General features: G+C 39.4%; 2 protein-coding genes and 1 long non-coding RNA gene across 7 annotated transcripts; 1 reads left to right on the top strand and 2 right to left on the bottom strand.

The window, feature by feature from the left end:
• Positions 1–22,784: 22,784 nt before the first annotated feature.
• LOC106628079 (uncharacterized) lies at positions 22,785–26,885 on the bottom strand. Its single transcript, XR_001331325.1, has 3 exons — positions 26,761–26,885; positions 25,140–25,252; positions 22,785–22,909 (listed from the first exon to the last, which is right to left on the bottom strand). It is a non-coding gene; the product is annotated as an uncharacterized LOC106628079 (long non-coding RNA).
• Positions 26,886–38,697: 11,812 nt separating this feature from the next.
• CABCOCO1 (ciliary associated calcium binding coiled-coil 1) lies at positions 38,698–191,381 on the bottom strand. Of its 5 annotated transcripts, none has more exons than XM_088059818.1 (9): positions 191,305–191,381; positions 116,303–116,497; positions 91,022–91,152; positions 86,362–86,531; positions 82,560–82,704; positions 78,335–78,407; positions 42,437–42,496; positions 41,907–42,047; positions 38,698–39,346 (listed from the first exon to the last, which is right to left on the bottom strand). In XM_088059818.1, the coding sequence occupies exons 4-9, from the start codon at positions 86,525–86,527 to the stop codon at positions 39,305–39,307; spliced, it is 627 nt and encodes a 208-aa protein (XP_087915944.1). In that variant the 5' UTR covers positions 86,528–86,531; positions 91,022–91,152; positions 116,303–116,497; positions 191,305–191,381; the 3' UTR covers positions 38,698–39,304. The 5 variants fall into 5 exon arrangements, with proteins under 5 accessions (XP_087915944.1, XP_087915945.1, XP_014105650.2 ...); XM_088059819.1 differs by lacking the exon at positions 191,305–191,381 and adding an exon at positions 117,496–117,544; XM_014250175.2 differs by lacking the exons at positions 116,303–116,497; positions 191,305–191,381 and adding an exon at positions 98,054–98,082.
• TMEM26 (transmembrane protein 26) lies at positions 166,238–183,064 on the top strand. Its single transcript, XM_005520427.3, has 6 exons — positions 166,238–166,535; positions 169,657–169,735; positions 175,099–175,212; positions 175,755–175,975; positions 177,005–177,081; positions 179,295–183,064. Exons 1-6 carry the CDS (start codon positions 166,345–166,347, stop codon positions 179,708–179,710), a joined length of 1,098 nt encoding a protein of 365 aa, XP_005520484.1. The 5' UTR covers positions 166,238–166,344; the 3' UTR covers positions 179,711–183,064.
• Positions 191,382–288,358: the final 96,977 nt, after the last annotated feature.

Consider the following 288,358-nt stretch of genomic DNA (forward strand, 5'->3'; position numbering starts at 1 on the left):
CCTTATCTGTTATTAAAATGCTGCTTTCCTGGAAAGAGATCCATATCATACCAAAAACTAATTCTTTTTCTGTATTTTTTAAATTTATCTCATTGAACAAATTAATATCTGCCATAAATATGAATGTGACAAAGAACTAAAAAAAGAACTCCAAATCCTGCCCTTACCTATGGCTTATTGATATTGCTTTCCTGTCTTCTAAGGAAAGGAAAAGCAATGAGTTTTATAGGCTACCTACACTGTATTAATTATTTAAAAACATGAAAATGGGATTTTATTTTGCAATAAACACAGTCAATTTGTCCTCACCAGCCTTAGCATCCACAGAGAAATGTACATGTGTGCTCTGTGCCCCTGGGAACACCCCACATATCCTTCACAAGGGAGGGAGGAAATCATAATTATACCTGCTGATTTTGAAGGAGAAATGTGAGCAATTGTCACTTGGCATTATCTGAGATGTTACCAGATTTGTGTAGTTTTGGCAGTACCCATTTGCCATGCCAGACCCCAGAAGTGCAGTCAGTGCTACCATGCCTGGCTGGCAGGTGCTCTGAGGCACAGTGAGCAGGCAGCAGCCCCCCAATTTACAGGATAAACCTTTAAACGCCCACAAATTTACTTTTGGGTTTACTTTAGGTTCACAGATGTTAAGGAGATTCACATTTGGGAGAAGGAGCCTATAGAGACTATCAGGAGTATTAATGTTAACACAGGAGTTTACTAGTGCCTGCATGTTGAGAAGCGGGTAAGGAAACCCTCTGGGGTTTGTTGCACTATCAGCAATTATCATGTGAGATTTCTGTTCCTGGTTTTCCTGCTGAGAAGGCTTGGGAAAAAAGGCTTCAAGACTGGTCTTTGGGCATTGTTTGAGTTTTTAAGTCATGCGGATGTTTCCTCCATTGACTTCCGCAAACCTCCATTCCTCAAACAGGACCCACGGGCTTTCCCTGTCCATTCCTCTCCAGAGATTTGCCATTTTTAGCTCAACAAACCCATGTGCCTTACACTTGCAAAATTCCTATGTGCATCTGTCATCTCAGAGAATTAAAGTAACCCTTCAGGAGTGGGTCTGCACATCTGTTTTGTTCGTGACAAGACAAGTTACAGCCTTCACTTCACTCCCTTCTCATGCTCCTGTCTCCGCTGGAGGGAAGGTGTCCCTAGCATTGGATTCATGGTGGAAGCAGTGTGGTGCTGTTGCTTATTCAGATGCCAAGAAGTCATCAGCAATTGATTTCATGAGGAACAAACCATCAAGGTGTGGGCACAGACTCTGGAAACCTGTCCCTGACATGCCAGAAATCCTTCCTGTCCCTTCTTCTCTTTCTCCTTTAATGGGGTAATGGCTATAAAACCTTGGGCCTTTTATCTAAGTTGGGATCTGGTGCCATGATCAGCCTTTCTCAATGATTTACCTTCTTGTAAAGCTCTTACATATTAAAGAAGGGGAAAAAATTTAGGAAGCCCTTCAGTCTACTAGGGGAATTTCTGGGCAGATGCTCTGGAAGAGTTTGCCACAGGTTTCAAGAAAGCCTGACTGCTTAGGATGAGACATGGTGCTATGCAACAATAGGTAAATTTACCTCATCCCCTAATAGGCCAGTGCCACCTTTGCCTTGCCCCTGTGCCACCCTTGTGCCCTGAGACTAATGACCCCTGACCCTATACTTAACCTGAGACACTGCAGGAAGTCTTGGTCTTTCTGTCACTGGATCCCTTTGGTGGGGTTCTAATAAACCTCTCTGGAATACCATACAGGAGGCCCTTTCTGTCTTTCTTCACTGACTTACCGGGGTGTGCATGTGAGTTTTGGATACAGTGACTGTGCCAACCCAAGCGGCTTTCTCAAGGGACATTTAGGACTGGTAGCAGTAACAGTATCCTTTGCCACACTGCAACAAAATAAAAAGGAAATTAAGCAGCCCATGCTCTGGCTGGCTGATTGCGGTGGAACCTCTCAGCACAATCCAGGGATGCTGCCCGAGTAGACAGCGGTGCCACAGAATTCAGTGGGCTGGTGGCAGGAGCACTCAGGAAGAGCAGTATGCCTGGGAGGAAATCCGTTTCTCCTGGAAGCTTTGTTAAGGCTCCCCTTCCAGGAAGTATGGATGAACCAGGCTTTCCTGATTTTGTCATGAACCTGCCCGCATCAGATTCCTGAGGAGCTGCAGCATGGGTGGGAAATTTCAGCCATATTTACATTTGGAAACAAAATACATAACAGGCACTTGCTCTGAGAGCTGCCCAGACTGGGATGAGGCCCTGTGGGCTCCAGCTGCAAGTGCAGCAGGCATGCCCTCTGCCACCTTGCTGGAGGCAGAGCCAAAAACTCTTTTTTTCCCAGGTGGCACAAGGAGGCACTACTGGCTCCTTGCCAGGAGGGTCACCAAAGCACCCTCAGCCCAACAGTGCCTTCACTGATGGACGTGGTACCCCACTGGCATTCCCCAACACAGACATACATACCAAGAAACCTTCCCAGCAACAGAAAAATCCTTAAATGGGTCTTGTTTTAAACTCCAGCTGCTCAGTGGGCTTTGAGAAATGCAGCAATGCTGCTGGAGGAGATCTTGGCTGTTACTTTTAATTAAAGATTCTGTTGAAAGTTCTGCTTAAAATCACAATGTTTGCTGCTTAGAAAAGTGTTGGTGATCCCCCCAGAGGCCTGGCCAGCATTCCTGATCCTATTGTACAACATTATTGATTAATGAAAACTAATGCTCAGAGCTGTTGCCTGATGGATAATGTCTTTGGTGTTTGCCTGCATGTAATTATTTACTACTTTATTGACATTATTTGTTTCTTAATTAAGTATTGCTGGCTGTTTAATTATGTGAAACATAACTGCAAGTGTTGCTGCTAAAAGCCATGGGAAAGGCTGCCCAGAGCCAAAATCTTTCAACCATAAACTGGAAAAGTAAATCTAAATATAAAAATATTGTAGCCAGCCTTTTGAGTGAAGGCCATCAAACTGCAAACATGTTACATGTCATCTGGAGGCTAATGCCAGAGCACCATGTTCAGATAGATTTGTAATGCTGATTTAACTGTGCATGGCAAAGGACTTTGCAGACATCTAAATACATTTTATTAGCTCTCCAAAACACATACGAGAGGTCCTTATTTTATTCTTGGTAGCTGAATGTTTGAAATAAATCAAAGTAAAACTGATTTCCCAAAACTTACAGTCAGGAGCACCTAATGAAGCTACTTTCAACAACCATTCCTGGCTGGGATCTGAGGACTTCCGAGGCTGGCTGCTGGCCCTGTTCAGTGCCCCAGTGACAAACTGGGAGTCTCTCCAGGCTCTTCCCTCTGCCCTCCAGATCTCTGCAAGAGACAAGGACTCAAGGGCCCCTGCCACCTCTCTGCCTCACCCTCTTCAGAAGCATCGGGCAGAGCTACTGCAGCAGGTCTGTGCCTGTCCCCACTGAATTAGGGAGCTGACATCTAATCCTTGGATCAACATAGGATGAGAAGGGATGTGCTAAGGTTTACTTAGCTCATGATATGAGACAAATTCTAGCAGAACCACTTTTCTTTGCAACACCAAGCCAGGGGGGCTTGGGGGTAAAATCAACATCTTAAATTGTATCTGGAAACCAACAAGCATTAAGGAGAAACTAAGTTTAAGACATGTTGTAGCTCTCAGCAACCTAGGTACTTATCATTTTAAAAAACCAGCCAGGCACATGACTACAAATATGGTATTAGAGAACTTGGAAGGATCTTCTCAGCCTGCAAAATTAAACCAGAGGACCACAAACCCTGCTGCAGCTCACAAACCATTAATGCACCTATAACAGATCAGAAAGAGCCTCTGTATCGCCTTACTTTTAAAATAAAAATTCCTTCTCTGACATCCTCTCCAAACTGCCCTCATCAGGCCCTTTCCCCAGGGCAGGAGAACAAATTGCTCTGGCAGTCCTTGCCTGGACATCAGTGCATTTGTTATTTGGGAGCTACTGGCCTGAATGTCTCTATGCAGCTCCCTGTAGATCTCCCACTTACTTCTGAGGCAGTGCATTACTGTCAGGGAGGACTTAACCCCTGCTTCATGAAAAGTACATAAGACAACCAGTTGCCAAACCCCTAACTTCCCTGTGGCCCTGTCCTAGGGCACAGCATCTGCTTTTCCAATGGGAGCCCTGAGGGGGAGTAGACTAATGCCTGGCACCATCAGGTCACCTGTGTCTGTTCTGATGTGTCTCAAACCCAGAGCATGAGCACAAGTTGGTTGCAGGGCCTGAGTTCTGCCCATACTCTCAGTAGATGCTCATCTCTTGTTTTAACTAAAACATGCCAGGGAAAACCTGAGAGAAATAATAAGCAGAGAGGCAGAATAAAAAAGAAAAATGATGGGTCTAGGGAATTTGGTCTCCCTTTTCCTCCTTGTTTCCTCCTCAGCCTGCACATTTTCATGCATTTCCTCCCTCTCAGGCCAGTTCTTTCTCTTGTTTTTCAAAATGTCACAATCTTTCCTGTATCCCTTATGCCCACATTGTGAGGGTACTGTCGGGCACCTTTTCAGCAGGGATGCACAGAGCAATGGGGAGCACAGCTAGCATTACCAAAGGAAGCTAAGGAAATGTTTATGGAGAGCTTGGTGAGAATTTGGCACTTGGCAACCTTTTACTCCTTTGAAAGTCCCACCCTGCAGGAACAATCTAAACAAATGTATGCCCCAATGCTGATAAATCCCTTTGGAGAGATATCAAAGAAAGTCTTGCTGGGTTTGGAGACCTTTGAAGAAAGGGAAATATCCTGCCAGCCTGATGCTGAGATCTATCTTGTTCCACCACGTGGTCCAAATCATCAGAGTCCTCCACAGTTCCCCTTCCTCCTTGGGGTGTGGAGAGCAGCACTGCCTTGCTGAAGAAAGGAATTTGCAGGCCAAGAGGACAGCATAATTTGAGAAAAATTCAAATGAAAAATTACTTAACAATGGAACTTGTTACTATGTCTAAAAATATCTCAGTGAGTCAGATTACTGAAAACAGCAAAGCTATGGAGCAAACCCCATAGCCTCTTCTCAGCAGTCAGCTGGCTTCATTCATCAGCTTGGCATCTCTTTCCCCTTATGTTTTTAATATCATGAGTGGGGTTTTTTTTTTAAGTCGACAATAAGTTAATGTTTAATGTTTTGTTGTGTACCATTCTGGGTGTTTACATGTTCTGCAAATTTGTAGAGCTAATTAAAAGTCTGTAAGACCAGGATAGGTGAATTACAGGTATTTGTTGCTCAGAAGCTATTGCCTCATTGTGTCCTGTATGCCCCCCAAAATAAATGGTTTCAATTATGTTTTCACCTTTCCCAGCAATATTAGCGCCTCTCACCACTGCCAACTAGGGCCATCGCTCCTTAGTCTGCGTCTGTTACAGCTTTGTGCACATATGCTTCCTGGGAATGTGCAACCTTGCACAATGCCACAGTCCCGGGCTTTGCAGGGTAATCTATTAAACCCTCTGGCACAGGACCAGGTGCTCTGGAGAGGCATAGGAGAAGGTAAGGTGGGGACTATGGTGTTGTCAATGCTTTTTTATACTAATGGGATGGATGGGTGTGATGCTTTCTTCTACTGACCAAAATATAAATAGTGAGAGTTTTTCGCTCTCTGACAACACTGAGTGAGCCATTCCCCACTCCATGCTGGAGGGGTTTTGCTTAGCTTCCCCAGTTTCACACTTTTCACAACTTTGCTCTGCTGATCTAAAGGTCCCAAGACCCTAGTTCACAGCTGGCCAGGTGGAACCTGGTCTGTGCCACTGTGCCTGCCCTGCAGGCAGCTGGGAGGGAAGCCACCAAATCCTTCAAACCCTTGAGACACCGAGGGGAGAGCAGGGCAGCTCAGAGATGCCACTTGCCCCACACACATGCTGTAAATCTGGATATTACCCACTCCACATGATGCAATGGATCCCTTCTCCACATTGTCAAGGTCTCCCTGGTGATACGACCAGAGGTGGCTGATGTCCCTGTGCTGTTGCTGAACCCACCAGGAAAGAGCAAGTGAATCCCTCATTCCACCTTGTGCAGAGCAGCCAGCAGCCATGGCAAGCTGGAAGAGCTGGACCTAAGGAAACAAAATTAGATTTTTGGAAAAGGGCAATGTGTCTTGTGTTGTCAATGTTAAAATTCCCACTGCTGGGGTGGGAACAGAATTGGGCCCAGACTGTCTCCCTCTTCTTTCTCAGGCTCATGAAAATTTAAAATTCTGGATTTTAAATGGTAGTTTATTTCTGGCTGACCTGTTTGGCTTGAACTATTACATGTTTTCAGCTTATTTTTATGGTCCTGTGTTAGTACACAAACCTAACCAAGAACAAGAACAATGCTGTTCAGCCTCTATTGGCTGCACAGGCTGAAGTCCTCCAAAGCCATGGCAATCTCCCTCTCCAGCTCCTCTTGGACCATGAGCATGTCAAAGAGGAGTGAAGGGGTGAAGGTGAGGGCTCATGGGCACACCCCTCCTCAGCAATGTACCCCTGCAGATCTGATACCACACAAACCACTGTGGGGTGACAGGGATGAACCATCAATGACATGGGGCATGTTAGTCGAAGAACCCTCTCACATTGGGTGTCAATGACAGACTCCATGACATTCCTCTGTGTTAATTTTTTCCCCTGCCCTGCTATTTGAAGGAGATTTTATCTTCCCTTCCTAAACCCCTCCTGTCACCCCATGCTTGTTTCACTAAAACCTGCCTTTTGGGTCACCGTGCTGGTAAGAGATTAATTTTACACTGCAAGGAACACCAAGCAGAGTGTTTCAACTTTGACATATGAGATGTCTGTTACCATATTGCAGTTTTTTCTAAATTAAATATTAGGAAAAATTAAACACAATTGTGGTCTGTGTTCCTATGGAAAATATTTCTCTTCCAAACAGTCCCTCCTTGCTAACTGACTTAAATAACCGAAAACACAATAAATATGCAGCAAGTTAAAAATCTATATTATTCAGGTTTTAAGTCTTATAACTAAAAGTAGTTTAATGTTTCATGCCTAATGATAGATTACTCCTATCACATTTCTAACCTTTATTTCTACCAGCTTTGAAGTCCAGCCATACAAAGGCTGTTTGTAGAACCACACGAAAGTTAAAGCAAATATTACTCAGAGTGATTCATATGAACAAGAATTTGCAATGAAGGCAGAGGGTTTTTTGTGTCTGTATCAAAGGAAATTAAATGTTTGCAATATTTTCAGTTGATAATTGCATTAAAACATTTTAGTTGTGTAGTATGAACATTGCTGACATAAACAGACTTTGACCTGAAACAGATTGTATTAAGCTCCGTGGGAGAGGCAGCATTAAAAGAAATAAAAATAAAATAAAATAAAAAATAGACATTCCTAGATTTCAGAATCTGCCACAAGGTCACCCGCAGTCCTTAATTAGCTGAATATATTAAGAGAAGGCTGGAACACAGATTCGGTAAAGAGAGCAAATGTATGTTTAATCCTCTGTTCTTTGCTTACAGATTACCCTTTCAGAACGAGTAACCTTAATTTCTTTTTAAATATCTATTTACCTTTTTGAGCTTTGCATAGTAAAGCCGGGTTTCTTTTTTATTTCCTTCCCACTGTTGCAAAAGAAATTAATTTGTTGCTAGTTGCTATGCATTGGCAGGATTTCTGCATAAAGAATGTAAGCCATCTATCTTGTATTCAAGATACAGTTAATCTGGCAGTTAAAATACTTTGGAAACATTTTGATGACTTATCTGGTAAAGTAGCTTTGCATTTTCAAAGACAACTCAGAACTGTATTGCAAGAGGAAGATAAAAGATATATGAAGTGTTTGTTCCAAGCGATACTATTCATTTAAAGATCAGAATGTAACCCCACCCAAGCAATTATTGTGGAAAAACAAGACAAAAATCCTCATACAGCTTTCTGACATGGTCTTTATTTGGGAAACAAAATAACTATATTACAGTTATAGTCTAATGGATTGCAAGCTGTTTTATTAGAGTCATCTGAATCTTGTTTAGCATAAAAAAGAACTCTGTTTGCTATCAAGAACACTTCTACATTAATATGACTTTGACAAAGTAAAATAAAATCACATTAAGATGATATAAGTAGATAAGAAATTGAAATCTCTGTGAGATAGTTTTGATACACCAATTAAGAGTCAAGTCCCAACAGGAAGGAAACATTTTTATACAAAGTATCCATGTGTTTTTAAGTCATAGAGTGGCCAAAATTAATCCCATACTTAAAATATTTCCAGCCAGGGAAAAGAGAAAATTTATTATTTTTTTTCCCTCAAAAGGTAAAATTTCTGATAAATGACATTTTTATTCACAATAATACAAACAAGTTTTGTTCTCTGCACTAGGCTGTAATCATCCTGATTATTGCAAGGGACTTTCCAATACAGAGCAGCTGAAAACAAGGTTTTAGATTACATGGTAATTTAGGAATGTACTAAAAGCCAAGCAGTCACCATAATAGAGCACTGCACAAACTTCATGGCTTTCACAGCAAAACATAACATATGCTTTGTGATTAATTCGAATGATTTTTGGTCAAAAACTATGTTTAGCTCTACTATTGGTCCTATATTTAGGAAATCCTACTCTTAAAAAACGACGACTCCACCCCCCCTCCACCCCCCCCCCCTCCACTTTCATGTCTCTCCTTTTAGTTTGGTCATTAAAGCTCAGCAGTGATTGATGGTGATAATGCTGTGGGGTTTATGAGTAATCAGGCCTTGGCAGCCACAATATTTCTTTTGTAGTGAAACTTTAATATTCCTTTGGCCGTGCATAAACTTTTTCTGCTTTTGGAATTATGCTGCATAAGCTATGCACTAAGCATTACAAAACACATACTGCCCAAAAGCTGGTGTTTTATTTAACACCTGACAGGGTGAAGCTTCCCCCCAGGACATGAGTTGGGCTGTAGCAGCCCCTCTGTGATCAGGGCAGGGCTATATTCACAGGCGGACCCCCTGCAAGGGGAGAGGAATTTTTTGGCTGTGCCCCAAGGCAGGGCACCCCAGACACCCCCACTCTCCTCCTCCCCTTTCACATATTTTTAGTGAACTTGCTGCAGCAAACACCAGGTGTCTCCACTTAGCTGGGCTACAGCATAAAAAAGGGGCCTGCTACAAAAATTTAGAAAAAAAATAAAAAAAAAAATAGGGTTGCTCTTTCTATGATTTCTATTGTGCTTATTGCAATGCTGCATGTGAGGATGAGGATGTACAGGTACAGTACATTCATATTTTATTTTGTCACTCAAGACACCTCTGTCAGGCAAGGCAGGACTTTCCAGAGTTTGAAATAATCCGAATTCAATCACTTTAAAGCTGCTACAATATGCAAGTCCTGGCAGCCGTTTTAAATTAATGGAACATCAGATGTGCTCTGATCCTCTCAATTTCCTGAGGCAAGGGAAATTCTGCTGCGGTGGTAGAGGGAGAGGAAATATAGGGTATCAGTAAAATAAATGTCAGCTTTTGTCTGCTGATAGAAAAATGCATACAGCAAAAAAAAAAAGACACAGTATTTATCACTCTGTAATTACAGTCTATTTATTTTTATATGTGGTAAGGATTATCTTAGTGGTTTGGACAAGTGAACTCTGTGCAGTTTGATCTACAGGAATGGACATTAAATAAAGCCAAAATACAAAACTCTTTTTTATTTGGCATTTTACAAATACAGCTCAATAGTTTGCTTGCATGTTGATATTTATTTATTGTGCCTGCTCATGTGTTTATCAATAAAAATATTAAAATTCCCGTCTTGAAAGTCCAGTTCTAGAGGAAAGACTGGATTTTTGCACAAACCAGAGGAAGGGGAGGGGGGAGGAGGAAGGAAGAGAAAATCGAAAAAAAACTCCACAGCAAGATGCCAGCCTAAGGTTTGGAGTTTACTTAGAAAGTATAAACATTCATTCAGTTTGTCAAAAGGTTTGCAGACTTGAGAACCTTTTGATTAAACCTGGGCTGTGTTTTGAGGATACCTGCCCTGAAATATGTTTTTCAAGATGCAATTCAGTAGCTTTTGCTTTTAAAATACAAACAAGCCCAAAAAATGCAAATTAAGGCTCTGAACCCTGCGTAAAAGCACAGGCTTTTATGGTACATGGTTTCTGCTGATCTGTAGGGCTAATCAGCCAGGCCTATGTTCTGGCTACAAGGCAGGCCCACATTTCATAAAGTTTTTCCTGAAACAAAAATACAATGCAAGCTGTCAGAGTTAAATTGAGGACAAGGTATTTCTTTAATTACGATTTTTCGGTTATTTTCTTTACACGAGGAGAACCTGGCTTCTTCCATGCTAACTGGGAGTCACATTGCCAGACAGTATGCTTAAAAGTTATTTTTAAAAATGCTGGGGTTTGAAGGCTCTTAAATCCTTTGATGTAAATGAAAATAAAATCATAGTCTGGAACCCAACTGAGACTTTTATAAAAGCATGAATCATACTACAGCATAGAGTAAAACTATTTTCTGTCCTCTGCACTTGCCTTTTCTACATATACTGATATTTGATATTTATAGGTGGTAATTAGAGGTATTCTCAGATAGCCCCAGTGCCTCTTGCCAAGCTCTGTATGCAGTTACTGCCTTGCAGTCTGTGGCTGAGATTTCGACAGCCTTGCTGCTTTTCTTATTTCAATATGACATTTCAAGCAAATCTGATTAAAACAAAGCAAAGCAGAAGCAAAATGTCTCAAATTCCAGGTGTGTAATGTCATGGCAACAAAATTTAGACCAATTACTGTCTCAGAGTAGGAAAACTAGTGTCAAGGTAGAGATGTTACAATAAAATTACAGAAAAACTGATAGCCACTCTGGAAAACCCAGCCACTGTTTTCTGTCAGGTCTGGGGCAGAGCCCCAATCTAGCCCCAACCCATCTCCAAAAGCTGCTTCACTGGGTCTTAGAAGTGCAGCCAACACAGAGATGCCAGGTTTCAAATACTGGATGAAATATGGGGGCTTTTATCAGATTTTCATTTGTAAAATTTCAGCTTGATGCTAAATGGAGAGCATCCCATCCCAAATCTGCCAGAAGAGGTATGCTTATCCCTACCTAGAGCAAAGTTAGTGTCTGCCAGGATGCCCCCTCAGGATGGGTACTAAGCAAGGACAGCAGGTACAGAACCCCAGGGCGTCTTTCAGTGCTCCCCAAACAAAGGCAGCAGTAAACTTAGCTGAGGATACTTGGCTAAGCCCCAAAGGGCTCCCAGAGATCTCCTGCCAAGCCAACTGCCTGACATCTGCAAGGGGGCAGCAGCATGGCTAATGGTAGCCATGGTCCTTCATCCCAGTGGTCATCCCAAGGGAGAGCTGTGGGAGGTGGGACACAGCCTGTCAGTGCCCCTGCTGGCAAGTGCTGGGGTGGGAAGGGGTACCATGGCCTTGAGGGGTGCCATGGATATTACCAGATGAGGCTTATATTCTCCAAGATCCTGCCATGATTTTTGACCCAGAAAAGGCTGTGATCAGCAAGAAATAAATTCCAGATTTTTTTTTACTTTCTACAGTCTCCTCCTAATGAGCCTGAAGGCAATGCAGGATACTTCCCACAGTTACACCCACCACCAAATCATGACAGCAGAAACAGTCAAGATGAAAGTTCATCCTACCTTTACAACCAAGGCATTGAATTCCCATGTCTGGATCTTTCTGTATTTGAAACTCTCCATTGCCTTCATTGGATTTTTAAGGTAAACAATTTGAAGATTTGTTCCTAAATAAAAAGTACCAAATTAATATTACAGCATGGTGGAGTTTCCATTTACTGCACACAACAGTCAAGATATTCAGATTTATGGCTCCCCACTGCAATTGTAATTCAGTTTCCTTGCTCATACATAATGCTTTTATCTACTCTGAATGAGCTTATTTTTAGTTCCTTAACAAGCCCATATAATTCAATTGTCACAGCTTCCATAAGAACAATAGCTTGGAATTCCCTGCCTTTAATTTGGACTAACTCCTGTCTATAAGCATCACATCAGCAATGTTTCCAATTTGTGTGGTGACTACGAAATCAATCATTACATACATACACACTACACATATATGTATAATGCTTGACTACCATTTGCAGAGGTAATGTCTCAAAGTAATGTTATGATCTCCTCCAGATAAATGCAACAGCCCCAACTGGACTGCCTCCTCTCTGTTCCAGCCTTTGCAGCTGGGCTGTTGGCTGTGAAGGAAATTCTCCTGCCCATGTAGGACGAGACAATAGGTATGAACCTGCCTCAAGTCCTTCCCTACCTTTTCTGCCATGAGGACATCTCCAGTTGCCTGACCACAGGAAGACGATGATCCTCAGGACAGAGATGCCTCTGGCACACGTAACAGGACCCCAGGTGCTGCAGAAGCGCACAGGGGGAGCTCACCCAGATGCCCCATCGTTCTCAGCTGTGCTCAGACCATGCAGAGAGATTGCTATGGCTGCCTCTATTCCGCTACAAAAAACAGGCAGGACATTCAGCAGCTGAGCACTGAGGCTTCCCAATTAGCCATCCTGGAATGCAGTGATACATGGCTGGTTCTATTTTTGCCTCCATTACTCCAGGCCCATTCATTCAGTGCAGTCTTTTTGATTACACAAAAAATAAAAAAAAGAACGTGCCCAAAACCTTGTCCCCTTTCTCCTGAGTGTGTCAGCTGGTCTGAGAGATTACCTTTCTCTAAACCACCACTCTAGAGCTTCACCATTTGTTTTGTGTTACAGAAGAACAACTCCAGTTTGACTGTGCTCATACCTGGCAGTTCCTGTGATCTTCAGACCAAGAGGTCTTCACAGAAGCGCAAATTTTATCTCTCCCTTGCCCCAGAGCCACCCCTCCTACAGACCAGCAAGCCAAGCTGGTGAGGAAGGGCATCAGGATGCAGCAAAAGGCAAAAAAAACGTCTGTGCAAGACCTAATAAAAGTCCCTTTCTAGGTTTCCTCCCTCAAAAGCACGGGTCCCCAGAATTCAATATACAGCAAGGCCAAGAATATATGCATAGGCAGAGCAACTCATGAGTGACAGGTTATTCCATCCCTTTTCAACTGGCTCTGCATTTTCTTCTCATCCCAAAAGTTTTCTAAAACTTTGTATTTTCAAGCTAAGAATGTCCTAACTTGTGGAATAAAGAGAACCAGGGTTCAAAAAACAAGACCAAGATAAGGCTGGGTTAGGTATTTCCAACATAGCTCTGGGGGACCAAGCTGTGCTCTGTGGGAGTGGTGGGAGCCCAGCCAAGGGACTCAGCTACCTGAGCAGAGACAGCACCACACACAGACATTTCTTGAAGTATTTCAGTGTAGAACCCTCTGTTGTTATGCTACTTAGGAGAGCAGCTCTCTCATATGTATCTCCTGTTGGCTTGTGATCAATGGTCTTATGGAAAAACAGAATCAATGATGAGGAAGCAGTAAAAAATGTGCTCTACCTTTCCAGCCCTCGCTATTAACAAAGACTATCAGATGGTCCAAAATTACTTCACCTTAGTCATGTTGATTTTTACCAGCTGGGAATCTGGCCCAGGTTTCCTATGGCTCCTGAGGGAAATAAACCGTATAGTATCATGGCTGAGCTGATGATGCAGGTAGACCACAATTTCCACAAAATGTGGCTGGAAAGGGGATAAGGCTGTTTGTATTGACCAGATGGCACAAGTGCAGTTTAGCAAGTGAGAAAAAATTATCCTGCCACAGAGGGCTGCTGCTGGCTTGGCTGGGGCTCTGGCACCAACTCTCTGCACAAACCCCAACTTTCTAGAGACTACGAGAAGATGCAGCCCAAGGTAAAGCAGGCAGTGCCAGTGACACAGTGGATGCATATGTTCCCACGAATACTGAGGGGCAACCTGGCACTCTGGCAGGGGCTGGAAGCTGAACAGCACATGCAGCCACAGCTATCACTTGGGTTTTGCTGCTTTGGCACCTCTTCCTAATTTACTTAATTTCTATTTATGCCATTCTGTTTCTGTTTTGAGCCTTTATCAGATGCTGGCATGTTTCGCACAGAGCCAAACTTTGAAAGGAAGCTCTGGAAAGAAGTAATTTTAAGATATAAAAAATGTGAGAGCGCTGGGAATGGCCATTTCTTAGAGAGACGTGTTCACTGTAATAGCAAAAAAACAACTAGACCAATCCCTAGGAGTAGGCCAGTGCTCTCCTGCCTGAAAATGAAGGTCACTGAGGGTTTGTGGAATGTACTTGGAGAACCTGTGAAACTGAATGGGGAAAAACCAACCTTATTAACAGCAGTTTTCCACACCTGAGTCTATACCTGCATTGGAAAACGGAGGGAGATGTCTGGAAAGCAAGAGAGGTCAGAACCTGCAGCATAAGCTCTGCAGCTCTGTCTCTGAGACAGCCAGTAATTGTGTCCAATTTATAAGTACTTCTGAAGTAAACCACTTTTTATTGCAGTCATTCTGCAAAGCACAGGAAGAGGTGGTTGGGTAAGACCTTTTCCTTTCCTCCATCTGTGACTCAGTGATGTGCTTGGCATGGCTTGGCTGAAGGACATACAGAGGGAGCTCCTGAGAGGCAGCTTCTAGGGAAGAGTTATACATGCCATGTTTGAACAGCACTGATCAACAGCGGTGGTGGTTAAACTCCAAGAGCTCCAATACAAGTAGCAGATGAGAAGAACACAGCTGTTGATGTTGACGTGTTGCTGGCCTTATGGAATAATGATAAACAGCTGGAAATGCACACAATACACTGGGGAATAGGGATTGAGTGAAGAATTTCAGGCTCACTGGAACATCACAAATGAAAAGACAATCAACTGAGGATGCTGACTTCCTCCTTTACAAATCATCCTTTCACTCCTTCATACTACAATGGACATCATTCCCCTGGCTTTTGGAAGACACTCATGGCAAGGCTACAGGCTTCCAGGCTGACACTGTTTCTCTTAGTGAATGATGAAGAATGGATCCTCAGATCTTCCTTCTTGGAGGAGCTTGCTTTCTTTCTTCCCCAGACAATTACATGGTTAGTAAGTGCTCCGCCTGGCAGCTACAGGCTTCAGACCACACTGCTCCCTACACATTTCCAAGACCAGGTGGGCACTGACAGCTATAGGACATCATGTAATTTCCCAGTCTGACCAGCTACTGAAGGACTGAAAGCCCTTCTAGAGCTACATTAAAACCGGGGAGCTTGTTTCTATATTGTCATGGCACTGATGCCTAGTGACACTGACCTAGAACAGAGGCTAGAAAGAGATTAAAGAATAAAGTAGTGTCATGAGGTGACTTCACCTTTAAGGTAGTTGTGAGAGCTAAGGAAGTTAAAGTTGCTGGGGACTGAAAGGAGTCTCTTCTCCTGACCAATTATTGGTCATTACTGGGGATTGACAGCAATTTTAACTATTGAAAAGGGAGATCAGCTTGTGAACCCTACCTTAAGATGTAAAGTCAGGGCACTTGGGTTCTCTTTGTTTCCTGGCTGTGAAGGGTGGCAGAGCTCCAGGCCTCCCGTTCCCTGCCCAGGCCATGCGGCCGGGCGGGGACTGGGCTGGGCCCAGCGTCTCCCGGCCGGGGGATGCGGGCCCTGTGGAGGGGGTTTTCTCCGGGCTCTGGCCGGGCCGGGCCGGGCTGAGCCGAGCCGATCTCTGGCTCGGCTGCAGGTTTTTTGCTGTAACTAAATTCACTAGAAACTGCTGAGTGAAGAAGGAGAGAGGCTCTGGACTTGCAGCGGGCTGGGTGCGGCGACTGCACTCTCCAGAGCAGCCATGAGGAACTTTCCATCGCAGACAGCTCCAGCTCCTGCACCGGCCGGGGCCACAGAACTACCTACAACAGCCTGGGCAAGATTTTAACTCTTTCATTACCCAGATGAGACTTGCGGATTAATCTTTTTATCCAGACAGAGAAAAAGAGAGTGATCAACATGAAAAGAGACTTTATAAACTACCAGTGACAGGAAAGAAAAGAAGCTTCAGAAAAGGTACAGAATAAGGAGATGCTTTAATTAAGCTGAAATATCTTTCTGTTAAAACTATGGAGATGGACAATGAAGTCCTGAAAAGAACTCCTTTAATTCATGATACAGTATATAGGGAGGAATGAAGTGTTCAAAGTGTAAATTTTGAGTAAAAACTAGAGTAATTGTGATACAGTGAAGTGCTAGAAGATTTTGAAGCCTTGGGGGGCAATGAGAAAACTGTTTTTTAGTGAAGCTCACAGAAACAGATGAAGAAGACTTTTTGCCTTTGAATAACTCATCCTTAAAATGCCATCCCTAGACTCATGGCCCATACACACCTCAGAGTGATGTGAAAATGGGAGGAGTGGGCTCTGATAACAGCAGTTCTGGGCAGCTGACATCAGGGCAATGGAAAACTATAACAAAAATAATTTTCTTGTGAGAAACTCCATAAATTAACAGGAAGAAACTTCTGTTTCTCTACAAAGACTGGTGAAAAGACTGTAGCAGGAATTGGGACTGTTTTAACCACCCAAGTTCCAAAGTTTTTGTCTCTGTTGTCATGTGAACAAAAGAATAGTGGGTAGATAAGAGATGAAAAGGTTTTTTTGGAAGTTTATTCTGGTGTTCTTATTATTGTAGTTTGTCAATAAACTTTCTTTATTCCTTTTAAGTTTTATGCCTGTTTTGCTCTTGTTCTAATCCATATCTCACAGCAAGAAATAAGTAATTTTTTTGTTAGTTACTGGTTTAAAACCACGACAAGTAGGTATTTATTAAAATAAATAAAATAAAAACAGCTCCAGTGTTGTACTCTGCCATCAGTTTTAACTGTTGCTGCTCTGAAGAAAGCCTTTGTTCAGTACAACTGCTTACTCCACAGTGACATCATCCAAGGCTGTGTAAAAAAAGCACAGCCTGGAGCAGTCAGCCATGTGATGATGTATAAATAGCACTGACAGAACAATATTATAAACTCTATTGGAACAGCTGAGATAAAGCTTGCAAGTTGCTGATTCATCTGAGATATTGGCTTGAGGGATGGCATGAGGTTCAGCTACAATAAACATTCTCAGCTAAAAGCATATTTCTTCACCATGAATCAGCTGCTGAGATCTTTCGTTCTTTTCAGAAAAGCACCTGTCTCTTCCTGCTTTGGTCCTCCGTTACTGAATACATGAATTATACAGCCTGATTTTATTTCTGCTTCCTTTATGTTGAAATATGCCACAATCACAGAGTTCTCTAAGGTTTTATATACACACAGGAAAAGTAAAGCATTCCTAAAACTGCTTGCCGAGTGCTTGGTAACAGCAAGGTTTATGTTATTGTTCACAGCTCTCTTTCTACTTTGCCTGCCACTAGAAAAACAAACAAGGGACCATTATTTCAACAAACCTGGAAATACTGAACCATACTTCCAACATATCTGGGTAGGTAACGACTAAATCATTTTACAGCTTTCAATAATATCCATGACAGGTCAACTACATGGCCATGTACAATATGGTTTTAAGATGGACAAAAGGAAACCTCACACCTTTGTGCTGGATCTCCATGGATTGCAGGTGACAGAAATGAGCTCTACCAAATGTGATTGTTTTGGAATTTGGAACCCATGACTGCACTTACCAGTAACTTACTGAATTTCTGTGTGCCAGCAACTCAAGTCCATCCTGTGTTCTTCCACAGCAGAATCCTACACTGTGATCATCACCCAGATGAGCATCAACTACACAGACATCCTGTCCCATTGGAGCAACTTGCTTGATACAGGCAGAGCACTTCATCTGCTGGCTGCATCTTGGTTGCATCAGAGCTGCTCGTTCAGAACTATTACAGTGAGCAAGGCTTATGAAATTACATAACTTTATATTAATTTTTAAAACTTGCAGATGTTGCAATCTGTACATATGGGAATAGTGCCAAATGTTATGATGACAGAAAAGAGTTATATTGGCGAGGGTTTAAAAGGAAGGAAGCAGGAAAAGAAAAATCTCACCCTACCACTATCAAGGCACTGCATGTATCTGGTTTTGCACACAGCTTCTGGTTAGCAGCTTTTTCTTTCTGATAGTGAGTTAATCAGCTAATGTTTTTATGAGCACAAAACCAATAAAATGGTGTGGGGGAAAATGACAATAAATTACAATAAAAATCCCTTATTTGCTTTAGATGTGCTTATATATCTACTAAATCCTTCTTGCTCTGCCCAGAAAAGACCTTTCTGCACTGAGTTTCAGATGGCAATACCAGCACACAATCCTACATATCTGCTGTTTGTGTCAACATCCTTCTGCAGGTTGTGCATCCTTTAGGATGCTGCTGCATTGCTGTGCAGTGGCTCAGAGAACATGCAGCTCTTGGGTTATTTTGGCTGAGGCTTCTGGAGGATCAATAGGCTGAGGAGCTTTGCAGAGAGCACTGAAGTGATGCTCAATGATTTGCATAAGCAACATATGTTTTATATTATCAACATCCCCTTTGTATTCCAATTGCATGTCAGTACTGGTAGAGCCTACTGATGCAAAGACCAGCTCCAGCTCTGAAGCTTGGGACAATAACAAAATAACCTGCTATTTGTTTATGTTAGTAATAAAATCTACCATCAACTACTATTTGATTATGGCCTTGAAAAGAAAACCAGCCAAAGGAAACCTCCTCAGTGAACAGGAGATGAAGGAAGTGGACGGGTTGACTGTGGATTTTCTAAATCTAGTCCAAGAAGCTGATGATTATACTTCAAGTTTTCAATTATTTTAGACCTAAGCTTTCCAAAAGACTGCTTGGAGGACTAAGAGAGAGAGATTGTATCATTTGCTTTGTCTCTGGATAAAGGCTTTGAGAGATGGTGCAGAGCCAAACACTACAATTACAATTTTCCTGAATCCATCAGAAGCAGCCAAGGAGCAAGGGCATTTGCACTGCCTCAGCACAACAGGGTCTCCCACTTACTGTCTTTCCTGGGCATCCATCCCTGCTTTTCCTGTGCCCCTGTCTCTACTCCTTCTGCCACATGGTCAGCTGTGTGCATTGGGGCTGGAAGAATGTGTGCCCTTGTACTGTACTACAAAGCCATCTGGGGGACTGCAACTGCATCTGCATAATCACCAGATAGTTCTTAACAGAGATTTGTGCTACTGCAACTGTAGGCATGGTAAATGGGAAGAGATCAAAGGTACATTTTGCACACAATCAGTTCTTACATGTTAAGGTTACATTTCTGAGATAGAAAAAAGCTGGTTTATAGAGCACACCTTGACAGTCAATTCCAACTCCTGGCATCAGTTCCCCAGTATCTCCACCACTGGTGAGCATGTGAAGGTAGTGCTGCCTCACCCAAATATGGATTTTTCCACAGAGCATTCCAGTAACACCACAGACTCAGGTGTAAGACTTCCAAAATAGGGGCCCAATTCATTACCATGCCCTGTTCAATTAAATCTTCCTGATTATTTTCACACATTTTGCAAGGGTTGTTTCTTTCCTGCTGCATGAAACAGAAAAGCTCCTAATATGTTCCTGAAATGCCTTGTGAAGTTAATGTGACTTATACTCTGTCACCAAGAGAATGATACTTGAATGACAGAACTTTTTTTTCCTCTAAGTTTCTTAATATTCAGTTCTCATATGGCATAAGGGAGTAAACTCTCAATTACACAAAGGCAAATACCAAGAAATTTGTCAAAGCCAAGAGAGTTATTCTGGACACCTGAGTAATTTCTCCCTTGTTATGATTCAGTCTCCAACATCCACTCTGAATATCTTTAATAACTGTTTGCTATTCACCTATGTTTTTGTCTCTCTTATAATTCTTTTCTCCATGTTTCACAAATATGTGGAATCAATTTTTTTCAGATGATACTGTTTCCCCAACTTGGCTTCCCTATGAATAACCTCCATCATCACTATGCTACTTTTGCTCAAATGTTTCATTTTTAACAATAAACATCTATCCCAGATGTCTTATTTTCAGCTTCATTAAGCATTTTACAAGTTCATCCTGAGTCATGTCAATATTTACCTTGGATGTGGTTCTGTATCCTTTCATTTCTAAGACCAGAATTCTCCAGACAAGCTTATTGCTCCTGGCTTGACTTCTACGAGTCACAGCTTAAAACTTTTTTTTGATGTATTAAACAAAATGCAAATTTACCCAGCCATTCACTTTGCTGTGTGCTGCCAGCTATGCCTATTCCAAACATCTCTGAGATGATTCACTTCAACTTCTGTGTACACACGGGCTCCAAACCTGCGCTCAGTTACTGTGAGGTAATTTCAAAGCCATGTAACAACAGCAATTAGCAGAAGTAAAAGCAGAAACCAGATATCAACCTTTTGGGCACAGAACCACAACAGACCATTTCCACTGAACTTCTGCATTGTAGAAAAATGTGTCAGGAAACAGAAGGAGTTTCCAGGCCCTGCAGGGTTGTGTTGGCCTTCACTGTACAAAGCTGGATGTTCCTCTGAGAGATGGGACTGTGCTTCCTCACTCCAGCTCTCTCCCCTGCTCCTGAGCAGCAAGGCTGACTTGTTCTGAGCCTTGCAAGGGACACCTTAGGCATCTCAGCATGCTCATCCCCAAGCAGTCCTGAGCTGCTGCCCACAGCCATCCCCACCCAGGCTGCTCCTCACTGTTATCAGAGCTCCTCATGCTTGCTTCAGGGAAGTTCTGTATGTACAAGACCACAGGGAGAAAAAGTTTGATAAGCAGAATTTTCTCGATAATTTTCTGAATCTTTACACTGAGTTTACTTCAGGTCCTGTTTCAAAGCAGTAGGAAAAAAAAAGGTAATTTGGAGTTCAATATATTTATATTTTAGATCCACATACTGCCCTGGAATATAACATTTTGAATTTTATATTGGAAATAAAAAATCAAAGGTGTCAAGCTGGGAAAGTGCTCTGAAACTAACAAAGGACTTAATGTGGGATTGTTTGAAGTCATATGTTGTTCCTGACTGTATTTAAAATATGTCCTTTCAGTTTGAAATGCCTTTGTCACTCACTGAAATCAGCAGTGCAGACTGCTGGGGCAGCTGGGCATGCATCACAAAGGGATACACATGGAAAAAAACACTCAGAGTTTTGGACACCTACAAAGTAAATATTATACTTGTGCCATCAAGCCACATTTGTCAAGAGGTGTCAACATGGCCTAGAGAAGCAGTGAGCCACATTCTTGTAAGAGGGGAGGCAATTTCACATGTTTACAAACCTTCCTGAGCTAGGTACTTGTAGAAGCAGGTCAAGGAGATGGCTTTAGATGGTGTGTCAGTTTTCATCAGAAATCCAGGATACTGAGCTGAGTTCACAGTGCAACCATGTCAGTGATGGCCACACATCACTATGTGGCAGATACTTGGGGCTAGTTTAGAAATCCCTTGCTTGGGTGCTTTGGCAATAGCAGCTCAAGTAAATAATTGCTGTAGCCAGCCCACATGCTGTTGCCAGCATCCCAGAAAGAGCATGTCAACACAGTGAAATGAAGGTAATATTTCTGTGCACCCCTGACCCCACTCCAGCTCACACACTGCTCCCCTGTGCTTTGACCCAAAAGGCTATACTGCTGACGGGACAGCTGAGGGTTTATTTGGTTTGGAAAGAATTTTCTCAGCTCTAAAGCAGAGGTGATAGTTTTCCTCATTTGGACTAAGCAAGAATCAGAGAGATGAGCTTGAAAAAGGGCTATTTAAATTCCCTTCTCTGACCTATGTCACCTGTACATTCACTCCAGTGAGAAAAAATCAGCCTGAGGGACCACTGTCTTCCACAAACACACGGAGCCAGAAGATAAAAGGGAATGGTTGGCTACTAGATTAAATGCAAGTTTCATATTAATGATCACTTACAGAGACCTAGTAAATGATTCTGTGCAAAGCATTGTCAGAGGTTTTGCTCTGCCATTTTTGTTTTGCATGTATATTTAGGAGCTTTTTCCCCTTAGAGAATAATGTTCAGGTTTTAAAATTTATATTAATGTGTCACTACATTAATCTGTCACTCATTGAAAGGACTTTTTTTTTTAATAAAGTGTAGTTTTTTCTTTTTCATGTGCTGCTATATCAGAATGGAGTATTTAGGATAAGGCCTTTCCACAGCAGTGCTGCACAGGATGGGAAGACATGTAGGAAGAGAATGATCTCTTTTGACCCAAACAACTAATCAGAGTTTTAGCAGTTCTATATTTACCCTGGCTGGATACTGCCAAAGGGTCTTCACTGCAAATCTCTCTGCTTCCTTTCCAAAGAGCCCACAAGGGACGGAGGTTTTCCTGATAGACCCCCTCCCCCCCCGACCAAAGCTCTCAGGGTGGGAGTTTGTTTCGGGTTTTTGTTGGTTTGTTTTTTTTTTCATCTCTATTTGGCCTGGTGTGCTACTCTGAAAAAAATTATTCATTGCTTCCTTGAGAGCAAAGGTCTTTGACAGGCTGTGCTGGGCACCATCAGGTATCCTCTCCCAGCTCTCCATCCCACCTTCCAGCCAGAGGGTACCCCAGGCAGCAAGTACCCACCTCCACCTCCCTGTCTGGTGTGGCTGTGAAAATTCCCCTGCAAGGTGCAGCCTGACCTTCTACCTCTGCCTGGAATATGGACATGCTGAGTGTGCTCTACCTCATGACCCAGCTGAAATGACACTAGGTTACTGTGCCCTGATCAATCAGTGTGTTTGCTTGCTCTCCTTCACGCTTAGCCTGTATACCTTCAGTTATTGTTATCCCATTATCTTCAATTGGCTTTTTTCTTCACATCAAAATACCAGTAACTTTTCCCTGCCGCTAAATATGAGCACTTTATTTTCTAACACACTTGAGCTTTACACGTAGTATTTCACACAAGACCCATGATTTCAGTGCTGATTGCAAGATAGAGCCGTGCTATTCCACCTGTTTGAGTTCTGTTTTCTCTGCAGCTCCAGGAATTTCCATTTCACTCATCTTCACTCCCATCAGCCATCCTGCATTTAGCCATATGATTGCTTTCCTCCTAGAACAGAGGGGACAATCAGACTGCAGGTCATACCTAGATTATCTTTAATCGCTGCTCAGCTTTGCTGACTGCAATCTCATTTCTTCTTTCAGAAAGAGAGAAAAACCCGCAATTAAAAGACAGGGAGTCTTTTCATAGATACTTCTAAATTGGTCACAGGAAAAAGGTTCAAGGCTCAATTCTTACTACTAGTCTCTCCAGTGCAAACACAGGGTGACTCCAGTAAAACCAGTGGGACTGCAATGGTGTAGCCAAGATCCAGATCAAGAGAGACATTTGGAAATAGGCTATTCTGAGCATTTATTTTTATTAGACATCTCATCTCCTGCTTTATCAGTAATTTTGAAGGTTTACTGTATTCAAGTAGTAGCAGGAGTTCAGATTATGAACTTTGATTGCTCATAGGTTTTTCAAGATTTTTAATAAAGTTTCAAAAGGTTCCCTTCTATCAAAGAATGTCCCCTTTGATTAATCAATTGAATTTGACTTTTTCCTCATGCAGAATACAAACCAGTGTACTCCGCCAGTTGTTTACAGGCAGCTTCATGGCATACAATACAATAGAACAATTATTTTCTAAGTAAAAGAACTGTGATCAGAAATGTTAATAAACTGCTCAATAGTGCAGAATCTTTTGCTTCCTCAAAAAAAAAAAAAAAGCCACACAATAAAGACATATCAGGCTATTTTTAATATAATCTGCATACTTTCCATATAACATAGTCAATGAAACAGAGTTTTCTTAAATGGCCTTCTTCACATTTACAGCTGTAACAGCTGCAGTAGCAGCTCTGTCAGGCTTGATTTTATTCAGTGTGCAGGATCAACGTAAAATCTAGGCTGAAAATAAAGGGAGCAAATGCCCTCCTGACTTTCAAGAGAATGATTTTGGTCCAAGAGTATTTCTGGCCACAACTCACTTTCAAAAGCAACTTTGTCATTGTGCCTGGCCTAGTCCCAGTAAGTACTATTATGATTTGTTACATTTTCTTTAGAACCAGGAGACCATTTATTAGCCCCAAGGTATTGTATTGAGCTTCAATTATGTAATAGGCATTATTCCACTGAATATCCAAAGCTTTGTAAGAAAGTTTTAGTTCTGGAAAGAAAGGTACAAGGTTCTCAAACGATTTTGAGGAAGATCAAACTCCCCCCATTTTTTTGCTAGTTGAAAGAGGAAAGGTTCCTTCTTGATAGAAATCATGAATAATGTGAATAGATTTTTTTTTCTAAAGAAAAAAACCTCCTTTTTCTTTGAAAACCATTGATAGCTTGGGATTCAAGCAAAAAAAGAATAAAAGAAGAAATAATAGTTCATTGCTAGGAAAGAACATGATAGGTATGCTGCCAAATTAGTGAGATTTTGATATAATTAAAAAAACTGAGGAGTGTATATGTGATTTTCCTGCTTATGAGTTAGGAATGGGGGTCTCTCCCACACGTGGCAGAGGAGGGGAAGGTCCTCAGCCTTTCTAAGGCCCCCTTGGGGCTGAGTTTGCAGCTGGTGCATGATGCCCCCAGCCCAACTGCCTGTTGAGTGCTCTTCATGATTCAACAACACAGACTACTGACACCTCATCAAATCCCAAGCCATCTGCATCTCCCAGATTAAGTGCCATTGAATAACTGGTTAACTGGTTATCTGACTGCCATAAAATAACTAATAACCAGTTAACTAGCATCACCCTTCTTCTATCGTCCCTTAGAGTTTGTTTAAAAAAATCCATAGATTTTAAAAAGCACTGACACCTAAATAAAAATTGATCAGCTCCAAGCAATTTCACCCTTCACAAGCCATTTTACATAATTGGAGGCTTCAGCTCCCAGCTCTCAGAGGCTTCTCCAGCTCTCAATCATGTGTGAATTTTCCTCTGCTCTCTCTCAACAGCGAAACACAATAGTTCCTGTAACCAGTAGGTGAAAGTCAGTCCAGCTGTTGCCTCTGATTTTTCACTTTTTAAAATTAATATCAAATACCCTGCCATACAATGCAAATACAACACATACATGCAACAGCTGCTCTGCTTTGAAGTAGCAAAGCCAGCTACTCCAAGGTATTCTCAGGAAACAGAAAAGCAATGTTATCGAGGCTGACAGATTTCTGAAATTAACGGACGCTCGGTTTAACTGGTATCTTAGTAAAATGAGTCTATGCCAGCTGAGAAGAAAGTAGAAAGTAAATCAACAAGCTTTTTCCCAGAAATACTTCAGTATCTCAAAAACTCACCAGTGGGAATGTGCTGCCAAGGTTGCTCCCCGACCCATTACAAACCCAACCAATCCAAAACACCACTGCTATGACTGGGTGAGACTACAGCTTTCACATAAGTGTGCTTGAATCTGTGAGAGCAAGGGAGAAAGAAGGTGATGGATAATGAATTTTAACCATAACCATGCCATCCTGTGGTTATTTTTGCAGTACAAATGAGTTACATAGGGATGAGCTGCATTTGCATTTCATTCACCAATTCCACTCAGAGAAGCAGTTAAGCACCCTTATTTTTCACAGTAAGACAAAAGAAGTTGGATTCTCAGTTTATCTAAACAAACATGAGCTGAAGTAAAATGTATGTGCAAGTAGCACATTTATTGCATCAAGGGAAATAAAGCATCAAGCCAGAACCTGATCTTGTTTGCTGCTATGTAAATGATGAGTAAGTCCACTAGGGTCAGCAGAGCAGTGGAGTCACATGAGTCACAGCACAGTGCTCTTTGGAAAGATTGCTCCATGGCTAAAAATACCACTACAGTTGCTTCAAGAAAAGCTCTGTGTCAGCTTTTAATAAATGCTGGCAGTGACGCTGAGCTCTGGGCACTCATAAAGCCAAAAGAATGAACAGGAATTAACAAGTGGCCTTAAAAACATATTGAAGAGAATGGAAGTTCTGTCTGTGCAAGAACTGAAGAATCAGACCTTTGGTAGTGAAAATCATGACTTAACTTTTCCACCACATACATTTCCATCTTTCAAGTGGGTCTGGGGGTAAAAAAAAAGTAGAAAAGACACTAAACAGATCAAGTTTGTGCAAGTTACCACTCAGCTCTGTGAAAACATGAGGTTTGTTTTGCTGTATTTTTACCAGGCTTGTCCCAGTAAATGATGACTTGCTCCTCCCAGGGAATTGCAATAATGAATCTACTGTTTTCAGTGAGTATGGACAGCCACACCGACAGAAGCCAATCCAACACTACATCCCTTGTGATTAAGCAGAACCGTATTTCCAATTAATACTTTTATATCTGACACACACAGTGCTGAATCTGGAAAAATAATAGCTCAATAAACTATAAAAGAAATGCCCTTTGATCTTCTCTTTTTTTCGGTGGAGCCATAATTTAGTGCTATTACAACAGTAGTTTCAAGTAACCAAAATTGTTTATCAAGTGTATGTTTCAAATGTATTCTGTATCAACAAAGTCCTGAATTAGAAGAGATTTCATAATTCTTTATGAATTGCTCTCCTACCCAGTCTTCCCCACTGGAAGCCTGATTAAATGAGTATTATTTCTTCTTAAGTGGTTTTACAGGTCGTTTATCTTAGATTTATGAGTATCATCCTACTTTAGAAGGTATTAGACAGCTTTAAGGTTTGACACATATTCTCTAAATCATTTACAGTGCTCTCCATTTGCACTAGACGATTGGTAATCTTCTCAATATTAGGTTTTATTGACAATGCACCATATAGAGTCCTTATTATATGGTAATGATTTAAGACGGGTGCAGGATTGGGAACTAATAAATCCAAAAGCTCATTTTTGATTGTTGACAGAGAGCTGAGGAATAATGTGCATCCATCTAAATCACTCTGTTTCTCAATACTATCACATACACACGTTTAACTTACTCAGAACGCAATGCAGGGATGTGCAAACAGATCCAGTTCTTGCTTTGAGCCTGATGGATTCATGCTTAAAACTGCTTTTATTCAGAGAAAACCCCCAGCAGAAGTGAGGTTCCCCCACGGTTTGGAAGCACCAGCTGCCACCTTTCAGCATGTGGGAGGAGCAGGGGTTCATCCCAGCTGCCACAGCCCCAGCCCAGCTCTGTCACACATGATTCACACCACGATAAATATGCCTAGCAAGATCAAGAAGCATTTTGTCTGAGTAGGGAGTTAGTAAATCTGAGATCACGGGCTTAAAAATCATCCTCATAATTTATATTTGGGAGACAGTATTGAAAGCTGACATATATAACAAAGACATACCTTCATGTAGCCCTACATAATAATAATTTCACAGAAATACAGGCATTGATAGTAACAGAATTCACTTGAATAATTGATTTCCTTACTTCAATAGAAGATCAGCCCCCATATCTATATTACTCAAAGAAAATTAGAATAGAAGATAAAAAAATAAAGTGAGAGACTTTGGCAGCAAATGAACATCTTTCCACTGAGTTCTACAGAATTAAAGTCATCTGCAACCCTCTAATCCAAAGGTATGTCTTTGAAATGCAGTCAGGAGATCTGTATCAGTCCTGTTTCTGTAGTATGTCACTGAAAATGGTTTCTGGGGCATCAGAGCTGCATGATCCAGCAATTTGTTAAGTTGAAATGTGACCAAAAAAAAATGGCTGGAATGACCTCAGAGCAAAACCAACACAAAAATCTGCATCCCTCTTTTATCCAGACAGATGCTGGGTTAGAAAATTCTAGTGAAAAATTTGGGTTAGTGGCAAAACTGCCCTGTGACAATTGCATATTGGAATTGTCAGCAGCACGGAAGTACAGGAAAGGGGTGTCTTCCTCTCACCTTGCTCATTCAGAAAACACCCCAAAATCCTAACTCGGGCTAGAGGGCTCTCAGGCTCTCTCTGCTGTTTACAAATGAGTCAGTAACAGAGGAAGTGGTGCTACTAAACACTGAGCCCCCCAAGCTCCAATCAATGTAAAACACCTTGTTTTAAGCAAAGCATTGCTGTTACCTTGCCTTACTTCGGCAAGAGCAGGTACAGATTTACGGGGAAAAATAAGGAGAAAAATAAACTAAAACCAATATCCTCCCAAATCAGGGCTCCCCAGGGCCATATACACACTTCTGCCCTCATCATAGGGGAGCATATACAGCCCCCCTCCCCTACCCATTAGCAGGCCATTTTCTAACACACTGTCAAACAGCAGAATTATCACAAGTTTCATTTTTCTTACCAGTGGAACTAACTGCATTCTGAAATGTGATATCTACATATTTTTAAGCTTGTTTCATTCACTCAGTTCCTGAACTAGCAAAATATAACAATCTTCAACATCTCCCTGCCATGAGTGAAATTTCTTTTACTACTGGAAAGAGCAGAGAAGGTCAAGAAGGCTTGGGAAAATTTGTTAGCATGATCTGTAATGTGAATTTGGCAGAAAAGAAATTCAGGACATTTCTTTGGAAAACAATCAAAGGGCAAAGTTTCCTTTCAGAGTTGCATGGTAATTCACGACTTACATGCTCCAAGGAAACTTGTTGCTCTGATGATTAGAACAGCAAACTATATGCTGTCTGCCTGACAGACCAAAGATGGTCATTTTACCTCCCTTTGTCAGTATCATTCTGTTTAGGCAGGGCCACTTGTGTGTCCCTTGACACCCAGATGAAGACTGAATGATGCATCACTGCTCAGGAGGGTTAATCCAAGTTAGATATGGCACAAAAAGAAGTGATAAACAGTAACAGTGCATACCTTCTGTCTGGGTCTTATAGAGACTGACAGATGCTTTCTCTTACCTGGATCTCAGCTGCTCCTGCTGTACACAAAAAGCCAGTGTCATCCTGGTTATCCACTCTCAAGACACAAGCCACTGATATAGCTGAGGATCTTGAAAGCCACTGAGCTGAGGAAATTTGAGCCTTCAGTATCCACTTGTTATAAATGCAATGGCAAAATAGGGTTAATACAAAAAGCGATTTATTATAAAACAATTTTAATCACAAACAACGAGAGAAAAAAAACCACAATAAATCAGCACAGCACTGGGTGGACAGGGAGACGTCTATACCCGGAGGTACAGATTTACCCAAATCCACGCTCGAGGGTTCTCTGGCCTGGGTTTTTATAGGGATTTTGTGTCCTGAGGCCAAATTCCAGGCAGGCACCATTCACCAAGGGTCCTTGATTGTTGGATGAATTGATTTCCTGGCGTTGGAGAATAGAGTCAAATAGACGTCCGGGCAGAGTCTCCTCATATGTAAAGAAGTTCTGAGTGTTCCTTGATTTCATTTTGGTTCGGGCCATCTGGATGGGATGGTTGGATCCGGGTTGGAGCTGATGGATATCTCGGCTGGACTTTTCCCTTTGTCAGCCTGATTGCTTCCCCCAACAGTGGCCTGCAAGGCGGGGTGTTCAGGTCCGGTGATGAGTATCTCGTCTGAGCTCATCTCTTTGTCAGCCTGATGGCCCGTGTCCTGCTCATTCTTTTCTGTTGATGGGCGCCGGCTAGGATCGTTATCTCTCGAATGGGAATTCGCGACTAGATCTGGGAAGGACTTGTTGGCCACACTGTATTTTATATTTTATATTATTATAGCTACAAATATATTTATTTAGACCTCTACGAATTTTTATTCATAAGTTCATTTATCACACACTGCAACTGGAATTCATCAACAACACAAAAATGACAGTGTGGAACTTATTGCCATTGAATAACATGGTGGGCAGGAGCACAGCTGAGGTCAAAAAAGGACTAGACAAACTCTATGGGAACTGAATTAGCTGGGATAGATACTACCTTGGACCAGGTTCCTAACACGGAGGGAATAAACCTAAAGCCTTGGGAGGTGGAGTGCTGGGAGGATGCTAGTGGAGTCATTCCATAATAGGTCATGTCCCCGGTCTGCGTTAGTGATTGGATCCCTGCCCTCAGGTACCCATATGTAATTCTAGGTTAACCACACCCCCAGGTCTTTGGAAGCAGCCCCTCGGACCACGTGGTCCCTGTAAACATTAAAATCTATCTTTGGGCACTCCATCGTACCTGTCCCAATTTATTCTGCCAAGCTCAACCCAGCCGAACTGGGAAAGAGAGGTCTCAGAACCCCACTGTGACATCTGGCATTCGAACAGGGACCTCCTCATATTGAGACCTCTAGGGGACTCGCTTTTGCTGGGTCTTGGCAAACCAATAGGACTCTGCTCTGGTGTAAGTCACACCTGACGCAGAAGCAAGCAGCCATGGGAGGAGGACAACCATCTGTCTCAGAGGACTCATGCATGGAACGCAAGTGAGCAGAGAAAGGGGACACCTTCCCATCGCACCTACCAACTAGGAGGGTACATCCACCCTGATCCCAGTTTAGCAAGATGGGACTAAGACTGTCCAATTTAGAACAGGACATATATGGACAATTTAAAGAACTTTTAGCAGACCATGGGAAGGACGTTAAAAAACACAAGCTCAAAACCCTGCTAAAATGGGTCTTGCAAAACTTCCTGGCCATCCTGCACCAGCCACCTCCTCAGTGCATCCCCAGCCACTGGCAATCCGCACAGTGCTGCAGGAGACCGCTCAGACTGTGTTATCTTTTCCGTGGATTTTTGAGATTCAGGGGTGTTATAAATGGATGACCAATTTGATCAATAAAAAGAATTTATTCCATAATTAAAATAAAATTGTAAAAGCCACAAGCAAAAAAATCAGATCGGCACTGAAACAGGCTAACAGTTCCTGGTGAGATGGGGGAGGGGGCTGTCTGTCACCACTCTACCGTGTTTCACAAAATGTGACTATCACAAGGTCCTTTTTATATGTTCCCAGGCTTTTCGGGGGTCCTTTGCCTTCTTCTGTTGGTCTTGTCTTCTTTTGCATGTTGGTACATGTTCCTCTCCTTATCGTGGTGCCTGACAAAGCCCTTGGAATACACTTTTTACAGACAAATATTCATGCTGGTTTTGGTGCTTATCACTGTAATCTCGTCAGATGAAGATTTCCTGGAAATACCCTTTTTGTAAACAAATATTCATACTAGGATTTTTATCAGACAAGATTACTATAACTTTAGCACGAATTTATTCATGCCACGTATCACAAGTTGGAATCAGGCTGTGTGACTTAACAACGAGGGACCTGCAAGCCTCTTGCTTGTTGCCTGTCTTCCACGTGATTCTCGACACCCTTAAAGCCGAAGAGATGAAGTGGCGAAATTCCAACTCCACCTCCTAACCCCAGTATGCTTCCAACCCTTCTAACTCTGGAATAAGAACACAACAGTAAAAATCACCATGTACACTGGAGCTCGTGCAATTTGCAACTCCAGTCCTTTCGTGTTCTCATCCTTCTTGCCCCTCGGACTGCCCTGGAGTGGAACTGGGGGCTGAAAAGGCTTTTTTGGAGGAAAAAGCAGTTTTGCCCTTTTACTCTACTACTATTTGTTTCTTTCTGCCTTCTAAACCGAAAGTTCAAGACGGCTCTGGCCACGCTATCTGCAACCCTTAACCCCCCTCCCTGTCCCTCTCCTCTCCCCCAGTACCTTTGATGACCCATCCTCCCCCCTATTCACTTGAAACAACGCCAGCTAAGGACCCTGCTCCTTCTCTGCAATACACTCCAGCCACAATGTCTCAGGCTTCCTCACCTAACCCCACCTCTGGCTTCCCCATTCCCCGTGCCCCGGGTCACGCTCCTGCTCTGTCCCTGCCCGCCCTTGTGGCAGGCTGCACAAGGCCTGCTCCGCCCCTGCCAGCTCCTCTGCTCCACCCTCGCCCACGATGCTTCTCCCGCTCAGGGTGGGCTGTGCCACACCTGCTTTGCCCCTGTCCACAGCCCCCGCTCCGCCCCCCGCCACCCCTTCCACCTCAGGCTGCTCACCGACAGCGAGCCGTGGCCGGTGGCCACCGTGCCGGGACCAGGGGACCTCAGCCAGGGATAGATGGTGACCATCTCCCCCTTTCAGCGGCACGACTTTGCTGTCACGGGGCACTGCCGCTGCCGCTCGGGGGGGACGGCGTGGCCCAATCCGTGCCGCTCCAGCCAGCCACCACCAGCGAGTGAGCGTCTCATCCGCGGTCTGCCCCCCGGCTGGCGCTGCTACCCTGGCCCCCAGTGCCAGGCGGTCTTCCGACGGCTGCCAAGAATCTTGTCTCTTCTTCCTGCAGCTGCAGTGGGGTGGGCCCATGGTGCAGCCAGGCCAATTTTAAACAGAGCAGAGCAGGGCTGCGCTCCTGCAGGGGCTCGGTCCCGGCGCCACCGCCGACAAACCCTGCAACCGCTGTCTGCAGCCCAGTCAGGTGCATTACAGATGTGCTGGAAAGATCAGGCCAGGGGGCAGCAGGAAGGGGTGTCCCAGACACTGTAGTTTCAAATGTGCATTGAATTTCAGTATGATACTGTGTAATATTTAAGGATCTTGATTTAACTTCATAATTTTTCCTGTATAAAATTCACAGAGACTTGCTGGGTTGTTTATACCCTCAAAAGAAAAAGAAATATTAAGGTCTTATTTTCCTCTTCCACAAATCTTACAGTTTTAGTTGTGTGACTTCCAAATCTAAAATTAAATTTTGTTCTCAGTAATTTAAAAATTGTGTTAACATATTATTCAAGGATGGGAGCTGTTGGCTATTTCCGCTTTATCTGGCAAATTAACAAATCTAGGCAAACCAGCCAAGGGTACAAACAAAGCTCTAAAAGCTTAGAAGGTTATTGAAACAACAGTGACAAGAAACCTATTAAATATGCAGAGTAAAACCCAAGGCATAGACTTCTAATACCCTGTGAATGACCCAGTTGGTTGCCTGGTAGGGGGGTAGTATGTTGCCAATCCCTTTCAGACCGAAGGCAACTTCACTGAAACATGGAAAAGTCTTGAAAAGAAAGCAAACATAGAGCTACTAATTTGGTTTAGTAGGGAAAGTGTTTGTGCAGTTAGATAACAGTTTGTAAGTTTACAAGTTTGTTAATATTTTTAGTTATTGTTATGATGTTAATGTTATTACCATGTTGTTAAGCTGTATGTTAAAAGTTTTTTAGGAATTCTTTATGTTCATTGTTTTTAGTCCAACAGAAGGAAGAGGTAATAAGTTTGGTTGGGACCCCCCCACAGGCCTATGAGGATAGTTTTAATCTTAGTTTGTTCCGTTCAGTTTCATGTAGATGATTGTTCTATTTTTAAGAGAACAAGCAAAAGAAAAATGGAGACCACGACCACTACAGGGAGGCTCAGTAATGCTACATATGTTTTTAATTTCTTGAACAACTCATTTATGGAGATTAACACCCCAGTTATTAGATATTTTCCAATATCACGCAAGCACAGTTAAAAGAGAGACCTAGTCCTAACTAGAGATCTAGAAACCAGCAAAATTTTAGGGCCTTTCCCACTAATTTTCTGGGGGAAGGGATATGCTTGTGTCTCTACATATAAAGGACCTCTCTGGGTTCCAGCAAAAAATATCAAGTCATATCTGCAGCTTCGACAGGAACACCAAGAAGTTTAACAGGAAGAACCCCAGGAAGAACCTGCAGAAAAGATATCTTGAGGCTTTTGGATAGCCTTCTCTTGTCTCTTAACCACTGCTGATTAATACCACAAGTTTCTTAGCTCTATAAGCATTATTAATATTTAAAGTCCTATCTGCAGGTTATTCCACCAGACATGACTCCTTAAGGGACTCCTGCTTGCTGTACCCATCCTGATCCATGCCATACTCCTCACTTAAACCTGGTCCAGTAATTTCTCATTACAGTTACCATCTGTAACATTTCTCATTTGTGGAGACAGAGCATGGCCTGCCATTCCATCTCACCTTAAGGGCAGACCATGTAGCTTGAGAAGGCTTACTGTGCTAGCACCTGAGATTTCCATAATTCATGACTAAAAAAATAGGCATAAGAGATTTGTCCATTGAATCCAATTTGAATCTGATTGCAAAGATGAGATTAACTTTTGAAGTAAAGGAAAGAGAATAGCAGCCTCAATACTGGCACCTGGGGTTGCTGGAGCAAAAGCTTTAAAAATGCTGGATGATCTTGGGTGTTGGCTGAGTAGGCAAACCAATGCTATGTCCTGAGAACTGACTAAGTTATTGCTGAATGTTAATAGCATCAGGTATGCCACCCTACAGAACAGAATTGCTATAAACTTCCTGCTATTAGCCCAAGGACATAGTTGTGAAGATTTTGGAGGCATGCGCTACATGAATCTTTCAGACCACAGTGAGTCCCTACACAATTCTCAAGGAAGGAGTTCAATGGACTATTCAGAAAAGAGAACTTATCTAGCTGGACTCTATCTTTAGTCAAAACAAGTTTACTGATTTTTGTAGTTGTTTTTATGTTGCCACCCTGTTTTAAAAGTTGTCTGTTAAGGATTTTTCAGAAATCTTAACTGAAGGTCTTTTCAATTTGAAGAGTAGGGGCAGATGTGGGAACTGAATTAGCTGGGATAGATACTACCTTGGACCAGGTTCCTAACACGGAGGGAATAAACCTAAAGCCTTGGGAGGTGGAGTGCTGGGAGGATGCTAGTGGAGTCATTCCATAATAGGTCATGTCCCCGGTCTGCGTTAGTGATTGGATCCCTGCCCTCAGGTACCCATATGTAATTCTAGGTTAACCACACCCCCAGGTCTTTGGAAGCAGCCCCTTGGACCACGTGGTCCCTGTAAACATTAAAATCTATCTTTGGGCACTCCATCGTACCTGTCCCAATTTATTCTGCCAAGCTCAACCCAGCCGAACTGGGAAAGAGAGGTCTCAGAACCCCACTTTGACAGAACTCCTTCAATTTCAATTGATGGGTGAATACTCTGGCTCCACAAGTTTCTAAAGCACCAATCCATGGAAGGGGTATGCCCTTAGGATGCCCTGTTCCTATGCCCTTTGCTAAGCATCTCCCACAGCCAATGCCAAAGATAGCAGCCTGAGATACTAGGACCTTGCTCTGCTAAGGTATTTTTTATGTGACAATCAATGCAATCATAAAAATAGAGAAGAAAATTTTCTTGGCTGAAGTTTAAAAATGTAAGATTCAAATGTCAGGAAAATGTATGAAAGTTCTTCAGAAATGACTGTAAAGAGAAATGAAAACTTTGAAATACTTATGTAGACCAACCTCAGTGTAGGGAGGCAAAATCCTGATTCCACCTTTGCAGTAAGCAGAGGAACAGGCTCAACTTAAAAGGTGCTGAAAGGAACCTCCAGAGGCTCCCATCACAAATGACCATGCAAATCAGCATCCTGAAGTGATAATAGCTCCACCAGCTTTTCTCCAGGAACCCATGCTTATTTAGGAGAAAAACTTTTTTTGACCTTTCTTCCTCACAGCCTCCTGATTGTCAAGGCCACAGATCTCCCCTGTTGTTCCACCTACCCTACCTGGCCGGGATGCTTGTAGAAACTCACATTTTCCTTTTCTGTTCTTTGAGTCAGAAACATTCAAAAACACATTCAAAATAAACACAACTCCCAGCAGGCCTAGGCAACTCCGTGAGTGAGGAATTCGGCATGAACAAACCTTCTGTTTAGTGCATGCTCTGTTGAGTCAACAACAGCACAGGCTTTAAAGTAGCACTACTGTGTTTAAAGCAGTCTACTATGTAAAATGTCAGGTTGTTTCTACTCTGGAAATATTTTACATTCCGTTCTTTCTGCAGCATTAGTAGTTCCACATCCTGTTTAAGGCTCTGCATCTGAATGGGACTCGCAATTACATGAGTCACTGCAACTATCCTTTGATTTTTATTTTTTTTTTCCATTTGGTACATGTGATCTGAATCCAGAACTGCTAGAGCCTGAAGCTTGCTTTGCACACTCAAAATGCCACAACAAAATGGGCTGAAATGCTCATTCCAAACATTAAGTTTGGAGCTGCTTGTGGCAAGCAGCACAGTGTTTTTTCACTGCTGTCTCTTCCTTGTGAAGGGTAGTGGAGAAGCAGAGGGGATTTCACCTTGAACACAAAGCCGTCCCTAGAGTGCCAGCTGACAGAATTTTGTGGTTCTCTTTGACATCCTTCTGGGTCAACCCAAGGCCAAACCTGTGCTCCAGAGGCTCCAGAGGCTTTTCAGGTAAGTACAACACACCCATCTGGATGAATATGTTTGAGTGGTCAGCTGGATCATGTGCCGAAGAGCCTGATTGAAACAGGCCAGAGCCAACTTTCTCCATGTTTTGTGGTCAGGTTGGCAGTGTAGGTTATTAAAGAAAATGTCTTATTCACATTTGTGAAAAGCTATATTTGAAGCCTACTCACAGTGGCTTTTCTGGGAAAACAATTTTTCTACGAATGGCAGTTACAATTTTAGGAAAGAAGCAGTGTGGATATTTTCAAATTCAAATCAAAATTTGGTGCAAAAGAAGAGAAGAAAGGCTTGAGAAGAAAAGATCATGACAAAATACTGTAAAACAGGTAAAAAACTGTCTTCTTTTTTTGTCTCCTTTCCCATAATTTTCAAGCTAGCTTCTTACTAGAAAAGCTGCTTTCCATCTAAACTTCCATCACACTGTCAGTGTAATGCAAAAAAGCACTGTCTGAAAATAGAGCTTTTCTTTTACCAGAGGATAATTACTAGTTGTTCACTGTCTCATTATAAAATTCTAGTAAAGGCAAGGATTTTGCCATGAAGATGATAAAAAGCATCACTATTATACCTTATACAGGAGAAACTATACTGTTTCATCTGTCCTCTGCCCCTGGAAGCCCACCACTTCTCTGGAAGACAAGGTAGAACACAAAACATCTTCCCTTCATTTCTACAAGATCTATCTGCTTTAAATCGAGAGCTCTGTAGGGTGGGAAACTGTTAGGAACTACGCTATGTATATGCATTGTAAAGAACTTTGTTAGATCAACAATGTGGCAAAAAACCCAAAAAACCTCAAAGATAGTAATATCAAAGCCTCAAGTGTAGGTCCCAGGAATGACAGCATAATTATTTTTAGAGATGACTACAGCAGTAACTCCACATGACATGAGAGACTGGAGAAACAGCAAGCCTGATTTAAACCAATGGGAAAGCCAGGAATACAGAATGGAGACTGTTCCTAATGCACCATATTGCATCTGAACATTTTGTTCCTACCCATCTATCCAAAGTATGATGTTTTGCATTTCATATTAACATTCTGAAGACATTAAAGAATTCTTCAATTCGATGTTCATATGCTGTGTCAGAACTCACACTCCGACTGCTTAGAGAGATGCTATGTCTACCTTTTACTCATCTTCCCTCCCCCAGTCTCGTAACCATCCTCCTTCCCACTCCCCAAAAATCCCAAGGTCTACTCTTTAATGGGTGCATTATTTAGTTCAGCAGAAAGTTGGTTACAAATATGGTTTGTGGGATTTGGACTTCATTCACTGGATTTCTCTGTACTATCTCAGCTGTTATGCATATGTTCTAAGACTGACTGCTAACAAATCATCACAGTCAAACTTGAGGTTCTTATACTATTTCTTATCTTCAAAGCACTTTAAAATTTCCAAGAGGTTCTACAAAATCTGGGAGAGAAAGAGCTATGGGCAAAAGTCTTTGTTTAGCATTGGTCTTAATATAAACCACAGTTAGTCCCTTTCTGTTTAGCACTACAGCAGGAATGTTGCAGCCCTCAGATTTAGGTCTGAAGTGCTAAATAATGCTAAATTGCCAATAACACATTTACACTGAAAAGTATTTAAAATACTCTTTGTTATATGGATAGCTCTCTTCAAAAGTTCTGTTCTCACCTTTGAGTTCAAAACTAGGGAAACAGTGACATTAGCATAATGTCTTGAGAGATGGATTTATGTATCAAAATAAAGGACATTTTGACTTCAGAAAGTTTTGTTAACAAAAAAGTCATATTTCATAGGAATAAAATAAGAAAGGACATAACCAGGAATCAAAATATTTTTTAAAGGTAAAACTAATAATGCGTCACTAATTCCTTCAGTGTTCAAAGCAGAACAGTCAGCTTTTAATAGCTGAAAGGAAGCCCTCGCTAATTCTCTGGCTAGCACTGGAAACAACAATCAAGAGAACTTGAAAGTGAATCATTACAGACTTTACTTCTTATCACACACCAGGGGAAGAATTTTTCTCAGTTCATAAGAAAATGCTCCGTCCCCTTCAAACAGTGAACCCTTCAAACAGTGAACCATTGGTTTGCAGGAGCTCCATGCCCACACTGCACATGCACTCTTCAGAACACACCCAGGTTCTTGGTGCCCAGGCACAGCTACTGGGTGTTGTTCTTAGCTGTGGGACCACTTCCTGCTGAGAACATGGGAATGACCCTTCTGGCTGCATGCTCAGCACTATGCCCACCAGGAGCAGCCCCTGAAAGTCAGACAGCATCAAATCAAGTATTTTAGGAGAACTGCTACAAGCTATTTTCTTCTTTTGACTGGCTGAGTCAGGCTTGCTAATTTTTTTCATTTACCACCATCAAAAAATGAGGATGAAATTAAACAAAATATAACTTTTTACTTAGTGGTAAATAAATATGAAAATGCAAAAAATAAAATTCTCTATTTCTCATGTATTCCACTAAACATGCAATCCAATCCAGCCTTTACACTTCAAAGCATGACTTGTATTTCGCATGCTTTCTAGGGCACAGAGTTCTGTGGCATAATTAATACAGGCCGCAAGTTTGAAACATAGAAGTTCAACTGGTTCTTCTGAGGTCATTTATTTGGTTGGATTCCTTTTGAGCATGAAACATTTTTATAATGTCTGACAAAATATGAAAACATTCTCAGATGAAAGGATACGTGCATTCCAGAAAAAATTCTACTGAAATCTAAAGGAACTCTTCTTGGGAATACTGAAGTGCAAACTCTTCATTTATGCAATTTTAATATGGTGGAAAGAAAGAAGTGTAAGCTATTAAATTTGTTTTAAAGCTTAGAAAGAAAATTAAAACAAAATAACATACATCTTATTAATGAATAGCTACAGTGCAAGGTGTATAATCACATGTTAATTAAATTCTCTCCTAATTATATCTGCAGTGCCTCAAAATGATATTTTCTCTCTATGTATTTTCCTTGTAGCAAGCAACATTTCCTGAAAAATAACATAGGTGTAAAGCAGAAACTGTTAAGTATTTCACAATTGGAAGAATTAAACTGCAGCTTTTTTTCACAAAGTTAGAATTTGTATTCAGAAATAAACTGAACTTCAACATGTTTTAATTATGTGTCCTTCTGTTTATAATCAACTTAAATCTAAACTAAACAACATCACTGGCAGAACACCGTAAATTTGAGGGACTGGGATGGAATACTACTGGAATGAAAATCTTTCCAATACTGTTAATGAAATGTTAACCATTTTCCTCTACACAGAAATAATCTGGTTCAGGTAGCAAGCCAGCCTTTGTGAGTATCATCCCCTACTGCCCAATTCCTGAAAAACCCAGCATCATCTTTCTTATCTGGCTATTTAGGACTTGTCAATTTTTCTGTTCTCCAAGTCTAAGCTTCTTCCTGCATTTGCAGCTTTTCATTTATGGCTGCCTGTAAAGAAAATCAGAAGAAAGAAGTGGTTATGATGGAGCTATCTTAGGCTACACATTGTTTTTGTGGTTTTGACACGGTGTAGTGCAGCAAGGCAGACATTATCCTCCACTTTCCTGTTTTGCAGACAGGACGGTGTTCCAGTCTATCCTATGTGATAACACGTTATCATATTGCTGTGCACAATTCCGATGGATGGCATAGCTGCCATGAGCAGGAAGCGATCTGGGACACACATTCGTCATGTAACCTTGTCTTGTGAGACAGGCTAATTTTCCTCTATTCTCAGACAGCCTTTACCAATAGACACCAAACCAGAAAAATTGCTTTGGGACCTGGTTGTTGCCATTGTTTTCCTTTGCTGCAGATGTTTGTTCTCTAGTGTAACATATTTTATTGAAACAGTGCTGGAATTAAAAAGCATTACTGAAAATGAACAATAAAAAAACATATTTCTGTGATGCTACTTGCCTGTCTTAATTACAAACACAATGAATATGTATCTCATTCTGGAGATCCAAACTGCTGTAGACACTGAGTGTTTAATTTGCAATGTAACATTTGTGGGGAAGGTACAGTGGTTGTGATGTATTCTAATGAAATCTTTGGCAGTGACAACGCATAGCAATCTCTGATTGTATGGCATTTGAAAATGTGGGATCACTGTAAAAAGGGCGACAAACACTGGTGGTTTTATAGGTAATTTACATATATTTTTCAGTATGAACATTGATTACTGCAAAAATACAAGAGAAATGGAAGGAGTGCAATGACAATACTTCAAAGAGTCATCAAGTTCAAACAACTGGGACAGGCTCACAGGTCTTCTACAGAGTCTGCGTAAACTGTTCCAAACCTCAGAGTAACAGTCTTAATGGAATTCAGGTAATTTTGATAAAGCAAATGGATTCTTACCAGAAGAGCTTGCAGTAACCTGACATTTTAGGAACTTTGTGGTTTGCCAGTCCTAGAAATCCCCATTAATGCTATTCTGCAGTATATCAATGGGTAACCACAGCTGAAATGTTTTCAAAGTTCTCAGTAGCTCAGATGGGAACCAAAAGGCTGGAATTTCTCTCTCAACTTTGTATCTTTGGAGATGGCCTTCACCATATTCCCATATTCAATCCAAGTATCATCAAATATGTCTTCATCCCTTTACGTGATGTGTGTACTAGGTTGCTGGAACAGTGATCATCTAGATCCTCCATACGCCATCACACTTCTCTATGGTTGCTGAGACCACTGAGTGTCAGCACTGTCATAGCAGACTAAAAGTTATTTTCTAGACTCAATTACAGCAACAGCTGTCTTGTTAATGTATATGTCGAGACATAATACAGATTGTGAAACCATATTTCACACGTAACAAAATATGGTATGAGTCTGATCATGAATCAGGTAAAAATCCAATTACAAGATTACTTTGGAAGTCAAGAAACTGAGAGAACAGGTTAAAATGATACACTGGTGAAAAAAATAAAACCTGAGGGGAAATTATTTTCTTTGTATACAACCAGAGTTGCAAAATGAAGAAAAAAAAATAAAGCATTTTTCTCATCTGTGCAGTTCTGTAAAGAAAAAACACTCTTAGCACTGATGTTAATGGCATAAATGTCAGGTGAAAACCAGGTATTTACTGTTTTCTATTGGTAGGGACAGGAGTAAGATAACACAGGCCAGAGATTCCCTCCCATTTCTAAGGACATGTTGAAATGGAATATAAACCCAAATAGGTAGAGCTAATGATCTAATTGTTCTAATTCATACAATAATTCTAATTCCTGTTCCCCACTGATGCATAGTCCAAGTAAGACAATTTACCAATAACACAGTATTTTCAGATAATATTAGGTATTTATTGAACTGGTGCTTAGTCAATAGTGTCTAATGTGCTGTATCTGAAGTTCAAAGTGCCTAATGCCACCTGGTTGTTGCCAATAAGGCCAAATTCCAGCAATCCCTTGGTGCAAATCTGTTCTAGCAGGTAGACTTTCAATCATTTCCTGTTAATTCCAGTGACAGTAGCTTCCTTCCCTTCCATGAGCCTCACAGAAAGAAATCATGGACCCCTCAGAGTCTGTAGACCACATACTGGCAGCTGATCTGTTTCATTAAGACAGCTCTTGTGTAGTCACACACCTACCAGAAAAAGCCTAAAACTGGCATAAGTAATTTTTTACACAAACTGGAGGGCATGTAACATAGATGCATCTAACAATTTATATGAGGCACACATTGCATATACTCCAGCACAGCAGCTGGTCCTGAACCCCTAAGAAGGAACTTTATCACTGTCATCACTGAGAGCAGGATTTGGCCCATGTTTTTGACACATAGTAAGGTTGAAGATATATGTTGTCATATTTCTGAGTATTTTTTATCTTATCATATGTAAGCTGACTAAACTAGGAGTTATTTATAGAGGCTAATTCACATTTTTACAGCATATGAATGTGCTTTTTGCCAGCTTTAGCACAAGCACAGTTTATACTCATTAAGACTGAGCTAGCTAATTAACCATAGACAGAATTAGTGAAGAGCTTTCTAGTAATAGTACCTCAAGGTTGCCAATAATTTCATTTGGGATTTCACACACTGCAGACTTCTCATCTTCAGCAGCAACTCCAGTTACAGCATCCACCTCAGAAGATGCTGCCTCTGGACAGGACTCTTGCAGGTAATCCCCCTTGTCAGACCCCTAACAGCAACCAGCCACAGGAAAAACTGAGTTAGAACATCCTCCTGCCCTCTGTTTGACCCAAAAACACCAGCACAAAGGCAACAACACACAGAGCTGCTTTTGGGAAGTGCTGCCTTGACAGACACCATCGTGATTCGCTCACACTGCATAGGCGAGGCAGACACAAACTCCCACAGGGTGAGAGCCCAGAGTGGCTCACTCAAATAAATGTCCTCTGCTGTCTGACTAATGCATTATGAGTAATTTTATTTAATTTTATTCAATCTTAGAAGAGAATGTATGGTATGTTTTAGAGAATAAATCCATCAGTGGCTGGGATCCAATGGAAATTTGTAGAAAAATAGCTTTAAAAAACCCAAAATAAACTAAAAGGAACAAAACTATACCTGAGATTCTGTCGCTGAAGCTGAGGGGGAAACTGCAGGTTGGTCAAGTTCAATCTCATTCTGGTAGTATTAAATAGAAAAAAAGAAAAAAAAGTAAGTCATATTTAATTATTGCTCAGAGGTTTCTCACAGGTTTTTTTTTTTTAAATGGAAATGAAATGGCTGGCAAACAACAAAAAACATTACCTTTTCTGTTACTATCCAGGTGCTCAGAACTGGAAAGCATTCTGAAAATGATTATAGATCAGCTTTAATTTCTAGTTGAATCTCAAGGGGCCTTCTTTATAATGCTTGCAAAGAACAGATGATTTTCATAATTTTGTAACAGTACAGCTTCTTACTCATGAGGATAATTACGTTTAGAAAACACAGTGCTTAGATAACATTCTGTCTTCCCAGTGCAAATTTGTCACTCTTGAACAGGGATATTGTTGCAGTTTGGAATTGCAGGGCAGTATCAAAGGAGTAAGTTGGTGTGAAGTTGCATTGAACCAAATAAGGCCCTAAGGAAAATATTTTAATATGCAACTATAATTTAAGAGTTGTTAATGGTCCAAGTTTCAATGCTTCATCTTGTTCCTTTGCTGTGACCATGGGAACCTCAGTGGTGTTCTGCTTCTGTGTGACTTGCAGCTGCAGGAATGCTCTGACAAGGGCACGGCTTTTCCCCCTTGGAGCAGCTGGATGAAGCATCAAGTCCATGCTCAGGTTACCAGGAGTGATGCAGAAGGAGTTATGCAGCCCTGTGTCCTCTAAATGGACAAGGTTTTGTGTCCCACTTTAAAAAAAATGGATGACAGAGAACATATGTGCCAAGTAGGGTGAAAAAGGCATTTGTCACCAAGCAAGGAGTAGGGTACAGCACTGAAATGGTGTGTTTGAAGCCTCCACAGGGGAAGTGCCCATAGAGAATACAAGGCAGATGTTCCAGTTCTGAGTCAGTGATTACAAACAGGATTTTGCTTGAATGGTATAAGTAAATGACATTAATTCACATCAAGGTAATTGCAGTTCCCATAAATTAACTTCCTCAAACTTTTGAAATTGTAGCTAGGTTGATATTTGATTTGGGCCATTTAGTTATTTTCTACAGTTAACATGCTGAAAATACTAAAGCTTCTATACATCTGCAGAAGTGATAGCAACAACTGAAAACAAAAAGTTCAACCTAGCCACTTCATTACAATAGAAATCTCTTACTTCAGTCCTAAAAGCTTTTCAGAACTTCTGTTTGGACTCTGTCACTACCTCAAAGGTTCCCTGCTATGTGTGAGCTCAGTAAAGTAGGTAGATAGTATTACCCATGTTTATAAATACCTAAAAGGCTGACACAAAGATTTGCAGATTTTAACTGCGAATAAAAACAGTTATAGAATCATTTTCCTCTATCACTTGTAATTCAAATTTTCAGTACTTTGTTACTTTGTTAGCGCTACATGCTCCCAGAAGAAATCATCAGAAAGCTTGGGTTCTGTATCAAAATGAAAAAAACTGACCCAAATTGTACTTCTTTCAAAAATAAAGACACTTTATTTTCAAATTCCATTTTTTAAAAACTAGAGCTTTTTTTATTTAGCAGCTATTTCCATTTTCTCTGATTTCTTACCTTATATTTTCTTATTAAAAAAATTAGCTGAAGTAGATGAGAATTCAAAATTCCTTTCTGCTTCCTCAAAATACTATTTTTTTGCTTAATTAGTTACCTATTCACTCAAAATATTTTTTAATTTAGATTAAATTATTATTTAATTTATTCTCTCCAGTCCAGCAAATTTAAAAAAAAAGAAAAAATTAAAAAAAAATTATGTCAAAAAATATACCAGGTTTATAGAATCAATTCCAAGCCAATCAAATACATTTTTATTGCATGGATAAGATTTTTAGAGGCTGTTTTTCTGAATAATATTTTTACTTCACTGCGTCTTTTTACAGAGAGCCATTCTTTACTCATCTGTTCCATGTCTAATAATAACCCTTGGATCATTAAGAAATAACTAAATTACAGCAGAACTAGTCTCTTTAATGAGCCACAATAGTCCCAACATTCAGCCAAAAGTTTTTTTAAAGACTGTGAAACTTCAATGTAGAATATCAAGCATTTTGTTTAGCAATAACAGGTTTATGAGCAGGACTACAGTTTACAGCCAAAATATAGTAACCTAAAAATGCCATTCGCCATTGCCCTTTTCTATACATTGTGTCCTTAACAAGTCCAGGGGAAAAGTAGAACGAATTAATTGTGGTGAGAGCCTGAAGCCAACAAACGTATTTAAACTAATCCTTCTGATGCAATACTTTCCTTTAAAAAATACAATTAAGTCTTTGTGTTTCCTTTGAACAAAACCTCATGTTTATTAGCACCAATGGCTCTGTAGTAAAATCTATTTAAAAACAGAGAAGGAGACACAGTAAGTTTTATAGTTACAGAGGTTTTAAAAAATGTTGCTAGTTTCTGAAGTCTGAGTAAATTTATGGTGAATTACTTCCACTGACCTACATTAAAAACTTCAGCCTCCTTTTTTAATTCCTGAAGATTTTTCATTATGTGAGCATTATTCACTATGACAAAGATGTATTACTCAAAGTGTTCTCTTGAATCAATATAATTATCAAAATGTGAGAAACAGTTTTGAAAGATGATAATGCCTTAAAAATTAATTGGCAATATTTTTCTGCACATTGCAGTCCAGTGGGTCCACAGGAATTCAAACATAAAGACATTGTGAGGCAGTTGCACAAATGTAGCCAGCATATCAGTGTCAGCTGCTCTGAAAGAGATTGAAGGGACAATTAGGTGCACTATTCTTACCAATTCTGAGGTGATGTGGGGTGCCAGGAGACCACCTGGCCAGAAGAAGTCAGCACAGCTTGACATGGGACTGATGGGTCAGCACCACTTACCCAGCCCAGTGGCACCAGCCCAGCTGAGAACTGCAGCTGGTGCAGACACTGATCTCAGAACACAGCCTCATGCCACAATCCTATTCTGGAATTCTTTCTGGTACAAGTGTGCATAAAGACATAAAAAACACTGTTTTGTTCTGCATAAAAACTCACACACTTTCCTTCTTGAGAGGTAGCAAATTGCCTTTTTACAAATGTAGGCAGAGAAAAGACAGTAAAATACTACACAGGGAAATTTCTAAAACAGAATAATGACAGGAAAGAAGATTGGTAAAACATTCTAATAGATGAGTTCCACAGATGTGGTAGTTATTATAAAATTAGCTTTGCATAATTTACCAATATACCATTACATTTTTCCCCAGATGTTATCTGTTACTTAAATTAATTTTTCTTAAGTTACTATTATTGCAGATTTTATCCATGCTGTATTTTATTATTTAAAGTTTCTGCGGCATATAACAAGCCCTGGCTGATAGTGTTACTTTTAATAACATATATATAAGAGGTTTTAGTATTATAGAAATGGCTGCTGGGTAATAGTCATAGCACAGAACATCTGCTCTCAAAATATTATGTAGATTAAAACTAGCTATTTACTTACACTCTAATGCAAGGCATTGGAAAGGTTTGCAGTATTTATGTATGTGGTATGAAGTGGAACAATCTACTCCAGGAATAAATATCAGAGTTTGGAAATTAGCAAACATAAGGTCAAGGTCAGTTTGGCTTTACTTGCTGAAAATGAGAATTCACAGTTTATGTTTACTTATTTCATAAACAAGAAAAAAAGACTGAGGTGGTGATGCATTTGCCTCTTTGATAGAAGGCTTTTGCATCACAGAAATATTTTAAAACCACCTTCTCATCTTGATATTACCTGAAATTCTGTACCCCTTTCCACACAGTCTTAAAAAATTCTCTGCAGCTTACCAAACACAGGAAAATAATTATTTATAAAAATTGGAAGAAAGATCCCACGTTCAGCATGGACCATTTCTAAAGCCTTGCAACATCTTTCCAAGCCTTTCAATTGATACAGGTTTGATTTATACAAATGGCAGATGAGTTTCAAAAAGGGAGTTATTTGTGCATTATTCTCTATATTCCTATCACCTTTGTAGTTTATACTTATATGCCAGGGGATCTTATGCTACCAGATGCCTGCACAGGTTTCTCTCATATATATGTGATATTTTCTATCAAACAAACTCTGTAATACAGGACATATTAGTTTGCTGCTCATGCTAAGCATGGCTGGCCACACACCTACTAATGAGCTGAATTTCATTTGCTGGAATAAAAGGCATTTTCCAGAGATTACATATCATATTAGAAGCCCATATTTCATATGGTTGAATTTGAATGGATACCTAATGGACAGAGATGCACCGACTCAAACCAGCCTGCTTTTTTTTACCCCTTCCCTTTAACCTGCCAGCATATACAAACACAACAAATCCACCCCACCTGCCTGTGGAGTCATTGCCCATGTGTGATGGAGGTTCCTGGGGGGCTGCTGATAGTTCTACAAATACATCTGCCATCCTCTTTTGCAGCATTTAGTACATGAGGTCCAAAGGACCAAAGGATTTGATGAAGTACTCAAAAACTTAATCCAGATATCTGATCTCTGTGGTATGACTGAGGTGGCAGAGCTACCTCCTGCACACCCTTGCTACACACATTTGTATTAATATTAAAAGTAGATTTAAGATCAATGAGGGCCTAAAACTCTGCCTCTGAAGGATGTTTCGTGGTTGCTAATGATGCACATGGAAATTCTGTGTGCATGTTCCTGGGCAGGAGTTTTCAAACCCCTATTCCTACAAGAGACAGAAGTTCAGTGAGTCAAAAGTAGGCTTTATGCTCTTTTTCCTGTATTTCAAAATCCAATTCAATATGTTCTAAAAGAGTTTTCCATGTTTCTGATCTGATACAGATGTGAACTGACTTTTTTGGCAATACATTAGTAAAGATTCTAATCTAAAGTAGCTATTTGAAGCAATTTGGTGCCTACATTGACGAAACAGGATCTCCTCCTCCCCCCAGGAAGCTGTAAATCAGTCAGTGACATCTGGCCTCAAGGACATCAGAGTCATCTGAAATGTGGTAATTTATATTAATGAATATCAATATTAATTTTTAAATAAAAAGAATTTGCTACTGCCATTATGTTTACATAAGAAATATTTATAACTTGTATTCCTCCTTTCCTACATTTTGTCCATAAATTACTGTAAGGAAACACAATGTCACAGTTATAAATATTTTTTCTTGGAGTTAAAGCTTTTACATATCCTCTTACTGTTTTCAGTAACTATATGAGGACAACAACCAGGATTTTTTTGCTACTCCAGGAACTGCTGCCAATTTTAATGCTTGACTGAGTAGAAAAGGGTGCTTCTACAAAAACAACCAAAGCCTCCCTCTCCAGAGATATCTTAATGCAGAGTGCCCTTAATACCTAGATTCTATTGGAATCTATCTATCTTAACATACCAGGAAAAAAACAAAACAACAAAACCCCCTGATTTTACTAGGCTGCAGTCTTCTACTGCTTTTACAAAGCTTCCAATTATTGCTGCCAATTTGCAGATTATTTAGAAAGACAAAATGAGAGACACAAAAAAAAAAAAAAAAAAAATCCCCAGCTGGCTTTAAAGCTGAGGACACATCACTAAATGATTCACCTTGGAATGGTCACTCTAAATTCACATTGTATTTATCATTGCCAAATCTCCTAGAGTTATGGGATTACAAGAGAATCTCAGCTTTCATTTAAAAATAAAGTTAGCTCTTATGATTGCAGAGGAAAGACTGGAAACATAAATCTTGAAAGTTCAAAAACTAGACTGCAAGGAAAAGGAACCAAACCATTATTTTTAAGCCACTCATGATTTTTTGGGATATGTCTCATAATTTTAAATGCTCAAGGCTAACATAACCCTTTAAAAAATACATACAGATTTTCAGGAGGGGTGAAGGATTTTTTTTTTAGTTCTTGAAAGTGCAACTCTTGCATGTCTGTACTCTTCAAAGTACCAACACCACCTTTCCACTTCAAGGACACCCATCAAACAAGCAAAGAACAGCCAGCTCTTATCCTTTCTGTACAGGCATAATCAACGGGGATCTAAAGTCATTTAAAAAACAAAACAAAACAAACCCCACAAGCATCTTTCCCACAGGAGCCACCTATCTAGAGCTACAAATGTTTTTTTTTTAAATGAAGGCCCTTTTTATTATTTATTTTATTTTTTATTATTCATGTGATCACATCTGAAAACCATAAAGGTAAGTTCTGTTGAACCCAATGAACAACAGGCAGTGGCAACCTTTATCAGGTTGGAGCTTTACACTTCCTTGTTGTACATCTCTTCTCCCACGTTACTTAATCAGTATAGAGCCAATATGAATGCTGAAAACATGATAAAAATGTGAAACAAAACTTGGCCAGGTGCATTTTCACACCTCTTTCTGGGACCAGGATTCAAGTATTTTATAAATACTTGCTGCAATTCCATACTCTCAGAAAACCGACTTGCATGAGAGCATGTGCCTTTGGTAACAAAATGGCCTATAAGAATTAAATTGCTTAGGGGGCTGGTATTTATCACACCTGCTTTAGGGGCTCTGTCAACCCCCTAAACCCCTCCTTTCAGGAAGTGCAAAGACAATTGCCTCTCCTTAGAGACAGTCAGAGTAACTAAGATGAATTAAGAACCTAAAAATTCCTTAATGTACTTGCCCTGCACGGCAGCAAGCACAGCTGGCTCTCTCACATTTTCCCAAGGGGAACCTAGGAGAGCTGGCTTCCTCACTCAGGGTCCTTGGTTTGCCTGGTGCTGAGAAGTATGAAACATTCCCTTTTTTATTCAAATGGTGATTGTAGGAATTCAGAGATTATTACCAGCACCCCTGAGTGTGTAGGGGAAGAGTCAGACAGTTGATGGCACTATCCTGGACTGATTTTTCCATGTGTTACATCTGAGATGCAGTACTATCTCACCAGCTCTCACTGCTCCACAGTGCTTTAGGTCAGCCCTAATACTTCCAAAATAAGCCTGCTAATGTAGACATGCCTATTTCCAGCACATGTAAATCTCCAGTGTGTCTCATGCTCTGCACACACAATTTCAGCGCAGCCTGTGTGCCCCTTGAGCTGAGCCTCACTAGATTTCTCTTAGTTCAGCAAGCACAGACTTCAGGCTTTACCTATACAGGAGTGCTGTGTACAGGAAAAAAAAGGCACCAAGATTCCAAAAACCTCAGAAAACTTAATCCCCCCCACCTTTTAGAACCAAAAGGGCTCGAGAAGAGCCTGGGGCTCTTGCAGAGAAAGTCTGACAGCAGAAAAAGAGCGTTTTGCTGTTGATAAAGAGCAGTCACTGCCTGATGCTGGAAAGTGGTCCCACCTCCTGCCTTTGTCTGCCACTGCTCTTGGACAGCCTTCCCTTCCTACCCACTTCCTCTGAAATCAGCGTTTTCTCCACACAAGATTGGTCATGGACAAGCCCCTCACACAACTGCCCTATGCTCTGCACACTCTCTCGGCACCAAATGCCAGGTGAATAAGCTGTCTCCAAACTGCTCTCAGTCATTAGGTGCATTAGATGTGGATAGGCTTGTCTGTATTTATTCACTCTCAGCTGATGCTACAGAAAATAGCTGTACTAACATTTGAAAGACTGCTTTAAAAAAAATCCAAACCAACACAACCTAAGGAATATTGATCCAGCACTAAGAGGGGGAAAAACTGCTCACATAATTTAAAAAATACAATATAGATTTTTTTTTTTAAAGAAAAAATGCCACGTTAATAAACTTTCCACAATATATGACCACATAAAAATGGGGAGCTTGTGTTCTTTGTTATTAAACCTAAAACATAAGGTCTTCTCCTGCATGTGTAAGTTTTTGTTAAAACAACAATTTGTCCTGTGGACTGTAAATTCAATTACTGTTTTTATTGGAATCACATTTTGCTTTGGAAACAATCATGCAGAAAAACAACCAGTAACTTAGACATCTTAAAAACATCTCAGAACAGGCATGGCTCTGAGAACAGATGAGTTATGGTAATTCTTCCACTGTGAACTGCAAGGTTTTTGAAATCCATTTCCATATTTTTAATTAACACCTAGTTAAAAAAAAAACCTTACTGTAGGTCATTTTAATCAAAAATGGGAAAACAAATTTGTTTTATCAGAAAATTGATTCAACACTATTTTAGGGACTTATTTTTCATGTTTTTATCTTAAAAATTAGGCCATTAGCATACACTTCCCAATTTGGGAATGCAGAAGCAAGCCAGTTCTCTGAAATTTCAGAGTTATAGTTTTCAGTGGCACTTCTCTGTGTGAAACCAGTCTATTTTAACACCTGAATATTTGATCAGCACACACAAACCCCCACATAAGTCTAAGGTATTGGTACTTCTTTACAACTCCATTTCTATATAACTTGAATCTGCAGTGTTCTAACCATAGTCTGTTAGTCAAAAAAAACCACCTCTTCCTTATGTGACACTTGGATTTCGTGCCCCATTGTAAAGAGGCTCTTCTCATTATGTATATGATCATAAATTTGTTTATGCTGCATCTCAGCATGAGTGCCCATGTTTATTTCAACTCTTCCTTATAATCCTGTCATTCATGTTAGATAAAAACGCAGCTGTGGGTAGGGGCAGGGTTGGTCTGGTGAATGCAGGAGTTAAAGCCTTGCCTCAGCATAGCTTGGCTAGGTGGGTGATTTGAAATCTAGTAAAGCTTCCCCCTGGTAAACTGCCAAAGCCAACCACACCTTGGATGATGTAAGGTTGTTTTTGAGAAGGTAACATCTCCTTACAGATTATCTCCTCCCACTTCAACTTGGATGGTTTCTGAGAACAGTCATTTCCATTTCTGCTGGGGCATGAAATGGTTTCTGCTGAAAAAGAGCATAAATCTCATTCTGCTTTGACTTGTTAGGAAGCTCATGACAAATCATATAATCCAATGTGGATTTGTAGAATTTGTTGAAACAATGCATGAGAAGAAACAAACATTTCTACTGAATAATTTTTTTCTCCAATTGAAAAACAAACAATAGTCTCTTATTTCCTTATCAACTCTGTTAATTGTATCTTCTAGAAAATTACCATACACACAAGTAACAGAACCAACAAAAATCTAACATTTGCTCAAAGATTTCCACAATCATTCAGAATTCTATCACAACTCAGAATAGAGAGCAAATACTTCCAACTCTGGAGTGAAAATCTTGAGTCAGCTATAGAATAAATAAAGCTAAAGGGTACTGCATTGAGTAGTACACTGCAGTCTTTCCTCTCTTCCCATTGTGCTTTGTTTTTCTGAGAAACTGTTGTACAAAAATAGGCAAAGAACATGTGATCACAAAGTTTGCATGCAGTTTGCCTGATGAGATAAAGACAATGTGTCATTTTTTGATGGGAAAAAAACTAAGCAATGACGCCAAAGGGTCTTATTTATTCCTTTCAGCAGCACCTTTTCCTTGGCAGCTTTCCTAAATAGCAATGTCATAGATACCTAGAGGGAGTAAGCACCCAGTGGTAGCATCTTCTCTTGAGAATGCAGAGCCATACCCAGAAACATGACATCGCCTACTCTGAAGTTGCTGTCTTTTGATCTAACCCTTAGAAGAAAGTACTCAGCAGGTGTTCAGTGTGTCTGGATTGCCAAGCAGAGAAGTGGAGAAGATAGGAAAATCATTAATTGCTGGGAAGCTTAGCTGGCAACAGATAGAAAGGCAGGCTGGATGAGGACACAGGACTTAATTTGGTGCTGTGGAAGAAAAGAGGAAGAGTGATGAAAAGCAGCAACCATATCTCATGGGTGGAGGAGAGGCAGTAAGGCTGAGCATAACCTGGTGATGAGATCAAAGATCACACTCTGAAGACTCCTGGAGGTGGGCCCTATTCACTTCCTTACCTACATCAAACTTTTTCCCTCCAATAGTCCCTAGCTCCATCTAGATAAAAATGTCACATATCCCAGGTCCTTCTATCGTGTGACTTTCCATATGGGTTTTAAAAACTGGCAGAATGTGAAGCAATTCTCACCACTATCACTGGGTTTGTGCTTTTACGTTGGCCAGAAATATTGCACGGAAACATAGTCCACGCACACATATATGTATGCAACTGATAATTGTTTTTTAAGCCTGGAAGGACTGAAAAAGAAAATTTAAAAAAGGCTTCTGAAGGAGTCAATACCAAGAGCTGAAAACAAAAATTACTCAACTGGAGACCCTAAAGGACAAAGACCTTACCAAGTATAATAGACAACTTTTCAGTAAAGTCCCTCTGTACAAAATATCTTCACATTTATAGAACAGACTGGTTTAAGAGTTCTTTACAGGTGTCCTTTGTATCATGTATACACTCTAATAAATCATACTGGATGCACAGCTCCATGTGGAAGAAATAGAGCTGATAGGAGGTACCTTTAAAAACCTGGCCTCAGAACCAGAGACAGGTTATTTTTCCATGTGAAGTAATAGATATATATCTCTCTCTGTGCTAAATTAGTCTCAAAGCAACACCCTCCATCAGGGAAAGACCTTAAGGTGCTCTTATAATACAAGTGAAAGCCAAACTGAGCACTTTAACTAGATTTTTTTAACAGCCCTAAAATTATTAAAATCATTAACTTTAAATAATTATATTTCAAACAGTGGTTTACTAGTTCTCTCCCTACCTTCTCTGATTTTAATTTTCTCACTTGTCAGCATGTCTTGGCAGTGAGAACAAGAAAGACCTCAAACCTTTGCTGATTGCTTTCCATGCAATCTGATTTCTATAAATTAGAAGTTGCTGATGGGAAAGCAGACAGCAGTACCCTTTGATCAAGATACACATCTTGATCCCTTTTATCATTTTTTAAAAAAACAATAATATTACAACAAAAAAAAACCTCATCATACAAGCTTTTCGATCAAAGTGTGTCACTGTCTGCTTCCTAGTCAACATACTGCCAGTAAATTGGCAAGGTGCCCAGAATGCACAGGCAGCAGCTGGTGGGTTTGATTACCATCTGTATAGCCACTAATGAATAAAATATTGTGTCTCCATCTAGTGGGCATCTGCAGTTTACAGGAAATTTGAAAATGGGTTGGAGCCGACTTCGGTGGGTATGGGAACTGAACCGGCAGGGATGGATAGTGGCTTAGCTCAGGTGACTAGTACGGAAGGCATGAACCTGAGACCATGGGAAGCAGGATACTGAAAGGATGGAAACTAGGATGCTACTGGGACCATTCCATAATAGCCACGTTCCTGGTTCTGGCTCTCAGTTGGTTCAGGACCTCTCACATATACGGTCACACCCCTGGTCCACATTCACGATTGGACCTCTGCCTTCAGGTACCCCTAAATACTGTTAAGTTCACCATACCCCTTGGTCTTTGGAACTTGCCCCTAGAATGTACGGTTTCTGCAGTTTGTTATTTTACCATCAATAAATTTTTTGGGCAACTCCATTGTTCCCATCCCTCTATTTTTCCACGCTCGCCCGGCCAGACTGGACTCAAATCACAGAGAGCCAGCTTTGACAAGTGGCGCCCAAACAGGGACTTCCACATTGGGAGACCTCTAAGGGATCAATTTGGCTGGGTCTTGGCTGAACCAGCAGGACTCTTCTCTCCACTGTGGATTATTTCATCAGGCCTGACATTTTTCAGTGACAGATGGCCATTGGAGGACAACCAGCCATCTCTAAGGACGCCTCCTAGGAATGCAGGTGAGTGGAGAGAGGGAGAGCTTTTTCCGTCACTCCTACCCCAGTGGGTAGGATATGCCCAGTGGGGGGGCATATCCCACCCTATCCAAGTTTTGCTGCTTCACAGAATGGGCTTAAGGCTTTCCACATTAGAGAGGGATGTATACGGACAATACAAGCTACTTTTAGCAGACCATGGGAAGGAGGTTTTGGGACTCAGTGGGAATCAGGCTGTACGATTTATCCACTAGGAGAGACCTTCTAGCACCTCGCTTGCTGCCTGCCTTTTGTGCAATTCTCGAGACCCTTAAAGCCGAAGAAAAAAAAGCAGCAAAATTTCAACTCCATCTCCCAATCCTGGACTGCTTTTAACCCTTCAAACCCTGGGGATAGATCTCGAGAGCAAAAACCATCACAGACGTGGGAGCCCATGCAATCTACAACTCCTGTCCTTTTGTGTTCCCTCCCTTCTTGCTCTTCAGGCTACTCTGGAGTGGGATACAGGGCCGATATTGCTGGCACGCTCAGAGGAAACTTTGTTTCACCCTGTTACTCTGCTGCCCTGTGTCTACCTCCAACTCTTCCACATGGGGCCCAAGATGGGGATGGCCATGCCATCTAGGACCCTTCTCATTCCACTCTCCCAGCACCTTCAGTGACCCATCCCCCTCTCTAGTCACCCAAAGTATTGCCTGCTAACAACCCTTCTGCTGCCCTGCACCCCACCAGAGCCAAGTCTCAAGTCTCCTCCCCCGGCTCCACCCCTCTCACCCCGGATCCCACCGCCCCCTCTCCAGACCGCGCCCCCTCAGCCTCGAGCCACACCCCTCCTGAGGTGGCCAGAACCATGCCCACCATAGTCCTGGGAGCACCACTCTCCAACTCATGCAGCCGGTGCCGGTGCTGGAGACCAAACACTGCTGACACCCATCCAGCAACAAATATGCTTTTGTGTTGTGCTGTGAGGCACTCCCCCCGCCCTCCTTAGAAGAGGACCTAAGCCCTTCTGCATCCAGCAAGTCCATCGATCCATGGAAGCAGATCCGGACTAGCGTGGTAAAGGAAGGGAATGGGGAATTAGCTTCTAAAATTGCTGCTTTTCTAGTGCTAAACAGAAGAGGTGGGGCAGGTCCTGGATGGTAACCCCTTACCTACAGGGAGGTAAAGGAACTGTGCAAGGCTGCTAAGGACTACTGGAGGGGTTCTCCTTTCTTTAACAATCTGGTAAGGGCCACATTCACAGCATATATGTTAACCCCTCATGACTTAAAGCATATTATGACTGTGCTCCTGTCCCCAACTGAGTATACCTGTGGGAGGAGGGAGTGGAAGAGACTGTTAAATCAATTGCTGCTTAATTATGCCGGGGACCAGGCACGGGCAATGCTAACACTGGAATACCTGGCTGGGGAGGAGATACATACTCAGCCCGATGATCAAGATGCAAAACTCCCAAGGCCAGTGCTTGATGACATTAAAAATGCTGCAAGAAAAGCACTCATCCAAGTGCCTGATGGTAATGCAACTGCACAGGATTTTGTGGAGACAAAACAAGGCCCTAGTGAACCATACATGAAGTTTATTGAGTGCCTTAAGCAGGCCATCGAAAGACAAATCATAGAGGAGAAAGCTAAAGATGAATTGGTGATAAAACTAGGTATGTTATGCAAATCCGGAGTGTAAGAAAGTATTACGTGCCTTTCCCCCTGAACCTGAGCCAACCTTAATGCAAATGATTGAGGCTTGTAACCACCTTGGGACCCCTGAACACTCGGCTGTCCTACAGGCTTAGGCAGTGGGACAGGGAGTGACAGAGGCTTTGGCAGCATTGCAGATTATACCTCAGGGGTCACTACAACAGCAAGATCCTAGCCCTGCCACACAAACTTTCCCCCAAGGACGACAACAGCAAGGTCCTGGTCTGTGTTTTGAATGTGGCAAATACAGACATTTCAGAAGAGACTGACCCCAACAACAAGCGAGGCCCAAGGTTCCTGCCAGTTCCAGGTGTTACAGGGATTGCTCTCATACTAACCAGAGTCACCCAAAACAGGGGGGTTATGGCAAGCTGGCCTCAGGAAACTTCTAGCGCAGCACAGGATGGCCCCGTGCTATGACACAAATACCTCAGCCACATATACCTGCAACAATGGAGGCCAGGTAACTCAGAGCTTCAACACCTTGCCTCTGGGCTACCAACAGCTTTGCCCCCAGGTGCCAGGTTGAAGCTGGCCAGTGCCAAACCAGTAATACTGACTGATTATTTTATGCATACCACTTCCACAGGCCAACTTGGGCCCAAAGATTGGCTCCATGAACTGATAATTTTGGGGAATTGTAGATCAAGGATTGAAGGATTTTTTTGTGTTAGCCTCTGTGTTCTTGGTAACATCTGAACAGGAAATCATTGTATTGGCTATGTGTCCTGACCCACCTTGCTTTATCCCTCAGGGACTGGTAATTGCTCAGTCAATTTTGCTCCCCAGGACTCTAACAACACATCAGAGCCCTCGGCAATGTGAACTAAGGTAATAAGCCACAGCTGGCCTCAACTAACCTGCACACTAGGATTTAACAACAACAGGACTGTTCTCTCAGGACTCATTGACACAGGTGCAGATGTGATGGTCATCTCACAATCTAAGTAGCCTCCTGAATGGACACCTGCTCCAGGGACACTATTGGGAATTTGTGTACCAGCCTGAGGAACGTGCAGCTGATCAAGTTTATGGGACCCGAAGGCTGTATTGCCAACACCAGACCATTTGTGATACAGCACCAGCCATTGCAAATAAATGAGAAACCAGAGACACTCCACGATTTACAAAAACTGTTAGGAACTATTAATTGGATTAGACCTCTGTTGGGGATCACTAATGAAGATTTAGTTCCATGGTTTGTTTTGTTAAAGGGGTATTCTGAGTTAAATTCACCTAGGCAGCTGACAGACGAGGTAAAGGATGCCTTGGAAAAAGTATCCCAAGCCATTCAACCTTGCCAGGCACACAGAATGAATCCAAATTTACCATTCCTTCTAGCTGTTTTGGGGAAGGGACCTCAACTCCATGCTTTAGTTTTTCAATGGGACCCTGAGACATCTGATCCTTTAATTCTAGAATGGGTTTTCCTGCCCCATCAGCCGGGGAAAACCATAACAACAAAGCTAGAGATGATGACTCAGCTTATTATCAGAGCCAGATCGTGTTTATTTTCTGTCGCAGGCAAGGACTTCTATGCTGTATTCCTACCCACAACTACTGCATATTTGGACTGGCTACTGCAGCAATCAGAGTGTTTGCAAATTGCACTTGAAAATGTTACTGGGCAAATTTCAATTCATTACTCTAAGGAAAAGTTATTGCATTCTGCCTTTAATTTCATCCCAAAACCATTAAGAAGCGATGTGCCATTGAATGCACTTACTGTCTTACAGATGGATCAGGACAGTGCCATAAATCAGTTATAACCTGGCAAAACCCTGTAACACATGAGTGGGAATCAGACAACCAAACAGTAGACAGCTCACCCTAAATGGTTGAATTAGCCGCAGTTGTTAGAGATTTTACTAAGTTTACATGCCATTTTAATTTGGTTACTGATTCTGCTTATGCCACAGGTATTGTCAAAAGAGCAGAAAATTCACTTCTAAAGACAGTTACTAATTATCAATTATATAAGTTGCTCAAAAATTTAATTTTTATTCTTTCTCAGAGAATGGAATTTACCTGGTTGAGCTCTATCTTTGGTTAAAATGGGTTTACTGATTTTTGTAGTTGTTGTGTTTATGTTGTTACCCTGTTTTATGAGTTGTCTATTATGAGTTTTCCAGAAATCTTTACAGAGGATTTTTATGGTTCAACAGGAAGGGGGAAATATGGGAACTGAACCGGCAGGGATGGATAGTGGCTTAGCTCAGGTGACTAGTACGGAAGGCATGAACCTGAGACCATGGGAAGCAGGATACTGAAAGGATGGAAACTAGGATGCTACTGGGACCATTCCATAATAGCCACGTTCCTGGTTCTGGCTCTCAGTTGGTTCAGGACCTCTCACATATACGGTCACACCCCTGGTCCACATTCACGATTGGACCTCTGCCTTCAGGTACCCCTAAATACTGTTAAGTTCACCATACCCCTTGGTCTTTGGAACTTGCCCCTAGAATGTACGGTTTCTGCAGTTTGTTATTTTACCATCAATAAATTTTTTGGGCAACTCCATTGTTCCCATCCCTCTATTTTTCCACGCTTGCCCGGCCAGACCAGACTCGGAGTCACAGAGAGCCAATTGTGACACGTGGGTGGCAGAAGGAGCTTCTCTCAAATCCCCGCCAGCAGAACTGGGCTATTTGAAACAAGGAAGGCTTTGGAGCCCCGCCCTGGTTCCATCCCTGTGCTGGCACTAGACCTTGAAATCATGTTTTCTGCAGAGGCATTCATAGAATGACTATTTCTGTTCTCACAACAAACCTCTTTCCAGTGCTCTGCATCACCCTGGGAGTCTTGGTGACCAAAACTGGAAAATGCAGAAGAGGTAAAAGGAAAAGGAAGGTGAGAGCAAGGATGCCATTAATGACCAGAACTGCTGAAATAAACAATAAGAAACGAGATGAATATGTCAAGACAATGTTTGCCCTTATATTAAAATATTACAAACTGCTCCCCAAACTACTTAATGGCAGGACATGGAAAATGTCTCTTAATTCTCTCATATGGTTTCTGATAACATCCTTGACTGAAGAACATCAGGGCTAACACAAGATACACAAACCTGCTTATCAGGAGAGTACCACAGAAACAGTCCTTGGGACACAGATTTTAGAATCCATGTTGTCACCCAAAGGAGAAACTCAGGCATGACCTACCAGTATGACAGCTCTCTCACAACAGTCACAGGACCAGAACAAATAGTTAATAAAGATGAATTCTACTCCACTCATTACACCACACACCTTTTCATTGATTACCATATTTTTTGACAACTACTCCACTAGCAATGTACTGACTGGGCATATTATATGCACAGCCATCTCCTGTGAAAACTGCATCCTAATGAAGAATATCGGTACAGGAAAATGAAATAAAAACCAACAAGATCATCCTATTGATTTTCTCCATCCACACAGACCAGACCTTAATTCCCTTAGCTCGAGAAATCTGTTGAGATAACTCTCCAACATAGCATGATTACATTTGATTTAATGACTTTTCTGAATGCATGATAGGTCCTAAAACAACTTCTCTTGTTTTTCTGAATATCTTTTAATGAAGTTGTGCTAGATGTATTTTAATTTGACACCTAAACTGGTTACAGTAAATTTTTTATCATATATTATATATTTTATCATATATTCTGTTACAATAAAGTTTATTACTCAATAAATAATTCATTCAAAGGAGCTTCAGTTTAACAGCACTTAATAGACACAGTCACTTAAGGTAGCACACTGGCAAATTTCAGCTTTAAATCAGAAGCTGATCTGTCTTCACGTAACAAAATGGCAACTTCTCAGAAAAAGCATCAGATTTAAGAAACCCAGGCATGAGCACTTAAAAATGAAGTCAGTAGATGCCAACAGCTTTTGTACTAATTTGTTATATTACTTGTTTGTGCAGGAAGGGGATGAGATTTGTTTCAGTCTAATCTCATACTCTTTATTTCAACAGAAACTAGAAGAATTAGAAACGACTGTTGCTCCCCCAACAATTTGCTGTCATAGAAGCTTTATTTTTCAGGTCAGCATTCTCCGTTCTTGATTGTTCAGTGGGAGTGCCACAATGGCTAAAAAAAGAAGGCTCTGAAGCTTCAGGATATAGAAACTGCTGACTACCTGGTGAAGGAATAATGATTTATAATATATGAATAGGGGCAATAATTGGATAGCAGATTGTACTCAAAAAAGCCTTAATTCACAGATCTGACACCAGAAAGGCATAATCTATCGATCTAGCATCAGAATGATGGATTATGACTATCTGAGAACATGTAGATATGTCAGCTTCATGAGAATTCCAGGAATCATAGTCCAAATTGTTTTACTGAAATAATTTGAACAATTTCAGCTTTTTCCAATAAAGCTGATGCACTAATATTTTGAAATATAAAAGTTTGGTTGTTTTTCCTTTAAATCCTAAAAGTTCTCCAACTAAATATCACAGGTTGCCATAACCTGAGATTGAAGAATGTTTTTTTTAAATTACTTGAAATTGTGTAATTTTCTAACAGAGATGACAAGTTTAAAACCTAATTGTTTTATGTCACAAAAGTTTTGTATTCAAGTTTGGAGGCAAAATAAACAAGGTGCAAAGTGACAGATTAATTATCTTGTTTTCTTTCAGGAAAGAATTGACATTTCCCCCCCCCCCCCCCCCCCCCGGGCTACTTAAAAAAGAAAAAGTTATTATGTGGATTTAGATAGAATCCTTTATGAAAAAAAGAATACTCTTGCAATGCTTTAATACCCAGAGGTTGAAATGTATGTTTTATACAGAAGCTTTTGATATTTTAAAGTTTAAAAAGGCAATAGGAACTTCACTTTCCCCATAAAAACAAACATGGGCTAAGTTTATTGAATAAAATATTAATGAAAGTCCCAGAGATCATTTCACTGAGCATTGCATACTTATTTAAAAGTAAACCACAATTTCATTCATAAAATTCCATTGCAAAATCTTCCACTGTCTTTTCCCCATTACAATTAAGTGAAACAACCTATCAATTAACAACTGTGACATTAGATTAATATAGTGGCTCAGATGGGTAAGAGTTCTTCCAAAAATGCTTTCTGTTTCAGTGAAGTGTTGAGAATAAGAAAACCCCACATTAAATGTAAGATATTACTAAGTATTTTCAATGTATACTCATATTAAAACTGTAAAAATCCTGTGACTAAAACATCTTCCAAAGGTATAAAACCTTTTTTTTACACAAGTAACCAGGGCTAAAGGGCAAAAGAAACAAACCAAACCAAGCCAGGGTCTCATATCTGTATTTTTTTCCTGGAAATTGATTTGTCTAGGAGGTTGAGTTTCTCCTCCTCTGTTTTTTCCTAACCTTATTTTCCTTACTAACAAAATCTTCTAAAGGGGGCTTATTAATAAAAGAACTACTTTGGTGGAGGTTTTTGTTTGATTCCCACCCCCACCACTTTTGCCTGTGTTTCTGAATAAAAGTACCACAGAGGAAGTGTCACAGGGCTCTTTTATAATGGCTGAAATAATTTCTTCCAGTAAGCCCCATGTATATATTAAGTAAAGACATCCTGGGTCCAGTGTCAGCCCAGATTTCAAAGCAAACAATGACAACAACAAGACCAAAGTAAGGGAAGAGGCTGCAGGAAAAATAATGCACTTTTTAGAGCAGACAGAAGCAATTTACTTTGTTTTGACAACTAAATATGAAATGGCTAATAAAAAAATCACTGCCATGTTCTATAAACTCCTTCCTCTAAACACACCTAATGTTCATAAAGGTCTCACATAAAGGAATCACATCACTGAAAAGCAACTACTTCTTTAAATGAGCCTTAAGCAACAATCACACTGCACAACTGATCAAAAGAGAGAGCACCTCATGAGATTAACTTTTCTGGGGAATTACCACTAGCAGGCTGTAATTACTTGGAAGGCAGTCATGAGGACACCATGGACAACTGTTTTCTGGCTGTGATTTATAGGCCTGAAGTAATGACCAGTGGCCAGGATATCAGTGTAGCAGTTCCCTTCAAAGAGTCTGTTGTGCAGCAAAAAACCAGGTTCACTATTACTTCATCATCAAACCATCTTCTACCTGCATTTTCCTTGGATCCTTTTTGACCTAAGTATTTACCCAGGTCAACTCAATTAAGTTTATGCCATCAAATGAGAACAAGTAGGGTAGCTACAACCTTTCCAAACTGAGGAAAGACTACATGCATTAGGACTGCATGCAGGGGGAGACAGGAGTACATTTGGTATCTCCCCCTTTTTTGAGGTGTGCATTAGTCCTAGCCTTTTTCTTGTTATTGAACTGGTTGTTTCCTTTCCTTGTCTACACTAACTCATTTAATGTATGTTATGAAGCACCAGTCAGATGTTAACTTTCTGCCTTTAATGATGTGTGCTTGAACCAATGACCTTGAAATGCAAAGCTGAGCAGATCTTTATCATTCCCTCGATAGCTAGGCCTTTATTCATCAACTTTATAAGCAAAACCTGTATGCAAAAGGAATGCTTACTCACAATTACTATTATGGTCATTCTGCTGGGGCTGTACATTGCACTGAAAGAATATGACTTATAAAGTGCATGAGTTAGTAAAATTTAAATCAAGCAAATGTTTAATATTAAGCCATTTCATCTTTTTCCAAAGTTCAGCAAATTTTTTACAAAGCATTGAAATTGAACTTCAAGCCCTAAGGCTTGCAGTGTTGGAGCCTGCCTGATTAACATAATTAAAAGAATAGCATAACTCAAAATTTATTAAATAATTAAATATACACAGACTTATTGTTTACTTCCAACTGATAGCATGATTCCAGCTAAAAATTTCCACTGCTTCATAGCTGAAAAGTTACTACAGCACATCCCCTTTTTCCTGCTGTGCATATGATTAAAAAAGCAGAGGTTAAACACAGCAATAAAAAAAAAATAATTGGGGAATTCTATTTTTGGTCACAGTGGTGCTTAGTTTTTTCCTTTCTTTTTTACAATAAGCAGGTGCTGGTGAAGAGGTGAAAAGTCTCATGGTAGGAGGACATTGAGCTTGAAAAGGGTAAGAAAACGCTTCCATGGAAAGAATCTTCCTCTCTTCCAGAGTCAATACATATCTTGTACTGCATTTTTCTACCTTAGCCAACACCTAGCTTGCAGGAGAAGCCATGCTATATCCATTAAATTACTGCACATACACAGTTTGTGAGACCTGATCCAGAAGACTGCTCAACAAGGGCAAAGCTGACAATTTTACGTGGCATAAAAATCCTGCCTTACACAGTGCTTGTGAGCCACTCACACCTGCATGGCCACAGAAGGCTCCCAGAGGTCACAGACAGGTTTTATGGGATGGAAATCTTATTTTCTTGATTCTGAAACCACAGAAAAAAAAAAAAAAAGACTACTTTTTCTGCAAATGTTGCCTGCTTATCTTCATTTTCTCCTGCAACAATTCTGCATTCTCCTTCAGCCACTGCACTGATCAGCAGCCACTCCCGAAATATGAGGAGGAAAGCCAATGACAAAATTAAAACAAGTTGGCAAATGTACCTATATATACATATTTCATGTTAGCACAGTTATGCTTTAGAAATTATGGCAACAGCAATAGAATTCTGCTGCTGTGATCATGGATAGTCAAAGCAAACGGAAAAAAAAAAGCCAGTGCTGAAATATTTTCAAAGGTATGAAAGTCTTTACTGTTGTGTAATTTAAATTTACTTGCCATCACTTGAAATTTTCTTTCATCTGCGTGATTAGAATTTAAATGCTCCCAAAGTACATTAACAAATATAATTCTCATTATATTGTAGAAATACTGCAGCAACCTCCTCTTAATGGTGAAAATTAACTAGGCTCCTAAATTTGTTACAGAAAATACAAAGCACAATTAGTTAAAATGTTTTCAAATGAAGTCTTATTTGGGAATGATCCACAAGATGAACCAATATAGCACTTTCTACTCTACTTACACATACATACACACACCTACACATCACAAAGCTGTAGCAGTATTTTCTACAACTGTAAATATGGGATGTTTGCATTTAAGAGAGAGTATTTTTAATGCAATAGTTTTGGTTTGAGGCCAAATTTTGCTGACATTGCACAACATGGTAATGTAGTGTTTATTTTCGATACAATCCTAGCAGTTCCCATGAAATTACTTGGGGCACGGTGGATTGAGGAAACATGAATTGAACAGTAAATCTTAGCTGCCCACTCAAAATTTATACCTGACAACAGTAACAGAGGGACAGACATTATAAGCCTTCTCATGCATTATTGCATGATAAATTTATCTATAAGTCACCATCCCAAATTTTTTTACTTTTCAAATTCAAGATGTTTTTGATGAATAGAAATCACTGTTCCCTGAAGACAGAGTTCCAGAGCACATTAGTGTCACATTGAAGATTTTATGCAGCCTGGGTAAATTTTGTCTTAATTGGGAAGTAGTTGACAGTCAACCTGAATGCCAGGAAAACATGAAGCTGCAATACACTGCTGGAACACCACTATTTATTGCAGCATTGGTCAGGTTTAGTGTACTCTTCATGAACAGCTTTAATGACCCACCATAATGATCTTATCAGATTTGACATGCAGAATCCTGTAAGTAGCACAAATTTATAAAAATGACCTTGTACAAAACTGAATTCCACAGAACAGGGTTTAGTTTGTTAACTCATGCTACCTTTTCTTTACTCTTTGTCCGTTCTTGTCCAATTGATTTGGTGGAAGGAGAAAATGAAAATAATAAAAAAAATCAAATTCTGTATGTCTATATATGTTACAGTTATTGGTACCTATTGGATTAAGAAATTTATTTTGCTACTAAAATTGCTATAGTACATTAACAGATAAATGTTAAGGAAGAAAGCAGATTTGTATTTTTAATTGTACTGTTTCACTAAAAAATGAAACAAAACCAACTCATGTTATGGTCTGCTAACCTGTAAATGTATTGAAATGGCAATCAAACTCTGAAAAACTTTAGGGCTTAATTCCCAATTCCCAGAGCAACCCTGTTCCCTATGTAATACATCATGCCCTGTTGACCATTTAATGTATGACATTTAAACTTTCCTGTTACTTAATAAGCTTCCTTACTACAGACTTCTACATTTTATTCTAATGCACATGGTTTGCTGCTTATTAATTTGTGTAATGTTCCGTCTACTATGAAAGAAATAAAAAACCCCAGCAATCCAGGAGACAAATTCTCATTTTATCTTACACCTGTCAAATATTAAGATTCTCCTAGTCTGTCAGATTTCTAAGCCTGTCTAATGTCTTTAATTTGTATCCAAAATTAATAAAATTTATTCCAGTTGCTCTGATTCTGATTATGTACAATAATTTGTAATTTAAATTCACAAAGATTTGCCAAAGTCACAATGTGTTTATGTTGTCACTTTTAAAGGCTTGGCCTTTTTGACTCTGATACCAAAGCCCTGTTCTTTCCGGTTCAAGTAACACTTGGACTGACCAATTACTGCCGGTAATTTGATTATGTACCTCTTTCTTTTATTATTTACTCATTTAACTGAGGATTGATCAGAACAAAGAGATAATTAAATATACTGCAATAAACCAGTATGACTAACAAGAGTAGGAATTGAAGACAAACCAGCAGTAGTTCAGAAACACAGAGGTAAGACTGAAATCCTGTCTTTAACTACTCCCATTGTGTTTGTCCATGTTAGGCTTGCAAAGAAAAGGATATTAATTTTACACTCAGAAATTCGGAGAGCTCTATTTGCAAGAAAGGAGGATGGACAAAAGATAAAATCTGTGTCATGGCACAGTAAGTTACATTTGGCTCCTTACTTCCACCTTGACAATTTCTTGATTTCTCAAACAAAACGTGAGTATTAAAAAGAAATTAATGGTTCAGTGCATGCAGTATCAATAGACTCAAAGGGTCATTCTAAAAATCCACAGAAACATATCGACATTTTTACAAATTCCACCAGAGGGCACCACAGTGGATGTGGACCAATGGTAGGATTATTTAAAAAAATAGATGAGAAAAAAAAAGTCACACAAAAAACCCAACCATCCTCCCCGCCCCCCCTCCCACCCCCCAAAAGTCATGCAACTTAGGCTCTAACCCTCACTTTCTTTTTGATCTAGGCCTGTCAGGACAACATTATGCTAAAAATTGAAAATAGCTTATTGTGAGAGTAAAACTTTTCAATACTTCATTGGAAATCTGACCATTACAGGTAATTTAACATTTCTCCAAACGTAAGTCTTCAACTACATCCTAATTCTGGAGGAATGCAAAAAGCTGGCACAACATCCTTCTTAGAACAAAAGAAAATCATTAAGATCCTAAATGTATAACAGATAGAAACAAAAATGATAAATGGGTACCATGAATACAAAATGACTGCTAAGAAAAATGCTGAGAGACTGTAAAGCAGATATTCAAAGTTGAATAATCTCTAAGGAACATACCTAGCACTCTCTGTTTTATTACACAAGAGTACTATACACATCGGCTGCAATGTATTGCAATCTTTTCACAACATACAACATCCAATAAATCTAGAAATATACCTGAAACAGCCTAGACCAATGCAAAATTCAAGATCCCTCAAGCACAGGATGTTCTCACAACTCTGAGACCATATATGGATGGCCTTCTAAATGAAGCATTCAACATTCAACTTTATCACTTAAAATCTATGCCATTTCCTTAGATTGTGTTCACAAGCCAAATTTGATATGCACAGTCAAAATAGACAACAGTGCAAGTACACAGGAGATATTTTCCATGCCTAGTGTTATTCAAATAGAACCGAAACAACACATCAAGCACAGGAATTCTAATACTAAGAAAATAGTCATATGCATATCAGCAGGTAATTAATGCAGAATGTGCTGTTCTGTGGGAGTAGTAACAATATTTTCTGCAATATATATTTACAATATTGTGGGGTTCTTGTAGAACCAACCAAAAAGTCAGAAGGATCACTTGTCATAAAAGTGGAAAGCAGAACATTGAGGTATTTCAGCCAAAATCATCTGCATTTGTTTAGGTTTTATCCTGGACACAGCACTATATGCAATGTAACTCTGCAGAACCTACATGGGCTCTGACATAGGCTTTGCAGTCAGAGTTCAAAATATGAGGACGAAATTGCCTAAAAAAAAACGTGAACACTCACCACATAAGCATCTTAAGGTCAAAGAGTCTTCCCACTCTAACAAGTAGGAAAAAGCAAACATTAAGTGTAAACAATTAAGTATTTCTTCTCTTTGCTTTAAGTTGGCCAAGAGGAAATTCAGGATGAATTCACTACCAAATTTCCAACAGCGCATGTGGAAAGCCAAACCAAAAAATACTTTAGATAATAGTCTTAACTGTGAAGAACACCAAAAGGCTCCAGCTGCTCTGTTTTCAAGCCTGTCCTGAGGAGATACAGTATATTCTACCTATTCAATGTTTTCTGAGCGCTCAAAACACGTAATGAAGTCTCAGATTCCACAGAAATGCAGTGGATTTGTGGGAGACTCAGGCAGCACAAGTTTAGCTAAGGTTGATGGAAGTCTATTTCCCAAATCAGAAGAGGAGACAGGAAGGCTCAGTGGGCTGGAGCTGGTGGGAGCTGGCCATCAGCCCACACGGAACAAGGGATTGAAAGGACAGAATTTCCACCCTGCTCTGTCACTTGCAGCTTGCAAATGACTCCTCCCTTGGGATCAAATGATGAAGGAAACTGCAGACAGGAGAGAAAAGGGCCAGAACCAAGTCCCTGCACTGCCATATCTGAGCTACCTCAGCCTGATGTCTTTGAATGCTCACCAGGTGCAGGGAAAGGAGCATTGAGAGGACACTACACCCAAGTATGTATATGGCTCCCCTTCCAGTACCATTTGGCTCCTTGCTCCCATATTTCTGGTGTATTACAATATTGTTGAAGTGTATTCAGACTCTTGTGAAAGAATCAAACATTATGCTTTGGATAAACTCCATCCCTTTGCCAAATGTTTTCCTCATTAAAGCGCTATTAAAAATATTTTGAATGATTACACTGAACTTAAATGGTGCTGAAGTCTTTCAAAATTCTAGCAAGCTACATGGAAGAAATAATACAAATGCTGAAGAAAACAGTTGTTTTGTTAATATTCTATTTAACACAGCTGGATTCTTAGGAATTTTACCCATCTGTATATTGAGTAAGCAAGGCAAATTAATGCTTAGAACTGGCATTTCCCCAGTGAAAAACAAACAACTAAAATGAAAAAGCTCCCCCACAATCTGTCTCTCTCTGTCCCATTCCAGATAGACATGCACACCTCCCCTGTAGCCATTGAACCATGAAGTAACTGGAGAGGATTCTTCACAGACAGACGTAATTTATAACAAAGGCAGGAAAAGGCAACCCTAACACAGAGCTTGCTGCCCTTCCTATAAAGTTCACCTCCTTACCAAGAAAAAGCAGAGAATAATTTGTTTGGTTTCTGTACTCAACTCCTTTTTCTTTTATTGTCTAAAGTTTCCATTGTCCTTTTATGTTTTGATTATTGAGTAAGTCTCTAGACTTGCCAAATAGTCCTAGATTGTTAACAGACCACCACTATTTAACTTTGAATGTTTTAACAAAATAAATGCACAGTTCACATTAATATTCTATACCCTCATTTTATTTATTATCTTTCCTTTGAAACTGAAACAATTTTCTTAGCTAAGGTTTATTAAATGTAAACCTAAGTAGCAATATAAGTTACCTCACATACCAACAGACATCCTATAAAGCTTAGCTTTCTAATGAGTAACACCACATTTTGCTGAGCTTAGCATATTTATAGGGAATCAAAATAATGTTTTATGAATTAAATATTGAAATACATCAGATTCAATGTTCAGTAAAAATACTTTATGTTGCATCTTATGACAAGTTGTAAAATTCAAGGTAGAATTAGAAGACACACAAACTTCCTGGTGCATTTTAAAATGATCTTTAAAGGATTGTAAAACTCATCTGTTATATAGACTTGGATTATATTTGTCCTCATAGCATCAACTAAATGGATGGAAATTTATTAAAATGTATATTGATTATAAATCATCATGGTAAAGAAATGTCATGCTATTTATTTATATGAATAAGGTCAACATGTTATTCATAACATAAGGTCCCAAGATGTATGAATTTGATACATAAATATTCACCCATGGGGATACTTTCCTATGAAATATCACATCACTTTCCCATTCCACAGATACTTTCATGAATACAATTTAATTTTCAAGATGATGAAAAGCTGCAGATAAAGACAATGGGTACAAAACTGTTGTTAATTGTAGTATAAGGTCATGGATTTCTGCCTGCCAATTACCAAAAATTATGCAGGAAATCTTGGAAACAGGGCAACAGCTCTGGAAAACCAGTCTCCAGTAAGTCAAATTATACAGGCACCCAAGTGGTACCTGCTGGCAAACAATTTTTTAAAAGAGCAGCTAAATTTGAACCAGCAAAATATTAACAAAACGTGTCACATTCTTGAATTACTGCTTGATGCCTGCTACATTACATGGAAGAGTTTAATACTGAAAATAGCATTGTTCTGCAGCAGACATAATGCATTGGGCTCAAAATAAAATTTGTTTTTGGAAGATTTCTTTCATGTTCTGTTCTTTGAACTTCCTAAAATTTAGTTATTGTGCAAATAACTTTCTGCCAATGTGCTAGCAACAACCTACCCAGCTCTCACCAGCTTATGTAAAGCTCTTCCAACGGTTTGCCACACTGTCTGATAAAGAATCCTGTTTTCTAGATTCCTGTCTCCCCAGCAACATGTCCTGTGGCAAGCTCAGGACCCCTAGATCATGTGGGTCTTGCTTCAGCAGAGCCAGCTATGCTGTATGGCACGAGGATGGAACTGGGGCTCTGAAATCACCTTCAAAAGCACTACTTTTGTGTCAGGGAGTTTAAACACAGACATGTAAAAATAGCAATTCTGTTAAGTGTCTTTTGGGTTTTTTTTGTTTTAAACTGGAATTAAATCAAACTGCACAATTATCAGATTCTCCTATGAAACAAAATTACTGATCTTTGCTCAGCTCCAAGTACTTTCTTTCATGTTGGTCAAGTTAAACAAATAGAATTCCCAAAGGGCATCAACAGAGTGAGCTATTCTGGAATACTAGAAAAGTAAAGTGAAATTCATATCCTAATAGTCTGCCTTCAGTTTGCTTAACAGTCAGTTCAGTTTGCTTAACCGCTTTAAAACTTCTCCAAATCAATACATTTCTGCCAATCTCAATGTCTTGAATTAAAATTTACAGCTTGATTGATAACCACTTTTAAACGTGCTGTAGTCTTCTGATAGAGCACTTCATCATTTGGGTCATAGAACATTCTGATGAATAGCAGAAACAGGCTGCCATTAATGTACTGACTATGCTTCCAGTCAAAGTCTACAATTCTTAGCTGACCTGCATTCCATCAAAGAAACAAGCCATTACTGCTCTTATCACAATTATGTATGTTTACACACATACAAACACATACACGCAAACACACAGAAAGTGGAAATCAAGCCACTTTCTAAATAAATAAAAAACTCATAGAGCACATCTGTGTATATATCAATTCCTGCATAGTTTGAGAAATATTTTCCTGCCAAGAATTCAAGTTTTTTCCCTCTCTCTAACATCATACAGTCAAAAAAGGTGGTGCTTTGTCAACTGTACAACTGAACTAAATAGAATTGAACTCATAGATCATGAGCCTCATTTTTTTTTTTTTCCCTCTAGTATCTTTAGTTTTTCATCCTCTAGGGCACTGAACAATGTGACCCCAGTCACTTTTCAGTTTAATTCTGTGTATATGAATAGCTCAATTCAAATTAAAGTTCCCTAGTTGTTAAAAAGAGGTGCTTGATGAAACACTGGCTGGTCAGAACCATGGTGCTCTGTACAGTGAAGGCATATTTGGCACTTGTCCTGCCTGAATTCTTTTCTTTCGTGACTTCACACATTACTGAGTTAAAAAGCAGGCTTGTTTTGTATCTGATGTTTCTTAAGAAAATAATTTTTAAAATGTTTTGTTAATCATTCTCTAAAGCATTGTAAAAGTACTCAGCACTGGCTAATGAATTCCACAAGCTCTCTGGAGCTCTCACCAGCTTTTAGGGCAGAGCAGTTCAGCTACCAAAACTCAGGAATGTTAAAACTGCATTAAAAGACCATCAGTATGTGTCCTACATAGAGCTGTAACTGCTAAAGCTCAGTGTAGCTCTCCTACAGACAAATGAGTATATCAACACTATCTTTGGAAAACAAAGGCTGTTTCTATTAGACAAAGATGCTTAAATATTTGAAGTACCACTGCATACAATTCCAACAGACTCCACTTTTCATTCAGACTAATCACAAGTCCTTCAAGATCTCTGTTTACACCCATTGCAAGCCTCAAGACGAAAGAGCTGGATATCTGTGAATTTTGTCAAAAACCCACTGGCTCTCCAGCTGCTTACTTCAGTAATCTGGACTTGGGTACAGCACACTTCTGTAATGGACATCAAAAATTTCCCCTCAGACATCAAAAGACCAAGTATCAGTTTTAAACACCCATAATTGGAAAATAATGAACCTACTCCTGAAGCTGTAGTTTTGATCTTCATAGCAGTAAAGGCCTGAGGAACATGTTCTGAAGGAAAAAAATAAATAAGAGCATGGAAACAAAAGAGAAATGGAATGTAACACAACTTCACTTTATCAAAGATACATGATGCCAGACTAATTTCATAGTTTATTAAATAAATAATTTTCTAGACAAATGCAATGTGAGAGACATGATCAAATTATGAGCGGGCAGGAATACCACACAGATGAGCACCCTTGAAGTCTATTCACTCTTGTATTCAATGACAAATTGGGAGGTGACATTGTGGGGACATGGGACATCTTTTTTTTAAAGCCTACAGTGCACTGGGAGTACTTCAGCTAGAAAACACAATAACAAAGGAGAACTAGATTAGCAGATATACGATGACATAGCCACAAAATACAGGTATAAAATGTGCTTCTAGGACCTATCATGTAGGCTATTCCCAGCACAGGAAAAGAAAGAGCTATTGATATTATACAAGACCTTGCTTTTATCTCAGCAACAATATTATGTCAGTTTGGTCACTTATGTTCTAACAAAACTGATTTAATGTGGAACAATTGTAGAAGAAGGCCAAAAGGATTACAAGAGGCTGGTACGAATGTAAGCACATGTGTATCAAAGTCTACCTTTAAAGCAAAGATTAGAGAAGGTTGGCTTTTCTAGTCAAGCTGAATGAAGGCTGACAATAAGATTGCTATCTCTTTATACACTTGTCATGGAGTTACTTTACCTTTAAGAAAGTGTAAGTTGCTGGGAACTGCCTGGAGTCTTTTCCCCTGACCAATTATCGGTCATTGCTGAGAACTGACAGCAGTTTAGGCCATTGAAAAGTGGGATCAACTTGTGAAACCTAACTTAAAGTGTAAAACCAGAGCTCTCTTGGCTCTCTTTGTTTCCTGGCTGGGAAGGGTGGCGGAGCTCCAGGCTTCCCACTCCCTGCCCAGGCCATGCGGCCGGGCGGGGACTGGGCTGGGCCCAGCGTCTCCCGGCCGGGAGATGCGGGCCCTGCGGAAAAAGTTTTCTCCGGGCTCTGGCCGGGCCGGGCTGAGCCGAGCCGATCTCTGGCTCGGCTGCAGGTTTTTTGCTGTAACTAAATTCACTAGAAACTGCCGAGTGAAGAAGGAGAGAGGCTCTAGACCTGCAGCGGGCTGGGCGCGGCGACTGCACTCTCCAGAGCAGCCATGAGGAACTTTCCATCGCAGACAGCTCCAGCTCCTGCACCGGCCGAGGCCACAGAACTACCTACAACAGCTTGGGCAAGATTTTAACTCTTTCATTACCCAGATGAGACTTGCGGATTAATCTTTTTATCCAGAGAGAGAAAAAGAGAGTGATCAACATGAAAAGAGACTTTATAAACTACCAGTGACAGGAAAGAAAAGAAGCTTCAGAAAAGGTAGAGAATTAAGAAGATGCTTTAATTAAGCTGAAATATCTTTCTGTTAAAACTATGGAAATGGACAATAAGGTCTTGAAAACACTCCTTTAATTCATGACAGTAAATAGGGAGGAATAGAGTGTTCAAAGTGTAAATTTTGAGTAAAAAGTAGAGTAATTATGGTACAGTGAAGTGCTGGAAGATTTGAAGCCTTGAGAGGCAATGAGAAAACTGTTTTTTAGTGAAGCTCACAGAAACAGATGAAGAAGACTTTTTGCCTTTGAATAACTTATCCTTAAAAATCCCATCCCTAGACTCATGGCCCATACACACTTGAGAGTGATGTGAAAATGGGAGGAGTGGGCTCTAATAACAGCAGCTCTGGGCAGCTAACATTAGAGCAATGGAAAACTATAACAAAAATAGTTTTTCTTGTGAGAAACTCCATAAATTAACAGGAAGAAACTTCTGTTTCTCTATAAAGACTGGTGAAAAGACTGTAGCAAGAATTGGGACTGTTTTAACCATCAAAGTTCCAAAGTTTTTGTCTCTTTTGTCATGTGAACAAGGGAATAGTGGGTAGACAGGGGATGAAAAGGTTTTTCTGGAAGTTTATTCTGGTGTTCTTATTGTAGTTTGTCAATAAACTTTCTTTTTTTTTCCTTTTAAGTTTTATGCCTGTTTTGCTCTTGTTCTAATCCATGTCTCACAGCAAGAAATAAGTAATTTTCTTAGTTATTGGTTTAAAACCACGACAACACTGGAAAAATAAACACTGGGGATGGAATGAGAGCTAAAGGTAAATACTGGCACAAATTGGCACAAGAACAAATAAGCTTGTCATGAATACACTCAGACCAAAACTGAAGTTTTATAACAATTACAGAACCAGGTATCAGGGCACTTCCCTAACTAAAGGAGCAAAGACAAAAAAAGAGTAACTTTTTAAACTGGAGTTTGACAGGTTTCTGAAGAGGAATATAAATATTTCCCTATGAGAAAGCAGCATGAGAGCTAACAATTGAAGACATCCATTCCAGTCCTATGCTCTTCTTCATATCTTTGCCATGGTGATATTTAGAAAACAATGCTACAAAAAATCAACTCACTGGTTTTTAGGCACTAAAAATATCTGAAACCTCCAAGCTTTGAAAAGCACTCCATTAGCTGGGGAATGAGTTTCCATAGTGTGAACTGATATGCTTATTTAAATGTTCCAGTTTCATACATCTCTAAAATGCAGTTCTCAAGAAATTATGGAGCAAATTTGTTTGAACAGTGATTGATTAACCAATCCAAATAGGTAACACCTAATGAGGATTACGTATCAAAGTTAAATCCCAGACTTCAGGGTTTTTGCCATCAGAAGAAAAACAAGCTTTATTAGCTTTCAAAAAGCATATTCTTCCTATCCACCTCCTTAAATTCAAACAAAGAAGGTATTCGGTTCAAACTTAAAAAAAAAACCCAACTCAACCCACAACTGGATAAGGACCAGACACAGTCCAAAAGCTTAATGCTTCAGAAAGTAAGGAGTATATAGAACAAAAGCATTAATGGAAACTAGTCTGGAACTCTAAGTACAGAGGATGATATCTCGTGACTACTATAATACTGAATCTGCACTGCCATTAAATTTAATCTTCAATATTCTTATTGCAACCTGACCCACGATGACATCTCTAAAGAAAATTACACTGTACACTACTATTTCAAGAAGCCAAACTTAGCTAGTCATCTGGGCCATAAAATAGCAGGTTACTCCATCAGGCTGGCTAAAGCAACTAGGAAAAAACCAAGATTTACCAACCACATTATTTTTATTAGGAAATGTTTCAAAGCAGACATAATCCCAAAAGACCTTAGCACCATACCATCCAAAAATACACAACGGAGAGCAGCAAAAAACATGAACTGCAATGTAAGGTTCAATTTGTAAATGAGAGAAAAAAAATTGTAAAATATATTGTATTGTATCATCCTATTAAAGCAAAATAAATTAACTAAACATAGAAATAGAAAAGAATAAAAACTTCTACACAATTCATGTATTAACAATTTAAGCCCTTGTTATAAGATCTGACATGTTAATAGGAATTGCTCCACTGAATCCCCACATGTCAAGGTTTAGTCTGTACTCCTTTTGCTTTCCTTGAAATTGCAAGCTAATATAGGTGTACTAAATCACAGCTAGAGAGCAAAATGTCCAGAAAAGGCAGAAAGAAAAAAACCAGTACCTTTAACAGCAATATTCCTGAAGAACTCTAATGGTAGCACAACTTGCATTTTATTTTGGATCATAGCCACAGAACAGCTAAAGCACAGCCTCTTCTGTAATCATTCTAAATGGGGGGAATTGCCCATAATAGTAACAGGGGAAAACAGCAATTAATTTACTTGGCAATGTTAACACTTCTCAGCAATTCTTTATACAATCATGTTTTCTAGCAGGTATTCATGCATACATAATATATAGGTCTTTGTAGATCTGGAATGAAGGAGAAGTAAGAGATTTGATATCTAGAAAGGCAAGTTTTAAATTTTAAATACTGTCAAAGTAGGTTATGTGTGATGTGTGTTTTATCATTTAACCAAGCATTTATTTCTTTCTGTTTTAACCTTTTTTTTCCTAGGCAATATGATCACCTCAAGCAGTTTGAGGTTTAAAGGCTTTAGCCAATGTGAAAAAAAAAAAAATTATATATTTAAATTAGCCTGGCATTTGTTACCTTTTCTTAAAGACTTGAACACTGTGTTTTACAGAGGTGGCTTTATTATACTAGCTGCATCAAGTACAGAATATTAATCAGACTGTGAAGCTCCACTAATTATGTGCTACATTTAAATAACTTAGATTTTGTTAAGTGGCACAACCACAGTTGTATGTATAATCTGAGTTTTGAGTCATTTCTCTTTTCTCGTCTGATTTTATTCTACACAGGAAATGACAGGGTCATTTGGAAATAACTGCAGTGAAAGATCAAAAAGGAAACTTGATTGAGAACCCTGTATAATTGCCTGTGCTAGAGAAAAAAAGTTCCAATGATTTTACAACCCATCGCTGTAAGATTTCTCTGGGAAGCACACACTGTGGTCTCCCTAAAAGGATATACATTACAACATTGAGTAGAGCTTTTATTTGCTATACTTTCATCTCTTTTAAAGAAGCAGATCTTCTCCTGAGGCTGTTGGGCTTTTATTCTGTAGGTAATTCTTTCAGTACACATACTCACTGAGCTAAAGCCATTTCAGTGGAAACAAATCAATTCTGTTGAAGTAAGTAATTTCACTGACTCGTCTCAAAGTGTTCATTTGCAAAAGAAGATAATGCTGTAATTAAGCTCTTGGAACACCATGGTTCTTGTTATTTAGGCAAATCTGGCTGTTACAATTTACAGTGTCTTATTCCAAAAGAACAGGCTTTTATTGCTGGAGATAAAGGAAAACTTTTTAGACATTAGTTGCACTCAGAGTCAGGATCACATTCAGCTTCGAGCTGTGGTGTGTCTGCAGTGGCTTTTTTTTTTTTTTTTTTTTGGTAAGGCATTGGTCTACATAACAGGATAGCAGCCAAACTTTCAGCACAGATTTACTATCTACTTTCAGGACATGGATTTCCCAGTTATCTCCTGTTCCCTGAGCAGATGGACTGCAAAGCAAGTGACCCCAGGTGTGCCCCTACCACAGCCACACACCCCAAAACACTGCAGCCCAAAAGCTATATTCCTCTAAGGGACTGCAAGATAGAAGTAATGATCTCTTTTATGCATAAGAATTTTTAAATAAAACAAAGCTACAGCGAAAGAGCTTGAAGTTTATGCTGAGTTCACCTCTCCTCACATTTTAACACATAAAGTGCAAATAATGCCATAAATTTGTATGTGCAGCTCCAATACCTTAAACTTTTACTTATTGAACAACAATGCATCACCCTATAACTCTAATAGAATATAAGTATTGATTTCCTTGGGTGTTGGAGTGTACTTGGACAAATTAAAAACTCTCTGCCATGGAGCTCAGAATACAAAACAGACGGATTGAAGTGAAGTGGCACTATTGGTAAGAAAAGGCCATAAAGGCAGTTACAGCTAAAGATTGTCATGCAGGGGTTTGTGATAGTTGTAGCTGCAGATGACACTTGTTGCTTGGATGGACCATCACTGAAGTCATTCCCTGAAATTCATTTCTACCATTGCTCAGAAGTGCTGGTACCCTCAGCAGAAGTGATGCTCCCCAGCAGAGCCTGCCCAGGGCACCCCTGTCCTGCAGCTGGGACAGTGCATGATGATCTCACCATCCCAGAAATGAGACTTCAGGAAACACAAAGACATTTCTTTTAAGCTAGTCTAAAACCTTCTAAGATTCATGATTCAAGTTTACACAAGAATTACTTAATCAAAGCCTCAATAAAATCAATTTTACCAATTAAGGAGTGCTAACCACCCATTGATCTAATTACTCAATATGAAGCCCCCACCCTAACATAGTAATGCTGAAGTTCTGCTCTACCTTTGTATTGACAGTTTTGTCACCAATTTCATCATAGTTGGAATTTTAACCCACCTTGTAAATGAAAATAATAATTTCCAAATATTTTCATCCATGCCAAGAAATAATAATATATATAATATATATTTTATAATATATAAATTTTTTATAATATGGCTACTTAAAAGCAACATGGAAGGCAATTATCCCACATCACCAGAGTCAAAAATAACAGCTGAAAGTGTAAAAGAATTTTTCCAATGTACCAATTTTAACTTCATTGTGTACTGATAAGCTAAAATATAGGTACCATATTATACTACTGTGCCTCTCTGGGCAATCAGTTAGCTCCTAATACAAATTTAAAATGCAAATATTTTTTAATTAATCATAACATATATCCTCAAAAAACACTGTCAGGCTAAAGGAAGGTTTATTTGATTAACCTGTCCATTTGATTAAAGGCCACATTCTGCATCAACACATTTTCTTATGCATTTTTTCACATGTAAGTTAGAACACATGACAAAGCTCACTGTGAAACCAACTCAATATTGTTAAGCAAACTCTTTCAAAATGCTCAGCTTCTAGCTTGCTTCTTTCTTCATAGTCTACCATATATAATATAATTCTATATAATTAACTCTTGGTGGCTACAATAGAAACAAAACTCTGTATATGCACATGCATACATCTCTATTAGGGCTGTGGTCAGACTAGGCAATGGCACATGACATTTTATGACTTTGATTGCTGATTTTAAAGCAGACTCAGACTAACATTGCTAATTCAAATTACATGCATCAATTTACAAATACCTATATGAAAGTGTTCCTGATTTACACAACTAACAACTTAACCAATGCATTTACACTTTTTTGAAATCCCAAATTAATTTTGAATATGAGGATCAAAACATCTTAACTTGCGCTCTAATCAGGCGTTTTACATTAGTAATGCAGGGATGTTGACATGAGATTGCTTTGAGCAATACAAAACACGTGCCATGGTGCACTCGTTAAGTAACTGCATAATGAGTTCCATCTATATAGATGACTCACCTCATTACTTATCACAGGTTCTTCTCCACGACTGTGGAAGAGGTATTCATACGCTTTATAGTTTTTGAATATGCTGAAAAACAAGATAATATAGATTACCCCAGCTGTAAATTTTTGGAAAGGTAACAATACTGTAAGTTTTGTTAAACTAAGAATTACCCTCCAGCATGTAACATTCCAAATTTTAAAAAGAAACAGTTGTTTAATTTCAGATACAAAAAGCAGCACATTTAGTTTGCAGGATTTATTATCAGATGGCTGTAGAAAATACAGTGCAATACTTAAAAATACATCCACTTAGTCTTTATGAAATTGAACTCTGAGATGACAAAGTTCTACTCTGAAAAAATGTAGCTCCTGAAACACTTATCACCAGGATACTTATGCCTTTTATTATCAGCAATAGCAGACAAGAAGGAAACAAAGCTAAATCAGCTTTCAGATTCTGGGATGGGCTGCCAGTACAGGGAGAAAGTTTGATCTTGGAACACCAAAACAATAAAGAATACAAAGATTTATTCTATCAAGGTCACTTTGAAAAATCAATGTAGTATTTCCTCAAAGAAAAACTAAAAAAAAAACTAGATTAACACACAGCAGTTTTGTGTATTACAACAAAAGTAACTTAAAATAGACTTTGTCAATGGACTAAAATATTTATCTTCCTTAAAACACGTATGGCTATTTCACGTTTTAAATCATTTTCTTTGTTTCCTTTTCTAATGATCAATTATATAGCATTTGTTTAACCAAAAGTTTTGCTTGTCACAGTCCATCTGTTACAATTAGTTCTTCTCTTACAGTCATGATACAGAACTGCTGCCTTCTGTCATGTCATTTCAACATATGATTTAAAACTCTGTGATTTCATATAAAGTCCAGGTTGAAGAATGATTCCAAGAATTTACCACAGTCCTGCCTGCTGTATCCATGAAAGGTGTGGCAATATTTGCAGTGAACATCTGTAACTGGTTCCTGTGCTTTCTGGCTAGGGACAGGACACAGGCTCTTTTCTTGGAAGACCCATCAGTTGGGTCAGCAGTACCATCAGCTTGGTACCAGTAAGGCCCATGTAAGAAGTCTGGCTGCCATCAGCTAGAGGCTGCCTTCCCCCAAACCCAAAGCACACAGGAAATTAATTAAGTTCTTACAGTATTTGCAATTTAATTTAAGTACATTTTTATTACAACACTTCACCAAAGAATTCCTGACATGTTTCAGTAGAGACACAGAAAATATGTTTAAAGAGAGTTCAGGACTTAACCTGAACTGGAAATGACTCACACTGATTTATGTAAATCTATGTTCCCTTTCATACACACCTGTCATTTGGTAAAATTCTAAGACGGATTATATGAAAAAAGACAAAAAATATTTTATGAACATCACAGACACACAGGAAATAAGACATATATCCTTCCAATCAGATTGACAGAAATTAATATTTCAAATTTGTTCTCCTATCCAAGTGCTTTGAAAATAATCCTGATTTACAGCACCTAAAAGTCAGGTATTTTACTTCCCCTTTCCCCCAAGATGTGTTATGTTACTCTTTATGGACTATGTTACAGCTACATATAATTTAATATAAGTACCCAAAAATATAAGTAATTATTTTTGGCATTTCTGAATTTTATGTCTTTATTTTTAAAAAGATCTGTGTTCAACCTGGTGCCCATAATCCTGTATGAAGGAAAAAATTCCTCTGTTTAATGCTCTTTAAGTCAAATCACATAAATTAGACATCCGCATTTATTTAGAAAAAATATCTTCTATCAGGCATTACACAAAATGCCCCTTTTTGTTTATATTTGTTGTGAACAATTTAAAAATTCCATAACTGTGTTTCTAGCAATTGCACAGAAATAATTTTACTTGTTTAAGTACTACTGTTAAGAATAGGCCCTCTTATGATGTCGTATGAGAATCTGAAGGTGATTAACAATGACATATTTCCCCAGCTCCACTGCTTCCTCAAAATGAAATGTCAGGAGCTACGTTAATGTATGTTTGCCCAAGAAGACAAGATAAAAAGATGATAACTGTAACCTTCCACCAAACCTGAAGGTGTCATTGTAGTTGCTGCACAGTTTCTGCCAATGTGGTTAAGCATTTGTCCCTGTTTCCATTATAAATCCCATCGGTTTACAGCTCATTTGTAAAAATGTGATCTGAACTACAATGTGTCATACTGTTTTGAGTAGGAAAAAAGCTACAGGCTTATCATCTAAAATTAAACAAGAAAAAATATACTGAACTAATACAATAATTTGAATTGTAATAAAACTTAACCTACTTCTGAGCTCATAAAGTTTAAAGTACACCCATTTAAGTGTTCTAATTCCATTTTTATTTAGAAAAAAATATTCCAGTGACTGAAAAAATGGATTGCATAAATTGGACACATATGATACATTTCAGTGTATGTGTGTACATCCATGACATCGCCACAGCACACATTTGTAATAAATTGAGTAGTTTGGACATACAACCACATATTTGGTGGTCAAAATACCACTCTGCTGCAAAAGTTTTGCAGTTTGATTGTATTCCTGCCCAGCTAATACTTTGGTGGAAGTAGGATGGAGCACCTAATTTCTTGGATGAAATTCTTCCAACTGTGAAGGAATTACTTCATGGACAAGATATCTCTCAATAGATAATTTACACAAGAGCTATAGATATGCTGTTTGGAAAGAACATTTGTTCCATATAAATATACAAAAGACAGACAGGAAGACATAAGTAAAAGGAGCTGAGACATCTTAAAATGCCAAGTTTCCTTTTAGTTTAGGGCTAGTACTTGGAAGGACATTAATTTGCCTTGACGACAGAAATTAGGGATTTAAAGAGATGTTCCCATTTCTTATGGGAAGAACCTGAAGTGTTTTATATTTTCCATGAAAAAGCAATGAAAGAAAAAAATCAGACAGCAGGAGAAAGAGACATATTTTATAGTCTAATCATAAGAGAAATTGCCTGCAATGGGTTTAAATCCCCATCTGAATCCAAGTACTCTAAACTGGAAAGCTAATAGCTACCCTAGAATTTTACCTTTCTTCAAGAGAAAATACTTTTCTGCATTCAGGAAAACACTCCAAAAAACCCTTCTTTGCTGTGTTAAACTTTTCCTAAAGAACAGTCAGAAAATTCCCAACAAATCTATATATGGATCTATCATGATCTTACCCAATTTTTATGCCCATATGCCACAAATAGCCCCACCCCCCCACCCCCATCACCCCCTTTCAGGTCAGAAAATGGGCTGAAGGGCTACAGCTGCAGTATAGTGGATGAGCATATACTACAGGAGTAATTTACTAATTTTCCATCTCCTTGCCCCTGATATTCATGGATGGTTAAACAGCTTGAGAACCATTCTGTCCATCATGTACCGCAAACAGGGGTACATCAGTACAGCCACTGCCTTAACCACAGAATTCCAGTTGAAGAACGTGTGTACAAACTACTATACAGTAAAAACTTTATACAGAGGCATTCCTGTTACTATCAGACTCAGTAATTTTCTCAAATAAATAATAAATTTACTGCTGTTTGCATCTCTTTCTGTGTCTCTGTTTAAAAGCTAAGACCTGTCACAAAATATTTTCATATACATACTTGATTTTTGCTGATTTTGAAATGCAACATTTTTATGACTCCCATATGATCAAAACCTTAACTCTGTAAGTACACAACTTGAAATCACTTCAGTCCCCTATAACTGTCAAGGCCAGACCAATACTTAGAATAATAGACTCTAGAGAAGATGTAAATAAGAGAAATAAGAGCTACAATTTTATTCAGATGGAATGTAAAAGTAGCTTTCAAAAGCAAAACAAGAATATTGTCCAGCCACCACTCTTTTTTGTTTTAGCACTTGAAACAAAATCCAAAAGGAATATTTTCAGAATAATCTTACATTTTGATAAACTTCCAGTCTAAATTTATTTTCTGGGCTTTGACATCTGAGGCCAGATCTTTACTGCTCCTTGCATATTCTCTCTCCTTTTTCATGATATAAAGTTTGGTGTTTGCAATACATTGGCATAGTAGGAAGGTATCCAGTAAAATAAAAGTAAAATACTAGTATTAGTAGTAGTGTAATAATAATAATAATAATAATAATAGTTGATGCTGCATTTGTTGTTAATGCTATTTTATCAGTCATTTCCCCACTACATTAGATTACTGAAATAAGAACAGATTCTGCAGAAATAAATACCTGGCAACCAAGTAATCAATGATTGCTTTGGCTTGCTCAATGCTGAATAAATTCAGGTCACCTCTTTCTGCTGACTCAGTTTCTCCTATTCCAGCCAATGCTCTTTCAAGTTCTTTTAAATTATCTCCCAAGGTCATATGTTTGCCTGCAAAGTAATCCCAAAGAACAAAATCCATGTATAAACATGACAAGGTGGGATTGGATTTTTTGGCCCATTTTAATTATAAGACCTATTGAAGTTTTAGTTATGACCCACAACTTAAAACCAACAGCAGTCAAACCATTTTATTGCCATTATTCTCATCAATAAAGTGTCCATTAAAATTCCACTACAAAACCACCACTCTGCCTCCACAGTGGAAGGATCACAATAATGGGTATTCAAGATACTACAGCTTCACCTCTTACCTATGCTGAGAGAACCACAGGCAGAATAATAAGCAATTCTGAGAGGCAGAGTATGTTTTTCCTTAAATAGTCTGGTGCTTATGAATTGTGAAAGATTATTCTTCTGACCATGCCTCTTGCAACATAAGCCATTAATACAGGAACAGATATAAAAAAGGGTGAAGAATATTTTAAAGTGCTTACAGTCATAATAGATTAAACATGAATATTCATAAGACCCTGCATGTATCATCAAACTTGGAGATATTTGCATCATTCCAAACGAGATAATTACTTTACATTTTTACCCTGGAAATCAAAACCAAATGCCAAAACAGGTTGGAATTAGAACTTAAATTCTGTTTGACAACTGTCTTGACAAAGAGGACAATCTGAAATGTATCAGTGCTTGTTGAACCTCTAAAAATAAAGGATTCATCTTTCTGATTTGCACATAGCGTATGCTGTTATAAGTAAACCAATAATTGTAACAAGTTGACTGACTGTTAACATTGCCCTAAACTAAGACAGGTTATAAGTTAATGGTTATTTAATATAATATGTTTCTAGTTAATGGTTAGTATTTGTTGTTAGAGAGTTCGGGTTCTCATGGTTTTATAAGGGTAATGGGCAAGGTCCGGTGGTTGGTGTGGGTGTGGTCAGGTGGAGTTGGGGGTGGCCCAGGGCTGGCAGGGTATTGTTTGGCAGTATGGAGGATTCAGCAAACCAAGAGAACACTCCAGAACATGACCTCCTAAGAGCGACATCTGTATCATAGACAACCATTGGTGGAATAAGCGACAAATCACTCAACACCCTGAAGGAACGATTGGCCTGGAGTGCACCCCATTAAGAATCAATGAGAGCCCTGGAAATGGGCCAGTCAGAGAGTGGATCGTAAACAGACCAATCCTGGACAGAGGGGAGTCTATAAGGGTGGCAGTGGGACTTCACTTGTGGTCCTCCTATGGAGATTGATATTCCAAAGGAGAGTGTTTGGTATTGTTGTAGTGGAACTCAGGCTTATCCTGGGCTCCTGCCTCTGTCAGTGTTTTTCTTTTTGGTTAATAAAGTGTTTGACTTTATTTTTCACCCAAAAAGTCCATATAACATATGTCATCACTAGAACCATGGGAAGTTTAAAAAAAAAGCTTCAAACACCATTTATTTTTTCCTTTTATGTCTAAAAAAAATCTACAGAAAAACTGGGGAAATATCCACCAGTGGTGAAATAGATTTATTTTCCTCATTGTTTTAAGTCTCTACTGATACACTCCTTGGGTTTTTTCATACAGAAAACAAATTAAAATACTTAGAAGACTTCTGTTTTTTCATAGTTTTGCCCTTTAGTGGTACAGCAATCAATGGCTTGAAAACTTTACCTCACTTTTCAGTAAGAGAGGCAACAAAATATAAATAACCATATGGGAAGGGACAAGAAAGAAACACAGAGAATGCAGAGGAAATAGAAGCCATAGGAAATGAGGAAAAGCAACAGAACCAGAAATAGCACTCTTTGTAGGGAAGGAAAGGCACATAACAGGATTGCTTGGACCCTGAATATGTTGGCAAGTCAGCCAAATTTTCTCTTTCCTCTGCACACCTAATTTTCAGTCCCAACCACCTGTCTCAGGAAGACTCATGCAGCATTTCTGTGAGGTAAGGAGCACTTTACCCTCAATGGATAGAAGAGAATCAAATCATGTAACTCATTCTGACTCCCCATTAAGCAAGACCTCCCGTTTTCCTTGCTGCTTTACCAGCCTTAAATGTATTTCCACTACCCTCCTTGTCTAAATCTATTCTTCCTGCCCTCTGCTACTCTTGCTATTATGGCCAAGTCAGCTTAATTCTTCAGGTTGACTGGGTCCAGTGCAGGGAAAAGAAATGAAAGGGTCATTAACATAGAAGACATTAGAATTTTGCTTTTAGTTGAAATGTTTGATAATCACAAGAAAATTCATCTCAACCTTGGACTGTGAAACAAATATAAGAAGTTTTCTGCAAGCATTTATAACAATATTTTCTTTCTCTAAAAAACATGTATATCTTAGCCAAATCTAAATGGATTTTCAAAGGATAGCAAAAAGCAAATTCACAACAATTGCTTGCCAAGTCTTTATCTTTACCTCAAAGCACCAGGGCATTAGACCTGTTAAAAATAAAAAAAGACATAAAATAGGATCATTTTTCCCACAGCCTCTGTCTGCAAGCCCACTGAACTGGTTCAGTTGCAATTTTATATATAAAAATTCATCAAAAGCAGTCAGTGCCACAGAAAATTTCAGCTTAAAGAGTTAAATGCTTGGCAAAGCATAATGCAACTAAGATGACATTCCTGAAAAACATCAGTCAGCTTTAATAAGTGCTTGTGCTTCCAGCCTGTCTTGTACACATGTATTACATGGACTCATAAAACTAATTTCTGACAGGTTTTCATTGTGCTCCATTGTTATAGTAATATAGTTAACATATGTTAAGGTACTTTCTCATTGGAGATAGGAAAGACAACTCGAATTCCAATGATCATAACGCACATACTTATTCTGTCAAAATTCCAAGTCAGAAAGGCCCTTGAACTAAATTACAGTGAAAGAGTATAATAACTATTATGAGCTTGATTTTAAATATTTGCCTTCTCTTTTAAATGAAACTGCTGAGTCCTTTCACTCTTTCTCTGGGATGGACTTTTCTCAACATAATCATCTTCAAAGTGAATGTTAAGCAAGCATTAGAATCTCTGACAAAGAAGATTTTAGAGGACAGTGCAACCATTTTTTTCAGGTTATTTCATTTCCAGTAGACCAAGCTTGTGCTTTGTGGCAAATTTCCTTGTAGCCACAGGAGCTACAGTCCTTTCATTGTCATTTTTCATTTTCAGCAGCAATGCCAGTTTACTTCCCTCACCAGCCCTTAGTTAACATAAATTCTGGGGCAGAAGTGCAGCATTTGCCATATAAAAAGCGGAGAGTTGACCTCCAAGGACAAAAAAAAACGTAATTCACTTGCTGTAATGTAAGCAGGATGTACTGAGTATCTCGAACAGCAGAGAAATGTGCCCAAGGCTACAGTGAATCAGCCACTGAGAAAGCTGGAATTGGAATTTAGGAGCTCCTTGCTCTCACTCTACTGTAATTATTATTTATTCTACTGTAGCAAAGGAAAGGTCTCTTCAGGACCTGACCCATTTGTACCACATACTGTACAAACAAAGAAAAAAGAATACCCTACTCAAAAAATTGTGATCTGTCAGTAAAAATTATTTTCAGGCACAAGGTCTAACATACCTATATTCAAGAGGAAAATAAATCACTTCACAATTACTTGTAATTAAATATCACTTTATTAAAATGACTGGGAAACATTCTTGCCTTCCACTTCAGATATTTATTTTACAGTTCTTAATTATACTTACTGCTGAGGTTCTCCAAGGTGAAATTTAATAGATCCATGAATCCTGAGAGTTGCATAAGGCTGAAGTTCATTTCCCTAGCCCACCAAAATCCTGCAGTATAATAATCTAGTAAAATAGCTTCTTTCAAAGATGTCTTTAGTTGTGTAAGATTCAGAAATTCTTCCATCTTCCTAAAAAGTTCGGAGTAAAATAATGGAATTAAAAAATAAATTACAGATTCCAAAGTCATACTTGGTCTGCATGCAATTATATCTAAAACATTTGTTTAGTTGCTATATTATTCATATGTGCACATAATAATACACATAATTTCTTAAATTACTATGTATGTTATTGTTATTAATATATAATAATTAAGTTTTAATTTATTACCAATATAATTATTAATAGTATTATATTAATGATATACATAATTTCTTTAATTTAGCTACATCAATTCCTAGATAACATTTATGATCAGAGGATATATCAAAAAATAAACAATTACCTGCAGGTTTCAGCAGACACTATTGAAGTGTTATGATATGACTACCAAAAGAACAAAAACTAGAGCATTACTGTTGTGGTTTTAAAACATTAACTAAAAAAGGTACTAGAAAACTTACTTATTTCTTGCTGTGAGATATGGATTAGAACAAGAGCAAAACAGGCTTAAAACTTAAAAGGAACAAAGAAAATTTATTAACAAAAACTACAAGAATAAGAAACCAGAATAAAACATCCAGAAACCCTCTTTTTCCCACTACCCAGCCATTCCCCTGTTCACATGACAACATAGAGACAAAAAACTTGGTGGTTAAAACAGTCTCAATTTTGCTATAGTCTCTTCATCAGTCTTTGTAGAGAAAAAGAAGTCCTCTTCTGCTAATCTATGGAGTTTTTTCACCAGAACACCATTTTCTTCATGGCTTTCTACTTCTCTGATGCCAGCTGCCCGGAAATTCTGCTATCAGTTCTCTCCTCCCATTTCACATCACTCTGAGATGTGTTATGGGTCAATGAGTCAAGATGGGGTGTCATTTTTAAGGATGAGTTATTCAAAGGCAGAAGTTCTCTTCATCTGCTTTTGTGAGACTCTCTGGAAACAGAACTTTTCTCTTTGTCTCTTAAAGGCCACAAATCTTCAACTACTACTTCTCTTTTTCTGTTCCAGCATCTCATAGGATCACAACTACTTCACCATTTGCTTAAATCTACACTTTGAAATACTCTGTTCCCCCCAAAATACTCAGTCAGGAATTAAAGGAGTTTTTTCAGAACACTGTCCACCTCCATAGCTTTAACAGAAAAATATTTCAGCTTATTAAAGCATCTCTGTATTTCTCTTCCCCCTCTGAAGCTTAATTCCTTTCTTCACTGTCTTTGATAGTTTCTGGTGTCTCATTACATGTTGATCACTCACTCTCACTCTGGAAAAAAAGGATTAATCTGCAAGTCTCATCTGGATAGTGAGAGTTAAAATCTTGCCCAGGCCTTGTAGATGGTTCTGTGATCTCTGCCAGAGCAGTAACTGGAGCTGTCTATGATAGAAGATTTTTTTTTCACAGCTGCTCTGGAGGAGTGTGGTCACTGTCTCAGCATGCTGCAGGTCAATGGCTTTCTCTCTCCTTACTCAGCAGTCTCTGGTGAAACTCAGCAGCCGCAGAAACTGCAGCCAAGCCAGGGACTGGACTGGCTCAGCCTGGTCCCACTTCCCTCTCCCATCCCCTGCTCCGCAGCCTTGTCCGGCCTGGTAGGGGGAGGAGGAGGCTGAACCGGAGCCCTGTTACCTCTTCAGAAGCCGGAAACCAAAGTGAACAAGAAATTCCTGGGCTTAGGTCTTAAGGTGGTGTTCACAGGTTGATCTCACTTTTCAGTGGTCAAAACCACTGACAATTCTCAGAAATTGCCAGTTATTGGTCAGGAGAAAAAAACTCCCATCAGCCTCCAACAGTTTTAACTTCTCTTGCTCTCAAAGCTAATCTTAAAGGTGCAGAACTTAATATATAACATAAACCAGGTGATTGGAGATACCAGTATCATAAAGTCACCCCAGGACAATTACAAAACCAAAGAGAAATATATTGAAAATTCTGGAGGAAAAGAAGTGTTTCATCAGGAATTGGTTTGTGGGATGAAATGACACAACTAGTCTCCACTTTCCACTATCATGCTTTCACTCTGATTTAGATGGTTTTACAGTAGTAATATGATCTTGTTTCCATTTCAAGGTTATTTTTCATATGGCCTCTGATTAAAAATTACATTTGAAAATTAATATAAATAACATATAATTACTAAAAGTAGCTAAAATATTTAGAAGTTTAAATTGCACTTCCATAATGGTCAAAAGATTTAAAAAGAGCCTTATCCCATTTTACTGGTACATGATAAATTTTTTTCTGCTTAATTTAACTTGCAAAATTTACGAAAAAATACACTCCCTTGTTGAGACCATACTGTTGCTGATACATTTATGTCTACTCTATCCAAAAACAGAATTAGTTACGTCTTTTATAATAGCTATGTGCTATTTTCCACATGAAGAAAGGGGACTGGGGCTAGGACTTGGTTTCAATTCTTCCAGTATTAACTTCAGACATGTCTCAGGCAGTTAAGTTTTACATTAAAGCAATCCTTGGCTTAACTACAGCTGAGGATACAGGTGCCAGTGATCACAGTTTTTAGTCCCCTGCAAAAAAGCAAGGTTATCTCAAGCCCTGCAGCCTTCTCACTCCTTCCTAAGAAGGACATTAATTCCAGACCTACTGATAGCAGCCATTAGATTTTCAGGGGTTTTGCAGACACAGTACACAAACACTGTTAAATGAGATGAGTTTCTTTCTTTAATTACTGACTCAAAAGCTAACAGAGGAAAGCACATAATCTAATCGGTTTTGGACTTGGAATCCAATCCAATTTTTTCCAATACATGTTTTAAAACATGCATTCCTTTGTTCTGCATGACAAATTTGTATGGCTGCACACATGCAAGTTGGTTAAAAACACTTAACTGTGTACTGGAATAGAAGTGGAATGTGGCCAGCTGAACTTTCCAAGGTTTGAAACAGTCCATATCCTCTCTCTCTGAAGCTTCTGCCAACTCTGTGTTTTCATAATCAGAGCTTCTCAGGGATTTAGATTTTCTCTGATTCTGCTAAAAATGCCAGTGCTCGTCTTTTCAATATTCTGTAAGACGTGTCACTGACAACAGTATCTGTACATGATTGAGAAATGATGGGGCAGTTAGATTTCCGAGTTATCCTCACGGCTTTTTCTTTCTTCCTAGGGCTCAAGTCTTATGAAGATGGACAGCAGTACAAAATTCCCTGATAGACGGGACTGCAGGACATCAAAATTCTTATACTGAATCAGATCTAGTCTGATTTTCTAACCTTAGCTACGGCCTTCAAACTGCTTTTGTAAATAGACACAATGCATTGTGGTAAACAAAATTTTAATGCTGCTGCTAAACTGCTTAGTCTGCATAAAATACCCTGTAACTATGCTACTTCCACTCAGATGCAGTATATACTTTACATTCCCCTTGTACAGTCTGTAAATATAAATACATATGTGATCAGCTGAGTCTAAAATAGCATATGATCTTTCAGTGCTTTTTAATCTTAATGAGAAAGTTGAACAAAGAATTGTGTCACTAAGCACATTTTAGTCTCCATGAGTTGTACACTTCAGTCTCCTCTAAATTTAAAGAGGCCTATTGTGCAAGAGAGAACAGGAAAGGAAAGAATTTTTGTATTGTTATTTAATGGTAGCAACTTTTCTTTCCAGTTTTCTTTAAAAAAATCCAGAAAGACCTTTTCTCCCTAGAATAGTGACAAATAGGAAGAACAGAATATATTTCAGGAATATTTTAATCATTGGTAAATGGTTACCTATTCAGAAGAACAAAGCTGGATTTTATATAACCCCCACCTCTTCCTTCCCAAACTAGACCAGCAACCCAGCCCATTGGCTTTCAATTCCCTAAGAACCTGCTAACAAACACAAGTGCTCCTAAATAATTCTTGCACTTCTGAAAAGTCCCGTTTTCATATATAAATCTGGAGCCTCAGGTTGAACTCCTGGCCTCCAAAATTTAACTGCTATTAAACACTAATAACAAGGGAGAGTGTTGGTACAGGAAAGACAAAGACAGCCTGACATCAGAAGTCTGGCTGCCTCCTATTTCCCCACTGCACCATAATGGCAACCCACTGTTACCTTTTTAAGCTTTCCATCCCTTGCTGAACTATTAAGACCTTTTTGATTTTTTGGTAACTCACGTCAAAGTACAGAATTTTGCATGTTTTAGTAAAAAAATGTTACCCAGTGAGACGTACAAAGAACATCTCAGCATCAGCCTGTTCTTATTTACATCTTAGTATTTTGTCTACAGCATATTTAAAGCTATTGTAAATTCAGAAACCACAACAAGGTGAAATACAAGTGGAACAAACGGAGTCTAAGCAAAATCAAGAGCTACAAGAAAAACAGTAAACCAAACTGGATCTGAGACCAAAAGTATTTCTTCCATCTTTTGTGAATAATATTAAATATCAATGATTTAACTGAATAATTAAACACTAATGACATAACCATCACAAAAGAAATCTAACAAATAGTGTACAACTTTTATTTCATTATTATATGGGTTCCAGCATTGTTCATTGTTACTTACTTTTCAACTCCTTCCAGATTTTCTTCTGACAAGGCAATAATTTGGGAAAGAGAAATAAATGTCCTATTAGTAATCTGCTTTCCACCTACATCATCCTGATCTTGGACTTCATCCTGATCTTGGACTTCATCCTGCATATAGGTATATAGGAATGTAATTTTAAAGATGTTTATTTTATTATGTCAGTAACTTAGCTAAATAACATTTTTATATTGAAGAGGTATACAAGGGATTAATTCAACAAATGCCAAAAATGTAAGACAACTGTAATTATACAGCAGTAGCAGAATACCTTAACACATTCTCACTAGAGAAAAGCTGGGCAGATACATGGAATATAGTATTTTTATCATAAATTCATATGGGAATACATTGACATATTATGTGCTGCACAAGATTAAATTAATTTGCAAGTAAAAACAACAGAGATTTAAAGGTGCAAAAGAATCCATGAATCTAAATTTGACCAACATGATACTGCATTGCACAATAATTAAATTTTAAAATTAACATTCTCCTAAACATATGATGAGAATAAACATATATTACTATGCTATTTGCTCTCCACCATGCACTTGATTGCATTTTCAAATTTACTGTCTACATTCTGTCCATCCCCTAGCCATACAAAAGTCAATGATGTTTGTTGCAAAAGAATGATACACAAGGATCTGACACTACTGTTTCTAGAAAGGATGCACATGTTTTAGGGGATAACAAACTGAGCATCAATTAACAATGCAATGGTCTATAAAAAAATAGGACTATTTGATGATATTTTCTTTTGTGTTGTCATTGACAAAAAAGAAATTTCAGTAAGAAATCTATGAAATGCAAAAAACAGTAGGAAAAAAATCCCATAAAACTGTTTCCCAATAGAATATGGAGATGGCAAAGTGAGGTGTGAGATGAGACAGCCCCTTCAGAGAGGTGCACAGCAGGGGAGCAAGGGACAATGGTCATGGGACAGTGCTCCAGGTGAAAGGGATCCACAATAGGGAATCACAAGGAAAAATACTACACTATGAAAATATTTAAGCGTTAGAATAGATAATTCAGAAAGGCAGAGGAATCTCCATCCTTTCAGGCTTTCAAAACTAAACTGTAAAGAGCCCGGCTGGGCACTTGGTGCTGGCTCAGCTCTGATCAAGCAGCTGAAACAGTTACAAAATGCCTTTCTGCTGGGAGTCTGCCAGGCCTGACCTGTGAACATCTGTCACAATTTGCTAGTAGCAGGTATGCTTGTACACCTGCAGGACCTGGTGTTTAGAGAAGTGCAGCAAGGCAAAGATTGCAGAATCCTGCTTCCAGCTCACATAGGGAGAGCAAAGCAGAATTCCTGACATACACTGATTTTTGAGCCTGACCAGCACTGCTCTGAGCTGCTATCAATTCACTCCAGTGCCAGTCAAGGAGAGCCCCCAAATAAAGCTACACTACTCCCCCTGCTGCTGCCAAGCTACAAGATGTATTGAAATCTGTGACTAGCTGAAGAACTAGTCAGGCAGGACAAAACAAGATTGCAAGCAACAAAGAACATTCATTCAGTGGACAGACTATTCTTCCCCTCTCTAATTAAGTACTAGAGTACTTAATTAGAGTACTTATACTAGAGTATATTTCAATAAGAAAAATTATTGTTCCCAACTGTAAACAAGTCAGTCTCAGATACAATGTCTCATTGGAACAAGAATGGAGTAACTGAAGGCTTCCTTCACATAGTTAAAAGCATGATGTTAGTTCACTTTTATTAGCAGTAATTTACACAGAATAAAAAAAACCCAACTCCTACAGTCAGTTATGCTGCTATAATTGAAGCTGAAGGGAAAAACCAATAGCAATACATGCTAATATTCTACAATTATTGAAAGACATATTTCAGTACGTAGAAAAAGTATAAATGCTTTCCTGCAGTGGTGTTAGAAACCTGTGGAACATGAGATTCTTTAGAAGCTGTGGGAGCTGAATTAAATGGATAACTGATACTGATGTTTTGAAAACTGAATTAATGCTCCTCTCTCACTTTCTCTCAGGATGTTCAATACATAGAATACTTCAGTTTGGTGACCACCACTATATAAATTACATATTACTCGTATGGGCATAATTGTTAGTAAGGCAAAATGTTAATGTTTTACAAGCTGCAGTTTAAACTGAAGAGATAGGCAGGTACTGTAACTCAGTGCTGCAGATAAGACTCCGTAATCTGCACATCAAACCACAATACTTTACAAGGCAAGGTGAATGCCTCCCAAGAACCATTTCATCACCAGGAGCCTGGAACAACATTCCCAGTAGCAACATTCTTACCAATGTATTACTGGTTTTGTTAATGCTTATGATAAGGATGGGGTTGGGGTGCCACTGTCCACTATAACAGGCACAGGTATCAGATAAGAAGAAATACTGTTACAAATGACAGATGAGGAACTAGGGGAGAGAAAGCACATGATATTTTTTATTTATTTTTTTTTTAATCAGCAATGTTTCTGTAATTTAAGAAAGCAGTGAAGGTCCATAAATCATTTAAACAATTCTGTGTTTATGGACAGCTCCTGTTTGGGTTGAACCTACACACAGACCTGATGAAAAGCTTATAATTCTTTTGATTGATTACTTTTGTCTCTTGATTGCTGTCTTTAACCACTACTGAAAATACCAGGAGATTATTTTTATATGCATTCACTGGTGTCAAAGAATTTAGTGTTCATTTTAGTGTTAACTGAGGTAATCCAAGGTGAGTTAATTCTAGTAATGCTGTCTTCATGTGTCAGGAAAAAAACTCCTGAAACCACTCCTACAAATGCCCATTCCCAGCAGTAGACAGCCTACTTAAGTACAGGCTACTTCTAGAGAATTATTTGTTACTGTTTTATTTTTCTTTGAAGGATTTTCAGCTGTTCTGAATGCATAATATGTTCCTGCCTATTCAACACATTATTGCAAGTGCTGTGGGCATCCCTTGTTAATAGCATAAAATCAAGATACCAAATCATACATTCTAAAATAAAAGAGTAAGATCTTCCCAAATCTCTCAGCCAGTGTCCACAAACCACCATGAAGCAGGAAACAGCAGCAGCAGCATGATATAGTTAAACAGCAAATTCCTAAAAACCTCTGTGTTTACAGGGGTAGGGAAGAACTCTCAAAACTCCAAACCCATACTGAGCCACCCCTGGCTAGGAAAAATGCCCCACCACCTGCAGTTTTGGTGAGGACCTTTCCAGAGTGGCCAAACCTTGAAACACAGCAATGGCAACGAGCATTCCTGAAGAAAATATAAGCTTCTCCTTTGGCATGAGCCCTCTGCAGTGGTTGAAGATAGTATGTGCATTTGTTTGAGAATACACCACCACACTTTGCAAAATCATGGCTTCCAAAAATATACACACAAAGGAACAGCTTACCAAATCTTGTCAACTGTAGCAAATACTGAAAGTGGAAGAAACCCAAGATCCTCCTGTCCTCACCCCACCAGAGAAATCAGACTGGACTCAACTTTCCAGTAGCTCGTGTAAAGCAAGCTCAACTACTCTGCCTGAGCTGACAGCAGTGCAGATGTACCCTAGAAGAGTGTTGTATATCAGTTACAACTATAATCAAAGTGGGAATGAAAAAAAACCAACCAAACGACACCAGCAACAGAGGCTGTTATTTGTATTATTATACACATTTTGTTATCAAGCTGTCAAATGCTTCAGTAGTGGCAGAAAATCCTGAACCTTTCTCCATAAAGAGTTAAGGCAGAAACAGAAACACATTCACTCTGTTTTTAAAGGCCCAGCTTGTCTGCTCCCACAATGGGAAGATCCAATAGTTGCTATTTTTAGTCATAAATATTTCTTTTGTCATCAAACAAATGAGGAAATAAAAATAGCAGCACTAGTTTCAACTACCTGCAAAAGGGAAATATGCAGATGTGTCAAATGCAAAAGACAAAACCTATAGGCAAAGAAAGCTTTCAAGGACCATTATAAACATCATAGTGTCCTTTTAATAACAAAATAAATTTCAAAAATTTCACAGTCCAAATATCAAGAGTTATGGTTAACCAAATGTATGACGACATTAAATTTTACTGATGTTCTCACAGCTGCAGACCACTTATTAGAAAAAATGTTGTTAAAAATAAAGCAGCAGCAGCAAGATCAGTACTCAGATTTTCTAATAGACCTTCTGCTGAAAGTCATTACAAGCTGTAACAGTTATAAAAATATTCAACTTAAATCAAAAGGAATTGTCTCAAAATGTAAGAAATTGTATTTAAAAACTATCAGAATTCAGAATTTCCTACACCTTGCTTATGAACCATGCTAAGCTACCATCAGCTAAAACTAGAGACTATAGAAGGTGATTCATATAAACAAACAATTCCACAGGGCTTACAATAAAAAAAAAATCATAAAGGAGAGACAGAAATATCACAAAGGTAAGCAACTGTGGTAGAAAAAACTTCAATACATAAGGAACAGAAAACATGTGAAAAAAAAATGTTCAATGAATTCCTCTAAAGATTTATTTATAAAGGCATGAAGTAAAAACTACAAAAATTTCAGCGGTACATTTCAAACAGATGTACGATATATTTTTGACAGCATGTCGGTTCCCATTGAGCACACGCTGTAGCCTTTCATTGTGATTTGACTGCATCACCCCAGTGTTACACTGCTCCAACTGCCAAAATATTTACAGAGAGTGCTAACAGGAGCACACGGTGAAAGATGCATATATTTTTCATAAGGCATTTAGAATACTTAATAACACATTTCACATGGAAGAGAGTTTATTTATTTAAGGAAGCCTAAATGGTAAGATTTTTGTACTGACAAAGACACAACCATGACACTACTCCACATTAACCACTCCCATAATAGTCACAGCATATTCTCCACTGTCTCAGCCAGTGGAGACAACAAAGCAATTCAACCAGAAGAAAATTATCTCGTAGTAGCTACAACTACATAGATAAGCTTGAGGGAGAAATTCTGAGTTGATGCAACACCTCATACATTCTTGGGAAGAATAAATTTTATTCTTATATCTCTTCACATGCAGCATGAGATGAGCTGCCTGTCACAAACCACATCTCTGTCAACCAAGTCAAAAACGGAAACAGGAAAAAAACAGGGAGGAGGCCTAAGACAAGCAAATAAAGCAAATACTAATGCAAACACTGTGGATTTGTAAAATCCTCCAGAGCACTTCAGCTACCTAAGGCAATGAAAGGCGAGAAATACAACCGTGATATTGCTGGAAGGAAAGTGTAAGCTTGCTTCCACTCCCTCAGTGCCCTTTAAAAGGAAACCACAAGCCTTTCCCTCAACAATCAAAAATTGGAGACCCCTACCACCACAAAAAAGCTAACTATGGTGGTTTGACCTAGGCTGGATGCCAGGAACTTACCATGGCCTCTCTGTCAGCCCCCTCTTCAGCTGAACAGGGCAGAGAAAACATAATAGAAGGCTTGTGAGGAAAGATGAGGACAGGGAAAGGTCACTGACCAGTCACTGTTATGAGCAAAAGAGTCTCAGCTTGGGCAGAAAAATAATAATTCATTACCAATTAAATCAGAGTAGAATAATGCAAAATGAAAACCTACATTTCAAAACACTCTTTCCCCACCCCTCCTCTCTTCCCAGGCTCAATTTCACCCCAAATTTTCTCTACCTCCTCCCCTCAGGAGCACAGGGGAATGGGGTAAAGTGCTTGCAGTCATTTCATCACATGATGTGTCTGACCCTGCTGCCTCCTCATGGGGACGATTCCTCACACTTTAACCCTGCTCCAGCATGGGGTCCCTCCCACGAGGGAATCCATGAACTGCTCCAACATGGGTGTCTCCTCCGCTGTGACCTCCATTGGCCCCAGAGGCACAGCTGTGTCACCACGGGCTGTAGAGGAATCTGCTCTGGTGCCTGTAGCACCTCCTGCCTCTCCTTCTCTGCTGGCCTCAGTGTTCACAGGACTGTAGCTCTCCTACATTTTCACCTCCTTCTTCCATCTACTGTTGTATGGTTTCCTTCTTCCCCCTTCTAAATCTGTTTTCTCAATGATTCCTCTCTCTGGTGAGGTCAGCCTTGGCCAGCTGTGGGTCTATCCTGGAGCTAGCTGGCATTGGCTCTAGTGGACATGTGAGAAGCTTCCAGCAGCTTCTCACAGAAACCACTCCTGTAGCTCCTTACTGCCAAATCCTTGCCACACAAACCCAACATACCAAGAAATAACCATACATTTGTGAAGGAGAGTCTGTAACCAAGTGAAAGCTGGTGAGGCAGAGGAAGGTCAGAGGTAGATGAGCCACCCACCAGCAGTAGCTCGGGGTGAGGTGAGAGGGGTGAGAGACAGACCTGGCTGGGCTGTGCCAGCCCAGGCTCCACAGTCTCTGCTGGAGAACTGCCTTGTTAGGGCTGGCAGTGTCTCTCCATTGAACTGCCTGGGGGGGTGACAGTGAAACAGGTGTACTTTTATGTATACATATGTATATATTTACAAACACGCACAGCATTTTTAACACCACACCCTTTTCTACACAAAATCACAGAATAGTCTGAGTTGGCAGAGACCTCTGGAGGTAATACAGTCCATCCCCCAACCGAGATGGGTGGCAAAGGAACACATCCAAGTGGGTTTGGAATGTCTCCAAACGTGTCTGTCCAGAGATGGACACTCTACAACCTCCTTGGACAGCCCGTTCCAGTGCTCTGCCACCCTCAACATGAAGCTCTTCCTCATATTGAGATGGAAATTCCTCTGTAACGGTTTATGTCCATTGCTCCCAATCCTGTCAGCGGACACCACTGAAAAGAGACTGGCACCATCCTGCTGACCTTTGAAACATTTAAATATATTGATGAGACCACCTCTCAATCTCCTCCAGACCAAGCAAGTCCACCTGCCGCAGTCTCTCGTCACAAGCGATATGCTCCAGACCCCTCACCATCCTTGTGGCCCTTAGCTGCAGCTCAGCATGGACAATTTAATACAAAACACCCCAACGTCGGCTGAGGCCCGCCACTCCCCTCCCGGCAGTACCTGCGCGCTCTCCGCCATGGTCACCCAGCCCCGGCTGCCCCGCCCCCGCTCCCCTCAGAGCTCCGCCCTGCCCCTCACGGCCGCGCTGCCGCCGTGGCAGGGCCCGGCGCCTGCTCCTTTTTCTTTAATGAGCTTGCAACAGTTGTGAACTAAAACTGCGTCGAAACGTTTTCTCTGTCAGCTTTCTATTGTAGGCAGCAGCAGTAATTCAGAGTAATAGCAGTTGCCTCCAAGACCAAATAAAATGAAAGCATTTGGTAGATGAACAGTAATGAAAACGAAGAATGATCTAACTTTGTAAAGTTTATGGATGTGCTGCGGGAGTTGGTATGGTAAAACAACTTCTTTGTAGTGCCCCACATAAACCAAGGGCCTCCCGGGATTTTCTGCAGCTGTTTCAAGCTCTGCCACTGCTTCGGAGCAGTGTGCCACCTTCAGAAGGTTGTCATCCTCAGCTTCTTAAAATGTGTAAACCACAAAGTTCGGTGTGTGTCCTAGCTGAGGCACAAGAGACAAGAACATGCCCATTACCCACTAAGATTGTGATGTATAGTGTGAGATTCAACACATCTGTAGCTCCTGTTCCTGCTCAAACACCCTGACCCTCACTGACACAGGTAGACCAATCACACTTCCAAAAGGAGTCACAAATCTTTGAGGTTCAGAGAGCTGGATCCTGTAGTGTTTTGTAGAATTATTCATAGTATTTTAAAGAAACAGAGCCCACACTGTGAATTTTAAAGAAATAGAGACCATACTGTGAATTCCTACAATTTGTGCTGTGCTCTGTGTCTGATAGCTGTATAGCTGTGTTACTTCCCCTTTTACAGTGTATATAAATCTAATCAAATAAGAACATTATTCAGAGCTGCAAGCACTGCACATAGTAAGGTGTTAAAACTGGGAAATTAAGTGTGGTATTTGGACGCAATGTAACATTGGGTACATTATTATGTTATCTAATTGGTAACAGGTAGATTCTAGACTTAACCGTGTATTCTTCTGAACCGATAATGCCCATTGACTTCCATGAACATTTTCAGTGTAAAAGACTTGAGGGCTTAAAGCCTTTAGAAAGATCTAATTCTGTTTCTCTTGCTCAATATAAAAGGACTGAATTCTCGCTTACACAAAACCTGAACTGAGCAGGTGATTGAAGCTGAGCAATGATTGAAGCTCAAACCACGTTTCCAGTAGTGAGCTCCTAAACTTCCTACTTTTCAATTTAGATTTTTAGATAGTTGGTGTCAGAAGGCTTAGAAATAAAATAAAAGAAGGATTCAAGAGTCACATCAAGCCATGCCATCTAATTTCATGTGGATCCTTCATGTTTACAAAATCATGTTCATGTGTATGTGAATAGTTAAGGTAGCTTTTTGATTTCCTTCAAATACAAAACTTGTTAAGTGCAACACAAAAATACTGAACCTAAAATGCTGACACAGTCTTTTACTACTACAGGTAACCACGGTAGATTTCCTATGATTTCTAATGGTCACAGAGACTCCAGGTTAGAGGAGAACAGCAGAGCTCTTTCTCCACTATGCAGCTGTTTTTGATGCAAAGGTTTCCTGAAAGTGTCTGTCATTTAATATTTAAAAAGTTTAATTTAAACAGAACATATTTGAAAATCTGGTTTTACAAATAGGTGCTCTTCTATTTCTCTGAGAAGCAACCAGAGTTCAGGTCTGGGAGATGTTTTGCCAAGATTGGTATCACTCAGCGCATGAGGATCTTGGAAGGAGCACTTTCTTTATCTTCTGTCTTTGATTAAAGCTCTTTAGCTCATGGTGCCTGGGCCACCTCTAGCCTGTACAAGATAACCACCACACAGCCCACTAACACTTAGCCCTAGCAATGGCTGGGCAAAGAGCTGGTTGCTCCCCTTAATTTTCTTCAAGTCCTCAGATTTTCATTTTGTTAACTATGCACTGAAGCATCACCAATATAGCATCTCCACACTGCTCCCTGAACAATGAACTACACAGGTCTTTGTAGAAATACTTTCCTCTTCATCACTCCATCTTTTGGGCAGGGAGCAGATTACTTGCATCACACAAATCCATGTCAAAAAGGGAATAAAGGTCACAGCTGCAAATAAATCTTTGATCGTGCAGGCCACCTGCAATTGGAACACAACCAGCAGCTGCAAGTGCTCCAAAATATTCCACTGAGTCTTCAAAACTTTTAATAACCAAGGTGATTCCATCTGATTTTGTGACTCATTGCAGAGATCCTGGCATTTCGGGAGAAAGTGAAACTTAATTTAATAAAAATAATGAATTTTCAGAAGTTGCATTTTATAAAGCAAAGGTTTTGTAACACAAAACAGGCCCACATAAACATCCTTATATTGACAGAGATCTTATAAAAATGTTCAATCACAAACACATTTGCATTCACTTTTAGTTAAGTATCATCAAGCATAATAATTAGACGTAGGCAAATTTAGGATGAAAAGCAGATGGAAACTCATAACAGAGCCTTGCTTGTTACATCAACATCAGATGGACATATAGCTCCTCTGGCTGCCAGCCCTCGTGACAACAAATTGCTTATACTCATGCCCTGTGGTTCAAGAATTGAGAAGAAACCATGGGCATATGTGGAGAACTTGCACACAGTATTTGACTTTGACCCTCCTAGTAATAAATGGGTAATTTGTGAAAACAACAGGACATTAGTGCTACTTGACTTTTAATAAAGAGCCCTGCATTACTGTACATGAGTGCATTAACATAGTAATTAATCATCCCCTCCTAGCTCCTTTATAACATTCTTCACAGATAATCTATCCAGGGAACAGCATTCCCCCTAGGTAATGTTCTTATATTTTACATATATAGATACACACCTTCAGAAAAAAATTCTGGGCATGATTATGTACTAGGAAAAGAAAAACATAATTCCCAGGTTGTCAGGGAAACTTTTTTTAAAACAAAAAGATATTTCTGCTATTTCTCAGGCAGTATCCAATTAAAATGAGAGACAGGTATGAGAGGATAACTGCTTTGGTGTATCAGCAGCAGGATAGACAGAGCCTGGAGTTATTTAGGGAGAGATGCTGCTTCTTTTTTTGTTCACTGTTTGTCAACATAATCTAGCTCAGTCTCTCTCCCTTCCTGTTTAATCAATAGGTAGACAAAAGTTTCATGTGATTTTACAGTGATTTTGAGAGACTTGTAATGTTGGCCCAGCAATAAGAAAGTACTAGTTAAATGTAGCAAATCATAACTTTTCAATTATTCAAAACAATATGCTTACAGAGAAATGAAAGTAGTAAAATGTGTATTGTATCAATGTTTCCATTATCTTCTTGCCATAACAAGAAGTGGCTCAATGGAGGATAAAAACAAATTATAGACTGATTCTCTTCTTGATTATAGCCAGAAGACTGCTATATATATTGCCAAGAAATTGAACTGAGGTTCATAGAAATCTTAAAAATTAGATAAAAATACTTAAAAGAACATGTAACACATCTCCAGAGGACCTGTACTTTTCCTTGCCAACAAGAACTTCAAGCAGAAATAGGAATTTATTTAATCCAGTAGTTCAAGACAGCTCCTTACTATGTATTAAATTGTAGGAATAATGTAAATGTGTGTATAACAGTAGACCATCAGCAGGAACTAAGAAAGCTTAGGTTTTTCTCCTCTCTAAGTACCTTTTAATACAAAAACCTGATGCATAAGGTAAAGCAAGATGGATAATTTAGAGCGCAGCTGTTTCAAACTACCTACCCTCCACCAATTGATAAAACAAAAACCAAAATCTCAATAGAACTCATGGACTCCTCACAGTTATTATTCAAACCAGAACAATCCACTCAGAAGTCCCAAATTCAAGACAAGAGACAGAAAGAGGAGCACTGACAATTGACTGACTCTAGGTCCCCTAAGTCTTATACAACCATGAGTACACTGGTGACAGTGGACAAATAATTTAACATAAGGATAGTGTAGGGTTTTGGGTTTGTTGAGAGAATTGTTTCATTGATAGACAGCTGCATTCTTCAGGAGGACATTCTGTGCAGAACATAATTTGCCAATTAATGTAGTGGTGAAAATCACCAGAAAGAATAATTTAGATAGCAAATAAAAATAAAATTTGTAAAATACAGGAGTACATATATTCATATTCTATATAAAATGTTATCTATTAAACACATATTTAAGTATTGGTTCTATATAATATATATGTTTATATTCTCTCTTCAGATTTCCACTTGAGCTCAGTGGAAAATTCCCATCTACTCTATATCTTTTCTAAGGATATAAAGTATCATTAATCTTGGCAAGTTTACATGAACTGGAGTATATTTTACTCCACAAAAAAGATGAGACATTAATCTTCTGGGAAAATTCTCTTGAAATTTCATTTTGATAGACAAAATTTGACTTTTCAGTTTGAACTACTGTTCCATTTTGATGCCAGACCAAAGATAAAAAGATACAACTGTGGGAAGTATTACAACTTAGTAACAGAGCAAAGTTTACAAAAAAAAAATAAATTAACTGATTCCTTTGTCCTTGCCCTTTTGTCCCCAAATGGGAACATAATTTCTTCCAGAGATTTCATATTTTACACCTTTCATGCCTTTGTTGTGAAGCTCTATTGATTTTTTGCCACCATCTCCATGTGATGTTAACCAGCTTTCAGAATAACATATAACAATTTAGGGCAGCAAATGAGAAAATACATCCAGCTGAAATTACAGGGGGATTTTCAATAGGGAGACTATAGTTACTCAAGACAAACGTTGTTTTGTATACTAAAGCTGACTGTATTTTTTGTTTATTTGTGAATTGTTTTCTTGTTGGACTACACAAACAGCTTCCATGGTGTCTCAATAATTCTTTAGTTATTTAATAAGGGCTGGCAAGCCTGAATTACAGGGACATAATAACATCATGTTTAAGTGATGTCTTGGAGCAGGATCCCAACTACAGCAGCAACACCTGAAGAGTCAGTATGGCAAATGTATCTCCATTTTACAGAGAGAGGTCTATCCAAGAGAGTGAAATGTGTCACTCTGCAATCTAGCAATACATCCTAAGCGTCCCTGCCACCAGATCCAAGGAATAAATTGGGTTAGGTGTCACGTGTCTCCTCCTTGTGTACTTGGAATCACAGAGTACAATCCCAAGGAGTGGATGAGCATATTCAGGAAGAACATGTCCATGTAGTCTCCTTAAATATGTGAGCATAGAGGCTATTCTGTCATCACTAGGCAATAGGGTTAAATTATGATGAAGCTGTTCGTTATTGCCCTTCCCCTTTTCTTCCCTGACTCATTTGAGATTATGGACTCATCCTGGCAAAGTACATTAAAATAAAAGGGTATATAACTCAGTAGTCAGTCCTGGGAGCACTTCCTGGATTCTGAATTTGAATAATCTGCTGTGCAAGCATATGTTTATAGAGAGCTGAAAGGAGGAGTTAATATCCATATTCACTCCAAAAAGATTACGTAGTTGCATGTAATAAGTGAATTTGCAGAGCTCTAGAGAGCTTAAGTATATTTCTTCTTGTAAAAATAAAACTCATTGAGCAGCGGACCCAGTAAGGGCCAGTACATATATTTTGCTAAGAATATCATTTAACTGCATACGAGTTCTACATGTGATGTCATGCAGAACATTGTGGGTTTCTTCTAGAACAGGGGGAATTCAATAAGGTATTTATTAATGCAATTTATTGATTTAGCAGAGGCAGAATTAGTCTGTTGTAGAGTGGAAGTCTGATTAGTCTAACCCATTCTTGAATTCCTCAGTATTTTGGAGCTCAAAATTCAAAGGAAGAGAAAGATGGGACACAACTCAAATATACTCTGCTGACACTTGTGACTTGGGTTATGGAGAGTAGTGGTATATTTTGGTCCACAGGGAGCAGAGTTACCCACATACTTATCCTAGGAAATTCAGAAGGAGAATGAAAAAATTCAGTGCACTGTTTGACAGTGTTCCTTTTACTGGAGCTTATGCTTTTCTCATTTAGTTGAAATTTGAAAGAAGATGATAGAAATTAATGAAGTTTCATTACGGTAAAGCAATGTAAAAGGAATTATCCTCCTTGTTTTAACATCTGTGAACACAATCTTCCTTGCAAACAAAACATACAAGATTCTTCTCAGTTTTAATGCTGTTTGGCATCTGTGCCTAAACTGTCAGAGACATTCAGAACCATTTACATTAACAGCAAATATTTTTACTCTAAAGAAGGAAACATATCCTTATTGATATTCAGCAAGTGGTGCATTGTTGCAACCAAGATATAATTTACTCACTTGTCTGACTGGATTACATTACTCCATGCATTTTGTAGTTTCATCTGTGAATAACTGAACTTTAGTTCTACAGCTGTCATTTCCCGTAATTCTTTTAAAACAATCTGTGGCAAAAGGATAAAAAAATAGCTCAAATGGAAACTACTTCTGGGGATGGCATTTGAAAGGACATTATTTAGAGTTAATGAATTAGACTAAGAATTTTGTCATATTCTTTACATGAGCTATGAGTCAGACTTTGTATACAAGTATTTCTACCATTTGTGTACTTTGTAAAGGCCATGACTCCCTTTGTTCCCTTGGAACCCTGCAGTGAAAACATTTGTCTTCAGAAGCACACAGCTTTGTTAGGCTGCCTGGGTAATATTTCCAGTTGCTCTCCTCAACCTTTTTACAGTTCTCTCCTCAACCAAAACCAGCGACTCACCCACCCACTGCCAACCCTTGTCAGGGCCCCCCTATCTCAGCACTGCAGCCACCTGAGCAGGGCAGCAGCTCAGCAATTCAGAAGAAAAGCCGCAGGAGTTCAGCCAGTGCAAGGATGGGAGGACTGAGCCATTACTTATTTATAAAATTAGCAATTAGAGCTCAACTGCAGTAAAAATGAAAAGTCCCCAAAATTGAGGATTGGGATGCTCTTTCAACTCTGATTTCTGCCTCTTTACTTCCTCTGATGTAGACTTTAAAGCTCCCTTTGATGAAAAGAAGATCGAGCTCCAAAACCAGACTAAGCTTCAAAAGATGACTATAGACTTTCCTACACAAAACTGACTCAAAGTTTTATTTCCTGGGTTTATCACACACAAGGTAATTTTTCTTCTACCTCTTGCTTTTATACTAGCACATGGATCACACATTCCTTCTTGGTAACTACCTTTTGCATGTTACCCACGCCAGACATTTTTCTTGATAAATGACTATTTAAATTTTCACTGCCTCTGCTGTGTTTCAAAGTATAAACTGTAACTGAATGTTTTATACATATATCAGAGAAATATTTTTCTCACAGCTACAGTGAAACGTTTTGTTGAAAATATAGAGAAATTAAATGCAATCCAAATAAAGCATTTTTTATGTTGAACTCAACCATATAACTTTTTGGTGCCAAATAAGAATTAAAATCAGAGGCTGCAAGTAGGGGATTATAATGGAAATAATTTTTCCAATGCTACCTATACCTTTTGCTACTATGCTTAAGTCCTGTTATCACTCATGTAAAAATGAAAGAGCAATCATAATTATTTCTGTATTAGACTAAAAACATTCCCTGTATGATTTCATCTGATGGTAAAAAGTAAATTATTATACAAATAGACACTTTCTGTCTGCTTACAGAAAAAAATGGACTCAATATTCTTTCTCTCCATCCTATATAATTTAAAAAAATCAGACACCAATTTTTAGCCAAGCATTCATCAGAGTACGTATTGTTAACAGGTATTGTGTATTACATTTCCCATGCACACAGTGTTGGAATGTAAAACTGTAATACTGCTACTAGGAACAAGCAGCATAATTAAAATTCTTTGTGAGTTTGATTTACTGGGTATTTTCTTCTTTTAAAATAACCACATTGCAAACAAGAGCCAATTTCATAGATTTGATCTACGGGTTGTACAGCTTATACTCCAGGTTCAAAATGGTGATTTAGACAATAACACATAACAGCTGAATAGTTATTTATGATGGCACAGCACTTGTGGCAGATTGTCAGCTGAAAAGGCAAATCTAAATGCTTTTAAATTCTCTAGTGTATTATGATAGCAGTAGTAGTGGCCACTATAGTTACAATAGTTAGGCATGTAATGTAACTTTTGTTTCTGATTGCTTGCCATTTTCTCGATTTTATTCTTTTAAGACTGAAAATATTCATACTTAGTGACAGTCCATATGCATTTTAAGAAGCTCAGGCACAATTTAGCTTGCTGGTAATTCTGGGGGCAGGGGATGTCAATGAACTTAAGTACTAAAGAGAACATCAAACTCTTTTCTCATAATTTTAAGATCTTCCACATTTACCAGACACATGCATAATTAATACAATTTTGGCATTTTTTCATCTTGATTAATGCTGCTGAGAACTCTGGAAAAATTTGATCTTAAATTTTGAAACTGTAAAGACATTTTTCTTACCTCAATATGTGCCAGGATTTTTCTATAAGCCTTCTAGCAGAAGCTCCCATTTAAAAATCTCAAATTGCGCACATACAGTTTCCTTTTAAATTTGATTCCTTCCTGGACTGAACCTGGCATGGATCATTTGTGTGATGATGTGCTAATTCTGCAGTCATGTGAAACACGTTAGGAAGAAATGTAACAGCTTGTTGCAGCAGACCCAGGCCCATCCAAAACCATCACTGCACTGATGTAAACCTCCACCCACAACAGAAAATCCATTTAGATACACAGTCCTCTAAGTAATGTTCAGGTTTCCACCAGAAGGAACAGCTGGGATATGAATGTGCAAGGATCATTCCCAAAAGGCAAGCACTCTAAACCCATTAGAATTTTCCAGACAAGTCAGAAATTTAACTCCTTTTGCTTATTAAATATCTATAAAATTACCTATATACATTCTGAGTGTTGGGAGGCATAAAATGGGCCATGTGCTTTGGGATCTTCAGTTGGAAGGTGATAGACAGTCCAAGAGAACATTTCTACAAGAACAGTAAAAGCCATATTATGTAATAACTATAAAAACATAAACAGAAATAGCACTTGTCTCCAGATGAAAGGAAAAATAGTTTCCAATGAGCTAATTGATTTAGAACATAAACAATAGAAAAAGAAAATAAAGAAATGACTGCTCTGTAATAGAGATCTGTAACACAGGCTAGGAAAAATCCACTTGCTCTGGCGTTGATGGGGTGATGCCACTGGCAATTAACATGAGTACTTTGTTTTATAATATCCATCTACTCACTGTATGACCTATTTTACTGTACACCTCAAAATCATCTTTGGAGTGCTTCCACTGGAGCTAAGGGAGTTAATCCAGGAATTAGCTGCATCAGTGAAGTAATTCAAATGCAACAGAAAGAGTTACAGAAACTTCATTGGAAAAGAGTAATGGAGAGAAATTCATGCATACTATAAATCTTCTTGGCTTTGTGCTAATGTTGTTTATTGACTTGAGATAATGACGAGGTTCTGTAATGTGTGCATACTGTACAATATGGGACAGTGGATTTGCAATATAAACTGTCCCTTAGTAATGCAAAGTAACTTATTTTCATTTGCTTAATCATTACTGCAAATTTTTCTCTCTAGTTTGATGTGTTATAAATCTTAATGAAGTCCACATTTGTTCTCTTTATCTTTTACTTCCATTTAATCCACTCTATTTTAAACGTATGTAAACACTCTGTAAGACCACTAAGCTTTTTGTAATTTCAGGAGGGCAATGCTTCCACTCCTAGGAAGAAACTGATGCCTCACATCAGCCTGCTGGCCCAGTTGGGGTCAACTCAGACATTCCTCTGAGATTCCCTCACTTCACAGTGCCTGTACCACAGGATAGACACAAAGGATTTAAATGGGTTGAAGCACGGTATGAGAGAGCTGAGCAGAGCTGTGGTACCCAGCAGGTATCAGGGAGCAAGGTCTAAGAGCTCGTCGAGCATCCCCTCCCCAGCAGTGACCAGTGTCCGGTGTCCCTGTAGAGCTGCGTGCACTCCTCAAGTGCCTTGGCAACAATACGCGCTGAAGCAGCTTTGGCTGTTTGGAGGATGGCTGACTCAGGGCTGGCTCACATCCTGTTCATCCTCCCAGCCTTCAGGTGCATAAGCCCTCCTGGCATCACTTCTGTCAATGTAACACTCCAGAAGTGCTTACAGGATATGCAGCCCCAGTGACACCAGACAAGATATGACCTCTCCCACCAGCTCACAGAACTGACCTCTCAAACAAGCTGCTGCATGGTCAGTTTGGTACACCTGGGTTTATTTAATACATTCACAATATTCCCCATACTCTTCTGCTAATAAAAAAAAGATGGAATGCAAGAAGCAGTAGGCTGCTACTTCAGGTCTGATGAGAACTGTTGGGATTGTTATTAATCCTTGCCTTCACTGCCTATGCAGTACAGACAGATGTACTTAATTACTTGTCAGGGATTCCTCCAGTTGCTTCTCATCAGTAAACCTGTGTCACTTAGGTGCAGCAGAATCCACATTGTTGCACCCAACTCATTCCCTAGAAGAGAAGTTGTATACTAAAGGAATTACATGGTGTTCCTGACACGGAGCCAGATTTTTTTCCCCAGCCAGCTCCCGGCACTGAGCCAAGAGTGGGCTGCTCCTGGAAAGCAGGGCAGCTTAGGGCTTATGCTCTACGGCAGTGGCTGTCCAGCGTCGAGGGCAGGAGCAAGGACGAGGGAGAGGTCTTCCATGTGGCTTCCAAAAGGGATTTACTCTCTTGAAGATTCCAGGGAAGAAAGACAAAAGATACAGGGGTACAGCAACTTATGTGTGGGGGAGGAGCAAGGGGAGTGTACAAATAATAACCCAATAGGGAAGACTTAGGGGAGGAGCACAAGGCAGGGTTACATAATACACAAACCAATGGGGAACCGCAGGGGAGGAGAGTGGGGCACATGGTCCAATGGGGCTCGGAGGAACAGGGGAATTCCAAACGGGGCGGTCCAGGCAGGGGGTTGACACAAGGGAGGACTGACAACTTAATGGGAGGGGGAACAGGGAACATTCGGGAACAAGGGGCAGGTATCAGGGTGGATTGGCAACTGGGGTAGGAGGGCACGATTGGGACCAAAGTATTAACATGGGGGGGGGGGGGGGGGGGTTGTACAACTTAACAATAAAGAATGTAATTGAATCAAATATAATGAACAACAATGCACCGCAACATGTTCCAATGCCAGAATTAGTTTCATACCCTATATTATTCTGATTACCTTATTATAAAGCATTGAAAGAAATAATTGGGCTTTTGTAGGACACCTGTCCCATTCCACTTCCCACTGCAGCCACAGCCACTGACAACTCTTCAATGTTACTGTGGTTTCTCTATAGTTTAATGTTGTTTTTATCTAGGTACTACTGTAGCTGCTATCACCAAACATTCAAAGCAGGTGCAGGAGACATGAGCTTGCTGCTGCAGTTGGCTTTTCAGCTAACTTGGATATATAAGGTCCAGTGAGGCCTGTGCCTAGTATCTCATCATCATCCACAGATCCTATAGTGCAATTTCTCTGAATATTCAAAGCTGGACCTACTGGTATATCACGCTATTTGTATATTTATGGAGTAAAGAAATCTGGAACAAAGTCAGTCCAATGCACACAGGTTGGTTACGGCAGAATAATTTTAAAAATGAAAATAAAGACTTTCATTTCCAGCTCTTAAGTTCTCACTAGTTTTTGTGGTTTTGATCAAGCCACTAGCAGTTCTTAACTGGTAATCCCGCAAAACTCAGCACTCAAGATTTTCAATATCATCAAGGCACTAGTGTAACTTAGAACCCAAAATGTTTTTAAAAATCACTGAAGATATGTATCAGAATCTTCCAAGTAAACTTGAATTTTCTTTCAGGGTTTGTGTCCCTTCAAACTCTTGATTTCATTATGTAATAATTGCATACTTTCTAAGTATCTTCTAAGTTCAAAAGGCTCTACTAGAAATTATTTTATTAATATTTATAGACTATGAGTAAAGTCGTAAAACTTTTTTTCTTACAATAAGAATTATACTTTCAGCATTGCAAATATATATATATATATATTTGTAGGAAGTATTTATTGGATTTAATAATTGCTACTCTGTGGGAAGCCAGCAAAAATTAAGATATAGCTTCTTTCTAGGACCTTTATCTAGGAAATCCTGATTACTGGAATCTTTTATATAAGAAACAGAAAAGTAATGTGGTTTTACATTCTCTTTAGGGATAAGCTCTGGAGATCTGGATTTTCCCTTCTTTGGACAAACACCTCCAGGGAATTTCAACCCAGGAATTGGAGACTTTTGCTTCTTCCTTTCATTCTTTTTCGTGCCCATAAGCCATGTCCACTCTTTGAAGACTTAAATAGCTGGCAAGGAAATGTCCTTTATTGTTAAATAGCACTTAGCTCTTTAAATAGTTCACTGACTAATAATTACAGGTTAATAAGATAAAAGCATTAAACACATTATCTGTGTGCACTTCACCTGAAATTCCCAGACACTTCCTGCCATACATGAATACTGCAGTTTGCAGGATAACCAAACCAGAGCCACTGGTAATTGAGCTGACATCCCCTTGTTGTAGTTCCCAAGGGTTATAAAAGGCCTGTGTATATATTCCGCCCATGTCTGTGTTACACACACTAAAATGAATCAGGGTTCTGTGTGCTCTAGTTCTGTTCACATTGGCTCCCAGACAGGCACAGTGGGGCTGCCTTGAGCCCAGGATGCTGCCATGCTCCTTACTGTGGACACAGGGACATGGAGCAGGCACTTTTTTCATGCTTTCCTAGTTATCATCATCACTCCTTTTTGGGAGGAACCCATGATACAGCCCGTCACCATGACCTGTTGCCAAGCTAACAAGAATGCAATTTTTGGCTTCAGGCTCCAGAAGATGTTAAACAGATCCCTTGCAACTTCAGTCTTACTCTGGTAGGCAGGAAATGCCTTTCGTCTGCCCACATCTATGAGGTAAGGTTTGATGAAAGATGATCCTATACTATCAAGCATTTACCTTGAAGTGGCAGAATCACATTGACCTGCTATCGCACACCATGTGATGGCAGTCACCATTCTACAAATATCCTCTCTCAGATGATCACTGTAAGCTTGACAAGCTGCCTGACAGCAAATACTAGCCCATAGGTTGTCTTTGACTATTGGAGATAAACAATTTGTTAACAATAATCCATCATATTTCAACCCATTTGGCAAAAGGCAGAGAAATTCTTAAATGATGTTGTAATTATAATGCTGAGCAATTTCTTAATATTTATTTTAACAGTATGGATTTTAAAGTGCCCTCTGGGAGAGAAAAGATGTTTGTAGAGATAAAGCTGTAGGGAGCAATACATTCATGCCAATGTATGTAGCTGAACCACCAATTTTGCTTTATTAATTTAGTTGCTGGATTTGTTCCTGATATCTACAGCTGTATTATTTGCTCATAAAGGTGGATGAGTGGGCGGGCAGAGGTTGATTACAATTGATTTAGTAACCAAAGAGTAAATTTTTCCATTGTTTGTTCAGCACATTACTAAACATATAGCTTAATTACAGTTGTCTTGTGTTCTTTTCAGTGTGGTGTTGCTTATTTTACTAAAACACTGATTTATGCAAAATATTAATTGAAATAGGAAACAGACTTGCTATGATAGCTGACATCCATAGAAACATTAGATGCTTGTGTTTTCCACTGGACCTATTGGACTTCTCAGGGGAATCAGTGTTTAATTTAGAACAACAGGGGCTCCCTCCCTCCAGAAGCAGTGGTAGAGCATGTACTGCAGTCTGGAGCATGGGTAAAAAATTTACTTCTATCAGCAGCTGCAAAGGGAAATCCTCAGAGTTCTTGAGCCAAAGTCTCAAAAATGTGCTTAGGTAGCTGTTCCATTTCAGTGTGATTGCAATAATTGTATGCAAATATCTCATTAAAAGTAATTCAACTTTATATATCTATAAATAAGCTACTATGCTGTCATAATGTATTTTCAGGCCATTAAGTAGTATAATAAAGATGCATGGATTCTCTCAATAGATTAGATAATCAAAAAACCACCCACCCCCACAATCAAGCAACTATACATTGGGAGATCTTGTTTTGTTTTCAGAGTCATCTTTATAATTAATCTATTTGGAATAAATAATTCACCAAATATAAATATAAAATAATGTTCAGTCACACAACTCATAACTCAATATATCCAGGAGGAATGCTTTTATATTTCCTATCCAGGATTTTAATTCAATGCATTGAATTTTGCTGTTTCTTTCAAAAACCAGATTTAATATACATTCAACTTTATAACCAGATAGTCAGAATACAGAATTAAATGGTTTTGCAGATGCACTGAAAAAATCCCCCCAAATACTTTTAGGAGACAGTATGAGAATTTTGTAACCTTCACTGCCCACTAACAGGATTCAGATATCCACTGTGAAATGATCCAATCATTTCCTGGGTAACAGCCTCTGCAGTTATAATATTAATATAAAAGAAAAAAAAATAATATGCATATCACTATACTGTTGTATAGAGATAGTCCTAGGAAGTAAGACTAGACAATGAAGGAAAGAAAAAGCAAGCGACAATATCAAAGTCAGCAGGACGGGCAAACAGAAGGGTTTGGATACCATCACTGAGACCACATCCAAGGGCTGGCAAGAATAAAAAACATAGATCAAACCAAATTTAAAATTTGTCCTGTGAGGAGGTGAAGATACCAAATCTCTCAGTGGGGTCATGAACACCCACACATGGCCAGTACACACCATGTTAACCACAATTGCTGCCTCTCGTGGGCCCCTCTGCCTGCACTAGGCTGCGCTCAGTGACTTTCTTTTGTTTGGTTCTTAAAACTAAGAGAGGAAACTCAGATGACCCAAGAAGAACAACAATATTAGACATTGTTGTGGGGCCATAAGGAGGCATTAAAATGCATGTATAGTATGTTCTTGCCTTAGTTCAACCCCCAAAGATTTTCAAGGCTTCAGAAACTGAAGAAAATACATCTAGGAGAAAAAAAGGAGAGAAGGCAGGGGAAAAGTTGAAATTTTAGTGACTTTTTCTTGTGGTATTACACTGGCCCAACACCAGGCACCGACTAGAGTTGCGCGCTCACCCTCCCCTGCTACAGCTGCTGAGAGGAGAGGGGAAAAAAACCTTAGCAAACACTTTCTGAGTAAGGTAAGGACTGGGAGAAATATTTCATGGGCAAAACACATTCAGCTTAAGTTGCAAAGTGAATTTTATTGCTAACAGAGTCAGAGGAGGATAATGAGAAGCAAAATAAGCTCTTAAAAGAGGCTCCTTAAAGGAGTCCTTCTCCTGTGATACCGTGGGTCCCTCCCACGGGAGACAGTCCTCTGTGAACTCTGCCGTGGGTCCACTCTCACAAGCAGCAGCCCTAACACACCTGCTGCAAACGTTGAGTCCCTCCCATGGGCACACTGCGACGTGGGTCTCTCTTTCCACGGGTGTAGCCCTCCAAGGACAGGCTGCTCCAGCCTGGAAGCAAGAGCCCTCTTTCCCCTCTTTCTCCCGTGTATTGGAGCACATCAGTGCTCGCCTTCTCTGAGAAGGGCTGACTGCAACTGCAATGCATTCACAGATCAGGGCTCACTGCTGCTCCTGCTGTGGAAAGGAAATGAAGGGCACAGAGCAGAAGTATTAAGGTTACTCAGCTCAGAGAATATGCCAGGCACAGGGGTGCAAGCCACCAGGTCTCCAGAATAGGCATCTTGTTCTCCCTCAGGAAGTTCTAAGCCAACTAGCTAAACCTGAGCAATTTCCAGTTGGTGCAGCTCTTAATGAAGCTCATGGGAAAAGGGCAGCACTGATGAAGGTCTGGTGTAGTAAAACCTTTGAATACTGTTGAAAAATTTTTAGCAGCCTCAGCTGCTAAAAACTTCCCTATGCTGATGTTCTTACATCCTTGAAAGGCTTAGCAGTCCATTAAACATAGTATTAGTACGATAGACCCCAAAACTTTTCCTCTTTCTGGAACGGAATCACAGCATGAAGCAAGATGCAATTCAGTGATACAACATGCATAGTGACAATTTTCCAGAATGCAATTATAGGAGAAAAAAATTCAAAACTCATCACAATCACTCTCACAGTGAAAACTTGAGCCAACAGAAGAAAAATAAACCAACAGAGAATGAAAAAGATAGAAATAACTCCAAAATAAATTGTTAACTCAAAATTACAATATTATCTGCATAAAATATTTAAGATGTTTTTCTGTTTATTCCTGAACCTAGAGTGATTAAAATGCTGCTATAGTACACTGTGTTGCTCTTTTTTTTTTAATCACAAATGTAATTTTAAGCAAGTAGACAAACTCTAGGAAATTAAAGTGAATATTTATGTCCATATAAACTTCTTAATGGTAACATTCTTGCTGTGAGCACAGCAGCTGAAGAGGGTGGATTAAATTATTTTGGCCAGATCCTGTTACTATTGTTTTCACTGGCAAAATTCCCACTGACTTAATGGGAACTGGATTAGATCCTGGCTTGAATTAAGTACAAATCTCAGACGCATATATAACATAATCATGATATTCCATGCATACACTCTAGTTTTCATGTCTATTTTCTCTCTGTGAGTTTTACTGATGCTCTGAAAATACCAATCAGATACACTATATACTAGTGATTGAAGGTGTGCAGTCTTGTATTTCCAGATCTGAGAAAATTTGTGGTTTACTCATATTTGAAATTAGAAACCTCATTCTGAATGATATTCAGCCTCTTGAGTACAGGGCTTCAAATCATCGTATGTTTAGTTCCTCTTCTTGCAGGCTTTGCAATACATACTAACAGCATTTATTTAAAAGGCCACAGAATTACAACACATTTGGCAGTCAACAGACGTTGTTGGTATGATATTTTCTCTCTCTCCCATTTCCATAATTTGGGAAAATTCAAGAGAAAAACTAGGAAGCTTTTGGGCTTCATTCCATCTGTTTTAAATGACAATCTCATAAAAAGAGAACAAGCCTCCAGAAATTTTAGGAGGACACATTAATGCACAAGGCACAGGGCTTCATCAAAGGTCTTACAAGAGCCGTAGTAGTTGCATCTCTCTCAGCAGAGTGCTTCAACAACCACATTTCTTGGGGATGGCCCTGCTCAGCTCATTGTCGAATGTGGGACAGACAGCCCCTGGCTGTCAAACTGGCAACTCCACCCCGAGGCACCTTGTCCTGGCACATGCTCCTGGCTTTGCTGTTCTCACCAAGCCTCTTTCCAAGCTTGCTAAGTGTGTGCTAAGGGAGAAGTTTGCATGGAGCAGACAAGGAATCTGATGCCTGACTACCTGACTCCAGGTGTACATAGGGCTCCAAGAAAGGGAAGAACAGCTCTGCAAGGAGGCTCAGTAAGAACACCAAAGTGCAAGGTGCCCTTTAATGTATCTTGTTCAAAAAAAAACTTAGCTGAAGTGGTAATCCTGAAAGGTTCCCAGGATCCCCAAAGCAAATGGGAGTTAGTAACTGCACACTCCATATGCCCTGTGTCAGGCACTGGTTTCACACACTCAACGGAGAGTGGGTTTTCTAAACAAGTGCTCCAAGTCAGTGGAGATTTATCTGTGATTACCATGTCCCATCTTTGCTTCAGCTCCGGAAAGCAATGTTACTTATAAATGACAGGGTAATTTCCTATGCAGAGGCTGTTTCTTTGTATGACTCATGTGTATTGCATTCCTAGAGGTAAGTATGAATCATGGATAACTGATAGAAAAATGCAAATGAATCCATTAAATTTTATTTTTTATTATGCTCTAAACAGAACAACTTTTTAATTTTTCTCCTGACTGTGAAACTTATTGGAAATAAATTGTATCAAATCAAATTGAGAAATATTTTCATTCTCTAAAGTCACAGGTTTTCTTATTGATGTTTCAGTGGGGCTGGGGATGTGGGGGTGGTTGTTGGTGCCGTTGATTTTAATTTCATTTTTTTTACACTAAGTGTACAGCTGGAGCTTTATGGCCAATGTCAGCAGCAGCAATGCAGTTAGCTTTTTGTTTGTTTTAAATATAATAAGGGAGATAGAAAATGAACTGTTGATGTTTATTATTAGGTATCAGAGAAATGGGCTGTAGGTTAGAATCTAATTCCTGTAATTCCAGTGCTAATACCTGACACTTAAAGAATGATTGTGAAGAGTTTGAGAAACTCACTGCAGATCTGCTTTAAAGAAAACAACCTAGCAGCTCATCCCTACAGCATAAGGGAGTAATTTATTTATGAGAGTAGAGAAGTCACCTACCTTGAGTAGAGAAGCCCACCCACCTTGGAGAGGAGCAGATTGTGGGCAGCAGGGAGCCAGTTATCAGGCATTGAGTTCAAGAACCAGCCAGCCAAAACCAGGCATTCTCTGTTTGGAGCCTTGCAGGGAGGGCAGCCAGGGGACACATGACCCTGGGAAAGGGTTTGGGATCATGGCTTCAATCTCCAAGGACACCTGTGCAGAAGAGGATGGTCATAGTTAAAGAAGGACAATCAAGCTAACTCATTAATTTCTTTCCTGGACTGTGCCTTCTCTTACACAGAACAGGGGAGATGTGTAATTTCAAAGACTACATAAATCTATGATTGAAGTGCTTTGGTACCCAAATCCATTTAGTCTCTGCACTGTCATTTGGTCTTAAACTGTGACATTGGCATGAACTATTCAATTAAGACTGATTTGAACTCTAAGGAGTGCAAAACCAAATCCAAGGTGTAATGAAAACTACCAGATTAGCAGTATTAGATACAGAAACAAAGACCACCTAATTTCCAGGGCTGGAATTTTACCATAGTTTTATGTTGTCCTGGAACTTTTGTCCATTACAGACAACCCAAATTAAAGTGCATGGATTTTTTCTATATACTGCAGTCTGCATGATAATACTTTTTTTTATTTGAAGCCCATAACACCAATTCAGAAAACAGACTATTATGCCTGGCATAATGACCAAAACTGAAAAAACCTTTTCCTGGAGTCCCTGGGGCAACAGGACATTTTCCCCTTTGATGAAATTAAACTGACAATGTCAGCCTAATATTCTGCCATAAAGAGATTAGGATAGTTTGTATTTAACTGTATTTTGGGATTCAGTACGCATCTACCCATCCAAACCTCTGCTTTCTGGAGGGACTACTGCTAGATCTGATTCCTTACAAATAGAGGAATTTTAAAAAGAAACTACCAAAGTAAGATAATGCAAAACTGAAATGCTGGCTATAACATTTACTTTATGCTTTTTGAGACAATATGTCCTGAAATGAAAAACAAAATGTGAACTTCATAAATCTCAAAATCTAAAATTAAGAACAACACCTAACAATTTTTTTCAGCTGACAAATAAATGTCACTTTTAAAGGAATCTTCCACAGAGTGATAAAAACAAGCAAAGGGGCAAAAATTGTTCTGTCTTCATTGGCAGAAAACATGGAGGGGTTTTGCTAAGTACTTACAATGACTGTAGTGTTGACTTGGCAGCCACATCAAAAGTGTGACAGACTTGATTCATGTTCCCGTGCAGTACAAAAAATGACGCAGGGCTGGATCTGAGTGGCTCTCAGCAAGTAATTGAAGGGAGCACAAACACATTGTAAAGAACCAGCGGTACACAGTTCTGCTGTTAATAAATAGAATAATGAGCTAGACCTTGTTATTCCGTGGTTTCCTCCAGTTATTCATTTAATTTTAAAAAAGCCCTTTTTTCCTTAGGTCAGGGACTTTCCAAGATTAATTGGTCCAGTTACTCTACAGAAAGCACGAATTCCTGTCACTGGTGTGGTATTGGTGACTGAGAGACAGAGACGTCCGTGTTGAGATCAGAAGCCAATTTTAATGAGTATACAAGTAGAGTTGTATGGCACTTATATAGGATTCTATTTTTGGTAACAATCTCCTGTTGGTTATACATTCTTCATGAGAGAAACAATGCTCACTTCTTTAAAATTTCAAAGGTTTATTAGAAATTTTAACAAAATACAACAAAAGACTGCATAAGGAAGAGAAGCAATGCTGAGAGTCTCTGTTACCAGCAGCCACAGGGTCACCCACAAAATGGCTGCTCTGCCTTTTATACCTTTGGTGTTGCATCAGGTAACCCTGGCCCCTCCCAAAGTCTGCCAATCAACTCTTCTTCACCGTCCATTGGTGGAGACTGCTTTCTTGCAACTGGATTGAAGGTCAGGTGTTGTCATGCCGCACCTCCTAGTAACAAACCTTCCCTCTTCCCAAATGCCTCATGCAGGGGGCAAAGGTACATGCCCTCCCTCCACCTGTCCCAACTACCAAGGCCGTCCCCTGGCAGCCATACAGGGGGAAAGGGGACTACGGAGAGAACAGAGGACGTCTAAACAACAAATCACAGTAACATAACTATACCTCAATATAACTTCTCTTAACATATACACATTATTTTCATTCCTTAATTGCAAGAACCAGCCATTGCATTACACATCAACATGTGACATCAGTTACCTGGTAATCATTACAAAGTTTCACAACATATCACTTCTACCCCAGGGAGCAGTGATCTGTGTCTGTCTCTCCCGTGGTTTTTGTTTGATTAGGCCTCAGATACCAGGCTCCTTCATCAGTTCCACTGTGCTGTCTGTTTTATTCTCCATGCTTCTGCCTTCCTGTTCAACCAAAAATAAGTTACTTGTCTGTTAATTTTTGCACACACTGTAAAATACAGGGAATAAGTATAACAATATCTAGTATAATGCCTAATACATGTAAGCTTATTTTAACTAAATTTCTTGTCTCTTTGTTATGTCTCTAATTTCTCATAAGTTGACTTAGTCAAGTCTGTCATTTATTTGCAGTTTGTTTCAGAACTTGATTGCTTGCATGGATTGACTTTGAGTGGTAAAAGAAAATTATTTAATGATAAGCAAAAGGTGTGGTGCCTGGGAGTCCCATTGAGAGAGAACATCCCTCCCTCATAGCACCATTGGCACTGGTAATTCAAATGGTTTGATTGAGGTGAGGTGTCTCTCGGGACCTTTGATCTGTATCAAGTGGTGGCTTTTTCCCCCCAGTGCCTGAAAGCGCCTGGGGCACTTCAGCAAGGGACCACTGTGGGGGCCATTTAGCTTGAGAGGGAAGTGTAACGTCAGCCCCTGTGTCTATGAGACTGACAAGTGTTATCTTTTGTCCTTTTAATGTCAGGGTACATTGGCATGTGGAGCGTTGTTCTAATACAGGTTGTACCCAGCATACTTGGGGTATTCCAGTGGACCCAAATCCCCCCGTTTGGTTATGTCTGTGAAAGGTGTGCTCATGGTTTGGGGAAGTTAAATCACTTGAGCTATTCGAGTTCCCTGGGGCACTGTGTAAAGTTGTCGAGGTGTCCAAGCCATGATCATTATCTCATTGTCAGAGTCTGTAACCCCAGGGAGAACAAACCACCAAACAAGTTCTGTTCATGAAACAAGAACAAATCAACAAACCAAGTCCCAAATCAAAGAAGTGGATGACCAGTCTAAAAGCAATGCATGCATACGCTGCCCTGGTGGTCTGAAAACTCCTCTGGGAAGCAAATGAACAGATGAATTAAGTAACGTTACTGTGATGGAGGTTGTCAGGTCCAGACCGGAACTCCCTGCTGTGGTGGGTTGTAAATCAGCAATGGTCTGGCAAAGGCTGCTTGTGGCAGCTGGGCTGATGCTTGCTGTGGTCTGCTCTGAGGCATTGGCTGGGGCATTTGTCTCTGTGTGTGGTGCCACCCCACGCTTCGGCTTTGGTTTCCCGACATCGGACGCCCCTCAAAATCACACTTGGAAGGACACAGATTAGCATAGTGCCTTGCCTTATGGCACTGAGGGCAAATACCGGGAGCTTTGGATTTGACCTCCCCTTTTCCAAAACAGTCCTTCTTCAAATGCCCAGATTTCCTGCACCCGAAGTACATTCGGGGGTTCCCTGGCATAATCATCATAGCTACAAAGGCATCAGCTATACCAGCCCCCACAGCTTCATAAGTAACTGCTGCGGTATGCTGAAGCGTGCCAAGGTGATTACAAGCCTCAGCCTTTTCCAGCAAAGTGAGTTCCTCCTTAGGCAAGGACTTTAGCAGCTTTTTACAGTCCTCATTAGCATTTTCAACAACTAAGTTTAAAAGCAACACTTCTCTGGCAGTATCATTGTCAATTTGTCTTTCAAGAGCTTGTTTTCAGTGGTCAATAAATTGAATATAAGACTAAGTCTGTTCTTGCTTTATGTTAGTAAATACTTTTTGGGGGATCGCAGCATTGGGAACCTTTAAAAATGTGATATGAGCAGTTTCAGTATTGCCCTCAAGGACCTCTCTAGGAATGCAGGCTTACCCAACAGGGTGTGAGTGTGCCCCTTCTCTGGCTAGGTGGTCCCTTGTGAGGGCTGCAATAATCCGGTTTGCATGCCCTACAAATTTCACCAGCAAAGCTTCTAACCACTGTTTCCACTGAGCATCAAAAATAGCATACTGAGTTGGCATTAATAAGTTCACCAGTCCCTTTGAATCATGAGAGGCCATAAGATAAGTTGACAATGTAGGCCTTAAAAGAATAGCAAAAAAAGGAGACTCCAGCCCATGTTCTGTAGCTGTGTGACATAATTCCTTAATTTCCAGAATTAGCTAGGAGTTCCCACTATGGGTGGTTTTCCCTGCTGACTGAGACTGAGACTGGTCTTGCTTTTTCAATGTCGCAAAAATCACCCTTCAAGATGGGAGCATATGCATTTCCAGCTCATAGTAGCTAAATCATACAGCGTAACCCCCACATCATCGCAAACAGCAGTTGTAAAACTAAAGGAGGCAGTGACGTCACGACGCATAACAGCTTCCCATCTAAGAATAAATTTTAAGTCCAGCTTTGGCAAGGATTTGCCATGTTTTACAAGCAAAGCAAGCATTAGTTCAAAAATGTCTCTCTCTTCTTTAGATATATTTTTTTCCCATGTTCTCCCAGATTCACCTCCTTCTTCGTGGAGAGGTTATTTTGGGCCCACTCCTGGCTCTTGCACCAGCACTTCCAGTTCCAGGAAGCTCACCAATTTCTGGACAGATAGGCCAGTTCTTGCTCCTCATGGGGGGCACCAGTTTTCAGTGATCAAGAGACGGGAACATCTGAGTCAAGATTAGAAGCCAATTTTATTGAGTATACAAGGCATTTGTATAGTTTCACTTGTATGGCACTTATATAGCATTCTGTTTTTGGTAACAATTCCCCATTGGTCACACATTCTTCATAACATCAGTTACCTGGTAATCCTTACAAAGTTTCACAATGTATCTCTTCATTACTGCCCAGGGAGCAGTGATCCGTGTCTGACTCTCCCATGGTTTCTGTTTGATTAGGCCTAAGATATTAGGCTCCTTCATCAGTTCCATTGTGCTGTCTGTTGTATTCCCCATAGTGGGGCAGCTTTGCCTGTATGTGGTTAGACATAGCAGGTGATCTGCCTCCTGCTGCTACAGGAGTGAAGAAGTCTTTGCAAGTGAGCACATGTCGACCCCATGTACTTAAAGGCAGCAGAACTGGAATGAGTCTTGCTTGATTAGGTGTAGTTGCAATGGTTCTTCTCTGGTTTTGGAGTACTGTTCTAAACAGTACAGCATAAGCAGTTCTGCTTTTAAATGCAATGCTCTCTCCCCTGGTACCACGACTAATGAATATGAAATTACCAGCATTCTAGCAAACTACAATAGGTCAATACATAATGCTTTCATTTTCCAGATGTCTGAATCCAAGCCATTTCCTACAAAGATGTTAATATCTACTCCAAATTAATATTTACTCCAGCTTTTTCTTGAGACATCTTATGGAAAACTGTGCTAGTCCATCACTCATACTGAAGTCAGAGGCAACATACACTTAAACACAAGAAACTCAAGAGTACCTGTAGTGAGGAGAAGGAGCTGAATCCAAGGATAAAAACTAACATTTTTTAAAATTCAAAATCCTTAGCTTTGATCTCTAAAGCATGATTATTTTTGTGCTCACCTTCAGCATCTGTGATCATAACTTGTTTAGGTGAACTATTTTCTGTGGATACTTGGGGAAGTAGAGGAAAGAAAGTCTTACTTGAAACAGAATGTATTTGTAAGGTTAGGTGCTCTGAATGCAGCACTGATTAGCAATATAAAATTCTAACTTCCTTGAAGTTCAACATATATTAAAATAGGCATTAAAGTAATTATTAAAGTGAAAGAAGAAATAAATCAAAGCCTTATAAAAACCTTGTGTTTAAACTGTCGTTTCACCATGTAAGTGTGAGTTTTCACTAAATATACTAAGCAGCACAGAAAAGTTTCCCTTGACTAGAAAATATAACCCAGGGCTCCACTTAAATAGATGAGGTTATATTGAATCTCTAATAGCTTACATCATCATTTTAAAGCCAAGACATCTTAGTTTCTCAATTTTTATTGAAATCAAAATTTTGTCCAGGTGTTTTCTGTTCCTTTAGGAATTTTTATGCTCATTTTCACTGAAAATTAGTTCAAGCAAGTCCATGATTTAAAGAGCTTCAACGTTTTAATGTGTGAAGAACTCTTTCAGAGGGCCCATCCAGGAAAGAAAAGCAATAATCACATCTGGAGGCAAATAAAGCATAAATCACCATGCTGGAAACCAGCCAAGACAGTAAGGGACAAGTGCAAAAATGTAACTGAAGTGGCAGCACGCTATTCTAACCACATGCTGTTAACAAGACAAACCAAGGTTGAACATTATATTTCTATTGTCACAGAACATTGCATATGAGAAGGAAAGAAGAGCAGGGATTTGCAAACTAAGGGTCAAATTCCCTTCTGGAATAAAGGGGAGAAAGTCCTTTGAGATAGGAAAATAGCACTTCTTTAGACCACACTTAAAACCCACAGATATTCTAGTTGGGAAGGGCTAAGCATTCAGAAGTTACTATTTCTAGTAAGTGTTTTAATATTATATTATTAATTTAAAATGCAACCACATGGTTCAAAGCAAATCAGGCTGTAATAGTAGAGGGCATTTGGAATGCTATGCACACCAGTAACAGTTTAGCTTGTCATCAAAAAGTAAATATTACTGCATGAGATGAATGCCAAAGCACTTCATTATGTAAAGGTTTACATGATGCATAAAATTATTATCAGCTAATGTTTAAATATGAGCAAGATCCCAGTCCAGCTCAAGGATGCAAATTTTCAGACATTGCTGAGGAATAAAAGGGGTAGGCTCTGCACAAAAAAAAAAAAAAAAAATAGTAGTTAGAACTTTTAAAAAATATTAATTAGATTATCATGTGGGTGAGATCCCCAATGATAACCTTTCAATCTGCAGTATCCAATGCCATCTGACATCGTATCTGTCGCTACCCTCATATAAAATGCTGCAGACTCATATGAATGCAGCAGATAGGACATCTTTGACTTTCTAGAAGGGGTGAGACCTCAAGAATGTGGCACAGAACAGAAGTGATGAGCTATTTCTAAACATTAGGTGAGAATGTATCATAGGTCTGGCAAGATTCATCTCCATATTTTGAGTCTGATGAAAAGAAACTGAATTTTTGCTTAAAACCCATTAACAACATTCTAAAGTACATTAAATGCAAACAATAAACACAGCAAATGGAAATCAGTTATTTGATGAACTTTCCACTTAAGGATGGAAGTCTGAGAGGATTTATGACTGACACCAGCTGTAATAACCTGGAATTTCAACCAAATATTGAAATTTTGCTTCAAGAGCAGACAACCTTTCTTCCTATTCCTATGAAGGTCAAGTGAGCCAAAAATTCAAATTCATTGAAAATGGGTACATTTAATATATATTAAAGAGAAAAGGAGTTTTCTGTAAATGCAAAAAAAAAAAAAATTACTAAATAATGTTCAATGTCAGAAATACAGAGACTTGAAATACCATTGTATGAATAATGTTTGCTATCAAAATGTTTTACTTGCACCATGTAAGGTCATGTAGAGCTAAATCTACAGAAAGAGGCAGTCCTGGTTGTACACAGAATTAGCTGATTGCCAGCCAGCTCCAGCAATCAATCTGGCTTGGTGTCAGGGCCATGGAGAGGAAGGCTGGCTGGGATTTCCAGATTGGCATTTGCCTAAGCATCAGCTTGGGTGGTGGGGAGAGCACACACTGGGCTACCTACACCTGGCTACTTGGATATGTACTGAGATGTGTACCCCATGCTGGAAATAAAACAAATTACAGCATATTTCTGTAAAGGTGATAAGCATTAAACCAAAAATCCCTGAGTTCAGAAAGCAGTCTTAAAAACGAGATTCACTTAATAAATTATAAAAAGAATTTAATATAAATAAAAGACAATTAGGAGACAAAAGAAATAAAGCAAAGGGTTAAAACAGCTGGGTGCCCTGGCGCCTTGCCAGGGACACCCCTGGTAGCTCGGGAACACTCCTTTTATCCCCTCCTACTGTGAGGATTTGATGCATATTCAAACTTTTTCAAGAAGTATTTAACATGTCCCCTCCCTGGTTCCACCTATTTAGAACATTTTTATTTTCTGCTGGTCAGCACTATTTTTGCTGGTCATCATTATTTTTGCTGATGAGCATTATTTTGGAGTTTGGTTTCCTTTCTTTTGCAAATGGTCACTTGCTGATAACCATCCGGGCCCCGTCATCCTTCCCCTGAGGACAGCTGGGTTTCATATCTTCCACTGATAACAGTTTGGCCTCTATTGTTCTCTTGATAACAGCTTGGGCCCCACTGTCCTTGCCCTCTGGGGTTTCCTTGCCTTGTACCTAGGAAATTCTTTTAAACTTAAGACTTGTTAGCAAGAAAAAAAGTACATACATAGCTAAAAAGTATTTAATATATAATATTCATCTGCGAAAGCCAATATCACAATACAAATTTATAACAGCAGGAATGGCAGATTTGCAGACAGAATTAAACAAAAAACTAACCAGGTACCAGGCCTCCTAATACCACAAAACAGATTTAAAATCAATTAGCATAAATAAATCCAAACTGGGAGGACATTAATTTTGTGCTATTGCTTTACCACCTAAAACCTCAGAACTACTTGGAGGGTAATAGTTTCCTGAAAAAGATTCTTTTATTAAGGTTTGGAACACATTTTGCTATTTCTTGCCAGGGTCAGTAGTGTGTTTGGAAACTATTCTGCTGTACAGCAAGAAAGCACTACTATGGGATAGCTTTCAGTTGGGTGACCACCTTGATCTCAATACCAAACTTTGAACAGTAACACAGAATACAAATGTGAATAGATTTTCTTTTTCCTTTGCATCGAAAGCCAAGGGCTAACAGTCACGCAAAGCAGATTCCCCTATGCTGTAAATCACACAAATCTGGTTTCTGTAGAAGAAAACCACTGTACAACATGCTCTTTGGAGGAGATCTGAGAGGAAGAGATAGAAATTTCAGAAACAAATCAGAAAGCCAGGGGAAAGAAAGCTTAAGAATTTTGATGAAACAGGATAAAAGCCCAATTGATAACCCATATTACTCCTATGCCTCTGAGCTAAAAGAAATTTGCTGAAGCACAAAGTACATGTGGTTGGCAAAGAATGTGAGCAGTTAACTGTCTGATGAGAAAGTGTGACAGATTTCATCCTTTCTACTGTTAGCCAGTAGTTAATAGTGGTGAGACTTATTTAATCTTGTGTTTTCTCTGAGAGCAGATACAATGAAATGGAGTTATATTCTGTGCTTCTACACCACACTTATGGGGCAGCAGTAATTGGGAACTGTCACTGCTTTGGGCAGCTGTGTTTCTGTGCTGGTGCAGAGGGGCTGCACTCTCTGGGGTCCTTATTGTTTTCCAGCGTTCAGAAGACAAGACACAGTAAATTGTTCTGAATTGGCACATGTGTGTACATGTCCTGATTTCAGCTTTACAGTGCAAGATTGCTGTGTATAGTAGATCATGCAAATTCTTCTCTAAATATCAACCCTCTTCCAATCATTTCCATCTCTGCTCCCTTTCTCTGAACTGCATTAGGGGCTATGAGCATATTCTTTTTTGTTTCACCCAGAAACAAAGGACTGTGTTAAAACATTGTCATTAACAAGAGCCGTTCAAAAATTATTTCAGAAATCTATTCTGATTTTCCAATATTTTGTTCCTTCCTAATTCTGCTATAACCCCCTTCCCCTACCACAACTCACTTCCAGTTCTCACACTCACTTCCAGTGCTCACACTCACTTCCAGTACTTTGTCTTGCAGCATTTGTCCATGAAGTAGAGGATAAGGGATTTTCACCAGAACATAATAACTTACACCCGGGCTCTTTACAGCAAGTTAAGAAAGGTGTGAAGAAACTGCTTGTCCTTAATGTACAGTCACAGTTTAGAGTGAAAAACAAAATCTCCCTATAAACCAAAATAATTGTTTAAAAAAATATAATAAGCAAGTCTGGCTGGGAAGCACATTTTCTTCCCTGTAGGCTTTATTTACTTCACCACAGCTGGGGATGAAGCTCATGAACATGGGGAGTTCCTCACACTGGGGGCACTGAGCAAGCAGCCACAGTGCTGACTCTGTAACTGCTGACAGCAGCAGGGAGGTGGCATTGCTGCTGCCCAGTCTGAGCAGCTCACCCACAATGACTGATAGCTCTGCCACGGGCCAGGGCACCTCCAGCCTGGGTGCATGAGATTGTCGGGCTGCAGATGCAGAGCTCAGAGAGAGCTGGGGATTCGGGTATGTCTCAGAGCCAGGCAATCCTCATTTGGGGAATACCCATTCTCCATCATTAGAAACAATTACTGAAGACCTTCAGGAAGATGAGAAGCATAAAAGGCTCATGTCATCTTCCTTCTGCCCCCATATTACCCCCTATGTATCGCTCAGAATAGGTAAGTGCTAGTTTTCTCTCACTGAGATACTGCTCAAGAGGATGAACTTGTGCCTACCCTTTTCTCCTTTTCCTGTGTCTAAAATACAATTCTGAGTGATCCACCTGGTGGAACATGATCATGCTGCTAATATTTGAGTGCATTCATCAATCATGAAAAATAAATATGGTTACAAAGCCATGTTATAAATGCAATGGCAAAATAGGGTTAATATAAAAAACGATTTATTATAAAACAATTTCAATCACAAGCAACGAGAGAAAAACCACAATAAAATAAATCAGCGCAGCGCCGGGTGGATAGGGGTCTCCACCCAGAGGTACAGATTTTCCCAAATCCACAAGGAAGGGACTGCGGTCCGGGGTTTTTACGGGGATTTTGTATCCTGAGGCAAAACCCCGGGATGGGCACAGTCCAACAAAGAGTCTAGATGTGTGGGTGAATAGACTTCCCGGATCTGTCGAGCTGAGTCAATGGTCGATGGGGCAGAGTCTTTTCACATGCGAATGGCTCTGAGTGTCTTCTGATTGCATTTCCCGGGGTGGAGTGGCCAGTTTGGGTGCGGAGGAGATGGATATCTCAACCGGGCTACTCTTATTGTCCGGTTTGATTGCCTGTGTCCTGCTCTTTATTTCATGCTGTCGATCGATCGTTACTGCCCGACTCTGCCCGACTCAGGAAGGAAGCTCTGGATTATTTTACATTTTGTATCCTTACAGTATTATAAATACAACATATAATTCTTTATTCTTTTTCACGAATTTTTATCCAATACTATATTTATCACAGTCCCCCGCCTAATAATTTATCACATTAAAAATTCATGTCATCTCATTTATTCTGAATGGGGAGGACCGGGGACCTTTATCAATATTCGTCTTCCTCCCAATCTTTTAGAGAATCCTCACAGTACCCTTGAAAAGGGTCATTTTCTTCAAATTTCTTTAAGGCTTCAACTGCCTTCTCGTTTTCTCCTTTCTCTTTTAACTTCATTAGTTTAGATTTCTGCTTTCCCAGTACAATTTTCCCCACATAGTACATGTTTTTAATTTTGCTTTATCATAACATAAAGGGTTGACCTTATAGTATGCCAGAAAAGTAGATTGTCTTTTTCCTCTCATCCATACAGTTTTATTACCTTGGCTACAGGTTGGGATTGGAGGAAGTGTTCTAGCTTCTCTCTTATGTATGAGGTGGGAAGCTTTGGTCTTTCCTCCTGTAGGAGTTTTTGACTGCCCGTCCTTAAGACCTGCCCCTGAGTGGTAACACCAGACGTCCCCCTTCAATTCACAGAGACCGTACCAAGTACCGTTGGACAAACAGAACCCTTTTTGTTGTCCCAGAGGACAGTCAATTATTAGTCCAGTATCTGTGGCAGTCAGGCACTGCTCACACTTCCTCAGGAGACGCTCCCCCGGAGGTATCTCGGGAATTATTCCCTTGGTCAAGCACACGGCTAGATTCAGGACTATCAGGATTCCCCACCGTTGTATCCCTCTGCCTTGCCCTTCGCCCGTATAAAAATATACGGCGGGGATTACCATCTTCTTGGCAGCAAGGATATTCTTCAGGGGCCCTTGTAGTCCTAATGGCATACCTTCTCTTGAAAGTAGCCCACCGAGACAATTTAATTGTATCTGTCCTGCACGGTACCTTGACTGTCTTTCGGCACTTGATCGCTAGTGCTTCTGCTTTGGCGTCTAATTATCCCTTTATCCCTTTTTGGTAAATCAGGTACCACTCAGGAGAATCAAGTTCTAAAAACCCCGCCCGGGTGACAAGTATTAAGAAACAGCTAGTCAGCTCCTGTTCTTTAGTCAGACAATCGGTACACAATCCCTTAGGCCTGTACCCTCCCCAACAATGGGTTACCCAAATTTGTTTACAATAAGCACATTTAAAATGTATAAATGGAAAACAATCACAGTTTGTGTTGATGTAACTTATCTGGTTGTCACTGGTCATTTGTGGTGACGCTGAAGCTTAATTTTCAGCTCTCCCAGAGGGGTGGTGACTTTCCACTCAGAGGTGTTGCAATCCTCAACCTTTTTCACTCGAGATGAATGTGTCCAGCCCCTTTCTGCAGTCCGGACAGCAGTGTCAGTGGTGAGGAGAACGAGGAATGGTCCTTCCCAGTGAGGGGTGAGGGGAAGCTCCTTCCAAGCTTTGATGAGGACTTTATTCCCAGGCTGTATCTGGTCTTCCTTGCCGTTCTCCTCGGAATTAATTCTCTCCCATCAGGTAACCACCATTTTCCCTGTTTCAGGACTCCCCCTATCTTCTTGAATTCCCCAATCTCCCTTCCAGAAGGGAGCACGGGGATTCCAGGCGATTCCTCCGGGGTTACCTCAGGAATGCTTACGGTGAGCAGAGCTGCTCGTTTTGCCTCTTTATCAGCTAAGTTGTTACCTTGGGTTTGAAACTGCAACCCCGTCTGGTGCCCTTTTACATGGACAACTGATATTTCTTCCGGCTCTCAGACAGCCTCTAGAATCTGTCGGATTATTTCCCCATGGATTAGGCCTTTTCTCTTAGTATTTATCAATCCTCTTTCTTCCCAAATCTTCTCAAAAGTGTGTACCACCCCAAAGGCGTACCGTGAGTCTGTGTATATGGTCCCTCTCCTTCCTTTCAGCCTCCGGAGGGCTCTCAGGAGAGCATAGAACTCACAAGCTTGTGCGGACCAGCTTGCTTTCAAGGGACTTGATTCTACAACTTCCCCGGATGCACCATTTATTATCGCATATCCTGACTTTCTCTTTCCCTCAATAACTTTTGAAGATCCATCTATAAACCACTTCTCTCCCCCTTCTAACTCCTGATCCTCTAAATCCAGTCTTATTCTGGTCTGCAGCTCCACGGTCTCAGTACAATTGTGTAACAATTTTTCTGGAGGTTCACCGAACAGGAACTGAGCAGGATTTTGTGCAGAAGTAGTTTTTAATTCTAAACCAGGTGAGCTGATTAAGATGGCTTCATATTTCAGTCAGCCACTTCTCTGCTTTTTGCTGCAATTTGTTTCTCACATCATGGGGAGTGTAAACTACCAGGGGAGCCCCAAAAGTTATTTTCTTAGCCTCTCCCACCAACAGAGCCACTGCTACAATTGCCTGTAAACACGTAGGCCAACCCCGACTAACAGGATCTAAGATCTTTGAGAGAAACCCTATAGGCTTCTTTTTTCCTGCCCATTCCTGGGTTAGGACTCCCTGTGCTGTTTGTCCACTCACATCTACAAACAACTGAAATTCTTTATTTGTATCTGGTAGAGTTAGTACGGGGGTAGTCATAAGAATATTTTTCAATTTCTGGAAATCAGACTCATCCTGTTCAGTCCACTTCAGCCTGTCAGTGTTTAATCTTTCATACAAAAACTTCACTTTTTCACTGAAACCCTCAATCTACTGCCTACAATATCCCAAGAGCCTTAAAACTTGTCTAATTTGCCTTTTTGTTCTTGGTGCAGGCAACGCAAGGATGCTTGCCACCCTCTCAGGGTCCAATTTCTTTTTCCCTTGAGATATCCAATGTCCGAGGTATTTTATTTCGGGCTCTGTGAATTGCAGCTTGGATTTTGAGACTTTCAAACCCTTCTTTCCTAGAAAGTTCAACAAGGCAATCATGCTTTTCCTCACGCTTTCCTCAGTCGGTCCAGCTATCAACAAGTCATCTACATACTGCAAAAGCTTTGTCCTGTCCTCAAGAGCAAATTGGGTTAACAATTGTTCTAAAGCTTGCCCGAAAAGGTTCGGAGACTCCACAAACCCCTGGGGGAGGACCGTCCACCTTAGCTGTTGCTTACGGTTTGTATCTGGGTCCTCCCACTGAAATGCAAAATAATCTCTACTCCTTTCATCCAGAGGGCAAGTCCAAAAAGCATCTTTCAAATCAATCACACTGTACCACACATCTTCCGGTGAGAGTCTATTTAGTAAAGTATAGGGGTTGGCCACCACCGGGAATCTAGTCCGGGTCCTAGCGTTTACCGCTTGTAGGTCCTGGACCAATCGGAAGCTGCCATCCGTCTTCCTTACAGCCAGGATGGGGGTGTTATGTTGAGACATGCAAGGTTCTAAAGTACCTCCTTTTAGGAGGTCATCAATTATTTGTTTCAACCCCCTTCTCCCCTCCATCGGGATGGGATATTGTTTAACCCTTATAGGCTCCTCAGGGTTCTCGATTTCTATTTTGATAGGTTTGATATCTAGCTTTCCTACCTCTCCTTTTGAATGCCATACTTCAGGGTTTATTTCCTCCTCATCCTTAGGAGTCAGTTTGAATATTTTTACTACCAATTCAGAATTTTTAATCATGATATTAATTCTTAAAGCGACAATCATGTCTCTTCTCAACAAATTGTAATCAGCTTCTTCCACTAATAGCAAATTCCCTAAGCAAATTGTATTTTCAGATTCTATTTCTACATCCTTTATTAAGGGCACTTCGAAGGGGTCTCCCTTTGCACCGATTACAAAAACTTTTTTTTTTACTAGCCACACATCCGTACGGCAATTTCTGCAGGGTACTTCTCTCTGCCCCAGTATCCACAAGAAAACTTACCTCCTGTCGTTGGGGTCCCACTTTTAATTTTATCAAGGGCTCCTTGGATGTTCTGGTCCCCAAATTGAAGAGCCCCTGACACCCCTAATCCTCCTGAAAAATTTTCTCATCTTTTATTCTTTGTTTACAATTCCGCTGAACGTGTCCTACCTGTTTACAGTAGTAGCATTCAGGGGGTTCTCTCCGTGGGGCCGGGGCTGCCCGGTGAGAACCTTGACTTTTTCCGGGTAGTGTTTTAAACTTACCCTGCATCTGTTCTTGTTTCTGGACCTCTTTTACCGCAGTTACTAAAACCTTAGCTTGCAATTTCTGCTTCTCATCTTCTCTCCTCATGTATACTTTTTGAGCTTCCCTTAGGAGCTCCTGGAGGCTTTTATCTTGCCACCTCTCGATCTTTTCTAATTTTCTCCTAATGTCCTCCCAAGATTTAGCAACGAATTGTGTTTTTAACAGAACCTCCCCCACAGGAGAGTTCAGGTCAGTCCCAGAGTAAATCTGTAAACTTCGCCGTAATCTCTCGATCCATTCAGTGGGTGGTTCCTCTTTCCCTTGACACTCTCCAAAAACTTTGCTAATATTCTGGCCCCTAGGGACCGCTTCTCTTATACCTTGTACAATTATGCTCCTTAAATCCATCATGTTCCGTCTGCCTTCCTCCGTCTGTGCATTCCAGCTCGGGCTTACACTAGGCCATTTCTGGTTACCTGGCGTCCCCTGTGGATTGCGTCTGTCCCAGTCTCTGATACCGGCTTGTTTAATCATCTCTCTTTCCTCCTGATTAAACAATGATCTTAGGATTGCCATAAGATCGTCAAAGGTATAGATACTACTCCCTAAAAATTCGTCTAACCTCTCAGCCACACCAAAAGGATCATCCAACAACCGCCCCATCTCTTTCTTAAATGCCCTTACATCTCCAGAGTTAAGGGGTACATTCACAAATCCAATCACTCCCGGGGCCGTCGGTACTTCCCTGAGAGGGAACAACCGGTGCCCTTCTTTACTCTCTCCCCACTCATCACCCATCATTCTCACTCTCAAACGGGTTCTACTTGCGGGAGGGGAGTTGGTGATTGTGGGTTGCCTCCCCGTTATCAATTGTGGGAACTCCGCCACCACCCGGTTGATGGGAGGGATCCCCTCCGTTATATGGGAGGGTCCTGGTTGTGGCGGCTGGACGGGTAAGGACGGATAGAGTGATCCCCAGCCTTGTGCAGGAGAAACCTCCGAAGAGGCTGCTGTGGCTACAGTGTTTGCAGGTGGGGAAAGGGGAAGGGCTGCCGGCATCGCTGCCGGCCCCGAGTCTCCCGCTTGAGACACACGTATCTCAGTGGGTTGGTCTCGGGGGCCCAAGGGTGCTGAAGGCACCACTTGATCTGCAGAGGAAGGTCCAGCCAGTCCATGATATGGGGGTGGTAAGTGGTCGAGGGGTTCCCAGGATTCAGCTCTCGACTCACGTTTTTCTTTTTGTTTTACTGGGAATAGCCCTACTCTGACGTTTACCCAGAGCTTAGCATATTCCCTCTCATCAGGATCTGAGGGGACTCTGTTCGCCACATAGGAGAGTAATTTATTACACGTCCATTTTTCGAATGTGCCTAACACTGGCCAAGTGAGGTGACTTCTCAATTCTTGTCCTCCCTAAACCTCCATACAGTAATGTATCAATTTTGCCTTGGATTTTCCCTTTCTCTGGGGACAATCTTCCCAGTGTTTTAGCATCTAACCCAAGGGGCTTTCCAGCGGGATGTCTAGTGATCCCTCCCCCTGATCGGAGGGGCTTTTCTCTGTGGTCTTTTTGTGAAGCTTACTCTTTTTCTGCCCCATATTTCGCAAATATATTTTCTTACCTGTCTTCGACTCCTTGGTGAGTCTGTTTCTGTTTCTGCGTTGTGCGCTTACCCAAGGAATCAAACTTCGCCGATACTCACCCTTCAGCGAGCTGAGCTGAGGTCTCTTGTAATCGGTACTTTTGATCCTCTTGCGGACCCCTACCTGGGTCCGTTAACTAAAAGGGTTTACCAGTTCCCGAGCTCGACAGGACGTATCCTTCCCCTTTTAGTCCCTTGTGATCAGTCCCCTGAGACACCCTTTGGCTTCAGGTTTTTACAAGTGTGTGTCGAGAAAAAAACTTTCACTCTGGATCGCTTCCTTCGCGGCCGGCCAATTCCCTCGCGGGAGGATGGAAACGCGGCCTTGAAGTCCACACTCGCTTCATGATCAGATCACGTCTCACACACTCGCCCGATCGCCCACTCAACCAGCAGTACTTACAGCTATTTTCCTGCGTGGATGTCTTCGTGCACAACAGACGTTTTACGAGCGAAACAAGCCGCGGCTTCCCGAAGGCTCCGTGCCTTCCCAAGCTCTCTGCTCCGGATCCGTTTCCCTTTTTATTGTGGTTTATCTCAGCCTAAATTTAGTTCGGATGTCGGAACGAGCTACGGGGGTTCTCAACTCACCAGGCCGCCAAAATCAGCGGGGGTACCCTTCCTGGGCAGTGAGATTCCCCGCAGTTTTCTCCGATCCGAGTCACGGCACCCAAATCTGTTATAAATGCAATGGCAAAATAGGGTTAATATAAAAAACGATTAATTATAAAACAATTTCAATCACAAGCAACGAGAGAAAAACCACAATAAAATAAATCAGCGCAGCGCCGGGTGGATAGGGGTCTCCACCCAGAGGTACAGATTTTCCCAAATCCACAAGGAAGGGACTGCGGTCCGGGGTTTTTACAGGGATTTTGTATCCTGAGGCAAAACCCCGGGATGGGCACAGTCCAGCTGAGTCAATGGTCGACGGGGCAGAGTCCTTTCACATGCGAATGGCTCTGTGTGTCTTCTGATTGCATTTCCCGGGGTGGAGTGGCCAGTTTGGGTGCGGAGGAGATGGATATCTCAATCTCAACCGGGCTACTCTTATTGTCCAGTTTGATTGCCTGTGTCCTGCTCTTTATTTCGTGCTGATAAGCGTCGCTGTCGATCGTTACTGCCTGACTCGGGAAGGAAGCTCTGGATTATTTCACATTTTGTATCCTTACAGTATTATAAATACAACATATAATTCTTTATTCTTTTTCACGAATTTTTATTCAATACTATATTTATCACAGCCATGTGACAAAAATGACAAACCAATTAGATTCCTGATAGAACTTTACCATATTCTATTACTTTACTTTGTTTTCCATACCAGTTTCTGATCTTATGCCAGTTTTATGCTGGCACAACTTTGACATCAGTGGAGCTGATGCTGATTTGTAGCAGCAGGCAATCAGAATAAGGCTCTTTTATTTCCTTAGCAATGGGTCCCCAGAGAAAGCCTGTCCATCTCTAACAGCTGTTGCTCTGCTACATCTGTCTAACTTTCCTTTTTAATGTCTATTTTTTCAAGTTGTTTTTTTTTAAATGTCAGTGTGAGATAACATCATTCAGTTTTTCCTTTTACAATCAAATTTTAGCAATCACAGCCAGATGTTGTTTTCATTACAACACCAGCCCCTTTTCAAAAAAGTTTCAATGCTTAACTCTCAAGAACACTTTTTATTTTCCTTAAAATTGCCAGATCTTCATGCTTTCATAATAATCTATTTCACCCTGACATCCTGTCTACAAATATGGCACATTTGATCACCACTGAATGTTTGACTTTGTGTTCTTTTCACTTTCTTTTCATGTTTCTTCTGCAGAGTGAAGAGGTGAATCCACAATACTACAGTGGATTTCTCTGTCTAGAGATATTTAGACATCATAAAGTAGCAGGTGGGGGAGGGCAGATGGAGGCAGGTGAAAATTTATCAATTTCAGGATCTGAACTTTAAAAAACTGTTCGATCCTTCTCTTTCAAATTTCTGCATATATTGAGGCGAGACAGAGTTGATATATTCAGTATTATATTCCGTGTCTATGGGGATAAGTCCCTTCACATCCCAATCATCCACATCAATTTGATTGATGTTATAAAATTCAAACAGTTCACCATCTAAGGAAATGTTTCTATAGGGGATGAAAAAAAATAACATACTTAACACAAAATCACCCTTCCACATTGTGCATTGCTCAGGCTCTGTGACCACACCACTGTGTTAGAAAGAGGATACAATCTCACTCATGGAAGGAAGTAAGAACAGAAGTTTAAATTCCTCACAGCAGAACGAGGGGTTCCACACGTGCAGCCAAGGTACAAGAAATTCAAGTAAGCCTAGAACAGGCATGGTGAATGAGTACGCAGAAAAAAAAAATGTCTGAATGAGTCCATTAACTGTGGACTTCTGTTTTGAGTGCAGGGCAGGTTTTCCCTCACCTGAATCAAGGCAAGGAAAATCCAGGGCCAAGCATTTACCACTGTGTATTTATCAGCTCATAGCAACTGAACAATGACTCCACTTTACCAAAGCAGTTGCCTAGCTCTTAGACATGTAGGTTAGTGTGTGTCAGGTAGAGGAAAAATTTTAGAGCTAATCCTGCATTCATTTTGATTGCAAGATTAATTCCTAAATGGGGCTATATAGGAGCAGATCTTAACCATACAATGTTTCCTCACTGCAGAATACACAGGTTCTTATTAAGGCTCCAATCTTGCAAACCCAGTCAACAATGGCAAAAGGATAAGCATCTACTTCCAATGAATTAATGATACAGGCTAGATCCATATAGATAAGATTGAAGGACATGGCATTCTGAAGGAAATTTATATTCCTTAAAAATAAACTTGAAAAGAATCAAAAATCAAACTCTAATCAGCACTGTGTTTACTTTGGTTTGAGCAACTGTAGCATATGAAATTAGTCAGAAATGGGACAATGAAAGTATTTGTCACCTCATCATTATCTGCATTGTGCCAACTGCCAGAATGAAAGGAGGGTGGCATAACAGCTGCTAAACAAAGAACAGGCAAGTGTGGAATTACCTGGTCTAGAGCAAAAACTCTGAATCTTTTAGTGCAGAAAGAAAATCCAACTTGTTAAATTAAAACTTAGCTCATGACTACATGAGTCAACATGACTGAACAGTTAAGCATGTTACTCACCTCTCCTTTTCAAAATTCCATTTCAACTTCTGTGGTTTCTTTGCTAAGAGCAATGACATTTAACAGCATTCTTTAGATCACTTCTGTAATGCAGTGTCCTAATTACAGTAAATGCTCTCTGTACTTTACCAGCAGCTTGATAATATAGATTTGATTTTTCTTCTCATTAGCAAAGGAAACAAAAAACTAAAACCATGGTTACAGACAGGTTGGAAAACAGTTGCATTATGCTTCAGAACTGCTACAAAGAGGAAAGACAAGTTGAAGAGAAAGAGAGGCCTAAAAAAATTAAGAATTTGTTGTTAGCATAATAGAATAACAAATGTATACATAACAAATGTATACTCTGCTTCTAATACATTTTGGATACCTATTAACATACTTAGAGCTTTCAGGAAAAAAACAAAGTGCTTGATTACAGCTATTTGATGCTGAGTATTCACATTTTTATAGTGAAAAGACACTGTGTAAAAACTCTGGCTATGCAGTCAAATAGTCCTCAGCCACAGGCCTCAAGAAGCTGGTGAGCCACCTCTCACAGTGGGTTGTTTAAAATGGCAACAGGAAGGCTTTTGGCCAGATTCTTTGCTCTGGAAGGTAAAAGGAGCTCACAGTAGCAACTTCAAGAGCATGCAGAACACATTCCACTGGGGCTGTTTCATCTCCACAGATGTGTCCATGGGTGCAACACCTACCTCAGCATTTTGGCCACAGGTGACCGGAACATGAACCTCAGCTCTGCACACTTCCACATGGCCAGGACAAGGTGACTCATTTTATGGTGCTGATGGCAATTCTTACTGAACCACCAGGGCAGGTTTCTGATGTAGAATTGATTAAGGTATGTTTTTAATAGAATGGGTAGAAGAAAGAAAATGTTAGAAGAGAAATACAGGTCAGCAGATGCTGCTGGGAAGAAAGGGTATAAACTTCATCTCCTTTACTTTGGCGCCTGTGCACTACTTCATTATAACACTAAATTTAGTTAAACTGGAATTTTATTCTGATGTGATTAATGTAACCTTGGATAAAAATTCGTGAAAGAATAAATAAGTATATAACTGTATTTGTAACAATGTAAAAATTATATAAAATATAGTGTGGCCTAAAGATTTCTCCCCAAACCCAGCAGTAACTACCCATTCAGGCGGTAACGACCCTAGGCGACGTTTATCAGCCTGAAAGAAAGAGCAGGACACGGACAATCAGGCTAAACAATGAGAGGAGCCAGGCTGAGATACCCATCGGCTCCCGCACAGGACCTGGACACTCCACCCTGAGAGCCCAACCGAAGATACAATCAAGAAGCACTCAGAACCGTTCACATGCGAGCGGAGTCTGCCCAGTCGTCTATTGATTCAGTTCCACGGTTCCAGGAAATTCATTCAACCAGCCATCTAGACTCTTTGTTGAACAGTAACTGCTCGGAGTTTTGGCCTCAGGACACAAAATCCCTATAAAAACCCCGGACAGTCTACCCTCCTTCGTGGATTTGGGTAAATCTGTACCTCTGGGTATATGCCCCTGTCCACCCAGCGCTGCGCTGATTTATTTTATTGTGGTTTTTTTCTCTCGTTGTTTGTGATTGAAATTGTTTTATAATAAATCGCTTTTTATATTAACCCTATTTTGCCATTGCATTTATAACACTGAGTTTCATTCTGAGCCTCAAAAGCTAGATCTCCTACAGTCCCATTTGCCCGTACCATTACCAGGCTAAATATTCACTTCTTAAAGTAATGATGATGTGCTGCTGGTGGCTTTGCATCCCACATCACCAATAGCCTGGCACAACTTCCCACACTCAGAGAAGTTCAGGAGAGAAGATCCTCCTAGCATCTGGGAAAATCACAGCCCCTTTACAGACAATGGAAGGAAAGACAGGCTTCTCAGAAGCAGTTCACTGAGAAAAATAAGCAAGGCATTCAGTTTCCTCTCCCTCCCTCTACCCCAACCAATTAGCAGGGTTGAAGATTTTCTCAGCTCAGCTGCTATTGTGAAAATAAAGTCGCTCTATGCTCATGAGGCATTCAGTCACTGCAGAGACAATGCCATATGTTAGATAAGAGCTTTCTGTGAGAAAGTAGTTTTTAAATTGTGGAACCCAAATAACTACTGATCTGGGAACAAAGAAGCAGGATAAGATAATTTCTCTGCTATCACATTTTTGAGTGTTACAGTTAGGAAGAAAAAAGAAGTCACTCAACTCTAACATATAACAAGTATGTAATACTCAATTATCACTAGAAACATTTATCATTTCACTGTTTTCTTTACCTTACAAGGCCTAAACTTGAAAACTTTTTTCCAGCACATTTTGCTCTACAGGATAACTGTTTTGTTGATTTCAAGTCATGGGCACTGTGGTCATATGAATGAGGAATAAAGTGCAGTAAATAAACGAATACAAGACATGAAGAAAAACACAGCTTTTATTCCATTCCACCCTGCAATTTGCAGTTCACTTAAGCAGGACCAGATCAAGACAGATTATATTAATTTCTGATACAGAAAGAAGATCCTAAGGTTGAAAGGAAGAAAATCAGTTACAAAAGTTGGGGCGTTTTTTCTTCTCTTTATGTATTATTGTGTTATTTAGATTGATTAGTGACATAACATCAATTTAATTAATGTATCCAGATTGTAATATATGTTAGGATACTTCGTGTTTTATTGTACACATATAAAATCAAGTATAAGCGCATGTTTTATGTAAAAAAAACACAAGCGGCTTGAGATTGCAAAAGCAGCTGCTGGAAAACCAGGAATTTACAGGAAGATGACCCAGCAATTAAGATAACACCGAGAAGAGGTGGGTCCACCCAAGAAAGATAAGCCATCTAAGGACCCTGCGATTAACACCTGATACTGACCTGATCTGATTCTCCAAAACCATGCATCTCAAAGCCTGCTTCCCGAAGAAAACACTCAAACTTCATGTCCTTCTCAGAAAACTCATCAGCAGTAACTGCATAGCCTCAAGCTAAAAAAACTATAAAACTCAGCTCTCCAAAAGACAGTTTGTGAACTTGGGGGAATCAGTGCAACAGAGACTGGTTCAGGGTTCACTCAGCACCGATCACGGGCTCGGCGTTATCCTTAATTATGGCTGTCCCAAAACTTTTTTTTTTTTCAAACTTATTAATAAAAATTATTATTGATAAAATTTGATTAATTTATTTATAACAAGATGATGTCCAGAATTATCACAAATTTACCCAATGTCTAAGTGATATATTAGGACTTTTATTTCTGATGATATTGAAGATACAGCCAAAAAAGTCGTATTGGTCTGAGAGGAATGATGAGCTTGTCTTTACAAACAAGCTGTGGGTCAGTTGGTAAGATGTAGCTATCAGTGAGAGACGACAGAAACAATGGGATGGATTCCAGTAGAAGATCAAAGAGGCACTGAAAGAACACTATGAATTCCATAAAAGTTAAGAAGGGATTATGCATTGGGGGTGGTGGGGGGAAGGTACCGCCGCCGGTATCAGGCGTTCCGGGAAGCCTGTACCTCTCAAGTACCTCAGCCTATGGGGAAAGAGAGAAGGGACAAGCGACCGGGAATTAGGATAAAAAGGAGGCTGCGCCCTCCAAAAATTTGAGAGACCCCAGGGGAATGCCCCATGGCCTCTCCCTTTATTCGAATAAAGTAAAAGGACTCCTCTGTCTCCTTTTTGGACATAAACCTCTGGTGTTTGTGGATTAATATTCCTGACAGTCAAACATCTGAGGAGGGCAAATTATTCCAGCTAAATGCAGAGATAACTTACTCTTACTTCCCCTTTCTCCCATCAACAATACTGCAGCAAGTAAACCTGCAAGTAGAAAAGGCATCTCAAAGGGCTTTTGCCCTCTCTATCCTATGCAGGAGCATAAATGTAAGGCAAGGTAACAGGGATTCAGGGATATAGTTTTTTAGGTTGAAAACCTTTGGAGACTGATGCTTTACTTGCTCTGGAGCTTAATTAATCTTGCTATAAAACAAAGATAAATACAAGCTCATTTCCTATTGAAGCACACAAAATGTAAAATAAATATTGCCATATATGAAGAGGATTTAATTTCCTGTAACAGCATTCAAACACCCTCACCAGTGTTTACCTCACTACTCCAACTCAATTTTATTTTTGAGTAATGGAGTCAGGTGACCCGTTTTACAGGATATTCTCCCAATAAGCTGTCAGATATATGCCAAGATATTTCATGTGGCATTACCAAGCTATTTTTCTGGGCTGCCTAAGCTGCAGTGCATGAAATATATGTTGCAGCAGAGGACCTGTGATCTCGAGACCAGACCAGCTGGAGATGATGTGGTGAGATAATTGAAGGAGAAACTTGATTTAGTGACCTGCAAAATAATGAACTTTAATACAAAAACAACAAACAGACAAGCTGAACAGCATAAAGGGTGCACCAAAAAGGGCAAGGGTCAGCGTGATACAATAACATATATGAACTAAGGTTGGGGTGGAGTCTGAGGGTAAGGGTCCAATAGGGAAGGGTGATTAGTAATATGTAGAACAGTACACCAAATGTAAACCAATAACAGTAGGGAGAACAGAGAACTTTCCAGTAACATTTACATAGCTCTGAACAGGGGGAAGTGTGGATACTATTTTCCTTTCTATGATAATGAAGGGTTTTCCATAGCCTTCTGTCTGGGTTTTCTACAACCCCAACAAACAAAAGCTTGGGGTAACTAGCTCAGTATGGTGCTCTCCACCCAGATACAGACTGCATTAAACCAAAAGTACTGGGGTATTTGCTTAAATACCACCTTTCCATGAGCTGGTTTATCTGTTAATTAAGATCTAGAGGCAACATTCAGTAACTTTGGCCTACATTCTCCTCCTGCACACACACAGCCTCAGTTTTCCTCTGCATTTGGAAGGACTCGGTATCTCTCAGCTTGTTTCCTGTCCAGAGCGCTCTGCCTGGCCTCCTACAGCAGCCCCCGTTCTGCCTTGTTTCCCCTCCAATGCACAGGACTCAAATGGTCCACAGAGTATGGAGGAAGCAGAATCTACTGCTTGTGCAATTAAAGACTGCCAGAGAAATGGGAAGCTTAGTATCCTTAACCCTAACTCTGCTCCCTAGCTCCTATTAAAAAAAAAAAAACAAAACAAACAAATCAAAGATGAGGGAGCAAGAAGAGGCTTTTGCTGTATTTTGAGATGAAATGGCAGGTCACAGATCTGAACCACTGCTGCTCTTATCTTCTATAATTATTCAGGTGCTTTGCACCTGCTCTGCCTCTATGTAAAACCCAGCTGTGTTAAGGAGTGCATTTGGCCCCACACTATTACTTTGTTTTAATTCCTTTCCCAAAGAAAATTTGCTCCAACAGTTTGATATGAATGATTTTTCAAAGAATAGATATTAGCCACTAGCTGCAGATAAGACTTCTGACTTTTAAAGTTCTCTGTTTTCATTCCAGTACTTTGATTAAAGGTTTAAAGAGATTCAATTTGGTCATTTTAGCTTCTTTTCCCTGGAAAGCAGTAAAGGCTAGGGTGAAAAAAAAAATAAAGGCTGCAAAAAGAAATTGCTGAAACAGGACTTCCATCCCACTTTTCTGTGTTATATATAATAAAATTTCCCTCTCTAGAAAAAAATGGGATGGTAGTATACTAGGTAACCCACATTCATCCTGTTTGACTCTTGAGAAGCAGCCTGCACATGGGAAGATACAGGTCACAGTTCAGCTGAAATACTGGAACTGTACTGGTTCAAAACTGGAATGACCAATAACCTAATATGGAAACTTCTGTCAGGCTTGAACTGTTGGTAGGACAACAGCAAAAGAAAACAAGCCTCATAAAAAAAGCCCTAAATTGCTATTACACTGTGTGGTGAAAAAATCAGCACCTTGTCAGGACAGAGAAAGGAGATATCTGGTTACTGGGTGAGGTGCTGGGATCTACAGAGACAGCTCAGTGTGTCCAGCCCTGCACTGGGTTCCATGAGGGAACAAAGATACCGCAAAGTGTACAAAAAAAATTGGCCATTCTTGCCATGAATTCACAGAGAATCCAGCTGAGTGCTTCATATGTGTATTACTATTTTGGTTCTCTTCACAGCCTTAAGAGTTGGGTGGCAGCTCCCAGTTTCATTTTATAGAGCTCTCCTGGTTTCTGGAGTATTAAAATTATCTGTGATAATAATCAATGTATGTAGAGCCCATGCATGAAAGCTTGTCCTTAGCAATGCTGGTTTTAGCAAAGCCTGCTTTCACACCCCAGCAGAAAAGTATCTTAGCAAAACTTGCTATAGAAGATAATTTCATTCCAGTCTGCTTCTTTGTCTTTAAAAGCATCGATTGGAAATATTTTGCTTAAAGTAATGTAAATTACATAGTGTACATAATGTACATTACATTTACACAGCTTGCCAACAATAGCAGATATAATGTGCATCCCTGCTGCATTAAGACATAATAGCTGAGATATTTTTGTTTGTTTGGGTTGGATTTAAAGAGTTAATAAGAGCTACTACTACTTAGTTTTTGTGCAGATTTGGTTTTCTTTTCCTTGGTCACAATGTTTGTTCCTGCAATGAAAAACAGCTCATCATTTAGTTTCACATCAAGTAAATATCTAAATAACCTCTGGCCCACAAATGAAAGTTCACTATGAAACTTAAAAAAATAAATGCATTTTTAACACTCCACACCACAGGTTTTTTGGATCTGATATTTTAAACAAGCTTTTGAGAAATTCAAATATCACTGCTATACAAATCAAAAACATCTTTTGAGATGCCTATTGTATATAATTTCTTCTACAACTGCTATCAGTAGTTTATTCTTTAAATTTTATTTACCTTGTGATGTTTAACAACTTTAAAGGCTTCAAAAAATGCTATTTTCTTCCATAGCACACAAGTTTGCTATCTAGTAGAGAGCAAGATACCCTCTACAAATTCATATCCAACATTGTCCACAGGAAACTGGAGTACTTGCATTTAACCTGGAAATCTTCTTTAATCACTGCCATTCAAACAGTACCTGAAAAGGTGTCCCTTCATTTAGGAAGTGAGAAACACACATATAATATGTTTTCTGGTTCAGCTGGTCTAATTTACTTTTCCCACACACCTGTCAGACATTTCCCCTCTTTCTCCACCACTGGCTATCTCCCTTTCAAGATGTTTTCATTTCAGGCCCTCTTGTTTATGCTTTATTTCATTTGCATTATATTAAAATGAAACCTTTCATTATATTCCAACTTTTCTACTGCCCCAACAGCTACATAATTTACTGTTAGTTTCACGTGTGTAACCAACAATTTCACCTCTCTGCTTTCTTTTTTCTCTTCTGATTCACAAGAGGTGCCATGAGATTTCTTAGACCACCAGGGAAAGCAGAATCCATGACAGCAAAAGGAAGAGGTTACAAGTATTAGGCAGAGCTGCCACCCTAAGCTTGAAGAATTACAATTATTCTCCATTGGTAACATGGACATTATTTTGTTAATGTAGCAGTGTACTTAATGTTTAGCTGAGTCTTTAAATTGGCTTAGCAATAGATATTCCTCATTTTTATGATGCAAAAGCTACATGATCATCAGAAACTTTTGGTTTTTATCCTTCATAGTGGATTTTCGCCCTCTTTAAATCCTCTTCACTAAATGCTCATACTGTTTCTGTTAAATTCTGTTCACTTTCTCATGGGTTTTTTGGGGCAGTCCCTGCTGGTTTGACTCATAGATCTCACACATAACTAACCTTACAGCTATGTTTTTCAACAGCTCAAACCGTTATTCGTAGTGAAGATGTCAAAACCTGCTATCATTGAAGACCTGGCAAAACAGGTGCTCTGATCTGCACTGCTCTTTATTTCACTGTTTCTCAACCAGACCGGGATTTTGCTCTTCACTCATAAAGAGAGCATAGTTTGTTTCTCAGATTGGAGTTTGGCTAAGAGTGCCAAAGGATATTTGTCCACTCACGTTCTTTGAGGAAACTGCCAGTGATTTTATTCCCATCTGAACTGGTCACTTAGTTGATTATGCTGTAAAATGAGTGATAGACCAAGCCACACATTATAAATCGCACTCCCCAGCAATTCAACATCAAGTCATTCAGTCTCTTTTCAAAGCTTATAGAAAAAAACACCCCCAAAAGCTCCACTCCATCAGGGGTCCCTTTAGGACAAGATGAAAAGCAGATTCACATTTATCAATCCTCGAACAAGAAAACTATCAATCACTGAAAATACTTAATGCAAGCCAGTGAAGAATGTTTGCTGAAGACAAACAGCATGGAGCACAGAGCTTCTCAGGAATACAGGGTAAAGATTGTTTCTTTAAAGAATACAGGGTACTGATTGTTTCTGCAGATATGCACAACCTATGACACAAAGACATGCTGTCCTTTGCCTACAGAAGTCAAAATCTATAAATCATGCCAACACTCACCACAGTTTGCCTCTCTCATCTGAGAAATTACAGCATTCTTGCTGTTTATGACTTGCAGGGTATGGTGGGATAAAGTTTGTCCTTGTGAATTTAACTATTTCCAGGGCATTTTCAGAGATTTGGAAGTATCAGGGAGCCTCGACATGTTGCTGTAAGGAGTGATGATATATTGTTGCATGGTATGCACTCTGATCCCTACTGCTGCAACAGAGCACTTGCAATTTCTGCCTTGCTATCCAGCAAAGGCAGATCTGAGACCGCCTGTTTGCACACAGCAACATATTTCTCTAAAAGAGTTGGCCATATTGACTCTCACCAGCCAATTTTAATGAGACAAATTTGTACTGAAAAACACATTCATGATACAAAGCAATTACTTAGCACTTGCATGTGTGCAACTGAAACAACTTTTTCAAGAAGGGAATAGAATCAGCCACCTCTAACAAGGCCTTTGCCCATAACTTAATTTCATTTGCTCTGTGGGGGTCCTAAGATGTCCATTACAGTGATATTCAGTTTTGGGTTTCAGTTATTTCCTGCATTCAAAGAAACCAGACTTTTATTGACTAAACTGATCTCAGAGCAGGAAAATCAATGTATTACTAGAACAGAGGTCCCCAGACAATTAGCATGAGCCACATTTACTCAGTGAGTCACATACTTCAGTCTCTGCAGTGTCATTGAAGGCTTTGAAATGTGCCCTGACTACAATAGTGTTTCAAAAATCCCCTCAAATTCCCACAAATTTTGACAAAGTGAAACTGAGCGAGAGACCTTCTGTAAAAAACAACTTTTTGACGATTAAATTATCACAGGAAAAATATCAGAAAGTATAGTATTGTGAAACTAATTCATTCAGACCCAAGGAAAACTAGCAGGGTAACAGAATAATTTCTTTAAGGTTTGGTGTGCTGCAATTGATTTGCTTCAATATCTGGAAGGGTATGTGCAAAATTTGGTTGTAGATTCTCCTGCTTTTTTGTGACTTTCCGTAGTATCTATCAAGTAGTATGACAGCATTTCTCCTAGTTGGCAAAACATGTAGAAACTTGATAATCTCTAGCTTCTATGATGCCATTAAATTTAGGCAAAATGAGCTAACAGTTAAGAAAACAAAAACCAGACAGACTTGCTTTTATAAATCTAAACCTGATCCAAATAGCAATGCAATTTTTGAAAGGATTCCAAAGGTTAGATTTACAAAATGTTAACATACATACACATGCATGTATATATATATACACACACATATATTGGGAACTTTATCCACTAATCAGTGAATTACAACAGTTTTTCCTTGATTCTAAGTAAGCAGAAGAGTTTGCTCTTGGTCCTTGCTGGTTTGGATCCATCCTCCTCAGCAGATTGAGTTGGAGCAGTCTAGCATGCAGATGGGGCTGTTCTGACCTCTGCCAGCTGGCTCTGATCTGAATGCACAGCCAACTAGCTGAAGGCCATAACTACCTCTGATTCCAGTTACATTCCTATCAGAGCTTGAAATGGAGGTGCTGGTATAGCATCAGGAGAGGGGATCCCTTGGTCTGCTGGGGGAGCAGAAGACCTCACCTGCTTGAGACCAGTGGGAACAGAGCTGAACAAGGAAAGCATTGGCATGTAAAGTTGTTTTTTGGGTATGTGCCCACCAACATTTATGTTGATTTTCCCCCTAAATATGAAACTTACACACTAACATATATACAAAGTAAAGCACAGCTCATGTTCTAGTACTGCATTTTGGGGACAGTTCTCATCTACAATTTTCCAAATGAGCTACGGGCATAACTCAAATGCAGCCACATGACAGCACAGTTTTAAAAGAAAAGCCTACAGTAGTCAAAATGTGGGGAACTAGCTTGCTAAGTGAGAGCAGCTGCATTCTTTGGTGTAAAAACTGAAATGAAATGAACTTGTATTAAAAATTGTTGGGGAAATATTTAAGATATTTATTTGTTTGGTAAAGTGTTGGTAAGTTTGTTTGGTAAAGTGACAGTATTACAATAAGAGGATTTGTAGCAGAACTTTCAGCCAAGTCTAAATGGGGAAATGCTGAAACTCTCATGAGCGACATTTAACTCTTGTGACATCTCCTGCCTTATGTTTAGAAGAGAAAGGACTGAACAGGATAAAACTAAATATTTGATGATTTGTGTGAATATAGAGAAGCAGAGAGAGAAAAGTTCTACACAGTGGTCACTTGAGTCACTGTTTTTCCTCATTATTTGCTCCCCAACTAGGCAAACTAAAGTGCCAAAGGGGATGCCTAGCAGGAGTGTTTGAAAAGTCAGCTCCCTGGTGACCTATATATCCTTATGTGATTACATACTCCACTCATATCAATCACTGCAGCTTCTTTAAACTCAGCCTGCTATGCTCAGCACCTGTCCCAAGGATTTAGGATTTGTTTTCTTCTTCTGAGCAAAGTCAGTAGCATCCATTTCTTTTATCATAGTGTGGTAGCAGCTTCAGGTGAGTAAAGATTTTGGTGATAGTCACCCACCATGACCAAAGCTGTTTCTTACTTGCACCATTGTGCAAATATGAGTGGGATCCAAGGTATGTTGAAGGAAACAAGGGAATTGTTCTTAGGCTTCATCCTTGTATCGTACATAACCAGCTTTATTTGTGAAAGCTGTGCAGAGAAAGAATGAGCTCCATACAGGGAGAGGAAAGCAGAAAACAAGTATACAGAGCCTGAGGCTACTGAAAAGAAGGTGGCAGGCACACAGCCACCTTATACAAATGGCTCATTTAAAAAAAATTCAATTTGTCTTATGCTTTGTAAGTTATAGGATGAGAAAATTTTCATCTGTCAAAAGTACCTGACCTTTAAGGTGGAAAGTAAGAAAACAGCAGCAGGACAACCAGCAAAAATCTTTATGATTTTGAGCATGATCATCATTAGATGCTTTGTAATTCTCATTGCTCTTGGCTGAAACTATACTTTTGGCCTGTTTATCAATTATAGAATAAATGATCTATTGACTACTGCATTTCCTGAGGGTGCTGCTGGTGACTCCCCCACTATGCTTCTGCATTACATGTCCACCTCTGTTCTGATGATTGCCAAGCTTCCCCCACAGGGCTCTACTTTGTACCTCCATGGTTCACATGCCTCAAGTCTAAGCTCTCAGTAAAATATTTTCATTTAGAATAATTTCTATAACTGTACATGGAATAATTGAAAATTGTGCCTATATAATCAAAACATGCTAAATGCCTCATGTAACTATGATATTTGCCTTCAAACAGTCACTTCATGAAATGCAGGAATTAATCACAAAGGAAAGTTCACTTCAGCAGGCTTGGAAGCCCAGTGCTCTGAATGAGGGGCACTTTCTGGAGAGGCAGTGAGCCTGGCTCACCAAGAGCTCCTAGGAGAAATTTCCACAGCACCATGTCAAGTAGCTTGATTGCAACATTTAGGACAAAGCCTATTATTATCTCATTTATTATGTGATTAAAACTTGAGAACATTTCAGGTGCTAGGTTAAGTAACAGCTACGTATTTTCTGCTGCTTCTCTTTGTCTCCATTTGGGTACTAAGTAATCTAAGCAACATTTACCTGCACTGCCTGTTCAACACCACTATAAAAAAACCCATAGATTTAACTGACAAGTACATTTTATGCTAGGAAGCTAAAGAGTTATTAGAAGGTGGTTCTTCCTTACACCTCAGATGATGCGGGAATGAGAAAAGTCTTTCACCCATACTGTCTCTCTTTATATCTCTGAGGCATGTAAAAAATATCTAGCTTTTGAATTTTTTCTTCCCCTGCTGGCTGATTTCCAGTCTCATTTTTTCCTGCTTTGTGAAATCTTAATTTCTGACAGTTTTCACAAGCTGCACTCCAGAATTATTCCATCCATATAGTGACTTCATCTCAGAACAGCCAAAATAAACAATTCTAGCTATTTTATGCATTTCTTGATCAGTTCCAGATTTTCATATATTTCTTATTAATTTGGTAACATAGTACCATGCATTTTGGCAACCTGATGTTATTTCAGTCAACAGCTGTAATGCTGTGCTCTCTGATTTAGATTTTTTCAATTCATGTTAAAGCTGTAATGCCTCTGATTACACAGGAATAAAAGCACTCCTGAGCTGGCAAAATTTAAGATCTACTCCATCCTCCAGTTAATATAAAGAAAAGTTCTTCAAATAACATAATTTATTGAATCATTAATTAGAACTCCACTGACCTTTTCAGAATGCCTGAAACAGGATGCATGAAAACAGGCTTCTTGAAAAACAAAATACTATAACATTCCCTTTAGTTATACTCCAGTGCTGTAATACTCCCTCATATGTTAATTTATATATTGAAAAAGAAGCAGGGCAATGCTGCACCACAAAGCTGGAACAAACAGGTAAGTTCAGGCAATGATGATGGCAACACTAAATATCTTTCCAGATGTCAAAGGTCAGTGTCCTCAGGTGAGGGCATTACCCTATACCCAGTACTTAAAAGAATTAATAGAGTAATTGATTTAGTTGCCTAGCTTTAGGAGTCTGAGTTTAGGGTCCATTCTGAAAGAGAAAAGAGGAAATAGAAATCTAAGGCAAAAACAATATTCTGTTACACAGTTCACGCTCTGAAAATCTCAAACTTATCTAAATCTGAGAACAGATGCTACCAGCCAAGTAGGACAAAAAAAATATCCAATGGATACCAAGTACATTAGTGTAATTTATGCTTTCATAAAACTGATAGACACATTTCTAAAAGTCTTTAAAATAGAAGTAATAATGGAGCTAGTCAGCAAGTAACAATTAGCAATTAATCATTCTTACAATATTCACACCATTCAGTTTTGTTCTTGTTATTTGAGGAAGTAATGATTAATTGATAAAAGTTTAGCAAGTGCACTAATAGCAGGTGCTCCTAATTGCAAACTCTCAGGGATAATTTGGTCTGAGCTACTTTATGGTAATTTGCACAGCATTATAGTTATAATAGTCTGTAATTTCACTTTTAGAACAACTTTTTCCTACAGTCACTATAATCTAATTAAGAATTTTACCTAGTTATTTGTATGAGGAACACTGCTGAATTGTAAATGTGGGAGCCTGATTACCATAAAAGATTAAAGAAGAGGTCCTTAAAAATATGTCCCCACCAATTAAAAGCCCTTGCTAATTTGTTTCAGAGGTAACCGTTTTAAAGTTCCTTTAATGACAACATTTACCCTAATCTCATGTGGTTTGAAGCCCAATCCCAATATCTGTATCCCTTATTTTTTCTTAAGTTTCCTTTAGCAGCAAGTACTTCTCTTGGAGTCTGAAAATCAGTGGGAGATGCTGCCTTCAGGTACCTGTTTTCCATGTCTGCAGTTGTTGTGCACCCAGAAGGCTCACTGAGGTAAATGAGCTCAGGCTACTGGGTGAACAAGAATTAGCAAACAAACAGACAAACAAGCACATTCTTACAGCAGCCAAAGAACTGAACAATGGAATTTGTTATCCAGGTGCTCGTTGGGCAAATCAGCTGTATCAACTCTTGTTCTTCTAAAAATGTTTCAGCTCTCCATTTATTCCACAAACCATTTAATACTGTGCTTTTCAAGCAAACTGTGGTGTATACCAGGATCCAGGAAACCCCTTGATCCTGTGGCAAGCCCTTGCAGATGTGGTAACAAGGTAAAATCAAAATATATGCTACAGAAAGTCATTTTCTCCAATGCCATTTTACAGACATAACTCTTCTTACAAAGAACAAATACAAATAACTGTGTTATTCTATGTGGAACATATAGTCTTTTTGCAAGGCACTTAAATAAGTACTTCCATGTTTCCTGGACTACAGAAGTACTCCGGGCTTTTCCATGATACTGGATGAGGTCTTTTCTCTCCAAAACCTGAAAACAAGTGATCAGTTCAAACACATTTGGAAACACTTTCTGCATATATTCAGTTTTATAGAAATCCACATTGTGGATTATCTGACAGCTAAAAAGCCATGCTTGGTGAGTGCTCTCTGCATTACTGGTTACCCCATTGGTCAGCTGATCGCACAACACAACTGGAAGCAAGGCACAGCTAACTTCTCTCATCTGCATATCTCAGTAACTTGGGAGGTTTGACTTGAAACCAGAAGCAGCTGCCAAATAGATGTTCTTGCTGAGGCATGCAAAATTGTGAGCTATATGTCTTTGACTAAAATGACTAAATGCTAGCTAGTAGTTAAGCCATCATCTTTTACAAGGCTTTGGGAAGAGAGATGCAGTATGGACTTGGCTGTACATAAGAATTGCTGAACCTTGTGACTAGGAGGGAAACTTCCCTTTGGGATGCTAAGGAACTTGTCTGTGTTTGCATTCATCTAGGTAGTGTCCAGTGACTGTAGGATCAGGTGAAAATCACAGGCCCTGAGATCCTCCCTGACAAGGATCATGCCATGTGTGCAATATCTAGAATTTAATAACTGAAGCCAGTGTTCAGCTGGGAGCCCAGATCTGTCTTTTGTAGAACAGATCAATAAATATTCTCTTCTGCAGAAGCAGCACTTCAACTTAATGGTTGTTTTTTTTTCCCCTGCATTATGGTTATCAAAATAGATACATGCACAACAGAGGTCCATTAGCATCTTTATCAACACTGCAAGTGGGCCAGAGAAGAACATGAGAGACTTACATCAGTAGATCATTGAATTTTCTCTTCTCCCTTCACATGCATGTACTTCTCATACCTCACCATTATGGACAGGATTTCAAGTTCCCTTGAACTGAAACGATTTCTTACCAATGCACTGCTACAGGGCTGTAAAATAACTTATTTTTCTGCCTGAGACCTGTCCTTCACATGGCTGGAAAATAATTGCCAACCTAGTGGCTAAAAACCTGAAAGCCAGTGATTAACTTTAAATACCAACATAAGCTCCAATTGCATTATTCTAAAATTTCTTATGCTATAAACATCTCTGTAGCACCCAACTGCCTTCCAGTAGAATACAAAGTGGCCATGACTAACATCTGTCATGTGTCATTAGTACTCTCATCCCTCAAGGGGGAAAGCATTTGCAGTGAAGTGTATTATTTTAGTAGGAAATTAAATGAAAAAAACTGCACACAGCTACATGTTTATCTTAGAGGAACTAAGACCAAAGAGATATATTTTACATGTGGAACAGGGTATGAGATCACTGAAGGTCCCTAGCTCTTGGTGTAATTTTATAAAATGCTCTTACAGTGCCCCCTTTGGAAAGTCTACTTTCTGGCACTGACCTCTTGATCATTAGGATGCTTCATCAGGTCTGAAGAGAAAGATGTCAAACCCAGAGTTGTCAGCTGCCTGCTAGCAGGCCTGAGCCCAAGCCATGAGTCTTTGAATAGGAGGATTGAGGAGCTGAACTTGATTCAATGCCAAGTAATAAGTCAGCACTGTGAAGATAGGCTTGATGTGCTCTGGGAACTCCTAAGGAGATTCCTGTGCTCTTTGGAGTTTCCGAGACTCACAAGGCTTTATGGCGAGGTACTGCTAAGCTCCCTTTGGAAAGTGTCTTATTACAAGGGCATTTACAATTTCCCCTGCTGGCTTACTGGAATCCTTGCCACCCAGCTCTGCTTTACCTTCTCCCATCTATTGTCCAACACCACTAACTGTGTCGCACTGCAGCAGCATGGCAGGGTAGTGGGACAGCATGTTTGGTCACATGGAGGAAGGCACAAGCAGTGCGTGTCACCTTCACAGTACTGCCCCATCCAGTCTTCTGCAGGCAGCAGCTAGACAAGAACTGGAATGGAAAGAGTTTGCTGTAGTTTGAAGTACAGCCTCTCACCAGTGCCAACCAAGACCACCTCAGACCAGCTGAATTGGTTAAGCTTGGAGAGTTCTCCTCAAAAGTCCAGGATTCTCCTAGGACTGCAGTATGAAGCTTCAATGATACTATCTAAAACTTGTCCAGCAGTATTTTAAGGGAATGTCTGAAAACTGGTCTCTGGCTTAGCAATGCAGGCTCAACCTATAATTTTACAGTGACTAATCACTTTTAAGGACATGTATCATTGGCTTACAGGACTGTCCTTGAAGACCTAGAGTGATACAGCATCATCCATGGCAAGGAAAAAAACACCCCCAGACACTTTTTTCCTTTTGGTCTGGACACTCACAGGGATTTCCTGGCTGACATCTCCTCCAGAGCCGAAAGAGGGTTTTGATTCATCAACATATTTTTAGTCTGACCTTTAGCTTCCTTCTGCATTGGCTTCAGACAGGAACACAGCAATGCATCAAACCACTTTTAATCCAGTAGCCAGTATCAGGACACAGCAGTGGCTTATCTTCCCAAGCTTTAGTGCACAGCTGACTTGCCTGTGGTGGTAGCTTTGCTCACATAGAAATCGTGTCGAGAAGAGGTCCGTGAGCAACACCCAGGGGCCAGCTCTGCCCACCCTGCTGCAAGGGCTCAAACTTACTGATATTCAAGTACCAGGTCAAAAGTCCATTAAAAGCTTGCTCTTGGAGGCTTATACAAGAAATGGAATGAACCCATTCAAAATCCTAATTTAAGTCCCTGCAAGCTTGTCACAGCCAGACTCTGTATTATAAAGAATGTTTCATACAATAAATACATTGCAAAAGAAAAATGTATACTTCTTTGTGTGCTATTATTTGTTATTTAAAACAACTACACTTATTTAGCTATTTTATCACACATTTTACAGTTGCACCTGTGGATGGTATATAGTTATTGTAGTGACAGAAGTACTATAATACCTTTAAATACCTCCATGGAGACATCTTTTTTCACCTCTTTGGTACAGCTGTATTTATAGCAATAGCAGTTGCCAGTTTTTCAAGACTAGTTACTTTGACTTATGATATTTTCTATATCCCACTAAATGTTCCGTATTTAATATGCTTTACTGTGACATTTCTCCTCTTCCAAATTTTCTCAGTATACAATATATGCACAACAATGCATAAATATCTTATTCTTAAAACAAAGAAAATCCTGTTCTTGGAATGCAATTATCCTGCAAATTAAGAGCTAAAAGGCATCAATGGTAAGTGTGGATATAACCTCCTCCCCCCTCACAAACTTTTGGTAGTGACAGACTGAAGAAGCCAGGTGCACTAAAGAAAGTAACTTTTCTTTTCAAAAAGCTGACGCTAAAAAAGCTATTTATATTTCTGAGAAAGAAGCTGAAAAAGGATGAGTTCAAGAGTCTGCACAAACCTGCAGCACAAACAACAACCAACCAACAAAACCCTAGACCACCACCAATCCTGCTGTCCCAGCTGAGTTTGTAAAACATTTCTGCTACCTCTGAATCAGTAATTCCATAATTTCTCTATTTTGTTTGGGTAACTTCCTCAAAATACAAAAGGAAGAGCCAGTGACTCCAGATTATAAGAAATCAACTCTTTCTACTCTATTTTGCTCAACTCTGACTGTAATCATATTTATGTACAGCATAATGAAACTCTGGTTTCAGTTCCCAAATGCCTCATTTTTTGAATGTTCAGCTTTGTAACTTTGGCTGATGTGTAGGACTTAACTGTGGAGCTTGCCAAGAATGGGTGGACAGTTCATCTACATCCTCCAGAGTATGTACAATGTTCCTTTAGGACACCTCACAACGTGCTACATTTATTACTAGCTATATTAACCCATGCTTCACTACTGACATCATACCAAACAATGCCACCTTCTCTCAGTCCCTGCTGCATTTGTAAACCTGCCCTTCAACATCTCCAACACAGCTTCAACTCTGCATTATCTGAAATCTCAGACACATCTTGCCTTTCTGGCTCCTCATCAAGCTCAGGAACTGATTGTTATTACAAGTTCAGGAATGCATGTCCAGTCAGCACACTGGAAGATTCTCGAACTTGGAACACCAGCAGATGAGTCATTTTATGAGGAAGGCTGGAGAGGAACTTTTTAACAAGGGCATGCAGTAATAGGACAAGAGGGAACATCTTGAAACTGAAGCAAGGTAGATTTAGATCAGACATTAAGAAGAAATTCTTCCCTGTGAGGGTGGTGAGGCACTGGCACAGGTTGCCCAGAGAAATTGCGGATACCAATCCCTGGCAGTGTTCAAGGCCAGGCTAGACAGAGCCTTGAGCAGCCTGGTCTAGTGGAAGGTGTTCTGCCTGTGGTGGTGAGCCAATGACCAGATGATCTTCAAAGGTGCCTTCCAACTCAAACCATTCTATGATTTCAAGGTCTAGCTCTCATTGTCCAGGCTCACTTCTTCCTTTACAGATGCCTCTTTTAACTTGTGCCTGTTTTGATTACCCTAATTTACCTACAGGTGACCTTTCATTACACACTAACACCGCCTAATTTCTTCATTTGGTACACCAACTTTCTCCCTGGCTTCTTGGAGTCCATAGCAACACCCAAAAAGCTTATTCAAGTTTGCATCTTATTTTCCAGTCAAATCCCAGTCCCACTACCTTTCAATTCTTTGAATGGGTGATCAGTTTGGATTAGTTTTGTTAAGCACACTGTGCAGAAGAAAATGGTGCCAATAAGAAAGCTATTAACATACAATGACAAAAAGAGAATTGTAAATGCGTATACCTGGATATTCCATGTATTACCATCCTATCAATGTAATAAACATGCTCATAAGTAATCACAAAAAGAAATAAAAAACCCTGTCTCTTTCTGGTAGAACTTTTCAGGTTCCAGAAATGTATATTTGGAAAGTATATGTTTCCTTTGTGAATGACAGCTCACAGACTTGCAGTTCATTGTTGCCATTAAACAAGAAGGACAAGCCATAAACCATATAAGACAGCCATAAACCATATAAGACAGTTAAGAGTAAAAGAACTCCTGTCAAGGTAAAGATTATTAATCAGTTAAATATATACATAAAGTTTATTCAGAAACTGGACCCAATCCAGAACTACTATATTGCAACATCAGTGTCTCGCAATGTGGACTAGATGGGCTTCACATGGATAGGATTCACATGTATTTCCTCAAAGTATGCCAAATTAAAATTTATAAATCATATGCTCATGTGCCATTCTGTCACACTGGTGCTTCAGATTTGGCAGACTGAGGGCAGTTTCCAGTTCTGGAGCACCACTGGGTCACTTTAGTCAGTACTTCTCTGTATCTACCTCTGCTGAGTAAGCGTTACCTGACTCCTACAGCAACCATGGCAATCCAGGGTCACACAAGGCAACATTCCTTGCTGCAACAATTGGGAGCCACACATTCTATGAATTCAAAGAATAAAGATTTCTGAATATCTGACTTGCAAAGGTCTCTCCTGCCAGTATTAGACAAACTTTTAGAAAAGCCCAAGATTTCAAAATATTCTCAAGAAAAGTACTAAATATTTCCTGACTCACCATGGAAATAAAAGAATTGTCAAAATATCTTTAGCTCAGAGTGCTGTAAATCTGGATCCTGAGCTTCTAGGCATTTTGGGCTGCAGTTCAAATTAACATACCTTATCATGATTTATACTACCTCTGTGCAATGAAAGTAGTTTGGGACAGCTTGGTCAGGACCCCAACATCCTTGCTCACCTCTCTTTCCCTAGTTCCTACTCTCACCAAATAAACACACACCAAACTCCCCTCACATATACCTAAAACAAAACCCTGAAACAAAAACCACTCAGACTAGTTGCAATTACTAACACAAGGTTTTTTGATTTAACTCTAACTGTGGTCCATTTTTGTAGCACTTGTGAATGCAGCAGCTCTGTCTTTGGGCTACACATTGAGATCTACAATGTAATGGGCTTATTCTAAAAGATTTTGGTTTTACTTGGTGCAGTCAAAAAGAATAAAAAAGTTCCTTCTGTGAAGAAGATACCTCCCTTCTCAAATCTTCCAACAAGCACACTAAAAACCATGTTGTCTGTGCTTGAGACCCTGAAAGGGACTTTCAAGTAGAGAACTGAAAGGATCTTATGAATCCTGTTTTAGAAGAACCTCTGTTTTCTAATTCAGTTGCTGACAAAAAGAATCCATTAGTAGGAGTTCTAAAAATATATTGCATTTGGATAAACTTTGAATCTTACAAAGTTAAAGTAAGAACACTAGACGAGCAGATCCCAGTCAGACCCCCCAGAACACGGAGCTACTGGAGAATATTAATCAGACAAGGTTTTTCAAAGAGCAATAGGACTATGTTGCCCTACTGAGAAACTTCACAAAGATGGCATAACCACAATACTCTGGTGGGATAAAAACAGTAAATTTTTGCTCTTGAAAAAAAACCCAACCAACTGAACCACCACCACTACCATAATAAAGCTCAAAAAATATCGAGCTTGATGCTCTATGACTGTTATTTAGCAGGTTAAATAGTCCTACATAGTTTGGATATAGTCCTAAACTTTTCTCTGAAGGAGCCTGAGGATAAAGCTGCCACAAACACATGCCAGATCTATCACTACAGACTCTTTCTTTTGCTATCTCATTTGAACCCTGTAATGTTGTTACTAGTATATAGTAAACAGGGAAAAGTCAGCAAGTAGTTACAAAACCTGGTCTAAAAACCTCTCATTATTTCTTGCCAGATGCTGAAGATTCTCCTGTCAAGTAAAATTTTGCTATTTTAAACACTGTTTTATGAGACTCAGCAAATCCACAAGAATTAGTAGCCCTTCACTGGGATCATTAGTTAGTTTTATTAGGTGGTAGTTTTTTCGATTTTTCTTAAGTGGTTTTTCCCATCAGCAGTACTCAGAATTGACATCTAACTTCAAAGCAGGTTAAAGACCATTAGGACAACACCGTGACATTGCTGAGTCTAAACTCCAGAAGATATTTGGATGTGCCTATTACACCATATAAGCTCTCTTTATTCACATCTCTCAAGTAATAATGCATACCAGGACCAGCACAGACAGATGCCTCAAGAAAAGGATGAGGGAAGTTTAGTCAATGGGATAAAGCACTCAAGAGAAGACAACAGATGACATTATTTATAAACAAACTGGCATTGTGAGCTGTACAGTGGGGGTGATCAGAAACAATGCTCACTCATTTCTGGATATTGTCAGACAAGTCAGCAATATTGTCTTACTCAACAAAAATGTTGAAGATCTCTGTAGGTGTCAGATAGGTATTAATAACTTATGGGTAAACATCACAGGAAAAAAAATATTCTGGCACTCAGCCTCTCTTTTTGCCAGGAGAGAAAATGATTGAGCAGATGGTTTGTTCAGAAACTGCAGCCTTTAGGAAGAAGCTTGTTTGTGAAACTGAATATATTTTGCAACTAACAAAGATGTGGAAATTTTTGTCCTTAGGAAGTTTTCACTGATAACACGGGGATGGGAAAGTCAGTACACTATTCCAGTTCAAAAGGAGTATCTAATCTTACTCCTTTTTTTGTTTTTTCCTCTTAGCAGGTCTGTAACAGTCCAGTGCAACAGACCATAATTAAGCATCTTGACAGGTTTATGGAAGCCTTGCTCTCAGACAAAGATCCGTGTCATTATATTCCTACTGCAGTGATGATAAATATGGGTAGCAGGGTTTTTTGTGGATGGGAGAGTTGTTTTCTTTACATGCTCCCCCTACCCTTGTCTGCATTTATGAAGTAATTTCCCAATCTGAATTTTGTGATACAGTCCTGTCTTTCAGCCCCGTCCAGCACAGAGATTAAAAATCAAGCTTGTAAAAATATTATGGAGTTTTGCACACTGCTTCATGACTGTTTTCTTCATTAAATTCTGAAAATGTGCCAGGGCACTGACCAAATCTATATAGGTATATAAAAATATATATAAAAAATACACACAGATGATCATCACTGGTTCCCAGTATCACCCGGGAGGAAAGTGGCTTGCTATGACCACAGCCCATTGTTTAACTGTTCTGAGCACAGATGATAGCAAAGGACTACATACAACCTGTGCAACACTAAAAATAATAAAAAAAGAACTAAAACAAAAACCAAAGACATTTTATCAGGCACAGATAAGAAGAGAAGCCAGTGTCCTTTCATGAGTCTCCTGATGAGATACAGCCTGTCTTTTTGAGAGCTGACACAAGTACGTGTACCCAGGTACCCAGCAAAAACATTACAGGTTTGAGGATATTCTTTTTATATACATTCTTTTATCCCTCTTACTTACGACTTGATTTTATCAGTGGCATATGATGGTAATTATCAAGACACCATGCCCAAGAAATTAAGTTGCAGTGAGACAGGTTGTATTGGCTTGACTTCAAACTCATTTGCTTAGGCTGGGTGCCATAATAAACACTTTCATAGGAATTCTAGTAAATTTAGACCATGGATGTAAAACATAATTGTTAAGACCATGCAGAGGTATGCAGAGGGTAAACAAAAACAGTGCCATCAGTTTTTAGCTTACAGCTCATCTTGACAACCATTGTCTAAAGCCTGAGATATTTTGCCTGTGTGCCCAGTGTTCCATCTGGGAGAGGAGCTTGGCCTTTTCACTGGCAATAGCTGTACCAGAAACCTGTGCCCAGCCTCCATTTATTTGTGCCCCAAACATGAACAATGTTATCCCAGTCATCACATTATCCTTACAATGGAAAACAGGAGAGAGAATGACTAGAAAGACAATTCAAAGGATTCCTAGCCAAAAATGGAAAGTTCTCTGCTGAGGACAAATGCTACAGTTTTTCACTGTTTGTAACTTCCAGTCTTCCGCTTCAGTAACAGTTGAAATAGTGCCTGCAGAAGGATTTTGCTTCTGGTCTTCTTTAAAATATACAGTGCTGCAGAACTAGTGTGTTTTCCCAGAAATAGAACCCAGGTTGAAGGAGGAATTACAAATTCTAATAAAATACCTGAAACCTTTTCTTCCTTTCTATTCTTCAAGAAAAAATGGTCCTGCCAGAGGGCTTTTTTCCTGAACTTTAAAACCAACAGAAAATATGTATAACTGTAGGGAGCTATAAACTGCTCATATGTTTTCCCCCAGCTTTAATCAGAGAGGGAAACACACCCCTCTTTGCCATATTTTGGGGCTGCAGAAGCTTTGATGTCAGTGGAGCTCTTGTAGCTCACAGCATCTCACACTCCAGCCAGGGCCCCGGTGTTTGTGGCAGACTCATGACCACTCATAACCATAGTTCCAGGCAGTCAGTGCTTCTACCTTCCTTTCTGAAAGCCTGGACTCACAATGCACTAAAAATGAGCTGAAGTTTGTGTTAAACTCACCCTCGTTTATCAGATCTGAGTCTTGGAAGGCAGTGGCCCACAACAGGTGGTAGCTATCCAAAACGGCCAACCATTTGATGGCTCCTCTCCTCCTAGGAAAAGTTATAGAGAAGAAGAGAAATGGCTACAAGCACAAGAAATGAAGCATGGAGAGATGCAAGAGAGCAGGCTGGCCATTGGAAGCCTTTTGCTTTCTTGCTTCATCGATGCATGTTTGCGCTTTGGATGATAAGCTAAAAAGATAATATACACGAGTATACTTTCACACTGGATTCTGCAGTGGTGGCCTGAGGGGGTGACTTAGACCTTGTGGCTCTTATAAGCTTAGTGGGAAATAGAAAGGTGCCTGAAAATACTGAGGGTTTGATTTTCAGATGAGGGTGTTTTTACATGCTTCCTTTTCTCTGAACAGAAACAGAGTATCCTGCTAAATTGGAGACTGAGTATTTTACTACTTTTTTTAATTAAAAGGAGGGAGCAACAGAAGCAGGCTTATAAGAAAGAATAGAAAGGATTTGTAATGTTCATGAAGCCAAAAGCTATGAAATTAGATGAAAGAAAACTATCAGGGGTAAAGTCTTATGAAGACTGCAACTGAGATTGAGAAGTTCTCTAAGTGAATTATGATTTACTGGATAAGAGATACAGAAAGATTTCACTACCACTACCTATAAAACTGCATTGGTTTTTTATCAAGTAGCTCCAGTTTAGCCCATCTAAGTTGATGAACATTCTTCTCAACTAGCAAATATAAATGACCTAAGGGGATAATATTTCAATATATGATGACATTGATATACCTTAGATTCTTTTAAGATCTGGGTTATTAAATATTAAATATCAAAGCTGTAAATTATTGTAGCAGCTTTATACAGCTAAATTAAATTCAAACAAAACCTAATTTCCTTAATCATTGACTGTAATCCTCCAGGAACATATGCTATTAACTCAGCTACAAATGGCATAGAAATTGTATGACTTCAGTTAAATTATTTTATATCAAATTCTAATCTAGGGCAGAGTCTTCAGTAAGTCTCCTGCAGGGATTTTAATGCTTCTGCAATCATATTGGCTCTTTACTAGAGAGCTAATCTTTTTATACTGTTTTTTTCACTCCTTTATTCATTTCCTTCACACCCTTACTGAGCTATAGCTAGTATCTTCTATCACATATCATAATTTGAAAGATTTGGCTTTCCCCTCTGCATTTGATCAGCAATAGTTAGGCTTTCACTTAGGACAGAATTGGATAGTTTTTTTTATTTCACATGTACAGCTAAATCATTCCCGTTTGTTTCAACATATATGTTAATTGCCACTTGTGGTGATCTCTTTATAAGGCTGTCATAATTATTCACAGTTTGAAGTCAGGCATTGAGAAAGCAGAACAATTTCCTCTTCTTTAAGAACCCTATACAAGTAAAACTAAACAGATTTAATTTTAGCAAGAAACCTCCTTAGAGACTCAAGACAATGACTGGATAATAAAGAAACAAACCTTAGAGCCCTAGGGGGTAAGACTTGACGAAACCTCCAGAGAACTCCTAGTCAGCCCTCTACTCCAAGCGATCAACTAAACTGCTGTCATCCCTGACAGATATTTCCCTAATCTGCCTGCAGCAGTGGATATCTCTCTCCACAGTCTATCTCAGTGCTTCACTGTCCTTCCTAGCAAGATATGTCTCCAGTCATCTAATTGCAATTTTTTCCCCTTTTTACCTCTTTAAGCCTTTTACTTCTTTCCCTCTGCTTTGAGACTGGTGAATGGGATATTCCTAACGCTTGGTCACTTCCATCTCCCCTCAGTTTTCTTTTCTGTACACTGAATGATGGTATCTTATTTTTTCCTTAGCAGTCTTGTCCATCTGTGGACATTCTATCCTGTCAGCTCTCCTTTGGAAAAGCATCAATAGAGTTAGGGTAGTTTAGTCGAGGTTTTTCCCAGCAACAGTGAAGGCAGAAGAAATAACTGAAATTTGGCACATTACAGGCCTGTTTATACATCCCAGTGTGCCTCCTTCATAGCAGAACAACACTGCTGACTCACACTGAATTTATGACCCATTCTCATCCCTGGTCTCTTCCAGGGAATACCCTATAATTAGTTCTTTATGAATATTGTAAATCAAATCTTCAAAGTCTCTTGAACTGAAGGCAACAAGCCATTACTCCTAAACTTCACTGCCTAAAACATCCCATTTTGTAAGCAAGACAAGTAAATTCTGGGAGTCTCTTTATTCAGAGCACCCACAAAGAGAAATAAGAACAACCTAAAACAGAACAAAAAAACCACTGTACATTATCACAAAATCTCACAGAACTTTTGTTCTGGAATTCCTCCTCACAGGATTTCCTAAGCCCTGCACTCCCTCCAGGGGCTTGAACAGGAGCCTTGTGATTCTATAAGCAATGCAACTTGACAAGGATGTCACTTTAACTATCAAAAATGGAACCGTTTGTTTATGTAAATAACTTCTTACTGTAGAAGCACTTCTGCCCTTCTCCACTGTTTCCTCTCTCATTGAGCCAAGCTAGGGCAGCACTCCAGTTAAGCCCTTCCTCTATACACAAGATGGACATTGGCAGGTTTCAGGTCTATATCTATGTGCTGATGTGACCCTCCATTTAAGAGCAGTGTGGCATTGTTGACTGATTTTCAGCTTGTGAACCACCTCCAACCCTAGTTTGTTGTTGGGAACTGGTGCAATTTCACATTTCTGACAGTTAGGGAGTCTGCTTAGTGCAATCACCATAGTGACTCGGCCTAAAGGCAGGAATTATTCAATGCAAGCACAGAGATCCTGTGGTACAGTTTTTAAAGTGCCAGATTCCCTGTTTCTGCAGAAAGGTGGTCACTGGTGCTGGGGGCACAGTAAGGTTTAACTTTTCCCAAATGCAACAAACATGCTGCAATTGGCTGTTATGTGGCAGAGTTGTGCAGCTGATCTTGCCAAGGTGTCTTGGATAAAATCCCACATAGTGGGATGCCTGTTCAGACCACTGTGTCCAGGCTTTGCCAGAGTACAGCGGCTCCTGCAAACATTAACTCTAAAAGGTTCCCAGACAGAAACCAAGTTTCCAGAAAAAAAAAAAAAAATTAGGGAAGAAGATATATCATTACTAAAGCACTCTATACGGACAGACATGAGTCTTGCTTTCAGCTTGGATCCAACCAACACTACAGCCCACTCCAAATCAATTTATTCAGAGATCAGAAAGTCTCTACTAATGCAGCCATCTCAGGTCAGAGCAAAGGTCCAGCTAATTCCACTGTCTCCATCCAGCAGTAGACCTAAGTCCCTCCCCAGGAAAAGAGTACAAAAATAAGGTAAACGACGTTTCTCCCTCAAGAACTCTCTAGCCCATGATCAATTAGCCTGACAAGTCTAAGCTGCAGATCAGCAGAAACTACAAAAAGGAATTGAATTGGTAGAACAATAGCATGTACAGTGCCATAGAGGGAAAAAAAATCCATTCTAAAAAAATCCTTCTATAAGGTTCTGTGCAGGAGTCAGTGCCTTCCCATACTACAATATACACCTGTACTCATGCTGGGACTCTAGTTTTCCTGCACAGCAATACCACCCCCTGAGGGCTTCTGTGCCACTGACTGAACAATTCCCTAGAATTTCCCTAGAATTCCCCAAGTAACTTTCTAGTCATGACATGTTTGAACAGATAACAGACATTTTAGTCACTATATTTTTTGCTAATTGTCCCTCACACTCCTTCAACCAGCCCTATCATGTTTGTCCATGCCAGAGTTTATATTTTTTTCTTTAGCTGAGTTTATATTTTTTTCTTTAGCTGGACAGCATTTCAGCTTTTTAAAGGATGCTTTCTTGCTCCTGCAATCTCACCCTGTAAATGCTGGCTTCTTCTCACTCTTCTCAAGTTTCAAGGCTTCTTCTCAAGTTTCCCTTGATGTACAATTATTATTTCTGCTCTTCCCATGTGATTTACAGAAGTAATAACCACATGCTCTGCAAAGAGTTAGGTGTTCCATCTGTCTTACTTTCAACATGCCTGCTGATCTGAGACTAGTTTTCCTTTTTGAAGCTGAGCAGAGCAATGGTAGAGAACACTGGCTTGTCTTACTCCTGCAAGGATGCCAAATCTAAGCGCATTAAGATCTCCCTTTCAGGGGACATCTTCAGCTGTTACTCCCTACATCATATCTCATAAACCACTCAAGATTCAAGTCAAGCACTGTCCTCATGAGTTCCTGGACCAGCTGCTCCACAAGACAGCCACTGAAACATCTAAAAATGCACTTTTTCAAGTCTGCATGCAATATTTGCCTCTTCTAGGCCAAATACATGAAGCTGCCCATAAATACTTACTTCTTCCTCTACTCAGGCTGTTGTGCTGCCATCATGGTCCACCACTGAGTGGGCAGAGTCAATATTGCATCTTCTTCCTACTTAAGTTTGGGACACATCAACTTAAGTTGATGTGAAGTTTGGATTGTTCATTGATGAAACTACCTTGTTAAGCAGTTCAGCTCCCATGTGTCTTCAATATGCCGAACAGCTGTCAGCAAAGCTCTCTGCATCCTTCCTGAGCACAGTATCATGAGAATATTGCAATGATCAACATCTTTCCAAGTTTTGTGACATCTATCTGCCGTGTTAGGATCTCCATGAACAATAGGACATTACAAGTTCCCCCAAGTCATTTCTCTGACATTAAGCACTCCCACTTTGTTTAAACAATCTCTTCAATATGTCTGTTCCCATTTTCCTCTTCAACTACATTTGACCTTAACACCAGCAGAAGGGCTGTGAACCAGCAGCACCCAAGGCACAATATGGCAGGGTGGCTATTGGCAGGGATTATCAGTACTAATTGATAGTCCTTGACTTGAATTCATTTTCCTCTGAGCGTGAGGGGGTTGGTTTTTTCCTTCAAAAAGGCATGCTACATAGTCCATTTATTTACTCAGGCATTTCCTAAGTGAGTCATCTCTACTGTGGAATGGACTTTCGTTTTCCTTTTTTTCTGGGCAGGGTTAAAGTAAAGTAGTCTTCCTTCCCCTTATCCCCCCACCCCCAAGGGTACCAGCTGGCCAGCATTAGCAATTCATGAAGGAAGAGGCATGCCTTTGCAGTAAGGAAAACTTGGATCTTAGTAATTGAGGAAAAATACCTTCTTAGAAAGGTCACAACTCAAAGAATATCATCGTTTGTTTAAATAGAACAGGATTTTTTAAAATTAATTTTAGGAAGTTAGGACCTCTGAAACACCACAATACTTTACATGGACTTGATTCTCCATTTGCATTTTACAATGGTGTATCTCAATTGAAGTGTTTTGGCAGTAAATTAACAGAAAACTGGAGCAACAGTGCCAATTCTGATCAAGAAGAAATTTCTCTTTGGTTACCCCAGTGTGAATTCAAATACAATTTATTATCTCTATGTGAAACATTAAGGAAAATTTAAAACAAATTCTGTACTTCATACACTTTTCCCACAGGATATAAAAAATCCGTCTAGAAGTAACTGACGTAACAGTCAAACTTTAGTGCATTTTTTGTATATGCCTTTGTTGACCAATTCACTAAAATTAGTGTTAGTTCAGATTTCATCCCTTTTTTCATTTTTGTAATTCTGCACCTGGCCTGTTTCTTAGTCTTGCAGCAGGGTATAGATCATACAATAGAGTGGTTTGACCAGATTTCAGTTTCTGACTTCTGCTGCACAAGAGATTCCATCATTGAACTAAGCATATAGATTCTGCTTTCTATATTGCAATGTTAAACAAACGATTTTGAAAGCTCCCAAATATGAATTCTCTTTCAGGGGATGCAGAAAGAGGGGTTTGGTTTGCTCTCAGAAATGTGGTGGAGCTTTCAGAAAAAAATATTCAAATTAATAACGTGCCTTACATTGTGACTTTGCTGGAAATGAATGAGGCAAGAGCAGTAAGAGGGGCTGCAGAGCGAAGGTAATTGGGCGAGAGGGAAAATCCCGCCGTGCTTGGTCCTTGAGCAGATGATAGAGGGGACAGAAACAACGCTCCCCCACCCCTGCCTGGGACCGGCCAGGGCTGTTCCGAGCCTGCAAACCATTGCAGCATGGACGAGTGTCTTTTTTTTTTTTTTTTTTTTTTTTTTTTTTTTTTTTTTTCCTTCAAAAAGTTTTCAGGAAGTCTGGGGGAGGGGCTGTTTCTTTTTTGTTATAATGGGCCCCTTTGTGGAGATGGAAGAGAAGAGAAGAGATCTGTGTGCTGGCGAGGCGCAGGCTTCCCGGTGACTCCCAAGGTAACTTGCCAGGGCTCCGAGAAGCGCCGGGCCCCCGCGGTGCGGGGCGAAGGGAGGGGGTGCTGCGGCATGGAGCTGATGGTGCTACTCAATGCCCTGGTCACTCGGCTGCTGTTCGTGTTGCACTCACTCATCGGGGTTTGGAGAGTGACTGCCGTGAAGAAGGAACCCAAGTACTGGCTGCTGGCACTGCTTAATCTTCTCCTGTGCCTGGAGACAGGGCTTACCCTCAAGTTTAAGCAAGGCAGAGGCTACAAATGGTGAGCATGTTCCGCCGGAGCACCTCTTGTTTCTTTGCATGTATGTTGCTGCAGATCCGAATCTGCCCCCCGAGAGCAGGGACTTCCCTGGCGCCGGCGCTGCCAGGCATTCAGGGGTCGCGTTTGCTCCACGGCTGCTCCTGGGAAGCAGGGATAGAAAGCTGGTAGAGTTTGGCTGTTCCACTGCCAGATAGAGGGCTTTCAGGAGGGGCAATGGTCCAGCAGGAGCCACTCTGTGTGGCTGTACGCGTCTCCTGCTGCAGCCAAGGGGTGGATGCTGTGCGGCTGCAGCGGGCTGAGGGTACCGGGACACCTCCTGAGCCACAGCGGGTTGGGGCTGCGAGCTGCAGGAGCACAGGGGTGCGGAGGGACCCTGCAAATGCCCTGTGTCTTTTACACCCCGCCCTGCGTGCCCTGCATTGCACCTCCTCTAGGACTGTATGCCCCTTCTCTTCTCCAAGCAACTGTGCTAACACCACGCTACAGCACGAACCTAAACTTGGTAAAAAAATAAAAGATGAGTAGCAGCCACTCTTGATACAGCAATAGTGGCTTAAATATTTGGATTTGAGAGGCTATTGCAGAGAGGAACTTTCACGCATGAAAAGCTGCCTGAGGAATGAATAAAAAAGTTAGAGCAGAGCTTGCCCAAGCACATGGGGTTTTACAAGTATCTAAAGAATTATTGCTGTCATCTACAGCTCATCAGCGTTCAGGCCAAAACAAAATGCTCTTTGAAAAGGAGGTGATCATGGAACTAACTGCCGAGATTCACTAGGACCTTTTATTGTTAAAAACTTAAACTGCAGGCAGGCCTTGAAACAAAACCAGGACTAAACAGCCCTGGAGTATTTCCATGTTCTTAAAATCCTGATCATTGCAACCTGTGAAAGTCATTATAACAGAAGAAGTGTGTGTGACAATTCACACAAGAGTTCCATGCTCTAAATTTGAATGTAATAAAAGCAGTGATAAAGTCTGGGACACTGGAACAACAGAGCCCCAAATGCAGTTATGAGACAAGCAGATTGAACAGGCACAATTCTTTTGGGAGAGGAGGCAGCAGTAGAATCTTCATGAAGGAACACATGTAATAGGAGCTTTTGAAAAATCCAAACAAAAATAGAAACCAAAAGCAGATCCACATTAGATGAATACATAGAAGACAGGGCTAAATTTATCTAGAAGAAAATTTTGAAAACGGATGTGATCTGGCATTTTAAGCAGCAAAATAGAAGTATATGTATAGGTGAGAACTGTAAACAAATGGCCAGCATCTATTTGTATCAGGATAATTTTTTGCTCCAATGGAAAAGTCACATTCAGAACTGGCATTATCATCAGCATTTGTAGAAACACCTCCACAATCACCAGTCCAAACAAGGGGACAACTATGCAGCAGGACTCCTGCCTCCAACACCCTCATATTCTCTGTTCATTATTGACAAGAGGACTGTTACTTATTACAGCAGCATAAAACATTTAATGGCACTGTGGAAAAAAAGTCTTCTCATGAGCCTGGCCATGTAATATTTCCTCCAGACTGCTCCTTCTAAAGGAAAGGCAGGGTTAAAGCCCCTGAAGTCTCTTGGCCTGATGTGGTATCATTAGCTCTGCATTGCTAACCTGCCAGCTGGATGGATTTTTCATGTGCTCAAGTCCTACAGGAAACACTGTAAAATGTTAGTTCTTCCATTCAAATGAGAGGTGTGTTTTCTCCCAAAATAACCAGACTAAAAACCCACAGAATCGGTAACTTTTTTTTTTTTTAAAGGAAAAAAAAGAAAAAAAGCTAAGAACAACAACAAAACCCCACTGCCAAAACAAACAATACACGCCCCCAACCCTGAAAAATAAACACAATTAAAACCCAAACCCAAACTATCTTAGAAGGGATTGTTTGAAACATTTCAGAGCAGTTCAGCAAATATTTCAGAAACAGTTCAGAGCAAGTTCAGTTATATCCCTAAGCAGCAGGATATTTTGTTCTCCTTAATACTTAATCTTCACTGGAAAAGTCATGATTACCAAAATAAAGGTACATTCAACATAAGAACAAACAGTAAATGCAACATTTGACCAAAATGTTGCTGCAATTGCATACTTATAAGCAGTTTAAATTACTACAGAATATGCCAGTGGCAGGATAGAAGGAACCAAGCAAATGTCCCAAGTTGGACCCCACTGCCCTGTCCCAGGGCATTGCAGCAATGCTCACTCCATCGTGTAGCATGCAGAGCTAGGTGGAACATTTGTGGCATTGCACTTCATTCCTACTCCAAAAGGACAGAATTGCCAAAATACCCACCCCAATCAAATGTCGTGTGTTTAATAAGGAAACATCAGCAACTCTCATAATAATCGCTACTTGCAGAAGGAGTCATGAAACCCCTCCATTACTTCTGAATAAACCCAGCTAAAGAAGCTGAAGATAATAAAGCTTCATCAACATCAGTTATTGTGCTGTTTTTATTTAAATAAATTATTTTTGTGGGTGCATTGGTGTTTGGCCAGCGTCAACCCATCACAGTTATATAGAAGATGGGCAGGGAGAGAACGAGAAAATTCTACCACTGCCAGCACAAGTTGGGAAACAAGGCTGAGACCCATTTTCATAAACCATTTTAAATGCACAACCTGCAACTAAAAGATCTCCTACTGAAGAAATGCTTGTTTTAGGCAAACTGATGCTATTTTTACCTTTCCTGTGTCAATGCACACGATTGTAAGCAACTGCCTTTATCTCAGCATCAGTCAGTGAAGTGACTCAATGTACGAATTCACTCTTCATGAAATCAGAAAGAACATGTTAGTTACAGGCTTTTTAAAAATAGAAAATGCTGTGATAGAAATACAAACTGCGAAGTGCCTTTGGTCAGTTCTTAAAAAAGAGATTTTAAATAAATTTCCATATATGACCTTAGATCAATGTACAGATAAACCTATTATTTATAATACACAACACAAGCAATTCAGCAAGAATAGTAATTCTTATTTGCAGTTACCCTATTTCTTAACATCCCATATGGCAGAGGCACAAGAGACCATGTATCTGAACGTTATCTATGTTGGAAAGTATGATGTGTCATAATACTAAGATATCTTTTCTTTTCCTCCACAGGTTTTCACCAGCAATATTTTTATATCTGATTTGCATAGTACCATCACTATGGCTACTAGAAATTCATCATGGGACTCAGGTATTTATGATAAGACAAGATGGACTAGTATGAAATTCATGCATTATTTGATGGCTTGGCTTCAGGCATGCAGACTGAGGTCTGCTAAGTATTGTTCCAGTTCTCTCTTTCATATTTGTGGGTGTCCCAATCTAGCTACAACTGTATTATGACTATTGTGCACTTCCTAATTATCAGATGAGCCTCTTTCCTAGCTAAAAATAAGACTATTTATTTGTATTTATCTGAGGAACTGAGGACTAAAAGTTTGAAAAATACAGCCTTTCACTCCCAGGTTACCGGCATGAATCTTGCTCAGTAGGGTAAAAGAACTTTATTGCTTTAGAGGCCTTTATAAAATAAAGTGAGTTAAATAAAGTCAGTTTCACAGTGTTTAAAAGCAAATACCACAACTTCAAGCAAGTCAAAATTGAGACAAGTATCAATGAAAGGGGTCTTAAACTCAGGTTACCTCATATTTGCTGCAAGTAGGAGAACACACAGATTGTTACCACAGTTGGAAATATGTCTGACAAGGTTTATATCCTTCCTTTCTTTGTGCTACATAGTAATCTGGGGGGGGGGGGAAGGGAGGGGGGGTGGGTGGGATTCCAATTCAGGACTAAAGCATGTGGTAAAATTTTTAAGGGCAAATGTTCTGGGGTCAGTTTGGGCCAGAACAAAGCCACTTTGCTCATCAGGTCTCACTGAGTCAACCTCGTGCAGGCTAGTTTCAAGTCCCTATAGCACTTCCATGCAGGGAAAAGGAAATTTCATCTGTCCCAGCACTTGCATATATGCAGTGCCTTACATCCACAGCAGTAAAGGTTCTGATTGGAACAAGAACAAAAAGTAACAGAAGAAAATACATAAATTAGACTAAAAAGACCTAGTGCCTCATTGAAACATTGTTAGAGCCCACAGAAACATAATCAAATATTCAAAATTGTGTTTACACTGAAAATGCCTGAGGCTTTTTCTAAATACAGCAGCAGGAATTTATTGTCCTCTTATTTTCCCAAATCTCTTTAAACAGGCATAGACAGGTAATGTGGATATTGAGAACATTTGTCATAGTTAAATCTGGTCCAAGAAACAGGCTAATTCTGTAGTTAAAGGCAGCAGTTTATTTCCCAAAATGATGTTAGAACATGGAACACTTTCTTCTTATTGATACACTGCTATTGTGAATTAAAAAGGGAGTATATCAAGTTAACAGTTTAGGTTTACCTGGAGAGATAAGATATAGAGTTCTGGAAACACACAATCTAACGGTTTCAAAAACAGTACCTCCAGAAGGCAAGCAGCTTTCCTAACAATTTATCTCAAACACAGCATCCAGACTAGTACTACTCTCGATAATTAAGTATTCCAGGGATTTCATTATTTAAATGCAAAAAGAATGGGTAATTATGCAGTTACTAGATCCACACTTCTAATATATACACTATGAAAACAGTATGTGGTCTTTAAGGCAGTAGAACTTTGATCTCCTGTTGAATCTTTACCAGGAAGCATCAGCTGCTTGTGTCAGTGTTGTTATTTAAAGCAGGTGCTAATAGGCAGTCTCTCTTCCTGAAGACACAGGAAATTCTACCTCTCTGTGTACTGCACAATGGGACATATACTACTATTCATATATCAAGGGTGAAATATTGACTGCATAGAAACTATTGCTTTGTGGTAACATATTTCGGGATGAAATATACACTTGGAAGAGACGATAAAGTCAGTTGAACTGTACAGAGAGAAAAATGGCTGTCTGCTTTCAAGCAAATTGAAACCATTTAATCCATTAAAAAAACCCAGACATTCTTTTGTAATTATATACAGGATCTCAGGGCTCTGCTACCTTTTCAAATGCCTGGTGTGCCCCTGCCACAGAAAGCAGCAACTGACTACCTTTTGCAGGGCTTACCCAACTACCAGGGCTGTAGTCAATGCAGGCTTCCTGTCAGGAATAAGACAGACACTTGGTAAACCTTTTAATTCTTTTTAACCACCTTAACCTGAACATTTTGGAGACCTAGTGAATATTACTGTCCATTCCCTCAGCCTCATTCTAAGGTGGGATTCTCTTACCAGCTAAAATTATACCATAATGAACTCTTCAAAGTGATCTTACATCTTTCACCATTCCTTCCTTGCATACCCATTATATTACTGAATTTGGAAAACAACTTAGGTAATCTTTTCTTAATGTTTTACATTTCAGCTTTCCTGTATGAGCAAAATGAAGCAGTAGGGAGTGCTCTGAATTTCTGACATCGCATGTATTTCCATAGTGACAGCCACACTCTTTTCCAGCAAAGCACAGACAGCAAGCCAGGTACCTGCTGCTTGGCAGAGGGCCTGGTCCAGGGAAGGGCTAGACTCTTCAAAAATGTCCTCAGCCTGACAGCTTCCATGAGGGTACTCCACCCTAATATCCAAGTGTGAATTTTAGACCCCAATGCTATATGAAAAAGATTATGAAAAGATTTAGCTAACCTCAGTTTTATTTGAAAATAATAGATTGTGAATAAGGTGCAAATAGAAATTGGCTGAATTAGCTTGGTGTTTCAGGTGTCTCCCATGCCCTGGCAGTGAGCTTCTCTGCAGGCCATGCACTGGGATATCACCATGTCATGCAACAGCATTTCCATTTTGATTAGATGGCTAATGAATCAGGGATATGTAAGCTTCATCTCAGAAGAAACAAAAGAAAGTAAACCAAGTCAGAATTGATACAAAATGTGTACAGCTTCTTCTGGTTTTATCTTCGCACAGAAAAAACCTGAAAACAAAATTATTTTTATTTAGCTTGGTACACAGTCAATACCTAGGACTAACTGGGGTCTAGTAGTAAAAAGGCAAACCATGTTTATCAAATGCCCATGAAACAATAAAGCAGTATTTGCTTTCTTCTTGTCACATTCCCATTTATTCATTGCACATCCATCACTCAATAAGTAAATATGCCTGGCACCAACTGTCCTATTTACATGCATATACATGATGTAAATAAAGGCTCTTCTCCAAATTTCCAAGTGTATCACTTCACAATCACCACTTAATAAATATTCAGAGAATAACAAACCCAAGCAAGAAACGAACATAATTAAATGAAAAAAAAAAAAGAGAAGCCTACTTAAACAAAAAAACCAGGAGCCTACTTATACAACTGGCTTTGCAGATGTAGATTTCCATTTCCTGCCTGGAAGCAATTGAGAAGACCTATGGACTGGCATGAGCTTGCCATTCAATCCAAGGTCATGGAGCCTTGCTCTGAAATAGTAACACACTTCTCAGCTGAAAGTACTCACAAAAAAGACATATAAGGAAAGACACCTACCAAAGACACCAATAATGTGAATTAATTTTCTCAGAGGTATTTCCTGCACCTTTGTGCCACTAGAACAAGAGAAAAATAGCTCCCCTGCAAGCCATGGTTTCTTCTACCTCCAAGCATGGAGGCATGGTTTCTTCCACCTCCTTCGAGCAGTAAAGTTGCTGAGTCCTGTGGCTCCTCAGATTTGGATGTGAAATTTTGTACATGTTCATGGCTGCTTTCTTCCTATCATGTCAAACCAGACAAGGGGCTAGAGGGGTGAGCTTAAATGCAGACTTAACAAACCAAAGGCTGTCAGAGTCAGCCTTCCTCCTCCTGCACAGGTTAGTCATCCTTTTGCCCTACCCAGACTACTTGTTGATGTTCACTTCTTAGTAGTCCAGGGTTGTTAAGGCAGTTATGCAATATTTTTAGGTTGTGGTCTCCTCAGCTGTGTCACCCAGCCAGTGGAAGTAGCTCAGCCTGACTTTGACATTGGGGATAGGTCTCCATAGTCTTTAGGGTTTTTCTGTAGGCAGAAGATATAGAAACCTCTCCAGAGCACCAATTAAATTTCATTTCCCAAAACAAGCCGTTCCCTCTCTCTCCTTTAGTTGAAGGGCAAACCCAGGGAGTTTAGCCCTACAAGACTATAGTCAGGCAGAGAGTACCAGCCCCTCCATCTCACTATTTCCATGCCCAGAACTTCAGAGTAAATGGAAATATCATCTTTGCCACATCTGTGTGTCAATCTTTGAAGACTCTCACACCCACTGCTCAAATAAGACAAGCATTCAACTTAAGACTCTTTACCGCCTACTCTAAAAGCAACAAGCACTGATATTTTTTCCAGATTTTTCAAGTCACAGGAAATTTATCTGCCATAAGGTCAGACATGAGGCAGCATTTACCCAGATACTGAACAATATTATCAGAGACCAAGCAAAGTATCAAAGCAGAATCTGAATTTTTCTGGAAAATGTTTCTCTTATATAAAGCAGGTTTTATGCTGAACACAGCTACACAGTGTGCTCTTGAACACATTCCAATTGTTGCAGAAAATCAATCTCTGTGCAATAAAATGGTGGGGGGCCCAAGGGAGAAATGCAAATCATCTGCACTTCTCTGGCAAAAATAGGACAGGATAAAAGTTTTAGTAACAGCATGGTTTGATTTTCTAATTATCCTCTTTTTATTACAATGGAGAGAGCTGTTATGAATTGTTATGAAGACAGATTTTGGAGCTATGCCCCCATGTTGCTCCTGGGTCAGCCTTGGGCGTGAAGGTAGAATGGCAGGACAGTGCTGCAGATAGAACATAGCCCCACCACTGGTTTACTGTAGTTGGAGAATGTTTTACTAAAACAGTACGTTTTAGCCAACACTCAATTTCCCAGATCACTGTGTTCTTGCAGAAAGTAAAAGTACCCTTTATTCTGTTTCAAAGGGATAGGCAACAATACAGGTATATTTCTCTTAAATACTCCTTTATTTTACCTCTCACCCTATGGATTTCCTTACAAAATAAGGCACAGCAGGGGCAGGAGAGGTGAAGAATACAACCCAAGCCTTGAGGGAAGTCATACAGAAAAATGAAAGTCACATTTTCAGGGAGCTTTTTCTTGGAAGCAGATATTTGGAGAACAAGTTTGAATATAGGGCCTGACCATGACCAGTTTTTACCTCATTTGACTGTTTTAACCAAAGAGAAACCATGTAGGGAACCCAGCAGCCAGTTCAGGAGAGCTGCAAGCAGATCACATTCACAGGATGCAGACTTAAGAGCACAGAGATATCACCCACTCCACCGGCCTTTGAATTTGCATCCTCTTCTGCTGCACAACCCTGTACTTTCTCAGGAACCTACCAACACATCAGTCTTGTCCTCATGAGAGGAATTCCTCCCTTCTGAAGAAGAGGGGAAATACACTAAGAATGAGGATTTTTATATGCATCAGATAACTTTTCACAAATGAGCCCTCTGCAGTTCAGCAAAACAGGACACTCAGCCGCTGAGCACATCTGCTCCCTGGGTGGGATGTTTACACATATGTCATGTTTTTGTTCACAACAGTACTGTGGCAATGAGCCTGGGGCAGTTCAGGTGAATGTCAGCAATCAAGACTTCAATCAATCCAGAGACAGCAATCATGGAAATGAGGGAACAGATCACCACATCATTCAGACGGTAAGGTACCTTCTTCTGTTTCTGGTAGAGCTCTTATGACAATTAGAGATAAGGACCTTGCAGAGTGAGTAAAACAATAAAAACAAAAAATCTAAACCAAACCAAACCCAAAACCCAAAAAAGGCAAACAACCCAAGACATATATATTATATATATTTGTAGTTAAGAAAACAACATTGTCAAAATACAGCATGCTGCATACTAACTATTGTTGCTAAGACCAGTCTCTGTGTAAAGAAGAGATGCTCCTACCATTCTCTTGCAAATCTCAGTAACTAAATTTAGAAAGTGCTTGGGTAATGATTCTATAAAGGATTATGCTCAATTGAAAAATGAGAACAGGAGTAGTATACAGAGAAAGATTTGATATTCATTATCCAAAGTTTGTATTAAAGTGCCTTTTTCAAACCAGATGGAAATTATTTGTTCTCATACAATGTAAAAAAGAACAAAAGCAGGCTCAAAGACAAATACAATCTGTGAAGGTACCTATAGCATGAGTCTCCTGAAATTACAGTATATTATTGTTGTCTTTTAAACAGGCTAAAGTCTTTGTCAATCAGCTCTCCACAATCTGTGAGACTGTATGGACACTGGCCCTGCACCAGACTTTTCTACTGCTACTAGTAGTTGGGAGATGGCTTCTTCCCATTGGGGTTGAAATCACCCGGGACCAATTGTCACAGCTGCTTCTCATGTTTGTGGGAACAGCAGCAGATATACTTGAATTTGCTAGTGAAACCTTGGACATTGAGGATGTTCGGTAAGGATTTTTTGCTGATGCAAATAACGTTCACAGTGCAAGACATTTGTATGGTGTACAGTGTTCAGACTGGTAAAACTGTATTTACCATAGAATACAGAAGGGTACATTCCAGGGCTCTGTGTGCCTGCTCTTGCCTTTCCCTCTGTGAAAGACCTAAGTCCTGTGAGCTTTGTTAGGGATTATTTATATGTTGACAGCAGAGAAGCATGTCACATAATCACAATGAAAGGGTTCGGAGAGCCAAATGAGCAGCCTAACTGGCAGGCAGCATCAATTCTTACCAGTACAGGAGCTGAAACACTGGATACACAGTAAGCCTACTTCAGGTTGATGAATTGCCTTAGACAGGCAAGGAAGCAACTAAAATTGGCCTAAGTGATTCATTATCCAAGTTGCTTTTTGGTTATCTCATGTGTATTTCATGGTAGAGTGACAAAGTGTTCAAAGATAAGAAGAAAGGGAATGGCACAGTTTGGTATGAATTTTCAACACTGTGATTCCCAGAAAAAGTAAGCTCACCTACCCTTCACACTGTTGAGAGATGAGCTGTGAACATTTGTCATAAAGAAAGAGTCACAGAAGAGGTTTATCCTCTCTAACAAGTATTATTTTATTTTTAGTAAATATTATAGCAATGCCTTTAGAGCAGGAGAAGAGTGCTTTCCACTTGGCAGAGAAGCTTCAGGCTTGCAAGGAATGTGTAATCACTACAAGGTTAAAGATATCCCCTCTGAGCCACAGAGTCTATTCTCATATGGTTATTATTATAGCATTAGCTTCAGATATTTAATGTAATTACACAGCTGGAACATGTAAGCCTTAACAGCAAAAATTCCATCCAAAAGGTGCTTCTGTTTTCCTCAGTGTTGCATTGTAAAAGCACTATAAATCAATCAATCAATCAATCAATCAATCATTGCTTCACTCAACTATCCTTCAAATGACATTCCAAACACTACAGGAAGCATTTTTATTATCACATAAGGAAACTGCATCTTCATTGTTATCACTTTTTTCCTCCCATAGGAAGAATTACGCTCTCATAAATGCAATTCTTGCTGTATGGACCTGGAGTATGTTACAGTTTCCACTTGATCTTGCAGGTTAGTACTTGCACATAGACAATAAAAGAGAAAAAATGCTCTTAAGTTTTTGCTGGTACATCTTATGGTTATGCGCACACTACAATCTGTACCAAGGACTTCTGATGGAGAGGAATTCATATGACAACAGCTTTTGAAGAAAGCTCATTGTGGTTTCTTTTGAGGAAACACTTGTTTCTGGCTAACCTCTGATCTCTCTGATAGAGCTCTCTACTTTCAGGAAAAGTTAAAAAGTATTGCACTATTGTATTGCTCTAGTTGCCTGTTACTGCCTTCACTATGTGAGCTCTCTAGTTAGATCTGGTCTATTGTATTATGACTCAAATTTGGGTAGGTTACTAGACCCTACAGAGAAGCAGGTAACTGTGAACCACAGAACAGCACAGCCAAAAGCACAGGAGAAATTACCTATTCACAGGAGACCTAAAGAACCATATGATGTTGGGACTGTACACCATTATCTTAATCTAAAAGGGTCAGCTATTCAGCCAGCTCAGGGTCGTGTTTGTCCCTGGGCAGAAAGGGCTTCTCCCTGTCCAAAAAGGAACAATGAAAGCTGTCTGGAGCATCGTCTGTTCCAACCATTTTAGCCTCCAAACACAACAAGTTTGCAACAACTGTAGCAGTCTAAAAATGCATTATCCTCAGTAGCATCTTATAGAAAATAGATTTCTAGGCTGACACACAGACTGAAATAATAAATTAAAAAATTCCTGGAATATAATTTTGTTAATTAGCCTTTTCTTCATGGACAGTGCTAGACTTTGTTTCCAACAGGGAAGTTATGAAAATATTTCAGCTCAGCAGCTCACCTCCTAAAAAATCAGATGCAAACACATTTCAGCTTTATCATAGCTAAAATTCCTCCTACTGCTAAAATATATTCTATTAAAGATGCACAGCCCTCAGGTTTAAAAAAACCTCAACAAACCAAATAAAAAACCTCCTATATACATCAACACCACACAAATAAATTCAAATAGCACATAAACAATCTGTTCATTTTTTTCCTCTAGCTGTTGCTTTTCCACTTACTTAATTACATTTACCAGTTAAAAATTAAATTACTGAACACATTTTCCTGAAATTACTATGGGTACAGTTTATTTTAGGTAGTTCTATACAGTTGCACTAATAGTACTTTTTGTTCAAGCCTCAGAATGTTTATTCACATCAAACATGATGTAAAAGAAATTTTGATGCACTTATGATTAGACTACACAGCAATGCAGTTAGGACTATTAAACAGCAGTGGCACAGAAGCATATTAAAAATTAGCTGCTGCTGAAGCTTTGCCTAATGGATTCAGCAAATTTCTACATTTTACAACTCACTTTCCATTTGAGTCTAATCTCTTTCTCCCCCGCCCCAGCACTGACTCAAACAATAGAATTCTTTTGGCAAGTTGCAATGTTTTGCAGTTGTTACTGCATCACAAGTAGTGATGTTTTTTAAACCAATGAAATCTCCCTGCCCAAGAAACAGGTTAATTAAGCTTCGTTTATTTCTGTGAGAGACAGCCACCCTTCTGATGCTCCTTCTCTGGACACTACATCATAAGAGAGCATTTGAGCCCACCACCACCTTTACAGCCAAGGGGAGCCCATGCATGCACATTCCAGCAGTTGTGTGAAATTGATGCAAGGCCAAGAACAAGTAACAGTGCCTCAAGTCTTACATGGCAGACAGAAACCACATCAGGCTCAATATTGCCTGGCATTGACAGGCCTTATTCTTACTATGACACATGATAAAGGCAATGGCTACCTGGTGAATATTTTAAAAGCAATGTCTTAGACAGCCCGGAACAAAGTGAAGTGCTACAGCACCAGCTGTTCCTTTTTAGCACAGTTTCTTTTCTTAAGGATGTGTACTGGTCTGGTACGTTGATTTACCAAAATAAAAAGTCTGGGAAAGTTCTGAAGAATCATTAGGTGATATATTTCTGCTTCTTATTGTAGAAGTGTATAAATATCTTTGAGAGATACAAAAGGGGAAGTGGTTTTTAGTCCTGTTTGTCCACTTAGTCCATAAGTGCCTCAGGTGAGTTCAGTGTGTTTTGTTGAAACACATTCCAGAAACTGGATATGCTATATACTGCACAGTTTGCAGGTGAATGAATTTAAAATCCAGAGTACCTTGTATTGTGAGTGCCCTTTGGGCCAACCCTGGCTCCACTTCGAAGTTGTTTTAACATAACTTTTTATTTCCAGTACAGCATATTGGCTGCAAACCAAGTGCATCAGCCAGGCGGATCCCCAGCCTGCTGCTGTGCAGGTACAGTGCAGAACTCTGGAACATTGGGGTCAGCCTTTTCATACAGGACGGTCCCTTCTTCATTGTGCGTTCAATTCTGATGGGTCACTTCAGAATATTCAATCAGATGCTGGTATTTTTCACAGCTAAGAATATCTTAGTTGTGACTCTACAGTTGTATCGGCTGGCAGTGATAACATTAGACTTCCGTGCTACCGTTCTGCAGAAAAGCAGGAAAGGAGAAGTCTGTTGCTGCCCATGTGAGCCTTATGAAGCCCGTGCTCATGCTACTGGTCACCAAGAGAATGAAATGAAAGAGTTTGTTGCTTTTCCTCGAAAACAGGAATCCCAAGCTCCACCAGAAGATCACTGAGCAGTTACTGACTTGGAAACAGTTGCATTCTCCACAGCTTCTTCAGAAGGGCTTTGCCTATTATTGTGATCAAATACATCTTGAGTGCCTAAGTCATGTTTTCCATCAAGACATTAGCTTCTTCTAAATTATAGGGGAACTTTCTCAAGCAAATTCATAGAAATGGGACTTTTAAAAAATACATTTATATGATGGGTTTTGACTAGTTCCATATTATATTATTTACAGGGATTTTGTAGCCATAGTTTGTAGTATCAAGAAAGGTTGGGAGCACTAACAAGATTGGTTATTACTGTTGGTGGCACTGTGCTGACCTATGTACTTGCATGTATTCAAGTAGAAAGACAAGCCAGTCCTTTATAGGACGCACAAAAGCATTGACCTCTACTAAAATGGCAGGGCTATAACTGCAGTGTGATGAACAATATGTTCACCATGTACAGGAGGAACTTCAGCAGAATCGATTGTGAAGGCATGTCAGTGCTGTTACTGTGACATTGTTCATTCCAGAAATTTAAGGAAACCTTCTTCAGATGTTACCTCATCTTTGGTGGGATTCAGTTAAGAATTATGTAACACCATGAAACTGCATACAAAAGACTCTTTTGACCTGCCTGGTCTGAATAACCTAAATCTTAACAAAAAGGGAAAAGCAGTCCTCCAGATCACTAGAAGACAACTGTGTTTGCTACAGGCACTTTCTATAGTTGCTTGCCTTTCTATTTCTACCAGTTAGAACATACACACACAGAACACACATGGACAAAACCTCACCAAAATATTTGTAAATACATTTTTCCTCTTGATTTTACAGTTTTGTTCTTAGAGTTGAGGCAGTTTTTAAATTTCTCCATTTTGTATGATTTTTAAAAGTGGCCTGACCTAGACATAGAATCTCTCTAGAAAGATGCATTGCTGCTCAAGGCAATCGAAGCTGAAGGATTCAGGCATGCACTTCATATTTCATGAAGTGCCACAAGGTCCCATGAAATAACCTGAGAGATTGTATGGTCGGGTGAGTGTCAAGGTCCATTTTTAAGAAATGGTTAATAATTAATACTTTACTACTTTCACATTTGGAGTAAATAATATAGGCCCCAAGTTCTCCCACGAGCACACTTGAGATCAGTGTAAGATCATTGACTTTGCTGGACTTAGCTCAGAGAAGCTGAAAGTAAGATAAGTGATTTTTGAAAGTCTGCCTAAAAATTACATTCTCACAGAAAATGGCAGGTGCTTTTACAGATTGCTGCATCCATTTTGAAAGAGTGGAAAAGCATATAGAGTGACATAATTAAAGTAATTTCCCATATTAAAAACACAAAATTAAACTTTATTTTCTAAAGTCTCAGCTATCTGAAAACCAGAGTCTGGTTTCAGGAATGAATGAAAGTGTTTCTACCATCACATAAAGTAGTCATATACTCATTTATCCACAGCCTGATCAGCAATGACACATTCATTCTTTGAAAGATGAACCTGTTTAAAAAGTCCAGACACCAAAGATGTGAATATGTGTTTGTACTTGTGAGTTCTTACTGTTCTATGCAGGATAAGACCTTCCATTATGAAAGAAGAAAATGCACAGCCATAAGGAAGTATCATATGCTTCATAGCCCTGTCTACCATTTATACAGTAGTAATAATGTGCAACAACTCCTTCTCTCCATATTTTCAGCCTTTTTTCCAGCAACAGTTTTAAAAAGCCAGTCACTACTTGCCATGGTGTTGTGAGGTAGACATATGGAGAATGGAATGCAACTTCATTTAGGATTTTAATTCAAATCTAGAGGTAAAAAAGTGATAGTTCTGATGATGAGCTGTGCTGTCTAAAACCTTTCACACTGGGATGAATTTAGAATCGCTTGGTAGAACCACAACACGATCTTCCTTGTGGATGCAAGCCAGAACTACTCGTACTCATTTTGAGTTTACCACTTGCTCATATAAATCAAGTTAAAAGGATCACTGTTAATTAATTTGGAGTGTACTGAGCTTTCTAGAACATCATTCTGAATTCATCAACATAAAAATTACAAGGATGTACTTTTTTAAAACTTGATATTCGTTCAGCAACAAGCTGCCTATTAGACTCAGCCTGCAGTAAATGCAAGATCCCCTGGGGTCAGCAGTACAGACTGGTTATAGCAGGAATATTTCACAGCAAACTCTGTTTCCTGGTCTTCAGGCAATTCAATTTTAAACAGCAGTAAAGCTTCTTATCACATTTATGGTGATAAGAACTCACTCCAGTGTTAGGTGGTCGAGATCCCATCCTCATTCACTCACAGACAAAATAGGCCAGATCCTCTTCACATTTACAATACAGTAGATTTGGACTTCCCCTTTCCTCCCCACTATTGCAGTGATGGCAATCAGATTGCTTAAAACCAAAGGAAAATCCTGACTAACAAAGGAGTAGTATAAATTCCAGCTGTATAAATATTAGCAATAGTATAAACATTGGGTTCAGAGAGAAATCACATCTACCAGGTAGCAGCAGGAGTGACATGCAGCTCCCCCTGCTTCACTGAGAAGCCTGGAAATGGCAATTAAGAAGTCTAGTAATTTGCATGTTTTAGTCAGACCAGCAAGCCCCAGTTGCAAGCCCTCCTCAGTTTCCTGTTGCAAATGTTTGGAGCAGGACTGCAGCTTTGTGTTTTGCAGCAGACTGTTGGAGGCAGCTGAAGCAGCAGCTGGCTGTGGGGAGCCCTGGTGCCACCCCACAGCCTTCCAGAGCTCTGCACTAAGCAAGGGGTAGAATGGACTTGCTTGAAGATCTGCCAGCATCTGTGGTGTACTCAAAGATGTCATGCTTGATCTGCCGGAAAAGCTGCAGTAAACCTTCAGATGGGGAAAACTCAAGCCTCCAAAATGCAAGAATTTCAGAACATTTATCTTAACCATTATTTATTCAAGTCAGGAGAACACATCACTAAATCTGTTCTGCCAATAGGTATCTGACCATTTACTATTTTTTATTCTGGTTATTCCTGCCTTATCCTTCTAAATTATTCCATCTTAAACCTAACTAAGACGTTTTACCACTTGTCTTTTTTCTGAGCTGAAATGTATTCTTCCTTTCTTTTGGACATTGGCTCAAATAAGAGCATAGCCCTAAGCAGGAAAAACAACAAATAACAGTGATGATTTTATTGCATTCCTGTTGGTATTTGTACTGTACTATGTTCTCTGTGACTATGTGGAAATGGAAGAAAATGTGCAATTACTTTTAAAAAATTCAACAGCATTTTGCAAATAAAAGGCAGTTACCTCATGCATAGCTGCCAATTTATTATGTGAGAGCTGACTGTTATATGTTCCTATTAATTATATCTTCCACATGCTGCTTTTCCTTTCCATGCTTCCTAACTTAATTACTTAGGTCAGATTCTGTCTGCTGCTGTTGCTTTGAAAACCCACAAGCAACTGCAGCTAATTTCACTCTATTCTGGGTAGGTTCTTTATTCAGAGCCTTTGCCTCCAAGTATGCAAGTCACAGTGCAGTCCCCAAGAGGATGTGTTTAATATCTACACACAGGAGGCATTTTAAATACACAGGCAAATACATACACTCATTTAGATACCCTCACACACACCTGGCAGTGCCCAATATACAGGTTCTATTTCTGTAACAGTCTGGGAGACTGTCTAAGAACCATCTGCAGATGCCTCCAAAACACTTACAGAAAATACCTTAAACATAACAAGTATCTTGAAACTTAAATACTAAGCATACCATACTCTGAGCCATGTACTGATTTAAAAAAAAAATAAAAAATAAAGAATTACCTTCCCTGGAATATATTCTTCCCATGCTGATTTACTCTGTTGAATAAAATGTACTCAATCATTAGTTTCCCCTCAAAAATAAAGTTTTTTTAGGTAAGCTTTAGGACACAACACCAGCACAAGGTGTTTAAAACTGCACAAGGCTGTTTCGCTGATGCTGTGTCAATAGAAAATAGGCAAGCTTTGAAATCAGCAGGTTGGAGTGTCCCTGACCCCTCTGTCTTTGGATTCAAATTTCCACTTTTTTCACACTGTTATATGAGGAAGGAAGTCTCTTCTTCCTTTTGAGAGGAAAGAAAACAGATCATTCCTAGCCTGTAGTGGTGAGGCAACAATAATGGGTCACAGTGGCAAAAGAAGCAGAGATATATATCCAAGACTGGTCACAGCACAGTGACCAATGTGCAGGGAAATGCAGCAGTACAGATTCCTAATGGAACAAATATTAATGACTGAGATAACCATACATGAGCTGTGTTCTGAAAACCTTTCCTGGCTCTTCAGAGCCAGCACAGGAAGGGTTCTCAACAGCCAGCTCCACTCCAGTATCTCCAGCAAGGTGCTAGGACAGGAATTCCAGTGATCCCAAATTTGTCTTGAAAGTACCACTGAAATCTTCTGTGCAAATTTTTCCTAATTAGGTCTCCTTTGGGTTGTCTTTTCCCTTCAGATTGAGCAAAAGGCACAAGAATGAAAGCAATGTAACTATAAAAATCCCTTCGTTTATCAACCTAAACCCTTACCCTCTACATACTGTTCTTTGTTCATCCACATTGCTGCCTTCTTTCTGGGCCCACCTTCCAGATCTCAGTGCACAGTAAAAACATGCTAAGCACTGCACCTCCCACTGCTGCCTGTCGAAGTCTTTACAAAAACACACAAGAATGCAGGCCAAAGATTAAGAAGAACCAAGCCTATTTCTTCCTGTTAAAGATGAAAGCTATCAACAGCTGCCAAAGCATTTCCTCCATTTGTTTTTAGCCAACTACAGGGAGAAGAATTTTTCCTGAGTAGTATCTCTGTGAAGGACTAACTTATTGAAAGAACAGGCTCATTTCCTATAGCCCTATGGATTATTATGTCTTTCAAAACATAAGGTCACACAAAGTTTGAAATGAGATTGTCAGGCTGTAGGTAAAGATAATGGAGTTGAAAGGTGGTACAATATAAAAGTGATGCTGTCGCAGTCAGCTTGCTGTGACTCCAGACCAGCCTGGCCAGGCGGCATGGCAAAAATAGAGGGATGGGTGCAATGGAGAACCCAGAAGATTTTAATGTTCACAGAGACCACATGGTCTGAGGAGCTGCAGTCCAAAGACTCAGGGGTGTGGTGAGATTCACAGTGTAAAGGGATATCTGAGGGTAAAGGTCCAATCATGGCCGTAGGACACTCTTTTGACCTTATTAGTCTAAGGTCCTGCCTATTCTGGGATGACTCTATTAGCATCCCCCCAGCACCCCACCTCCCAAGGGCTTCAGATTTATTCCCTCCGTGCCAAGAACCCTGTCCAGGGTATGATCTATCCCAAGTTCTCAGCATCTCAGGTATCTCAGTTCCCACATGATGCCCTACCCCAGCATTTTTAATTCTGGGTGATGGGGAAAGGCCTCCAAGCCAAGTAAAACAGGTCTGCATGAGTAAGTAGCATCTATAATAGCAGCTTGGAAGACCTGAACTAAAAATTACTCTAAAATCTTCAGTCTTCTATACATCTAACTAATATTATCCTAAAATAATCAGACAGAACGAGTATAATCACAACTAATATCTAGGCCTCGCAGAAGACTCCAGAACATTGGAATAGATTTACATTGTAAAAAACTGGTCAAGTGTTGCTGTTCTTTCATTTTATTCTTTCATATATTATTCTGAATAAACTGATACTTCACATTTGAAGAATGTGTTTGGCTTAATTTTATCTGACATCCTGCCTAAGTGCTTCACAATTTCATTCCCATGATAGAATTCACAAAAAGCTTGTCTTTCACAGCAAACTTGATAGAAGTCTTGTTGGAGCATCTTTCAGGATTGCAAGAGACAATAGTATGCTCAGCAACCACAGCACAAGAAGTGAGACAGCTGTCACTATAACACTGCAGGCCTCATCCTGCCTTCAGTAAGCACTCACAATGCCACAGCTGAACAGCAGTACTATGTCTGTAGGATTACTAGAGAAACATAAAGACAGGGCTCATTTTCTCAGGCCACCAATTAGAACAGTCAAAAAGCACTTTCCAAAGAGATTTATCACAACTGCCAAACTAATTTACTCTATTTTATTCTTTAGAGGTCAGCTCTGAAGCAATTAAGAGTTCTCTGTCTGGGGGGTGGCTTTTTCATCTCCTTTCTCCATCCAGATTTCACATTGAGGTGAAACCTAGTTGTCCTAATCCAGTAACAAACCAGTGCAAGTTAACATTCTGCCTTAGGAGCTGCATATCAAGTCTAACTTAAAATTTAAGCCCATTGTGTCAGAAAAGAATTATTTTGTGGTCTAATCCAAGGAATACTAATTCATTTTTTTAAAAAAAACTCTTACATGCAGAAAAAGGAGAGAACGCATGAGTAAGATTTGCTACAGGGGTAGCCTGAAGCCATACGCCAGCAGGTTACTCTGCTTGTATATTATGAGAATTTTTATCCATCTAATCAATAAGAAATGAGTAGTTACTATGGCAATTTCTACACTACAAGGTACTTGGTGCTGCAGTAGAGTATGTTCTAGAAGGAAATTTTTGCACCTTTTACAGTGTTGCAGTACAGTGTGTAAGCTGGAGAACAATGAGAAGAATAAAATGAGTTAAAATATAGTAGTGTTTGTAAAGGATGGCTTTGGAATTCTTAACTGACAATAATAGATGTCAGGTTAGAGCAATCCACAAACATTCAAGCAAATCCAGCATCAATTTTCCAGATATTTATTTGAAATCATGTATAATGAATCTAAGATTTCACTACTGCATTTCCTTTTGATTACCTTCCTCCAGGTTTAAACTAATGGGGCTGGAGAATAATCTCCCCTACACCACCATCAATTCATACTAATATTGCTTTCAGAGGATAGCAATACACTGCAGTAGCCTGATTCCAATGAATGTATTCCCTTCAAGCACAATGCTCAGTAACTTTGTAGGGACTGCTGACACAGAGAATAAGCATAAAAACTCCCTCGCAAAATACAGAATACTGTAATAGAAGCACAGGGTTCTTCTAAATGTTTGAAAATAGTTGATCCCAACCATCTTTATGAAATACACAGAGGAAATACATATGCCTTCCATTAAATATTTATCACAATTCTATCACCTTATATTTTGAATTTTTAATTTCCCCCTACACTTCCTCAATATATTATCCTTCTTCAGGTAATAGAACAAATGCTGAGGAGAAACCTTAACCCTACAGATCCCTGTGAGAGCTCAGAGAGGAAGAGATGGCTGCATAGGGAGACAAATTAAAGCACACCATTGATGATGGGCCAATGATTGTAGCATGAACCTGTCAAAAACATGGTTGGGGGAGAAGCCTAAATTAGCATGGGGACAATTTCAGATGGGAGAAGCAGCTACATATGAATGCAGAGGTCTAAGGATACTTTGAAGCCCCCACTAACTTCTGCTAGAATCCAGTGTACATATGCACTGTGAAGTTACAAGTGGGTATTTCTGACAAAGAGATGCACCCAAGAGATGTTTAGATTTTGATGCTCTTTTCCCAAATGAACGATGTTGGGGACTGAAAGCTTATGTGACTAAAGGTACAGGGGTTAATTTCCACAATATTCAGATGCAACTGTATTTTCACTCATATAATATTACTGACTCTAAAGTTACATTATAAAGAAACACTAATTCCTGTATCAGAAGGCTCTGAACTTCACTGTAGTAGCCTCACAGGTAGCTTATAATTAAAAGAAGCAGTAAGTATAACCTACTATAACATGTAGGTTCAAAAGACCTCTTTGAAGTGGTACAATGCCTTTGAAATATGAGAAGAATTGAATAAAGAGAGACCCTACATCAAAAGGTGCTAAGCTTAGGCAAATCTTGTGAAGGCTGGAAAGTTAAATGATAGTTGTCTATCACAGGCCAAACAAACACTGAGGTAATGGATAAACATACAGACAGAAATCCCAATCTCCATCACTGCACAAAGGAAAAGCTGTTAAATTAGAGAGACTGCCTAATGAGCTTACTGTACACACACCATTATGAAGGAGAATGCTAAGAGGCTGGGCTGCTTCTGGAGAAGACACTCAACTTTCACATTCTGCCTGCAGCTTATCCATCACAGTAGCCAACATTTAGCCACTTGAAATTAAGACTATGTTTGGATACAGTTTTCTAGGACTCTGGAAAGGATTCACAATTGGACAAGTAGGGTGTTCAAAAGGGCTTTGTTTTCTCCTGACTGTGTTACTTTAGCAGCTCACTCATCAAATGATTTCAAGCCCATTTCCTTATTGAAAAGGACCAGCTACATCACTTTTTCCACTGCAGAAAAGAGGGCATGAAACACAAGAGGTAGACTGGCCTAGAGACTGTCAACATCATAAAACTAGACTTGGAAAAGTTTTTATTCTCACCTCTTGGAAGTTTACTGAGGTCCTTAAAGCCATAGGGCAATTCCTCAGAAAATACCATTTAACACAGCTACCAATATTATAGTTCAGAAGTTACAGTATTTCCCTTCAGTTCGTTATCCGGGTACAGGAAATAATGTCCTTCTGAAATTAAGAAGGACATAGAAGGGGAGATTTCTATTCTTTCTTCAAGAAAAACTTTAGGCTTGTGTTGTAAAGGTCTGTGTCTGTGTATGGAATATTGTACATGAAGGCTCTTAATTCAATACCACTTTTAAAAAAATCTTCAGCTGATGATATTTTAATTTCCACCAAATGTTGTTGTGTCTACCTCCATACTGCTCATCCTAGACAGAACTTTGTTAGAGCGAGTTGTCCTTTTTGTCAGCTCTGCAGCCAAGGTTCTCTTTAAAGCAGTGAAAATGGAAAAACATGTGGCCTGTAAGGAAACAACAGGAACTGACTACACATCTAAGGTACTCCTTGAGAAGTGACTTTTCCATGGAAGTGTTTCCAATAACAAACTTCAGCAAATTTCCATTTTGCTATTTAAAGGGCCTGGCACTGTGGTTTAAACAGATGTGCCATAACAACTGTTCACATCACATGAAAACCAAACCTTTTTAGAAAGGCAACTTCATTGTACTTCACTGAGAAAACTGGTGCCTACTAGGAACTAGAAAAAGCAGTATTTTCCCCACAGAATGATTAGGTCTTAAAAGGTCTGAAGCATATCTGCCACTCTTGGATCTCAAAGACAGTATAGCCATGACAGAGCATGTCCTGTGGTTATAAAACACCATAAGCTCTCCACTTTTCTTATTTTACACTCGCTACCCTCCCATTATCTAATTTATATTGTGTTATGTCATATTTATAGACTTCAGGCTCTTCTCTGGTTACTTTATTGTCACCAGAAACAATTGCTTCTGCTTGCACTACTTCCTTACCTCAGATTTATACTGCCCTCACAATCTCTAGAAAAAACCAAACAGACCATCAATTAACTGTCTCAGTTTGGAAGACAGGTGTCTGCTAGGGAGGGCAGGAGCCTCCCTTGGAATGAAAATGTAGACTCCCCCTCCCTCCGAATTATTATAATTCTGAAATCAAGGGGCTTTCAGGCAGAGATCTGGGGATAGGAATAACAGTTCTTTACCAGTATAACAAGGCAAACAAACAACAATAACTACAGCATTAGCAAGAAAACAGAAACAGGGACCCTGTGACAGCTTTCTCGGCTGAGACGGGAAGGGATGGAGGAGAGGCTTTGTTTCACAAACCCCCTCGGGCAGTCAGTCCCGGTGCTCCTGCAGGGCTCTGAGGAACAGCCGGCTGGAACAGCAGGGATGAGCTGAGATCCTGGGCCGGTGGATGAGGTGTATCAGCAGCTCCGCGGCGGTGGCTGGCACTGCCACACGTCCCGGCAGGACAGGGGGTGCGAGAGCCCATGGATGAAGAAAAAGAAGCAGCTCGGTCTGTGTGATGTCGAATTCCTGTCTCCAAGCAACAACAGCTTCGAGCGAGTCCTGCTCTGAAGCTGAAGAAACCATCCAGCCCCCAGCTGCCCCCGCCCTCTCTTTTTCCTGCCCCCCTTTCCCTCGGGCCCAGCCGAACTCTTTGTGTTTCTCAAGCACCCACTAAGTAACAACAGTCAGATTTCCCCTCCACTGATGGGTAAAAATTCCATAGGTGAGAAGGAGCAAAAGGAAGGATACCCAATCCTCAACAACAACCCAATCACACAAGAGACAGCCCACAGTTTCACAGTATGGTGAATGGTGAGGAGTTAGCAGCACAACTATCATAAGCAGCTTGCAAGATCAGAGGTCTAAACAGGTTATATTAAACATTACACTCAAATTAGACCATGAAGGATTTTATCCTAGGATGAGTTACTTTTAACAGTTTAATGGAAAATAAGATCTTGCACTGTACAAGTGTTTAAAAAAAGAAAACAGATTATAAAAAAATGAAGAAAAAAGTTCTTCACTGAGTCATAATGGCAGCAAGAGTAGTTAATTCTCTTTGTTCTACCTTTCTTCTTTGTCCTGCAAGATTACTTTCATCCCTTTGCTCCTACACAGGTTTGATTCCAAGGAGCTGCATGGACAAGGATCCTTTGTTACTACTTTTTTGAAATACAGGTTTCAAACCACAAAAAAACCTGAAAATAAAAGTGAGTAAATCTTACTGCATCTCCCTGCAGTTGGGAACACTAGTTAAAGGGAACAGAAGCTGCATAGGCACCTTTGTCCTGGCAGAATGCAGTGTTACTGTAACTGGAGATACTACTTTGTTAGGAGAAGCAAAGAGTCACATGAACATGGAAAAGGGGATATTACCACAGAGAGGATCACTCAGCTACATACAGAAACGTGCAGCTAAACCCTCTGCCTGCACATTCAAAGAAACAGTGAGGGACTGTGTCTTTTTCAAAAACTTAGTAACATTTCAGATAAAATTAAATGTTGCTTGCAAGTGATTTGCTTATATACACAACTATTGCAATGAGGCCACAGGCACTGGGAGTGAAGCAGGGAAAGCAGAAGGGTACTCTCTTAGAAAGAGGGCATGCACTTACACCTTACTCCAGGGCAGGCAACCTGGTTAATCCCAGCGTTACCATAATCAAATGCTTCCTGTAACAACTTTGACACAATTTTGCACAGCCATGGAATAACATACATCTCTTCACACCACAGACCTTCCACGTTGAAAAGACAGGTAGGATTCATCATTTGTACTCATGATACCCTTGCTTTAATTGTCTTGTAAATGGGAAACCTTCAGGACAGACTCAAAAAGGACAAAGTCTCATTAGAAGGGGTTACCTTCCTCTCAACAGCATTCAAAATACAAACGAATTCTTCTAAATGAGCCAGCTTGGAGAATGGTGAACCACTGTTTGGTCTTCCTTTCTCCTTACTGTAGGACTATACATGTTACGATTGACATCTTTCTGAGCCTGCCTTGGCCAAAGGCATAGGAAAACTTTATAAAATAACCAGCTTCCTAATTCACAATTTCATTATCAACACAGGAGAACAGAAAATGTTTTTACCATGTTAGAGTGCCACTTCATATCTAAGAGCCCAAGAATACATACAGATACATAAGCACCTAATCTAATTCCACACCTGCAACAGGAAGCTTATACCCTCCAAACTGCCAGTTCACTGAATCCTTCCCTTCCTCCTTGCAGCTCCTGGCACTCACCTGGTGGCAGCTGGCAGCTCCTTGATTGAATTCAGCAGAAAACCAAGCAGCAGAGGCAGAGGAAAAAGGAGGTGCTGTGCGTTGCTGCATAAACTGAGCTGTGCTGCCTTACTGCCCGATGAATAACAACTCACATAACCTAAGTGGAAAGAGCCAGAATCAGATCAGGAAACTGTTTAAACACTTGAATAATGAGGTTTGCATTTAGCGGATCATTACTGATTTGAAGGTCTCTTTTCTCTGTTGCTGACTCCCACAATATGACAGGAAGATTATCCAAGGCTATCTCTGTCCAGTGCATAACAGAACAAAACAGCAGAAACCTGTTCAGATTTGCCTACACTTGGAAAACATCCCAGGAAGGACAAACAGGAATGGCTGGATTCTTTCCTGGTTTAAGTGGAACAAATGTATTGAAAATAAGTGCTCACAACTGGAACAAGACACTATGAGACACTTATGAGAAAAGAGAGATGAATCCTTTCCCCAAGTAGAAAATGGCGCCTCTGCCAGTTTTCCATTGTTTTCCCCATGATTCTCTATTTCCTTAATAGCAAAGAGGATTGGGATACCACATGGTAATGACAGTTGTCAGGAAAATTAATCCACAAACACCAAAGGATTATGTCCAAAAAGGAGACAGAGGAGTCTTTTACTTTATTTGAATAAAGGGAGAGGCCATGGGCCATTCTCCTGGGGTCTCTCAAATTTTTGGAGGTCGCAGCCTCCTTTTTATCCTAATTCCCAGCTGCTTGTCCCTTCTCTCTTTCCCCATAGGCTGAGGTACTTGAGAGGTACAGACTTCCTGGAACACCTGATACCTGGGATACCTCCCTGCCTGCCACGCATAATCCCTTCTTAATTCTTAACTCTTGTGGAATTCATGGTGCTTCTTCAGTGCCTCTTTCATCTTTCTATGGAATCCATCTCATTGTTTCTGTTATCTCTCAGTGATAGTTGCATTTTATCAGCAGACCCACAGCTTGTTTGTAAAGACAAACCTGTCATTCCTCTTACAGTGAAGACCTCTTTGGCCTCATCCACTTTGGGCTCTGACAGCATTTAAATATGTCTGTAAAAAGGATTAACAAGAAATAACTAGTACTGCTGTAATTGGCTTATGAGCAGAAGAAAAAAAATTGCATTAAATAGCCATTTTAGAGACAGGTCTAAGACTTGAGAGATTTTTTCTAAAGTGACAGTCCCCACTTTTCTTTGGCAATTTTTACAAGATATAAAGTTCTTTAGGGCTCCATAGATTGCCTAAATATCAAATGATTAATCTAGTTTTCTATTTGTCTATATTGATATTTTCAGCCACAACGAAAGGGAGACAGTAAAGACTGGATATGAAAAGCACAAACAGCTGTGTAGTCAGGGTCTTCTGAAACCATCCCAGTCTGTCAGGCCATAGATCCAGAATAGTCAGTAGTGGACAGTCAGTAGTTTCCTATTCATGCTGCTAGAATAGTATATCAAGTGGACCCTCATGTTTGGATAAACATGACTTTTGCTAAAAGATGCATTATCATTTCTTTGACAGTCATTAATTGTATAAAGGACCAGGGTTTTGTGTGTCTCAGCCACCAACTTCTCTGGTTCTGGCAGACTTTGATATTATAATTATCTTTATTCACCTCTCATTGGAGGCTACAGATTTTTTGATCAATTTCTTCACTTGAGTTTCAATACATGGATCTGTCACTTACTGTGCTTAATCTAACAAAATTTCTTTGTCTTGCAATTTACTGAACCAAGATTTAGCACTTGGTCCAACACCCTCAGTCTCACTGTGAGCCAGTGCTGTTACATAGAAGACCAAGTCTAGGCCTGGGCCCGCAGTGTTCAGTAAACTACAGGTGCAAATATAAAAAATGTTATTCCTTCTCCTCAGCCTCTACCAGCAAGCAGTCTTCCAATCTGTTACAAGCATGCCAGCATAAATGGTTGTTGAAGTGCTGTACACAATGGTACTACATCTTCTCCGTTCCAGAGCACAGAACTTCATCTGCAGAGCCAGGTGACCAAAGGGAGGGAGCCTGAGGGAGCCTGACGTGAGCCTCTGCATCTCTTGGTTCACTTGTCAGAAGGCTATGAGATACTGCGTGAAGCACAGCAGAGCAATGCTAAATAGAAACTACTTCAGAGGTTTTCAGAGCATGACAGGATCAAATGTGTTACAACTCACAGCCAATCATAATGGTTGCACACCTTCCTCAAATTTTTTGCAGCACAAAAAGGGCAAGCCTTCAGGTTAGCTGGCCACCATGGGGACCTCTGTCTATCATTCCATGTATTGTTCTTGATTTGCTCAAGCTGATTGTCAACGATTTATGCAGTATCCAAGATGACTCATTAATTGCTTTCCAAAGGTTTCCCGCATTAGTTGTCTGAGAAAAAGAACGTGTGAAGAATCTTCATCTAAATGAGCTGAACTAAAAAGGAATGTAGTTATTAGTAAAAGCAGCAGTGTCGTGATAAGACACTTATCTCATTCAGAACATGAGATTACATCAACCACCATACCATTTGCACCTAAAAACCAGCTATGTAATGCAGCTCAAGTTCATACATATAAATCTAAATGTGGCTAATCACATTAGTCTGTCCACACAAAATGAAATTACCTGTGACTAATACTAACATATGAAACTGAGGAAAATTATTTGTAGCGCAATAGGAGCATCTCTTTGGGCTGCACTCAGTTTCTCACTGGTTTGAAAGTGAGGGCAGTAAGAAAAATAGGACCCTTATGCTCAAAAAGGCTAAAAGCTCAGTAAGAAATTATTTTGGAAAAAGACAAATGGTTCAATATTGTGCAAATGTTGTTTTTCCCTCTGAAGGACAGTTATTTGGTTTGATACATATCCATGATCTCCAGGAAACTACACAGAAACAAAGGTGCAGATGAAGACAGAGAGAAAAGTAATAAAATCAGATGTCCTGTGGTATTGCTGATGTACTTTCAGGTCACAAAGGAATTAGTTCTAACAGCATTTTACTTAGTAGAGATAGACATAGTTCAGAAGTAGAAAATTGGAGATGTCTGTGAAAAGGTCAAAAAAAGCTGTAACAATTTATACCATCTGAGGATGTGGCTGAACATACAAGCATGTTTTCATTAAAGACTTCAGCTAAGGGCTAACAGGTAGGTGCATTTCCTAGAGGTGAGTATTTCAGGTAGAGGAACAGTTACCAGCGGTTACAAATATCTAATGCTTCCTGAACATGCATCAGCACCACCATGGGAAATTGCTGAGTGAGGAAGAGATATCCCCAGCTAGTCATGCATTGTGGTGCTGGGAATATTAGTGACTACATTAGGATGTGTAATTAAAATATTATGTTTTTTCTACTCGTAGGTATTAAGAAAGAAAGAAGGTTCCCAGCCTCCTCATTTTAACACACAGAAAGTACAATTTGATGCCACATATATTAACCACATAAAGTAGCCTTAAGAAGCAACCACAGATGCCATGACAAATGTATGTTATGCCAAAGACAAGGTCCAGTTCAGCAGGCTTTTCTGAGTCTGAACTCTACTGAACAAATGAACATTACTAGACTGTCTGGAAAATAATGGCTTCACACCTCTTCAAGCTGCATAGGCATTAATGTAGAAACAAGGAGAGATGACGAGGATGGCTTGAAATTTACATCAGCGCAAAATTAGTTCAAGCCAGAACTAGAAATCAGAACAGATGACTGCAGGCATGTAAGACCTCTTCTTTCTAAGGCCAGGAATAGAAAGAAATGTCCTTGAGCATCTGAGCTGGATAAACCATTTTCCAGTACTCTTCTGAAAAACACACAATTAAATGGACTGCTTTTACAGAAAATGAGATATAGATTGAGTACCAGCCAATAGTATATGTTTATAAGCAACAGCCTCATTCAGCCAAATAATTATTTTTGGATATTTTTGTTGTTTAAGTGAGGAAGAGAGAAGCTACTGGCAAGCTGCCATTGTAATGTAATATCTTGGCAGGAAAACACTTTGTATTATATCACAACCATATGGTGGTAGGAAAGATTTTTTTCTATTAAGTTTCTGTAATAATCTGTTCCTATTTTTAATGCAGCCTTTCGGCATTAAACAAGTTTGCTTCTCAGTTCTGTCACAGGAATTGTTACAGTACGACTACACTTTTATACCTAATAATGGCAAATATTAAAACATTGCATTTTCAGAGTTACAATTAGCTCTTCTGCTGTGAAAAGGTAAATGAGCCCACTGATGGAATGGAGCTTCTGTGAAGAGATAACCCTGGTTTCCCATAGGACAGCACACCTTTTTTTTTTTTTTTATTAACTCTAATGGCTGAGAATACTTAAGTAGGTATGATTAAATGAAGTCTGGCTTTCTTTGGTAACAGAGGAAACAGGAAGATGTGTGGGAAGTTGTCACTTGCATTTCTGTCCTCAGCAGCTCAGCTCCATTTTAAGAACAGCAACAATAAATAGATTTCCTCAGGTATCTTCCTATTGCTAATAGAAAGTCAGAGCAAGTGAATGCTAGGCAACTGAATCTTTCATACATTCTTAGGACAGGTTCCTGCTCTGGCCCAACTGACTTTCTCCCTCAACATGTCTAGAAATCAGCAGGTAGAAACATTAATGAATTCAATTTTTTTAGATTCATATGTCTGCACTTTGACTTTCCTGTTTGGATAAGTCTTTTATCAGTATGGGGCACAAATGAGCTTTTGGCATATGAATACACCCCAGAATCCAGTAGTAAACATGTTTTTTACTATTCTGCTCATGTTTCAAACTTTTGCAGTCTTCTGTCTTTGCAACACAAAATTAAATAAAAGTACACAGAATTTCTTTTCCATTACCAGTAGTCCAAACACCACCAAAATCACTTTTGCAATCACCTTCTTTGCCAAGGAAGCTGAAATTCAAGATAAGACACAGAGGAACTTATCTAACAAAGGTTTTTCCAGCACAGCAAATAAATTTCCATTAAGGGTTCCTGAGGCAGATGCCTGCAGGATCCTAGTTCAGACCACATGAAACCCCTGCAGTTTGCTCTTGCCCAGACAACTCTGCTTGTACTCACAGGAGTGCATAAAGCAGAGATGGGTAGCGGGGTTATGCCTCTTCATGGAAGTTCTTTGGTCCTGTATGGCTGTGCTGAAGCACAGTAATGAATTAAATAATACCCCAAACACTTGCAGGCAGTTGAATGTGAACATCTACGGAGTTTGGCAGACAGAACAGTTTCTGGCATGTTTCTGGCCCATGTAAAACAATATTCTCCCCTGCAGCCTCAGGGTGGGTGTTAGAGCTGTGATGTCCAGGAGCTATCCCCAGCCAGCAGGAGGAGGCTGAGATTAGACTTCCTGGGGCCTCCCCAACATGTGGAGCTTCAGAGAGTTTCCAGGGGTGATCATTTGCTGTTCTGTGCCAGCAGTCCTCAAGGTCCTGATATTTTCATAATTTCTAAGAGATTTAATTTAGTAGGAAATATATAAACTAAACAATTCCCATTGATTTCAAATCTGAGCTGATGTCAAGAATGAGTTGCACTCCATGAATGAAAGGAACTAAGTCTGGCCCACATTTGAATATGCCCAAAGTCCTTCAGGATATTATGATTTGGATGACTAAAAAACCAGATAACAACAGAAGTACTGAACTCTTGGATGAAAACCCATAGGGAGGATTTTTTTGTGAGAAAATTATAGAAAATTCAACTGCCGTAACTTGCATGATGCCAGCACTAAAGTTTCTGCATGAAATGCAGAAACATTACCAGGGCAGGTGCAAATATTAGACTGTTTCAACCAGTGGTCCACAACTTACCTCCATGTTAAAATTAAATTTTCTCTACTTTCATATGCTATATTGCACTTCTTGGTACACAACAACCTAAGAAGTTTCTCTTTATGGCATTGAGCATATGAATGTTATAAAAATATGTTTACAGCAAAATAGCCTCAAAAATTATTTACATTGTTGCCAGCTCTTTTGAGACACTTCTACTAACCCTGTCTTTCAGGATTTTCCTTGTTAAAAATGTCCATTCCCCTTGATAAAGCCCTTCACACTTTGGCCAGAGAAACCACATTTTGCTAATATGATGTATTTTTGACTGACAGCATAGTTTTCAGCCTTTAAAAATATCCATATGCAGTAGTCAAAACATAGTGTGCTTGCAGCCCCTTGGAATCTTAATTCAAGTCTGTCTAACTTCCTGTCAAAACTCAGAGTAAGCAGTAATCAGAAAGATCTACTGTGAGAAAGAGCTAGTTTTGCAGGATCCAGTGACACTAAAGCAGAGGAGGTTATCTTCTGATTTTATGCCTCAGAATTGCAAAACAAACAGTTCAGCCTCAAAGCAATGAATCTGAATTGATCATGGTACAGCTCAATGGAGAATAAATAAATACACTCAGAAAAGTAAATGAGGGATGAGTGAAAGAATTTACATCTGTTAATATGGAAATTAGGAAAATACGTAAATGCTTTTGAAAAGACATTAATGGAATTCACCCAGATTTACAGTTGGAATTTGTTTCTGTCATTCTCTCTTATGTATAATCCAACAGAGCTCAAGCTTCCTAAAAAAGCACCATTATTACAGTATCACTGATGTCTGCTCTGCCTAGTCATGAATAGCCACCCTGCCAGTGAATGAGGTCCAGCAGTAAGTGACCTAGGAACACAGGCTTCCTCTGCCATAACTACAAAGCATACCCTCAAGCCAGGATCCCTTGAATAAAGCTTTGTGTTCTGCAGACCTTATTACCAGCTCTTTCCAAACCTTCGCTTGCAAGTCAGCCATAAATAACGTGGAGAGTTTGCAACTGTTCCTGTTGAGATCAGTGGTGAAATTTGCTTAAACTTTGCTGCTTCTGAGTGTGCAATGGTATGTGGGATGTGAGTGCACTCCAGAATGGCTACAGCAGTATAGCAGCTCATGAGTCCCACTGGAGACTCTGGAGAGGTAAAATGGCATCTCTACTCCAGGACACAGTTATAAAGGGAAATGCAAGCCCACTTGATTCCAGAGATCATCAAATCAAGACATGGTCACTCAAAATGTCCCTGGGCACACAAGCACAGGGAAGGGAGCAGGCCTGGAGATAGAATGATAGAATGGCAGCATTCTTGTCTGCGTAAGAGACAAGACAGATTTGTTCAAAGCCAACTGGTACTATGCCTAAGAGCAAATAATTATCTCCTTGTGTTCATTACATTCTCTCTCTTCTTTATGTAAAAATGATCATTCTGACCTGCAGAAAAATGTTTAATTATTACTCAATTTCATGGTGACAGCATCAAGTTTTGTCAAAGATGCCTTACAAACTGAGAAAAAAAAAAAGAAAAAGGAAAAAACCCTGTTACCTAAGAGCCTACTGAAATTCTTCAAGTCTCTGGGCATGCATTATATATTCACCAAGTTTACTGCTGGTGATCTAAGTTAGAAATTCTCCTGCTGGTTTTTATTACAGCTGCAGAGTCACAGATTTGAACAGCAGTAGACAGCCATTCTTCTGAGCCTGCACATAAATATAAAATATTTCCTTTTTCCTTATCTCATAAACCTTCCACTATGATTATTTCAAAATTAATTCCTGTTTTCTTCAGATTTTCTCCACTTATCATGTTACAATTAACAGAATGTATTCCATCCAACAAAGCTATGTTATTTGCATATTCAAAGGTCACCATACAGGTTAAAGTTATTTAACTATGAAAGAGATTATAATTTCACAATCTTTTTTAATGCAGATAAAATACAAAATTACCTCTGGGTTTTTAATTTGCACATTTACAGACACATGATAAAGAGCAGCATAACGAACTTTCAATTAGGCTGTGACAGCTCTTCCCTCTAGTCTTTGCATTGTTGTTTTATTATTTAAAACACTGTCATCTCTTTAAGCAAAAAAGAATAATACTTACTGCACCCATACTTTGGAACCAAAGTGGCAGCTTCTCCCAGGAGTGCTGCTGCAGTATCAGCTCACTTGTGCACTATGTGACACGGAACTGCTCCCTGCCAAGAAGATTGGGAAAGATCAGATAAATTAGATCAATGGACCACCAGGTTCTATGGGTGTTCTGACTGCTGAACAGTCCAGATCATCGGGGCAGAGCAGTGATAAATTGCAAAGAAAAGTCCTGTGTATAGCTGTACACCCTTGTGGGGTTTTTAAACTTATTTTTATACTGAATTTGTACAAACACAATAAAAATCCCGGACATTAGATTTAAATTAGACCTGGAAAAAGCAATGCTGATTGAATTTCCTATGAAATAGTAACAAAGTGAAATTCCATCCCCCATCTAAAAAAATCTTGGCCTATCTTACAGAAAATTAGATACCTCAGCACAACACTTCATCCACCTCAGGTAAGCCAGTGCAGCTGAGCTGAGCCAAATCCATTGCAAAGTTACCCTTTTCTCAGTTAACACTATGGTCACAAACCAATCCAATCTCTAAAAATGAACCAAGCTGAGGACAAACATTTCCTAGTGTTATGAATTAGAACAAAGTCAGTTGCTATTCTTATTTGTGTTGAAAGGAAACCCTGAAAAAGTCATATGTGGTTTTGTCCCCAAATGTCTTCACTTTTAAATCAGAGAGTAATTAATTTCAACAAACCAATTTCTGCAATTCTAGATGTTTATCCAGAGCCTGCAACTGCTACTTGAAAGGTCTTAGAGACACAAGCACTAAAAAATATAAAATGTATAGGTCTATAATGAAAAATAAGATCCTACAAACCTCCAGAAACTGACATTACTTACTGAAAATCACAGCTAATTTTACATGTTTGCTGACTGCAGCAGATTGCAGACTTTTCTGGACATATTGTTACTGATATAACAATATTGCACACCAATGGTAAACCTTTTAGAAATAGACCAGTCTTGAAGGGTATAATCAGTAGGTCACACAAAACAACAGCCAAATCACTTCTCTTTCAAGAGCTCTAGACAGCAAAGAAAAGTGAAAGACAGATGTAGGCACAGGAACCCTTCTTTGAAAGTCACAATTACAGATGATTACAAAACGTCCAGAATAACTATCGAGCCATTCTACTGTCAAAAGCTTTACTCTCCTGACAGGTGGCTTCTCATCTTCATTTGCCATGAATCCCATCCTGGGATTCATGTACCTGTGACAATAGGTAACACAGTGACAGGACCCTCCCTCTACCCCATCCTGAGATGCCTTTAAAGATCTCTACATCTTCTGAGATGCAGCTAATTTTACTTTTGTCTCTCTTGTAGATTATTTTATGGGGAAAGAAAAGAAAAAGGCAAATGCAAGTGACAATTGTGAAGTGACCTAATTGTACAGAATAGTTGTTATATGCTGTTCCCTCCATAGGAAGTGCTGGCTCCAAAAAAAAAAATTCATATTCCTAATACAAAATACAATCTTAGAATGCAATTTTTCAGAACTTCTACTACAGGAAATATGACCACATGCCTTCATGGTTGGACATGAGAACATGACAATATTTCAGTATGAATTTAAATATGCATTAAAATATGCACAAATATGCATTTAAAGGACTATTTAGAAAGAAATTAGAATTTAGAAGTCTGGTGCATGCATGACTGCAGGAGAAGAAGTGACTTAAGATTGATTGAGGACAAGGTCTTCAGATAGACTTAAAATTTTTTGAAGCTGATATGATCAAGAAGCCCTGGTTTTATCTGGAAGTGGTTGTGTGAGAAGCATTAAAAAACTTCCTTTTTCACTTCACATGAAACAATGCTGAAAATTCTATTTTGGAGGTCTGAAATTCTCGAGGCAAGCAGAAACTGCCATTGTCGACCAGAAGAAGACTGTGTGTATTTTACAGGTGAGAAGCTTACTTGGACTGACACTTTACAGAGTTTGAGACAACACTGAAGCTCAAACTAACAATGTTTAATATAATAACGTTATGTTATGTTATGTTATGTTATGTTATGTTATGTTATGTTATGTTATGTTATGTTATGTTATGTTATATTACTATATACTAACAGTATGGATAAATTTTTGTTAATGTAAAATATACAGGAACTGTAGAACTACCAAGTTGCTTTCAGTAATCGTGTCTCTAGTTAGTGCTTTACTGCAGAAAGCATCTTGAAACCAAACTCTAGCCACTGATGTAAAGGAAGAAAAGAACAGGGAAAATTGGTTTGCTTTCAATGTACAATTTGAAGCATGAGATTTCACACAGCTTAAGGAGTTAGAAGTATTATTGGTCATAAAATTTTTCAGCACCTTTAAAGTGTCCTGCTGCAATATTATTCTAGGTAACCTTCCTTGACAATAAATTAAACAGATTTACAAAACACTGAATAAAGATAGTATTTCTGTTTATTGGATTCATATTTATTCTCTTTAATATCATTAACTTCACATATTCTAAGTAAGAACAAAGGAGGATTTGTTTTCACTATACATTTGTGATCCTGATGAAGATTTTTAATTTAACAAATTCTTTGTCCTATTTCCTTGTCATGCTGCCCTATGGTAGGCCTCTTCAGCTTAAACAAAATACTACTACTACTACTACTACTACTACTACTAATAATAATAATAATGTAAAAAAATAAATTGCAGAAGGCACCAGAAACTGACACTGAGTCTTCTTTTAAAATACTTGCTTCCTTGCTACCATTTTCTCCATCCTGAGATACAATTCTTTGAATTACTATAAAATGACCAGTTTTATAATAAATAAAACTCTTCTCCAAACTGTTTACCAGCCTACGATGAAGGGTGATCAAGGCTACTGGATGGAATATCAAGAAAATATTTTAATAGTTGATTTGACAAAGAAATTGAAGTTTCAGGCCAGCTTTCCAGAAATTCATGCCAAATTCAGAAATATTTTGGCTATAGAAAAAGGAAAAAGATCACACAAAAAAACAAGACTTGTGTGATCATACTGTGCAAATGTTTGCATCCCTTGCTGCCACCATTTTCTTGCCCTAATGGCTTGGACACCCAGTAGCCTATATTAGTTAAACCCGGCACAGCAACAGCAGCTGAGTAGAAAAATTCCTACCAGTTCCATGAAAACAAACAGAAAGCTGAAGGAAGGAGATCCTGTTCGTGCAGTCATTGAGGGGAAACCTCTGACATGGGCTCAACAGCTGCATGTCAGCAAGAGTAGTTGCATTGCTTCTATCACAACTCACAGTGTGTTTGGCAGCAAAACCCAGAGCAATGAGTCCTATGAGTTCTGCCACTCTCTAGATGGAAATCAACACAAAGGAAGCCAGTTCTTCCAACAGCTTCACCACCCCATGTGGAGAAGGATGGAGAGAATACTAGCTCCTTGCTGTCTGATGTAGCCAGTAGTGGATGATAAAGGAAAGGCATTTTAGTCATTGCTCTAAATTAACTCAGAAGGAAAATTCTTATTCCACCCCCATTCATGATCAGCTGAAGAAGAAATGTGACTCAGAGGCGTCTGACACAGAATCTCCACAGAGCCCAGCTAATGTGTTACTCTTTTCTCAAGCCACTTAACATCACCCAACAGCTGGTCCTGATCAGGTACTATCTGAACACTAAACTGCAGCACATTTTCCAACAAAGAAAATAAGCATTTTATTATTTTAATGCACAGAAGTACTTTTCTCTCTGTATCTTAAAAGTACCTCTAAATTTCAGCTACTTTCAAATTTACTTCAATTGTCCGCATTTAGGTAATTTAATGAATCTTAGGGAGATTTTAGAACACTTTACAAATTTATTTTTTCTCTTTTAATAGATCCACTCTTCTTCTTTATCATACCTTTACTTGAACATTTTTACCAACACAATAAAAGACAAAAAAGCCCTGTGCTCTTTTGAGCCCAAGTGCTCAGCTTGTGTTACAAATCTATACTTTCATCTTTCTTAACCTGACTGCATATCAGTACTGCAGAGGTAGATGCAGGGGGGCACTAGCTTAGGACAGGCTCACTACACACTGAGGACTTAGGGCCTGGCTGTACACAGAGACTCTCCACTTGAAAAGGAACCAAAAGGTAAAAAACTGCTGATGGTTGCACTCAAAAGCAAATTTCCCAGAAAAATACAATTCTGAATGGGAAAGAGGGTAAAAAAGATCTTGGCCAAAGGCAGAGTTTCTTCATTGTAATAGGGAGATTATGGTTACAACTTCCTCCCATTTCTTACCACCTTAGAACAGTGAGAGGTTTTCCATGTGCCCAGGACTTAGAAGACAGCAATATGGAGCCACTAAAAGGCTCCATACATTAGCTTTGGAAGAAAGAAAAGAGTAGAGGACAGAGTGTTTTGTTTGCAACTTTTACTGGCATTATTCCTTAGAGAGGAGTAGTCTTTCCTTTTTGGAGTGTGCATGGAAGAGCAAGTAGAAGGTGTTGTGAGTCAGATCAGATCAAGATCTTTCTTGCCCAGCTTTCCACTGAGTTTTGCATGACATTGCAAATGATATTCCTCTCGGCCCTTGGTTTCCCAGCTGTAAAAAGATATCTCGTTCCATGGAAGCTGAAAAGATGGCTGTTATTTAGTGTGGGTCCTTATAAATAAGCATCAAGAAATGGGAGGTTCTGGTCAGGTCAGCAGTTAAGAAAAACAGGTATTATCATGTATCAGTGCTGAGAAGGTGTTATTTCTCAGGAAACCACTAGAGCTTAAAATTCTTCCAAGTCTAAATTCCAGATAAGTATGAAAGTTTAGCATTTTAAAGATTCTTTTGGATACAAAACAATCTGAAAAGTAACTTTTTAAGGTGGAAAATCACTAATTCTGAGAGGGGGGGTTTTAATGTGGGGGAAAAAGAGGATGTGTTTGTCTATCTTCAGAGGTTCCTTATGCTGCACCATACTAGGAAAAACTTAGGACGGAAGGAACTTTTTATCTCCTTTCCCATGCTGTGGTAGGAACGACCTAGAAGTCCTCAGAGTCCTCTCAGAGTATTCAGCATGAAGACAGGAATATCATGAACCCTGGTTGCGAGAGTCCTTGGAGCAATGATATCAGATCACCAGAAGATTTCCAGTAGCACAAGCAAAAAAACTGGCATGCAGCTTTTTGTCCAGAAATCTGGCATTTTGCTCCAAGTTTTCTAAAACCCAACTAGTTTTCACAAAACATTAATCCATGAGTAAATTTATGCTGTCTGATGAAATCTATTTAAATAAGAAAGGGCTTGCTATCAATTTCCATTCATCTCTCCTTGGAGGAGGGAATGGACCATAAAAATGCTCTGGTTACATTACAACTGGAGGCTAAGGTGAAGAGTAGGGATCTGGAGTGAACTGAAACATTGCCTTTATTCTGAGGGTCAGAGAAACCCCATGCTCTCCAGGTAGTAATATTTCTGGTGTACATTACACAGATCCATCTGATTTGTCTCTCCATCATCTCACGTTCTGTCTCTAAAAGGAGACAGACTGGCCAAAGGGGGATTGCCCAAATGCTATTTAGGGCAATCACCAGTGTCACCATGGGATTTTAAGGGAAGTTGTTTCAGGGAAGTTGCCATCAACGTAACTCCTACACAGCTCAATAGCTACTAAAATGTGGTTCTCAAGCAAATAAATTAGAATGAATGGACTGAATAACTGGAATTTAGAAAAGACAGGAGTTAGTTTACTAATTACCCACAAAAAAACTGACATTCCAAAAACTAAAGACGCAAAATTAAGTATCAGAGCTCCTGAATAATACTGAAGGCTTCATTGCCCTAGCAAAGTTGTAGGCTCTAAGATGTGTATTGAATTGCAGACTTTGGCAGTATTTTCCAAGGCCCTTGGGAAATACACTTACCATGTCCTAAACCACACACACCCTGTTGATTGTTACTGCTGTTTTATATGGTACATATTAAACAAACTGACAACAAATCAACTTTAACTGGAAATATTGATTTGAAATGGCATCCAGTAAACTTCTAAATGCAAAATCAGTATGTCTAACATTCATCCATCACAGAGTCACAGAATCACAGAATCACTAGGTTGGAAGAGACCTCCACGATCATCAAGATCATCAAGTCCAACCCATGCCCTAACACCTCAAACAGACCATGGTACCAAGTGCCACATCCAGGGATGGTAACTCCACCACCTCCCTGGGCAGACAATTCCAATACTTTATCACTCTTTTTTTAAAATCTTTTTCTTAACATCCAACCTAGATCTCCCCTGGTGCAGCTTGAGACTGTGTCCTCTCGTTCTGTCAGTTGCTGCCTGGAGAAAGAGACCGACCCCCACCTGACTACAGCCACCTTTCAGGAAGCTGTAGAGAGTGGTAAGGTCACCTCTGAGTCTCCTTTTCTCCAGGCTAAACATCCCCAGCTCCCTCAGCCATTCCTCACAGGGCTTGTGTTCCAAGCTCCTCACCAGCCTTGTTGCCCTCCTCAAGTGTCTCAATGTCCTTCCTGAACTGAGGGGCCAGAACTGGACCCAGAACTCAAGGTACAGCCTCACCAGTGCCAGGTACAGGGGAAGAATGACCTCCCTGCCCCTGCTGGTCACATTATTCCTGATCCAGGCCTGGATGCCGTTGGCTTTTTGGCCATCCGGGCACGCTGCTGGCTCATGTTCAGCCAGCTGTCACGAGTACCCCCAGTTCCTTTCTGCCTGGGCAATGTCCAGCCACACCGTCCCCAGCCTATAGCACTGCAGGGGGTTACTGTGGCCAAAATGCAGGACTCGGCACTTGGACTTGTTAAACTTTACTCTATGGACACTGCCCATCCATCCAACAGTTCCAGGTCTCTCTGCACAGCCCTCCTACCTTCCAACGGATTAACACACACTCCCAGCTTAGTGTCGCCTGCAAATTTACTAATGAAAGGCTCAATACCCTCATCCATGTCACCAATAAAAATATTCAACAGGACTGGCCCCAGCACAGACCCCTGAGGGACACCACTGGTGACTGGCCACCAGCTGGATGCAGCACCGTTCACCAGCACTTTCTGGGCTTGGCCTCCAGCCAGTTCTTAACCCAGCAAAGAGTGCTCCTGTCCAAACCATGAGCTGCCAGCTTTTCCAGGAGCGTGCTGTGGGAGACAGTGTCAAAGGCCTTGCTGAAGGCCAGGTACACAACATCCACAGCCTCTCCTGCATCCACCAGGTGGGTCACTTGGTCATGAAAGGAGATCAGGTTGGTCAAACACAACCTACCCCTCCTAAATCCATGCTAGCTGGGTCTGATACCCTGGCCATCCAGTAAGTGCTGCATGATGACACTCAGTATAAACATTTCCATTACCTTACCAGGTACTGAGGTCAGGCTGACTGGCCTGTAATTACCAGGATCCTCCTTCCCACCCTTTTTGTGAATGGGTATCACATGGGGCAGCTTCCAGTCATCTGGAACCTCACCAGTGAGCCAGGACTGCTGGTCTCCTGATGAAGAGCAGCTTTGCAAGCTCATGTACCAGCTCCCTCATCATCCTGGGACAGATCCCATCTGGTCCCATAGATTTATGACTATCCAAGCATTTTAGCACTTCTCTCACTGCCTCCTCCTGGATACCAGGGGGACCATTCTGCTCCCTGACACCATCTACCAATCCAGGAGGACAGCTGTCCTGAAGGCAAGTCATCTTCCCACTAAAGTTTGAGGCAAAGAAGGTGTTACGCACTTCTGTCTTCTCCTTATCTGCAGTTACTAAGCTTCCCCCTGCATCCAATAGAGAACAAAGGTTGGTCTTACCCTTCCTTTTACTATTAATCATTTGTAAAAAACATTTTTTATTGTCCTTTACAAAAGTTTGCCAAATTAAGTTCAAACCGAGCTTTAGCCTCCCTAAATTTTTCCCTACATGCTCTAGCCCCCTTAAATACTTCCTGAGAGACCTGACCTTCCGTCCAAAGATGATACATCCTCTTTTTATTCCTAAGTTCCTCTAAAACCTCCTTGCCCATCCAGGCTGGATGTTTGCCTTGTTTACTCATCTTTCGGCACACAGGGGCAGTCTGTTCCGGTGCCCTCAAGATCTCTGTTGTGAAGCACACCCACTTTTCCTGAACTCCTTTGTTTTTAAGGGCTGCTTCCCAAGGAACTGAGTAAGTCTCCTAAATAGGCCAAAGTCTGCCCTCTGGAAGTCCAATATAAAAGCCTTATTGATGTTCCTCTTGGTTTCACCAAATATTGAGAACAGTATAATTTCATGATGACTGTGCCCCCCAAACAGCCTCCAACCACCACATCTCCCACCTGTCCATCTCTATTTGCAAACAACAGGTCTAACATAGTCCCTCCCTTGGTGGGCTCACCCACCAGCTGTGACAAAAAGTTGTCCTCCATACACTCTAAAAACTTCCGGGACTGCCTCTTTTCTGCTGTATTTAGTTCCCAGCAGATATCTGGCAGGTTGAAGTCATCTACAAGAACAAAGGCTCATCATCCTGAAACATTCTCTAGCTGGTTATAGAATAAGTTGTTCACCTCTTCTTCCTGGCTGGGTGGACAATAACAGATTCCCAATAGGATGTCAGCCTTGTTGGCCTTCCCCTTAATTCTTACCCATAGACATTCAGCTCCATCGTCATTAGTTTCAATACTGATGGTGTCAAAACCTGCCTAATATAAAGGGCCATCCCTCCACCTCTCCTCTCTTTCCTGTCTCTTCTAAAGAGCTTGTAGCCATCCAGGGCAGTGCTCCAGCTATGTGAGTCATCCACCACATTTCTGTGATGTTGACTATGTCATAGCTTTGCTGTTGAACCATGGCCTCCAGCTCCTCTTGTTTGTTACCCATGCTGTGTGCATTGGTGTACATGCACCTCAGCTGGGGTTTCACCCCTAATTCAGGCTTACCACCCTTGGGCCTGCTTCCAGACAGCCCAGCTGCATCCCCCCCTTTCCCCTTCAAACCTAGTTTAAAGCCCTCTCAACGAGTTCTGCCAGTTCATAAGCTAAAATCCTTCTGCCCTTAACAGAGAAATAGAACCCATCCAGTTCCAGCAGGCCAGGTACTGTAGAAGTTGCCCCATGATCAAAGAAGCCAAAATTCTGCCAATGACACCAACCCTTGAGCCACTTGTTGATAATGTGGGCTCTTCTATTACTTTCACTATTTTTCTCAGCCACCAAAGGGACTGAGGAAAAGACTACCTGTGCCCCAGTCCTATCAATCACTTGACCCAGTGCCCTAAAGTCCCTTTTAACTGCCTTCACACTCCTCCCTTCAATCTCATCACTGCCAGCCTGGAGTATCAGCAGTGGGTAATAATCAGAAGGCTGAATCAGTCCAGGAAGTCTCTCAGTAATATCCTGTACCCAGGCCCCAGAGAGGCAGCAGACCTCCCTGTGGGATGGGTCCGGTCGACATACGAGGGAGGCCCTCTGTTCCCCTCAGAAGGGAGTCACCCACTACGATTAATGTTCTTTTCTTTTTGATGTTAGAGGTGGTGATCCATCGTACAGATGAATCATAATTGGGAAGTTCACTGGACAGATCATTTTCTTCTAAATCATCTGGCTGACTCTCTAGATCCAGGGACTCATTCTGAATTGGTACCTGGCTAGGGCATGGGTCGGAAGGAATTTTTATGATTACCTCCCTGAGCAGGGACCCATTTCCACTCCCCTTCATCTACCAGGTATAATTCTATTGCCTGACAGTGCGAGGCAAGGGAGTCCTCTGACTCCTGGTGGGCCTCCATCAAGGATGGAAGGGCAGAACTCCACCAATCTATTTACCTTTCACTGTCCCTAATACTCCTTAGTCTTTCAACTTCCTCCCTAAGCTCGACCACTAGTGAAAGGAGATCATTAACCCTTTCACACTGCAGGCAGGCTTCTTCCGCAGCGCCCCTGGTACCACACTGATAAGCTCAAACACTCTGCACAGGAAGGGGTCCTTGGCACATTAAACAAGAACAGCAAAGGTTCTAATTTTTACTATCTTTTCCTTCTTCTTTTCAAACTAGCAGCATAAAATTCAGAAGATATAAACTCTAGAAGGTGTAAATCAAGAGTGACTTAAACACAGAGGTAGTCTGGAAATATTGCATCACTCAGTACCTTCACTGACAGTTGACAGAATTTTCCTCTCAAGTTCTAGACAGTTAATCTCTTATATTACTAAAAAAAATTAATTAAAAAAAATCATTGTATATAAACCAACCTCCATGTACAATTTCTGATAAAGCCTTAATTATCCATACAGCTTTTAGGGCAAACACAAACCAGAAAGTCCTACCTCTTTGTTTATTTTTTCTCATACCATAGGTCACACTAAGATATGTACACTTCAATCCTCCTTTAAGCAAAAACATTTCTTTAAGGCATGCATGACCAAATAGCCAGAAAACCAGGCTAATGCCTAGAAATCGTTGTGTGCTATCATTTTCCCCACAAAAATAAGTAGGAGCAAAGGTTGTTTCTTGTATCTGAAGCTGATAAGATCTAATGAGTATCCTCAGCACCAGGCACTGATAATCAGTCTTCATTATAGAATAAAATTCTTTATCAAGAGAGCCCAGGGAAAACACATAATTTCTTTCAACATTAACTAGTTTGTGCTAGATAAAAAATAACGTTAAAAAGCATTTGGAAACTTTGCTTTCAGGTGCTTCATTTTGCCTTTATGATTGAGCCTTCTGAAGGGAAATTTCTGGAGTGAATCTATCTAAACTTAGCCAATTGAAATGATTAGTTGAAACCTACTTGTCACTTAGGGGTTCAGATCCCATCAGTACTTGCTGTAATCACTCTGGGGTGACCTCAGCATTAAATTCTCACTATGACAGCACTGCGTCTCCTGGATTGAGTTTGGTTATTCCTTTGCAGTTGATTGTCACTGTCAGACATGAAATAAAGAGTGTGGATTCAATACAACAGGCAGAGAGAGGACCATCAGAAGGGTTTATTCCAGAACTTTTCAGCTTCTTTATAGGGTGTTACGATACAGGTTTAACATGAGTGGTAAAGGGAACACCACCTCTCTTGTCCCACTGGTGGAACAAGAGAAAAACACTCAGCACAGCTGTACAGAATTGTTTTGAGAAAATGAAGTTATTTACAAAACTGGTCCTTGAGAGAGAAATGTTCTCAAGAGACCTTCCCTTGGGAACAGATCAGCCACTGATAGGCTGGGAACTCTTTCAGACTCAGAAAATCAGGTCTGCAGTTGATATGCCTTTTTGTGGGCTGGATTAATACTGCTCCGTGGGGCAATGGTTCTTGGCAGCATTCAAGAATGATGATATGTAGTGGGTTTTAACCCTATGCTAATCACCTTCCATCTGGAGCTTTGGTTCACAGCAGAACCACAGCAGCTATTCTTTCAGAAACTGGTTCCCATGGATGATCCTTTAGTTTCCAGACCTACTTAATTTTTCACCTTCAGAATGGCATCTCAATTGATTCTCTGATAGATGGTACAAAGCATCTCTTCAGTTCCCTCAGTGGCAATCACATACCTTGTTGTATTGGAGACTGTCTTGGGGAGAAAAACACTTTTCAAATGTACTGGCTGTGCCTTCTCACTACCTACAGAGTGGGTAGGTACATAAGGGAACTGATTTCTTGGACTTTATTCTACCACATCAGTTGCCTGGGCTTGATATTTTTGCACATTTTGCACTCAATATTTTATCATGGAAGAACCAGCTCAAAGGAGAGAAAAAGAAACAGAATGTTGTGGGGTTTTATCATTAAAATAGACCTTTTTAAAAGAAATATAAATATCTGTAGTGACTCTTGCAGAGTAAGGACAGGACTCCTCTGTCTAGTACTGTTAAATCAGCATGAAGTTTAGATGTCTACTCTGCAGAAAGAGAACAGAAATGTATCCAAATTTCAATCCAAAACAAGGACTGAGTGCACTTCTACACAAAAGGAAGGCAGAGCATTGCTTGTCAGGGAGGGTTATAGTTCACAGTCTAAGGCTGGGGCTAGCCCATTCTAAGGTGAAATGGCTTTGCTACTCAGTGAGAAACTGCTCCTCTTCCCTTTGTGTAAATGAAAGCTTTACAGAAAACCCTAAAAGTGGAAATCTAGACTAAACTCCATTGACTCTATGTCATGAACTGTAGCAATATCATTATAAAAACAAGAAATGGCTCTGGTAGTGCAAAATACAAAGAAAATTCAGTACGGTAGAAATTAATAACTTTTGGGTTTTTTTTTCCTTAAAACGTATTCCCAGAAATGTTTCAATAACATACTATAATGACTATTTCCCACAGATCAACAAAGCTTTAGAATATTCAAAAGAAAAAAAAAAGTAATTTCAAATAAAACAATGAAAAATGGAAGCAGAAGAAAAGGAAATATTAATCCTGGTTAGAACAGTCTCTTACATGTTTGGTTAGGCACAGCTGTCAAAGAACTGTAAAATTACCTGCACTGAGGATCGAGATGCTGGCTCTGCTTCTTACCAGAAGGATGATTTTGTCTTAGTCATCATCAACATGGCAAATTCACCCTGCAAAAATTAGGACAGCATTAACACACACTGCCTATTTCGTACCTAACAAAAGTGTCATCCTGTTCCTCTCTCAGGAAAGCAGCTTCCATCATCTAAACAATGCCATGTTTGATCTCTCTTTTATATCTTCTGGGCCTTTTTGAATTGCCAACTGTGAATCTGACTCCAGGCTAATTTTTAGGGGTTAGAAATCTATTCTCAAGAGAGATGTTTGCCCCCTCTGTGTTCTCAAGTAGCTCATATATTTTCTTAGAAACCTTAGTGTGCCCTAGAATGATGATTTAAAATTTGCTTCTTGGTGGGAAATCGCATGCAATATACCTGTAAGTGTTAATGCCCAAACCACCTGGCTCCTGCCTTTGTCTCAGCATTGGCAGGACAAGTGCTGCAGGGTTTCCAGTGCAGCTTCTTGTGAGAACCATCTGGCCCCATAAGAAGAAAGTAACCACAATGGGGATGTGTACTAAGGATGTTTGCCTGGACAGGAGGGAATTCAAACTCCAGCAAAAGCGAAGTGTTGCTGTGGAAAATGAACTCTTACTACACCTGCAGGAATTCATAATTGAATCCAATATTTTTCCTCCCAGACAAGCAGCTCTGTGCTGTTTTGGCCATGACACAATGAGGGGAGCCTTAGAAATCTCATTTTCAGTAAGATCACTATAAGATAGTGATCACTATATTCTAACAGAAGAATTTTTATGTAGGAGGACTTCTGACTTGGTCATACGGAATAAGATGGCTCCAGCCTCATCTTAAGGCAGATTTTGTGATGTTCTATTGCATGGAAAATTATAATAATATACAGCAAAGAAATACTCCCACATTGCTTATAGCAGATGTGGCTGTGTTGACACAGTCTCAGGGTTTGTTTTCTTAATATTTTGATTATATTATGACAATATTTTATTTTAAAAGTAAAAATATTACTTAAATTATTTCCACAGTTTTCATTGCTTGTTGCTCTAAAAAGAAACTCATCAGATGGTTTGTGTTAAAGGATTTTCATAGCCCTTTCTTGGCCTAAAATGAAAATTCACGTCAGGAAATCAGAGTAGAGAGATTTCTGCTAGAGCTAGAACTGATGAGGTTTCTAGGTCTAACACATTTGAGAAAAGCCCAGGTGCAGTAAACAGCACCAAGAGATTAAGACTGGACAGGTGGTACCACAAAAACAAAGGCTAGAGCACATCTCACAATGATTGAGGGCAGTATATGTTTTGATTCAGTAAGTTATTAATATGACTCATCCGTATGTTACCAACTATCACACCCAGCAAGTGAAAATTGAAACATATGCCTGTGAGATATAAAAGGGAGTTTTTACAGGAGGCCTTGGCAGAATGGGTGTGAGGGAGGGGTAAGAACAGGGGGAGAAGGGTAGAGCTTTTCCTTGCTGTTTGCTACGTCAGGTAAAATGAATGCACTGAAATTTTCCAGTAAAGGAAAATAGACAACACCCAGATTTTTTTTCCTGCTAGCCTTCCTTCTAACCCCTAAAAAAGAATGAGAACAGAAGGGCAGTGTATGGAGACATCATAGCACTGTGGAGAAAATGAGATGAAGAGTTTCTGATTCCCCCTGCTTCTCATTCTTTCAGCCTTTCCCTAATCCCAGGGCCTGTGCAAGGACAGAGAAGCAAGTATGGATATAAAAAGGAAGATTTTTGAGGTTGTCCCTGAGCTTAGACCAATACCTATTACAGTTTCTTAACCATTTCTCATAGGAAGAATTCTCCAGGCTAGCGGGAAATTATACAGGGAAATTACAGTCTTTTCACGTCTCTCCTCCAGTTATTTTCAGGAAGAACACCACTAGATGGCACAGTGGGAGCTGTAACCACCCTGTATGGAGCTGCAGCCTTACCTGTAAAGCCGGCAGCAGGAGCGCAGCAAGGGCTACTGCTGCTGAACTTGTCCTGCTTTGGACACTACATTTACATGACAGTAATAGTTCTTCATATCGGAATAATACTGAACGATCAATATTTTACTGCCCTTTAAACTACACTCTAAATTGTATCAGCTGTCTGGCGTAATGGCTCCACATGCTATTAAAATGATGATAAAATAATCAGGGACAAATGTTACTATTTGCATTATCAGCTACATCATTTTCAGTTCTTTCAAATCTGGGCTGGGGGGGAACACTGAGTTATTAATGTATCCTAACCTCATTAACAGGACTGACAAAACCACAAAGCAACTCTATTTTGTATAAGGTTGTATAGTTTCTGGAGGACAAAAAAATCTCCTGTAAAACTGCATGAAAATACATCTGAACAAGGGTCTCCCATACATATATACATACATATGTAGCTACACATATATATATACATACATATATGTACTGTCTATATATATGGAATTAATATAATTGAGAGAGCATATATAACAAATTTGTGATCCTAGTTATCAGTCCATAGTATTTTTACATCCAGTCATGTAATATTTGAGATACCATACATCATGTGTCTAAAAGAAAATCCTGCCAACACACACAAAAGAATGCATTTATCATCCTAAATCCAATATATAAAACATATGCTACTTGTAGAGCGTATGTTAGAGATCTTCCCCTCCCCTTCTCTCTGTGTGAGAAATTGGCACAATTGCTGTCTCTAAGCAGAAAGTCTTTACATGAACATTCCATTCTGCAGACAGTTCCACACAGGTGAAGATCCATTAATTCCAACTGGACTCATTCGCTCCCAAAATCAGGGCACAGCTCTGAGAGTGGTTGCTTTAATGCTGTATAGTATCTTGAGTTAGCCAAGCTGGGACTCCAAGGATCCTCTCTCAGCCTAACCTCTCTGCCTAGAATGCACTGGAAATGCTGAGCAGAACTTGCAAACAAAGGAACAAAGCAGTGGGTCTGGCAGAGATAGGCAAAAACATCCAAGCTCAAAAGAAGTAAAAAATTTGGTCCTTATGGCTCTGCTTCCCCATTAAAGAGCCAGTCTCTGTGTGAAAGGAATACTTATTTACAGGTTAAAAAGAGCTCAGGTACTTCTCCACCTCAGTGTTTTCTGCCTGTTCAACATTCAGATGACTTACTTGGTGCCAGTGGGCCAATGACTCCAGAACAGAACACATATTTCTATTCCTTATTCTGATATGCACTGTCTAGAGAAATCTTTTTACTAAGAATATGTGGTATGCTTGTCTTCCCTCATAGTCTCAGAGCCAACAGGACAAAGCGCCCTCTGTACCAATGAAGATTACACTAAAGACAACTGGGTTTCATGTGTCAGAAGCTCCCTTCAGCCTAACTTCAATTCAATTAATACACACTGTTCTCAAGTTCCTTCTGCCAGCTGTTTCTTGATGAAATATTAAGGATTAGTAATTTGGGCATTGTTATTTTCCCATCTTGAATCAGTTCAGCAGGACAGTCACTGAAAAATTTCACATGTAGGTCACAAAGAATGAAGGAGATTGTGGGTTTTCTGGGGGCTAGGTGAAATCTGATGTGGAAGTTTGACCTCTATAAAGACATTTTACTTAATCCTTTAAGTAGAAATATTTCTTAGGTGTGAAGCCAAATTATTCAGTTGGGTGTCATCACACACTGAAAATCACAGGAGTTAATTTTTTAATTGTTCCATGACACTCAGAAGCAAAGTAAGACACCCAAAAGTTAAGAAACCAGATGTATTTTAAGAGACTATGAAAAGTTCCTTTGGAATTTAATCAAGACTCAGAGTAATGAAAAGAAGTCATTTCCCATATGCTGCTATTCAGAATTTTCTGAAGCATCAGGCATGATGTTACACCCATGTCAAAGGTCTAATTATTTGCAACTGCAAGTGATTCCTGAGCAGGCAACAATGTAGCTGGGAAATGCTGACATCTCTGAGAGGAGATTGATGCAAAGCAATTGTTCTAAAAGTTCCCAGAGATCTACAAAGCAATACATAAGAAGCTGCTCCACAGAGAAATAAAGGTACTTTCTCCACAGAGAAAGTCTGGTAGGCTGGTAAACACAGACCCTTGACAAACTACACAGAGAAGTGAAAAACTTGTGGGAGATTTTTTTTTTCTGACCATTAAAGTATTTTGCTTTGATATCTGACTTTTCACTCCAGTTTTGAGAGGAAAAGACAGAACCATTCACTGAGCATTGCCAGTATTCCTAAGATTTAATGATCCCAAAACGGAACTTTTTGGGGAATTACCTTTTCTACAGAGAAGGAAAAGAATAATCCAGCTCCACATCTCCACTGTAGCAGCCCAACTACCACAGCAAAATAATTTACCAGCTCTGATCAGAGGAAATGTTTTGTTGCTCCAGTGAAGCATAACTCTCTAATACTGACCTGAATCAATTTTTGTTTGCAATATTCATTTTCTGATTTTGATTATTAGGAATATTAAACCACAAGTTTCAGAAGATGCATTAGTGCCATTCTGAGTCCAGTTGATACAGACATAAATCTACCACTGTTGTACAATGAACTAGTTCTTTGCCACTCCAAAGATCCATCATGAACCAAAACAAAATCAACACTCTAGCTTCTGTCTATAAATCTGGCCAGCAGAAGTACTTGGACAGCTCTTCCATAGATGCTGGCTGACTTCCCACAAATGACCTGGTTAAGCCACAGCTCATTCAGAATTCCCCAAACCCAGAGTACAGCAAACCAGAACCCAGATAATGTCTGTCCTCAGGGGTGTTTGGCTAAATTTCTAAGTGCTAAATAGGCAGTGAGATGTAGGTCATCCAGCTGTGAATTTCAGCAAACACAGATCCAAACCAGCTTAACAGAATGGCTGACTTCATAGTTTGCAGGACTTTGAATAAATCTGGAAACTTTTGAGCCTGCTGCTAATTGACAATTCTTTCAGATTATGAACATTTTTATGTATGTCCCCATTAAAAAGTAGACTTTTCTGTCATCATCAGTTGCAGTCTCATGGATGTTTGTTCATCATGGCAGAAAGGTGTACACAATTTTTTTCTTCCACAGACAGCTAATCCACAAGGCATAGTAAATAGATGATTGTCTCCTTTCTCAGTTGTTCTGAGGTTTATGCTCATCATTTACAAAGAATACAACCTGAAAAATAATTTTCTTTTTTCTTTGGAGATGGTTCCTAGACCAAAGACATCCAAAACCATGCTGCAAAGATATGAGTTTGTTGAATTTTTGCTGTGTCAAGTAGTAACATCCATTTCCAATTCTATTTGCTAGAATGCAGAACACTCGCAGAATTTCATTTCACATTAACTCCAAAGTTCTACAGCACTGAAGGTAACACAAAGTTCCTCCATATCCACCTTGCTATACACCTTGAATTCTTAAGAACAGAAAGAGATTATTCTTGTACCACAGCTACATTATTGGAAAACTGACTGTCTGAAAAAGTGAGCACCTTTTCCATGTAGACCACTGCCGAGATAGACCAATGATTACTGAGTTGCTGAAAATAAATGAATCTGATTTCAGCCTCAGAGTTTTCCCCATATGTTACTGGATTTCCAGCCTTTTCTTCCTGTACTTTTATAAGCTGATTTTCCTGAAAGATGTGTATACTAGAAATGGATCCCTCATTTTTAATGCTGAAAAGCTTGAGAGTTTATCAAGACCAGAAATATTCTTCAGAAGAAAACTTCCCCTTTTGAGAGAAGGAGGATTTTTGACATTTTTAACATGCTTATGTTACAGAAGTCAGGGAGCCTCTAGCTTCCCACTTCCAGTAAGAACAACTATAAAATAACTATGAGTCTGAAAGCCCAGCTTCAACTCCCAACAAATATAGTTGCTCCATTTAACGTTAGTACCATCCATGGATACACAGAAGAGAGAAGAAATTTTGTAGCTCTCTAAAGAGATGGAAAACACTGCACAAATACTGATTTCCTTCTTCCTCCCTATGCCTTAGATCATTAAATATTAACACTGTCAATACAGTAATAGTCTACACTTTCACATCAAGCAGTAACTTAAATAATTAATTTGAGAGAATAGAGGATAACTCTGCAGAATGGGTAAGCAGGGAGTACCCTTGTATGTCAGAGAGTATCACATTGGTTGAGAGCTTAATGGTGGTGATGACATGGTTGAGCATTTATGGTTAAGAATCAGGGAAGGCCAACAAGGCAGATATAATGGTGAGAGTCTGTCACAGACCACCCAACTAGCTGGGAGAAATCTCACAGTCCATGGCCCTTGTTCTCCTGGAGGGCTTCAACTTACTAGATGTCTGCTGGAAGTATAACACAGCAGAGAGGGAATGGTTTAGGAGGTTCCTGGAATGTGTGGAAGAGAACTTCCCAATGCAGCTGGTGAGGGAGTCAACTAGGGAAGGCTCCTGCTGGAGCTGTGTTTGTAACAGAGTAGGACTGAAGGGTGAGTTGATGGTCAGAGGCTGTCTCCGGCACAGTGCTCCCAAAATTGCATTTCCTGTTTCTTGGAGACATAAGAAGGGAGGTCAGTAGAACTGCCACCTTCCAAAGGAGATTTTGACCAATTTAGGAGACTGGTTGAGAGAATCCCTTGGGAGCCAGTCCTGTGGGGGTAAGGAATTCAGGAAGAATGAATGTGCTTCAGGAAGGAAATCTCAAAGGCATGGAAGCAGGCCATCCCTGTGTGCCAAAAGACGAGCCAGCAGGGAAGAGGACTGGCCTGGCTGAACAGAGATTTTTGGCTGGAACTCAGGGGAAAAAAGGAGATTTTATGACCTTTGGAAGAAGGGGCAGGCCACTCAGGAGGACTATGAGGATATTGTGAAGTTATGCAGGATGAAAATTAGAAGGGATGAAGTCCAACTAGAACTTAATTTCTTTACTTCTGTAAAAGACAACAACAAAAAATAATTTATGAACACAGTATCAAAAAAAGGAGAGCTGACAATCTCCCTCCTTTATTGGATGTGGGGGGAAACACTGGCAAAGGATGAGGAAAAGGCTGAGGTACTTAATGCCATCTTTGCCTCAGTCTGTAATAGTAAGACCAGTTGTTCTCCAGGTACCCAGCCTTGTGAGCTGGAAGAGAGAGATGGGGAGCAGAAAGAAGCCTCCAATAATCCAAGGGGAAAAGGTCAGTAACCTGCTACACCATCTAGACATGCAAAATACTATTGGACTGGATAGAATCCACCCGAGATTGTGGAAAGAGCTGGTGACAGTGCTCACTGAGTCACTTTCCATTATTTACCAGCAGCTGTGATTAACTGAGGAGGTCACAATTGAGTGGACACTGGCAAATGTGATGCCCATCTACAAGAACAGATGGAAGGAGGATTTGGGGAACTACAGGCCTGTCAGCCTAACCTCAGTGCCAGAGCAGGGTTTGATCATCTCTAGTACTAACACATGGCACGTACAGGACAACCAGGGAATCAGGCGCAGCCAGCATGGGTTTAGAAAAGGCAGGTTGTGCTTGAGTGACTTGCTGAAGTACACCCTCAGTGAGTTTGCAGATGACACCAGCTTGGGAGAGTGTTGGTCTGCTGGAGTGGAGGAAGGTTTTGGAGAGAGATCTGCTGGCTGGATCAATGAGCCAAGGCCAGTTGTACAAGGTTCAACAAGTCAAAGCGCCAGATCCTGCTCTTGGGTCACAGCTGCCCCCATGCAGTGCTACAGGTTGGGGGAAGAGTGACTGGAAAGCTGCCTGGCAGAAAAGGGCCTAGGGGTGCTGGTTGACAGTGGCTCTGCATGAGCCAGCCTATGCCCAGGTGGCCCAGAAGGCCAGGAACAGTGTGGCCAGCAGGACCAGGGCACTGATTGTCCCCCTGTACCCAGCACAGGTGAGGCACCTCAAATCCTGTGTTCAGTTCTGGGCCCTTCATGACAAGAAAGACATTGAGTGGTTGGAGCATGTCCAGAGAAGGGCAGTGAAGCTGGGGAAGGGTCTGGAGCACACGTGATGAAGAGCGACTGAGGAAGCTGGGGGTGTTTAGCCTGAAGAAAAGAAGGCTTGAGGGGACCTTACTGCTCTCCTGAAAGGAAGATGCAGCCAGCCAGGTGGTGGTCAGTCTCTTTACCCCGGTAACAAGCAGTAGAACAAGAGGAAGCACCTCAAGTTGCACCAGGTGAGGTTTAAATTGAATACTAGGGAAAATTTCTTCATGGAAAGGATTGTCAAGCCTGTGGCACAGGCTGCGCAGGGAAGTGGTGGAGTCAATGTCCCTGGAGGTATTTAAAAGATGTGCAGATGGAGCACTTAGGGTCATGTGGTGGGCTTGGTAGTCCTGGGTTAATGGTTGGACTCAAATGATCTCAAAGGTCTTTTCCAACCTAAACAATTCTATGATTCTATAAACATCTAATGTGTTAACTGCTTGAGTGAGAAGGGAAGATGGTAGAAATCAGCATGAATGCATGAAAGCCATAGGCAAGCACTATCCTTAGGGATCCAGAAGTGTCCCCACAGTCAAGAATGAGCTCTGCTGGCTCTTGGCTCCCCTTTCCAGCTGGGTTCCCCAGTGTGGATTTCTGTTCATTTTAGACAGCAGCAGGGGCAGGGGAGGGATGAATATATTGGAGGCCAGAATGTCTGCCACCGAGAGAACAAAGAAGGAAGTACACTCCCAAGTAATCATCTAAAGCTTAAGAGAAGGCCAGGCAACTAAAGACCACCATGAAGAACTTTCAGTGGAGATTTATTAAAACTACATTGACTTCCTGTGATGGGTTAGAAATTACTGGGAAATTACACCTTGACAAACCTTTGGTTGAACAACAGGTTTACATTTTGTTATCAGGGAGACAGTGCAGGGAATATTAAGTACCTTGAAAGACTGAAGCCAAGACATTACCCTGATGCTATTTTACCACACTTAGGTACAGATGGTTTTTTTCAAATATGTGAGCATTAACACTCTGCCTTTCTAATTATGCAGCCTAGACTTTTACATCATGTTTAAGAGGTCATAAATCTAGTGCAATAAATCTCAGTTAAAACATTTAACACAAAGTGTGTTCAGCACTATTTAGAAACTACTTTTACTTGACACATTTCAGGGCTCATATATTTCTATGAGATTTTGAGAACATCAAATTATTTCTTTCATATTGTGGGTTTTTTTATGCCTGAAGAATACTCTCAAGAAGGTTTGAACATTTAAGGGTGATTGTTAAAAACAGTATAAGGAAATAATGCAAGATTAATTAAAATCTGTCTCCTTCTGACATGAAATCAATTCTGCCCGCATCGGAACTTCTGGAGAAACCTCAGTTGCAAGACTTGAATTGCAGGTTACCAGTGATCTTTTCAAGGTAAGGCAAATAAATATCCACATTACTTTATGCCTTTGGCTTTCTTGGCCTGAATGTGCAAACTGGCTAAAATTGAGAAGAGCATCAGCTGCTGTAGTTTTCGAAAGAGGAAATGAGCTCAGGGATTTAATCCTAAAGATATGCACCTAATTTATGATGGCAAATTATGTAGCAGAAAACCGAAAAGACTTGTTGATCATATCTGAGCTGCCAACATATCTCCAAGTCTATAAAGAGGAAGGGAAAAGAACTTAAAAAAATACTTCATTACTGTAAGTCAACCCCCTTTTTTGAGGTTTAAGACACTCCTGAGCAATCCTTAAGGCTAACTCACTCTCCATATCTTTGCTTGGTTTGTTCTGAATGAGCAGCAAAATGAATTAGTCTTCAAGTGATTACTTAAGTCCATATGATTTTTTTTGTTACTCCCTTATAACAATATCCCATATTACATTTGTACAGACACATTTGTACATATCCTTATGTTGATACATGAAAATAATACCTATTATATTGTCATGAAAATAACACCTTGACAATCCCTAAGATATCAACATTATTTCTTCTGACCCTATGACTAGATTGATGAATGAAAGAATATTATTTAGTGATTCATTCTGCATTTGCAGGTTAGTTTATAGATGCTTCTACAGCAGTATTAGAAATTTATTTTGACATTGACTGAGTAGCAAACACAAAGACAGCAAACAAGGCAGTATCTGAATGAGACTCATAAGTCCATGAGCTTGTAGAAAAAAGTACAGGTTTTGTAGCATAAGCTGAAATAAAATAGTGAATTTGTTGGACTGCTGGATATTTACTGCATCTTGTCCATGCCTTTCTAACATGTCTAGAATCTTCTCAAGGAATCTTCTCAAGGCTGGGCATTTCCTTCCTAGCATTGGAGAAACATTCCTGCAGTATTAGAGATAGATAGATAGATAGATAGATAGATAGATAGATAGATAGATAGATAGATAGATAGATAGATAGATAGAATTATTTTCTAGGCTTTCCTCAATTCTAGTTGATCCCATATAGACAGAAGAAGCCAAAGGAGACAACAGGCCACTCACTGGAGCTTGCAGAAGCACTCCAGCTTGTTTCTAAAATGTTCAGCTAAGGAAACATCTCTCTCAGCCTCTTTTCATCCAGACAGGAGTATCTCAAACCAGGCCAGAAGGCAAGAACAAAGCAGTGCTGAAGACTTGATGACCATAGTATGTGTTATGGCAAAGTTATTTCAGACAAGTTCTAGTCTGACTCTGTGGCCGAATGGTTGCCAGCAGTCCCATCAACACTATCTTATCCCTGTTTCTGCCTTGTAGAATGAAGCTTGCAACTTCCTCCCACAACCTCTTTCCTTTCAGTGTCCTGAGTTTGACTTCATAATTACTTCATGAGACTAAACTTATTCCACAGCAACAAGATAAAGTTTTCTGTAGAGTATCCCAAAGGAAAACTTGAGAGTGTTTGCCTACAGTTATATGAATAGCCTGACCTATTTCAAATATCATTTTTCAGTTTTTCCAGGCACAAGTACTCACACCTTCACTTGGGGAGTTTCATCACAACATCCTCTCTGTGCTCTTAGGGTAATTTTCTTTTAAACACCACCAACAGCTTCTATAATAAGGCCTTTATCCTCCATGCTGGGAATGGCAAAATAAACAAAATGTCACTGATTTGGCACAAAAGGTTGTTCTGGCAAAGTTAACCTGTTTTTCTTATTCTGGCATGTAAGACTGATCCAAAGGCAATCATCTGAGATTAAGTCAAAATGGAAACAATAATTTTTCTGCTGAAGCCCACTCGGGCACACAGAATCCCAATATGTAAGGTTTTGCACACCTTTCAGCAAAATCAGAGGTGTAAATGTAGATTCTATCACTTTAGAATTGCACTTGTGTTTGTGGCATTCCTCAAAAGATTCCTGACTCTTAGATGAATTGAAAAGGACATTAGGTATGTCCTCTCCTGACATGCATTTTCCTTGCTGCTAAACTTAAGCCTTAAGTTAAACTTAAGGTCTGCCCAAAATAATTAATTCTCCTTAAGGTTTTATTATAAAACCACTGGCAATGATTCTTTATTACTTTTGCCAGTACCAGTAACAATGCCTGATTCACTATGCAGCAGTAATAAACCCCTTGGAAAAAGATCATTCTCTGAGAATTTGAATGATTTGAATGATGGCTACATTTTATTTGAATGATAGCTTTGTTTATTTCATAGCACACATGCAAATATCTTCAGACACCTCAGAATCCTCTTATTCAGTATAGCTTACTTCAATATCATGAAAAGTGAAAAACAGAAGGCTGACTAGGATTACATCTCAGTCCTGCATCTTCTTTTAGATGCTGTAACTAAGTAATTATTCAAGGATCTAATTATTGCATCAGCTTTTCAAGTGTAATAATTTTTTCATGTTGCAGAATGTTGACATTTTTTAAAGGAAGACATAACCCATAGATTAAGAGTGTGTTTTTAAATGAAACTGTTTCATTTAAGAACTGCTCCAAAATAAACACTGAATACACTCAAAAGAACAGAAGGATGCAAGAAAATATTCTAAGCTTATGGAGGGTGTGGCATCACATTTTAGGCTAAATATACTGGGGATGTTCACTTGCAAGCAGTAAAATCACAGCCACTAAACATGTTGCTATGTGTCAACAGAGCTGCTGAAACTGGCCTGATACGTCCTAGCCCAGAACAATTGTCCAGGTAAACATACCAGCTCAGCTTAAATTTTCCTTAAGACAGCACCACATTCCAACTACATTAATTTACTCTATAAAGGAGGATTAATAAATCTAAACAAAGTTTTGTGCTATTTTTACTAGGCAGTTTCTGACATCTAAATGAGACTGAGAATGCTTTATTTATGTTTAGAGTACAGTGAACGGAGAAATGAGCTTAACTGCCCTGATAGATCATCTGGAGAGCTGACATGCTTCACATGAGCCAGTGATTTATTCCCATAAATAAACAAAGCACATTAGAGCAGGACACAGTAACAATGAGCACTTGAAAACACAAGACCTTTGGCTCTAGCCCAGGGGCCAGGAAAGATTTTCATTTAGCAATACTCTCATGAAGGAAAGTTAAGAATACACAGAGGAAGTAATCACAAAAGTCTTGATGACTGGGAGGCAAAAAAACATTTTTGGAGGTGTAGTTCCATCCATACTGGAGAATTTATAAACTTCTGCTAATAAAGAGAACCACAGTGCCCTCCAATTGTGAAAAAGCACCAAAGCTGCTGGTGAAAAGGAACATCACACCTTTGATGTCTGATTAGAGATGTGCTGTGCAAAACAAATATCTTTGCAGTAATATATTCTCATTCCTAGTCTTTTTTGAGCCTGTTAAATCTCTTTCCTCTGTTCACACAGATCTGACCTCTCCGTAGAGATATTCCTTCCCCTGAAAAGTAATTATTCTGTTTGCAGGGGAGGTAGAGAGAATATGAAGCTGAACAAAAAGTGATAACTTCTTTGCACAGAAAGTGACAATTTCATACAGCCACTCAAAATAAATATTTTTAAAAAAACTAAACACCAATAGGGTTTTCTGAAACCAGAAACAGACAGGAAGGAGGGAATGAATTTCAAGGTGAAACATCCATGCTTTTTATTTATTGGTGTTTGCATATCTGCCATTTCTCTGTATTTTTCTCAAAAGGCATGGCTCCTACACTTGTGCTAAAAAATAGTAGTACATGACAGGTAGAAGAATGGAATCCCAGCTCTGCTGCATGCAGCACTGCATGCAATACTAATATACCAATACAGAAGATAGCTAGGGTTATGCTGTCCATGTAGTTTTTAATACTCTTTTCCATATATATAATTTTTTGCTTTTTCTGTTCAAAGCACTATACTTTCTACAAATACATTATGTCTATAGTCTCATAGTGAAGATTCCTGAGCAGCAGAAGTGTAGGAGATTTTAGGGAAAATCTCATTACCTTGGAAAATAACTTTTTTCCAAAAACTTTGGATAATTAAATACACCTATCAGCCAAGGACATTCTTCAAAAAATCAGTGCTCTCATTATTTTAGGCATACACGTACCACTGCATTACAATCTGCTCTGCACTAGCATTGCAGTAGAAAGGACTCCTAGAATTTGACATTTAAAGTGGAATCTTACTCTACAATTAAATTATTATTTTTTCTCCAATAAGGACAGAAAAAAATAAAAATAAACTTAACCTGGGGGGCAGCAGTGGTATGGGACATTAGCGTTTCACTGACTAAAGTCTGAATACTTCTCTAGACAGGCATCCTATTTAGGGATGTTTGCTCATTACCTCAGACACACACACTGCATTCCCTGGTGTCACGTGCCCAATTCCAGAAGCCATTAGAAAGTCATAAGGTAAAAGGCGCGTGAGTGTGACTGCATGACCTCCCCCAAGCTGGTAGGACACCTTCATATCTCTGCAGCCCTGTCTTCATAACATCTCTGACCAGTCTCTTCTGCCTCCCTTCATGGGCCTGGGAACAACAGCGTCCTGGTCACCTACAAGTTTTGCCAGGCAAAGCATTCACAAGGAGGGTCAGAGAAGGGCCAGCTGGCTACTAGCACTGAGCCAGCTTTCCTTGCAGCTCTTTGGGATACACAGCTATGTTCAGCTCTGCCAGGCTTTTCAAGCAATATGTGAATATAAGGATGCGCTCCTGGTGCATCCCCAGAGCAGCCACTGTAACAGGAGCTAACATATAACTGTAGACAGGCACAGGAATCAAGGCCCTAATCTGCTCAAGAAAAGTAATTTCAAACTCTTCAGCCAACAAGGGCTTGTTTTTTCCATTTTTTCTGCTGCAGCAGGACCAAGGTAACAATGCTGCATAGCTCCCCTAATACCCTGCAACATATTTCACCCAGCAACCTTTGGGCATTCATTTTGCTACAGGTAATAGTGAGCAAAGAGTTATATGGACTATAAAAAGCAACAAGTATTATCTGTGGTGGAACACAGGGATTTGCATGGAATAACAGTATTTTCTTATTATATCTAAATGTTCTCAAAAATGTGCTGCCTTATCTTTTCCCAGTGATCACAAATATTTTGCACTGTCCAAGTGTACCTCTTACTAGTTAAGCTTGCATTCCAAGATCAGAAAGTTCTTTATATAATATAAAGTGAAATTTTGTTACTGAAAAAGCACAGAAAAAGTGCCATAAAACTATCTTAGTGTTCAAGCAGTGAGTGTTCATGCTTCTCAGATAAGTTATCCTTTATAAACTTGAAAACTTTGTTCTCCCAGCATTTTAAATAATGTTTAACTACTTAAATCCCATATCAGCGCTCTTAGCAGCCATAATGGAAAAAACTTCAAACCCACCAAAACCAAAAAATCAAATAACAATAACACCCAACCAAAGAAAGCTAATCCACTTAAGTTTTATTGTTGTTCATTTGTGTTGTATATGTTTCTTTTCAAGTTTTTCAAACTTTTTCAACCCTGGAGAAAATTTAGCAAATAGGTAAAGTAAGACATTCCATAGCTAATATTTCAGTTTATATTGTTATTAATGTGATGGCACTGACTACGTCAGTATTTGGTTTACTTGAAAATAATGCAGCTATTTAATTTTCTGCTAGACATGCCATATGGAATCCTTAGAAATGTGCTTGATTTTTTTCCTTATTTTTAAAAAATGGGACAGAAATGGACGGGAGAAGTTCTGTGCTTACAAATCCATTTTCATTGTAAGTTGAAAGGTTGGTGATGATTTATAAACAGCTCTAATAAAGCTCTCCAAACTCAAGATCTAGCTACATAAAAAAAGACTACTTGTTTGATTCTCTCTGAATTACTACTCTTAGAACAAGGCCACCTGGGGATAATGAACAGCTGATTTAATATTTAATCAGCATTTAAAATCCTTTAAGTGGAGCTCATTTTCATTGGTTTAAATAAAGAACACCTCGAAAAGTGAAAGGTCATTGAACCTCTGGAAATACTTTCATACCAAGACTTGAGCTAAACTTAGGTCCTTTTACCAGAGTGCCAAGGGATTTATTAAATATAATGTGAACAATTGCTCATTTCTGTGGTCTAACAGCTTCATAAAGGGATCTATTGTCTCATCAATGCCTTACACAAGAAACTGCTCTATTTTGAACTTGTTTGTACAGTCTGAAAGCATCTATGTATAGATCCCAGTGCACAAGGTATGCAGAGCTTAGTTTCAGTGAGATATAGGAAGACTCTGGACATCACAGCATTAGGTATGATGAGTAGCATAGCTGTAATAAGGATTTAGCTGCTTGGTAAGAAGGAATATTTTACACCTTAATGCTTTGGTATGAGACTTGGCCATTTTTAAATCTGCAGTCAGGTTCAGCAGTTGTGAGATACTTGTACACACTTGGTTGTGCATCTTTTTTACCCTGCCCATTCAACCCAGGCTACAACGGTGGCCTTCCACAGTACAGTTGTTTTCCCTGACTACAGAGCAGATTTCTGTCATGAGCATGACTTGAATACCCTTCAAGTTTTTCATAAAGCATTGTCAAGCATAAATAAATACAGACATAATGAAGGATTGGAAAATCTGTTCAGTAAATAGTGCTACCCTGAAAAGCATGAGGCTCAATTCCACCATTTCATTCTTAGGTTTGTTCCATTTTCAGAGCAGTCAAGGGGTTATTTTTTTTTATGAGCCCGTAAACATCTAATAGAACATTACCTATTACTTCCAGCTGGAAACTTCAGCTCCTGCGATGCTCATTTTTCACAAACAGTCAGCAAAATGAATGAGATTGAAGGCACATTTAGAATTGTTCAGGATATTGAACGTCATAGCCAGAAAAAGCTACCACATTCACACTAACTGCACAATACTGTTCCTTTTTGGGAAATTCATGCTGAGTAGAAGACCATAGAGCCAGAAAAAAGTCACACTACCGTATCTCTTACCAGCCCTAAGGTCTAGGTGAGGAATACCAAAAAATAGCCACAGGCCCTGGCAAAATAGCCCTGAGAGGGAGAGAGAGAGGGGGGTTGGGCTTTAAAGAGACTTTCCAATATCCTCAAAATTGTGTACCAAGTCAGAATCAAGAAAAATATTCCTAACCCCCTCACCAACTGAAAGAAAAATAGTTTCAAACTCAAAAGCTCCCACTTCAGGGAAGATTTAAAATAGCACATCTACCTCCTGAAGAGGTTGGGATTAATCTGAATGTACTGGATTTTAGTGTCCCTGGCAATTTCTCTGGCTATAGTCTTGGTTCTTATCTTGACAATTGTTTTTGTTGATGTGTAAAATGGACTAGGAATCCCACAGGGAGAGGGCAAGTCTCCAAGAGTAAACTCACTTCAGAGTAAGCTCAGGGCTCTCAGTATGCACTCATCCATTACACCTTTGACTCCCTTTGAGTTCAACTGTCTTATGACTTGTATCAAAAAGCTGAATTTGACTCCTCCATTCATAAGCTGTATAAAAATCAGCCTGAATTTCAGATTTGGGATAGTGCATTGTACACTATATGTATGTGTAAAATAGTCTGACTGAAATCCTACATTATAGGAATGGAACAATCCCTGTGTCTAGGTTTTCCTGTTGGAAACGTTAAACTCACTTTCCCACCCCAATCTGTTGGATGTCTTAACTTTCTCTTCATGCAGAAGGCAGATCTCATGAAAATTAATTCCCCATAATCACTAAAGATTTCAGGTTGTAGATTTGCTAAATTAATTCACACTTTATAACTCAGGTTTTCCCTTTAAAGCAGTTTTATAGTGTTCCTTCTTTAAAAATAGGTAAACCTAGTGAGGCTGACATGTTTTTAAGTACAGGCAAAAGTCACAGGGGCTGCATGCCTGTGTGTGTGCCTCACACACTGGTAGACTGATGCTTTGAGAGATGTTAGAAAAGTTGATAGCTCTCCTGAAGGGATCAATCCACTTTCAATTATTATTATTATTGATAGGTTTTTTCCTATAATGCAGAAATAGTAATAACTCAATATTTACATTTTCTTAGGTAGCTGTGTCTGTCAATCCTACCAATATCCAGGATAAAACATGGGGAACAATAGAGAAGAAGCGTCAGTTTCACTGTCTAATACCAGAACTGCTATTCTAAAACTAAGAGATTCTAAAACTCTTCTTCCTTATGTGTTGGCTTTTATCTTTTTTGGGACTAATATACCATATATTTCCATCCAACAAATCACAGTAAAATTAATATGTGTATAATATGTAGGAATTAACACAAGACTTTGATTTTTTTCAGGACATACTCAGGAACTGCCATGGCAGAAAGATAATACACAGTTGACTGCTTCCAAATAGGGGGAAAAACCCTCCCAGAATTAAAGAACTTCTGTTTTAAATTAAAACAAGGGCTAGGTTTCCAAGGGCATGTGATCATTAATTTATAAAGGTCATGGTTTGCTTATCAGGTGACATTAATGGAATCACTGACCTGTATCAAAAGTTGTGGAAAGAACAAACTCAGGTTCTTTGAAACAAACAGATTGGTTCCATGCCTTGACTGCAGAAACTACTCTAGCTTGTTTTCAGCTGAGAAGGGTCCATACACAAAATTCTTGGGGACATTTCCACAAATCTTTGGCCACAAATGGTGTTTCAATCACTGCAAATCTGGACAAAAAACCCCAAAACAACCAAAACCAACCAACCAAAAAAGCCAGCAAAAAAAAACCCTTTAAATGCCCTTGATACTACAAGCCTTTTGATAGTACAAATAACAAAACCTGTCCATTCTTGAATAGGAAGACCACACATAAACATTTTCTAGCTCTAAAATTATGTTTGCTTGGAACTCAGGAATGATCAGTGCTTCTACCACCATCTGCCACTTTTGTATAGAAGCTGTACCATATTTCTCCAGAGAACGAACCTGGTTAAATGTTAGTTATTCCTAATGGGTCTTGCATTTCTACCAAGGAAGACTCTCTAAGGTATCTAAAATTGTTAAATACAAGGTCCACTCAGAAAAAGTAGAGAACATTTTGTCTAGATCAAATAAAGGGGACAGTTTCTGGATGGAAGGTTAAGAATGACAGGTCCTATTTTTAAGATGTGCTGTTCTTTTAATCAGTACCCAGCACTTTGGTTGCTACTAAATACTGCAAATCCAGCCTTGCACTTCACCCAGATTATCAGGAAATGTACAAAAACTCCACTCATCCCTAGAACAAAATACATACTGTAAGATCTGCAATCGCTTTTATGCAAAAACTTCCATGTGCTAACAGGCACATGGACTACTTAGACTAGTTATTCAAATAATAGCTATTATATCAGCATGGAACAAAGGCAATTATTTTTCCAGGAGACATTCTTTGTTAGTTAGATTAATTTTAAACTCATTGTAAGAAGCATAACAGATAAAATCTTCTGTAAAAATACACCAAATTGAAGTTTATGAAGTAAAAAAAATCTATCCAACACTGTTGATTATTTGTCTAAATTATTCCCTTTTAAATAACACCTTTTTTTCTGTTTACTCTTGAATGGACAGACTAGTCAACTGGAAAAATGCTACTTGAAAGTCTGCAGGCTTCATTTGTTAAAACTGACTTTTGATATGATTGCAATTTCTATTTTTATACATTGAGAACAGCTTCAGAAAATGGAACCATGAGGTTCACTCTGATTTATAAATTTTACATAATTTCCAATGTATTCATTGGAGGATATGCAATCTTTCAAAAGCCATCCTTCAACTATAAACTTTTGGATAAAGAGTCCAGTCAAATATCTTTTTTAAAAATTTGTTCACCTTTGTGAAGAATCAAATGAGAAGTATTATAGAAAATATCATTCACAGTAAAATCAATGAGATATACCTGCTTAATGCCTGTAAGGTCCATTTATTTCATAGGCCTTCAAGCAAAATCAAACCCTTTCCAACTCTGGAACTCAGAAATTTCTGGCTTTTTCTAGATCTTTGGATACAAGATGAGGTGATATACAGAAATCTCTGCTGAAAATAATTTCAAAGTGGATAATCCCTAATGTTCATTTATAAATATCTGTCAGGTACTTCAAAATATCTTCAGTGTTTTTATTCTATTGGTTAACATTACATTTCTATTACTATCTTATCTGAATTAGAGACTTGTTAAATATTAACATTGAAACTGTCTTGGAAAACAAGTCTGACTTCATAAATGTTGTGTAAGGATAACTAATAATAAAATATCTCCATTACTTGGTTTACAAGCCTTTTAAAAAAAAGCCTAAATGCAATCCAAGTTAAGTGCTCCTATTACTTCAGGAACAGGAACCAGGTGCCCTTTCATATGTGAAATTAAATATTAATGCATTTATTTCAATTACTGGTCAAGATCTAATACTGTCTTGTCAGTCATAAGAAGTACCAAAATTTTCTGCCTCTCTAAAACATAAATGCCATATATATCTTTATACACAACTTTAGAGAAAGCCTTAGCATGAACAGAAAATATCTTAACACAAACATAATAAACATGCAGGATTTTCTCATTGGTGAGAACTTAAAGGGGGAAATTATTTATTCCTGCAGTAAATCAGAAGCAAAATTTCATAACTCTTGATCCTCATCTGTTTTATGGACAGGTAGTAGAGGGATTTCCTGTGAGTTTCACAGTGCAACCTTTTCAAACAGCGAGCTTCCAATATGCCTGAATCAGAAACAAGAGCATCAATGGAGAACATGAAGGAGTCAGGTGAGAGATAAAACCAAGTAACGAGTGGTGATGATGTGAGAATAAATTTTCCATGGCTTTGCTGACTCTTGTAAATATCACTACTTAAGGAGGCTTAATAGGCAATACTTTGCTTTTTGTGAAACAGACTTGGATAGTAGCTCTTAAATGCAGGAAGTTTTACAGCTGCCAAGCAACATTACCTGATATTTTATTATCATATAAGATACCACCCCTGACATGACAACCTGATATGAATGGCATGTCACATTAGTCTGAGGTAATCTTTAAGTGTGTGTCACTCCATTTTGGTAGCAGATACAAAAGTAGGTGACAATGAAATCAGGGATAAACTGGGGATGTGCTAATACTGTTGGTTTCTTTCCAGGGTTAGGATTTATATTTCTACATGAATTTCCGTAGCCAAAAGAAAATAAGGACTCTCCAGCACTGAATGAGTTTTGTGGTCCTCTTTCAATTTCTAGGAGAGAAGAGTCATCATGGATATGCAGATAGAGAGTTAATGATTATGAAATTTCCTTGAACAATTTCACTGGAGCAGATAAGTGCCACAGAAAAACAGGATGCGGAAATTAGATTAGAAACTGAATAAAATGCAAAAAAAACCTTGTTTGTAGAAGCTACACAAAACTGGTTGCTGCAAGGAGTTCTGATTAATGATTAACTATTATTTCAAAAACAGCACCATAATAAAGTGCAAGCAGCTTTAAACTGAGAATAATTTTAAAAATAAATCAAAGGTCCTCTTGTGGCTTCTACAGAAACTTGCTGGATTTGAACTAAAAATAAACAACTCTACTTTTCTTCTCTGCCATTAAAGCCTGAATGATAATGCTTTGACATTTTTAAAGGCTCAAGACTATGTTTGCCAGTCAGACTGTAAGAAGACACGAGTTCAAGTTACTCAGAAAATTATTTGGCTTTTCAGAACTCCCTTTCTCTGACTGCCATGTATCCATTGCTGTGAAATATATCCTTAGTTTGTGCCACAACACCCAAGGACTTACACTAGCCACCTTTATATCAGGAGCCCCCCTAGGAATAAGAGAGCTGGAAAATATCCCTGAAAACATCCCCTTATTTTAGAGAATTAATATCAAGGAGTAAAACCATGGGGATGTGCAGAACCAGTGTAAATGGAAATGCTGCACAATCACAACCTAATCATGACAGACAGCAATCTGCACACAGCTGGCATAGCATGGGACACCTGTGGGTGGAAACAGGAAAGAGAGCTGCTGGAATTTCTCAGTCCTCCTATTGAACTTGTAAGATACATTAGGAATTTCAGAAAAAAAATCTGAAAATTAGCAAAACAGACTCATGAAGTGGAATCAACCAGGCAGATGCACACAATTCCTCTCAAAACATCCATGACTTGCAAATTTCCAATGAATCCAATACAGACTTCCTAAAAATCCTTTCTAGGACCACAACAATTGGCTAGGGATATCAAAGAATTCTGGCTCCAGGACAGCTATGGAGGTCAGGCTTCCAAGTTGGCTGTCACAAGTTTGGCAGCTGTGAGGACGGTCTTCTGATCATGATGAGGAGTGTCAGCACTTTTACAGCCCTTGCCCCTCAGCACAACTTTGAAGGGTGTAGCCTGGAGTCTTTCAACACCCTTTAAATGCACCACTCAGAATTGGAGAGGTCATAGTTTGCAAAAGTTTCCAAAATTCAAAGAAAAATCTCTCAATCACACTGTATTGAGGACAATAACCAGTTGCAGAATAATCATATTTATGGCATCTTCCAATACATGTGTTTCTTGTGCATTTTTTTCCAAGAGATTGTTCTTTTTAACCCCTGTTAAAAATTGAGTAAACATGACTTGCAGGGAAAAACAGAAAAAAACCATCCAGTCTTATGGGATAAGGCTTAAACAGAAAAGAAATAGTTTTTCATTATTTCCTGTTCACACACTCTTACAACAACAGTGAATGGTGGAAAAGCCAGGCCCTTTTTCCCTACTCAATCCCAACCATGCATGATACCCAAGTTTATTACACATAACATATTGAATGAAGCTATGAATTAAAAAATATCCAAATAAATTCTTTTACATAAAACCAACCAACTGACCAAAAAAACTCCAAACTCTTTATTCCCGCTACAATAGCTCCTGTTATTGGCTTATTCTTTATGCTTCTGAGGTTTTTAAAAATTATATATTTACAGTTGTAAGTAAGTATGTGGCAATCTAATTATATATCCATGTAACATACTAACAACTGCTTCAAAGTGTTAATTATTTTCTTAATTTTCCTTATGATCCAGAATGCATGTAACACAGAACATAAACACAAGTTATGCAATGTGTCCAGAAAGAGAGATGCTAAGCTTTTCTCTTATCAAGAGCCAGGCACAGGTGATGAAGATGTAACTGCAGTAGGACTGTCAGTGTGGTTCAGATTAAATGCTTGTGTTCTTACAGGTTAAGCAGTTATTTCTTTTCCAGAACAGATTTGTGAAAATGAGTGACATCATTTTCTGTAAAAAAAAGGGTTTTTTCTGTATATTCCTGCAGGAATAACATATCTGCCCCTATCAATTCAGGCAAACAGGAATGGAAAAGAGTTTCTACCTTTATAAGTTCAGCATCTCCTTCCTAGGAATTATCTACTCTTTGTAATCAGTAGACAAAGTAGAACATAATTTTAGGGGAAATACTACATTTCTCACATACAATGTACTGTGCAGTCCTCTTGTCTACATCCTAAATGTTGTTTTCAAGGAAATCTATGGGGTGTCTTATGATGAATTCGTTGCAAAGATTGCATTCTCTTCATGTTCCACCTGGGTACCCCTTGCTAATTTGTGGTCAGATGCAGATTTGTTCTTTGGCTGAAAGTATTACTAAAATAACTAAATAACAGTCATAGTCATGAATTGCAGTTGGTTTACACAGTTCTCATGGCACCATACTCAAGATCAGCCCTCACTGAAAGGCCAGAAAACACTATATTTTGTGGGCTATATGCCTGCCTGTGCCATCTCCTATATCAATGTAACTGTGATTCAAATTGCAAGAGGATTCTGTAAATAGAATAATATAAATATAATAATAAAACAGAATAACAGGTGCAGTACCAAGATGTCCTAATTCCTAATTGCAGTAGTATAAAATGGATATGACTGCACTGAAATCAAAGAAGGGAAAATTAGTTGACATCTGAAGAAAGTTTAGCAGAATGTGCTCTCTACTTCACAACAGAGTGAGCCAACAGAACTGTTCTTAAAACCAAAAGGCATGACTTCTCTTTCCAGGGACAAATGATGCAGTCTCCTGAAAACTTGTATACTTGTAACAAGAGCAGATCAGAGCTCTGTGAACTCGTCATGGGACTCTTGCCAACAAAAACATCTAATGAAAATGTAATTGTATTAGAAATCATGTACTGTACTTCCATGTGTATAATATAGAAGTTTTGCATGGAAACAAAACCCACTTGCAATTTAACAGATGTGCAAATACACTTATTTTTTGGTGTTCCTTTTGAAATGGAAAGAAGAGAAACCCTAGAAAGCTGAGATGAAACTGTCCTTAAATGAAGCCATTGCTTTTAGGTTGATTTTACTCTCTGTTCCTCACTAGTTGTAGTCAAAGCAGTACCACAAAACATTTGATTTCATGTGATAAAAAAAAATAAATTCCATCCATTTAAACTCTTTATATTAAGGGAGAAGTTAGCAGATAATTGGAGTGTCAAGACTTTGAAACAGTTTATTCTAAATGACCTTTATACAAATTAGTGGTGGGAAAAGTGAATCTTTGCATAATGCTTGGTCTTCAGGCCATTTTCAGGAAAGGAGAAAGAAACTCAGATTAGTATCTTTGGTGGTGGGCACCCCGTGTCACACAATAAAAGTAGCAACTTACTACTGGCTTAATAAATCAAGGTGATGTCATTCAAGTTCCTTAACTGGGCAAAGCTGAAGTCTATGGCTGGCATTTTTGAGACAGATGCTGCACCACACCATCTTGTCATACCCAGTGCAAGTGTGGTGTCAGTCAGGAGCACTGGAAAGTGATGGGCACAAGTTCATGCTCAACCCTCCTCTTACTCCACTTTATTTTATTCCATTAGTATTCACCATCCACACAGCATGTATAATAGGTGACTCAAGTTAAATATACAGCTCCCAGAGGAAGTTTCAATGCCCTTTAATTTAGCATAACTTCCTGAGTTGATTTGAGAAGGCAGTGCTCCTGACTACCATTTCTGAGCTCATGACTGTTACTATTCCCAGCGCAAAGGCAGCAGAAGGGCTGAATCTTTGGGCTATGTGGCTGAATCTCTGCTTTCCAGAGCATGAAATTTGTTTTGTACTGGGAGTTAAGACACATGATCCTCATCCCACTTTTCCTGCTTCAAGTGCAGTAACCTCCATCAGAAGGTGAGGTGGAGAACAGAAACATATCTTAAGCTGACCTTGGAAGATTCATCATTTGTGAGCCCAGCCAGGTCCAAAATCTGTCATGTTATGAGTTAGGCAAACTGTGCTGTCTGTGTTCTCCCTCTGGCCCTACCTCTAAATGTAAAAAAGTGCTGTTCCCAGTATTCATGATTATAAAATTTAAATAGACCAAGCTAGGTCATTCATCTTATCAAATGTTTCTTGTATAACAAATGTATTGCTCTCAGGGCTCTCAGTACCTGTGGCACACAGAATACTTTTTCTCCCCAGTAAAAGATGGTGCTGCCATGAAAAACATAGGATGTCCTTGTTAAGAGAAGACAGTTGTGATCTATCTACATTTTGAGGCCTGGAATACAAAGTTCTCTTTTGTGTTTTACCATTGTTCTTTGATTTTGAGAGTTCTTTTGAGCTGAGAATTCTAACAGCTGTTTCAGCTGTTTTCTTGCCAAATTACTGGATTGTGTGACAAAGTTTGGCACTTCAGGTTTTGAGTAACCATGAAAGAAAACCTGAATTAAAATAGATGAGGAAGTGCTAAGTAAATATGACCAAGACTGTACTTCAACAGCAAAACCCCAGCCCAGCCCTACATTTTCCATCTAGCTAAGTAGGAAGCAGCTGTTTATTCCTGAAGTGCAGTATCACCAGCATAAATAAATCCAAAAACTGGACCTTCATTTAGGGCACTTTTAGATATCAATTAATTCTAAATTAAACACCTCAGGAGGATGAGAATTGATCAAAGAAGCAACTGTGTCAGAAAGTCTGTGTGAAAGAGGAACATCGGTAGTCCATTTAGAGAAAAGATGAAGACTAAACTTGAAGAAAAATCTAAATATTTTGAGTATTCTTTTCACAAACAATCTTATTTAGAGTGGCTGATTAAAAACAAATGTTAAACAAAGTTTCTTTGTTAAACAAAGATCCTTTGATCTGGGTTGTACTCTACTCTACTCTTCATGTATCTCTACCAGATACATGAAATATAAGGCAGAGGCACAAACCAGCAAGTCTGAGGGAAGATTCTTCAGAAAAAGCATGCAGCAAGCTAACAGAAGTCCTAAGGGTGAAATAGATTTTAAAATAACCCCTCTAAGATCAACCCCTTTCAGAGCTTTGTTCAGATTTGTACTGAATGTTATCTACACTTCACATACTTAAAGTTGTCTCAAAATGCTTATTCAAGCTTCAGGTACCTTTTTGAGGTCCTTGCTTTGAAAATGAGAAGAATTTCACTGTCTGTAGTCTATTTTGATAAATTTAGAGTTTCTGTTCTAAAATGAAAACCTGACCCAAGGATAACCCTTATAGGAAGGACAACCTTGACTACAGCCTGCTCAGCATGCATCAACAGCAGCTGACCTGCAAAATAGGAAAGCCTGAGCAGTAGGGTCCAAAACATAATTTTCATTCTTGGACTATGTTATTTCCTCTCTGAATGTACACTTTTAAACTTGAAATTACTCAATCTAATCTCTAAATCAAGTGCATTTACTTGCAGATGTGATACTAATCCTATTTATAGCTTTTGGAGAATTTATTTTTACTGGATAAAAAATGTTTGAAATGATTGAATTATTGAAATTATTGAAATGTTTCAAGACAATAAGAAACATGCTATTAATAATGAATTGTGCTAAAAGCATATTTTTCATTGTTATCATATGAACATATCACTTAATATGAGAATATCAAAGACACAGGCAATCCTCCAAGTTATCTACAGAGTCCTGTCCAAATGAGAAAAAGACTAGACCAGTGTGACATGAATTTTTCATTTTCTTCATTTTTATTCTCTACACTCTTTTCATCTCTAACTACTTGTTCAACTATGTTTATTCAATTACTGAAATACAGCTGGATGAAATGTATCCAGTTGGGCTTTATCATCCTTTGAACTTCTTTTTCAGTAAGGTCTTTAATGACTTTAACTGTTATTCTTACAAGTCTCTCTCACACTAGATAATGCAAGATTGTCTTTGCAAAACCTATCTACAAACTTGACTCAAGTTCACTTGTATGCAAACTTCCAGGAGGGGAAAATTACACTTCTTACATAGTGAGAACTCAGCATTCATTTGCTATCTTTTAATAGCATCTTGTATTAAATGCTTAAAAACCCTCTTAAACAGAACCAGATGTTTACAGAAATTCTGATGTCTGTCCAAATCAAATTATCTTCCTCCCTTCCCCCAAACTGCCTCTATCCATTAAATAATGCATTGAAATGGAAATATAGTGCCTGCAATGGTTGACAGAATTAAACAAGGGGCAGATGAAGAGAAAACGGAATTACTTGTGCATTAATGGTAATTTTCTTTTTTTTTTTATTTTTTATTTTTGTTATCCATTTGCTCTTAATGAAATTCTATATGTATTTTGATCTTGAAAATTCATTTTTACTTATCAGTTTCTTTAAGTATCATTTAAACATGGGTTCTTTACTTTTTTGTTTATATTCTGCAGTGCAGACTTCTGTTTTTTCCTATGGGGCTAATAGGAAAAGGCACAGAAAAGGAGGAAAATCCCTCTTACACATTCCCATGATGCCCATTTCTGTGGAAACCAAGGGTTCTACTAGGGCAAGCCTCCTGATTACAGAGAGCTAGAGTTGTTGTGGAGATGCATGTTGTGGCAGATGATACTGGAGGAAAGATGAGCTCAGGTCCCTACAACGTCTAAAATGCACACAGCATTAAAGCACATAGTGGTTTTCTTTCTTCAAATAGTAGAACACATTGTCCTCATCATCAGTGAAATTACTAAAACCATGGTAAATTGCAGAGATCCAGCTCATGATTCACAAACGCAAGCATTACAACAGTGAGCAATTGAATCAAAGGGAAATTGGCATTGTCTCTTTAGATGTGTAATCAAACAAGGCTCCTCATGCCATTAAAAGTCATTGGAATTGGTGACATCATATTCTACAAATATGAACCAATTTGAATTAAAATAGGTAAATAAGGGAATTAATTTTCTTGGAATGCACTTCAGTTTTCTCTGTTCTGAGCAAAATCTCCACTGTATTCAATCTAACTGCACAAAAAAGGTTAACCCTTGCCTGTCTGTTGAAAGAATGTGATTTGCTTATGTAAATGCCAGTGACCTCTATCTTTCTAATATCCAATGGGAAATATTCTGTAGAAATACCTTTATTATGGATCTGATTAAGCTCAGTAAATTCTGCCAGTGTTCGCTTTAAATGTTTAGATGTGGCTGCTCTGAACACAGTGGGAAAGACTGTAAAAAGAAAGTGAGTAAGCCGTGTCATCCAAAGCTTAATGTGATTTCCAAGCCTGACAACAATGCAAAATGTTTGCAATCTGTTCCCTGTGCTTTTTCACATATATATAAATTTATATAGATATATATGTAGGTGCTCAAAAGAATATAGACATCTTCTGTTCAGCTGGTTTAATCATGATATTTTAACATGAGTGCAGACTATAATCCACAGGTCTTTACAGGTCTCTGGCACCCACATTTACTTCACTATGGAAGCTGACGGGAAATCACTCTGAATTACAAAAAAAACAATGCTTTCCTAGTATCTATCTGTGTGCACGACTACAATGTAACACATGGGCTAAGCATTCACCTGCACAGTTACTTTCATTGCAAAAGTAGCAGTATAGGCCAGCAGCAATTCTCTAACTGAGCACTAGATGTGTTAGTTGCTCACAACTGCTGATAGAAGCAACCAGCAAAAACAGCAAAAGAACAAAATCCATGCTTTGCTTCTCAATTCCTTTGAGTCGACCCTTTTTCTTCATAGTTCCCATGATCATCACTGTGGGGAGTCAGTTCAGACCAGAGGTCTAATGCAGATTGGAGGCTGATAGCAGAAGACTGATAAAAGTAGGAATATTGGCATAAGTTCGAGTTTTGTTTGGGTTTTGTTGGGGGTTTTTTTGTTGTTGTTTTTTTTTTCCAAATCTGTTCTCTTTCTTTATGCTGGTTCTAATTTCAGCTTCAACTAATGGGGAACCATATCAGTTCCCCAGTGGAGAGTTCATTAAACTTTGCTAGTAGGAAGGCTCCTGTTAACACACTTGGCAATAATGATATTTACTTAGTACAAGTACAAACACGGAGAAATTCTGCAGGGCCAGTGCTCTCAGAACCTCAGATTCCTAGTTTAAGGTGTATTTTATGCCACTGACTCATTCCTGGCCTTTTCCCACCAAATACAGTGGAGATTCCATCTATAATCTCACTATATGCAAGATTAGTCTCTCCATTTACCTGTGAGTGTTTTTTAACAAACTCTCTGCCTACAGCCCCATTGTCTTCAGTGGGGATCACCTGGAGCATACCTGCAATATAGTACTGTTGCAAATAATCAGTGCTGGCCAACACAGGTCAACTGCCCTCATTACGACTGCAGCTCACAAAATGGAAGTAGCATCCTAAACTTGAAGCAGGTGAGGTATCACAGCAGTGAGAGCAGAATAGGAGCAGATAGAAGAAATCTCTGAACAGAGCCCTGCTGCAGCAATTACCCATCTGACGGGGATGTTACTTCATTAAGCAGGAAATACATCAAAACTATTGTCCTCCGCGTTCTATATCATAATTGAAATAGCTGTAGAGGTATTTCTTTTACTGTCTGATAGATCTGCTTTTATATCTGCTGACAGGAATTCAGCTAGAATTAATAGCTGTAAATGTAGAATGTACAAAAGAAGCATAGCTCCACACAGTGCACTAATTTCTTCATTACTCTTCAAGCACCTTAACGATAAATGACATTGAATGCTAAGATTCTGAAATGTGTTAAACACCCCTATAACTCTCCCAGGCATCACCGATTTCACTAACAAGTTATGCTAATTGCCCTGTGCGCAAAGAGGACCAGTTGTCTCGGTACTGAAGGTTACAAACATTCAATGGTACTAAGGTACCTCACTCATTTTAGGCACATTGCTTCTCAAAATACGATTTTAGCCCATGGAATTAATCTCTCCAGGATTCTGAAACCAAATGTTATCATAAAGCCTGGATTTAATTTTGTTTTTATTAAAGCTATGTCAAAGTTAGAACTAGCATTTATGTGTATTTGTACCTACCCAGGAAAGATAATGAAGTATTATTATGTATAGCCAAAAAAAATCACAATGACTCACATAACTTCTGCAGACAGATTATATTATTTATTTCTTCTCTTAATGTTAGTAGCACACATAATAAATCTGTCCTTTTTTTTTCTTCTTTTCTTCCCCCCTTCCCTCCCGCTCTCCCTTTCTACCCACAAACCATATTTTTTGTAGATTCTACACATTCTTCTCTGCTGTCCTACATTTCTATAGGATACATTTTTTAGTTACCTATTTTCTGTTCAAATCCACCAAAAGCTTAACTAGTATCTCAAGCTGATCAAAACATTGGGAAAAAAATGAGGAAAAATTATCCATGTTTAAAAAACTCTGTCCAGACCTATTGAGTGCATGTGTCTGTAAACAAGCAACTAAAATACATTCCATGAAATATATTATCTGAACTATCACACTGCTGATTCTGAAGTACTTGGAAATACAAATGTTTTCTACGAATATAGCTGTGAGAATCTAAAAACACAGAAATATCAAAGATTAATATTTCTGTATGGCTTCTCTTTCTAACACAAGACTATTAACATAGTCCATCAGAAAAACCTTATGTTCTTTAAAAAGGACTAGTTGTGCTCGCAGTTTGTGGAAGCTGTTACTCTGGCAAGATCTGTAACTAGAGTAAGATAATTCTCTGGAAAAAATGAGTAGTTGTTTTAACTAGAAGTCATCACCATTCACAATGATTTTGTTATAAACACAGGTCTGTCTAGACAGTCACAGCATAGTCACTGAAGGATCTCCTTGAAGAACATCTTTTTTTGGCACATAATTGAGAAGAATATTTATGTTCAGATGTGGGAATCTTGGCTTTAGTTATGAATTTGCATACATGAAATTATATCTTCTTGGGTCATTTCTAACAGGTGGTAAATGTTAAGAAAGGAAAATGTGCTTGTAAGCACAACACTGCAAGCCATAGCAGGGCTTGAATGAGTTGGGCTCTCACATGTACAGTCTTCTGAATTTTAATACACTTACACAACATTTCAACTCCAACAAAATCATTCATACATACCAGTGATTTTAAGGACTGTCTATCACTGTCATTCAGAGAAAATTTTCATTTCTTAAGCATCTGTTCAGCTTTATCCTTACAAAACATGATTAGGCTAATACATACTGATACATTAGTATATATTAGAAAAAATCCAAGTAGTGATATAAAAGGATAAATGAAACCTTTTTTAAACACATTTTCCCCCCTCCACTGAGAAAAGGCAAGGTCTTCAGTCCAAGTTGCAGTGAGAGCAAAAAGTTATTTACTGTTCAACTTCTTCCTGCAAGATGGGACTTTTTCCTTTAATTTCCCTGCTTTACTCCATATCAGGAGCTTGCAAGTTACATGAAACCTACATTTAGAAATAATCATTATCTGTCAGGTCACTATGATTTCTAAAGAATAACTTCTTGTCTTGGTTTGGAAGACAGGTGTCTGCTAGGGAGGGCAGGAGCCTCCCTTGGAATGAAAATGTAGACTCCCCCTCCCTCCGAATTATTATAATTTTGAAATCAAGGGGCTCTCAGGCAGAGATCTGGGGATAGGAATAACAGTTCTTTACTTGTATGGATAACGAGGCACACAAACAACAATAACTACAGCATTAGCAAGAAAACAGAAACAGGGACCCTGTGACAGCTTTCTCGGCTGAGACGGGAAGGGATGGGGGAGAGGCTTTGTTTCACAAACCCCCTCGGGCAGTCAGTCCCGGTGCTCCTGCAGGGCTCTGAGGAACAGCCGGCTGGAACAGCAGGAATGAGCTGAGATCCCGGGCCGGTGGCTGAGGTGTATCAGCAGCTCCGCGGCGGTGGCTGGCACTGCCACACGTCCCGGCAGGACAGGGGGTGCGAGGCCACCAACGAAGAACAAGAGGAAGCAGCAGCAGCTCTGTCTGGGTGATGGCAAATTCCCTTCTCCTAGCCGCAACAGCTTCGAGAGAGTGTCTCATTCTCCAGCCCAAGAAACCATCCAGCCCCCAGCTACCCCTGCCCTCCCTGTCCCCTGGCCCTCTTCCCTCCTGGGCCCAGCCAAACTCCCTGTGTTTCTCAAGCACCCACGAAGTACCAGCCATCAGGTTTTCCCGCAACTGGGAAAATGGGTAAAGAATTCCATATGTGAGACGGAACAAAAAGAAGGACACCCAACCCCCAACACTTCTCCTATTCTTCTAAAAAGATTCATATTCTTAATGAGCAGCACATTTGGGACAATTTGCCTTCAACAGTGATGTAATGGTAACAACTCTCACCCCAAAAATTGTGATAAAGATCCCTTTAATATTCTCACCAAGTTAGACTCTGCTCTCATTTAAAACTGTACCGCGGTGAGGATGCTGCAATGAAATGGTATTTTTACATAGGCAATAAAAAAGTTTTTTTTTTTTCTGAGAAGGATTTATAAATACTGTGAAAACTATTCAAATACAAATGTTTCCCAGATGAATCAAGCATGCAGAACAGCTGTTACTTAGCCTAGTGGGCAGTAGAGAAGACTTGGCTAAGTCCTATGATACTTCACAAGTTTTTGGATTTTTTCAAAACTTTTACTGAAGTTTAGTTTCTTTTCTTCTTTCATTCCTTTTTGACCTCCACCTTGGAACAGCTGTATATAACAAACTAGTCCTTGAAAGATAGGAACACCGAAAATATGAAGTAAAGTAATTTCCCCTGGGAGTGTAAAGTATTTGTGTTAAATCAAATGAAAAATCAACTTAAACATCCATATCCTAGGAGAAATATTTACCCACTTTGACACTACCTACCTATTCCCTCCTCACCGAGAAACAGAGTAAGAGATTTCCATTAAAATAATGTTATGTATGAATATGTATCCTTTACCCATGGAGAGTAGGGGAAATTACAGCTTTTATACTCTGTAATTTACAGGGACTTGTTTTAGGATGCACTAGGCTTACTACAACAGTGCTAAGTTTTTCCAGAGTATAAAGCATGTCATTTAGAGGAGGAGACCTATACTGAACTCACAGGCACAATTCCAACCATTTCAAGGGTTCTGTTCCCCAGCAATGTGCAGAAAATGCTGAGGCTCCTTTTCAAAGTACAAGCACAAGTTCATACAGAAGGACTGAAGTAATTCCCACACCCTAAGATCTTTCCAAGCATTTGATAATATTTGGCTGCAGGCATGTCTATCTAATGGTTTTTATCCAACAGAAATCCGGTCCAAACAAGTTCATGTTGATAATACCTGGTCCAAAAGATTGACCATGCATGAATCACAGAGTTGATAAGGAAATAAAACATTCACATCTTGTTCTCCATCAAAAAGTTCAGTTCTTAGCTCCAGACACAACCATGTATGGACACAGTTTTCAGTTGTGTTTAAGTATTCCAAGATACTGACTCAAGTAGTCTCTATCAAACCATGTTTCATAGCCTGTTTAGCAAGTGAGACATCTCTGGACACTTTGTGGCTACACAAACCAGCTGCAGTAAGTCTGGGAGCTAACTACTTTGAGTGCACCATCAGAGGAAACATTCCCATTTCAGCAAATTTAGTTTTGACTACTCCAATAATCAAAGTTATTACAAAGCTATGATGGCACTGTGGTATCCCATATAAAGAGACACCAGGTGATGTGGTATTTGTTGCATTTGTTTCATAGAGATACTCATAAATTCATTTCACTTCACATAAATTTAGATCACTCAGGATATCACATTTTACCTCAGAGTTAGAGCAGTTTTCCAGTACAGAACTGCCCAGAGCTAGATTACAGTTTACAAAGATGAGATCTGAAGTTTTAAAAGTTACTTTATCAGTACACTACTAGAACAATCTACATACTAACAAAACAATTGCATGTGAGATGCTGTTTTCTGAAGGTATTTTAAAATATTTATATTTTTACTCTTCCTTTCTTTTATTAGGAAAGTCCACCAATTGCTGTATGAGGTAAATATTTTTTACTATTTACAGAAGGTCCCTCTTCATGAAGAGACATTTTGGGCATCAATCTGAGTCCTCTCAAAGACTGGCAGTGTATTGAATCCAAACTCTGTTGTGGAGGAAGCCCAGTATGACAGGTATCCTCCCTGGAGATCTGTCCCCTAAGATAAGACAAAACTGCCTAGTCATCGTGACTAAGCTGTGGACCCCTTCCTGCCTCAGGACACATGTTATCTCCCTGTTAACTATTGGTCATTTTATCCCCATCTCAGACCATTGGTCCCCTTCCCAATTCTCCCCTTCCCTATAAAAACCCAGCTTTTGCCCAGATCAGTGGTTAGATCATCACTGGCCCCCTTCGCTGAAGCCTGCATTAAAGACGTTCTGTGGAACGCCATATGATCTTCCCGTCTCTTGTCTGCGTCGGCTGGGGTAACCCATGAAGGGACCTGGCTGGGCTGAACAGAGCTGATCACAGAGCAGAAATCACCTTCTAAAAGAGCTGGTCACTTGAAGCCTTTGCATGTGCTCCTAAAGGTTACCCCTGGCTGGAGACTGCCTGGAAACCCCGGATGGTGGCTCTCCCCCGGGACGTCTATCTGGGCTTGTCGCCGGCAGAAACTGGGGGTCAGACAGGCCCCCCAGGCCCAGCAGCGACACTCTATTCTGTCCAAGCAGGACATTATATAGTACCCTTTGGAAACTGCACATGAGACAGTTTTTGCCATTTTACATATAATTTCTGAACATCTTTGCAATCTTAGCTATCCCAGGGAGGTCAGCGAACCTTTAGTCAAGCCTACTGAAGAAGCTGGTGAAAGTTTTAAATTGTCCTTGAACCAAATCATTGTACATAATGCATTCAAAACGTGTTTGTAAGATCACACAGTGTTTGCACAGACACAAGCAGAGCTCTGTTCACCACTGTAGCTCTCAGGCAACACAAAGAATAAACAGCAATTATGTCTTGTAATTTTTAATGATGCCTCTGTGATTTTGCTTGTAATTTTATATGAAAGGACTGCAAAGTGCTGCCTCAGTTTCCTGGTTCCAAACCATAATGACTTCACCAATTGAATGCTCTGAAGGCTGCTTCTGGAAAGACCTACTCAAAGAAAAATTTATCATGAAATGAGATTCAGTTTTTGTTATACAGTGTTTTTTCCAATTCAGAATTGTGCAGTACATAGAGTACCTGGAGAGAGACAGGCTAGACAGGAGACGCAACTTCCCAACACCAGAAACTCTTGTCCTCTTAGAAGGCTTGAGATTGGGAAAATTGCATATTACCTCTATCACAAATATTCTGATGAGCAGAGGAAAGCTGTCTAGAAAGTTCATCTTGTATAGAATTCATACGGATGAGTAGAGATAATAGAAATTTTTTCCTTTATTTTCTCTGTATTGGTTCATAGCTAGCTTTGTTTGCCTCCTATCTAGGCTTTGTTTTCTATCTGAAGAGGGCCTGTGGCCCAATTTTTAGTCTTCCCAGGGCAAGTGAGGTCTGTCCAGGTACTTTTCCATTAGTAAACAGAAACATTTGCTGTCTCCTAGGTGCTTAGCCTTGACAGTGAGAGGGGAGGGTAGAGCAGATGTGTTCTTCTTCAGTTCTATTAATAGCAATGTAGCCTGATTGTCATTCAATAGGGAAATCACCTTTCTGCAGGGTTGATGCAAAGAAGATAGAAATAGATAAGCAAAATATCTGTCATGACTCCACCTGTGCTCAGTGTTAAATCAATTGTGGTTCTCGTTCAAGATTAGAAACAATATCACAGGCAGTTCAGACTGTGTAAATCCCATTTTCAGAACTGCCCTTTGAACACAGTATTCCTTCTTTCAGTCATGGACCTCCAAACATAGTTTACCTAATGATGCCCAGGAATTATATTCCATTAGACACGTGCCTTTTCTACTTCTGGATACTCAACAGGGCTGTGCATGTTCTGTCCCTGAGGTTCCCACAAGGTCACACTTTAGAATTGCCAGTGCCAGCATCGGGGCACCTTAGGGCAAACCTGGATGTTGAGACCCCTATTACCAAATTTATAGGAGGATCCAGACAAACTCCTGTGAGCTCAAAGCAGGCCGCTATATTCTCATAGCACCAAGTCACTGTGTCTACTTTTAGGCATCTTCTTGCCTTGTATTTTTCTGTCCATACAGGCCTATGTCAAAGAACCCTGTCTGGGCCTGCTTTCTCAGCAGAGCCACCAACCTAAAGGGCCCCAACTTGCATGAGACCTATCCAGGATTAATGACTGTCATTTCTGGTCTGGCAGCATAGCTGAGAATGCAGCCCTCCCAATGCCTCTGTTTTCTCAAACTTCCCTTGGGTCATTCACTCTCCCCAAGGCTGACAATGGTGCACCAGGTGTTGGACTCTGCTCTGTGAGACATTTCCCCCCTAACAGTGGCATAGGGTGAACTAGATAATTATACAGTTTATTTTATCAGACAAGGATTATTTTGGTTTTAATCTTTTGTTGTGTTCAGACTACTTTATGTGAGGCATTTGCTGAATTTTGCAACCCTAAACCTGCCAAAGCCACTTTGAATGTGCTCCAGAGCTATTTCTTACATGTTGTAGAGACTTATTTTCTACACAATTTTGCCAGCTGACTTGGTTTTATTGAAATGAAAAGCACATAAATAATAAGAAATACTCATGACTTGTCTACTTCTCTTTAAAATCCTAATCCAAAATGTTAACACTGACATTATGCAAAATGCCACATTTACATTTGATAACAGCATCCTGAAAAAATATTTAGAAAAATTGTATTTTTAAAATTAAACCTGCTGTGAATGAAAAAGCAGATAATTAGTGCATACAATAATAAACTTTCCTCAGTCAATCTACCCTTTTGGCATCATAGATAGTAAGCGATTGTGTAATATTTTTAAATAGGTAACATCTGAGTATAATCCTTCCTACTTTTTTGAGTATTTGTAGACTGAGTATATGTACACACAGTTAACCAGATCAGTTGATTCCCCTATTTGTTAATTTCTGCCCAGAAAGAGAGACAATATTTTATTAATCATGAACAAACAATAACATAAAAGCAGAAACTCAGATTCAGAGAGATCTAGCCTAGCAACACAGCAACATTCTAATTTCAGAAGACCTAGCAAAAGGATTCCAGCATTTGGACTCACTGATCAACATTTAATACTCCAGATGGGTGACCTTTCTGATCTGACAGCCTTAAAAGCCAAAACCTAAACTCTTATCTGTAACAACTCTAGCACAAACAATTCTGTCTCACTGCCAAATGAACTAAAGCATTTAAGCTGCTTTTACACAGATGTCATTTGGTCTACAAATTGGAGGCCCATTTTTATTTTTCTTCACTTGGTGATGAAAAGGTTATGCTCTTTCATCATCTGACCCATCACAGACCTGGCTATACATAACAGGGTGTTCCTGCCCACAAAGTTTGCTGTGAAGTTCTTCATTCTAAGCAGGAATAAGACCACCTCTCCTGAGGAATCAGTGTGAGCTAGTACAGAAGACAACAGTTTCCTTCTTGAGGCACAAGGTGTACTGTCACCCTGAAAATTAAGCCTTCTGATAATGTTTTCATAGCTTTAGTTACTTTCCCATGAAAGTTCTATAAGCATAAATTGTTTATCACATTCCTTCTAAGAAATGTCTTTTGATGGACGTTTCTAATAACCAGTGTGCTTGGGAAGGTGGTAACTTAGTTATCCAATCCCTGGTCATTGTCAAGAATCTATAAATACTGGAGTCAGAGAATAAAGTGATGGGTTTTTGTTCTGACACTGAGAGTGGTCATGTGAATCATTTTGTGTCCTTTAGTGACAGTGTACCACTACTTCATCACTGATCTGATTTCCAAACTTGTGCCTCATGCCTTAGAGCCATGTTCTCAAACTCTGGACTCCCAAGCCCTCTGTGTCTCTGGCCTGACGTTCAGCGCACAACTACAATGCCCAGCATCAGCTCTCTCCTGCCCGAACAATCAATTAAATTGATAGGAGAAGAGCAGGAGCCAGAAAGCAAAGGAGAAAGAGGTCCCCCCACAGATAGGTCAATGTCATACTGATAGTGGCTGCCATTGGCCTGTACAGCTGTAAGAAGGACTGAGCTGCAAGAGTAGCAACTGTAGGAAGCTTGAAGCTGCAAGATATTCTGAGCATGGCATTGACTCCCCAGCTCTGGGAACAATGACACAAAACACAGAGCAGCATTCCCACTGGAACCAGAGTTACGAATGAGCAGTGCTCTTATTGTGAAAACAGCACAGCACAAAGCCAACCTTTCTGACCCAGATTTTTCTGCTTAATTTATTACAAATTTCATAAAAAGCATAGAAATGATAGACAGTGTTTCACTTTGGGTAAAATTATGCAGGTCCATTGCAATTACAGTGAAATGATGAATATTTCCAAAAGAACTAGATGTCACACTTTATAGACACAGTCACACACACACATACACACACAAATTCCCCCATGCAGGAACAGACAAAAAAATCCCACTGAATGGGTTAAAGTTCATTAAATGGCCATACTCTTTCAATGACATTTGTAATAGGAATACAATGTATTTGTATTACTTTATTCCACACTGAAAAATTGTGTGGCTCATAAGGAAATAATTTATACTATAAAATTCCTAGTACAGAAAATCAGCAAAATGCTATCATTAAGCACTTTTAAAGAACAAATATCAGTCCCAAGACTTCAGGACATTCTATTTCCTGACAACTGCTTGTTTGAATTAATTTTATCGAATCTCCACAAGAAACTTCGTATTTTTTGTAAAAGATGTTTACTAGCTTTTTTCCCACTTTCTAAAACTGGCTTTGGTACTTGTAAATTATAAAAAATAGTGGGAAAAGTATCCTTCTAGGTGGTCAGGAAACAGACCTTGTTCTGCCTCCTATGTCAATGTACTCTGAACTAGGGTTGCACCAGCTCTTAGCTGTACATAACAGGTGTAGCTCAACCTCTGTGCACTGGTGTTGTTTGCAACTTTTTCCACAGGCTATATCCCTGTGGAAACATGATTTCTGCTTTTCAGCAATTTTGGCACCTTTTTATCATTTCAAGATAATGTAAATTTGTTTTCACATTATTCCTGTCCTCCTCATTCTTTTTTCTGCTTTTATTGTTTTTTCCATTGAAGATACAGGAAGTTGTAAGTCAGAGAAAAGCCAAGTGTAGAAAAGAGGTAAGTATAAAAACAAAAATTTCTTGGATTTGTGGGCTTTTTTCCCTTTATTTTGCATGAAAATGAGATGCTAACAGCCTTTGCCAGAATTTCAGTTCTCGTCATTGTCTTTAGACTGACTCCAGTTCATGAAGTGTTACACTAACTTCTCATATTCTCTGAATTCTTTGGACTGGCACAATGTTACGGCAGTTTTGGCCCAATACAATAATAACTTGGTCTTGAGGGAGACCTCCTAGACTCTACAGTAAATCAAATAACAAATTATAACTCTTGAGAATTCATGTCTCAACATGAGCAATTCTTTTTGTTTGAGTTTGGGTTGGTTTTCTGGAAGTACCTAAGGAATTGGGGTGGGGTATTAAGAAATTGTAAAATATCCCACAAAATCTTTTTTTCACACTGAAAACACAATCCCTGAAAATTAAAGTCTTTAAGGATGTACTTTCAGTGGGGGAGACACAAAACTATATAAACTCTCCCAAAGCTTCATCTCACATATTTAAATTGTGGTACAGCTGAAATCAGCTGCAAAATTTCCATTTGCTTCAAAGGGACTAAAAGTTCCCTCTGAGAATCTAATCAGTTTTCTTTATACTGTCATTTTTTTCCTGTTCCTATTATAAATACTGCTGCAATTTTTTCTGCACAGACGTCTCCATAGCTTTTCAGCTCCAAGAGCATTCCTGATTCAATTTAGCTCATAAACAACTGCATTTTCTGTTCTTCCAATATGTTTCTTATAATGGTACCATTTTCACAAATGAAAAAAAGTAAAATTTGTTCTAACATTAGAAAAGCACACACATTTTCCTCAGGATACAGCTCATAATACTTTTTGTTTCCATAGCTTGTGTTTTTCTGCATATCATTACAAAGATCGAAGGAGCATCTTCAATACAGCTCATAATATGAATTCAGATTCTGAACCTCCTCCTTTTTCTCCTACAAATACTAATCCTCTTTTAGGAGTGTGGAGCTTCTCCACTCCCACTTAATGTTGAAATTCATGCATTAATTCTGCCAATGATAAAAAAGTATTGATAATAAATAATAGTAGAATTATGTGGTAAATCTTAGATACTCTGTTTATTATATTCTAAAATGGGTTTAGCAGATAGTATTTAGTCATCTTGCTACAGAATGCTACCTATAATAACATCTTAAAGAACTGATCTTGTCTTTTGTGGTAACTTGTTTTGCAATATCTAGAATGATAGCACACCACGGACTTATTTGCTCATCAAGTCACTGGAGGGAGCTAAGTAAACACATCAATTGTAGTGAAACAGAACTAGCAGCAAGAGCACACAATAACAGATTATAAACTATTAGTTCCAAGCTACAGCCTAGAAAGACTATAAAGCCCTGAAATGTTTGATAACAGAAAATAATATCTAGCTAGTTTAAATATTTAGAAAGAAGAATACAGATGTTGCTGCTCACTGGTGGGGCATTCCTTGGGTGAATCAACAGCTTGAGACAAATTTACAAGGTGTATGTTCAATTGAAGAAAATCTACTCATCTTCATTCAATGAGACTGTAAATCAGCTGGTTAATCTGACATATATGTCTAACTGTTGCCTGCAACAACAATAACTTCTGAAATTACTACCTGTTCATTTGACTTATATATGAACTCTGTATTTATAATACTTGAAATTTATATTAAACCAACAAAATAACAGGAAGATCCATTAGCAGCCCAAGCATTGCTTCAATAGTCTTTTCATTGAATTGCTTCAATGTCTTCTCTAGACATTCTTAGGAGAAAAGTATTTAACAGTTATAAATAACATATCTGGGTATGAACACACTTTATATCCTGGTTAAACAGTGCATCTTGCTTGATTATGTATAGTGAGAAGTTTAGATTGTCTCGCATATTTTTATTGGATGTTAGAGAGAGCATTAATTATAAATGTCCATATCTTTTCTCCCATCAACAACACATAAATTAGCTTTTCCAGAAAAAGTCTGAAAGTTTTGGCTCAATGTCTCAGTGTCATCGTATTAGAGTCATAGGCAATCAGAACTGCTGGCAAAAGAGAGTGTTGTGTTACTCTGATTTACACTACTGACAAATCTGGCCCACTGCTACACTGGATAAAACTATTACTGTAGGAAACACAGCAGGTAAAACTTCCTAGAGGGAGAGGCGATGTGCTACACAAATTCAGAGCTTCCCCAGCTGTATAAACCTAAACCAGCCATCAGATGGAAAATGTTCTGTCACTGCTGATCTGACCTAAGAGAAAGCCTCTCCTAATCATTACTAATTTCCTGAGTCAGCATGTTCTCTTAATGCCTACCACTAATCACATGGATTTACAACTCAGTGCAATATTTGTGAACCAAAGGAAAATTCTCTGAGATTGAAAGATAATTAAAGACTATTATCCCAACACTAAGAAAACCCATATCATTGCCCCCCACAACCCTTTAAAAACCATGATGAGCAATGGCAGGACTTTGACTTACGACATTATCACAAATAAGAAGCATCTAATCTAAGGGAGGAAAACAATTACTTAGGGCTGGCTACGTGTGCTGCAACATGTCCGTTACCTTTCTGCTAAATATCAAAGCTCCTGCAGTCCTTCCTCACTATCCCTGTAAGATGGAAATCAGCTTTGCCATTTATAACACATGACATTTCACTGAGGCACCCAACTGGGAGATATTTTTAGACTACAGAGGAGAGATTTGTTGGCTAATAACCTGGCAGCATTCCTGCATTATGTTGGTGGAAGAGTCACTGACAAAATAACAGTTCCAACACTGCTTTTCTGTCATACTCTTGTTCTTTGTCAAATTCATCACCTTCAACCAAGAGCTTCTAACAGCTGAAAGTTCAGAAGTCTGTAAAAATAAAATGCTTGTTTGTGTGCAATGTCTTAGATAAAATGCAGTCAAAGATCACAAGGTTAGGATCTGATGAGGCAAAAATTTCTCCTAGGGGAACAAACAGTACCTAATTAGACCTACAGATTTGATCTATTATGTGTGTATATATTTAAAATCATTCTAATGCCTCCTGGTACCCATTTTATTCTTGCTTTGTCAAATTTTTGTAGGATTAAGTTACTTACTAATATCAATGGAGATTTTATGGATGTGGTTTAACACCATATACAAGCATCATCTCACATTACTGCTGCATAAGAACTATTCACATTACTGAACTCTTGTGGACAGGTTGGAGGAGAGGACCCACAGCTTCTGGAACATAATTTACTTTGTTTTGTTCATTAATGTCTCCATGCTGCTGACCTAGAGAACAGAAGAGATAATTATTAGGTGTTTTCAACACCATTTCCCATTAAAATTCGTTTGCCATACCACAAGCAGAAAACAAGCATTGCAAAACAGGTAGAGTCCCCATATCTTCCCACTGAAGCAGAATGAGTACTATGAATTCAGCACATTTCAAATACTGGTTATATTTTTCATGCAATTCAGTTTTTGCATTGTGTAGGTATTTCATGCCTCTAATTAGCTGAAGCAATTAAAGTACAGTCAGACATAAGATTTATATTTTCATATTCCCTCTTTGTGTGATTCATTTTGAGATAATTAAAATAATTTTTCAGTGAAGCTGTCACAGCATAATGAAAAATGTTATGGGAATATAAACAAGACTTGTAAACATTTTATGAGGGTTTTGTTTTTTTTTTTAAAGTGGGAGGGATGCACAACAGCTTTAAGAAATCAAAAAGGATTCCCAAGGTGAAGAAAAAAACTATAATGGGATTTTTAAAACTCAGCTAACAATTACTTGAAAATAATTACTTTCAGCAGAAAAGAAGAATATGAGACAAACATCAGCTGATTAAAATAATTCAGTATACTTCCCTCCTATTTTCTGTGTATGATTATTACTGTACCTGTCCAGATAACAGAACAGACCATGTAAAACAGAACATATCATTTCCTGCATTAGCTGCTTCAATTTGATGTCATTGAGAATGTATTTCTGGACACTGTACAGGCAGGCTTCTGGCAATCAGAACAGTGAGAAGACCTGATGTACCTTGTTAATTCTCTTAAGGCTAAATCCCACAGTCCTTGCCCAAGCTAAATTCTCATTGAGAGTTTTATTTAGGTTAGATTGTGACCTATTAACCTTAACATCTGGAATTCATGGTTCTTTCAAACACAGTTTTCTTTTCTTAAATAAAGTATCAGGTTTACCTAATGTGCTGATGCAAAGAGATAGTCCTTGGTACATTTAAAGTCATGTGTCTTGTGCCACTGGGGAACAGCACTGGAGAAAATGTTTCTGCGATTATGGGGTAGTTAAAATGATCTGAACATATGGAAACAGAAGACATGCAGTAGATCATTCTCTTCCCCATTTTGCAAGCAGATACGTACAGGAAAACCACTGAATCCACATATAGCACCAATTACATAACTAAATGCAGGACTAAAGGAGTTTTCTCCAGCATAAATTTTTTGAGTTTTGTCCCACCTCATTTACTGTCTAGTCTACTAGAGACTGATTTAGAATTTAGTATTTTTCTTTTAGTCATCCTTGTGTCCTTCAGCAATTTGGGGTTTTTTTTTACCTCTGGTAGTAATCACAAGCCAAAGTGAGTACTGTGGAAGTACCATTCATTTAAAAAATATATTTCAAATAAAATTATATATACCTTAACAAAGATGCCTCTTGTTCTTTCAAATATTGGTTTAGAACTCCTCTACAGGCAATAAGCAGAAATCTTGCCATGTCAGTCACTTTCCTCAACACCTCTACTACTTTTATTTCTCTTTTTAATTTAAAAACAGTAAAAACACATATACAGGAAAAGATAAGTGTTTCTGCTCTTCTGGTGTCATTGATATCAAATCCATCATTCAAAATCAAGCAAATCTTATTCTCTCTTCAGTACGTTCCTCCCTGTATCTGTCTGCAAGTCCTTACATGATTTGAATCACTACAACCTCCACATTCCTTATCTTTTATGGCTGGCATTAACCACCTCTGTTTGCTAGACTTTTTGCCACAGCCCTATTTTTGTCTTCACTTGGTACTTTTCAAAGATGCAGGTGTTAAAAGCCTTCTACAGGATAATACAGCAGATAAGATATCTAAATACCACCAGTTTGCCACAAGAGAGGCTGTATTTATTTCAAGGTTTACCATGTGCCTTCTGTATCTTTGCTTTTATAATTCCGCTTACTTACATGCTTTCTATTGCTGCAGAGAAATAGACTTTCTGCTTGGATATGCTTTCCATCAAAGATATAATGTAGATAAAATTAGCTCTGAGCTAGATGGCCTAAAGAACAACAGTATTAGTGAGAAAATAGCAGAAATTTCTACATTTAGCAGCAAACCAAACATACCCTATAGACATAACATACCTGACATACCCTAAACTGTCACTTTTTATGACAGGCATTCCTGGACCCTGAACCCTCCTTCCTTATAGATGACACTAGAACAGCCCAAAAGAACGTGAGCCTATGGTTCAGTTCAGTGCAGAAAGTTGTCCAAACACAGTTATTTTTAATTGTATGAAATTTCTATTACTTGCACCTTCCTCTACAACTGATACAAATTCTACTGTTGAATATTGCACACTTGTAACTAGGCACCAAAAGCACTTTGATAACTATTCTTAAACAGTTTGATGATGTGCAATTTTCTCTTTAAAAGTAATTTTTAATAATCTACTGCTTTTCTTTGTTGCTTCTATACAAAAGCCACCTGTGCAAAGAGTGTAAAGTTACAATCTGAAGGAAAAACCTTACACTGTCTGTGTTTTGCAGTAGGCAATCATTTAAAAGGAACCAGACATCCCACTTTTCAAAGCACTGCTCTATTTGAAGTCCTTCTTATGACAAAGCTAATTATGCATCTAGCTAGGCATGTATCACAGCTAGAGAAACAGCTTGAAGAAAAAGATCAACAATTTAGGGTTTAAAGGATTTGATTCACACCCTAATGAGAAGCCACAAATAATCATGAACTCTCACTTTGTTTTATGAGCATTCATTGCTGTTCTGTTGGATATGTGCTATTTTTAGATAACAGTTCATAAAGAAAATGTCACATATAGTAAATAGTACAAAATGTTTCATTTTCTTAGGAGTAGAAAAAAGTTCCAAGTTACAGTCTTTGGGACTGCTGTATGTACTGAGCAAAAGCCTGATCCTCCTTTCCAAACCAACAAAGATTCTAAATTGAAACGAAGAAACTAAGCTGCAGGTAGTGCTCAGAAGATCAGTTAGTAGAGACACACTTTCCTTGGAAAGAGTGTTTTGGCCAGCAGTTTTCATCTTTTCTGTAAACATAGTGAAAAACTATCACTAAATGGGAAATTTACTGGTACAATCATGTTCACAGTTGGTATTTGCCAGCAGGAAAAATGCATTTTGGAAAACAAAGGGGCTTAGAAGCTCTGTTCTCTCTCAGAAAAGAATAAGAGAGAAAAAAAACCAGAAAGGACTAGAGAAAAGAAAACATGTGGCAAGCAACTTTATCTCCTGTTTTCCTCTGTCAGCACCCAGAAAGAGGACTCTCATGTTACCTGTAGGTTCTCATTCCTACAGAACCTCTCCTTTCACACACAGCCTTGTTTCTCACTGTTACAGGTCTTGCTTTCAAAAGAGGAACAAGGTTGTCCAGAATATTTACAGCCTAGGAGTGCTCACAGGGGAAATCCTCTTCATCACAATCCTTTGGCAACCCAACCACACTCTTGTTTCAGACATGGATTATGAGTTAGGTCATCATCTGGCCCACCCCGTAGTTACCCTTCAATCACTCACCACTGCACAGACACATGTCCTAACAACTTCATTTCTGTCATTTCTCAGAGCCTTCACAGAGATGTATTTCTGCCTGGCATCTGCAAGGGCAACCTAACCAAGTGCAAGCCCCCCAGAGCCCCAGCTCTTCAGCAGGAGCTGCAGCAGAACTGGGACCCGATAACATAAAAGCTAGTGAGGACATTAATTAACAGACATTGCATCAGGATACATCAGTATAATTGGAACTGCAGGAGCAATACAAACATTAAATACAATTAAGAAAACAAAGTTCTTTTCCAAGATAATTCACATTTGTACCAATTTTTTTTTTTTTCTGTAAAAGGAAATCAAAACTGTCCTTTGAGACTTCCTTACTGAAAACCTGATTTTTAAAAAAGCAGTCTCCTTATTTCCCCTAGAAATGCCATGTTTTATTTTAGGAAAAAAAACCAAACCCACACTTGCCATAAAAGATGCTAAAAATTTCTATTCCAATCAGCTTTGTCACAAATATCTACTGTCCCAAACAATGCTTCAGATATGTTATCTAACCTGGGAAACCTAAAGACACATTTGAATTTCCAAGCAAATACAAAAGGTAACTTAAAATAATTCAACATCAGTTCCTACTTTCCTTTTTTGTTTTTCCTTATCTTAGATATGTGGGTATTCCTCACATTTCTTTTTCTGCTGGGTCTAATCTGATATTTTATTCTAAACACACATTTAAAATTCTAAACACACCATTTAAATCCCAATGAAGGTGAGAAGCAAAATTTCTGGCTGGTAGAACTCCCCTGAATTCAAGGGGAATTTATCCCATGCATATAAAGATCTGGGGGCACATCTGTAGCCTAAAAAGAAAGCATAAAAGTTGAAGCAGTCTAGACACAAAAATAAATTGTAGAAGTTTGCTTCAATGGGTAAATTAATGAGCTTCAGTATATAATCCTGATTTACTGCTCTGGAGCTGTCATCTACCATACAGAATACCCTTACCTCCTTGCTTCTCTTAACTGTAGTGGGATTTCAGCAAAAGAAAATGGAATCTACAAAGTCCAAACATATTTATTTGAAATTTTAAAACATAGTATATGTAAAGATAAAAGCATAAACGTCCTGCACAAAAGATTTACACAAACCTGACTAATAAAAAATTTTCTTCATATAAAAATTAGCTGATGCATGACTAGCATAGCTAATGAAATGGTTTTCTTATAGATTTTTCCAGTACTGTCATGACCCAGTTCCTGCAGAGACAGCTAGAAAGCAGAGTTTTTGCTAATCTGACTGCACACAAATGCTAATTGATTGTATGATCAGGTACATTTTGACTGATTAGCTATAGACAAATGTTAACATAATGTGAGTTCTGTCAGGGTGATCTTTCTTTGTAGAGCTCTTTTCTAGTCACAGGCTAATTCTCCCAATTTTTTTTACCCATTTAGACAGCTTTGTGTCCTACCTATTCCTCCCTCAGTTTTCATTGAAATTAACCCCTGGGCTCAATATAGGTGGAGGCAGAACTGACAGACAATCATGGCACAGTGGAAGGGTCTTCCTTGGGCACCTGACTAAAAGATATAAAAGGTAACATGGAAATACCTCAGAATCCCTGCCACTATAACAAATTGTTTCATTTAAACACTGCAGATTTTCTGTCCTCAGTCGTACTCACCCATAATGAGAGCCAGAAAATTTGTAACACCAAAGGAGTTACTTGTCCTGCTGTTGCCACTGTATGTCCCCTGCCTGAGAACAAGCTGAGGTAACAGGCTAGCCTGGTCATGTCAGGAGTCAGCCAGTTTTAAGGTTTGAAGTACTTCATAGGGTTAGAAATGGGAATTGCAGTGGACTCATTGGTGAGGAACACATTGATTTTTTAAAATCTATTTTTAAGGAAAAGCCTTAAAGAGATGAAGAACTGGAAAACAAATAACAATCAGGGAAGCTTCGAAGCATCAGAGTCTTGTGAGTCTGTCAGAACATTTTTAGAACACTGAAGGCCAAACCCAGATAATGTTCATCAGCAAGGCAACCACGTGGTGAGAAATGCTGTCATGAGTTCTAAGTGACATTTCTCTGAGCAGACAGGATTTGGAAGACTAGAATTCTTCCTTGCCATTAGTGAGGATTAAATCAAAGACTGTGGGTGGATACACCCAAAATGCAGGACAATTTCCTTATTCTTCCACCCTGGGAGCATGAGGGTGCTCAATTCAGGATAATTTTTTAAAAATACATGTTGACAAATAGTTCTCATTAAGGGGATACATTTTTTTTGTTTTCTGTCTGGAAACCAATGTACTTTGTGGAAAGCTTTAGTCACTGATCTGTGTGTTTTCCTAACACATTAGATTTTGTTCCAAGTCAGATAACCACAATTTGGAAGGGGGCATGGGGGGGGGAAGAGGAGAGGGGATGGAGGGTGTAGGTTATGTCTTGGATTAAAGACAGTATGGTAGCAATTGCCTCCCAATTACTTTAATTCCCTATTTCATCTGCCTAGGCAATGTGATCAGAACTCAAGGCTGCAGCTCTCAACACAAAATAATACAGTAAAATAATTTAATATATTCAAATATTGAGTGATAACTTTGTGAAAAAGGCAACGTAGAAGTTGTGCCACCCAGTGGAACAACTAAGAAGAAAATACTGTATACTGAAAGTTCTGCGGTGCTCTAACTGTAAATACTTTCCATGGTATCATTAGGACCATGGTTGTTAATTCAACTTTTTATTTATTGTTTTTCTGAAAACTCATCAGAAACTACCAACAGTTCTTTGGCTAAGTATAGTAAATACAATTTAAAGCAGGATTTTAAGGAGCTGTGATCCTTTACCTTTTTCTGTATGTTTCATGGCTGTATAAAGATTTGATTTCTGAAAGATTTTTTTGCAATGAAATTAAATGTTCTGCCTCAGCCATATTACTTCTCTCTTAATATCTGGCAGTAGATTCATTTCTATGGAGTATTTCTGCAAGAGTTCAATTTGGGCTGACAACAAGAATCTATTGAGTAAAGACAATAGTACTGGGCTCAACAAATAGCTGTAGTTGCATAGTGCAAAGTGCAAGCAATTCCAGACTCCATCTCGAATAATCAAACCAGCACAGGGTGCTTGTCTGATAAGGAAACACTCATTAAGGATGCCTAACAAGATCAGCCTAAGGAAGTACATTTCAAACCAAAGTCTCTCCTTGGGACAAGTACCTAAGTGAATAATATGTACTTAGCCTGTACTTGTGAGAGTCTTTTCCTATTCTATTATTTAGCAAGACATCCTCTGCCCCACCCATATGAGAAAATCGAGAAAAAAAGTACCTGAGAAAGCCATTATTATCTCTTGCGTCATAAAAGGAAACAGTGATTCCCCTTAAGCCTCCTAGCTGTAAACTGAAGGACTGGGAGAATCTAAGTGAAGCTGCAGCATGAGAGAAACATCTCTCTTGCCTGGGCTATCAAAGTGGGAAGCAGTCAATGCTTTAGCAAGTGGCAAAGGTAACCTTCAGGATCCTTCTGCTTTGTAGGTGATAGATTGTCGCCCTGAAAACTCAGCTTTTGAGCTTGCTAACATAGTTTTCTAAGGACTTTCCCTGGACAGTAACTGTAAACATAGATATGTGTACATTCTTTCTGTTACACGTCTTGTGATGGACATCTCTCATGGCCAGTGCAGTGAGAAAGTGTTATCCTGACCATCCAATCCCTGGCCATGGTCAGAAGCCTATAAATCCTGGGAGGAAAAATAAACTTTCTCTTCACCACACCTCGACCTGTGTCCGTGTGATCTATTCATCTTCAGTGGCAACAATAGATAGCCAAAGTCCTTCTCTCCAGCACCTATCAAACTCCTAGATATGCTAATATGATGATACCTCAATATATTTGTCATTGTACATGCTTGGTGTGGGGTAAAGCTTTCTACATAAACCTTAAATGCTTGTTCTAATACATGTCAATTTTTGATGCAACCCTGTAAGTAATCTTTGTGAAGAACATCAGGTTGGGGCAGTTTTGCTTTAACAATTCTTGGGCTTTGTCTGTTTCAAAAGGCCTCCAAACACAGTGCCATGATACCAGGCACAGAGGAATTCTAGGCCTTTTTTCTGAATCCTCGAAAAGCATGTTAAACTAGTTACTCTTGCTTCATTAAACATGTTGCCATACTGCCAGGTGACCTTTCAGTTGCAAATCTTTTCAAAATTGCTTTTTCTTCTCAGAATGCAGACATTTGTCTTATCATTTGATAATCATCACAAATCATAGGATAAGAAGGAGCATGTTTATTAGGACAAAAGGAAATATTTCACTGTCAGATATGAGACTAACATCTAGCTTCAAAAAGTGTAAGATTTGTATTTTGAGGGCTTCTGCTCAGTGTGTTTATGATTCACATGTATTTAAGCGTATGAATCCACCACCACAGACAGAAAAAACACATCAAGAAAAACATCCAAACAGATGCAAATACTTTTTTTTAATGAAAGCATCAGTCTGATTTAACGAGCATATTTGTAACAGCAGTAGCTTTCCCTCTTTCCATGTAGAAAAGAATCCTGTCATGACAAGAGGTCCAGGTACAGAGACAAAGAGAAATCACTAAGTGCTCTTAGCCTTGCCATTGCCTATGCAAGACAAGTAAGAAATAGGCAAAGGATCCATGATGATAAATATACTTTCAATGACCACTGTTTTATTCTTGAAATTTCACATGTATGATGATTTCAAGGATGCTGAGACCTCATGTAAGTTTCAAATATCCACATAGCTGTGATCACGTAAGTAGTAAATTTTCACATTATGTTCATGTTGAAAAAAAAGCTAAAGATAGTTTTTAACTTATTCTTATTTCAAAATTATGGGTTAAAACTCATATATTCTTTCAGGCTGGAGGCTTCCTTAGCTGACTCAATGGAAATACTGAGGATTGCAAAAAGCAAGGAAAAAAAGACACAGGAAGAATCTGGTTTTGAACAACCCAGATGTAATTTACATAAACAGCATTTATGGATGAGTTGGAATTGTCTGTTTGCAAATAGGCAGTTATACTTTTTATTTCTGAAAAAAAGTCAATGGTTGACAAAAATTATTTTATTAATCCATTCTTTAGACACATTACCTTCATTCCAGTGTTACCCCTATAGCTTTCAAGTTAAACCACTGATCTTTCATCTTCTTATATAATATCTTAAATGTTTTCCATATTTTTTGTTCAAAAAATTACCAGTCTTTCAAAGCTACATGCTAACAGCATATTCAAGTGTTTGTGCACTGACTCTAATGATTCTTGGCAATATGTCAGCCAACAGAAAAGGATTTTTCTGTTTACATGATGTTATCCAAGTGAAGTCATTGGGCTGACTCAGATTTTTGTATTATTATCTTGTGAGAGAATTATGGATCTCAATTCAAGGAGCTTGTATTCTGGAAAGCTGAGAGCATAGATTCCAGACTGAGGTCACACATATGGGTACATTGCTTAGAGGAAGAGCCAGCAAAAAGCTATTAGCCAGTAGCAAGACCATGCTGGACAGTTGGACCATAGAACTTTCTCTGGGAACATTCTCTTTAGTTGCTTCACTGGGATTTACTTGGAGTTACAGGACCACATTTTGCTCTAATGTTTCATATTTGTGAGAAAAAGCTATTGAGGTGACTGCTATAGCAATCTTTCTTAACTATTCACCTAGTTCAAAATATTACTTGCTTTATTGAGTCATTAAGGTGGTTCTAAGGGACTCTGACTAAGTAACTTGCAACTCGACAGTCAGTCTGGCTCTGTGTGATTTGCTAGTCTCTTACTCCACAGTTTGCCATTCATACTCCTCTTTCTCTCAGCCCTTAAGGAGTGAAGAGGCTGAATTTAGCATCTTACAAGTGTGCTTAGGCACTGGAGCATACTTATGTGAACCTGACATGGTGAGCTAGTGGAAGAATGCAGCTGGTTTAACAATCACAACAAAATAATCTTTCAAGCCAATCATGCTGTTCCCTCCAGGCTCCTGCTTCCAGAGGATCCCAACTAGAGGGGCTCTCACTGCTTTAAGGTGTGTACCCTTTTATCTACCAAACAGCTATTCTGGTTAGGTACTCTACCTTGTGCTGTGATCTTCATTTTCTTAATAGTCTCCAGATATTTTCACACTTTTCTTGAAGCATTTGCAAGAAGGAAGGGGCAATATAAGGAATTTTAATTTTTAAAGAAAAATTTGGAGTGAAACATTATGAAAAAAAATTTATTTTTTAGATCTGCCAGGTAAAATAGACTGTCTTACATGAAGCAAACAGTCACTCTTGTTAAAACCTGTGTAGCAACCCATTGCCAAACTTTTTCATGGTTAATTAGGGGAGAGCTATTCCAAACACATGAATTCAGCTAAAATCACATCCTGAGATCATTTAACTACATTTCTGTATGAAACTAAGCACTTCAGGGCTTGGGATAGAATTCCAACTTCAGATTTTTCATTTTTCTTCTGTTAACAGTGGCTGAGCAAGAAGGCACACAGATTCTGAAACTCATCTGACAATACCAGCATCTCAAGATTAAACATGATCGTGCTTGAAAGCTGATGAGCTTTTACACTTCTTTACTTAGATTTGTGTAAGATAGGGAAAGATCTTTATCCCAAGACTCCTTATTCACTAAGAATAAAAAAATTAGCATAGGACCTGCTGTTTATCAGAAGAGGAAAAATAAGTCCTTTATTCCAGCTGATGATTTACACAATAATCATGGATTCTTCTTTCTTGTTTTCACACTGTATAGGATTCTTTTTTTCACATTACATAGAGGCTTAACTTTCTTGGTACTTTCAAATACTTTGAGGACCCCCATGAAAAGACAGTTGGCATTGTGAAATAATGTATAGAAATAGAGGGGCCAGGAAGAGCTGATCATGACTTGAGAGTAGATTTCATTGTACTGTGGAAAGGCCTCATTCTACAATTGGAAGAGGACATCTCCATTTCCTGTTTTAGTCCAGATATACTTCCCTGTGGCCTGAGGCCTCCAAGGTGCTGCTTTAAGCAAGAAGCCAGACTAAGCGACTTGCAACACCCCTCCTGAGCACCAGCTCTGTGATTCTGTCTCTCATTTCTATCATATTATTCCTTATCCTCTTCACCCCACCCAAGCTTTTACGGCAGGTATTTAATTTTTAAATTTTCCTAGAGCAATTTCCTTTGTCTCCTTTCAACTAGTATCAACTGGCTAACATGTCCAGCTGTGCCAGTATGTCATAAACTGGCTACTCAGCAAGAGCAGGAGCACTGATCTTCTTTAAGGTTCTGTTCATGAGAGAAGACCAGGAGGCACACACAGAAAATTTAAAAGGCCTTAAAGAAGTCTGCTATAATTCATGAGTTATCTTGTGCAGTCTACCTCCTCTTCCTAGCAAAAGCCTAAGGAGTGATATGACAACAGCCAGCCAACATTAAGACATGAAGTAACTAAGGTCAAGAAGCATTTGTGATGACATCTCTTATTATGATAAACTGTCTAACTAGAATAATCTCACTTAGATAAGTGTGTCTGTGCCATAAAAACTTATCAGACAGCACCCCCATTACTGTCAAGAACCTCACCATAAGCCTGTGCAATAAAAAATGTAACTTAGCTGTCATTGTCCTCCCTGCTCCAGAGGTGACCAGTGTAAATCAAGAGCTTACTGTATCACAGATGAGCTGAGTGACTTTAATGAAAAATTTCGTTCTTATGGATTACTGTTCCCCTGACACATTTTGTCAGCAATTCTTCAGGAAATTATTCTACCATTCGCAGTTGCAAGGAAACAGATGGTACATGGAAGGAACCTCTCTGATGTGTAATGTCTTGGAAAAACAAGAATAAATAAATTGAAGAACAGAGGCCAACACTAAAATTGTCTTCTACCAAAATACAGCTTAACTTGTTGTCTTGGGTTTGTGTGTCAAGGTTCTGGTAGCAGGGGCTACCAGCAGCAGGGGCTGCAGGGGTGGCTCCATGAGAAGCTGCTAGGAGCTTCTCCCTTGTCTACCATGCCAGCCAGCTTCAAGATGGACCACTGCTGGTCAAGGTCAAGTCCATTAGCCATGGTGGTAGCACCTCTAGGATAACTGATTTAAGAAGGAGCAGAAAAAGTGCAGCAGCAACTGCAGGCAGAGAGAAGAGTGAGAATGTATGAGAGAAACAACCCTGACACTAAAGCCAGTGGAAAAGGAGGTTGAGGAGATGCTCAAGGTGTCAGAGCTGAGATTCTCCTGCAGCCTGTGGTGACAGGCTGTCCTCCTGCAGTCCATGGAGGTCCATGGTAGAGCAGCCCTTGGAGGACCCCAGGTGAGAGCAAGCCCAATGGAGGCTGTGACACCATAGAAGTCCATGACAGAGCAGGTTCTAGCAGGACCTGTGGCTCCATGGAGAAAGGAGTCCACCCTGGTGCAGGTTTGATGTTAGGACTTGTGACCCCATAGGGGACCCATGCTGCTCCTGAAGGAGTGTCTCAAATTCAAGGGACCCATTACCCATCCCCCTCTGCCACTGGGGCAACAGTAAGTAGAGAATTCAGAGGTGAAGTTGACCTCAGGATGAAGAGAGGGATGGGGAAAAGATATTAAGAGGATTCAGGCTTTATTTATCATTATCCTGCTCTGATTTGATTGGTAATGAAATTATTTCCCCAAGTCAAGTCTGTTTTGCCTGTGACAATAACTGGTGAGTGATCTCTCCCCAGATCTGGATCCATGAGCATTTCACTGCATTTTCTGAGGGGAGGATAAATCAGCTTTGGTGGGCTCCTGGCATCCAGCCTGGGTCAACCTCACACACTAGGCTACAATCATTTTCTATTTAGCACTTTAGGACAGTCATTGTTTGATCCACATTCAGATTATACTTGCAATAGCTGCCTAAGCAATACATGCTGTTTTCACAATGGGGAACGACATGAATAGAACAATCTACTGTGAGGTACAGAAACAGCTGAAATATTAACAGAAATATATGAATATCCCTGGATTTTTAAGTATCTGAACAAATACCAGGCATCTATATTTCAGTCATGATTTATATATAGGCATCTATGCATATGAAATCTATGCATATGAAATCTATGCATATGAAACATAATGAAACATAAGATAATAAGTACTCAGTAAGCATATTTATAACCCATTCTTGCTAGTTTGATGAATGCTAAACCTTGAGAAGTAATATAGCATGTTACAAAATGAAAATCTGAGTAGCAGTGAACATATACCAAATGTATTCTTCATTATTTTCCATGCTTCTCAGCTGTGTAACAGAAGAAAAAAGGGGTAATTTTGCTAAAGGCATGAGTTATACACAAACTTGCAAATAACATCTTTAGCGACTTACAGCTGGGTAATAAGTAGAGAACTACCAATTTTTCTTATTGAGGTATTATGGGCAAGTTCAGTTCTTTTGTATAACTACAGACTGGATTCCTTAGAGAAGCAGTTAATTCAAAAATACTTGGCACAGTTTTAAACAATCATTACTTCTGCAAGCTGCATCAAGAAAAACCTCTGTGTAAAGCAACTGCATAGATATGTAACACATGAACATTCTATTAAAGCCATCAAAAATGTGGCACTTCTAGTAAGCTCCTGGAACTGTTTCTATACTAGTATGATAGTTCTTTGAGCAAAAGCACAGTGCTATAGAAGAACACTGGGTACTGTTAAAGGATAAATAATAATTCAGAGGATGCTCTGAGAACCTGCACCATTGATTATTATATAGCTGGTGTTTGGTTGTTCTGAAAAGCTCTGCACTCTTGTAGATAATGAAAGCAAATCAAGTATTGGTGCAATCTTGCAGACTTTCATTCCCTCTTCAGGGATTCTCTTGGAGTGCATAAAATTGGGATAAATATCTGATTTTCCTGATAGAGCTATTTCTCTTAAAGTCTTGATGAGAGTCACAATGTTGAGTTCCTGCCCCTCTGTGCAAGTATCTCGGCAGGTGTAGCCAACAACCTCCATTTGACATATCTGTCACTGGAAGAATTCAGGTTCCCCAGACAGTGGCAAGAAAAATAAAACGAATAATACATACCAATTTGAGACACAAAAACTGAAAAATGTGATACAAAGCTCTATTTGAAATCTGCCTAAGCATTGCTTATTTCACTGGCAATGCCACAAAGGCCAGGAGCCCCTAAACTACCCATGCCACCATGAATTCTCTAGAAAAACTCCTGGATCTGCACAGATCATACACTAAAGAAAAAGACATAACTTTTGCTAGAACCTGCCCAGTAGCTTAGCAGTTGTCATTGAGCCTATGAAAGTTTTGATGAGAGCAGATTATGTTTTGTCTTTGTTAAAAATTAACAGCTTTGATGCTACCTTTCATATTCTCATCAGTTTTAAATAATTACATGTAGTCTTGTCTTCCATGACACATTCTATTACTTTTCTCCTAAACACAGCTCTACGGACACCTTCAGCACATAAAAAAAAAAGTTATTCTAATGGCAGTTAAGATGATAACTGCGTTCTTCTATTTTGTGCTGGCTACATGGCAGCTGCTATGATGCTGTCTTAGTTTAGGGTAAATTAGGAAGGAAAACTCTAAATGGGGATTTCTCCAGGGAAATGCCTCTCTCTACCAACTGGTCTGGGAAAAGAAAAAAATTCTTTAGAGAGAAGTGGAAAAAGCTGTTTATTTAACAGAAATTGAGTAATATTAAATAATAAAACCTCTTGCTGTTCGATGGGATGGCAAATCTAGGAGGAAAAAAAAAAGTCTTTTTCATGTGGTGTAGCTCGGCTCGCTCAGGTTCTTATCAGTCCCTCCGGCGCTGGAAAGTGCCGAGGCCCAGGCCCCGGTGGGCCACAGGCGTGAGCTCCCGGGGTTTGGCTGGGTGTTCAGTCCAGAGCAGGCTTGCACAGACCCAAGAAAATTGGGAAAAAAACAAACAAAGGTCCAGGGAACTCCTCTGCCTCAGCTAGCTAGAACTAACTAAAAGCCAGAGAGAAGCTCTGTCCCGCTGTCTGTCCGTGCTGCAGACACCACCGTCCTGCCAGCGAGATGTGTGGGAGTGATGTTTTTCTTTAACACAAACTGCGCGCTTCTTCTTCCCCCTCTCTTGCTCTCAAAGCCAGTCTTAAAGGTGCAGAACTTAATATATAACATAAACCAGACGATTGGGGATACCAGTATCATAAAGTCACTCTAGGACAGATGCAAACGGCCACTTGTCTTGCAGAGCCTTGCAGAGGATATGACTCAATGCTCTCATTCAGGTAGTTTATTAGTTGTGACCACAAGACCATGGTTTTATGCTATGATAAGCTCTGACTCCTGCTATTTCTATTATGCCCATGAGTTTTTGAGGATGATACATGGGAACAAACAATTGTGAATGAGAACAAGGTGCCCTGTACTGAGATATTATCTGCTATACTACTGTGCAATTTACAGATGGATTTCCAGAAGCAGCTGAGCTTTTCTTTTTTTTCTGATGCATATAATGTTCATGACTGCAGGTGTCAAAGATCAGTTAATATGGAACCGAAATAAATATCATATAGTTCCCCTCCTACCTCTATGTTGCGATCAACACTGGTGTTTGCCAAAATATATCCCAGAAGGCATACAGACTGGATTGAGTATACCAAGAGGTAGAGAATCCATCACTTTACTCAGTATTTTACTGTATTTGGCTCACTTTAATTTTTAAATTTTTTTTCCAGCTCACCAAGTCATTGATTGTTCTATCTTTCCTCATCAGATCTGGATGAAGTTGTGAGATAGCAATAGCTTTGACGTCACTATTAAGCTGTCTTCTATTGCAAATAGATCAGAGGAATTTGTTCACATCTTCCAGCAGCTGACTTTTGTTGAAAATTGCTAAGCTTTAATTGATACATTTCTACCAAGAAATCAGAATAATAAAGGAAGATCTTGTTTGTGCCAATATTTTTGTCATTTTTTGCAGTAGTTTTATGACAAAGTAGTACAGGACTGTGTACCCATTACACACACAAATAATAGCCTCTATATTTATATCAGTTTACTGATTCTCCAGAAACTTAAACTTTCTGCTCAACTTTACCCCTGATCATGGATTAGAAGGTAAGCGCATTAGGCAAGTGCCTGTTTAACTCTTCAGGGTTTTTCAGCGGATTATGTTTCAGGATAATTTGGCCATTGGTCTATGAATTACATATATAGATGAGACAATTTCTCACAGAGACAACAAATTAACTTTATATAAGCAATACACAACTAACATCAATATTGCTTAAGATTTCACTGTCTGAGTGAGCTCAAAAAATCTGATGAAGGGTTTTATATAGATATGCAAGGCAAACCTGTTATTCTGATTATTTATAGTTATTACTATTTATAGTTGGCTTGAACTGCTTGTTTAGCATATTCAAATTCATGTAGTAGATTTACCAGGATTACTTTATTTATAAATATATAAATAAATAAATAAATAAATACCCACACAATGCAAATAGTCCTACCATCCTTAGATCAAAACTTACTGACTTTTATAAGAGAAATTATATGAGCACAGTCACTACTCATTGGTTTGAGCTCTTCCTGCCACAGGGAGTCTCTACTATATTGACCCCATGTGAGAAACAGAGATTCTTCTGAAGCAGCCTTTTAGACTGACTGTATATAAACTCTCATGCCCTGATACAGTTTCTAATGGCATCTTGAAGCACCACAACTACATTGGTCAAGGAGAGACTTCACCAGAAAGGCAACATTCTTTAAAAAATCAAATAGTTCAGGTGTTCCTGCTTGAGACAGCAAGGAAGCAAGTAAGAGCAGAAAAATTACATCATTATTATATTTTAATAATGCTATATATTACTGTACCTAAACAATTCTTTTTACATTACTGTTATCAATAAATCTTTAAGATTTTTCCAGATGCACAGCACTGATCTCAGCTGAAAAGACTACACTTTAAAAATGTGTCACTTTTCTCAAATTGTTTCCAGAGCAAGCATTATTCTCTAAGGGTTGAACTTGAAGAATATTAAGATATGGTGACAAGCTCTCTTCTAGAGAAGAAACAGCAGTAAATATAAATATAAATACAAATACAAGTATAAATATAAATATAAATAGCTATGTATAAGCCAGCAGAAAATAAAAAATAATCTTTCATTATGTGGCACATTTTAGGGAAGGTATATTTTCTTTTACATGCCATACTTCTTCATCTCAACTGCATATTTTTATTGTCCTCAAAGATGCAGTGTATAAGGCATTCTCATATCTTCCATTTGTTATCCAAAACTGAAATAATTGTAGGTTTTAATACACTTCAAAACTCTGAATTTCTTAATTTAATAGAACAGAACCAGTTTTATAATTGATCTGTTATCTAAACAATGAACTTTTTAATACTTTCCAGTGTTGATCTGAACGTCAGCCTTAAGGAAATCAATCATACTGATCCAAGTTTCCTTATGTGTGGAAAGCAGTTTTTCAGATGCAGTAGTTCAACATACAATTTACAGAAGATATTCTTCAAATGGCAATAAACTGAAAGAGCTGGGATATGAGGAAGGAGAATGAGATAATGGAATGCTTGATCATGTTCTAATCTAAGTTTCTGAAGGTAAGGACATGTTCTACTGAATCTCTCATGACACAACAGTCCTCAAATAATCCATATGCACTTTTTTGTGAAGTTACCACTTTCTAAAACATAAACCATTCTTTAAGGGATTATCTGAATTAGGCTAACATAATTTTATTCACTGAAATGGAAGACAAAAATGTATTTGAGAACTCTGAATAAAATAAATTTTAACTTTTTAACCTCTCTTTGTATTTCCAGAAGAAGTTGCAATTAATTTCTCATCCATTAACCTTTTCCAAACTAACCCTTGCAAGGAATGTGGAATGGCATAAATCTCAATACACACAGTATCAAATTGTTTTAATGTTATGATCATAAGAAAATATTTAGCATAATGTGAAACAGAAACTAAGCAATTCAAAAAGCAGAAAACTACTTTTTGAGGACATGCTTAAAAATTTCTGTGTATTTAAAACTGACAAAATAAATACCTGTACTTTTGGAAAATGTTATTAGCTAAGGAAGAATGATTAGTGATTGAAAGTTTTTACCAAGACAAGATCACACACCTTTACCAGTAACATACATTGTTGGACTCTGCATTATAGACCCTTCAGCTTGAGCTCTACAGTAGAATCAAACATAAAACAACAGCTACATTGCTTAGTCTGTCTAGGAATATTATGTTGGCTTGATAATTAATTAATTCAGTATCCCCAGGAAAACTTTTAAAATAAGGAACTATGGTAACCTTCTCTCTCTAACAGTCATTGAAGTGCAGAGTCCCAGGACACCAAACAGCACACAGAAACAGGGGTCCTGTCAGCCCCTGACATCTCTCACACATGGGCTGCTATGGCCCAGGGCTGAATTCAGTCCCAGGGTATTCTGCAGATCTTTCATTCCTGTCTGTTCAGATCCTTCATTCTGTGCAAGACGTCATCTTTTACGTAGCCTCATCATTAGTACCATCAAAAGTACATTACTACCTTTCTATTAGTAACAGAAAAATATGGCATAAAATCCTCAAGAAGTCATTTTCAACAGACTGTATCCTATCTCATCTGTTAATTACCTTACAAAGTTGGCCCCTTTAATAATAAATACTAGTATTAGTTGGAATGATTTTTTCAGCAGTAAATAACCTTGTAAATTCACTTCAACCAAAAAGGTTACATTTTTCAGAACTTCCACAGCACATAGAAGACAGTATTCACAGTTCAAAATGTTCTTCACTCTGTGGTCCAGAAATCACTGGCAGACCACAACCTGCCCTAAAGTAGTCTATGAAAAGAATACAAAAGAAACTACGCATACATATTCTCACATGTTCGAGGAAGCAAGCAAAGAAGCACAATAAAGAAACAAACATAATAAATATTCATAGTTCAGCAGGTTGTGGCCATTATACAGAAGATTTTCCAGTATGAAGAGAATAACGTTATCGTTGCATACATTGAAAATACCAGCATCAAAATACCAATGTCAAAACAGCCAAAGGGCAGAAAATCACTCTAGTTCCCAACCACAAAAGAAGTTATTTAGCTATTACATGCTGATTAAACCTCATTTTAATGTCTAATATCCTACAGATGGCTTTGTACAGGCTTTTCTCAGTGTTGCAGGATAAGCTTCACCAGATAATGCCTTCAGTCTCTTTAGTTGTAAATTCTTTACTGCCAGAGCTAACTCAAAAGATGGTCGTTGTGAATTTTTTTTAAAAAAGGATCCCTAAGCTTTTAAATCAAAGACAATAAATATATTTGCTTCCACTTTTGTTTTGTTTCAAAATGCCAGAATACCCTAAATCTATAGCGAGGGGTTTTATATAAGCAATGATGTCTGACTATTTCAAAGGGTAAACAAAGGTGATATGAAATAAAGCTATGAGTTATACAATTGGGAAAGTTCTAGTTTTGGACTTCATTATGCTTTGCACTCCACTTGCCTTCACTTGCACCATAAGACATTGAAAGAATTTTTCTCTGGTATGAGATGTGTCTGTCCACCCTGGGTGAATCTGTCAGGATACATGGCAGTGGCATAAATAGTCCTTTTCCTTCCTCTTGGAGCTTTGTGCTGAAAAACTTGACTGAACCTCAGAATCCTGCTGTTTGCCTTCAAATGGCACTGGAAACCATATCACACTAAACTGCACTGCTGTATTTCCTGTGCTGCTTGTGCTGAATGTCAAAGGAATATTTATATCATTTTGTGTCTAATTGAAATGAGACAGGGAGAACTCTAAAGGTTATATGTTGCTTTCTGTTCACAATCCTAACCTACTTACCTCATTTCCACCAGTAATAGATTTGCATTCCTTAAGACAGTAATAAATGAGGCTAGTCTTGTAAAGGGAGTAGTATTTTTAATAGCTGTACTGAAATAACAGAAGAAAACAGAGAAGCTTGGAGATCCTAAAGGAGAGGGCTGTGTGCTGAATATTCCTTCGTTTTCTCCTGCTACAGTAGCAGTCTAAAATAAAGATAATACAATGTTACCACTCACACGACTTATGCTTCATTTGTATCCTCAGATCATCACAGCTGCAACAAATCTACTTTAGAAAGGTGACAGTTGAGAAGCCAGTTTAAAACAGAGAGCAATGGCTTAATATAAAGAGATATCTTTATCTTCCAGTCACCTGGCAGAGTTAAGTTCCTTTGGTTGACTAAACAAATAAAAGTCTTCCCGTAATTCTTTAAATACCAACTAATTCTAGGAAATAATCGTAATTCAGATTTTCAGTTGCACCTTTAGTTAAAGATGAGTTTTAGCTGGTTTAATCTCAGTGACTTTCCACAGTTCATCTACAGTAATAAATCTTAGTAACACTATGAAATAAAACTCTTCATATTAATAGCCCATAATCTCCATATTTTTTTTGTTCTCAAAGGACAAGATTCACCACAACTGACTTTTGCCATTCACAAATTAGAAATTCTAAACTTACCTCATTGTCCAGACTCCCTGGTAAAAGAACAGACAAATGCTTTACAGGGATGACTGACTTGTTTCAATGCCTAAGATGGCACTCATAACCATCTGCTGAAAGAGCCTCTCTCTTCTCTGATCACACAATATGCCAAGAAAATTGTGAAGGCTATGGACTAAATGTAAGGGTCTGGTCCCCTGTGAAATCCCCTAGTATAACCACTGCTGCCCCAGAAGAGCAACAATTTGCCTTAGTTCCTGTCTCATACCTGCCAGTCCTATGGCAGGACTTTAGGGAATCTCAAATGGCAGATATTTACTGCTACAGATATCTAACTAAAAGCAGCTAAAAATAAATAAAATTTCAGCAACAGGAAAACTTAGAGAACATAGTAATGTTAATCTTCAGGTTAATGGTGTAAAGATGGGACAGAGAAAATCATAGAAAGCAATGAAGACGGCTCCTTCTTCTTCTGCTAAAGCAAAAGGCCTTTTTCCTCTACCACTTCTAGGCTTAAACCTGCCTTTCAACCCAGCACTCCCTACTTTGGGTGCTAAGGAAAGAACTTTCCTTGTTTCAAGCTGCTTTAACCAGGGTCAAACCAAACAGAGGAATACCTTTAATTTCACAGGAGTAGGACAAAAATTGTGCTTGTGTCCTGCACCAGTATCGCTATCACTGCAAGTGGTTTCAGACACTTCGCATTTGCAAATCCGTAATTCCACACAGAGCCTTCATGGGGCCTGATCCCTCCACCACAGTCAACAGCATGCTTATAAATCACATATAATCAACTGACCTGATGTGAATGCACATGAGATGGCAGATTTACCTCTGCACTTGCAATTGCTTTTAAGGTTTATTTTCACAGCAGGATTTTGCAAAAAACACAGGACTGTGTACCCATTACACACACAAAAAAGCAGTACTGTTGAATAATAAATAGTTCACATTTTCACTGTTCTCTAATAAGAAGAAGCATGGGTTGCACATTGCTTTATTTAAAAGCTTCATGGATGTACAATTCATGACTGCAGGAAGTTGGGTTCAGAAGAGATTTAATTTCATACTTCGCACACACATCTTGATTAGATTATTCTGCATCTGCCTCATTTTAAAGGAGGTGTTAAAAACCACTGTCATATTTCAAATCTGGTTCACACCCTTAAGTATGTTAAGAATTTTAATACATCTCACATTCTACACTTTACTGTAAGAGTTAACAAATTCTGCACTCAAAATTCATACTTGTTACTAAGTACGTGCTTTAATACTGAAAGAGAAATGCTTTATATCATTTTACAAAGCATGATAAACATTTCTGTGCCAACTTTATCAGAAAAGTCTGCTTTTACTCACTGAAACATGAGTGTTTGAGGGCCCTAGGATTATAATCCCATTTTAAACCATGTTTATCAGAAGATATATTGCTTTTCTAACATATAAGAATGCATTAAATCTAACAGACAGTAAATAAAGCAGATGTGAACCATGAACACTTGCTTAGAAAATGTGAGATGAGGTAGGGTGAGACGATGCTATCTGTAAATATTCAGGCATGCTTGCCCCAGATTAAGAATAGATGTTTTAAAATGCAAGTATTTATTCTAAATAACTTGGCCCTCATTGATCCTCAGACAGATTTAATTGCAGTGCAAATCTTTCATACGCCTCCATATGCTCATTTTAAGTTAGCTTTGCATCTGATGAACAGTACAGATACACTCCATTTGCGTAGTTGGAATGTCTAAAATGTGAAAATCCATATTGAGCAGTAACACGACATGCAAGCCACCCACCAAAGAATATATCCTTTTTGCCAAGAACAAGGAGAGTCTTATCTGAAATAGCTCATGTGACAAGAGGGTCACCAGAAGGCAAAGCACACCAGTTTAGCCAGGCCCATTTTTCCTCCAGAATCACACCTCCCAAGGTGGAATCAGCGCAGATTGTCTTATACCACAACTGTGCTCAAGAAGCAGTAACAACTACAAACTGACACTCGCAATACACATATAGGTTGTTATCTGGTCAGCAAATATATTCAAAGTTAATGCAAATCCATCTAATACCTTCAGGCTCCATTACCCTTCCCTTTCACTCAGCTGCTGTTTACAGACAAAAGGAATCCACTCTGTTTTGCTGAGCAGATCAAAGTATAACAGGCTATATATGGCCTGCTATAGAAGAAAACAGTGTGGCATGTCATACCACTGCGCTGACGTAAGGCCATTACAGGCAGTGACAGTGACACACTGACTTTTGCACCTACTGTAATATTTTAAGCTTCTTTCCACCATGTCATCAAGTACAGCATTCAGCCACCAGCAGCCCCTGTGTCAGTGCCAGCCAAAGAGGACTGGGACACTGGGAGCAACTCTAGACACTGACTTGTGAGCTGAGGTCTGATTCAGCTCTGTCTGGGCAAGTGACTTAACAGGTAAGGATGTGCTACCAAAGAAAACCTAACACCCAGTAGGACACAGAAAGGAGAAACAGCAGGTTTCAACCATAGTTCACTGTTGATAGAAACTGGCGTAAAATCCTCCCTTTGCTAATGGATTCTTAAAACACATAAATTGCATGAGAGGTTTTAATTTTTCTCTAAACACCTAAATTTCTCAATTTAGCTAGTTTGGGTACATCCAGAGTAGAAAGAAAACTGCGCTCAAATTTCTATCAGGTTAGGTGAGCACAGAGGAGGAGGTGATTCTTCCCTCTTCCCATGTCCTCATCCTGAAAGCAGAATTTCAAACTCTCTACCAGGCCTTGCAAAACACAGGAGCTGACATGAAAAATCTACTTCTTCATCAACAATTGTCAGTCTCTTTCCAAGAAATATAGCCAAAAATATTTGATTCATAGATTACTTTAAACTCTTTCCTCTTCTCCTGTAGGGTAAACAGCACATCTTGGGAAGACCTGCTATGGAAATAAAAGTGAAATTTAGAAAATCTGCAGGAATAAAGAATTTTGGCCTTGTCTTTGTTTAGGGCAAATTTGGGAGAAAAACTCCAAATGGGGTTCCCAAAATTCAAAAACCACCTCCCCCCAACTGATTCGGGGAAAGAGATTTCCTTGGAGAGAAGTGGAAAAAAAATGTTTATTTGACAGAAATGGAATAATATTAAACAATAAAACCTCTCGTGGTTTGATGAAATGGCAAATCCAGGAAAAAAAAGTCCTTTTCATGTGGTGTAGCTCAGCTCGCTCAGGTTCTTATTAGTCCTTCTGGTGCTGGAAAGTGCTGAGGCCCAGGCCCCGGTGGGCCACAGCTGTGAGCTCCCAGGGTATGTCTGGGTTTTCTCAGTCCAGAGCAGGTTTGAACAGATCCAAGAAAAAAGGAAAAGAAAGTCCAGGGAGCTCCTCTACCTTAGCTAGCTAAAACTAACTAACTGTAAAAGAGAAGCTCTGTCCCACTGTCTGTCCGTGCTGCAGACACCACAGTCCAGGAGCAGGATGTGGGGGAGTGATGTTTTTCTTTAACACAAACTGTGCGCTTCTTCTTCCCCCGCTTCACTCTCAGAGCCATTTTTAAAGATGCAGAACTTAATATGTAACATAAACCGGGCGATTTGGTATACCAGCATCATAAAGTCACCCCAGGACAGGCCTAGAAATTTTCTGTCACTGAAGCATTATGAGGCATCTGGACTGGAGAACCTGGACCGTATGCGAAGTAAACTCCATAGGGGTAGATTCACTCTTTTACTACTTGTAATTCAAAGATGACATGGTAGTCAGTAATAATCATTACCGTGCAAAATGGGATTACCCTTTTCCTTTCTTAAGGTGTTATCCTAATCACTGAGATACATGATCCTTGTTCCCTTCAGTATATTTCAGTGAATGAATTATGAAAATGGTTTGTTCATAGTCATGAGTACCATAACAAGAAAGCGTAAGTGTCTTACACTTCATTTTCACTGGCAAGCCCTAAAACCTTGGGTTTACAGATTTAATGGAACAGTATTTTATTCATCCAGTCCTTTTAATTTTTTTTTTCTTCGCATCTGACATGTCTTCTTGTCTTTTGAAGCTGGAACAGACTATCACAATATGAAACTCTCTTTTAATAGTTGGACATACTAGTTTTGCAGTGGCAAAAGCTCTCACAACCACTGTGCATAAAGAGGGTACATCATATTACTCTTTTGCAATTACACCTGGTCCCTTTCTGAACAGCATAAAGAAAAGTATTGCTGGCTTTGGAGGAGCCCAAATATCCATAAAGGAATAGAACAGTATCAATGAGGGTGAACCAGCATGTACACACCTAACTAGAAATGTCTTTCTGATAGATTGGCATTTAAGAAAAAAAAAGCCAACCAGCCAAACAAACAAACCAAAAAACCAAACCGAAACAAACAAAAAAACCACAACAGCAAAAAACCACCTAAAGACGGTAAGGCTGCTGGAGGCCAATGGGAGTTTTTTGTCCTGGCCTATAACTGGCCATTTCTGAGAACTGACAGTAGTTTTGACCATTGAAAAGTGAGATCAACCTGTGAACACCACCCTTTAAAACCTAAGCCTGGGAATTTCCTAGCTCTCTTGCTTTCCGATTTTGAAAAGTAACAGAACTCTAGCTGGGTCCCATCCCCTGCCCAGGCCATGCGGCCCGGGCGGGGGCTCGGCTGGGCCTTCCGCATTTCCCAGGCGGGGGATGGGGCCTGAGGAACTTCCCCCTGCCCCAGGCCGGGCCGGGCACTGCTGCAGCCTCCCGGGAAACCTCCAGGGTGGCTGAAGCTTTTCCCAGGGGGGGCCCAGTTCTAAGCGCTGCTGAGCTGAGAGCCGGCTCCATGAATACCTGCTGCAGCTTGAGCCAAATTTTAACCTTTTCACTACCCAGATGAGACTTGCAGATTTAATCCTTTTTCCAGAGAGAAGAAAAGAAAAAAAGTGATCAACATGTAAAGAGACAACATAAACTATCAAAGCCAGTGAAGAATGGAATTAAACCTCAGATAAGAAGATAATAGATGCTTTAATAAGCTAAAATACTCTTTTGTTAAAGCTATAGAGATAGACAATAATATTCTGAAAAAAAAACTCCTTTAATTCATGAAAGAGTATTTTAGGAGGAATGAAGTATTTCAAAGTGTAAATCTGAGCAAAAGTAATTCATTGATGAAGCTGAACAAACAGTGAAGTAGTTGTGATCCTATGAAATACTAGAACAGAAACAGAAAAGTAGGAGTTGCTGAAGACTTGTAACACCTAAAAAGAAAAGAAAAAACTTTTGTTCCCAGAAATGATCACAGAGATAAATGAAAAAAACCTTTGCCTTTAAATAACTCATCCTTAAAAAGACACCCCTTTAATTCATGGCCCATGAACACACCTCAGAGTAGTGTGAAATGAGAAGAAAAGACTGATAGAGTTTTCCAGGCGGTTGGCATCAAAAAAATAGAAAACCACAACAAAATGGTTTTCTTGTGAAAAACTCTCTATAGAATGACAAAAGAGAACATTTTTCTTTACAAAGACTGATAAAAAAATTACTATATAGTTAAGACTGTTATAAATGCAAAGGCAAATTTAGGTTAAATAAAAGAACAGTTTATTATAAAACAATTTTTATAATAAAAATAAACAACGAGGAAAAACCACAATAAAATAAACAGCGCAGCGCTGGGTGGACAGGGGTCTATACCCAAAGGTATAGGTGTTCCCAAATCCACGAAGGAGGGTAGACTGTCCGGGGTTTTTATAGGGATTTTGTGTCCTGAGGCCAAAACTCTGAGCAGTTACTGTTCAACAAAGAGTTTAGATGGCTGGTTGAATGAATTTCCTGGAACCGTGGAACTGAATCAATAGATGACTGGGCAGAGTCCTCTCGCATGTAAAAGATTCTGAGTGCTTCTTGATTGTATCTTCGGTTGGGCTCTCAGAGTGAAGTATCCAAGTCCGGTGTGGAGTCACGGATATCTCGGCTGGGCTTCCACTTATTGTCCGGTCTGATTGCATCTTCAGTGGGGTTTGCAGGAAGGGGTGCCCAGGTGCGGTGTGGAGTCGATGGCCATCTCGGCCTGGCTCCTTTCTTTGTTTAGCTTAATTGTTCATGTCCTGCTCTTTCTTTCAGGCTGATGAACGTTGCCTAGGGTCGTTACCGCCTGAATGGGTAGTTACTGCTGGGTTTGGGGAAATTCTTTGGCCACACTATATTTTATATACTTTTTACATTGTTACAAATCTAGTTATATACTTACCTATTCTTTCACTAATTTTTTATCCAAGGTTACATTTATCACAAGACTAACCATCAAGTTTTGTCTCTATGTTGTCAATTAGACAAAAGAATAGTTGAGTGGTAGAGGAAAAGGGTTTCTGGAAGTTTTAGTCTAGTTTCTTATCCTTGTAGTTTTGTTAATAAACTTTCTTTATTCCTTTTAAGTTTTAAGCCTGTTTTGCCCTTCTAATCTGTATCTCACAACAAAAAATGAGTAAGTTTTCTAGTGATTTTTTAACTAGTGCTTTAAAACCACGACAGCCTGAAAGATTTTAAATACTTTAAACCTACCTGATTTTCTTTTATTATTTATTTTAATTAGCCCTGAATCTAAGAGGAAGAAAACATTTTTAGTGATTCTATCAGTAAATAGAGACACAGCTACTATCTAATGAGTTCCTCATCAGAACATTCAGGTTGTTAGGAACTGATCCAGACCACTCCTACATATTTCTCATGATTCCCTATAGTGTGAGGTACTGTGCTATTATATGGTACTTTGCATCATGCTGGTACTTTCCCAGCTTCTTCATTTGCCTTCCATAAACATGATATAAAAGGTATCTACAGAAGGACAAGAATGTCAGAAGAGCAAAAAAAAGATGCAATAAAACAGAAGATGGGATGTGAAAAACACACCTCTCAAGGTGGAATAGGATTACTTGTAGATTTCAATGACTAGAGTGTCGCCCTGAAAACTAAAGCCTTCTGATAATGTTTTCATAGCTTTAGTTACTTTCCCATGAAAGTTCTATAAGCATAAATTGTTTATCACATTCCTTCAAAGAAATGTCTTTTGATGGACATTTCGCATAACCGGTGTGCTTGGGAAGGTGGTAACTTAGTTATCCAATCCCTGGTCATTGTCAAGAATCTATAAATACTGGAGTCAGAGAATAAAGCTTTTTCTTTCCTGTTCTAACACTGAGAGGCGTTCGTGTGAATCATTTTGCATCCTTTAGTGACACTATAGAATAAAGCTAGGCTAAACCCAGTAACATTGCAAGATAATTAGCATACCCCATGCAGAGAAACATTGTTTTATAGGCTGGCTTATGATTAATAACACTTGAGGAATGGTATACTCCAGCTGACATGCACAACTCCAGCTTAAAGGATTACCTTTTTTTTCCCAGTCATCATTAGAGTAAAAGCTTATGTTAGTCAAACTAGCAAAAAGGGAAGAGGATTTATTTTAAGGGAAAAAACCTCTTGCACAATGAATCTTTAAGAATGTCTCAGTTTTCTGTACTTAATCTACATTTATAAACTGCTTTTAAAACTGACAAACAAATCTTGTCAGAGAATAATACAACACAACACTGAACTGTAGCAAATTATTTCCCTTAGGGTTTGGTTTTGCCATATATCTGGAAAAGACCAAATAAAAACATGTCCTTGATAAAATAAAGCAGCTTTCAAAATTCAGCATTCTTTCCACATACAAACATTTTAATTTTTATAGCAAGGCTGTGCTTTCTTCTTGGTTTATGTTCAGCCATATGCTTTCAATAAATGTCAGCAAGAACACAGCAACTTCACCAAATTCCATAGTGTTTCACGTGGCTGTATAACAACTGCATTTCTGTGAAAGCTGAGAAGCCCTAGGTTTATGATTAACAATTTAATGTTAGTTACATCATGGGAGAGGCACCTTGTGCAATCTTCTTACATAATTTACTGTACACAGTACTCAATCCAACATGAGTTACAAGTCATCTATGAGTAAGTCCTGAAGAACTGGAAAAAGCTGTAAGCAATACACAGGAAAGCCTGACAACAATGAGCATTTGTGATTTGCTAATGACTTGGTATTAACCTTTACATTTTTGGTTTTCAACTGATGTGTCACCATCAGAAACCTCCAGACCGATGTAATCTCTCACGTTCCCAAGTTGTAAAATGGGCCTTTGAAACATTTTTTCCAGGCTGCTTTCTTGTAAGTGATTGCTGCAGAAAATTACCATGAAAGCATTAATATCTTTTGATGGCAGAACAATTAATTTCTAACAAAGCTGGTGTTCTGCATAATCATGATCGCCATCACTTTATATGTGTGAATGATCTCATTAGACTCTTATCATTTGTGACTTCTTATTCTCACTCAACTGGGACTAATTTTACTTTATATATGTAAGGTTGCTAATGCATTTGGATGATTGAAGATTTCATTGAAACTAGTAGTTTGCAATGACATTTATAATACTGCAGCTACTTCCTAAGCATATCAGCAACAGTCTACACTCCATGAAGTTTACTGTACAGTAACAGTACAAATAGAGGTAGAGAAAAGAAAAACAAAATTTCTCCATTGCAGAAGTTGTGTCAGAGGGCCTTTGGATGGAGGGTTGTTTATCTGAACTGAGGGAGAATGATCCATGCTTGAGGAATATGATTGCAAGACACAAATACATACTATCAGAAATAAAACCAGTAAATGTACCGTTCAGCAAATATGGGCATCACTAATACAAGTGCAAAGCTTTATCAGTCACTTCCTTAGGAAACACCGAAAAATTCTCACATTCCACCCCACATGTGTAGGGCACACTCCTACAGCCATTCCACTTATAGGCCTGCAAATTTTTTTGCCTGCTAGGTTTTCAATACACGTTGAATTACAAACATGATAGAAATACGAGCTTTCTCTATCTCTGCTTACAAAGGTGAATTACATATAATAGTACTATAACTGCAGTATATGCCTACTATATATACTATATAAAACATTACACAACACTAGAGAAAGGCAATCTTTCAATTAAAAACCTGCAGGCAGAATCTAAGTATTACTGCAGTTTCTAAATAGATCTGTTGTGCCCTTTTCATCCATGAAGTGCTTAATTCAAACATCTCTTTTCACACCAAATTTATCAGACTCAGAGGATCCCATTGGCATCAGGAATCCTGGCTCAATAAAGCAATCAAATTAAATGGAAGAACTGGGTTACTGATCAGTTTGTTCTCTGGGATGCTCAAAACATCCTGAAGTCTGATGAATTTAACTGAGTGATCTCTGTTGTATAGATGGACTTCTCAGAGGGCGTGGAGCTGTCAGAGTAGCTTCTTTCACCATCTCCTCCAATGGGCCTCTTTTCTAGTAAGAGGCAGAGCTAGGAGCAGGCAGTGTGCACTCCCTGCTGGCACAGATCTCAAGGGCCATAGTGGTTACATGTGCTGGTGACACTGAGACAGGCACAGCTCTGCAGCCACAGAGTGGAGCTTTCTGCTAGCTGCAACCAGACTCAACGTCTGTGCAAGGTGAGAAACAGTCAGTTCTCCTTTATACTCGGTCAATATTAATCGTGGCAGGTGGGATGGTCAGGAATGACTTACCGAACACCTGCACAGACAGAGTGCAGTGACGGAAATCAGCACATGAAAAGGTGGTATTACAGGTGTTTTTTTCCAGGAAGCTTCAGATTCTCTGTGTATGGATCTATTTTTCCTTTACATAATTACTTCAAATGTAGGGATTTTTTTAAGAAGTTGCTACATACTGCAACTACACACTGTGTTTCACAAAACCCAGATTCTGATCTGATAATTTTACTCAATTTTCCACTGGCTGTTCACTGACCTATCTCTTTCCATATAATTTATCTTAAAGGCTTAATGCACTTGTGATCTTACAGTATGTCTAACTCTACATAACAGCGTAGATAGTGGAACCGCAAATGGTTCAAGCAGGATATTCCATACAGGCATACATACATACATAGAACACATGTGTTCTATACAAATGGAAGACCCAGACATATAAGATAAGCCCTAGGAATCACAGCCAGGAATTAGTGATTGTATGATCAAGGGTTCACACAGCCAGGCTTTATGGTAGAGGAACACCATATGACCACATTCAATATTTTTCTTTGAAATGGCTTGTTCACTATGACAGAGGTCACCTTAACTTCTAACAGAATGAGATGCAAGACCTGCATCTCAAGGAAAGTACAAGCTATGTTCTTAGTCTGACATTCCCATTTCCAGTGGATCCCAAAAGCCATATTTTACTGGAGTAGGACTATATTTCACTTGTTCTACTCCTGGACTCAAAGTAATTTGCTATTTTGCATAAAAATAACTTCTGCGAGTCTGAATAATTATATTTTAGTATTATTAATTAAGCAAGTGATGAGAAGGCTACTATAGGTACAAAACATATATGTGTTCTATACATCCTCAGTGCACCAAATATATTTAATTAGCTTTATCCATATTAATAATGCTGAGAAAAAAATAAGGTTGATAAGAGATCTCCACAGACACAAGCGCTTTCTGACCTACTACTGCAAGCATTCACTTCTTTATTATTTTGAACTAGGTTTTTTATGTTATAACAGGTAATGTTCAAGTCATTAAACATTTCTGTCCAAGCTCACAGAGTATCAGATAAGTGAGATCAGTAAGAGAGAAAATCACATGTTGTTTTATAGAGTACCACTTGGAAAAATTTGATTTGGTATGTAACTTCCAAGCTTATGGAGTCAACTTGCCATGCTCATTCTGCATTCATAAGCATTGCCTTAGGTTTGGTTAATGTGGTTATTCTATGCATTTTAATATAGAATAGAACAATAATGTAGCAGCTCTGCCTGAGAGAGATTCAAGACTTAACTTGAAATTCACGATAAGGAAATTCCTCATGGTGCAATGTGAGAGGTCACCTGGGCTGAGTAAAGATAACAGCCGAGATTCTGTAGAGTACCTTAATTTTGGGATGCCAGATTTGACACATCATAGAAGCCTGGGCTTTCAAAAGACAAGTGTTCCATTCTTTTCAGAAAGAAGGTAGCTTGAATGCCACCAAAAGCAATGAGCCAGTAAATCTTGGAAAATAAATGCTATATTCCAAGAAGAAAAGTTGTTTAAGTTTTTCCATTTTGTGTTAGGCACTTGAAAACCATGCTGGCATTTGCCAAGCTGATGTGATTTAATGATTGTAAGAAAAGAAGCAGCTGTAAGGAAACTGACAACTATGAAATCCTAAAATAAATTCTACATAAAATACCTTTATGAATAGATGAAAACTTCCATATTTGGAGGACACTCCCTTGCTGTGTCCATTGAAGTAGACAGAACTTTTCATAAAGCTGCCTTAAAATCATGATATAGCAACAGCTATATTAGATGTCACAAGACCTACACAGAGGAGAACACTGTTATTCCCCTAGTTATAAGTCTTTTCTGCTGTGCTGCACCCAGCTATTGTGTTCAACAAAGTGTAATCAAAGACCTCTTCTGTGATGGTGCTAAAACGGTAAGTGGTTTACTGGAGTCTGGGGAAGGGCAGGGCAGTTTGAGGGGTACAAGCCACCTCTACCATCTTTCTAAGATAAACTCTATTTACATTTCCCCAGTGTCTGGTGTTCAGTGACCTTGGAGCCTTGTTGCGGTGTCCCTTTTGGAGTTACTACTCCACCCACCCGGGCTAGCTTGACACTATTGACCTGCGGGGGGACACCCCTCTGAATCCTGGGAATCAGAGGAGCGGCTTGCCAGAAGAGACTGCAGCAGGAGTCAGGCTCTCATTAAGGGCAAAGTCCAAGCTTTATTCAGTCCACACGCAGACCCCCCAACCTCAGAACCGCTGCTCCCGGACAACCCCCAAAGCAGCTGTGCCAGCAACTTAAATATGGGGGTGGAACAAGGGGCGGGGACAGATTGCAAACCAATGGGAAACAAGGGGGGGGGAGAGTATGAAGGGATCAAAAGGACATTGGGGAGAACCAATGAGGAAGGTTCAGGGAGGGACTTCCTCTGTCTCTGCCCTATCACCCAATGACCTTCCCCGAGCTTTCTAGAAGCTGGGAGGAGTAGCCGAGGGACAGACAGGGCCCAGAGGGGAGGAATAGGGAACATTCAGGAACAAGAGGCAGGTACGAGGGTGGATAGACAACTGGGATAGGAGGGTACAACTTGGGCTAAACTAATAACAAACAGAGGGGAGAGGAGAACAAACCACTAACATAACACGATGGGGAGCAAAATTAACAGCACAATACAACAAAGTTCTGTTGTTGAGTTCTACTGTTCTCACAGTAACTGTGTTAGGTGTGACATCAAATGTGCTCAGCTGCAATCACTGCTGCAGCAAGACAGAAAGCAAAGGAGAGCATAGGCCATCCTTCACTTTTAAGAGGATAATATACTTGATGATACATTACTTTGGGTCCATGCCTTTACTTTATATCTCTTACTTCTTGTGTAGAACTGTGAAACTGCTTAGGAGTGCACTGTCATCCACAGCTGCCTCATTGTCTCTGTGTTCCACCTTTCCTCAGATTCTAAATCACTCTTGGTATCCCTCTAAAGGCCTATGGAAATATGAAATTTCATGCCTCTTCTGTTAACACTTCCACAACCTCTTCTCCTACAGAAAGACTTTTTCTTAATCACGTATACATTTGTGAACAAATTGGCAAGAATATGAAATCTGTGCTAGTCATTAGGAAGCTACCAACAGGCTGAAAGCACTTCACTGAAACAGTAAGTGGAAAAGAATGCAAAGGGATTTTCTGTCTCTCAGGTTAAGGCTTAAACTAGTTTCTTGTAGCTACTGGACAAAGATACCTGTGTGGAACCATTGCTAGAACTGGCTCATTAAACCCTGAGCTCCGTGCTAAACAGAATTTATAAATCTCCCTTAGAACCTTCTTTGGATTAGCTAAACATTGGCTTCCATGTGTATTTATGAACTTCAAAATCTTTGACACATGTCAGCATCTTACTGCTGAAAATACCACGTTTTCTTTCTTGTTATACTCCCTTGCTCTGCCAGATAGCACAAGATGCATAAAGCAAATGTATTTGTCTCTTCTGCAACCATGCAAAGAAACAGTCACTGTTTCATAGGATACAGCCATAGTCCCTGGCTCCCTCCCCTTCTGCCTCCTTCCCCTACTCAAGAAGAATGAGAACAGGGGGATTCCAGACTGCAGCCCTTTCCCCTGTGTTCCTGAACACTTGGGCAAGCACTCAGCACATCCTCATACCTGCCAGAGACCCAGCTGTAGTCCAGAATTAAAGATCAGGTCTTTTTTAAAATTTTCTTTTAACGCAATGTTTGAAAACATATTCAAGAGCCTCCTCCTCATCTTTCTCCTCCCTTTTTTCCTCCCCATGACTGTCAATTCTTTTGACTGAGTATCCTATCACTGGGTTTGATTGCACAAGAGTCACCTGAATGCCAGTCACAATGTTTAACCTTCCATTCACCTGCATGCTCTGAGACATAGGATCTTCTTCAAACACTCACCCTATGATTTACAGGTCTGGAAAAAGTGAATACTGAAGCAGTGAAGTGCAGGGCCTAAAATGAAATTAAATGAAATGTTTCATATATGCAGGCATTGCTAAACAATAAAGTCCTTATTTATGATGTACCTTTTTTTAATTTTAACCCACAGTGACTTTATCACACTCCATTTGTAAACTCTGGTTATAAATTCTCACAAACCTAAGGTATTTAATTTATTCATATTGTTAAATCTTTCCTTAAGGAAGTTAGCCTGCTAAATCTGTTAGGGCTGAGACAATGCCTGCAATTGTATATCAGATTTAAAAGAAAACCTTAAGAACAGGCCATTTTTTCCCACAGAACATGGACAGGAAATCTGCACCACACATTTCCAGAAAGGCTACGCTGTTCCAGTACCAAAAACAACGTAACTCCATTGGCCCAAGACAGCATTTTAACTAATGGCAACTGAAGCCTATGGCAGTACCCTTATTAATACCTAAACTACTTGGCAAGCTGCTGCTGCTGCATTCTATGAGGGGACAGAAGAAAAAAATAAGGACTTATCCCAGATGCCCAAATCCATTATGCAGCAGAGAAGTAAGACACAACATATTTCACAGAAAACCAGGCTAGTAAGAAAATAACTCCTTAATAAACAATCACACTTACAGCATTGACATGGTGCCAGAATTGCCTGCTAGCTCCTGCCAACGCGCCGAGAGGGGCTGTTCACTGATGTGATGCCATCAGAGTAACAGCAGAGCAGGGCTTGCTCTCTATGGCACAGTAGTGTGCTGAAGCACCAAAGGCAGAGACAAGGATGAGGAAGAAATCTTCATTATAGATTCCAAAGTGGTTTATTACCAAGGAGGGTGCAGGGATGAAAGACCAAGAACACTACTGTGTAGGAGCTTATATACGGCGGAGGTCTCAGTGGGTGGGTACAATCTTTAACCAATAGGGAAAACACAGGGGAGGATCAAAGGGCGGGATCCACAATATACAAACCAATGGGGAGCACAGGGGGACGGGAACAGATCAAACAAACCAATGGGGTTTTGAATATTAGGAGATTTCCAAGGGGGTTTCCAGAGCAGGAGGCAGGTACCATGTGGGATTGACAACTCAGAAGGAGGAGAAACAGAAAACATTCTATAACGAGGGGTAGGTCTTAGGGAAGACAGACAGCTAGAGGGAAGGTTGTAACAGACTAAAGCAACAAAGAAGAGGCGAAACAAAACAGACTATTAGGGACAAAAACACTCCACAACATGGCATGACAATTTCCTTTCATGTATATACCTAGTCCTACCCAAATATCTCACCATTTCAGCCTATGCCAGC

This window comes from Pseudopodoces humilis, chromosome 9 (genome assembly GCF_049639895.1).
Source record: "Pseudopodoces humilis isolate 2021_Gansu_Grassland_sample_001 chromosome 9, ASM4963989v1, whole genome shotgun sequence".
NCBI classification, from domain to species: domain Eukaryota; kingdom Metazoa; phylum Chordata; class Aves; order Passeriformes; family Paridae; genus Pseudopodoces; species Pseudopodoces humilis.

Excerpts from the sequence above, each read along its gene's own strand:
- CABCOCO1 (XM_014250175.2), bottom strand. Across the intron at positions 78,408-82,559 it reads ATTGATTACTTGGTTGCCAG|CATATTCAAAAACTATAAAG; the intron begins GTATTTATTTCT and ends CTTGTTTTTCAG. Across the intron at positions 42,048-42,436 it reads CTTCAGCGACAGAATCTCAG|GGGTCTGACAAGGGGGATTA; the intron begins GTATAGTTTTGT and ends GGTTGCTGTTAG.
- TMEM26 (XM_005520427.3), top strand. The coding sequence starts at position 166,345 with ATGGAGCTGATGGTGCTACTCAATGCCCTGGTCACTCGGCTGCTGTTC. Across the intron at positions 175,976-177,004 it reads TTGGACATTGAGGATGTTCG|GAAGAATTACGCTCTCATAA; the intron begins GTAAGGATTTTT and ends TTCCTCCCATAG. Across the intron at positions 177,082-179,294 it reads GTTTCCACTTGATCTTGCAG|TACAGCATATTGGCTGCAAA; the intron begins GTTAGTACTTGC and ends TTTTATTTCCAG.